This window comes from Pithys albifrons, chromosome 1, assembly GCF_047495875.1.
Source record: "Pithys albifrons albifrons isolate INPA30051 chromosome 1, PitAlb_v1, whole genome shotgun sequence".
NCBI classification, from domain to species: Eukaryota; Metazoa; Chordata; class Aves; order Passeriformes; family Thamnophilidae; genus Pithys; species Pithys albifrons.
In genome coordinates, this window is record NC_092458.1 from 126,842,725 (window position 1) to 127,112,697 (window position 269,973).

The 269,973-nt window shown below is 59.4% G+C and overlaps 19 protein-coding genes, 1 long non-coding RNA gene and 2 other non-coding genes across 37 annotated transcripts; 10 read left to right on the forward strand and 12 right to left on the reverse strand.

Moving 5' to 3' along the window:
* Positions 1-5,609: 5,609 nt before the first annotated feature.
* RPS11 (ribosomal protein S11) lies at positions 5,610-9,375 on the reverse strand. Its single transcript, XM_071573974.1, has 5 exons — positions 9,288-9,375; positions 8,355-8,486; positions 8,052-8,127; positions 6,593-6,722; positions 5,610-5,778 (listed from the first exon to the last, which is right to left on the reverse strand). Exons 1-5 carry the CDS (start codon positions 9,300-9,302, stop codon positions 5,655-5,657), a joined length of 477 nt encoding a protein of 158 aa, XP_071430075.1. The 5' UTR covers positions 9,303-9,375; the 3' UTR covers positions 5,610-5,654.
* LOC139681079 (small nucleolar RNA SNORD35) lies at positions 5,900-5,989 on the reverse strand. Its single transcript, XR_011699462.1, has one exon. It is a non-coding gene; the product is annotated as a small nucleolar RNA SNORD35 (small nucleolar RNA).
* Positions 6,963-7,047, reverse strand: LOC139681086 (small nucleolar RNA SNORD35). The gene has a single exon (XR_011699464.1). It is a non-coding gene; the product is annotated as a small nucleolar RNA SNORD35 (small nucleolar RNA).
* Positions 9,376-12,417: 3,042 nt separating the features above from the next.
* FHIP1B (FHF complex subunit HOOK interacting protein 1B) lies at positions 12,418-21,953 on the reverse strand. The gene is given in 15 exon segments (XM_071567869.1): positions 12,418-13,042; positions 13,582-13,744; positions 13,951-14,129; positions 14,201-15,129; positions 15,131-15,155; positions 15,685-15,857; positions 16,056-16,135; positions 17,198-17,365; positions 17,446-17,532; positions 17,614-17,772; positions 18,385-18,771; positions 19,175-19,417; positions 19,496-19,766; positions 21,469-21,510; positions 21,886-21,953. Coding segments are annotated over 13 exon segments (3,012 nt in total). The 5' UTR covers positions 19,634-19,766; positions 21,469-21,510; positions 21,886-21,953; the 3' UTR covers positions 12,418-12,761.
* Positions 21,954-22,894: 941 nt separating this feature from the next.
* CNGA4 (cyclic nucleotide gated channel subunit alpha 4) lies at positions 22,895-26,633 on the forward strand. The gene is made up of 6 exons (XM_071569143.1): positions 22,895-22,950; positions 23,126-23,236; positions 23,323-23,429; positions 24,507-25,499; positions 25,567-26,219; positions 26,598-26,633. The coding sequence occupies exons 1-6, from the start codon at positions 22,895-22,897 to the stop codon at positions 26,631-26,633; spliced, it is 1,956 nt and encodes a 651-aa protein (XP_071425244.1).
* A 524-nt stretch (positions 26,634-27,157) lies between these two features.
* Positions 27,158-30,860, forward strand: CCKBR (cholecystokinin B receptor). The gene is made up of 5 exons (XM_071567916.1): positions 27,158-27,392; positions 28,493-28,744; positions 29,360-29,624; positions 29,695-29,822; positions 30,112-30,860. Exons 1-5 carry the CDS (start codon positions 27,242-27,244, stop codon positions 30,627-30,629), a joined length of 1,314 nt encoding a protein of 437 aa, XP_071424017.1. The 5' UTR covers positions 27,158-27,241; the 3' UTR covers positions 30,630-30,860.
* Positions 30,861-31,290: 430 nt separating this feature from the next.
* On the forward strand, positions 31,291-36,117 carry SMPD1 (sphingomyelin phosphodiesterase 1). The gene is made up of 6 exons (XM_071567894.1): positions 31,291-31,552; positions 32,408-33,198; positions 33,972-34,143; positions 34,223-34,299; positions 34,926-35,071; positions 35,148-36,117. Exons 1-6 carry the CDS (start codon positions 31,310-31,312, stop codon positions 35,561-35,563), a joined length of 1,845 nt encoding a protein of 614 aa, XP_071423995.1. The 5' UTR covers positions 31,291-31,309; the 3' UTR covers positions 35,564-36,117.
* A 26-nt stretch (positions 36,118-36,143) lies between these two features.
* On the reverse strand, positions 36,144-44,004 carry APBB1 (amyloid beta precursor protein binding family B member 1). Its single transcript, XM_071567905.1, has 14 exons — positions 43,905-44,004; positions 42,890-43,505; positions 41,886-42,064; positions 41,376-41,432; positions 41,198-41,295; positions 40,796-40,832; positions 40,288-40,425; positions 40,081-40,205; positions 39,318-39,432; positions 38,678-38,762; positions 38,230-38,313; positions 38,013-38,134; positions 37,388-37,564; positions 36,144-36,534 (listed from the first exon to the last, which is right to left on the reverse strand). Exons 2-14 carry the CDS (start codon positions 43,374-43,376, stop codon positions 36,367-36,369), a joined length of 1,872 nt encoding a protein of 623 aa, XP_071424006.1. The 5' UTR covers positions 43,377-43,505; positions 43,905-44,004; the 3' UTR covers positions 36,144-36,366.
* Positions 44,005-46,615: 2,611 nt separating this feature from the next.
* On the reverse strand, positions 46,616-56,772 carry TRIM3 (tripartite motif containing 3). Of its 2 annotated transcripts, none has more exons than XM_071567879.1 (12): positions 56,585-56,772; positions 55,522-55,663; positions 52,842-53,076; positions 52,296-52,456; positions 51,795-51,975; positions 50,672-51,395; positions 50,270-50,373; positions 49,756-49,923; positions 49,508-49,676; positions 48,917-48,987; positions 48,678-48,818; positions 46,616-47,296 (listed from the first exon to the last, which is right to left on the reverse strand). In XM_071567879.1, exons 2-12 carry the CDS (start codon positions 55,647-55,649, stop codon positions 47,144-47,146), a joined length of 2,235 nt encoding a protein of 744 aa, XP_071423980.1. In that variant the 5' UTR covers positions 55,650-55,663; positions 56,585-56,772; the 3' UTR covers positions 46,616-47,143. The 2 variants fall into 2 exon arrangements, with proteins under 2 accessions (XP_071423980.1, XP_071423987.1); XM_071567886.1 differs by lacking the exon at positions 56,585-56,772 and adding an exon at positions 56,328-56,386.
* Positions 56,052-56,717, forward strand: LOC139678371 (uncharacterized). Its single transcript, XM_071569157.1, has one exon. The coding sequence runs from the start codon at positions 56,052-56,054 to the stop codon at positions 56,715-56,717; it is 666 nt and encodes a 221-aa protein (XP_071425258.1).
* A 2,255-nt stretch (positions 56,773-59,027) lies between the features above and the next one.
* ARFIP2 (ARF interacting protein 2) lies at positions 59,028-65,191 on the reverse strand. Of its 4 annotated transcripts, none has more exons than XM_071567954.1 (9): positions 65,104-65,191; positions 64,140-64,247; positions 63,937-64,045; positions 62,878-62,997; positions 62,139-62,254; positions 61,791-62,012; positions 60,802-60,959; positions 60,543-60,717; positions 59,028-60,266 (listed from the first exon to the last, which is right to left on the reverse strand). In XM_071567954.1, the coding sequence occupies exons 2-9, from the start codon at positions 64,236-64,238 to the stop codon at positions 60,111-60,113; spliced, it is 1,155 nt and encodes a 384-aa protein (XP_071424055.1). In that variant the 5' UTR covers positions 64,239-64,247; positions 65,104-65,191; the 3' UTR covers positions 59,028-60,110. The 4 variants fall into 4 exon arrangements, with proteins under 4 accessions (XP_071424055.1, XP_071424049.1, XP_071424032.1 ...); XM_071567948.1 differs by having other exon boundaries at positions 65,136-65,176; XM_071567931.1 differs by lacking the exon at positions 65,104-65,191 and adding an exon at positions 64,591-65,092.
* Positions 64,777-66,059, forward strand: TIMM10B (translocase of inner mitochondrial membrane 10B). Of its 2 annotated transcripts, XM_071567969.1 has the most exons (3): positions 65,172-65,283; positions 65,486-65,581; positions 65,668-66,059. In XM_071567969.1, the coding sequence occupies exons 1-3, from the start codon at positions 65,245-65,247 to the stop codon at positions 65,977-65,979; spliced, it is 447 nt and encodes a 148-aa protein (XP_071424070.1). In that variant the 5' UTR covers positions 65,172-65,244; the 3' UTR covers positions 65,980-66,059. The 2 variants fall into 2 exon arrangements, with proteins under 2 accessions (XP_071424078.1, XP_071424070.1); XM_071567977.1 differs by lacking the exon at positions 65,486-65,581 and having other exon boundaries at positions 64,777-65,283.
* Positions 66,060-66,825: 766 nt separating this feature from the next.
* Positions 66,826-76,089, reverse strand: RRP8 (ribosomal RNA processing 8). 2 transcript variants are annotated; one of them, XM_071567984.1, is made up of 18 exons: positions 75,922-76,089; positions 75,726-75,843; positions 75,232-75,649; positions 74,866-74,995; positions 74,535-74,641; positions 74,338-74,434; positions 72,070-72,249; positions 71,539-71,850; positions 70,987-71,069; positions 70,517-70,655; positions 70,072-70,206; positions 69,880-70,003; positions 69,663-69,799; positions 68,959-69,072; positions 68,505-68,686; positions 68,182-68,407; positions 67,457-67,667; positions 66,826-67,258 (listed from the first exon to the last, which is right to left on the reverse strand). In XM_071567984.1, the coding sequence occupies exons 1-18, from the start codon at positions 75,994-75,996 to the stop codon at positions 66,990-66,992; spliced, it is 3,057 nt and encodes a 1,018-aa protein (XP_071424085.1). In that variant the 5' UTR covers positions 75,997-76,089; the 3' UTR covers positions 66,826-66,989. The 2 variants fall into 2 exon arrangements, with proteins under 2 accessions (XP_071424085.1, XP_071424083.1); XM_071567982.1 differs by lacking the exons at positions 74,338-74,434; positions 74,535-74,641; positions 74,866-74,995; ... (1 more) ...; positions 75,726-75,843; positions 75,922-76,089 and adding an exon at positions 72,941-73,306.
* Positions 76,090-76,183: 94 nt separating this feature from the next.
* Positions 76,184-82,169, forward strand: ILK (integrin linked kinase). Its single transcript, XM_071567997.1, has 13 exons — positions 76,184-76,259; positions 77,886-77,979; positions 78,981-79,146; positions 79,418-79,513; positions 79,592-79,688; positions 79,781-79,864; positions 79,972-80,057; positions 80,273-80,382; positions 80,580-80,707; positions 80,799-80,920; positions 81,002-81,101; positions 81,181-81,311; positions 81,549-82,169. The coding sequence occupies exons 2-13, from the start codon at positions 77,891-77,893 to the stop codon at positions 81,696-81,698; spliced, it is 1,359 nt and encodes a 452-aa protein (XP_071424098.1). The 5' UTR covers positions 76,184-76,259; positions 77,886-77,890; the 3' UTR covers positions 81,699-82,169.
* A 406-nt stretch (positions 82,170-82,575) lies between these two features.
* Positions 82,576-84,172, reverse strand: TAF10 (TATA-box binding protein associated factor 10). The gene is made up of 5 exons (XM_071573987.1): positions 83,933-84,172; positions 83,613-83,764; positions 83,426-83,490; positions 83,236-83,350; positions 82,576-82,737 (listed from the first exon to the last, which is right to left on the reverse strand). Exons 1-5 carry the CDS (start codon positions 84,126-84,128, stop codon positions 82,648-82,650), a joined length of 618 nt encoding a protein of 205 aa, XP_071430088.1. The 5' UTR covers positions 84,129-84,172; the 3' UTR covers positions 82,576-82,647.
* A 196-nt stretch (positions 84,173-84,368) lies between these two features.
* On the reverse strand, positions 84,369-90,087 carry TPP1 (tripeptidyl peptidase 1). The gene is made up of 13 exons (XM_071573999.1): positions 90,028-90,087; positions 89,387-89,476; positions 89,183-89,322; positions 88,959-89,109; positions 88,715-88,836; positions 88,177-88,361; positions 87,769-87,967; positions 86,442-86,630; positions 86,236-86,308; positions 85,876-85,996; positions 85,281-85,439; positions 85,079-85,216; positions 84,369-84,622 (listed from the first exon to the last, which is right to left on the reverse strand). Exons 1-13 carry the CDS (start codon positions 90,036-90,038, stop codon positions 84,482-84,484), a joined length of 1,719 nt encoding a protein of 572 aa, XP_071430100.1. The 5' UTR covers positions 90,039-90,087; the 3' UTR covers positions 84,369-84,481.
* A 2,263-nt stretch (positions 90,088-92,350) lies between these two features.
* DCHS1 (dachsous cadherin-related 1) lies at positions 92,351-132,929 on the reverse strand. The gene is made up of 20 exons (XM_071568010.1): positions 131,213-132,929; positions 117,966-118,154; positions 117,636-117,867; positions 116,396-116,632; positions 115,097-116,116; positions 114,527-114,714; positions 109,897-109,993; positions 109,579-109,736; positions 106,841-107,675; positions 106,309-106,548; positions 105,747-105,872; positions 105,294-105,503; positions 103,914-104,777; positions 103,373-103,486; positions 100,799-101,010; positions 100,506-100,660; positions 99,167-99,297; positions 98,419-98,705; positions 97,672-97,810; positions 92,351-97,438 (listed from the first exon to the last, which is right to left on the reverse strand). The coding sequence occupies exons 1-20, from the start codon at positions 132,893-132,895 to the stop codon at positions 94,824-94,826; spliced, it is 9,732 nt and encodes a 3,243-aa protein (XP_071424111.1). The 5' UTR covers positions 132,896-132,929; the 3' UTR covers positions 92,351-94,823.
* A 27,081-nt stretch (positions 132,930-160,010) lies between these two features.
* Positions 160,011-180,051, forward strand: LCMT2 (leucine carboxyl methyltransferase 2). Of its 3 annotated transcripts, XR_011698924.1 has the most exons (15): positions 160,011-160,069; positions 160,996-161,120; positions 162,331-162,412; positions 162,741-162,921; positions 164,242-164,398; positions 164,848-165,037; positions 165,439-165,546; positions 167,573-167,663; positions 169,768-170,025; positions 171,021-171,251; positions 172,769-172,866; positions 173,904-174,091; positions 174,296-174,431; positions 176,370-176,628; positions 178,641-180,051. XR_011698924.1 is itself a non-coding variant. In XM_071568025.1 (14 exons), the coding sequence occupies exons 1-14, from the start codon at positions 160,046-160,048 to the stop codon at positions 176,535-176,537; spliced, it is 2,037 nt and encodes a 678-aa protein (XP_071424126.1). In that variant the 5' UTR covers positions 160,011-160,045; the 3' UTR covers positions 176,538-178,634. The 3 variants fall into 3 exon arrangements, 2 of the variants coding, with proteins under 2 accessions (XP_071424126.1, XP_071424139.1); XM_071568025.1 differs by lacking the exon at positions 178,641-180,051 and having other exon boundaries at positions 176,370-178,634; XM_071568038.1 differs by lacking the exons at positions 162,741-162,921; positions 178,641-180,051 and having other exon boundaries at positions 176,370-178,634.
* A 2,958-nt stretch (positions 180,052-183,009) lies between these two features.
* On the forward strand, positions 183,010-202,301 carry LOC139677784 (PAX3- and PAX7-binding protein 1-like). Of its 8 annotated transcripts, XM_071568069.1 has the most exons (16): positions 183,010-183,681; positions 184,429-184,574; positions 184,721-184,842; positions 185,402-185,478; positions 185,736-185,802; positions 186,060-186,206; positions 186,608-186,738; positions 187,918-188,602; positions 188,693-188,760; positions 189,565-189,669; positions 190,066-190,159; positions 190,245-190,321; positions 190,403-190,480; positions 191,329-191,373; positions 196,553-196,661; positions 201,302-202,301. In XM_071568069.1, the coding sequence occupies exons 1-8, from the start codon at positions 183,503-183,505 to the stop codon at positions 188,063-188,065; spliced, it is 1,017 nt and encodes a 338-aa protein (XP_071424170.1). In that variant the 5' UTR covers positions 183,010-183,502; the 3' UTR covers positions 188,066-188,602; positions 188,693-188,760; positions 189,565-189,669; positions 190,066-190,159; positions 190,245-190,321; positions 190,403-190,480; positions 191,329-191,373; positions 196,553-196,661; positions 201,302-202,301. The 8 variants fall into 8 exon arrangements, with proteins under 8 accessions (XP_071424170.1, XP_071424207.1, XP_071424151.1 ...); XM_071568106.1 differs by having other exon boundaries at positions 184,403-184,574; positions 190,245-190,480; XM_071568050.1 differs by having other exon boundaries at positions 190,245-190,480.
* Positions 202,302-234,039: 31,738 nt separating this feature from the next.
* On the reverse strand, positions 234,040-236,533 carry LOC139680952 (uncharacterized). The gene is made up of 2 exons (XR_011699437.1): positions 235,487-236,533; positions 234,040-234,704 (listed from the first exon to the last, which is right to left on the reverse strand). It is a non-coding gene; the product is annotated as an uncharacterized lncRNA (long non-coding RNA).
* A 21,662-nt stretch (positions 236,534-258,195) lies between these two features.
* On the forward strand, positions 258,196-260,970 carry LOC139678382 (basic proline-rich protein-like). Its single transcript, XM_071569168.1, has 3 exons — positions 258,196-258,457; positions 258,945-259,910; positions 260,087-260,970. The coding sequence occupies exons 1-3, from the start codon at positions 258,196-258,198 to the stop codon at positions 260,968-260,970; spliced, it is 2,112 nt and encodes a 703-aa protein (XP_071425269.1).
* Positions 260,971-264,742: 3,772 nt separating this feature from the next.
* Positions 264,743-267,852, forward strand: LOC139678389 (exportin-2-like). The gene is made up of 5 exons (XM_071569181.1): positions 264,743-264,850; positions 264,920-265,132; positions 265,962-266,059; positions 266,270-266,355; positions 267,208-267,852. Exons 1-5 carry the CDS (start codon positions 264,743-264,745, stop codon positions 267,588-267,590), a joined length of 888 nt encoding a protein of 295 aa, XP_071425282.1. The 3' UTR covers positions 267,591-267,852.
* The last annotated feature ends 2,121 nt before the right edge of the window (positions 267,853-269,973 follow it).

A 269,973-nucleotide genomic window follows, 5' to 3' on the forward strand; every position in this document is an offset into this window, starting at 1 on the left:
AGGCACAGGGAGGGAGGAACACACTCCATGTGTGTGTGTGTGTGTGTGTGTGAGGCACAGGGAGGGAGGAACACACTCTGTGTGTGTGTGTGTGAGGCACAGGGAGGGAGGAACACACTCTGTGTGTGTGTGTGTCAGGCACAGGGAGGGAGGAACACACTCTGTGTGTGTGTGTGTGTCAGGCACAGGGAGGGAGGAACACGCTCCGTGTGTGTGTCAGGCACAGGGAGGGAGGAACACGCTCCGTGTGTGTGTCAGGCACAGGGAGGGAGGAACACACTCCGTGTGTGTGTGTGTCAGGCACAGGGAGGGAGGAACACGCTCCGTGTGTGTGTCAGGCACAGGGAGGGAGGAACACACTCTATGTGTGTGTCAGGCACAGGGAGGGAGGAACACGCTCTGTGTGTGTGTGTGTGTGTGTGTCAGGCACAGGGAGGGAGGAACACACTCCGTGTGTGTGTGTGTGTGTCAGGCACAGGGAGGGAGGAACACGCTCTGTGTGTGTGTGTCAGGCACAGGGAGGGAGGAACACACTCTGTGTGTGTGTGTCAGGCACAGGGAGGGAGGAACACACTCTGTGTGTGTGTGTCAGGCACAGGGAGGGAGGAACACACTCTGTGTGTGTGTGTCAGGCACAGGGAGGGAGGAACACACCCCGTGTGTGTGTCAGCAGCTCAGCCGAGGGGCTGTGGGGTGGGACGAGGCAGAGGCCGTGGCCTTCGGGCAGAGCACGGGGAAGGTCTCCCAGGAACCCAACAAAGGAGCCAAGGCCACGAGACCATCAGTACCAGGAAAGCTGCAGAGCGAGGCAGGAGCTGCTGCTGCGCCGGCACCGCGTCCCCACCTGCAGAGCCGCGGAATAAATTGAGTTGGTAAATTAAATTCCTCAGGAAATAATGAAACACACAGGCTGGTGCTGCAGCATGGGCAGGTCAGCGACAACTCACAGCAGCAGCTGCCCAGCTGGGGGATGGGGAGACTGGCAGGGACAGGGTGGGGGGTGATTGGTGGCTCAGCAAGCAGAAACTCAGGAGTTCAGAACTGGAAACAACCTGGATTTAAACACCAGGAATCCCAGACTCATTTAGGTTGGACAAGCCCTGCCAGCCCCTGGAGCCCACCCTGTGCCCGATGCCCACCTTGACACAGCCCTGCCAGCCCCTGGAGCCCACCCTGTGCCCGATGCCCACTTTGTCCCCCAACCCAGAGCACTCAGGGGTCCAAACCAGCCCCAGATCCTTCCTCAAACAATTCCAGAGCAGGGGCCACCACAGAGAGCCCATGGGGCCAAAGGATGGTCTTGGCCAAAAGGGGCCCTTAGGGCAGAAGGAGCCTGAGAAGAGCAGAGGGTTGAATCTCTGGACCTTGTGGATTTTCCCCAACACAAGAAGGACATGGAGCTGCCAGAGCAAGTCCAGAGGAGACCATGGAGATGCTCCAGGAACTGGGGGCCTTCAGCTCTGGAGACAGGCTGGGAGGGCGATTGTCCAGCCTGGAGAAGGGAAGGCTCCATGGAGACCTGAGAGCCCCTTCCAGTGCCTAAAGGGGCTCCAGGAGAGCTGGAGAGGGACTGGGGACAAGGGATGGAGGGACAGGACAAGGGGAATGGCGTCAAACTGCCAGAGGGCAAGGATAGGTGGGATATTGGGAAGGAATTGCTGGCTGGGAGGGAGGGCAGGGCCTGGGATGGATTTCCCAGAGCAGCTGTGGCTGCCCCATCCCTGGGAGTGTCCCAGGCCAGGCTGGACAGGGCTTGGAGCACCCCGGGCTGGTGGGAGGTGTCCCATGGCAGGGGTGGCACTGAATGAGCATTAAGGTCCCTTCCAATCCTTAGGAAAGTTGGAATCTGGCAGGTCCACCTTGGAATCATGAGCCACTCAGATCCATAAAGTCATCTGCATTTGGAAACTTTGGAATGGAAATGGAGGTGCCACAGTCAGTCTGAGAGTGGCACGTGCAGGGAGAGGACAAGGAGTCCCTCCAGCAGCTGGAACAAGTGCAATTGGAATAACTGAGCTGCCCAAGAGAATGCATTCCAAAAGTTATCTGACAAGCACCAACCTTGGGAGAGCTGGATGGGGATGATGAGTCTGATGAAGTGAACCTTCAATTAACGGAATTGGTGGCGTGAGTGGCATTTGTTCCACTTTGCTGGGGAATTGGGGTTAGGTGAGGGACACAGCCCAGCCACGGAACAGCCACCGGCTCCCAGGGCCATGGATCGTGCCAGACTGGCTCTCCTGTGCCAGGGAAAGATCTCTGGAGCCGTGGATCATGCCAGGCTGGCTCACTCTGTGCCAGGGAAGCCTCCTGTCCCCACAGCCCCAGACCTGGGAGTTCCTGCTCCAGAGTGAAGAAATAAAAAAGACAAACCACCCTACTCCTACCCCCAGAAAGGGGGCTCTGACACTGAGGTTTCTGCAAACGTTTTTGAAGAAGGTAAAACTGAGGAGCCTTGGGAGGGCCAAGAGATGAGGGTTCCCATCTCCAGGGCAGCCTAAGGGAACAGGGATCACTTCCCTTGCCACTGCTGGAAGCTGCTTCCCAAAACAAACCCATATCCAGCAGCTCTAAGCACGTCAGGAGGGCTCAGGACAGGATTAGGAAGAGATTAGGAGGAAAAGCTTTTAACAGGAGCTGTCCGTGTGCCAGCACTGCTGGACACAGCAGGAACATCACCAGGGGCCACAGTTCCCAGCAGGACTTGGGTGGGCACAGGCCATCCTCAGCTCAGACACCCTGATACAGTCAGTTTGGTGCTAAAAAAGTGCCTGTTGGGATAATTCAGAGGAGAGGCCCATTAGGCAGATAAATCTTCTTAAGGGAGTGAAGGAGGAGGACTAATCACTCTGGGATGAAGGCTGGGGATAATCTCCTAAGCAGCAAATAATTGGGCATTAAGGTGGGGGGGATGGAGGCTCCAAACAGCCCGTGGATCAGTCCTGGCCGCAGGGGCTTCCATGTGGGAACTGCAGGAAGAAACACCAGGGCCCCCAGTGCCATGGGGCTCCCAGGGACACCCTGGACGGGCCCTGGATCCACCCGGGAATGGGCAGCAGAGGTTTGGGGAGTCATGGCCACATTCTGTCTCTACTGCAGGAGGGGGCCCCAGTGCCACCAGGGCAGCCCAGGAGAGGTGTCCTGGGAAGGGGATGAGAGGTGGGGACAGGGAGGATGAGGATGGGTCCTTCCTCAGGAATACAAGGCTGCCTGGAGCAGTCTGAGCCCTGCTGACCCAGGTCAGGCAGCCAGGCCAAGGTGTTCCCCTCACGGCACCGCAGGGAGGGCTCACTCCCAGCAGCCCCAGTGCTGCACCCAGAGCCAACCCAGCAGCATCTGGCACCCAGGAGGGGCAGCCTGGTCCAGTTTGAGGCAGTGTCAGCCCTGGGAGCAGGACCTGTCACAACTCAGGGCACAGAATCTGGCACAGCCCAGGGCACAGGACCCGGAACAGCCCAGGGCACAGGACCCGTCACAGCCCAGGGCACAGGACCCGGCACAGCCCAGGGCACAGGACCCAGCACAGCCCAGGGCACAGGACCCGGCACAGCCCAGGGCACAGGACCCGGCACAGCCCAGGGCACAGGACCCGGCACAGCCCAGGGCACAGAATCTGGCACAGCCCAGGGCACAGGACCCGGCACAGCCCAGGGCACAGGACCTGGCACAGCCCAGGGCACAGGACCCGGCACAGCCCAGGGCACAGGACCCAGCACAGCCCAGGGCACAGGACCCAGCACAGCCCAGGGCACAGGACCCGGCACAGCCCAGGGCACAGGACCCGGCACAGCCCAGGGCACAGAATCTGTCACAGCCCAGGGCACAGTACCTGTCACAACTCAGGGCACAGGACCCGGCACAGCCCAGGGCACAGGACCTGGCACAGCCCAGGGCACAGGACCTGGCACAGCCCAGGGCACAGGACCTGGCACAGCCCAGGGCACAGAATCTGGCACAGCCCAGGGCACAGGACCCGGTACAGCCCAGGGCACAGAATCTGGCACAGCCCAGGGCACAGGACCCGGCACAGCCCAGGGCACAGTACCTGTCACAACTCAGGGCACAGGACCCGGCACAGCCCAGGGCACAGGACCTGGCACAGCCCAGGGCACAGGACCTGGCACAGCCCAGGGCACAGCCGTCATGGAAATCACAATCCATGTCGCTTTCACAAGGCCAACACTCACAACCCCACCAGCACCAACAGATGGTGCAGTTGGCACACTGGAGAGAGGGGCAGATCCTGCAGCAGGACCCAACAACCCCTCTGGGACCCGGTGCCATCCGCAGCAGGACAGGTCAGGTAACCCAGGGCACCCGGGTGCAGGACACTCCCACCGCCCCCAGCTACATCCCTGGCCCGGAGCAAGGCAAAGCACGGAAAGAAGCTCAGGCAGGACGTGGCCATGAAGCTTTTCCTTCCCATGGTCCTTCCAGCCACTGGGACACAGCAGGGGCATCACCCTGATTGGGGGGGGGGATTCACCTTCCCCTGCTCAGGAGCTGGGGGGGCTCACACAGGTGCCACCCAGGGCCTCGAGGGACTGGCTGATGGATGCCCTGTCCCATCACCCCCTTTTCTCCTGCCCTGACACACTCCCCCTTTCCTCCCCCAGCCACGGAAGCCTCGTGCCCAGGGCAGTAATATCACCCAGGAGTGAGGTGGGAAACCCTCCCTGAGGCCAGGATGACTCTGGCTGGGCACAGGGACACGATGGTCCCAGCATGCCCCTTCCAGCTGCAGATGCCCCATGGTCATAAGGTAACTAGGGAATGAATTCCAACGCGCTCATGGCAACCCCTGGCACTGGGAGACATGAAAGAACCTCCTGACCAACTGGGAACTCTCCTGCTCACTATCCCTGCACACCAGGTCCTGCATCCTCCATGTCCTGCATCCTCCACTGCTCCAATTCCCAGCACAAACGTGTGACAACCTCGTGCCTCTGGCAGCACCAAAATTATGTATGTCCCAAGTCCTGAAGATCTGAATTTGCTGGGAATTGTGTGAACTTACCTTAAACCTTGAGGTTTGCTCCAACAGTGAGCACAAAGCATGGCTACAGCTCAATCCCATCAGCTCTGGCCTGTGGCCAAAGGTGTGGGGCTCACCTGGGGTAGGTGGAGGCAGCCAGAGGTCGTGGAACCATGGAAGTTTGGGAAGGACACAAAAGCCCATGTTGTTCCACCAGAGCCAGCTCAGGTGAAGGAGAGTGTCACAGCTGGCCCCACGTGAAGGTGACACCACCAGAGCTGGCCCTGGGTGAAGGGGACAGTGTCAGAGCCAGCCCCAGGTGAAGGTGGTGCCATCGGCTGAACCTCACTCTTGAGGAAAGGCCCTGAGGGCCACACCTGCCCAATTATCACCCAACCCCCACCTGTCACCTCTGCAGCGGCACCGGGAGGGGGGCCATGGCTCAGCACAAACCAGTACAGAACAGGGAAGCCACTGGAACACACCAGCAGGAGGTGACAAGAGCAGCTGGAGCGTGTCCCCTCCTGCCTTATGCCGTGCCTGCCACCACCACACCCAAGCTCCCACCTCACCTGTCCCCACTCCAGTGAGCTCCCAGGTGCCCACATGACTCATTCTGGATCACACAGGGAACTCCATTTTCCCAATCTTTATTCCTCCCTCACAACTCCCCTTCGTGTCAGAACTTCTGGAACTGCTTCTTGGTGCCTGCAGCCTTGGTCACCTTGAGCACGTTGAAGCGCACGGTCTTGCTGAGCGGGCGGCACTCGCCCACTGTCACGATGTCCCCAATCTGCACGTCCCTGCAAGGACACCGGGGGGGTCAGGGGCTCCCAGGGCCTCCCCTGCCCCTCAGAACCCCCAAACCTGATCGTTACTACCAGCAGGGCACACAGAACTCCCACAAGTACTGGCTGGAACCCGCCTCATGGTTCAGCACGTGCCAGTGGCGTTGTCAGCAGCCCCTCACCTGGGGGACTCTGCAGACCATCGTGAGTTTGGACATCATCACCAGTGAGTGAGTTCCAGGGAGGAGCTGGGCCAGGAACCCACCCGTGTCCCACCCGGGGTGCCCTCACCACGGCTTGTACGAGTTCAGCACCACCCCCATCAACACGAACAGGCGTGGGGACAACTGGCACAGCCCAGGAATACCTGCACACACCTGGAGCAGGGGGACACACCTGGAGCCAGGGGACATGGGGACACCTGCACACCTGAAGCAGGGGGACAACTGCACACACCTGGAGCAGGGGGACAGGGGGACAGCTGCACACCTGAAGCAGGGGGACAGGGGGACAGCTGCACACCTGAAGTAGGGGGACAGGGGGACAGCTGCACACACCTGGAGCAGGGGGACAGGGGGACACCTGCACACACCTGGAGCAGGGGGACAGGGGCACAGGGGGACAGCTGCACACACCTGGAGCGGGGAGACGGGGACACCTGCACACACCTGGAGCAGGGGGACAGGGGGACACCTGCACACCTGAAGCAGGGGGACAGGGGGACACCTGCACACACCTGGAGCAGGGGGACAGGGCGACACACCTGAAGCAGGGGGACAGGGGACACCTGCACACCTGGAGCAGGGGGACAGGGGACAGCTGCACACACCTGAAGCAGGGGGACAGGTGCACAGACATGTTCTTGTGGCGCTTCTCGAAGCGGTTGTACTTGCGGATGTAGTGCAGGTAGTCGCGACGGATCACGATCGTGCGCTGCATCTTCATCTTGGTCACCACACCTGGGCCAGGGGGGACAGGGACACAAATTCCTCCACATCTACTACTGCAACCTCCCTGTGGGGTGCCCAGATGTCCTGCCAGGCCATGCCCTCCCTGTCTCTGCAATACACCCAATGGTGGCTCCTGTCTCTGCTCTGTACCACTCTGCCCAACGCTCCCTGCCCCGCCTGCCCCTGCCCTGGAGCAGCACCTGCCCCCGGGCACGGCACAGCTGGGGGGCCCTGCCAGCAGCTGGTCCTGTCACGGCATCAGTGAAGCCTTGTGGCACTGTCGTCAGGCCCCTGCTGGGCTCGGCAGACCATCGTGAGATCAACATCATCTGCAGCTCCAGGACCACGGAGGGGCACGGGTACCCGGGAGGGCTTACCTGCCCCAGGGACCCCAGGGGCTCACCTGCCCCAGGTACCCCAGGGGCTCACCTGCCCCAGGTACCTCAGGGGCTCTGGTTACCCGCCCCAGGTACCTCACGGGCTCTGGTTACCCACCCCAGGTACCCCAGGGGCTCTGGTTACCCACCCCAGGTACCTCAGGGGCTCTGGTTACCCGCCCCAGGTACCTCAGGGGCTCTGGTTACCCACCCCAGGTACCCCAGGGGCTCTGGTTACACACCCCAGGTACCCCAGGGGCTCTGGTTACCCACCCCAGGTACCTCAGGGGCTCTGGTTACCCACCCCAGGTACCTCAGGGGCTCTGGGTACCCACTCCAGGTACCCCAGGGGCTCTGGTTACCCACCCCAGGTACCTCAGGGGCTCACCTGCCCCAGGTACCTCAGGGGCTCTGGTTACACACCCCAGGTACCCCAGGGGCTCTGGTTACACACCCCAGGTACCCCAGAGGCTCTGGTTACCTGCCCCAGGTATCCCAGGGGCTCACCTGCCCCAGGTACCCCAGAGGCTCTGGTTACCTGCCCCAGGTACCCCAGGGGCTCTGGTTACCTGCCCCAGGTACCTCAGGGGCTCTGGTTACCCGCCCCAGGTACCTCAGGAGCTCTGGTTACCTGCCCCAGGTACCTCAGGGGCTCTGGTTACCCGCCCCAGGTACCTCAGGGGCTCTGGTTACACACCCCAGGTACCTCAGGGGCTCTGGTTACCTGCCCCAGGTACCCCAGGGGCTCTGGTTACACACCCCAGGTACCTCAGGGGCTCTGGTTACCCGCCCCAGGTACCCCAGGGGCTCTGGTTACACACCCCAGGTACCTCAGGAGCTCTGGTTACCCGCCCCAGGTACCTCAGGAGCTCTGGTTACCTGCCGCAGGCACCTCAGGGGCTCTGGCTGGTCACCTGCCCCGGGTCTCCCCAGGGATTTCCTCGGGGATGTCCCAGCTCACCTGAGAGGATGCGGCCCCGGATGGACACATTCCCAGTGAAGGGACACTTCTTGTCAATGTAGGTGCCCTCGATGGCCTGCAAGGACAGGTGTGTGCCAGGTGAGTGGCTCAGGTGACACCAGAGCTCCAGAATACAGGTTACAGCAGGGAACCATGGAACGGTTCAGGTGGGAACAGCCCCTGACTCTCACCAGCACCATCACTGCCCCTGTCCCCAAGTGCCACCTCCACCCCACGCAAGATCCTCATGGCTCTGGGGGGCACAGCTGGGGGTTGCACAGCCCCTGTCCGGGGCCCCCTCACCTCCTTGGGGGTCTTGAAGCCCAGCCCCACGTTGCGGTAGTAGCGGGGCAGCTTCTCCTTGCCGCCCTCGCCCAGCAGCACCCGCTTCTTGTTCTGGAAGATCGTCGGCTGCTTCTGGTACGCGCGTTCCGTCTGCAGGGGCAGCACCGGGGTCAGGGCAGGCCCGGGATGGGATCCCCAGCACCGGGGTCAGGGCAGGCCCGGGATGGGATCCCCAGCACCGGGGTCAGGGCAGGCCCGGGATGGGATCCCCAGCACCGGGGTCAGGGCAGGCCCGGGATGGGATCCCCAGCACCGGGGTGGGCTCCCGGCACCGGGCAAGGCGAGGGACCCTCAGCACGGGGGAACAGCCTCGGGGCACCGGGCCCTCTGCCCTCCCGCAAACCTTCGGGGCACCGCGACCCTCCTCCCCCCTCTCCAGAACCCCGAAGTCACCAGGGCCCCTCCGCCCTGGGGCACTGAGATGCCCTCCAGCCCCGGGGCACGGGATCCTCTGGCCCCATTCCCAAACCTGTAGGCACGAGATTCCGCCCTCCCTTCGCCCCCCAGCCCCGGGACATGGGCCCTCCTCTTCCCCCCCACCCCAAAATCCCAGGGCACCGAGATTCCCACCCCTCCCCAAACCACGAGGCACGGGACCCCGAGACCACCGCTCTCGCACACCCCCACCTCCCGAAAACGAGGTCCTCTCTCCCCCCACGCCGAGACTCCCCCTCGTCGGGCCCACACATAACCCCGGGCCCGAACCCTCCCCGCACGCCTCTCCCCGGGCCCGGGCCCGGCCGCCTCCTCCGCGCCCCCCTCCGGCCCCTGGCCCGTGTGGACCCCGCAGGGGTGTCCCGGGGGATCCCGGGGGTGTCCCAGAGGTGTTCCCGAGGTATCCCGGGGGTGTCCCGGGGGGGGGGTCCCGCGCGGTGCCCCCGCAGCGCCCACCTGTGTGTCCGCCATCTTGGCGAGCGCGGCCGGAAAGAGGCCTCGGAGCGCGCGGGGCGCGGGTTAACCCGGGGGCGGGGCCAGGGGCGGCCGTGACGTCACTGCCACGTGACCGTGACGGGGGCGAGCGGGGCGGGAAAAGCCGCGGGATGGGAATGGGGATGGGAATTGGGGATGGGGATGGGAATGGGGGTCGGGAATGGGGATGGGGGTCGGGAATGGGGATGGGGGATGGGGGATGGGGATGATGATGATTGGGGATTGGGGATGGGAATGGGGGTCGGGAATGGGAATGGGAATTGGGGAATGGGGATGGGAATGGGGGTCGGGAATGGGGATGGGGATGGGAATGGGATTGGGGATTGGGGATGGGGATGATGATGATTGGGGATGGGAATGGGAATGGGGGTCGGGAATGGGGATGGGGATGGGGGTCGGGAATGGGGATGGGGATTGGGGATGGGGATGGGGGTCGGGAATGGGGATGGGGGATGGGGGATGGGGATGGGATTGGGGATTGGGGATGGGGATGGGGGTCGGGAATGGGGATGGGGTTTGGGGATGGGGGTCGGGAATGGGGACGGGGGATTGGGGATGGGGGTCGGGAATGGGGATGGGGGTCGGGAATGGGGATGGGGGTCGGGAATGGGGATGGGGGTCGGGAATGGGGATGGGGATTGGGGATGGGAATGGGGGTCGGGGATGGGGATGAGGATCGGGGATGGGGATGGGAATGGGGGTCGGGGTCACTGCGGGGAGAGGCTGCACAGGGCATCGCTCCCATCCCCAGCCCAGAGCGCTCAGTGCCACGGCCAGTCCTGCCTTGGGCACCTCCAGGGCTGGGCACTCCAACCCTCCCTGGGCAGCCCCTGACAGGGCCTGCCCACCCTTTCCAGGCAGCAATTCCTGCTGCTGTGCCCCCTGCCCCTGCCCTGGCCCAGCCTGAGGCCGTGCCCTCTGCTCCTGTCCCTGTGCCCTGGGGCACAGCCCGACCCCCTGTCCCGGCTCCCCCCTCCTGGCAGGGATGGCAGAGCCAGAAGGTGCCCCCTGAGCCCCCTTTGCTCCAGCTCAGCCCCCCCAGCTCCCTCAGCTGCTGCTCCATTCCCTGCCCAGCTCCATTCCCTGCCCTGCACACCCTCAGCCCCTCAGTGGCTTTCCCAAACTGGACACAGAACTCGAATGGCCTCAGCAGCGCCAGCACAGGGTGAAGGAATCACTCACATGGTCCTGCTGGCCACACTTTCTGATACAGAATTGGCCTCACCTGGGGCAAAAGCCTTACCTGGAGCCAAAGGGATGAGTAGGAATTGCTCACAAATTTATTGGGATTTAGGAAAATCTCATCCCCAGGGATGTGAGGGCTAGAACTGGGGATGGGGGTGGCAGGATCCCCCCCGATTCCAGCCCAGGCAGTGGTGAGGGGGTGACCAGGGGTGACAGCCAGAGCAGCCTAAGCCTGTTCCATGTCGGGATCCCATGCACGGTGAAGAATCATCCTCATCATCCCACCTCATGCCACCTCCATTTCCATCTTCACCCCATCCTGGATGAAGACTCACAGAATCCGGGAATGGTTGGGGTTGGAACGACCCTAAACTCCACCCAGTGCCACCCCTGCCGTGGCAGGGACACCTCCCACCAACCCAGGCTGCTCCAAGCCCCGTCCAACCCGGGCTGGAGCCCTGCCAGGGGTGGGATGGGGCGTGTTATCCCGTGTGCTGTTCAGGTCTCTCCGTATTCCCACCTGGAGAGCACACTCGTCCCGGGCGCGGTGTGTGGGGTGTCCTCTCCCTTCCCTGTAGGGAAATCTGGGGCTGCTGTACCGGGAAAATTCCATGTGCCGGCATTACTGCACTGCCCATCGCCCTCCCACAGCCTGGGAACATCCCAGCGCTTCCCCCAGTTCCCACTGGGACACGACTGCCCAGTTGCTGCCACTCTGGGGCGGGTCCCGGCGGTGGCACCGGGCTCAGCCTGGCCGGCCGGGTCACATCGCATCAGGTTTATGTTCCTGCACACTTATCGGCTCATCCCGCCATTCCCAGCCCCGGCACAGCTGGAGCCCCCCGAGCCGGGCTCTGCATTCCTGTGCTGGGCAGATGATGTTCCACACCCCTGGGGAAGGAAAGGCTGGAATAAAGCTCGCCCTGCTCCCCTCCCCGGTGTTTCCGTGCTGTGCAACTGCAGAGAAAGCTGCACTAGACACACTGAGTGACTGGAATAAAACAATGGATTCCTGGAATGCAAAATATGGACATTCTCCAGCTGCTGCTCCTGCGGGATGTGGAGGGGGAAACAGGACAGGGAATGGATCACTGCCCTGGGGCACCCATCAGTCCTGAGGCAGGAGGTGGTACCCCCCAGAAACCCCCAACAGCCTGGGAGAGACCACCACTGGGGCCTCATCCCCATTATCCTCATCCCATCCCCTCATCCCATTCAATCCCACCTCTGCTCTCATCTTCATCCTCATCATCTTCACCTCATCCCCACCTCCATCCTCATTCCCGTGCCAGCACACTGGGGAAGCTGCAGGCGATGGCCATGAACAGGGAAGGAGTCCTGGGGGTTCCAGAGGTCCTGGGGGTCCCAGGTGTTCCAGGTCAGTGCTGGAGAGGAACTGTCACAGCACCAGGGGACCAGAGCCCCCACCCCTGGGGCTCCAACACCAACACCTGCTTCACCTGCTACCCCGACAGCCACAGATCCACCCCAGAGCTCCAGCAGCGCTCACTGTCCCGTGGCCTCCTCCCCGAGACCCCCCAGCCCCCCAGAACCGAGGAGGGGGCAGACATGGGGTGTCTCAGGCCAGCAGTGTGACAGGGGGCACCCAGCTGTATGGGGGTCCCAGTGTCCTGGCCAGCACAGACAGGGGACACCTCGCTGTATGGGGGTCCCAGTGTCTCTGGCCAGCACAGACAGGGGACACCTCGCTGTATGGGGGTCCCAGTGTCCTGGCCAGCACAGACAGGGGACACCCAGCTGTATGGGGGTCCCAGTGTCTCTGGCCAGCACAGACAGGGGACACTTGGCTGTATGGGGGTCCCAGTGTCCTGGCCAGCACAGACAGGGGACACCTCGCTGTATGGGGGTCCCAGTGTCCTGGCCAGCACAGACAGGGGGACGATGCCCTCGACGAGACCCTTTATTCGAAGGGTTTTACACAGCACAGACACACGCCCCTCCCCATGCACGGCCCCCCCGGACCCCCCAGCCCCACACCCCGGGGGTTGCATAGAGAGCAGCTGGGTGGGCATCAGGGACACCCGGGGGGCCGAGGGGGGCAGAGCCAGCCCGCCCCGTGCCCCCCACCCCGTGAGCCCCGGGACCCCCAGGGTCCTGCCCTGCGCCCCGGGGCACAGGGCGGGGGGCGGCCACTCGTGTCCAAAGTGCAGCCCGGCCTCAGCGCAGCTCCGCCCCAATAAATTAAAAAGGTCCGAGTCCGGGGTTAAAAAGGGGGCCCGCCCGGGGTGGTCACTCCTCGGGGGGCTCCGTGAGGAACGGGGAGGTGACGGCGTGGGCCTGGGCGATGGCCGCCAGCTCCTTGAGGAACTCGCTGAAGATGACGGCGCAGTACACGGCGTTGCGCACGCGCAGGGCCTCGCCGTGCCGCGCCGGGGGTGCCGTGGGGGGCAGGGGGTGCAGCCCCCCGTCCCGCAGCCCCTGCAGCGCCAGCTGTGCCGCGTGCCGCGCGCGCGTCGGGCTGTTGGCGTGGCGCAGCAGCAGCTCCCCCAGGGATGGCTTCCGGCTGCGGGCTGTGGGAGGGGGCGCTGGGTGTGGCAGTCAGGCCTTGGGGTGCCCCCACACCCCCTGCACAGAGCCCGCACCTCCCACAGACCTCACACCCGTCACAGAGAAACCCCACCCCTCGCCAGCTCCCGGCACGGATCCCAGACCCCCCATTAACACAACATGCAGACCCCAACTTTCCCCCCAGCCCTTCCCACAGCCCCTCATATCAAGTGCAGCCCTCAGCCCCTGGGCAATGCAGGGAGCAGCCCCCAGACCCCTCTGCAGCCCCCAACCCTCCCTAAAATACACGCAGCACCCAGCACCCTCCAGCCCTCTGCACAACACACTACACAGCCCCCAGGCCCTGAGCAATGCACAGGGCAGCCCCCAGCCCCTTGTAAAACACAACAGGCAGCCCCCAGGCCCTGGCACTGCCCCCAATCCCCCCCACAGCCCCCAAACCCCCGCACAGCCCCTAGACTTCAACACAGCATCCCCCCCACCCCAGCCCCACACAGCCCCCAGCCCCCCGTGCCACCCCCAGCCAAGGCCGTGCTCTCACCCAAGGTGTCGGGGCGCCGCAGGGCAGGGGTGGCCCCAGGGCCGTCAGCCCAGTCCAGCCGCCCACGGGCAATCAGGTACTTCTTGGCTTTGAAGAGCAGCGCCGGGAAATCCTCCTGGCTGGCAGCAAAGCTCTCGATCTTGTTCTTCACCGAGCCCAGCACCTGCAGGACCACAGAACAGAGGAACAGGGGGTCCAGGAACATGGGGGTCCCTGTCCCCAGCAGAGAATAACAGCCACGTTCCTATGGCACTTGGGGACATGGGGCACTGATGGGCTGAGCAGCGCTGGGGGAACTCAACTGTCTCAGTGGCCTTTCCAACCCTTCCCCGTGACTCCATGATGGTGGAGGGTCCTGGGCTGCCATACCTGAAGCAAGGATTTGACGCTGGGCTGGAAGACCATGTTGGTGTTGAGCAGGAAGGAGCGGAGCAGGGGCTGGGGGTAGCAGGCCAGCTGGGCCACCAGCCCCGTCAGCAGGAAGTTGACATAGAGCGAGTTATGGGGCATGTTCTCCAGTTTCCCGAACAGCACTGACACAAAGGGGCCTGGGGGGACAGGGGGGTCAGGCAGGGCCCTACTGGAAGCCAGGACCCCCACTCCATCCTCCCGTGCCCACCTGTGAAGGGCTGGCTGGGGGGTGGCCCCACCGCCCGCGGAGGGCTGGCCACCACCTGTGCCAGGGGGTCTGGGGGCCGTGGCGGTGCCCGCCCAGTGCCCCCGTCTCCCTCGGGCAGTGCGGCAAAGCTGGCAAAGGCCTCCTCCTCCTCCCGGGACAGGGGCGGCTCCGAGGGCTCCGGGGGGGCAGCCGGGGGCCCTCCCACTCCTCCGTTCCTCATCTCTGCCTCGATCTCACGCAGCTCCTCGGTGAAGGCCTCGATGGAGACGCCGGCGCCGGGGGGCTCGGCGGGCGTGCGGGCCAGCAGCTCCTCCAGCAGCGAGTCCACCGACTGCAGTGGCTCCCAGCTGGGGGGCAGCGCCTGGGGAGCCCCATTTGGCCCCCCACCACCACCCTCCCCCTCGCCCCGGGCGCTCCGACGGACCTTCTTCACCGCCACGTCCCCCTCGGGCCGCCCCGGCTCGGCCGCCACGTGCGCCCCGTTCACCAGTGTCCCCCCATCCCGGGGGTCGGGGCCAGGCCCCCCCACACCGGGGTCATCGCCCCCGAGGGGCCCCCCCGGCACCTCCCGCGCCCCCTCCTCGGGCAGCCCCCGCTTCTTAGTCCGCGGGGTGGGGGGCCCCGGGGGCCGCTCCGGGGGGCTGTCGGGGTCGGGCGGGGGGCCAGGGGCGCGGGGGTCCTCGCCGTCGTAGGGGGCCGACCAGACGCGGCAGGCCCAGGCGCAGCGGTCGATGCTGCGCCGCGCGTCCCGCAGGTATTCCAAGTAGTTCCTGTCCAGCTCCGCCACCTCATCCCGGGGGCCGGGCCAGGGGGGGCTGCCCGCGGAGGGCCCGGGGGAGCGGGGGGCGGCCGCGTCCGGCGGGGCTGCGCTCGCCTGGCGCATGAAGAAGGAGAGGCGGGACGGCGTGGAGGGCTTCGGGGCCGGGGGGGGCGTCTGCGCTGGGGCTGCCGTGGGCTGCGGGGGGAACGGGGGTCAGCGCCAAGGCAGGGTGGGGAATGGGGGGTCAGTGCCATTCTGGGGTAGGGGGTGGGATTTGAGGGGTTGTGGGGACAGCGGGAGGGGGCTCAGTGCTGAGCCAGGATAAAGACAGGGACCAAGGGGCCACAGGGTTGTGTGAGGGTGTCCAAGGGACCACAGGGACAGCATGGGGGGCTCAGCACCAGGATGGGGTGGGGAGGGGGCCCACGGGGCTGTGGGGATAACATGGGGGGTTAAAGCCAGGCTGGGGGTGGGGTTTGAGGGACCACAGGGACAGTGGGAGGGGACTTAGTGCTGGGACACGGAGGGGGGCCCAGAGGCCATGGGGACAGCAAAAGGGCTCAGTGCCAGGAGAGAATGGGGACAGGGTGTGAGGGACCACAGCAATGGCACAGGCATCTCTGTCCTAGGACAGGACAGGGTCAGAAAAGCTACAGAAACCCTGGGAGGGGGTTCAGCATCAAGCCAGGATAGGGAGGGGGTCCGAGGGGCCACGGTGCCATACCCCTGGCCCAGGCAAGGGGCTCCTCATCCCGGTCAGGGGGCGGCGGGGGGCTCTCGGGACGGCAGCAGCGCGGGATGAGCGACAGGAACTTGGCTGCTGTCTTCCCATAGATGTCCAGGTCCCGCACTGCCCGCTTCTGGCTCAGCATCACATGGCTGCAGGGCAGCAGGTACCTGGGGCAGGGGGGCACGGGGGGCTGCAGGGGCGGACACAGGGAAGGGGACCCCCCACGGGACCCCAGCCCCTTCACAGCCAGGCAACAACGTGGCTGCCCCACACCCAAGTGTGCAGCTGGGAGCAACGTCCCCAGTCCCATCCCAGAGGAGCCCCCAGAGTGGGGTGGTAGCAGGTGACCCCCCAGACCCCATTACCTGAGCACCAGCTGCAGCATCACGTCCTCACAGTTGAGGCTGAGCAGCGTCCGGAAGAGGCTCAGGGACACCATGCACAGCTGGGGACAGCGCAGGCATCAGGGGGACAGCGGGGGGGACAGGGGGGCTGAGGACGGGAATGGGATGAGGACAGGGATGGGATGAGGATGCTGGGGATGGAATGGTAACCGGATGAGCATGCAATGGGGATGAAATGTGAATGGGATGAGGATGGGGATGATCAGGGGCCATGGGGGCTGCAGGGGCTCACCCAGGAATTGCTGTTGGTGCAGCCCATCAGCATGTCCGTGTTGGGGTGGGGATGTTGGGAATGGGATGGGGTTGTTGGAGAGTTGTGGCGGTCTCACCCAGGAGTTGCTGTTGATGCAGCCTACCAGTGTGTCCAGGATCGGAGGGGGATGTTGGGGATGGAATGGGGATGGTGGGGTGGGATGGGGATGGTGGGGGGCCACAGGGAGCTCACCCGGGAGTTGCTGTTGATGCGCCCCACCAGCATGTCCAGGATGGGAGGGGGATGTTGGGGATGGGATGGGGATGGTGGGGATGGGATGGGGATGGTGGGGTGGGATGGGGATGGTGGGGGTGGGATGGGGATGGTGGGGGTGGGATGGGGATGGTGGGGGTGGGATGGGGATGGTGGGGGTGGGATGGGGATGGTGGGGGTGGGATGGGGATGGTGGGGGTGGGATGGGGATGGTGGGGGTGGGATGGGGATGGTGGGGGTGGGATGGGGATGGTGGGGGTGGGATGGGGATGGTGGGGGTGGGATGGGGATGGTGGGGGTGGGATGGGGATGGTGGGGGTGGGATGGGGATGGTTGGGGGTGGGATGGGGATGGTTGGGGGTGGGATGGGGATGGTTGGGGGTGGGATGGGGATGGTTGGGGGTGGGATGGGGATGGTGGGGGTGGGATGGGGATGGTGGGGGTGGGATGGGGATGGTGGGGGTGGGACGGGGATGGTGGGGGTGGGACGGGGATGGTGGGGGTGGGACGGGGATGGTGGGGTGGGATGGGGATGGTGGGGATGGGATGGGGATGGTGGGGATGGGATGGGGATGGTGGGGTGGGATGGGGATGGTGGGGATGGGACGGGGATGGTGGGGGGCCACAGGGAGCTCACCCGGGAGTTGCTGTTGATGCGCCCCACCAGCGTGTCCAGGATGGTGGCGTTGTCGTGCCGGTGCAGCAGCACGAAGCGCAGGAAGGTTTTCAGCAGCGCCGTCTCGCTGACGCTGCGCAGGAACAGGTCCAGGTACGCTGTGCTGGCGATCATCTCCTCCACCGAGGTCTGCGGGACAGGCACGTGGGGCCGGGCAGGGGTACAGGCAGGAGATCCCCACCCTGGCCCCACTGCTGTGGGTCCCTCACCTTGTGCAGAGCTGGCCCCATCACAGGCACGAGGAACCCGTTGTGGACGTAATCCACCAGCTGCTTCTGCACCAGCGGGTGGGCAACCTGCCAGGGCCACAGGGAGAGTCAGGTAGCCCCCTGTGGTGCGGGGAGCCCCCCCAGCCCCTCAGAGCCCCCCAACCCCACCTGGATGACAGCATTGCAGAACTCGAGCGAGTTCATGAAGAGGACAAGGGAGGAGACGCCAATCCAGTCCTCGCGTCGCAGGAAGTGCCAGTCGTCCCCCCGCACCTCAATCTTGCGGGGCAGGGAGGAGTACAGGGCGCTCAGGCCCGTGGCCAGCACCTGGGGACACACCTGGGTACTCGGCTGTCCTGCAGAGCCCTGGACCTCCGGCCGCTGGACTCAACCAGCCTCCCCCAATCCCATGGGAATCTGTCCCCTTCCAGCCCAGCTACAGGCAGGGCTGCTGTGCTGGGCCCCGTGTGCCCCACCAGCCCCAGGGACTGTCCCTCTTCTCCCCAGCCCAACACTGAGCCCTCCATCATCTCCAAGCACTCCATACTTGGGCCCCCTGTAACCTCCAAGCCCATCACTTGCAGACCCTCCATCATGCCTAGGTCCCTTGTCATCTCCAAGTCCCTCATCATTCCCAGGCTTCCAAATCTCATGCTGTCTCCAAGCCCCACATTACCTCCAAGCACCCTGTCATCCCCGGGCCCTCTACCCCAAAGCCCTCCATCACTCCTAAGCTTTCCATCATCTGCAAGCCCTGCATTATCCCCAGACACCTCCCATCCCCAATTCCCCACTCAGGGCAGGATTCCTCCCTCCAGGCCTGTCCATGGCTCCTGCCTCAGTGGCCCAACCCAACCCCATGCTGGCAGCAGAGCCCTGGGGACTGGCTGGTCCCAGCACCACCCCAGGGAGGGGACGTGGCTCCGGGAGGGTCCGTACCGGGCAGAAGTAGGAGTTGTCGGTGATGGACTGTGCCACAGCACGGTTGCTGGCTGACATGGCCATGATGAGCAGCAGCGCGTCGCGTGCCTGCTGGCCCCGCGCGCCCTCGTGGTGGATGAAGGGGATGAGGAGGGAGAAGATAATGAGGTTGGCGGGGCCCTGGTCCGTGTGGCTGTGGAAGAAGAGCTCCAGGATCGCCGGCTCGCGGGCCACGGAGACACAGAGCTGGTTGAGCAGCAGCACCAGGCTGTTCTCCAGCGGGGCCGAGGCGGGCTCGGCACAGACGCTGAGCAGGCGCAGCAGCGGCGTCAGCACCGGCTTGTGCCGCAGCAGCGGCTGCCGGGCCTGGCTGATCAGCATCTCGTACAGCTTCAGCTGCTCCACCTGGGAACGGGGACAGGGACAGGGTGGGAAAGGCACTGAGACTCCCGGGTCCAACTGCTCCCCCAGCACCGCCCAGTCCACCACTGAGCCTCATCCCCAAGTGCCACAGCCATACAGCTGTGAAATCCCCACAGGGGTGGGGACTCCAGCACTGCCCTGGGCTGCCTCTGACAGGGCTGGACAGCCCCTTCCAGGAGGAACTTTCCCCAGTACCACAGAATTATGGGACGGTTTGGGTTGGAAGTGACCTTAAAACCCATCTAGTCCCAACCCAAAATCCAGTCTGAACCTCCCCAGTTGCAGCACCCAGTCCTTGGCCTGGCTGACCCTCAGCCCAGCACCCTCAACCCTGAATCCAGCCTGTCCCTCCACTCTCACAGACCCCCTGGCCCCCCTCATGGACCTTCCTCTCCTCAGTGAAGTCTCCCTGCAGGTGCCAGCACAGGAGCCGCTCCAGCAGATTCTCAGCAGCCACAAACTCCAGGATTGGCCCACAGGCCATGTCCCCGTCCTCCTGTGACCTGTCCCCATCGCCCCGGGGCCGGTCCTCGGCCAGCAGGTTCAGCATCTGGTAGGTGTTGTTGCGGACTGCGCTGAGGTCATCGGGGGCCGGTTTGGTGCCGCGCCGCTCCAGGATCCGCAGCACCTGCGGGAGGGGGGGCTCGGCACTGGGTGGCGGGGCCGGGGGCGTGGGGGGTCCCCGCTGCTCCCCTGCCCCGCTCACCTGCGCCCAGTGGTTCTTGAAGACCATGAGGCAGGTCTCGGGGTCGGCAGTGACGGGGGGCTGCAGGCTGGCGCTGCGGGGGGCTCGCTGCCCACCTGCCCGCGGGGTCAGCTTGCTCAGCCAGCTCATCCTCTCCATCGGCACGGGGGGCACGGGGGTCACGGGCAGTGCCGGTGTGACCCGACGGCTCCAGCGGCAGCCTGGCACCGCTGCGGGGGCACGGGCAGGCAGCTGGGATGCCGCGGTCCTCTCTCCATGCTGCTGCCACTGGCTGTGGGGAGAGGGGCGGTCAGGGACCCTCGGCCCAGCTCTGCACCCAGCAACAGAGAGGGGAGCAGGAGGGAAGGCAGGAGGGAGGGAAGGCAGGAGGGAGGGAAGGCAGGAGGGAGGGAAGGCAGGAGGGAGGGAAGGCAGGAGGGAGGGAAGGCAGGAGGGAGGGAAGGCAGGAGGGAGGGAGGGGAGGCAGGAGGAAAAGGCAGGAGGGAGAGAGGGAGGGAAGGCAGAGAAATCAGAGCACCAGGAGCTGGGCCGGGGCTGGGAGGGCGAGTGTGCTGGAACAGCAGTGACCAGAAACCTCTGGATCCCGGCCCTGCTCACACCCAGTGCTGGACTTTGAACCAGGAACCGGCCCAGCATGGCTGTGGGGAGCGCCCAGCACCCCGCCGGGACAGCTGCCCACCCCCGCGGCAGCAGCAGCACCCACGGCCAGTGCGGCACGACGGTGCTGCCGGAGATATTTATAGGGCCGGCACCGGCACTGCCACCGCAGGCACCGGCACGGGACCGAGCACCGAGCGGCCCCAGGGCCACCTGCACGGGGGTCCCCCAGCCCCCCGGCACCGTGTGGGAAGAGCGAGGGCACCGAGAGCCCCCGGGCGGGGCTGAGGGAAGTGAAAGAGCCATTAAAGCCACCTCAAACCGCCGGAGCAGGAACGGGAAGTGGCTGGAGCGAGTATTGGGACACGGCACAGGCAGGGCCCGGCTATTTATACCCGTGTCCCACCCACGGGCCCCTCGTGCTGTGCTAAAGTTAGAGCTGCCAAATGCCGGGCCAGTGCCAGCCCCAGGGCCGGCACCGCGGCCCCCACAACCCAGCGGGGACACAGAGCCAAAGGCCACAACGTGGCACACCGGGGGCATCCCCGGCACACGGACCCGCCCGACAGGCAGCCAGAGCCGAGCCGGGGGGACAGGGACAAACTGTCACCAGCCCCATCCCGGCACCCCCACACCCCAACCCAGCAGCTCCCACCGCCTGCCCAGGGGACACAGCGGGCAAACGGCACAGGGCCCTGTCACCACAGCGGTGACACCCCAGTTTGTCACCGGGCCGGGCTGCAGCGAGGGGTCCGGCTGCAGGGGAGCAGCTGCCGGGGGGACAGCGGGCGGCCGGGGCACCGGGAGGTGGGTGTTGGGGTGTCACCAGGGCAGGGACACCAGGGAGCAGGGACACCGGGGGGAGCAGGGACACCGGGGGGGGGCAGGGACACCGGAGGGGGGCAGGGACACCGGGGGGGGGCAGGGACACCGGAGGGGGGCAGGGACACCGGGGGGGGGCAGGGACACCGGGGGGGGGGCAGGGACACCGGGGGGGGGGCAGGGACACCGGGGGGGGGCAGGGACACCGGGGGGGGACAGGGACACCACGGGAAGGGGGTTGCAGCCAGTGCCGGGGGTGTGGGTGGGGGGCATCAGCCCCTCGGATGCACCCCGGGAGGGGGAGCTCGGTATGGAGGTCACTGGGGGGGTCCCCATGGGGTCACTGCGGGACGCCGGGGGTCCCGGTGAGGGCAGAGGTCTCCCCGCGGCAAGGGTCTGCCACATGCCGGGAATGCCGCCCCCAGCCCGCGGGAGGTGCTGCCCACCCGAGCACCCACAGTCCCGGGGCCACGGTGACACCGGGACCGGGAGCCCTCCGAGCCGGGGTCACGCGGGACCGGGACCTGTCCGTGGCGCGGGGCCGGGCCGCCTACCTGGGTCAAGGTCGCGGCGGTCCCGTCCCGTCAGCGCCGCACCTGCGGAGGGCACAGGAGGCGTCGGACGCGGGGCCGGGACCCCCCGGGACCTCGGGCCACTCCGGGCACCTCCGGGACCGGGACCGGGGCCCTGCCCCACGGCACCGCGGCCCGCCCAGGCCCGGTTCCGCCGTGGCTCCCACACCCCGGACACGACCCGGCCCCACCCGGCCCGGCCCGAGCGGTCCCGCTCGGCCAAGGGCGGGCGGCGGCCCGAGCGCCCAGGGACCGAGGCGGAAAGGCGGCCGGACGGGCTCCCGGGCCCGCCCCGCTGCCGGTGTCCCCCGCTCCCGATGTGCCCACGCGGAGTGTCCCCGCTCCCGCTGTCCCGGCCGGTCCCGGAGCCCCCCGGCCGGTCCCGGAGCCGCCGCTCACCGCCCGCCCCCGCCACGGGCCCCGCACGCCCGACGCCATCTTCGCGCCGCGCCCGACGCACCGCGCGCGCCGGCCACGCCCCCCGGCCGGGCCACGCCCACCTCACCTTGGGGGCGGGGCCGGGCCGGGACAGCCCGGGCGCTCATTGGCTGAGCCGCGAGTGGGGCGGGGCCAGGGAGTCGTGGGAACCGGGAACGGGGAATGCCTGTACCGGGACCCACGGAACAGACTGACCCCGCACCGGGACCCCCGGCACACACTGACCCCGTACCGGGACCCACGGCACTCAGTGACCCCGCACCGGGACCCACGGCGCCCAATGACCCTGTACCAGGACCCACAGAACCGAGACCCTGCACCGGGCCAATGGCACCGAGTGACCCTATAGAGGCACCCCTCAAAACCGAGCACACCCCTGAGCCAGGCACTGGGAACTGGGTAACCCTGTCTGGGCACCCCTCGGAACTGGGCACTCCAGGACTGGGCACCCCTGTACGGGAACCCCACAGAACTGGGCACCCATTTACCTGATAACCTTGTACTGGGCACCCCTGTGTCAGGTAACCCTGTGCCTGGCACGGCTCTGGCACGTGCACCAGGTACTGGGAGCTGCCAGCAGCTCTGCAGAGGGCACTGCCTGGCACCAGCCGTTGTCACTGAGCCTGACCTGGGCCCCAGCACACCTGGCTATGGCTCCGTGCCTGGCCTGCCTGGTGCACCTGGCACTGCAGTTGCCACAGCCTGGGCATCCCAGGGGGTGGTGGGTGCCCCAGGGACCCCACGTTGCCAGGAGCAGCCAGCGCCGCAGGAGACACGTGGGCAGGACCCCTCGAGGGACCATGAGGGGCAGGGACTGGCAGCACCTGCCGGGTGCTGAGGTGCACAGGACCAGCACAGGACCCGCTGGGCACCGGCACACACAGAACCGCTGTGGCACAGGACGCAGCCCCTCAGCTCCCTCCTGTCCTGCTGCTGGGCTTGGCTTTGGCCGTGCGGCACCTCCAGGCCCATGGCCAGGGCCGAGACTGGCACTGGCACCGGCACTGGCACCGGACTCGCTGTGCGGTGAGCAGGGCATGGCTGTCCAGTGCAGAGCTGGGGGTGGGAGCACCATCCCGTGGGTGCTGGGGGGTGGCTGAGCCCCAGAGCCACCGGCAGCTGGGGGTGGGCACAGGATGGCAGGGCCAGGGGGCTCGAATGGGGATGGGGTGACCCCAGGTCCCTCTGTGCCCCCTGGCAGCACCAACATTCCCCAGAGATGGACCCTGGACCCCGCCGGGGACTGGCACTACTGGTGGATCAGCCTCATGGTGCTGCCCATCCTCTACAACTGGGTCGTCCTCATCCTCAGGTACCAAGGTGGGGGTTGGGGTGGGGGGCATCCCAGCCCCCTTGGGCACGTCCTGCTGACACCCCGTGATGCCACTTGCACCCCAGGTGCTGCTTCCCGGAGGTGCAGGAGGCACAGGCGGGGCTGTGGCGGGGCCTGGACGGGCTCAGCGATTCGCTGTATGTGCTGGACATCGCCGTGCGCCTGCACACAGGTGTGTTACACACAGAGACAGGTGTGTTACACACACACAGGTGTGATACACACACACAGACACACAGGTGTGATCCTCACACACAGACAGGTGTGTTACACACAGAGACAGGTGTGTTACACACACACACAGGTGTGATACACACAGAGACAGGTGTGATACACACACACAGACACACAGGTGTGTTACACACAGAGACAGGTGTGTTACACACAGAGACAGGTGTGTTACACACACAGACAGGTGTGATACACGCACACAGACACACAGGTGTGATACACACACACAGACAGGTGTGTTACACACACACAGACAGGTGTGATACACACACACAGACAAGTGTGTTACACACACAGACAGGTGTGATACACACACAGACACACAGGTGTGATACACACACACAGACAGGTGTGTTACACACACACAGGTGTGATACACACACACAGACAGGTGTGATACACACACAGACAGGTGTGATACACACACACAGACACAGGTGTGTTACACACACACAGTCAGGTGTGTTTTACACACACACTGACACAGGTGTGATACACACACACAGACAGGTGTGTTACACACACAGACAGGTGTGATACACACACACACAGACACAGGTGTGTTTTACACACAGACACAGGTGTGTTACACACACACAGACACAGGTGTGTTTTACTCACAGACACAGGTGTGTTACACACACACAGACACAGGTGTGATACACACACACAGACAGGTGTGATACACACACAGGCACAGACACACATGCACACAGGTGCACTCCCACCTGGCACAGCCATCACCCAGCCCCACACGGGGGGGAACTGGGTGGGCACTCTGGGGTCCCAACACCAACCACTAACCCCTCAGCCTCACAGCAGCTCAGGGGACCCACAGTGACATCTCCCATGGTGCCCATCCATGGGGACCCATCCCCAGGTTCCCCCCAGCCCATGCCAGGCACCCACCTGGTCCCCTGTGCCAGTTCCCTCCCATCACAAGAGGCCCCTGAGAAGCCCCTGCCCCTCGACTTTCCAGCCCTTCCCTGGTGCCATGACCCCCATGGCTGCCCCCCAGGTTTTCTGGAGGATGGGATCCTCGTGCAGGACATCAGCCGGACACGGCGGCGCTACCTGTGCTCCTGGGCCTTCCCCTGGGATGTGGCAACCGTGCTGCCCACTGAGCTGCTCTGCCTGTTCTCAGGGGTCTCGGGGGTCCTGGGGGTCCCAGTGGCACGTGCCAACCGCTGCCTGCGGGTGCCACGGCTCTTCGAGGCCTTCGACCGATGCGAGACACGCACGGGGTGGCCCAACACGTTCCGCGTGGCCAAGCTGATGGTGTACCTGGTGCTGGGCATCCACTGGCACGGCTGCCTCTACTTTGCGCTGTCGACATGGCTGGGGCTGGGCACCGACCCCTGGGTCTGCCCTGCTTTCTCACGCCCACTGCACCGATACCTGCACAGCTTCTACTTCTCCACGCTGGTCCTGGCCATGGTGGGTGACACACCAACGCCCCAGCGCGAGGAGGAGTTCCTCTTCACCGTCGCTGGCTTCCTCCTGGCCGTGCTGGGCTTCGCCACCATCACGGGCAGCATCAGTGCGGTTATCGCCAACCTCAGCGCAGCCGACGCCGCCTTCTACCCCGACGCGGGGCCGGTGCGGCGGTACCTGCGGGCGCGGGGTGTGGGCGGGCGGCTGGCGGGGCGCGTGGTGCGCTGGCACCAGCACCTGCGGATGCAGCGCAAGCTGCCGGCGGAGCGGGAGGTGCTGCAGCACCTGCCCCGGGGGCTGCGGGCCGAGGTGGCGGCCAGCGTGCACCTGCCGGCGCTGCGGCGCGTGGGGCTGTTCCGCACCTGGGGGCACGAGGTGCTGCGGCAGCTGGTGCTGCGCCTCCGCCCGCAGGTCTTCGGGCCGGGCGAGTTCGTGTGCCGGCGCGGCGACGTGGGCCGCGAGATGTACTTCATCCGCCAGGGCCGGCTGGCCGTGCTGGGCGAGGACGGCGTCACGCAGCTGGCCGTGCTGGGCGAGGGGCTCTATTTCGGAGAGATCAGCCTCATTAACATCAAGGGTGAGCCCCACGCCACAGCCCGACGCCCCCCGCAGCCGCCCCCGGCTCACAGCCCCCCGCCCCGCAGGGAACACGGCCGGGAACAGGCGCACGGCCAACATCCTGAGCATCGGGTACTCGGACCTGTTCTGCCTGGGCAAGGAGGACCTGGCGGAGGTGCTGGCCGAGTTCCCCCACGCCCGCGCCGCCATGGAGGCCAAGGGCCGGGAGCTGCTGCTGCACATGGGCCGCCTGGACACGGAAGCCGAGGCAGCGGCAGCGGCTGCCGAGGCTGAGGCCGAGCAGCGGCTGCGGGGGCTGCAGGTGGCCCTGGAGGGGCTGCAGACACGGGCGGCCCGGCTGCTGGCACAGCTGGAGGCCAGTGCCCTGCGCATGGCCCTGCGTGTCCAGCGCCTCGAGGAGCAGCTGCACCTGCGGCGGCGGTGGGAGGGTGCAGCAGGGACAGGTGGGGCAGCAGGGACAGGTGGGGCAGCAGGGACAGGTGGGGCAGTGGGAATGGCCACACCAGAGTGGCCAAGCAGGACGCAGGGTCCTGCTGGGGGACAGGGTCCCCCCAGGGCACAGGAGCCAACTGAAGTGCAGAGTCCCCTCAAGGCCCATGGTTCTGCCAGGGACTGGGATCCCTCCAAGGTACAGGGTGCCCCCAAGACACAGGGTCCTGTCCTGGGACCGGGTCCTGCTGGAGGATGGGTTCCCACTGAGCTGCAGCGTCCTTCCAAGGCACGAGGTCCTTTCAGGGATGAGGGGCTGCCCAGAGCACAGGGTCCCCCAATAGCACAGGGTCCCAGTGGCACACAAGGGCCCCGCAGCTCCACAGTGCAGGGTTCCCTCAGGGCACAGGGCCCACCCAGGGCACAGGGTTCCACTGGGGCACGGGGGCGCAGTGGGGTGCGGGGTCACAGGGAGGCACAGGCTCTCCCCAGGGCTCACTTCAGGGGCAGGGATCTCCCTAAAACACAGGGTCCCTCCATAGCAAAGGGACACCTTAGGGGACGGGGTCCCCATAAGATGCCGGGTCGCCCTATTGCACAAGGCCCCAGAGGGGCACAGGAACTCCCCAGAGCTCAGGGTCACCCGGGGGCTTGGGATTCCGGGAAGGGTCTGGATGCTGGGGAACCAGTCCTGCGGCACTGAGGGATCACCCTGGGGGGGACACTGCGGCACAGCCGTTGCCGGGTGACACCGACAGCTGTTGCTGTGGGACGGGGATGCGATAGAACCGGGACGGGGAAGGGGACGGGGTGGGAACGGGTCGGGGTCGCGTAGTGGTGGGGCCCGAACTGGGAACGAGTCGGTACCGGAGCGGGAGCATCTCGGGACCGTCAGCCCCGCCCGGGCGTGCCGGAGTCACTCGCAGGGACACGGTGCCAGCCCCACAGTGACAGACAGGCGAGGGCGGCCGCCGGTGCCGCAGGAGCGCTCCCGGGGAGCCCCGTGCGAACCACCCCGACCCGCCTGGGACCCGCCTGCAGCCCAATACCCCCCGAGCCCTGTTCCGGAGCCCTCCATGCCCCCCGCCGTCCCCCGGGTTCCCACCGTTCCCGACTCCCCCGCGCCCTCCCCGCACGCCCGGGCCCCCCCCGCCGCCGCCGCCCCCCGCCCCCGGCCCGCCCCGCGCCGGGCACCGCCCCCGCTCATCCACCGTCGGCTCCGAGCGGAGCGGAGCGGAGCCTCGTCCCTCCCGGTGCCTGATCCTTCCCGGTGCCTCCTGCCGGGGCCGGGAGGCGCGGGGGGGACTCGGCATGGATTCCCGACCCCTCAATGAGTCGCTGCAGGATCTTCTCTGCCGCGCCGGGAATGGCACCGGGAACGGCACCGGCACCGGGAACGGGACCAACAGCTCCGCCTGCGACCTCCTCCGCAGGGGCCTCCGCGGCCCCCCGGCGCCCAGAGGTGAGATCGAGAGGGGACGGGGGTCCCCTGTGCCCGACCCTGCTCTCCCGGGCGCCCCGTTACCCGACTTCGTCCCGCCCTGCGCCCCGGTGCCCCCCGCCCTGCGCCCCGGTGCCTCCGGTCCGTGCCCCGTGCCGCCCCCGTCCTCTTCCGTGGACCCCATCGCATCCCCCATCCCGATTCCTGAGACCCGGCCGGAGGCTCGGCGGCCCCGGCACTCCCGGTGGCGATCCCCAGGGGAACACACCGGGCTGTGCCGGGGGCACCGGGAGGGCGGAGGGGACACCGTCAGGGGTGGCACAGCCTCCGTTCACCCGGCACTCCCGCCTCACTGCCGGGGCAGGGACCCTCAAGCTCTCCCCCCTGCCCTGACGGGACCCTCAGCCCCACTCCACCACCGGGGCTGGGACACCCCCCCCCCCCCATTCCTCTCCCCGATTGTGACCCCGCACGCCACCGCCAGAGCTGGGACTGCCATCGTGTCTCCCGGCTGGCTGGCCCCGGCAGCCCCCGCTGTCACTCGGCTCCCAGGGCTGGACGTCCCCGGTCACGTCCCAGCGCTGCCGAGCGATCGGGAGCTCAGAACCGGAGTAGGGTGGGCAGGATGGGGGCACCCGCGTGGCTCGGGGTGCTCCAGCCTCACGGAGCCGAGCCGGGGATCAGCGGAAGCACCGCGGTCCCACTGCAGCCCCTGCACGGGGGGGGACTGAGGTGCCCAGCTACCGAATCCCCACGGAGGACCCCCAGTCACACTGCAGCGCCGGTGCCCCGGAGTCCAGACCTGTGCTGGGGTGCCTCCTGGGTGCCCTCGGGATGCCTCTGGGGTGCCTCGGAGGTGCCATGGTGTGCCTGGCTGCCGGTTCTGCACTGAGCCCCGTGAAGCCAACCGGAGCCCCGGTGCCTGGACCTGTCCTGCCGTGCCTTTGGTGTGCCCTCAGAGTGCTCGGGGGTGCTTCTGGGGTAACTTAGGCTGCCATAGGGGTGCCTCCATGGTGCCCTCGGGATTGTCTTCGGGGTGCCTTTGGGGTGCCCCCTGGCTGCCTTCAGGGCTGCTCTCGTGGTGTGGGGTGCCCTCGGGGTCCCAACGCAGCTGCCCACAGAGCTGGACGTGGCGCTGCGTGTGGTGCTGTATGTGCTGATCTTCGTGCTGAGCGTGGGGGGCAACGCGCTGGTGGTGGCCGTGCTGGCGCTGAACCGACGGCTGCGCACCGTCACCAACTGCTTCCTGCTGTCCCTGGCGCTGAGCGACCTGCTCCTGGCACTGTGCTGCATGCCCTTCACCCTGCTGCCCGGCCTCATGGGCGCCTTCGTCTTCGGCGACACCGTCTGCAAGCTCGTCGCCTACCTCATGGGTATGGGGGGGCTTGTCCCTACCCCGTGGGTGTGGGGGGCTTGTCCCTACCCCGTGGGTATGGGGGGGCTTGTCACTACCTCTTGGGTATGGGAGGCTTGTCCCTGCCTTGGGGGTGTGGGAGGACTGTCCCTACCTCATGGGTATGGGGGGGCTTGTCCCTACCCCGTGGGTATGGGGGGGCTTGTCACTACCTCTTGGGTATGGGGGGCTTGTCCCTGCCTTGGGGGTGTGGGGGGACTGTCCCTACCTCATGGGTATGGGGGGGCTTGTCTCTACCCTGTGGGTATGGGGGGCTTGTCCCTGCCTTGGGGGTGTGGGGGTATTGTCCCTACCTCATGGCTACAGGGGCACACAGAGTGGGGGGGGCTTGTCCCTACCTCATGGGTATGGGATGGCTTGTCTCTACCCCGTGGGTGTGGGGGGATTGTCCCTACCCCATGGATACAGGGGCACACAGAGTTGGGGGGGCTTGTCCCTACATTGTGGGTACGGGGTGGGGCACAGGGGAGCTTATTCCTACCTCGTGGGTATTTGGGGTTGCCCTGGGGGCTGCAGGGGGTCTCTGGGGGCTGCGGGGTCCTGCTGTGCCCACTGACTCCCGCCCCACCCGCAGGGGTGTCGGTGGCCGTGTCCACCTTCAGCCTGGTGGCCATCGCCATCGAGCGGTACAGTGCCATCTGCAACCCGCTGCAGTCGCGGGCCTGGCAGACGCGCTCCCACGCCTGCCGTGTCATCGTGGGCACCTGGGCGCTGGCGGCGCTGCTGATGGTGCCCTACGCCGTGTACAGCACCACCCGCCCCGGGGCCCCCCGCGCTCCGCGCCCGCCCCCCGCCCAGTGCACGCACCACTGGCCCAGCGAGCGCGTCCGGCAGGCTTGGTGAGTCCTGGGGGTGCAGGGGGGACAGGGGGACCATGGGACGCCGAGCGACAGGTGCCACCTGTCCCAGGTACGTCCTGCTGCTCCTCGTCCTCTTCTTCATCCCGGGCGTGGTGATGACAGTGGCGTACGGCCTCATCTCCCGCGAGCTCTACCGCGGCATCCGCTTCGAGCTGCACGTAAAGGGGGAGGCGGCAGGTGAGGGGACAGGGTGGGGTCACACCGGGTGTGACAACATCCCAGAATGAGAGGAAGAATAGAGCCCACCCAGCTCCCCACAGCGGGGGGTTCCCTGGGGACATCCTCTTTCCTGAGGACCTCCCTGCAGGATGTTCCCACAGCCTTGGAGTGCAGCGTGCCCCGCGGTGCCACGGACATGTCCCTGTCCCCCACACCCCGTCCCACCCTCCAGAGGATGCTCCTGTGGTGTTAGGGTGCAGCGTGGCGCCCCGGTGCCATGTCACGACTGTGATCCCTCGCCCCACAGCCCAGCGTGGCGTCGGGGGGGCCCCGGTGCCCAGCTGTGACGAGGGCGATGGGTGCTACCTGCAGCTGTCCCGGCCGGGCGCGGCGCTGGAGCTGCGGGCGCTGGGCTCGGGCGCGCAGCAGGACCGGGCGCGCATCAACAGCTCGGGGGCGCAGCTGGCGGCCAAGCGGCGAGTGATCCGCATGCTGGTGGTCATCGTGGCCATGTTCTTCCTCTGCTGGCTGCCCATCTTCGCCGCCAACACCTGGCGCGCCTTTGCTCCGCGGGCAGCGCAGCGGGCGCTCTCGGGGACCCCCATCGCCTTCATCCACCTCCTGTCCTACACCTCGGCCTGCGCCAACCCCCTCATCTACTGCTTCATGAACCGCCGCTTCCGCAAGGCCTTCGGGGCCACCTGTGCGGGCTGGGGCTGCCGCCGTGCCTGCCCCCGCCGCCCCCCTGAGGACGAGCCCCCTATCGCCAGTGCCTCCCTCTCCAAGTTCAGCTACACCACCGTCAGCAGCCTGGGGCCCCCCTGAGCTGGGACCCCCAAGTTGGACCCCCTTGAGCCCTCCAACAGCAGTGCCTGGGGCCTCCCTTAGCCCAGTCCCCCTAAGCCAGACCCCCCAGCCAGCCCCCCCCCGACCCCGAGCCAATCCCTGCCCTGCCACCCCCGGGCACTGTCGGTCCCTTCTGTGCTCCCGGTGCCTCCCAGCTCAAAGCACCCCCAGCCCCCTCGTCCACCCGGGACCCCCTCACCCGCCAGCCCCAGTCAGCGCCACTGCCTCCAGTGCCTCCCAGTCCCCCTTCTGGATGGAGATGGGGCTGGGCAGCTCGAGGGTGTAGGGAGTGGAGGTGCCCCCAGCCCGGGGTCCCCCCATGCTGCTCCCCGTCTGCACCCGCAATAAACCTGCCCCGTGCTCACCTGCGCCCACCTGCGCCCACCTGCGCTGCTGTTCCCACCGCGCCCGCCCGGCCGGGACGAGGGGTCGGGCTCGGGGGGCTGCGAGTGGGACCCTCCGCTCTGTGGATCCCGCGTCCGGCGGCGGCGGGAGGGGCCGCGGGAGCGGTAGGACCCCTGGGTCGGGTGTGACCCCACACAGGGCGGGTCGGACCCGAGGGACCCCCCAATGTCCCCCCTTTACCCCTCTGCGACTCCCCCCGAACTCCATCTCCCATCAAGCCCCGCCCCGGCAGGCCCCGCCCCCGTCCCTCGGCCATGGCGGTCGGGGCTCGGTCCCCGCCGGGGCCCATGGCGCGATCCCTGTCGCGATCCCTGTCGCGATCGTTGCCGCTGGCCCTGGCCGCGCTGGCGCTGCTGGCCCTGCCGGGGCCGATGCAGGCGGGGCCGCCCCCCGGCCCCGAGGAGCTGCTGGCGGCGGCGGCGCCGCGCTGGGGCTGGCGGAACGTGTCGTGCCCGGCCTGCCGGGTGCTGTTCGGGGCGCTGGACCTGGCGCTGCAGGTGGGCACGGGGGCTCCGGGTGCACCGGGACACGGCGGGCACCGGGGGACACAGGGGGACACCGCGGGGCACGGGGCTGGGTGGACAGCGGGACACCGGGACGGCAGAGCGAGGCGGTGGGGATGGAACGGGAGCGGGGACAGGGAATGAGTCGGGACAGGGACAGGGACAGGAACAGGACAGGGACAGGAACAGGACAGAAACAGGCCGGGCCGGGCCCTCGGGACGGGGCTGGGCCGGGACAGGCCGGGGCAGGTCGAGGCTTGTGACGGGCACGAGACCGGGACAGGAACGGGGACAGACAGGGCCGGGCGGGGACAGGCCGAGGACTCTGCCTGGGGAATGGGGACGGACAGGGACGGGGATGGGCTGGGACAGGGACTGGGACGGGCTGGAATGAGAACGAGGACTGGGACAGTGTGGGAAGCGCCGGCAGCGCCGTTCGGGGACAGGGACAGGGACGGGAGGGAGCGGGGATAGGAGGGGACAGGGACGGGCTGGCACACGGGGACCCTCCGTCCTTCCCCAGGATTAAACCGGGCTGGGGAACGGAGGGGACAGAGACGATGAGGTGCAGCGTGGGTCCCCTCTGGCCTCGGGACACCCGGGGGAGAGATTGGGGTGGCCAGTGGGTGTGGGACAGTGACAGCAGCCGGGAGTCGGGGTGTGGGGTCCGCCCTGCTGGGCTGGAGGATGCGGGGCAGCGAGGACAGATGGGGGGCAGGGTGCTGGGGTTGTGGCCCGTGACCGTGGAGCAGTGAGGGACTCGGGGTGCTGTGGCCGTCCTGTGGCGCTGCTGGGCACGGGGCAGCGATGTTTTGGGGAGCCGTGTCCATCCTGCGTGTCCCCCCGCAGCTGGAGCCGAACGTGGCACGCGTGGGGCGTCTGGCGTCGCGGCTGTGCCAGGACATGCGGCTGGCCCGGCCGCCCGTGTGTCGCCAGGCTGTGCAGCTGTTCCAGCACGACGTGGTGGCCGCCTGGGCACGGTCGGTGCTGCGCCCGCCCGAGGCCTGCGGGCTCCTGCTGGGCCCCCGCTGCGGCCACTGGGACATCCTGGGGGACTGGAACCTGTCCCTGCCCTCCGCCCCCAAGCCCCCGGTGCGGCCCCCGGAGCCGCCGCCGCCCGGCGCGCCCACCGCCCGCATCCTCTTCCTCACCGACCTGCACTGGGACCGGCAGTACGCGCCGGGCAGCGCCGCCGCCTGCCCCGACCCGCTGTGCTGCCGCGGGGAGCCCCGCAACGCGCCGGCGGCCGCGGGGTTCTGGGGCACCTACGGCAAGTGCGACCTGCCCCTGCACACCATCGACGCGCTGCTGGCACAGCTGCCCAACGACAGTGCCGGCGACACCGGGAACGGCACGGCGGCGTTCGCAGCTGCCTACTGGACCGGCGACATCCCCGCGCACGACGTGTGGCAGCAGAGCCGCGGGGACCAGCTGCGGGCGCTGCGCACCGTGACCGCCCTGCTGCGCGCCCGCCTCGGGGGGCTGCGCGTCTTCCCGGCCGTGGGAAACCACGAGGCCACCCCCGTGAACGCCTTCCCCCCGCCCTACGTGCGTGGCAACCAGTCGGCCGCCTGGCTCTACGATGCCATGGCCGAGGCTTGGCAGGGCTGGCTGCCCCCCTCTGCCCTGCACACCCTGCGGTGGGCACGGGGCCGTGGGGAGGGGGAGCTCGGAGCTGGGGGAGCAGGGTCAGGGAGCACAGGGGTGGGCTCTGGGCTATCAGGGGGCACAGGGGTGGGGGCTCTGGGCTATCAGGGGCTCAGTGGGCACAGGGGTGGGGGAGCTGGGGTCAGGGGGCACAGGGCTGGGGGCTCAGGGGCCACAGGAGGGGAGGCTCAGGGCTATCAGGGGGCAGAGGGGGCACAGGGGTGGGGGCTCTGGGCTATCAGGGGCTCAGAGAAGGCAGTTTTGGGTAACAGGGCTTGGGGGGGGATTCTGTACTGGAGGAAGCGCTGGAGGGGCTGGGCCAGCAGGGGCTCAGGGGCCTTGAGGCCAGGGTGGGGCTGTGTGCTACTGGGAGCTCAGGGCTATAGGGGACGGGGGGGGGGGGGTCCCAGGCTAGCAGGGACTCGGGGGGCATTGGGGGACTGCATATCTCAGGTTCATAGTGCAGGGTTGGTGGGGGGTGTCAGCTCATAGAGGGAGGTACAAGGAGGGGGGGCATGGCTGGTTGGGGTGTGGGGAGCTGTGCGGGGGACAGGCTGAGGGGTGCAGGAGGGTGTGGACAGAGGGGGTGGGTAGCTGGGTGGGCTGTGGGGCAGGTGTGGGGTCCGTGAGTTGGAAGGGGCACAGCACTGACCCCGTCTTTCCCTGCAGGGCCAGTGGATTCTACATGGCTGGAGGGGGGGGGGGTCTCTTGGTGTGGGATCTGTGGGGTGGGGGGCACAGGACTGATCCCCCTCTTTCTCTGCAGGGCTGGTGGTTTCTACACAGCACAGGTCTGGCCTGGGCTGCGCCTTGTCTCCCTCAACATGAACTTCTGCTCCCAGGCCAACTTCTGGCTCCTCATCAATGCCACTGACCCTGCAGGGCAGCTCCAGTGGCTCATGGGGATCCTGGCAGATGCTGAGCGTGACGGGGAGAAGGTGAGGGGGAGATTCTGGAGGGAATGTGGAGGGTTCCAGCGTTCCTGGGCACCCCCAAGCCCTGGCTCCCTGTCCCCAGGTGCACATCATTGGGCACATCCCCCCGGCCCACTGCCTGCGCAGCTGGAGCTGGAACTACTACCGCATTGTCAGCAGGTCAGTGCCCGCACAGACCCCCAGCCCAGACCCCCACTGAGGGTCAGACCCCTGCTCTGTGCCCCAGACACCCAGCCCAGGCCCCCACTGAGGGTCAGACCCCCACCCTGTGCCCCAGACCCCCAGACAGACCCCCCACGGAGTGCCAGACCCCCTCCCTGTGCCCCAGACCCCTGGCCATGTGCCCTGCCCCACATGCCAGACTCTCACACTGTGCCCTGGACTCCAACCCCATGTGCTGGACCCCTGCCCTCCACAGCAGACTCCTGCCCCACATGCTACACCCCTACACCAGATCCCCACCTCGTGCCCTGGACCCCCACTCCATAAGCCAGGCGCCTGTTCACTTGCCCTGGACGCCCATCCCATGTACCAGAGCCCACCCTCCACATGGCAGACCCCACCCCATGTATCCTGGACCCCTGCTGGGGTGGCAGCAGCATGGGAGGGAGGGGTGGGTGATGGTGCTGGTACCAGCACCCGAGGTTAGAACCCTGAAGCTGCCTGTGCCAGGCAGAGCCATGACAGGGTCTGCAGGCAGCCGGGCCCAGCTCGGGTTGGGGGTCCGGGGCGAGGGGCTGGTGGTCCAGATGCCGCCTGTCCCCCTTCTAACCCCACCCTGGCAGGTTTGAGGGCACCATCGCAGCACAGTTCTTTGGGCACACGCACCTGGACGAGTTCGAGCTGTTCTATGATGAGGAGACGCTGTCACGCCCGGTCTCCATTGCCTTTGTGGCACCAAGTGTCACCACCTACATCAACCTCAACCCCGGTGCGTCCCAACCCCCCCCCGTGTGTCCCCCCGAGGTCCCCCGGCCCCAGCGCTGACAGTCCCTCCTCCCGCACAGGGTACCGTGTGTACGAGGTGGCCGGTGCCTACCCCGGCAGCTCCCACGCGGTGCTGGACCACGAGACCTTCATCCTGAACCTGACGGAGGCCAATGCGGCGCCGCCGGGGACGCCCCCGCGCTGGCAGCGGCTCTACCGCGCGCGCGAGGCTTACGGGCTGCCCACGGCCTTCCCCGGGGACTGGGACCGGCTGGTGCGGCGGCTGCAGGACGACGAGCGGCTCTTCCAGCGGTTCTGGTTCCACCTGCACAAGGGGCACCCGCCCCGCGAGCCCTGCGGGGGGCCCTGCAAGGCCGCGCTGCTCTGTGCCCTGCGCTCCGGCCGCGCCGCCGACCCCGAGCTCTGCCGGCCCCTGCGCCCCGCGCTGCCCTTCCCACGCATCCAGGAGCTCTGGAAACAGCGGCAGCTCTGCTGACCCCGGGCATTGGGAGTGGGGCTGGGACACGGTCCCACTGGGAGAGGGGCTGTAGTCAGCACGTGGTCACACTGGGAGTGGGACTGGCACACAGTCACGCCAGAACCGGGGTCAGGATTGGCACAGCGTTATGTCCCACCAGTTGCACAATAAAAGCACAATGGACCCCACCACCCCTTCTCACACCTCGCCCACCAGGACTGGTATTGGGGTCAGGATCAGCACACAGTCCTCATGCTCCCATCACACACCCAATACAGGTGTGATCGATCCCACTGCTCTTTATCTGCCTCATCACAATCCTCACCCCACAACACCCCAGGGAGACCCAAAACAGGGATGCTGGGACCCCACCAGCCCTCCTCCTCCTTATCCTCACCTACTGGGATAACAACTGGAACTAGATCATGTTCCCTGTACTCCCATCACCTCCAATAAAGGTGTGATGGACACCCACCATCCCTCATCCTCCTGCTCCTGCAACACCCTCGGGAGAACCAAACCAGGCATAATGGACCCCCTCACCCCTTCTCTTCCTCCTCCTCCTCCTCCCTGTGTGAGGCCAAGGGCAGAGCCGAGCTGGGCTGGTGGAATGGGTTTATTAATTAATGATTTAGTACAACACAGACCCTCGTTACGCCGCATGCACTGGGGATCATGTTGGGGGGGGAGACCCACCACAGGGGCAGCAGGGGCAGGGCAGGACCCCCCGAGCCAACACTGCAGGGAACTCCATGCCCTGGAGCGTTGGAGCAGTGGTCCTGCCCCCTCCACCACCTCGCAGCCCCCTGCCCTCACCCCCTTCATGGGGTCTGTGCCCCTCCCCGCCGCGGTTTGAGGGTCCCCAGGAGGGTCTGCACCCCCCGGCGCACAGAGGAGCCCACCCGCCGTGCCACTGAGTCGGCCGGGGGGGCCGGCAGGCAGGAGCTGGAGGCCTGGGGTCGCGCATCCAGGCACTTCTGGTAGCGGAGCTGTGGGAAGGGGCCATCAGCAGGGGCTGTGGGAGGCTGGAGGTCCCACTCACCATGCAGACAGACTGGGGGCGGGGAACTGGGGAGCTGGGGGTGGGGAACTGGGCGGCTGGGGGTCCCACTCAACTGTACAGGCAGACTGGGGGCTGGGGGTAGGGAACTGGGGGGCTGGGGGTCCCACTCACTGCACAGGCAGACTGGGGGCTGGGGGTAGGGAACTGGGGAGCTGGGGGTCCCACTCAACTGTACAGGCAGACTGGGGGCTGGGGGTCCCACTCAACTGTACAGGCAGACTGGGGGCTGGGGGTAGGGAACTGGGGAGCTGGGGGTCCCACTCACTGCACAGGCAGACTGGGGGCTGGGGGTAGGGAACTGGGGGGCTGGGGGTCCCACTCAACTGTACAGGCAGACTGGGGGCTGGGGGTCCCACTCAACTGTACAGGCAGACTGGGGGCTGGGGGTCCCACTCAACTGCACAGGCAGGCTGGGGGTAGGGAACTGGGGGGCTGGGGGTCCCACTCAACTGCACAGGCAGACTGGGGGCTGGGGGTCCCACTCAACTGTACAGGCAGACTGGGGGCTGGGGGTAGGGAACTGGGGGGCTGGGGGTCCCACTCACTGCACAGGCAGACTGGGGGCTGGGGGTAGGGAACTGGGGAGCTGGGGGTCCCACTCAACTGCACAGGCAGACTGGGGGCTGGGGGTAGGGAACTGGGGGGCTGGGGGTCCCACTCAACTGTACAGGCAGGCTGGGGGTAGGGAACTGGGGGGCTGGGGGTCCCACTCACTGCACAGGCAGACTGCAGGGGAAGATGGGGAATTGTGGGGCTGGGGCACTGGAGGCCCCACTCACCACGCAGGCGGCCTGCAGCGCCTCGCTGAGCCCCGCGGCGTTGGGCTCGCACCACACCATGTGGCAGCGGAAGGTGCCGGGAGCGCTGGCCATGATGAAGGCGAAGGCGCGGACGTCGCGTCCCACCCCCATGAAGGACAGGAACCGCACGCGGCACTCGCACAGCACCGCCTCTGTCTGAGGGGGCACGAGGGGGTCACTGGGTGATACTCGGGACGGGGAGAGGGTCCCCAGGGCACTCTGGGGCAGGGAGGGGGCAGTGCAGTTCTCTGGCATGGGATGGGATCACCAAGTGCTCCAGGAAGAAAAGGGTGTCACCAAGGTGGGCAGGGGTCACTGTGGGCCCCTGGAGTGGAGAGGAGGTCACTGCAGTTCCCCAGTGACATGGGGTCACCGTGATGGGGTGGGGGTCACCACAGGCCTCCAGAGTGGAAGGAAGTCACAGCAACCCTCCAGACAGGAAAGGTGTCACTGTGGTCCCTCTGAGTGAGGAAGGGTCACCACAGTTCCCCCAGGGCAGGGGTGGTCCCAGGTGGGCATGCACCTAGTGGCGGGCAACAGTGAGGGTGGGGAGGTCGGGTGGGGGTCCTCCAGGGCAGGGTGGGGGTCTCAGGTGGGCACACACCTGGCGGTGGGCGATGGTGAGGGTGGCAGGGGCCACGCTGACCACCACAGGGGTGGGCACGGGGGGCTCCCCCGAGCCAGGGGCCAGTGCTGCCTCCAGCGCTGCATTGATCACATCCATGCCTGGGGGGCAAAGGAGGGGTCAGGGCAGACCCAGGGGTGCCCCCACCCCCCCATCCCCCCAAAGCTGGGGGAGCTCCCCTGAGCTCCCCACTCACCCACAGGCTTGGCCACAGGGACGCAGCCCAGGTAACACACAGGGAAGCGCTGAACTGCCTCGCTCTTTGGGGCCGGGAACTCCACTGTGGGGGGGCATGTCAGACCTGCCCAGAGCCCCCCAACACTCCCCAGAGCCCCTTCCACCCTCAGAGCCTACCCAGCACCCTCCAACATCCCCCAACTGCACTGCCTCACTCTTGGGGGCCAGGAACTCCACTGGGGGTGAACCATCAGAACCCCCCAAAACTGACTCACACCCACACCCATCCCCTCCCCAGCCACCTCCCTGGCACACACAGCCTTCAGACACGTTTCCCCTGCCCATTCCCTTGAGGAAAGTCCCTCCCAGCACTCCTCCAGCCCTGCCCAGATCCCCAGTCCCCTCCAGGGTACCCTCCAGATGCTCCTCACTCCCTCACAGGTACCCTCCAACCCCATGCCCCGTACCTTGCAGGGGGGGCTCCCCCAGCCGAGGGGGGTCCGTCCCTAGCCCATTGGCCACTGCTCGGGCACTTCGTCGCTCCTCCGTCAGCTGGGGGACAGGAGGGGCACACCCCCCCCACTGTCACACCACAGGGACCCTTCGGTTTCCCGTGGTGACCCCCAGTCCCTCAGACACTACACCACGGCCCCCCTGGATGTCACATCATGGGAACCCCCCAGGGACGCCCCAGCTGCTCTGTGGGGACACCAGAGGGAAAAGCGGCTCACCCAGGCACAACCCCAGGGGCTGCCTGGTGGGGCCTGGGGTGACTCTGGAGGTCTCACCTATACACAGACCTGGTGCAGGCTGGGTAAGGGGGGATTGTGAGGTGCCATCTGGACACAGACCTGGTGCAGCCCAGGGGAGGTCCCAGGGAGGTTTGGGGGGTCCTGGGGGTCTCACCTGGGCACAGACCCAGTACAGGCCAGGGGAGGTCCCAGGGAGGTTTGGGGGGTCCTGGGGGTCTCACCTGGACACAGACCCAGTACAGGCCAGGGGAGGTCCCAGGGAGGTTTGGGGGGTCCTGGGGGTCTCACCTGGGCACAGACCCAGTACAGGCCAGGGGAGGTCCCAGGGAGGTTTGGGGGGTCCTGGGGGTCTCACCTGGGCACAGACCCGGTGCAGCCCAGTTGCAATGGCGCTGGCCGGCCCCTCACAGCGGAACACGTGGCACTTCAGCACCTGTGTCAGCGGGTCCCGAGCCACATACGCGAAGTCCCTGTGGGGGAGAATGTGCTCAGGATTCCGTCCAGACCCCTCCCCACCCAGCGTGGGCCAGGACTGGGGGCACTGGGAGACTGAAGGCAGGTTGGGGCCGTACCTCTCCCTGCATCCCCAGCAGCGCAGCGGGACAGAGCAGGGTTAGATGGGGTGGGGAAGGCACAGACCCCCCACAGTCCTGGGACCCTTCTGCAGCCCCCAAGTCTGGGTCTGACCCTGCCCCACACCCTTCCCTACTGCAGGACTTAGTGATCAGACCCCACAGCCCCCACCTGCCTGACATATGGGACACCGTCCACATGCGGGGCCCCCACAGCCCTGTGTACATGGGACCCCCAACAGCCCCAGACCTCACTCATATGGGACCCACCACCCCCATGGCCTCCTCCACACCAAGTCTCCCCACCCCTGTGCCCCACACACACAGGACCCCCCCAGCTCCACATAAGTGGGACTCCAGAGCCCCATAGGCCCCCACACACCCAGAGCCCACCCATCTCTGTGCCCCACACACACAGGACCCCCCAGAACCCACGTGTGCCCAGCCCTCTGCAGACACCAGCCCCCCATCCCCAGGCCCCTGCGACCCCCCACCTGGCCCCGTGCTCCCCACACACACACACCCCCGGGCCCCTCAGCCCCCCACCTGCTGCCGTGCCGCCCCACGCCCCACACGCGGATGCCGCCCACGGGCTGTGCGTGCAGCAGCGCCCGGTCCCGGGGGTCCACCAGCTTCAGCGTGCGGCCCTCGAGCAGCAGCAGCGCCCGAGCCTGGGGGCACAGGGGGTCACTCGGCTACCCCAGGCGTCGGGGGAGCCGCAGGGGGTCTTGGGGACAGTCTGGGGTCACTCACCTCCCCCAGGGTGCCTGGAGAGCCATCGTGGGGCCCCGAGAGCTGCCGGATGCAGGCGCTGACGGTGCCGCTGCTGCGGCCGGGCCCCAGCTCCTCCTCCCGCAGCTGCACCCAGCCCAGGGAGCGCACTGGGAGGCCCTGGGGGCGATGGGGGGTCATGGGGGGCCATGTGGAACGTGTGGGGCTGGGGGTGTGAGGCAGGGGCCATGGAGAGGGAGCAGCATGGGGCAGGAATGGCGTAGGGCAGGAGGCAGGGGTGTTGCGGAGCAGGGGCAGAGGGACAGAGGAGTAAGGGGCAGCCGGGGGCAGCCCCCAGACCTGGGGCAGGGTGGGCTGCACAGTGGGGCACAGCCGAGCCCCTTTCCATGGAGGTGACAGCGTGGGGTAGCCACAGGAGGGGGTCCCAGGGCTCCAGTGGAGGTCCCTTAGCCCTCCAACAGTGGGCCAGACCCCACAGGGGTGAGGAAGGGGTCCTGCAGGTTGGAGGGGCCGGGGGGGCCAGTCCTACCTTGGAGTCCAGCGCATCCTCCTCACCCAGGGCCATGCTGCAAAGGCGGGGGGTCAGCAGCTGCACCCAGAGACTCTGGGACCAACCCCTGCCCCTAAACCCAAGTTTCTGCTCCCCACCCTCCAACCACTGGCCCCTGAATCCTCAGACACTTCCCATTCTGCAACTCTTGCTCCCACCTACTCTGGCCCCCCACCCTACACCTGGCCCCCTGCCCCCGGTGACCCTGAACCCCCTCACACTTGGGTCCCTACCCCTGCCCCCCACCCCACACCAGCCTCCCTTTCCCCCCCTGCTGCTTGTCCCCTGAGGTCCCACGTACCCACAGGGCACAGCCCCCCACAGCTCACAGCACCTTGGCCCCACCCCATGGTCCCCCATGGCCCCCCACTCCTCCCTCACCCCTCTCCCGGCGATCCTGGGCCTGGTGATGGCGTCTCCACATCTGATGCTCCTGGCTCCTCATCTTCCTCCTCCTCCTCCTCCTCAGCTGTGGGGTCCTGGGGGGGCAGAGCTGGGCTCTGTGGGGCTGGGGGAGCATTGACCCCTCCTCCCCCTTTTCCTCCACCACCCCCCTCACCTTCCACAAGTCTCCATTGCCAAAGGTCTCGGCTGGGGCGAAGCTTGTCCAGGAGAGCTGGGAAGGGTGGTTTGGGTCAGACTGCACCATGGGGCAGCCCCACAGCAGCCCATGGCTACCCCATGGGCACCCTGTGCCCCACAGCCTCTTCACAGCAGCCCACCAGCCACCTCATCTGCACCTCTTGGCTGCCCCAGTCACACCATGGCATACAGAGCCATCCCACGGTCCCCTCATTCCTGACCCACAACCACCAATGCCCTGTGGCAGCCCCACGAACACCCACAGCCACCCCAGCTGCCCCAGGACTGCCCCCAGTCACCTCGTGATCACCCACAGCCCCCCTGTGGCCTAAGACTGCCCCACAGTCACGGCATGGCCACACCACAGCAGCCACCACATGGTCAACCCACAGCTGCTTCACAGCCCCCCATGGTTGCCCCATGGTCGCCCCATGCCCCCCTCTCCCCCAGTCACCCTCTTCACCCCAGCCCCCCGGTCCCCACTCACAGTGGGCCCCTCGGTGGGGGTGCTGCCATCGGAGGGGGTCTCGCGGGACCCCCCGGGGGGCTCCCACTGGGTGGTGCCGGTGGGGACGTGCCAGTAGTAGGTGCCTGAGGTGTCCTGCACCCGCAGCCACCCGGGGGGCAGGTCCCCATGTGTCCCTGCGCCGCGTGGCCACAGTGACTCTGGGGGACACGGGGGAGTCAGGGGGGTCAGCCCCAACCCCACACACAGCCCCCCATGCCCAGGGACATGGAGACCCCCCAAGAAGGGCTTCACAGAGACAAGGGAGCAAACAGGGGGCCCATGGAGCCAACAGGGCTGGGGACACAGAACGACCCCCAGGGGGCTGTGGGGCAGTGGTGGGCACACAGCCAGGGGCAGGGGGAGATGTGGGGCTGACAGGAGCAGGAGGGACACAGCAGGAAGGGGGAGATGTGGGGCTGACAGGAGCAGGTGGGACACAGCGGGGAGGGGGAGATGTGGGGCTGACAGGAGCAGGAGGGACACAGCAGGAAAGGGGGAGATGTGGGGCTGACAGGAGCAGGAGGGACACAGCGGGGAGGGGGAGATGTGGGGCTGACAGGAGCAGGTGGGACACAGTGGGGAGGGGGAGATGTGGGGCTGACAGGAGAAGGAGGGACACAGCGGGGAGGGGGAGATGTGGGGCTGACAGCAGCAGGTAGGACACAGCAGGAAAGGGGGAGATGTGGGGCTGACAGAAGCAGGAGGGACACAGCGGGGAGGGGGAGATGTGGGGCTGACAGGAGCAGGTGGGACACAGCAGGAAAGGGGGAGATGTGGGGCTGACAGGAGCAGGTGGGACACAGCAGGAAAGGGGGAGATGTGGGGCTGACAGGAGCAGGAGGGACACAGCGGGGAGGGGGAGATGTGGGGCTGACAGGAGCAGGTGGGACACAGCGGGGAGGGGGAGATGTGGGGCTGACAGGAGCAGGTGGGACACAGCAGGAAGGGGCAGGCACAGGTCACCACGGGGGTCAGGCGCCCACCTGGCTCCTCGGGGGAGCTGCCCTGGCTCAGGGTGGCCCAGCTCGAGTCCTCGTCGCTGCCGGGGCCGGGCCCCCCGAAGAGGCGGCTGGCGCTGCGCCCGGGGGGCTCCCGCGGGCCCCGCTCCGCGCCCAGGGCCGGCGGAGAGGCCCCCGGCCCGTCCTCCTCCTCATCCTCCTCTTCATCCTCCTCGTCCTCCTCCTCCTCCGAGGCGCCGATCAGCAGCGCCCGGGGCTCCCCGGCGGCGTTCCGCGCGTTGCGGGCCTGGACCCCCGGCTCGAGCGCCCCGGGGGAGCCCCCCGGGCCCGGGCCCGGCTCCAGCTCGTTGCGGTTCTGGTCTCGCCCGGCCTTCGCCCACCCGGCGCCGGGCAGCTCCTCGGCCAGGGCCCCGCCGGGCCCGGTGCGGGGGTCGGGGGGCAGCCCCAGGCTCAGCCCCGGGCACCGGTTGTCGTTGGCGAGGTCGCTGCGCTTGCTCAGAGCCCCCGACATGGCGGGGACACGGGAGGGGCGGGACCCCCGGCACGGCGGGACCCCCCGGCCCGGCCCGGCCCGGCCCGGCCGCACCTGCCGCTGGGGGGGGGTCCTACAACCCCCGGGGCGCCTCCGCGTCCATCGGGCCTGGGGAGAGCGCGGGGGCAGCGTGGGCAGGGACAGCCCCGGCCCCCCGGCCCCGGCCCCGCGACACCCCCGACCCCGGGACACCCCCAGCCCCGACCCCCAGGCTGCCCCCGCGACCCCCCGAGTTCCCCCGCACTGTCCCCAGGACCCTGTCAGCGCAGACCTCGCGGGCCCCCCCGGAACAGACCGGGCCTGGGCCTGGGCCGGGCCCGCGGGGTCTTCAGCGCCCCCGGCCCCCCCATCGCCCCCGCAGCGCAGCGGGGCCGGCCCGTGATCCCCTCGCTGGTCCTTCCTCCGCTTCGCCCCCACCCCCGTTCTCTCCCCTCCACTCTCATCTCATCTCATCTCATCTCATCTCCATCCCCATCCCATCCCCATCCCCATCCCCATCCCCGGTACCTGCGGCGGCGGCTCCGCTGCCGGGGGGTCGCGGGGAGGGGGGGCGGAGGGTGGGGGGGGAGCTTGGGGGTGCGTCACTTCCGCTTCCGGCCGACGGGGGGGGGACAGCGCCCCCTCCTTCACCGGCACCGGAGCCGCAGGAGACCCCCCGTGGCATCCCCGGACCCCCCCAGACCCCCCCGTGGCATCCCCGGACCCGCCAGACCCCCCGTGGCATCCCCGGACCCCGCCAGACCCCCCCGTGGCATCCCCGGACCTTCCCGGCATCCCCGGACCACTCCGAGACCCCCCTCGGGACCCCTTCATCACCGGCCCCCCCAGGACCGGGGCCCCCCGGCACTGCCGGCGGCAGGGGCTGTACCCGGCCCGAGGGGCGCAGCGGGAACCGGCCGGGCTGGGGGACCCCAGGGCCCCCCCGATGCCACCCCTGGGGCCGGAGCCCCCAACCGCGCCCGTGTCCCCCCCACTGTGACAGGTGGCCCCGGGGCGGCGGCACCGGCAGTGAGGGCAGCGATGGGGACACGGGGGTGTGGTATCCCTGCTCCCAGTATGGACCAGTCTGGTACAGCGCAGAGTCCCGGGATCCCTGAGGCTGGCACAGCCCTGCCAGCCCCTGGAGCCCGCCCTGTGCCCGATGCCCACCTTGGCACAGCCCTGTCAGCCCCTGCAGCCCACCCTGTGCCCGATGCCCACCTTGGCACAGCCCTGCCAGCCCCTGCAGCCCACCCTGTGCCCGATGCCCATCTTGGCACAGCCCTGCCAGCCCCTGGAGCCCACCCTGTGCCCGATGCCCACCTTGGCACAGCCCTGCCAGCCCCTGGAGCCCACCCTGTGCCCCATGCCCACCTTGGCAAAGCCCTGCCAGCCCCTGCAGCCCACCCTGTGCCCGATGCCCACCTTGGCCCCCAGCCCAGAGCACTCAGTGCCACGGCCAGTCCTGCCTTGGGCACCTCCAGGGCTGGGCACTCCAACCCTCCCTGGGCAGCCCCTGCCAGTGCCTGCCCACCCTTTCCAGGCAGCAATTCCTGCTGCTGTGCCCCCTGCCCCTGCCCTGGCCCAGCCTGAGGCCGTGCCCTCTGCTCCTGTCCCTGTGCCCTGGGGCACAGCCCGACCCCCTGTCCCGGCTCCCCCCTCCTGGCAGGGATGGCACAGCCAGAAGGTGCCCCCTGAGCCTCCTTTGCTCCAGCTCAGCCCCCCCAGCTCCCTCAGCCCCTGCCCAGCTCCACTCCCTTCCCTGGACACTCTCCAGCCCCTCCGTGTCCCTTCCCTGAGGGACAGAACTGGATACAGCCCTCGAGGTGCCTCAGCAGTGCCAGCACAGGGGACAGTTCCTGTCCTGGGTCTGTGCCCACTCCATGGCTGGCACTGCCCAGGGATCACCAGCCTCTTGCCCACCTGGGCTCATGTCCAGCCCCCGTCACAGCAGCCCCAGGACTTTTTCCAGCCCCTCTGTCCCCAGCCTGGAGCTGCAGGGGGTTGTTGTGACCAAGGGCAGAGTCGGCGCTGGGCCTTGTTGACCCTCACGCCACTGAGCTCAGCCTGGGGATCCAGCCTGTCCAGATTCCTCTGCAGAGCCTTCCTGCCCTTCAGCAGATCCACATTCCTCCCCCCTCAGTGTTGTGCATGAACTCACTGCAGGTGCTCTCCATCACCTCATCCAGGTCATCCATGAAGATGCTGAACAGGACCAGCCCCAAAACAGAGCCCTGGGAAAGCCCAGCGGTGCCCACCCCACCTGGACATGGCCCGTTCACACCTCTCCCTGTTCCAGGCCGGCGCTCCTGGAGAGGAGCCCCGCTGCAGGTGCTCCGGGAGACGCTGGGGAGACGGTGCCAAAGGCTTTGCTGAGCTCCGGCAGAGACACCCGCCCTTGTTCCACACCCACCAGGGTCACTGGGACCCAGCAGGAGATCAGGTGGGTCAGGCAGGACCTGTGTTTCCCAACCCCCAGCTGGGTCTGGTCCCCTGGTTGTCCTGCCTGTGCCATGGGATCCCCCCTGTCCCAGGGCCTTCCCAGGACCCGGGGCAGGAACAGGCCTGGACTTTGCCGGATCCTCCTCCCAGCCCTGCTTGGGGATGGGGTCACTGGGCACCTCCCCGGTGGGGCCGGGGCTGGGGGGGAGTGGTGGGAGCAGCTCCAGGACCCTCTGGCAGCCCCCAGTGGTCCATCGACTCCAGGGACCTGTGGGGCCTGCGTGGCTGAGCACGTCACTGACCCAGTCCCTACTCCCAGTACAGACCAGTCTAACCAGTATATGCAATCTCCGCTCCAGTACAGCCCAGCCTGACCCAGTACAGGTAAGTAATGCCCAGTATAAGTAAAGAATGGGCCAACCCAGTCCCCACCCCCAGTAGAGATCAGTCCCACCCAGTCCCCACTGCCAGTATGGACCAGTCTGATCAAATACAGACCAGTCCAACCCTGTCCCCATTCCCAGTCAAGACCAGCCCATCCTGTCCCCACTCCCAGTACAGACCAGCCAAACCTGTCCCTACTCCCAGTCCATCCCAGTCTACCCCCATCCCTGCAGAAGGGTCAGAGCTGGCAGAACGCCCTGGCCGGGCAGGCGCCTGCGGTGCCACCAAGTGCCAGGCACTGTCCCTGTTCCTGCTCAGCCTGGCACTGCCCGGGGGGGCCGCAGAGCCGGGAGCAGCAGTGCCGGGGCGGGCAGGGGGTGTGGAGGCAGGCAGGGCTATGGGGCAGCTCAGGGCCAGGTACTTCCAGAATACTTTATTTTGTACATACAATTTGTCAGCGTGCGGTGGCCGCCCCTCAGCCCCTGGAGCCCCCTGGAGCCCCCCTGGCGCCGTGGGGCAGCAGTGCCGTGGGGCAGCAGTGCCGTGGGGCAGCAGGCACGCACAGTCACCCCGTGGCTGGGGCTTGGGGCTGGGAAAGGGGCCTGGGGGCCAGGGGGCAGCCCCTGAGGGGCACAGGGCTCCGGGACTGGCCACCCCACAGCCTTCCCAGCCCTGCCTGTGGCTCCCCCTGCCCCACACACCCCCCCCACACCTTGGGGACCCCCATCAGCTGGGGCAGTGGGGCTCCAGGAAGAGGGGTCAGACCGTGACCCCCAGGCAGCCCCAGCCCCACGGGACCTGTCCTCATCCCCCAGGCTCAGCCGCCCCCCAGGATAAAGTGCACGTGAAGCCGGGGCAGCGTGTGGGGGGCAGCGAGGCCGCGGGGCAGCCGTCCCTCGGGACACCCGTCCTGCCGTGGCCATCCCCATGGCGTCCAGCCCTCACTGCAGGTAGCGATAGGCCTTGAAGCAGTGGTTGCCCGAGTCAGCCACGACCACGTGGCCATCGGAGGTGAGCGCCAGCCCCTGTGGCCCATACAGCGGGTCGGCCGCCGTGTTGATGTAGGACAGGAATGAGCCTGCACTGTCGAACACCTGTGGGGGGGCATGGCTGTTCCCAACACACCATGGCCCAGGGACCCCCAGCCCCAATGGCCAAGTGACCCCCAGACCCAATGGCCCCATGGCCCAGGGACCCCCAGCCCCAATGGCCCCTGACAGCCCCAATGGCCCAGGGACCCCGAGCCCCAATGGCCCCATGGCCCAGGCACCCCCAGCCCTGATGGCCCCTGGACCTGCATGGGATCTGCAGGACACATTCCCTGTAGGGAGAATGTGGTCAAGGCCCTTCAGGTTCATTCCAGTTGACTGATGATCCTTCCCAGTTGACCCTAAACCCTTCCCCAGTCCATCCCAGTTGGTTTCCAGATGACTCCAGTTGGACATAGATACCTCCCCAGTCCATCCCAGTTGGCCCAAAACTCTTCCCAGTTCCTCCCTAGACACTTCCCATAGACTCATACCAGTTGACCCAAAACCCTTCCCAGTTGCTCCCAGTTGGCCCTAGACCCCTTCTCAGTCCATCACAGTTGCTTCCAATGGAACCCAGTTGGCCCCACAGTCTTCCCAGTTGACCCTAGATCCCTCCACAGTCCACCCCAGTTGCTCCCAGTTGGCTGGAGTCACCTCCATAGACTTCCCAACTGACCCAAGACCCTTCCCAGTTGCACCCAGTTAATACCAGTTGCCTCCCAGTCCCCTTCATCTACCCCACAATAACTCCTCAGTGCTTCCCAGTGTATCCCATCAAGAACACCTGTGCGTCCGGGGGTCAGGGATGGGATGGGGAGGGGTTGGAGAGGGACTGGTGCTGAGCCATCTGTGGTGGCAGTGGGTGTGTGTGTGCAGGTACAGGTGTGTGTGCAGGTGTGCAGGTACAGGTGTGTGTGTAGGCACAGATATGTGGGTACAGGCGTGTGGGTGCAGGTGAAGTTGTGCAGGTACAGGTGTGTGTGCAGGTGTGCAGGTACAGGTGTGTGTGCAGGCACAGATATGTGGGTACAGGCGTGTGGGTGCAGGTGAAGTTGTGCAGGTACAGGTGTGGGTGCAGGTGTGCAGGTACAGGTGTGTGTGCAGGCACAGATATGTGGGTACAGGGGTGTGGGTGCAGGTGAAGTTGTGCAGGTACAGGTGTGTGTGCAGGTGTGCAGGTACAGGTGTGTGTGCAGGCACAGATATGTGGGTACAGGCGTGTGGGTGCAGGTGAAGTTGTGCAGGTACAGGTGTGTGTGCAGGTGTGCAGGTACAGGTGTGTGTGCAGGCACAGATATGTGGGTACAGGCGTGTGGGTGCAGGTACAGGTGCGCAGGTACAGGTGTGGGTGCAGGTACAGGTGTGCAGGTACAGGTGTGCAGGTACAGGTGTGGGTGCAGGTACAGCTGTGCAGATACAGTGTGTGCAGGTGCAGGTGTGGTACCTGGATGCGGCTGTTGCCCCAGTCAGCCACGATGATGTTGCCGTTGCTGTCCACAGCCACGCCGGTGGGTGCGTTGAATTGCCCGTTGCCCTCCCCGTGCGACCCGAACTTGAACAGGAACTCGCCCTCTGCGTTGTACACCTGAGGGTGTGTGTGGGGTGACACACAGAGGGTCACAGGTGGTCACCACAGCCTCCACAGGTCCCATGGCACTGGGGGGTACCCAGGCACTGGCTCACCTTGACCGAGTGGTTGTGGAAGTCAGTCACCACAATCTCATTCTTGTTGTTAACAGCCACAAAGTGGGGCCCTGGGGGAGACATGGGGGTGTCAGCCCTGGGACTGGGGGCGCTCACCCTGGGGGAAAGCACAAGGGGGCTCAGCCCTGGTGGGGGGAATGGTGGGGCTCAGCTCTGGCTCCATGGCAGCACCAGGATGGACCCAGCACCCTGACCCACAGACAGAGCCCAGAACGCAGAGCCACCAGGACGAAGCCACTGTCAGATCCAGAAACCAGAACCATAACCTGGAACTGAATCCACAGCCCACAGCCCTAAGCCTGACCCTGGTGCCAGAACCAGACCCTGAGTGTGCGTCCAGCCCCAGAACTCAGAGCTCAGAACAAACTCCAAGGCCAGAGCCTTGATCCAGAGCCTGGATCCAGAGCCCCAGCTTGGAACCAGAGGCTGGACCCAGAGGCTGGATCCAGCCCCTAGCCCATTGTTTGGGGTCCTGGTGCCACTGGCCACGCCAGTGATGCAGGACATCTGGTCCTGCCCACGCAGTCCCTGGGGAGCCCAAGGCCCCACAGCTTGGTGTCCAGGGGGTACCTGCGAACTGGCGCTCGGCAGTGCCGCGGGAGCCGAAACGTGCCACCAGCTTCCCGTTGGGCTGGAAGATGAAGACGCAACAGGCCTTGTTGTCCACCACGATGATGTGCCCGTTGCGATCCACAGCAACGCCCTTGGGGCCCATCAGGCGTCCTGCACCCAGCTTCGTCTGCGGGGGGCAGGGACTCAGGCTGGGGGTGCCACGGACACCCAGCCCCAGAGACCCCCCACGCCTCCTTTTCCCTCACCTTGAACTTGCCCTCAGGTGAGAACACGCTGACCCAGCGGTTGTCATAGTCGGCCACGATGATGTCGCCGTTGGTGTCCACAGAGACCCCTGTGGGGCGCTGCAGCTGCCCCGGGGAGCGCCCCCGCACCCCGAAACGCAGCCGGAACTGCCCCTCATTGCTGAACACCTGGGAGGGGCACCAGGGCCAGCAGGAGTCAGGGGGAGCACCCCGAAACACAGCCAGAACTGCTCCTCACTACTGAACACCTTGGGGAGACAGCAGGGCTGGGGGTCCTGGGGGAGTCAGTGTCCTGGGAGAGCCCAGGGGTGCAGGGGGAGGTCTGGACTTGCATGCATTGGTTATCGCTGATGGGGACAGTGGGGTCATGGGGAACCAGGGGTACCCAGGAGGGTCCCAGGGGTCCATATCTGCACACTCTGGTTGTTGCTGTTGGGGTCAGTGGGGCGGGAGGGATTCAGCAGGGGTCAGTGGGAGTACTGGGGAGGTTTAGGGGTCCCAGGGAGGTTTGTACCTGCACGCACTGGTTGTTGCTGTCAGCCACGACGATGCGGCCAGCGCTGGATGTGGAGATCCCCTGCAGGTTGGTGAACTCACCCTTCTCCCGGCCACGGCTGCCTGTGGGCACCGGTTAGGGGGCACAGGGGGCCCCAGGAGACCACTCACCATCCTGGTGAACCCCTGCCACACCCTCCACCACATCAGGGACTTCCACACATCCCAGAGAGTCATGGGGAGCTGTGGGGAGCCCAGAGAAGCCCCATACCACCCTGGGGAGCCCCCATTGCCCCAGGGAACCCTAAGAAGTTTCTGGTGCTGTGGGGAGCCCTGAGGAGCTCCCCACCACTCTAGTGAGCCCCAAGGACTCCCCACCACTCTAGTGAGCTCCAAGGACCCCCTTGTGCCACCCACTCACCGACACGGAAGATGAGCTCATCCTCGATGGGGTTCTCCTTGCGCTTGGCGCTGCCATACATGCTGGCAGGGCGGCGCAGGGCCTTCTGCCGCACGTGCCCCCCACCCGGGGACTTGACACGGCGCTTGGCCTCCTCGGGGGACGGGGGCACGTCGCCGGGGCGCAGGGCACGGGCGCGGAAGGGGGAGCCACGCACGGGTTGCCCATACAGCAGGATGGACAGCACGAAGTCGCCCTCAGCGCGTGGCGTGTACACCAGCTCGTAGGTGCCGTTGCGGTTGTCCTGCACCTCGGCCTCGGCCGCGGCGCCGTCGGGGCCCGTCACGGCGAAGCGCAGGCGGGCACCGCCGCTGCGCACCAGCGCCCCGTCCTTGTCCTTGGTGGTGACGCTGAGCGAGCAAGGCTGCCCCACCACAGCCTGGCGCAGCCCCTCGCCCGTGGCCACCGTGGTGTGCGCGGTGGCGCTGGTGGTCAGCAGCGCGCCCAGGTTCTGGATGGAGCGGCGCAGCCCCTCGGGCTCGGCGCGGAACTCGAGCTGTGCGTTCTCGTGCGGGTGCTCGGGGAAGGGCCGCGCCGCCAGCTCCCGCAGCCGCTCGCCCATCTGCTTCTGCACCAGCAGCACCTCCGTGGCCGAGCCGTGGTGCAGCGCCTGCTCCGTGAACGCGCAGCTGCTCAGGATGCTCTCCTGGCCCTGCCGCAGCACCTCCAACTGCGCCTCCAGCACCTGGCGGGGGAATGGCAGCTGTGACACCAGGGGGGCTCCAGATCCAGCACCCGCACCTAAATCCCTGTCTGCACCCCAGCCCTGGCCCTGCCACAGCACCTCCAGCTGCGCCTCCAGCACCCCTGGGGTTGGCACGTCCCTGTGGCATTGGGGTGAGACCTCCACACCCAGTATCCCCAACCAATGCCCCATTTGTATCCCCCACCAGCACCCACACACCTGCATCCCAGCAACAGCCATGACCCCAGCCCTGGTGCTGCACTGGGACCCTAAGTGCCACACTGGGAGTGTCACTGGCACCGGGCATGGCTGGGGCAGGCACACCCTCCCAGGAAGAAAGGGCTGGTGAGGGGCGCAGGGGCACAGAGGTGAGTGGCACACAGGGCACAGGTGTGTTACCTGCTGCTTGGCAGCACAGGTGGCCTCCAGGTCACGCAGCAGCACCTCCCGCCGCTGCCGCAGAGCTGTCTCCAGCTCCTCAAAGCTGCTCCCGATCTCAGCCTCAGCCTCGGCCCGGCGCTGCCCCAGCTGCCGGCTGATCTCAGCCACCAGCCCCACAGCCGCTGCCAGCTGTGGGAGCCTGTGGGGACAAAGGGACCCCTGAATGCCTCCAGCCCCCCAGTGCTGCCCCAGCTGCCAGTGGATCTTGGCCACCAGACCCACAGCTGCTACCGGGACCCCCTGAACCCCCAAGCTCCCTCACAGCACCCCCAGCACCACTGCCACCATCACCTGCAGAGGCCTGCAGGACTGGTGCCATAGGGCATCCCAGACACCCCTAGACCACCCCCACTCCCTCCGGCCCTCCTTCTCCTGTACCATGCATGGGTGGCATCCAGCCGGTACTGCCACCTATGGCAGCAGGGCCATGGGACCCCCCGGACCCCTCAGGCCCCATACCTGGCACGCACGGCGTCGAGCTGGTGCTGCAGGGCCGCCTTGTGCTGCTCCAGCACGTCACGCAGCGGCACCGTGCGGTGGTCCCGGTGCTCCCGCCGCTCCCCCTCCGTGCACTCCCGGCACATCGCGGTCTCGCAGGTCTCGCAGTAGAACTCCATCACCTGCCACACCTGTGCTCATCTGCTGCCCCTTGCCCCCGCCCACGGGGCTCTGCTGCCCCCACCCAACACCCCTCTCAAGCCCATGCAGCTCCCATAGCACCCCCAGACTCCCTGGACCTCTGCAGCCCTCTCAGACCCCCTCTGAACTTTCTCTCCAAGGCCTGCGCTCCCCCAGACCTTCTCGACCCCCACAGATCCCCACAGTCCTCCCAGATCCCACACCCCCCGAGCCCCTCCAGCTCCTGCAGACCCCCAGCCTCCCTGCTCCCTCAAGCTCTGTAAGTCTCTACAGCTACTGCAGCACCACCTGTTCCCCCCAAACCCCCTGAACCCCTATAGCCCACCGCAGCCCTTCCAGCCCCTCCCCAGCCCCCCCAGTCCCCACCTTTCCCTCGTGGTTGGGGCAGCAGAGGGGCTGCCCAGTGGCGGCGCCCAGGGGGGGCAGGGGTGCAGGGGGGGCTCCGCGGGGGTCGGGGTCCCGCTGCAGCACCTCCATCAGGTTGGTGATGAAGAAGTTGTTGGGCAGTGCTGGGACGCCCCGCTCAGGCAGGATCGAGGTCTGGCGGCACACGGGGCACGACAGGGACAGGCTCTGGGCTGGGATGTAGTTCTGCAGGCACCTGGGGTCACAGGGGTCATGGGGGGGGTCACAGGGGGTCATGGGGGGTCACACGGAGCACAACAGGACAGGCTCTAAGCGGGGATGTAGCTCTGCAAGCACCTGGGGTCACAGGGGTCAGGTCAGGGGTAGCACAGGGGAGGACAGGGACAGGTTTTGGGCAAGGACACAGAGGGGACAGAACAGGAACGGAGCTTGTAGGGGGACAGGGGGGAAAATGGGGTGGCAGGGCAAGGATGGATGGATGGATGGATGGATGGATGGATGGATGGATGGATGGATGGATGGGGGGACAGGGGGATGAATGGTGGAGATGGACTGGGGACAGAAGAGGGGACAGGGAGTGTGGGGCATGGGCAGAGCCATGGGGTTGGGGGTAGGCAGAGAACTGGATGGACAGATGGACAGGTGTCAGGGTGTGGGACAGGGGCAAAGGGACAGGACTGGGGGCTGGCTTTGGCAGAGGGACAGACAGATGGACAAGAAGGCTGTACATTGGGGCACATGGGGCAAGGGCAGAGGGACAGTGGGGCAGCAGGACGGACAGATGGACAGGGTGGTCAGGGGATACAGAGCCAAGGGGGCTGCACACTGGAGCATGTGGGTCAAGGGCAGAGGGACAGGGGGTCAGCGGGATGGACAGATGGATGGGGGGATCAGGATGCAGGCAGAAAACAGGGGGGACAGACAGAGGGGCTGTGTGGTGGCACATCAGGGTGCAGGAATGGGGGCATGGAAGACAGACCAGGAGGACAGATGGACAAGAGAGGGGGCTGCAGAGTCACACTTGGGTGCAGGAGCAGGGGAGGAGGGGACAGATGGACAGACAGACAGGGGGGCTGTGCAGTATCACACTGGGGTGTCATGGGGACAGACGGACAGACAGACGGGAGGGCTGCGTGGTGGCACACTGACGGGGGGTAGTGGCAGGGGGATAGCCAGACAAGTGGACAGATGGACAGGATGGACACAGGGTAGTGGTGCCAGCGCCCCTGGGGGGACAAATGGATGGACAGGAACGGAATGGGGGGGAAGGGGCCTGGGGCAGGACCAGGGGGCTCTGGGGGCACAGAGAGGGGGGGCTGTCAGCACCATGACCCCGCCACTGCAGGGACCTGGTGACTCTAACACCCAGATCGTGGGGGGCTCAAGGGGCTCTGGGGGCACAGAGAGGGGGGGCTGTCAGCACCATGACCACCCCACTGTGGGACCAAGTCACAGACCCCCATATCCCCCACATTTAGGGAGCTCGGGGGCTGCGCAGCCCTCACAGAGAAGGGGGCGCAGCAGGGGGGTCCCAGCCCTGGCATGGGCTGTGGAGTGCAGGGAGGTCTCAGTCCCCACTCCTGGGGGCTTAGGTGGGGGCTCAGCTCACACTGCGGGTTTGGGGGGTGCAGGTGGGGACACAGGGGGGTGCAGCAAGGCAGACAGGGGCTGGGGGCATTGGGGGTGCGGGGGGGATTGGATGGGGGGAGCAAGGGGGGGTTGGGGGCTCCAGCAAGGATGCAGCACAGGCAGGGGCAGAGGGCGGACAGGGGGCTGCAGGAGGGAGCAGCCAGGATGTTGGTGGGGCCTTGGAGGGTACAGCCAGGACACAGCAGGGATGTGGTGGGGATGGATGCTGAGGAGGCACAGTGGGGCAGAGGGGTGTGCAGGGGGGATACAGGGGTGCTCAGAGACATAGTGGGGATGGAGAGGAGGTCCTGGGGCACAGGGGGGATATCTGGGGTGCACTGAGGGGTCCCATCCCTCACAGAAGGTGTGCACACAGGGATGGGGTTCAGGGGGGCAAAGGGGGTGCTCAGGGGTCACACCTCTCCCATAAGGTGTGCAGGCAGGGCTGGGGCTGGGGGATGCAGGGGGGCTCAGGGAAGGCACAGGGGTTGGGGGGTGCAGGGGGGCTCAGGGAAGGCACAGAGGTTTGGGGGTGCAGGGGGGCTCAGGGAAGGTTTGGGGGGCTCAGGGGCTGCACCTCTCACCAAAGGTGTGCAGGCAGGGCTGGGGTTGGGGGGTGCAGGAGGGTTCAGGAATGGGGGGAGTGCAGGGGGGCTCAGGGAAGACTCAGGGGGCTCAGGGGCTGCACCTCTCCCATAAGGTATGCAGGCAGGGCTGGGGTTGGGGGGTGCAGGGGGGCTCAGGGAAGGCACAGGGGTTGGGGGGTGCATGGGGGCTCAGGGGTTGGGGGGTGCACAGGGGGCTCAGGAGTGGGGGGCGTGTAGGGGGACTCAGGGAAGGCACAAGGGTTGGGGAGGTGTATGGGGGCTCAGGGGTTGGGGGGCTCAGGGAAGGTACAAGGGTTGGGGGTGCATGGGGGCTCAGGGGTTGGGGGGTGCACAGGGGGCTCAGGAGTGGGGGGCGTGTAGGGGGACTCAGGGAAGGCACAAGGGTTGGGGAGGTGTATGGGGGCTCAGGGGTTGGGGGGCTGCAGGGGGCTCAGGGGCCGCACCTCTCGCAGAAGGTGTGCAGGCAAGGCAGCACCTTGGGGTTGCGGTAGCGGTCGAGGCAGATGCTGCAGACCAGGAACTGCTGGTCGATCTGCCGCACCACCGGGCTGGAGGGCTCGCGGCGGGCCATGGTGGCTCCTCAGCCTGGGGGACACGGCGCGGTCAGGGGGGCAGCGCCCCACGGAGCTTCACAGGTCCCACAGCCCCGACCCACAGCCCCCACCCACCCCACAGGTTCGTGGTGGGCCATGGCAGACCCTCAGCCTGGGGACGGGGGGATGTAAATGGGTGAGGGGCGCTCCGCAACCCCCCGCACTGAACCCACAGTGCCCCCCAGCCCCCTGCCCACCCCACGCACTCCCGGGAGCGCCAAGGGGGTCCCTCACCCTGCAGCAGGAGGGTCAGCAGGGTGGGGGCACCCCGGGGTACTCGCACCCTGCCCCACAGCCCCCACCCCACGGCCCCCACATTCCCAATGCCACAGGCACGTTGCAGGGAACACGGGGGGGCTCCCCCTGCCCCCAAGGTGCCCATGACCCCCGGGCGCCCAGAGCCAGCCCCACACGCCCCGTGCCCCACAGCGCGGCCCTGCCCCACAGCACTCACCTCCCACGGGCCCACCCGCACGGCGGGACACCCCCTGCCCGCCCCACACACCCCCCGCCCGCCCCACGGCACCCACACGCCCCACGGCGCCACCGCCCTCCCTCCCTCCCTGCCGTGCCCCACAGCACACACCCCACGGCGCGCCCATCGCCCCCGGCCCCCGCAGCCCCCGCGGCAGGACCCCCTCGCCCCCCGCCCTCACCCGGCCCCGCTCCCGGCGCTGCGGCCGCTCCGCTCCAGGCCCGGCCCCGCCCCGGCCGCCATTGTGCGGCACCGCCCCCCCCGCGGCCCCGGCCCCGGCGGCACCGCACCGGAGGGGGTCCCGCACCCCGCGGGTCCCCGGGGCTCCCGCACCCCGCTCCTCCCGCTGACCCACCCCACGCCCCTCACACAGCCCCCGTGCTCCCCCCGCTGTCCCCCCGCCCGCCCCCTGCCCCCCGCGCCCCCCGGCCCACTCACCGCCCCCGCAGCCCCCTCCTCGCTCCAGCCCACGCCGCGGGACCCCACGGCGCATCCTCGGCCCCGGCCCGGGATGCGACAGGGAGGCGGCCGGGCCGGGCGGCACCACGCGGGGCCGGGAGGGGGGGATTAGACCTGTCACCCCCTGCCGCTTCCACGAGACCCCCCCGCCGACCCTCCGCTGGGAATCAGCAGCGCGTCCCAGAGCCGCGCGTTGTGCCCACGAGCAGGGGGTCGGTGGGCAGGGGGGGCGTGGGAAAGTGCGCAAAGAGACCCCCCCAATCCCCCCCTCCAACAGGAGTGGTCTCGCCCGGGCTGTGGCTCTGCAGTGGGGGGGGCTCCGCGCATCCCGGGGTACCCGGCTGTTGCCAGGGCAACAGCATCCCGCCCCCGAATTTGGGGTGGTTTGACCCCCGATTGGGGGGGATAGGATGGAGGGGGTGTGTGGAGACACTCTGGAGGGTGGGGGTTTGGAGAAGGGGGGGCACGGGGGAGATGCGGGTCACCAAGTGCAGGGGCATGGGTGGTATAATGGGGGGGAAGAAGGATGTCAAGGCGGAATAAAGGGAGGGAAAAGGGGGACAGGGGGTATAAAAAGAGGGGCGCAAGGCACACAAGAGGGGTAAAGAGAGGGGTAAAAAAGGAGCTATAAAAAGGTGGGGGATACAAAGAAGGTATAGGGAGGATGGAGCTTATAGAGGGGAGGGAAGGTACAAAGGGCATTGTAAAGCAGGGGGGTAAAGAGGGGGCTGGAATAATACCAGAGCCCAGTGACCCCCCCTCACAACTCCAGTTCGGGGGGCCCCCACACCCCTTCCCATCTACGAGCTGCCACAGCTCCCCTTCCATGTGGGATCCCCCATCCCCACTCTCCCATCTCAGCTGGGACCCCTCCGCCCTGCAGGGCAGGGTCCCCACTCAGCTCAAGACATGGGGATCCCCTCACCGTGGCATCTGGCCCACGTGCCGCCCCTTTCCAGGGAATTCCTGCAGGTCCTGGCTGGGTCCTTTGTGGAGGGTGGGCAGGGGCAGCCAGGAGCTCCCTATGGCTGGGGGTCCTGCAGAGCTGGAGCTCTAGGGATGCAGAGGGGGTGTTCCCATCCACAGCCAGGTCACCACAGGGATGGGTCATGGTGGCTGCAGGGACAGGAGGGTCCTCACCCAGCCCAAGGTGGCACAGGGACCCCTGGCCCGCTGGGGCCCCACCAGGGAGAAGCAGCTCCAGGACAGACTCAGAACTCTGCCATGAACCAGTCCCCCCATAATCTGTCACCATCCATGTAGGGGTCCTCAGTGTGGCTTCCAGCCTCGCACCTTAGTCCAGACACCCTGCAGTGTCTGGAAGGTTCCAGAGCCAGACCAGACCTGGTTGTGCAGCCGTCAAGTCCCCCAGGAGTGAGGGGGCCATGGGGGTGCCAGAGGGGTGACCCACCCCCTTGGAATGTGGCATCCCCCCAGGCTCCCCCTGCTCCCAGCCAGACACCTCCAATAGCAGCAGGAAGCGCTGCGGCTCCCAGGGGGTGCAGCCAGGGTACCTGTGCCACAGGTGGGGGTTCAGTGGAGCTCCCCACCCTCACCTCCAGCAGCTCCTTGCCCTCACAGGGACCCCCAATGTCCCACAGGATCCAGTGGATGGGCCTGGGAGGACACAGCAAGTGCTGGGGACTCCCCACTTGGGTACAGGGTGACACAGACCCTTCCCAGAGGTGACACCCCCTGTCCCTGCAGGCGACACACACCCACCCAACCCCTGCAGCCCCACGTACATGTCTGGGGAGCAGCAGGCACACCTCCTTCACCCCACTCATGTGCAGGACCCTGTAGGGTGGAGGGCAGAGACCCTCAATATCCCCCTGCCCCAGGGGCGGGTTCCACAACTCCCCCCTATGGAGGGGGTTTCAGGCTCCCAGGAGAGGTGGGGGTGTTCTTAAGGGACACTGGGGGCTGGGAATCTCCTGGAGAGCAGGTTTTCTAAAGGGAATGTCCCAAAGGTAGGTCAGTGACCTGGAGGTTGTCTGGAGGTCCCAGGGGAACAGCAGCCCGAGGGGTGATGGAGAGGAGCACCAGGCGACACCAAACCCAGTGCCCAGCCCGGGAAGGGGAACCAGCCCCACAGGACCCCCAAGTCCACAGTTGGACCAGTGGGATGGTAATGACAGCATCCCCCAGCCTGTCCCCATTCAGCCCTGCTTGGTGCTGTGGGGTCTGGGTGAGGGGCAGCCCCTGGGGACAAAAGAGCAGAGACCCCTCAAGCCCCTCACTCGCACCCAAGAGCCACCTCTTCCATGCATCAGCCCCCCACCCTAGGACCTGGCCCTGTCACAGGGGTCCTGCCCCTTTAGAGGCTCATTCCCCTGTCTCCCCCCAGCCTTGTCAGCCTCAGGTCAGATCCCCTGTGATTCCCCATGCCCCCCAGCCCAGAGGTCCCAGCTGCAGCCCTGCACACACTGATCCGTACCGTTTATTTGGGGTCTTACAGAAGTGGGGGGGTCAGACCATCAACGGAGGGGGGTTGGGGTCAGGGTCGGATCCCGACATTAAATTACAGGTTAAATTAATGAGCAAGAAAAACCAACAGTTTTGTCTCAGGAGAAAGTGCCCAAGTGCAGGGGCAGGCTGGGGGCCCCTCGTAGGGTGGGGGAACACTGGCTGAGCCCCGGCCCCCCATGTGCAGCACACGTGCCCTGGGACACACATGTCCCTGCATACAAACACACGTGGACACGTGTGTGCCCCTCCACCCCACGCCTCTGCTGGCGTTTGGTCCCTGCTTGGCACCCCCTGGCCCATCGAGGGTCCCAGGGCTTGGCCAGCACCCCCCCACACCAACAGCAGAGTGCAGGGACCCTCCGCTCCCACTCAGTCCAGGACACCACAGTCCCAGGGGAGCAGGGGGAGCTTTGAGGGATACAGCCCACCTTGGGTCAGGAGTGCAAGAGCAGCCACCCTGGAAACACACGGGGTCAGCCTGGAGTGAGCCAGTCATCCTGGAGTGGGGGGAACAGCAGGAGCCCCCTCAGGTGACAGGTGCAGTGGGGGACCCCCCACAGACCCCTGGCACAGGGGGTCCTGGCTGTTCTGGTGCTGGACCCCCAGCTCCATTGTGCCACAGGGCAGGGGTCTCCCTAGAGGAGCAGCAAAGGGACCTGGGGGAGTGCACCCCCATCCTGCCTGGGGGAGGCAGGGGGGAGCAGTAAAGGGTCACAGACCCTCCCTGACATGAGCAGGGGGACCCAGGGGGTGCAGTCCAGCAAGTGGGGCAACCCCAGCCCCTCAGTGGTGCTGTGGGGCAGGGGGAACTCCAGCTGTCTGCTGTGTGGGGGTCTGTGCTGAGGAGCTGCCGGACCCTACCCTGAGAGGGGGCTGTGGGATGGGGGGGACCCCACCCCACTGGCAGCCCCCCACACCTGGCGGGCCCCTAATCCATGGCTAGGCCCAGGCTGTGCCCCCAGCAAGCCCCCAGCCACAACTGAGGTCCATGTGTACCCCACAGAGGGGCTCCTCCATCCGGGGGAGCACAGGGGGCTCACTGCTCCTCCAGCCAGGAGGGCTTCTCAGAGCCAGGAGTCTTGAGCTTGATGTTGAACTGCTTGAGGGTCTGCTCGAGCTGCTGCTGGTTCCCGGCGAAGTACGCGGAGATGGCGTTGTGGAACAGCAGGAGCTGCTTATGCATCACCTTGATCTGGGAGAGGGGGGGGTCACGGTCTGGGGGGGCCCAGTTGCACCCCAGCAGCACAAACAAGGGCTGGGAAAGGTCTTGGAGACCCCCAAGTCCCACTGCTCCTCCAGAACCTCCCACTCCACCACTGAACCATGTCCCCAAGTGCCACATCCAACACAGCTGTTAAATCCCTGCAGAAATATCCCATTCCTGGACCCCCCATCCCTGTGCCCCTCATCTCTGTCCCATAACCCCCATCCCTGTGGCCCCCATCCCATCCACCATGCCTCTGCCCACCTTGTTCTCCTCCAGGAACTTGAGCTTGATGGCCACATCTGCCCGCAGCTTCTCATACTTGTCCTTGTGGCTCTGGAACTGGCTCTGTGCCGCATCCAGGCGACTCACGGCGCCGGCATCGCGAGGGCCCATGCTCAGCTCCTCCAGGTCCGTGCGGTACGCGTCGTACTCCAGCCTGCAGGGGACCTCTGGCATCAGCAACCTGCTCCCAGAGCCCCCCAGGATCCCCGAGCCCCACCATGAGTTCCCTCCGACCCACCTGGCCGTCTCATACTGCTTGACTGTCATGAGTGTGTCCTCCATGGTCTTGTTGACCAGTGTGTTGATGCTGGACACAAAAAAGTTGACGGCGCCCAGCAGTGTCTCCCCATTCTTGCACAGCAGCTTCTGCGTCTCTGCGTTGTACCCAAACTCTTCCTGGGGACAGGTGAGGTGCCACAGTCACAGCCCTGCTCCCATCAAGGGCTATTTGGGTTGGAAAACTGTCTCCTCTGAGACTACCAAACCCAACTATGACTCACCACCATCATGCCCAGCTCCATCTCACAGCCTTATCTGTGCAGGCCTCTGTCTAAGTGTATTGCCCCCAGTCCCAGCAGTCTCCACACTCCCCCAGCCCTGGTGCCCAGGTGTCTGTTCCCAGCCTTGGTGCCCAGGTGTTTGTCCCCAGGTGTCCCACCCCAGCGCTGGAGCCCAGGTGTCCGTCCCCAGGTGTCTGTTTCCAGTCCTGGTGTCCAGGTGTCTGTCCCCAGCCTTGGTGCCCAGGTGTCCGTCGCCAGGTGTCTGTCCCCAGCCTTGGTGCCCAGGTGTTTGTCCCCAGGTGTCCCACCCCAGCTCTGGTGCCCAGGTGTCCATCCCCAGGTGTCTGTCCCCAGCCTTGGTGCCCAGGTGTCCGTCCCCAGGTGTCTGTTTCCAGTCCTGGTGCCCAGGTGTCCCACCCCAGCGCTGGTGCCCAGGTGCCTGTCCCCAGGTGTCTGTTCCCAGTCCTGGTGCCCAGGTGTCCCACCCCAGCGCTGGTGCCCAGGTGTCCCACCCCAGTGCTGGTGCCCAGGTGTCCCACCTCAGCCCTGGTGCCCAGGTGTTCGTCCCCAGGTGTCCCACCCCAGCGCTGGTGCCCAGGTGTCCCACCCCAGCCCTGGTGCCCAGGTGTTTGTCCCCAGGTGTCCCACCCCAGCGCTGGTGCCCAGGTGTCCCCCAAACCCTGAGTTACCCCCAGCCCTGGAAGTTCCCGTGTACCCCTCAGCACACCTGGAGCTCGGGGGATTTCTGGCTGAGGTCGGCGAAGGCGTCACCCAGGGCGTGCTGGGTCTGCACGAGGCTGTACAGGTGGGCCGTGAGCGCCCGCGCCAGCTGCAGGACACTCTCGTACTTGCGCTTGGTCTCGCGCAGCAGCTCAATCTGCGTCTCCAGCTCCAGGTCCACCGTGCGGGACCCCCGCCCGAACCGCTCCGACAGCAACTGCTTGGTGCACTGTGGGAGGGGGGTTCAGGGGGCCCTGGGGCATGTGTGGACCCCCCCCAACCGCTCTGAGAGCAGCTGCTTGGTGCACTGTGGGACGGGGGTCAGAGGGGCACACTGGGGTCCCTCAGCCCTCACCTTGTAGGTGTTGATCCCCCACTTCTTGACGATGTCAAACTTCTCGACAGCAATGCCGCGCACGACCTCCTCCCCGCCGGGTGGGGGGCCAGGGGGTGGGGGGTGCAGCCCGGGGCCTGGCATGGGGACGGGGATAGGGACACCACCTGGCACCAGCTCTGGAGGGGCAGCACCTGCAGGGGCCAGGCAGCCCCTCCCCTCCAGAGCCCTCACTCCAGAGCTGCTGACCCCCCAGCAAGATCCTCAGCTCCAGTCACGTGCCCTGCACTGCCTCATGGGCATCACAGTGGGGACCCTGTTCCTGCCACCCACCCTGGGTGCCCCATGTGGGGTCCCTGCTCCTGCCAGCCCCCTCTGGGGTGTCCCATGCAGTGTTCCTGCTCCTGTCAGCCCTGTGATGGATCCCCCATGAAGACCGTGCTCCTGCCAGCCCCCCTGGGTGGACCCACACAGGAGAAGAGACCCCAGCCCAACCACGTCTGATTGCACAGCCAAGCCCAGGCCCTGCCCCCTTCTGCTCTGCCCTGTCACCAGGGGGAGCAGGGCCTGGCAGCACCAAGGGACGCCCAGGTGGGCTGCAGGTGCAGGGAGGACCCTTCTGGCCAGGACCCACCTCAGAGACCCCCAAGCCCATCAGTGCTGTCCTTTTACCCAAGAGCAGCAGCAGGCCCGGGCCTGCCCTGCCTCAGCTGCCGTGGGTGCTCCTCCCCAAGCCCTGGGGCAGGTGAGGGCGCGGTACCTGCGGGCACGGCGGCCGGGCGGGCCATCCTGCGGGCAGCGGGTGCACTGGGGGGCACCGACGGTCCTCGGGGGGGGTGAGGGTGGACAAGAGAGCCTGGAAACGGGGGGGCTGCGGGCGCTGAGCAGGGCGTGGGGCAGGATGGGGGGTGTGGGGCAGGATGGGGGGCGTGGGGCAGGATAGGGGGCGTGGGACAGGGGTGGCCAGGGCAAGGGGGTGTGGGTCAGGCGGCAGGGAAAGGGAACGAGAGCGCGGGCGGGTGGCAGCGGGACAGCGATGGCAGCAGGTGAGTGTTGGAACCCGGAGACATGGCTGAGGGTACACAGATGGCCCCCCTGCCCCAGGGAACTCCCCCAGCCCCTCGGTGGGGGAACCTGTGCCCCGAGAGCCAGGCAGGCCTGGTGTGGGAGGGACACGGGGCTGCCACCCTGGGGGAGCACACACACGCACACACTCACACCCTCTGCCCACACAGACCCTCCCCATGCCCTGTGGGGGCCGGGCTCTGTCACAGGGGGACCCTCAAGGACAGATCCACATGGAACAAGGACAAAGTAACAGTGGTCCCAGGGCTCCTGTGGTGCAAGGTCCCCTGGCCCCGTACAGCCTGACCCAGCTGGGGCAGTGAGGTCAGTGAGGAGTGGGCCCTTGGTGCTCCCTGCCTGCCCCTCCCCATCCCCAGCACACCCTCGAGCTCCCACTGCCCCCAGCCCAGGACAGAGCCAGGGGCCTCCACTGGAGACCCCAGAGAACCTTGCTGGGGTGTTCTGATGAAGGGGATGGAGAATCCCTGGCAGAGACCCCACCTTGTGAGATGGGCTTACCCTGACAAGGGGGGAGAGCTGGGATGGGGGGAAAAGCCCCTCCTCTGCCAGCAGCACACACCTCCACACGCTGCTCCTGCACAGCCCGTGGGGATGGAGCCCCCAGGAGAGGCCCTGGCTGAGCAGCTGCAGCAGAGCCTCGTGCCAGGAGGGCAGGGAAGGCAGGTGAGCTCCCTCAACTCTCCCCTGCCAGAGCCCCCTCCCAGCCCAGCCCAGCCCAGCCCAGCCCCGGTACCTTTGATGGTGCCAGTGGGGATGATGCCCTCGGCCGTGCCCCCGTAGCCGCCCGACACGATGCTGGTCTCGTTGAGGTTGGGCCCTGACACCATCACCTGCTGCAGGTCCTGAGGGGCACAGGAGCACAGGCGGCTGAGGCGCAGGGACAAGCCAGCCCCAGCACGGCCCCAGACACCCCCCGGGGCCCCCGGCCCCTCAGACCTGCTCCAGGCCGTCATCCTCGGGCAGGCTGCTCGTGTCCCCATTGCTGCTGATGGGGATCTCCATGGTGGCTGCCTTGCTCAGGATCCCGTCCGACATCCTCAGGGCCTGGGGACACACAGAGGTGGCACTGGGCCGGGACCATCCCTGGGGCTCCGATGGGCAGGGGCAGGAGGGGACAATGGGAGTGTCCGACGGGCAGGGGCAGGAGGGGACAGGGGCTGGGGGGGGTCCCACTCTGAGGCACCGAGCAGACTCTGCCCCGTGCCCGAGGCCGCCCTGCTGCAGACACTGCCCAGCCCGGCCCTCGGAACACCCCTGGCTACGGGAAAGCCCCCCCGTAGTGGAGCGGCACATCCCCAAGGTGCCGACCCCAGCCCCCCAGCCCGTTCTCCGCAGGAGCCCCCGGTCCCACCGCTCTGAGGCCGCCCGGCGTCCCCCCCTCACGAACCCCGGCGGGGTTCCCGCGTCCTGCAGCCCCCGCCTCGGGACAGCGGCGCTGGCAGCGCCCGGCCTGGCCGCGGCAGGAGCCACGTCCGCAGCCCGGGGGGGGCCCGCAGCGCCCAGACCGGTCCGGGCACATTCCAGGGCAGGCGGAGCCTGGGGCGGGCGCCGGGCGCCCGTTACCCGTGCCCTGTCCCCGAGCCCTGTCCCGGCCCGGCCCCCCCGCCAGCGGGGCCGAGCCCTGCGGGCCGGGCCGGGCCCGCCCCGCCCCGCGCGATCCCCGCCGGGCATCGCCCCGGCAGCGCCCGGGCCGAGCCGGGGGCAGCGCCGCGATGGACCCGCTCGCAGCCACCCTTGGCCGGGCCCCGCGCGGGACCGACCCCTGCGGGACCCCCCGGCAGCTGCTCCCGGCGGGACCGGCCGTGACAGCCCCCGCAACATTCCGGGGCTCTCCCGGACAGCTCCCGCCGGCCTCGGGCCCCGCACCGTGCGCGGCACCCCCCGGGCCCCCCGGCCCCACCTGCGCCCCGGCCCCGCCGGGCCCCCCCGCACCGTTCCCGCTCCGCCTCGGCCCGGACGCGCCGGAAGCGCCGTCACGCCGGCGCCGGACCAGAAGTGGCGTCACCGCTCCGACGCCGGGGAGCGGCGCGGAGGGCCCGGCATGGACCCCGCGGCCGAGCACCGGCAGCAGCTTCGCAGCGTGAGCGCCCGGGCCGGGGGGGACGGCCGGGGGGCCGGGGCTCGAGCGGGTCTCGGTAGGGGATCCCGACGTGGGGTCGCGAGGCCCCGGCTTCGCAAGGGAACCGGTGGGTCCCCAGAGGGGCCGAGGCTCTCTCGGGGATCCCAGTGGGACTCGGGGGGTCGCGGATCTGCCCCGGTGTGAACCCCCCTGTGCCCTCCAGCTGCGGGACTTCCTGCTGGTGTACAACCGCATGACCGAGCTCTGCTTCCGCCACTGCGTCTGCGGCCTCAACTACCGGCTGCTCACGGGCCCCGAGGTGAGCGGGGCGGGCCTGGCGGGCGGGCCGGGGGTCCCGCGGCCCCGGAACCTTCCGCCCATCCCCTCCCTCCCTCCCTCCCGCAGGAGTCGTGCTTGGACAGCTGCGCCGCGCGGCTGGTCCGCGCCAACCACCGCCTGATGAGCGCCTACGTGGGGCTGATGCCCGCGCTGCTGCAGCGCCGCGCCGCCGAGCACGGGGCACCGCCGGCCGAGCACGGGGCACCGCCGGCCGAGCTCGGGGCACCGCCGGCCCAGCACGGGGCACCGCCGGCCGAGCTCGGGGCACCGCCGGCCCAGCACGGGGCACCGCCGGCCGAGCTCGGGGCACCGCCGGCCCAGCACGGGGCACCGACACCCGAGAGGCCCTCGCCCGAGGCTCCCGGTGCCGGCACATAACACGACCCGACGGCGGTGGGACAGGACCGGCCGTCCCGGTACCGGCGGGAGCAGCAGCGCTCGGCGCTCGCCAGAGCTCCGGGCGGGAGCAGCAGCTCCGCTGGGCCCCAGGAGCAGCCCCGAGAGCCCCCGGTCTGGCAGAGCAGGGGACACAGGAACAGGGGAGCCCTCCAGGCCCCCACGTGTCTGGATTCTTGAGAACTGGATGTGTAGTGCCAATAAAACATCTCTTTGGTAACGAGTCTACAATGCCCCAGGAGGGTACCAGAGCCCATGGCACAACTGAGAATCCAGGGAATTCTGCCTAAACAGGAGACAAACGCCTCCTCCTGGGGCTGGGGGGCCGTGGAGGCGCCAGAGGGGCAGCACCATGGGGGTAACAGCAGCTTCACCTGGGCAGACATACCCAGGGGTCCCAGTCCTGATCCTCCAGCTCTGGCCAGCACTGAGGGATCTATGGGATCTCCATCTGGGCCAAGGGCATCAGAGTGGCTCCAGATGGACACACTGGCAGCGGGGCTTGGTTGGGCAGCTCCCACCAGTGCTGGGCAGCTCCCGAGTAGGACAAGTCTGGCCCAGGGTACCACAGGGCCCACACTGCCCTCAGAGCTGGCTGGGGTCACTGTGGGGGTGCTGCAGGACCCCTGTGGGCACCAGGGCACTGTGGGTACCTGAACATACTTGTCATAAACAGCTGGAGCAGAGCAGGCACCCCCTGACAGGGGCTGTTGGGGGGAGCTGGGCTGACTGGGGCCTGTGACGCTGGAGATCCTGTGCCCTGCCTGCTGCCCAGGGTAGAGGGAATGGGTCACAGCACCCCCCAGCCAGCAGGAGCCCCGCTACAGAAATAAATCAATATATTCCATGTACAAAACATGCTCCTGTGGGCCCGGCCAGGCGCTCCCGCGCATATAAATAAGGCCTGGCCGGGCGTCCCCTCCGTCCTGCCCGCGGGGGCCAGCGCCTGCGCCGGGGCCACCCCTCCCTCGGGACCCCCGGGCTGGCCGGGGTCACTTGAGGTCCACATCGAAGTCCAGCACCAGCAGCTTGGTCTCCTCGGTGCCGTTGCGGCTGCCCACGGCACACACCAGTTTGGTGTTGGAGGCGCGGATGCGCCACACCACGCCCCCGGAGCCGCCGCTCTCCAGCGCCACCAGGTTCCGCACGAACTCCCCCGTCTTCAGGTCCCACAGCTTCACTGTCCCGTCGTCAGAGCTGGTCACCACGAACTTTGAGCTGAACTGCAGGCAGGTGACGGCACTCTGGTGCTTGCTGGGACCTGCGGGGAGGCACCCACGGCTGTGTGACACCGGCCCTGGCACACCTGGCAGCTCAGAACCACCCTGGTCCCCCCTGAGGGGCGGGAGCCCTTCTGCCCCCACTGCGGCCCCCTGAGGGAGGGAACTGCCCCCTCCCAGCCCCTTGATCAAGGGGCGCTCCCCCCCCAGGGTCCCAGGAGTGAGGAAGCCCCTCTCACCCTGCAGCGTCTGCAGGCACTGCCCTGTCTTGATGTCCCAGATCTTGACGGTGGAGTCGGCGTTGCCAGACACGAGGATGTTGTCACGCAGCTCCATCCCGCTGGTGAGCGACTGGTGTCCCATCAGCGTGTGCAGGCAGTTCCCGCTCTCCACGTCCCACACACGGATCGATGTGTCCAGGGACCCGCTCACGATGTGCGTCCCATCAAACTGTCACAGAGGGGAAGCCAGCTAAGCGTTGGGCTCAGGAGTGCCCCCTGCTTTGGGGTGCAGCACCCCCTGCCTCCAGCACCCCCCACTTTGGGGTGCAGCAGCTCCAGCTCAATCCCCAGCTCAGCAGCTGAGCCCTGGGCTCACATACCCCTCAGCCTTTTGGGGTCTACAAATGCTCCAGGGAATGGGAATGGGGAGAGGGGTGTTTGTGCCCACAGCATATGTGCGTGGGGGAGTGTCAGAGAGAGAGATAGTGTCCTTGCAGGACATAGACATGGTCCACATGTCCTTGCATGGCACAGATAGGTCCCCTCGGGGCACAGGCATGGCCGACATGTCCCTGCAGCACACATGGGGACTGTCTGGCACAGCTTGTGTCCCATGACTGGAAAGCAGGGGAGTGACATCTGAAGGCAGCGGGAGGGCAGATATGGAGGTTGTACCTACAGGGAGCAGGGAAATCAGGGGAGGTGGAGCAGAAGGCAGTAGGAGGGGAGGTGTCGGGCTGTACCTGCAGTGAGTAGACACGGTTGGTGTGCCCCTGCAGCGTGTGAGTGCAGCTTTCACTCTCAGGGTCCCACACTTTGACTGTGTAGTCATAGGCACCACTGACCACCTTGTTGCCATCGTACTGGACACAGCGCACGGCCGCCACGTGCCCCATCAGCACGTGCAGGCACTGCCCCGTCTCAATGTCCCAGAGCCGCAGTGTGGCATCCCGGGAGCCGCTCACCACCCTGTGGGCGAGGGGACACCTGGGGCCCGGCTGCCAGGGCGGCCCCGGGGCCAAGAGCTTCACCCCCCAGGGCTCCCCCCCACCCCTCAGCCCCGTACCTGTTGCCGTGCAGGTGCATGCAGCGCACGGTGGAGGTGTGTCCGTACAGCGTGTGCACGCACTCGCCACTGTCGGCGTTCCACACCTTGAGCGTGCGGTCTGTGGAGCCACTGATGACAATGCTGTCCCTCATCTGGGAGGACCAGACGCCCCCTGTGTGACCCACCAGCGTCTGCACACACTGCAGGGAGCAGGACGTGAGGGACAGGTGGGCCTCTCCCACCTCCCCCACATCTGCGGCACAGCAGAGCAGCGCAGCTCAATGTCCTTGTCATGAAAGGCTCAAACTGCCCCCAACAGTCAGGGAGTGGCCTCACCTGAGCCCAGCAGAAAGGGACGGTGTCCCTGTCCTAGCCCCCCGTGGCACCAGTGACAGTGCCACACTCACCTGCTCCATGACAGTGACATCTGCCCAGTGACAGTGCCACTTTCGCCGGTGACAGTGACACTCACCTCCCCAGTGACAGCTGACCACACCTTAAGCGTGTTGTCATCGGAGCCGCTGACAATGCGGTTTCCACAGAATTGCAGACAGGTGATCACGTGGTCATCGTGGCCTTTCAGCACCTGTGGGAACACAGGTGTGAAGGGAGGGCAGTGTGGACCCCCCCCAGCCACAGGACCTCCTGAAACATGGTAAACATTGGGGAAGTGGCAGGTGCTGTGGGGAGGAAGGGCAGAGGGGTCCCAATGCTTCTGCAGGGCAGCAGAGCTGAGGGGGAGTGGTTGGGCAGTGGCTGCCAGGGGCAGGGAGCTACTGGGGGGCAGGGAGTGAAGGTGCTCAGGGACCCTGGACCTGTGGGAGCAAGAGAAGGGGTGGAGAGGCTCTGCCCAGGGGACAGGAGGAACCCCCAGGGAGAGCAACCCAGAGCTCTGAGACCCTGCTGAGCCCTGGGGGGCTGTAACATCCCTGGATATCAGGGCTGGCTACAGCCCTGCATGGAGACTTAGAGAGAGGTGAGGGGAGAGACCCCCCCTTATTTAAGCCCAGGAGACTTGGTTTCTCTGAACAGGTTGAATCCACTTCCTACAGCAGATCCCACATCAGCTCCCCCCACAGCAGTGCCCTGAGGTCTGTCCCCAGTGGGACCCCTCAGACCCACCTTGGGGGCCCTCAGCTCCCCAGGGTCTGTCCCTGGTGGGACGCCCAGACCCACCTTGGGGGGCCGCAGCTCCCCACTGCGCCAGTTCATGTCAATGCGGTGCTGGCGCAGGAAGGCAAATTTCCAGGGGCTGTACATGAAGCCAGGGCTGAGCAGGCGCCGCTTCCGCAGGTGCAAGGGCTCCTCGATCCCTGTGGGGGGAATGCAGAGGTGTCTTACCTGAGCTGAGCCCAAGGTGGTCCCCCCAGCCCCCGCCCTGGGGGCCCCTCACCTTCCTCACGGCACTTCTCCCTCCAGAGCAGGTTGTCCTCGGCCAGGACCCTCCAGTAGCGGCAGGTCTGGGCAGCACGGAGCAGGTCCCGTGGCTCCAGGAAGGACAGCACATACAAAGCCAGCTGCAGGGGGAGCAGGGGTCATGCAGGGGCCCTGGCGGGGCTCAGGCCAGGTCCCCAGCCCCACTCACCTCCTTGGGCAGCAGAGAGATGAAATCACGCTGGAACTGGGGCTCAATGACCTGCATCATGTACTTGATCTGTGCTGGCTCACAGCGGTCAATGAGTTCGTCCAGGGCCAGCAGCTTCTCAGGGCCACTCCAGCGCTGCAGGGGGACCCGCAGTGACCCTCGGCTCCCTGTCCCCAGCCACACACCAGCACATGGGTGGGACCCCACTGTGACCCACAGCTCCCTGCAGCTCCCTGCCCCCGGCCCAGCCACTGCCCTGCCAGCCTGGGCTCTGGCCAGGACAGGAACCTGAGGCAGACTGGAACTCAATGGGACACACGTTGTGGGTCACAGGTGCTGTGTGACAGGTACCGGTGACACCTCCCAGGCTGGGGGAGCAGCAGGATGGGGCTGACACCCCCTCTGTGATCCCTTACCTGAGCAAAAGCCCCCCAGATGCACATACCTGGAAGGTGCGGAGCCAGTCCTGCAGCTCAGGTGGGGGAGCCACCGAGGGGATGCGGCGGCGCCGGGCCTGCCCCGCCTTGGCATTGCGCAGCTCCCCGAAGGTGGTGGTGGGGCTGGGCGTGCAGGGGCCCAGTGTCCTGAGAGAAACCAGGCACAGGTGAGGCCAGGGCACAGGTGGGCCACGCCACCACACTGCCCCTGGCCATGCCATGCCAGAGGCTCCAGGAACTGGTCCTTACTGGTGGGAGCTCCACTCTGCTGCCCCTCTCTCCCCTCACTCCCACGCTGCTGACCCCTACCCACACTCCCACCGGGCCACAGCCCCCAGCCCAGCCTGCTCAGCAAATGGACAACTGGTCAGGGCTGGAGGTCACCAGGGACAACTCCTGCTCAACCCAGGTAGCTCCAGCACCCTCCCAGGGTGGGCAGCAGAAGGTGTGTGTCCCCCAGCACACCGACCCCCCTTACCTGCCATACTCAGAGCCCTTGCACAGCTTCTTCCCAGGGGACAGGGCCCGGCCATCCGGACCATTCTCTGACTTTCGCTTCATCTGCAGGACATAACAGGTTGGAGCAGCTGAGGCAGACCCAGACCCTGCTGGACTCCTGCAGACCCCGTGCCCGTAACAGACCCTTGTAGATCCCTGCCAACTCCCCATCCAGAGCTGAACCCCACACATTCCCCTACATATCTCCCCTGCCCAGCACCAACCCCTGTGAACTCCCTGCCCAGGGCCACAGGGCAGACACCTGCAAGATAGACCCCGTCCTGCTCCTGCTGATCCCCTTCAGGGTCCACATGGTGACCAGGGACCCTCCCAGCAGGGCAGGAGAGGTCTGGACACTGGGGCAGTGCCTCCTTCCCCAGCCCCAGGACCTGGGCACCAGGGAGCCCCTGGCGCTCAGAGAAGCAGCTCCCCGTGCCAGTCCCCAGCCCCACTGTGTCCAGGGGCCCACAGCAGCAATGCCCAGCCCTCTGCCCCTCGCAGGAGCCCCAGGTGCCTCACAGCCCCACGTCACCTTGGGGCGCAGGTGCCGCAGCAGCCCCCCGTCCCCCGTGCGCTGCAGGTAGTCGATCCAGCGCTCCCCCAGGGTGTAGTACAGATAGACGTTGCTGCTGTCCTCCCCCTCCTCGCTGCAGCAGCTCCCTTCCTCTTCCTCCTCCTCCTCTTCCTCTTCTTCCTCCTCCTGCTCCCCAGCAGAGCTGGGGGGCTCCTGTGCTCCCCGCCCCCCAGAGCCATCAGGCTCTGTTCCGGACCCGGGGCTGCCCTTCCCAGGGTGCTCCGGCTCCCACGGCCCTGGCGCTTCCTCCTCCTCCTCCTCAGCCACCACCTGAGCACAGGAAGAGGTAGGGGCAGGGTTGGTCTGCACCAGCATTGGGGTGCTGGGGAACCACCAGCGAGAGCCAGAGCCCGGACAGGTGGGCTCTGCTCGCCAGCAGCACGGAGGGGCCATGGGGTCGAGCCCCTCCAGAGCACGGCCATGAGCCGCTCCCTGCACACCTCCCCTGAGCCCCGAGGCGCCAGACCCCTCCCTCGGCCCTGCCCCTACCTGTGCCGCAGGCACCCTGCTGTCCCCGCTGTCCCCCGGGGGCGCGGGACCGGCCCGCGGGGCCTCCTCGGGGCCCGGGCGCCGCCGGCACGTCATGCGCTGGCTGTTGAGCTCCAGGATGCGCGTGGTGATGCCCTTGACGTGCAGCAGATCATCCAGGCAGGTGAAGCCCTTCAGCTCCTGCATGGAAGGCCATCAGCCCTGCCAGGGACAGCCGCCCCGCGAACCCCTCCCGCTCCCACAGACGCCCTGCCCGAGCAGACCCAACAGGAACGGGCACGGGCCAGGGCAGGGGCGCTGTGCCCTCTCCGGGGAGCGGTGCTGGGATGGGGAGAACTCCGCGGTTCCAGCCCCCCTGCCCTGGGCACAGGCGGACCGGACCGTCCGCGGGACGCCCTCACCTCCCCTTTTCCAGCCCCAACAAACCGAGCGCTCGCTGCTCTGCCTTGTGCGGCCGCGGCGCTGCTCCCGTGGCACCGGGGCAGGGCTGGCGCTGACCCGCCCGTCCCGGGGCCCGCGGTGCCGCTCCCATCGCTCCCGCCCGTGTCACCGGGCCCCTCCCGACCCATCATCGCCGCTGACGGGCTCGGAGGCCGCCGGGGCGCAGTGTCTGTGCCGCCTCGCCGGAACTCGCGTTATGCCGGTTCTCCGCCCCGGAGCCGGCAGGGAGGGACGGCGGTACCGCGGCCGTTCCGCGGGCAGCTGCGCTCGCCTGGCCCTTCGGGGATCCCGGCCCGGCCGCAGCAGCGAACGCGGCAGCAGCCCCAGATACCGAGACGGGTATCTGGGCGCCGCGGCCCCCGCCGGGACTGGCACCGACACCCCCGCCCTGATGCTCCCGGGACCGGCCCCGCCGCCATCTCCCCCGCACCTCTCTCTTTCGGACGATACCGCGGGCGCGGCGGCGGCCGATACCACTGAGGGCACCCTCCAGCTCGGCCACACCGGCGCGGTTGATGTCAAGCTTGGCCCCGCCGGGGCCCGGCCCGCCCGGCCCCGACATCCCGGTACCGGCCCCGGGCGCCGCCGCCGCGCAGGCCCGACCGCACCGCGCACGCGCAGCCCCGCCCCCCTCGCGCGCACACGCACGCGGAGCTGTGCGGAAACAGAGACTTTATTGGTCGCGGCAGCAGGGGGCGTGGCCGTCGGGATAGGGGCGTGGCCGTCGGGATAGGGGCGTGGCCGTCGGGATAGGGGCGGAGCCCTTCCCCAGAGGCCACGCCCCCATGCCGGCGGCCACGCCCCCGTCACCTCCGCTTGTACAGGCAGGGGCGCAGGCGCAGGCCGGGCGTGGGGCCCGTCCGGGCCGGGCCCGTCTTGGCGAACTCGAGCAAGTAGAAGTAGGAGCTGGAGAGGTCCTGGGGGCACGGGGACATCCGGCTCCATCACCACCAACCCCCCTGGAACCCCAGCCCCACTCACTCAGCACCGGGGCCCCAGTGAGTCCTTCCCTGGTCACCTCTGCCCCCTCCCAACATGCCCAGTGCTCCCCAGAGCCCCTGTGGGCCTCAGACCCCACCCCGGACCCCGATGCACCCCCCTAACCCTTGTACCCCCATGATCAACTCTTATACCACAATCGCTCCAGGCCCCAGAACCCTCGATGGTCCCCAGGCTCCTTCACCACCACCCCCAGACCCGCACCAGAGCCTCAGTGGGGCCAGGTGCCCACCAACACACCCCAGCAGCCCCTCCCCTGCATGCCTCGGGTGCCCCTGACCCCTGGTGTGCCCTTCGAATCACAGAATCGATTGGGTTGGAACAGACCTCCGAGATCAAGTCCAGCCCTTGGTCCAACTCCAGTCCCTTTACCAGATTATGGCACTCAGTGCCACGGCCAAGCTCAGTTTAAAACCCTCCAGGGATGGGGAATCCACCCCCTCTCTGGGCAGCCCATTCCAATCCCTGAGCACTCTCTCTGCAAAGAATTTCTTTCTGCTCTCCAACTTCAATTTCCCCTGGCAGAGCTTGAGCCCATCGTGCCCCCTTGTCCTATTGCTGAGTGCCTGGGAGAAGAGACCAACCCCCACCTGGCCAGAACTTCCCTTCTCCCAGACCCCTACACTGCACTCCCCATGACTGCCAGGTCCCCCACACCTCCCCGCAGACTGTCACTCCTACGAGCATTATGTTCCCACCACATCCATGTGCTTTCACCGCCCGCCGTGCCCGCTCCCCACCAGCACCAGGCTGGGCCTCAGCACATCCCCCCACAGGCTCCTTCCCAGGGCTGCCGGGTGCACCCAGTGCCTGACCCAGGGGACACACCTTGGAGACCGTCCTGAAGCCCAGCTGTGCCATGGCCTTCAGGAAGGCGCGGATGTCCTCGAAGCGGCTGGCCACCTCGGCTACCATCAGGGTCCCCCTGCAGTCACCTCGGTCCTGAGCGGGGCACCGAGGCACCCCTGGGGCACAGCCCAGTGCCTCTGCCCCCCAGCCCCCACTGCCCCCCAGTCCCTGCCTACCCCAGCTTGAGAACGCGGTTGGCCTCCCCCAGGATCTCCTGCAGGTTGGTGCCCATCAATGCCAGGCAGAACACGGCCACGTCCACCGACTCATCCCCCAGCGGCACCTGCGACCCCAGGACAGCCCGGAGGAGGAGGATGGAGATGGGGCTGGGCAGCCCCACTGTGCTCCCCAGGCTCGCGGGTTCACTTGAGCTCTATAACCGGGTGCCCGAGGCACAGACGCCCAGTTCTCAAACAGACCCATCTCTGCTGTCCCTCCCGCACGGGACTCGCGGGGTCACCTCCCCCCGCAGCAGAGCCCACGCCAGCCCCAGAGGTCCCCCAGTACCTCGGCCATGTCACAGACGGTGACCCGCGGAGTCAGCGGCACCAGGTCGAAGCAGTGCACCTGGTTCTTGACGCTGGTGGCCAGCGTGCAGTCCCCGCACCCGAAATCCGCCACCACCAGCGACGCCGGCCTGGGGGGACAGCGGGGTCAGAGCGGTCCCTCTGTGCCCCCCCGGTCCGGCCCCGCTGTGCCCCCCCGGTCCGGCCCCGCTGTGCCCCCCCGGTCCGGCCCCGCTCTGCCCCTCCGGTCCGTTCCCGGTCCAGCCCCGCTGTGTCCACCCCAGTCCGGCCCCGCTGTGCCCCCCCGGTCCGGCCCCCCCGGTCCGGCCCCGCTGTGCCCCCCCGGTCCGGCCCCGGCCCCGCTCACCGGCGGCGTAGGTAGCGCACGATGCGCTCCACGGGCCGCTCGGGCCAGCGCCGCACTTGCTGCTCGAAGCCGCGGTGGTAGAGGTGGAAGGCGGCGGGGTCTGCGCGGAAGAGCCGCGCCGCGTCCCGGCTGCTGCCGGTGTAGAGCTGCTGGTTCAGGTACCGGAACCGGGCGCCGAGCAGCCGCTCCTCCATCCGCGCGCGGAGCGCGGCCGAGCGGCCAGAGCGGGGCTCCGGGGCGGCCTGCGGGAGGCCCGGCGGCTCCGGGGGAACCGGCGGCTCCGGGGGGCCCGGCCCCGAGCCGCACTCCCCGCCCGACCCCGCCGCCGGCTCCTGCTGCCGCCGCCGCTGCTTCTGCCTGTTCCGCCGCTGCCTCCGGCTCAGCCCCGCGGGCTCCCCCGGCGGCTCAGTCGGGCCGTCTGAAGGCACCGAGAGGGGGCTCAGGGCACGGCGGCGGCTCCCGCTGCCCCGCGGGCCCCGGAGCCGCACCGGTACCTGTGTCCGGGCGCTCCCCCGCCGCAGCCCGGGGCCCGCCGACCTTCCTCCGCCCCCGGGGCCGCTTCCGCGCCGCCTCGCCGTCCCTCGGCAGCCGCCGCTTCCCCGCCGCGGGGCCCTGCGGAGGGAGGGCAGGGGCCGGTCACTTCCCCGCGCTGGGAACCGGCCGCCCCGCCGCCCCCGCGTCCCCGCTCACCGGCCGGCCCGGGCCCTCCGGGGCACTGCGGGGCAGCGGCGCCGCCGCGTCGCTCCAGTCCTGCTCGGCGAACATGGCCCGGGGGCACCGCTCCGTCCCGTCCCGGTGCCGCGCGGAACCCGCGGCCGGTACCGGACACACGTGCGGCCGCTCGGGCCGCGGGCGGGCACAGCGCCCCCGGCGGGCCGGCGGACCCGCGGCGGAGGGAGCCCCGCACACCGGCCTGGCCCCGCACTGGGCCCCGCCCCGCGTCCGGTGCGGGTTCCGGCCGCCAGCGGGCGCTGTCTCGGGGCGGGGCCGCCGCAGCCGCCGCCCTGCGGAGCCCGGGACACCACCCGGTAACGGCGGGGCCGCACCGGGGCCGGGCCGGGGGTGCCAGCGCGGCCGGGGGGGCCGGGAGCGGGGAATGGGGACGGGCGCGGGGGCTGCAGGGGAGCGGTGGGGGCACATGGAGGGATTGGCGGTGCTGGGAGGGTGGGAGTGCGGGGCAGGGACTGGGGGCACTGCAGGGAGCGCAGAGTGGGGCCCTCCCCTCTGGTTTGGGGTCACCCGGGGGCACGAGACCCCCGTATCGCGTCCCCTGCGGGCGGTGGGGACGGTGCCGGGGCTCGGCAAGGCGGAGGGGGCACCGGGTGGTCCCGCGGGGACGCCAGGACCCCCAGGCGGTGTTCCTGGCAGGGCTGGGGGTCCTGGCAGTCCCGTGGGACCGGGAAGGGCCGTGAGTGACAGGAGGGTGCAGCATAGGACACAGCGCGGTGTCCCCATGGGAGGTGTCTCCGCTGCAGTGACAGCAGAGTGAGAAACCACAGGGCTGGGACCAGTCTGGGGTGTCCTGGGGTGCCCTCAGATGGGCAGAGGATAAATCCTGTCCCGGGCTGCGGGTGCTGCAGAGCCGGGACAGGGCTGGTGCTGCCACGACGTCCCACCCTGGCCAGATTCAGGGGCTCCACATCCCACCCCCCTGGAGCTGCCTGGGACAGAGGGTACAGGCAGGGCCCTGGGGGCAGCTGCCAGGTGCTGGCAGGGAGCGGGGCAGTCATGGCTGGTGGGCATTGCCTCCGGGGGACCCTGTGGCAGCAGGTTTGAGCCCCCACAGGTGCGTGTTGGGCACATCGTGCTGTCTGTCCCTGTCCTCACTCTGAGACTCGATGCCACGGTCACAGCTGGAGCCTCAGGGGCACACAGGGCACAGGAGGGAGCTGTGCCTGGCTCTGAGCTGGGGTGTCCACAGATCGAAGGGTAGTGCATGGAGCTTTGAGGTCCTGGTTCTGACCATGGTGCTGTGCCAGACCCAGCCACGGGGGTCAGGAGGGTAATGGAGCTGCAGGGTTCTGTGCTGAAGATGCTGAGCTCCCCCAGTCGTGTTCCCCCACAGGATCTGCAGGATCCTGTGTCGGGGATGCTGAGCTGCTGCAGCCCTGTCCCCCCAGGATGTACAGGATCCCGTCTTGGTGATGCTGAGCTGCTCCAGCCCTGTCTCCCCCAGGATCTGCAGGATCTCATGTCGGGGATGCTGAGCTGCTCCAGCCCTGTCCCCCCCAGGATCTGCAGGATCCCATGTCAGGGATGCTGAGCTCCCTCAGTCCTGTCCCCCGCCAGGATCTGCGGGATTCCATGTCAGGGGTGCTGAGCTGCCCCAGCCCTGTCCCCCCCAGGATGTGCAGGATCCCACATCGGGGTTGCTGAGCTGCCCCAGCGCTGCTCCCCCCGAAGCTGCCGATCCCGGAGCCGGCTGTGCCTGGCGATAAGGCCGGGGGTGCCAGCCTGGCTTCCTGCGGGCGGCCACGGCCCTGCTGGACTCAGCCGGGAGCTTCCCTTGGGCTGCGGCCCCGGCTCCCCCCCGGCCCTCGGGGGAGGGTGCAGGGCGGGGGGAAGGAGGGGGCCGTGAGGCTCCTGCTCCCCCAGGAACCCCCCAGCTGAGGGGGATCAGGAGTGCCCACGTCCTTCCCCTTCCCCTCCCACAGCCACCATGGACGACATCTTCACGCAGTGCCGGGAGGGCAACGCCGTGGCCGTGCGGCTGTGGCTGGACAACACCGAGAATGACCTCAACCAGGGGTGAGCGGGGCCGGGCTGGGCTGGGGGCCTGTGCCGGGGGCCAGGGCTGGCTTGCACTGGGCTCCCTGTCCCGGGCGGGCGGTGGGACACGGCTCCTCCCCGCCGGAGGAAGTTACAGCATTGCTGAGGCACGAGGCCGAACATCCTCCAGCCGCTTCCTCACGGCCACGGCCATGGCTGGGGCTCAGCTGGGCTGGGGGAACCACCCTGTCCCCACAGTGGCCGCTGTGTCTGCTGACTGCCCCCCTCCTCTCTCCGGGGAGCAGCACGGGGAACGTGTGGGTGTGTGGCTGGGTCTGATGGGAGGGCTGGGACCACGGGCTGGGAGCTGCGTGGGGCAGTCTGTGTGTCCGGGCTCTGCTTCCTGTGGCCTGTTCTGGGGGTCCCACAGGACTGTGGGGTGCACAGCCATTCAGGAGTTGTGTTCAGGGCTTGGAGCAGCTTCCTGTGGTGTGTGCAGCTGGCACAGCCCAATCCCACACCATGACCCCGGCCAGGCCACGGCGTTCCAGACACGTTTTGGACAAGGACCCTCCTGTGGCTGTGCCTCCCTGGCCCTCCCAGGGCTCCAGGCACACTGAGCTCCCCCAGTCCCACAGAGGTGCCCAAGGGACTGGGGTGTTCTGTGCCGGGGACCTCCTGCCTGTGGGGCCTTGGTGGGGGTGGATGGGGCCTGCTGTGCCAGGGGCTGGAGGGAGCCAGGGCTGGAGGAGAGCTGGGGCTGTGGCAGCCCCCCTGCCAGTCCCTGATCTCCATTTAAGGCCTGGCTGCCGCCTCCTCCCTTACTTGGCCACAGAGCCGGGGGGACAGGGAGGGGATCCAGCAGTGATTCAGCCCTAGAGGAGATGGGATTTGGCTGATGCCACCGGGGCCCTGGTGGGGGTGGGCAGGAGTGGGATGGATGCTCAGTCTGGCCCCACGGCCAGTGTTTGGTGTGCAGTGCCCATTGTGCCCAGGCTGGGAGGCCACAGCTGAGCAGAGTGTCCACCCCCGCCCCACAGGGATGACCACGGGTTCAGCCCCCTGCACTGGGCCTGCCGTGAGGGCCGCTCCAACGTGGTGGACATGCTCATCATGCGGGGGGCTCGCATCAATGTCATGAACCGGGGGGACGACACCCCACTGCACCTGGCTGCCAGCCACGGCCACCGTGACATCGTGCAGAAGGTACCTGCCCTGCCCCACCACCCCACTCATGTGGGACTCACTCCCCATCTCACCTGTCGGGAGCACCCAGCAATCCCTCCAGTGCCTCTGACCCCCTCCCCCCTCACAGATCCCTTCTAAAGCCCTGTGAGTGCCACCCCAGCTCAGCCCCCTCCCCACAGCTCCCAGTGTGCTGCCCCTGCCTCCACAGCACAAGGCATAGGAAGGACAGGGATAGTCCCAAGCTCACTGAGACAGTGCTGGGCTCACAGGAACTGCCCCCTGTCCCCAGCTGATGCAGTTCAAGGCAGACATCAATGCAGTGAACGAGCATGGGAACACGCCACTCCACTACGCCTGCTTCTGGGGACACGAGCAGGTGGCTGAGGTGAGTGGGAGCTCTGGGGTGGGCAGGAGGGAGGTTGAGGGGAGAGCACAAACCACAACCTTTGTTCTGCTCGCTCAGGACCTGGTGAACAGTGGGGCCCTGGTTAGCATTGCTAACAAATATGGTGAAACCCCTACGGATAAGGCCAAGACACCACTGCGGGAGGTCCTGAAAGGTACAACGGTCCTGTAGGGCCTCACACCTGCTGCAGCCCCTGCCTGGCTGTGGCAGGGTCCAGGTGCCACCTTCCTCCTTCTCCCTCCGCAGAGCGTGCTGAGAAGCTGGGCCAGAGCCTCACCAAGATCCCCTACAAGGACACGTTCTGGAAGGGCACAACCCGCACCCGGCCCAGTAAGGACTGGGGGTCTTTTGGGTAGGGGGTCATGTTTCCCCCATACCCTGCCAGCGCTGCCCCCTGAGTCCAGCACCTGTGGGCATCCATCCCTGTTTTCCTGCAGGGAATGGGACCCTGAACAAACTTGCCGGGATTGACTTCAAACAGCTGAGCCTGAGTCTGAAGCTCAACGAGAACCAGTCAGGAGAGGTGAGTCCCTTCTGCCCCAAGAGGAGCCTGTGCAGATCCTGCAGTCCTGACCCCACAAGACACAGCCACTCCAGGGTCCCACGGCTGGGTGCAGGGGGGGGGCTCCTGCCTGGGTTATTGTGGACCCTTGATCCCACGGGCTCCAGGGATGAGCCTGGGGGTTGCTGGGGACCTCCTGCCCTTCTCATGGTACCCGTGCCCCTGCTCCCCTCCAGCTGTGGAAGGGTCGCTGGCAGGGTAATGACATCGTCATCAAAATGCTGAAAATCCGGGACTGGACGACGCGGAAGAGCCGAGACTTCAATGAGGAGTACCCGAAGCTGCGGTGAGTGCCCCACGTGCCCAGGGCCATCACAGCTCTCAGGGTATGGGGCAGGGGGTCCTGCCCAGCTCTGCGGGACCAGGAATGTTCCAGAGTGGTGCCCAAAGGCTGGCAGGCCCTGGGGGATGGCGGAGGACAGATGACGAGGTGCAGAAAGCCCCCCTTTCCCCTCATTCTCAGGTTTGTCACTTCTCTTGCAGGATCTTCTCCCACCCCAACGTGCTGCCAGTGCTGGGTGCCTGCCAGGCCCCCCCAGCCCCCCACCCCATCATCATCAGCCACTGGATGCCCTATGGCTCTCTCTACAACGTCCTGCACGAGGGGACCAGTGAGTGCAGGGGGTCAGTGCATTTGAGGGTGGCAGAGACCTCTCTAATTGCAGCCCTGGGGTGGGCTCACCTCTTGTCATCCCTCCCCAGACTTTGTGGTGGACCAGATGCAGGCAGTGAAGTTTGCCTTCGACATTGCACGGGGCATGGCCTTCCTGCACACACTGGAGCCCCTCATCCCACGGCACCACCTCAACAGCCGCAGCGTCATGGTGAGTGGGGGCCCAGACCCCCTCCCAAAGCAGAGAGGTTCCCTGGGCAGGGGGCTCCTGCTGACTGCCTGCTCTCCCCAGATCGATGAGGACATGACGGCACGGATCAGCATGGCCGACGTCAAGTTCTCCTTCCAGTGCCCGGGACGGATGTACGCTCCGGCCTGGGTGGCCCCTGAAGGTGAGCATCCAGTTCCCAGCCCCACAGGGGAGCCTGGCCATGCTCAGCCCTAGTCCCCCTCACCCCCTGCCACCCCCAGCTCTGCAGAAGAAGCCGGAGGAGATCAACCGGCGCTCAGCCGACATGTGGAGCTTTGCAGTGCTGCTGTGGGAGCTGGTTACACGGGAGGTGCCCTTTGCTGACCTGTCCAACATGGAGATTGGCATGAAGGTGAGGGGGTGGGGCGACAAGGGGGTGACTTAGGTGAGGGAGGGGGGAGATATTCTGCTCTGTGAGGGTGGGGAGACCCCCTGGCACAGGCTGCCCAAAGAAGCTGTTGCTGGCCCATCCCTGGAAGTGTTCAAGGCCAGGTTGGAAGGGGCTTGGAGAAACCTGGACTGGTGGAAGGTTTCCTGTCTGTAGGGGCAGGGCCCCAATCCTGACTTCAGCCCCACTCCTTGCTCACAGGTGGCACTGGAGGGGCTCCGTCCCACCATTCCCCCTGGCATCTCCCCCCACATCTGCAAGCTGATGAAGATCTGCATGAACGAGGACCCAGCCAAGCGCCCCAAGTTCGACATGATCGTGCCCATCCTGGAGAAGATGCAGGAGAAGTAGAGGGGAGGTGCCTCCCCTCCCTGATGCTGCCTTGCGCCCCCCACCACCCCCAAGTGCCTTTAACCCCAGAGCCGGGGGGAGCAGGGGACACCCCTCACCCTGAGCCAGCCACGGACACACGGTACAGACGGTGCTGCCACTGCTGCAGCTCTGCAGGCTCTGGACCCCCACGCAGGGCCCCCCCACCCAGGGCAGCCCCTCAGCCTCCAGGCAGCCCCTCTGCCAGGGCAGCCCCCCATCAAGGGCAGGTGCGGTGCGTGGCCCAGCCGTGCCGCTGTGAGACGGGGCTGTGGGGCCCTCCAGCCCCCCCCTGCCAGGCCTGGCCTGGGACTCGGCCCCCCAGGGCTGGGGGGGAGGCAGGCCAAGGGGTTGCCCGTGGTGCCCAGCACTGCCCCTGCTTTGCACTTCACTGGCCACATCCCTCCGGCCCCAGAATGGCCACTGGCCCCCAAATAAACGTTTGGTATGGAACTGGCTGCTGGGGTGCAGGGAGGGACTGGCTGGGTGGGGGCCTACACTGATGCAGGGCTGCCGAGTCTGCAAAGCCCGGGGCACGAATCAGTATCCACAGCAAACCTCTGCTGCTCGGCGCAGGTGGGTGGGCTCAGGGCCCCCTCACCAGGTGCCTGGCATGGGGTGGGGGATGGTGTGGGCTCAGGGTCCCTTCCCTGCCTCCATGTGCAGTGCTGCCAATGCAGCCCCCACACATTACCCATAGGGGACAAGACAGCTTGGGAAGAAAGGAAGAGTGCTGGGCAGTCCTGTCCCCCACACCCCGCTCTGCTCCAGCCCTGTGGGGAAGGCTGAGAAAGGCTGACAGCCCCCCTTGGGGAGCCAGGCCAGCATGTGTGGGAGCACGCAGAGGAGCGAGACTGCCTTCCCCCAAAACCCTCCTGGGTGTTTAATGGCACCAACATGACCCCTACAAACTGCCTGAGCCCCCCGGGCCCTACGTGAAGTAATGTGGTTTCTTCACATTGATGCCGTACTCGGCCAGCGCCGGCGTCAGATCCTCCATGGTCAGGGTGTACTTCTTGTCCTGGGGACACAGGGCAGAGAGTCACAGCAGGAACAGCCGGGGTGTGGGACCCAGCTATGGCATGGGGATGGGGGTGTCCCCCTCCCAAGGGAGCTGTCAGGGCTGTGGGACCCCCACCTCCAGTGCAGGGATGGGGGTGCCCTGCTCCCACAGGAGCTGGTGGGCAGCACTGGGGTGTTCTCAGCTCCCTACATTCCATCCCTCCATGCCATCTGCCACCCCCAGACACCCAGCAACAAATGTCATTGCCCTTGCAGGACCCCAAAGCCCAGATGTGACGCTGGAAGGGTCCCCAGTACCCCACTCTGGGCCCCTCCCCAGGCTTGGAGCTGTCGGGGGGGCAGTTGCTCCCACACTCTGGGGGGCCACCAAAACGTGTCCCCGCCGGCCCCTCCCCACCCGCGGGACCCCCCAGAAGCACGGCAGGTTTGGGGTTCCTGCAGCCCACACGCCCGGGCTCAGCCCCAGCCCTGGAGAGCAGGACCCCGGTGCCCGCACCTTGCTCTTGCTGCGGGAGCTGCCCGAGGCCGTGCCTTTCATCTTGCAGTGCTGCAAGGCATCGTTGGCAATGTCTGAGATGAACTTCTGTGCCGCCAGCGAGATCAGGCGGATGCTGTGGGAGAGGGGCCACGTCGGAAGGGGCCGGGGCCGCGGGCCCCACTGCCCCCCCAGCCCCGCTGCCACTTACATGCGGGGGTCCGAGGCCTCGAACCCCGCCCGGTTCAGGTAATACCCCGTCACGGCATCCGGGATCTGGGGAGGGAAGAGTTGGAACAGCTCCACGGCCCCGTGGGAGCTGCCCGGGCTCCGTCCCGTCCCAGGGACCTGCCCCGCGTCCCGCCCCGTCCCACCGGAGCCGCCCCGCATTCCGGTACCGTGGGCGTGTAGTCCTCCAGCTGCATCAGGAAGTCCACGAGCGGCGTGGTGGACACCACGGGCTTCACGTCGCCGTTGGCCGCGGGTGGGACGTACACGCCGTTGGACATGGCCCCGTCCGGGGGGGCGGCCACGGCCGCGGACACCGGCACTGCGGGACGGCGCGCTCAGAGCCCGGCACGCCCCGCCGACACCGGCACTGCGCGACCGGCGGCACTCCCGCGCTCACCGGGGCCCCGGCGCGACCGGCCCAGCTCGGGGCGCCCCGAGGGACCCCCGTGCGCGCCGCCCGTCCCCGCCGCTCCCCCCCCCGACTCACCGGACCCCCTCCCTCCGGCCGCGCCGCCCTCGGTGCCCCGCGCCGCGCCGCCCCCCGCCGTGCCGGGTGCCGTGCCGGGTGCCGTGCCGGGCGCGGCGCTGCCCACAGCGGCCGGGCTGGGCTTGCTGCCCTCGGCGGGGGCGGGCGGTGCCGCCGGGGCCGCGGCCGCGGGGTCGGGATCGGCGCTGCCGCTCATGGCCCCCCGGCACGGGCTCCGCTCCGCGCCTGCGCGCGCCAGGCCACGCCATTGGCCGCGCCGCCGCCCCGCCCCGCCCCGCGCGCCCCCTGGCGGCGCCACCACCACAAACACGCGCGAGTGGTCGTGACATGTTTATTGTCACCGCCCCGACAGACCGCCCCGACAGACCCCGCCCCGACAGACCCCGCCCCGACAGACCGCCCCGACAGACCCGCCCCGACAGACCCGCCCCGACAGACCCGCCCCGACAGGCCCCGCCCCGACAGGCCCGCCCCCAGCTCGGGCTCCGCCGCGCTCCGATCCCGGTGTCCCAGGAACGATGTCCCAGGAATGGTGTCCCGCTGTCCCGCTCAGGGCGGCAGCAGCGCCCGCAGCAGGCTCGGGAAGTTGGGGGTGCCCCATCCGGTGACGGGGTCCCAGGCGGGGCCGGCGCAGAAGCCCTGCCCCTGCACGGTGCCGTCCAGGCAGGACAGGTGGCAGCCCTGCGTTACCTGCGGGGATCGGCCTCAGTACACGGCACAGGGACACCCCGTGCCCCCGGGACAAAGACCCCGGGGCACAGGGAACCCTGGAAAGCCAGCAGGGGGACCCTGCTATGCTGCCCATGGCACAGGCCGTCCCTTCCCAGGGTCTTCTCAGGGGACATCACCCACCGAACAGCTGCAGCCATGCAAGGGGACCCACACCAGGAAGCTCAAGGGACGCCCATGGGGAGCTTCCCAGGACACGCCCCCCGAGGGAAGGGCATAGGGACTCTCCTGTGCCCCCGCAGGGCACTGTTAGCCCTGCCTCAGGCACGGCTCTGGGGGCAGGAGGCCCTGGACAGTCCCTTGGGGCACCCATGGCACACCCACCCCCCAGGACATCCTGTTCAGCCCAGTCCCTCAGGACACCCGTGGTCCCAACCAGCTCAGGCCCACCCAGCCCCTGCCCCCTGCCCCACTCACGTCAAAGAAGGCGGGCCCGAGGCCACGCTCCTGCAGCTGGTAGAGCGCGGGGTTGAGGAAGCCGAGGGGCGCCAGCCCCCGCTGCAGCCGCCGGTCATTGATCAGTGCCACCATGCCCGCCACCACCGGCGTGGACGCCTGCAGGGACAGACCCTCAGCCCGGGCCCCCCTGCCCGCGGGGCGCTGGGGGACGAGCCCTTACCGAGGTCCCCGACACCCAGGGCAGCGGGATGCGGTTCGTCACCACCCAGTAGTTGTCGGAGAGCGCGGCCAGGTCAGGGTACGCCCGGCCACTGCTGTTGTAGTACGAGCTGGGCGGCAGCTTCGAGGCTGAGTGCAGGAAACGCCCAACAGCAGCAGCCTGGGGACAGCACGGCTGGTCAGCACCCACAGCAGGCCCTTCAGCACCCACCCATGGCCTCCAGCACCCACCCATGCCCCATCAGCACCCAGCACAGCCTGTCAGCACCCACAGCAGGCCCTTCAGCACCCACCCATGGCCTCCAGCACCCACCCATGCCCCATCAGCACCCAGCACAGCCTGTCAGCACCCACTAATGGCCTGTCAGCACCCACTCATTGCCCACCCATGGCCTTCAGCACTCACAGCAGGGTCTTCATCGCCCACCACAGACCATCAGCACCCACAGCAGGCCCTTCAGCACCTACCCATGGCCTTCAGCACCCATTGTCACACATCATGGCTTTCATCATCATACCATGGCCCGAGGTCACCCCCAAGTTCATTATCCCCCTGACAAGCCCCTTGCAGCCCACTCGTGCAGGCAGACCCTCACCTGGTACCCAGGCATGGGGAAGATGTTGCTGAAGCCGCCCCCACTGATGTAATCCGTCACCTCCTCCGTCACCAGGAAGGGGTTCTTGAAGGATGTGCCGCCCACAGTGGTGACATAGGGACTGGGGAGACAGGGGGGCACCGTGGGTGGGCACAGGGCTGCTGAGCCTCAGCAGCCCCTCAATGGCTCCGCTGCTGCCACAGCCTCATCCCACAAACCCAGCACACCTCCAGGAGCTGCAGAAGCCCCAGCTCCGGGGTCTGTGAGTGCCCCCACATGCTGGTGGGGACCCCTCGCTGGGGCCAGGGCCAGCAGTGCCACCACAGCTCTGTGCCGACCCCCCGTATCCCACCCACCCACCTGGAAGCTGGGAAACTGGGCCGGAATGTGTGATTCCCACTGTGCACCCGCCGGCACCCGGCGCCATCGTCACCTGCCGACACAAGGACAGGGCATGGGGACGGGTGACCGCAGCATCCCGGCCACCCCTTGGCCCCTGGGCTGGGAGCCCCAGAGGGGTCCTCTGGCCGTGACGGTGCTCAGGCTGTGCCGGGCCATGGCCACACCTGAGGCAAACAGGATGGTGAGGCCGCGGGCTGCTGCCTTCATGAACTCAGCGTTGACACGCTCCATGTAGGCGAGGGACAGGCTGTCCTCGTCATCCCCGTAGCTCACCGAGTGCACCCAGGGCAGCGCTGACATGTTGCTGAGCAGCAGCAGCCAGGCCAGGAAGGGCTCCTGGCTTTCGTGCCGTCCTGTGGGACAGCAGGGCAGGGACATAAGGACAGCTTTCCCAACACCAAGGGCAGGAGACAGAACAGGGCCCTGCCTCAGCAGCACCACCAGCGCTGCAGCTCAAGTCCCCCAGCTCCTGCCTATGGGGCATGGAGTAACTGCATGGCAAGCCTGGAGCTCCATCAGCTCATCCTAGGGCAGGTCATGGTGGATGGCACTGGGCTCCAGCTTGGCCCACAGGAATGGCCAGAGGCTCACCCTAAACCCCAGGGCAAGGAACTACACAGCCCCCTCTCTCTCTGAGCCTCTGCCACAGGGCTGCAGCCACCTGGGCAGCTCTGGACCCAGCAGGGCCTTGGCCCCTCCTGTGGCAGCAGGTCCCAACACAGTGACAAACATGCCACCTCCACACATTCCATGTGCACCTGCCTGGGTCCCTCCCTATGCCCCAGCCCTCGCTCCTGGGAGGGGAGCAGAAGCCCAGCCACCACTGCTCACTCTCAGTCACCCACATTACTGTTGTCATACCCTTCCCACACCAGTAATGGCACAGGGGCAGGAGGGATAGTGCTGGGCTGTTGTCACAGTCGGGGACAGGGACAGTGACCCTGAGGCACTCGCCTCCTGCTCAGCCAGTTCCCAATCTGGGACAGGGACACTGCCCCAAGCACTGTGCCCTGTTTGTGTTTGTGCAGGCTGTTTGGCAATTTGTTTTCCCAAATTCCCTCACTCTCTCTCATCTGCTCCACTGGGAGACTTGTGGGCGAGAGCTCCACTCCAGCCTCAGCGAGGCCAGAAAACCCTGTGGCAGTGGGGCTGTGCCCTCCTCTATAGCAGCCAAGCCAGGTGGCTGCTCCACATGGTGCCAATGAGAAAACCTCTGCTCTGGGATACTCTGGATGCTGAAGGTTCACACAGTGCAAAGCCACTACACAACTCAAGGGTGATTCCCCTACGAGCTGGGAATGCAGTGTCAGCTCTGACAGCTGGGAAAGCCCTGGGGCTATGCTGCAGCCAGGTGCCTCTGCACAGCCCTTCAAGCTCTTCCCTCGCCCCTCAGAGTTCTCTCCTCACTCTTTTGGGCGACCCCCCCTGCCTTGAGGTACTCCTCTCACCCCTCCAGGTATTCCCCCCTCCCCTCAGGGCTCCCCCTGGTACCTGCATTGCTGAAGACCCAGGTGGAGACGTTGGCACCCGTGCTCATGATGTACTCCACGTCCAGGCTGGCCTCCAGCCCAGCCTTGCCGTGGCCCTGGCGCCCCACCACCCGGTCCACCTGCGTGCGGTGGGCAAAGCTGCCGCCAAAGAGCTGCATGAACTCAGCCAGATCAGCCTGGTGGAAGTACTGCTCCAGAAACTGCAGGACACAAAGGCACAGACTGTCTTGTCTTGAAAAAATAAGGTAAGATTTTGACCAACTTAGAAAGTTGACAGCACAGGTCTATGCTACACCAGGTACTCCCAGCAGCCATTGAGGGACCCTCAGTTGTTCCAGGATCCCCAAAACAGCCCCAATCCACAGGACTGCCCCATCCCACAGCCCTTGGATCTGGGCAGTTCTGTTACCTGTGCACAGGCCTGGGTGTTGTTGGGCAGGAGCCCCACGTCCCCCCCTGTCATGTTGTATCTCTGGCGCAGGATGGCCGGAGTCACTCCCAGGTGGAACGACGCTCCTGCCGACGGCACGTCCTTCCTGGCCTTGGCTCTGCTGACTGCCTTGCGCTCCACAGGGAACCGGTGCATCCCACCCACTTGCAGCACAGCCCAGTGGGACAAAAAGGGCCATCAGGACGCAGAGCCCCAGGAGAGCAGGACAAGGCCCCTGGGCCCCTCTGTCACCTTCAAAGGCCCCTGGGCTCTCCCATCATCTTACACGGCCCCTGGGTTCCCCATCACCATCACCCTGTCCGCAGGGGCTGGCCAGCAGCAGGCTCTGAGAGCTCTGCCCTGCAGCCCCAGCCCCTCAGCCTCCCCCAGCCACGGCTGGGCAGCCCCTGCCCCTTGCATGGGATGGCCACCAGAGCCCACGCAAGAGGGAGGTTTGTCCCTGCCAGGAGCAGCTGCACCTGAACATTGCAGCCTCATCTCCCCCAGTGGAACATACCGAAGTCGAGGTGCTCTGCCAGCTCTGGGGGGACAGTGTAGGGCAGTGGGGACCGTACCAGGCTGCGCTGACCCTGCACGTACCGATGGAACTCGGCCCCTGGGAGCAGGCGCTCAGCCACACTGGAACACAGGGACATCATGGCACGGGACACAGGGACAGCCACCAAGGGATGGGATGTAGCTGGGACACAAGGACAGCCACCATGGGACCACCAGAGCGGGTCCAAGCGCTTGGGACTCACCTTGCAGGCAGGTGACACTCCAGGAAATCGAGAGTGGTGACACTCCAGCAGTCCTCCACTCCATGGCCTTGCAGCCACTTCAGCACTGTCATCAGCGTGGCAGGGGATGGCTGCACCACATCCCGCACCTGCTCTAGGGACAGATACTGCCCTGGAAGGCACAGAGGGCTCAGACCCCCGCACAGACCCTGGTGGCCAGGGGGACTTGGGTGCACGGCCATTACCGTATTGGGGGGACCGGGGGTCCGAGACCGACTCGACGAGGCGGGCGAGGCGGGCCATGCCGCGCTGCCGCAGGGCGAAGGTCAGCTGCACCGGCTGTCCGGGGTCCACGCGGCCGGCATGGGTCCAGCCGGGGGGCACGCTGGAGGGGCAGGTGAGCGGGGGCGGCACCGGCGCCCCGTCCCGTTCCACCGCCCCATACCTACCGGAATGGCTGGTCCCGCTCCGGCGCCAGCCCCGCGGCACAGCTCCAGGCGGCCGCCCACAGCACCAGCACACCGAGGATCCCCCGACACCTGCAACGGTGGCAGGGGAGCGCGGGCACCGGCACGGCCCCGGGAAACCGGGACTGACTGACTGACTCCCGAGAACCCGTCCCCGGGAAGCCCTGCCGGAACCCTCCGAGCCTCCCTGACCAGAGAGCCTGTCTGACCTCCCTGAGTCCCAGCACTGGGGAGTCCGTCTGACACCCGTTAGTTATTTCGTCAGCGGGGAGCCCCGCCTGACCCACGAGCCCGCACCACCGGGGAGCCCGTCTGATCGCATGGGTCCCTGTTCCCCCCATCACCGGGGAGCCCCGTTTGACTGCCCGAGCTCCCCCGTCATCCCCATCACCAGGGAGCCCCGTTTGACTGCCCGGGTCGCCCCGTTTGACCGCCCGAGCTCCCCCGTCATCCCCATCACCAGGGAGCCCCATTTGACTGCCCGAGCTCCCCCGTCATCCCCATCACCAGGGAGCCCCGTTTGACTGCCCGAGCTCCCCCGTCATCCCCATCACCGGGTCGCCCCGTTTGACTGCCCGAGACCCCCGTCACCCCCAGCACGGGGGATCCCCCGGACCCGGTACCTCCGCGCCATCCCGCCGGCTCCCTGGTCACGTGAGTGAGCGTGTGACTCCCGACCACGTGGGGACACCAAAACAGCAGCACGTGACTGCCAGACCACGTGATCAGCGCACCGGGAGCGCCGGGACGGGACCGGGACCGGGACCTGGACCTGGACCTGGATTCAGGCGCACAGCTCCGGGCCTGGCGCCAGTGGCCTCCCCAGCCACTCGCTACGGGCTCCGGGCACGGTCCCGGCGGAGAGACCTCCCCTTGCCGGCGGTCTGGGCACGGCACAGCCGCCCCACGCCCCGTCCCCATCCCTCTCCCGGGGCGATGGGAAGTCGTTCCCACGGTGGGACGGGGAATGCGGCCGAGAGTCCGTGTCGGGGTCCCGAGCTGGTGGGGGGTGTAGGGCCCCCATGCTGGAGGAGCCCCGGCTGGGCAGCGGCAGAGGCCGGGCACGGGAGTGAGGCCAGCGAGAGCCCGAGGCGCGGAGCGCGGCCACCCTCCCACCCCCGGCCGAGGCGCTGGGGCCAGCCCTGCTGGCCCGCACACCGCGGGCACCGGGGGCTCGGAGGAGCCCGTGCTCGTGTTCCTGCTTGGCCGTGGGCCCCGGAGGGGCGTGGGACGCGTGGCGAGCGTCGGGTCACGCCGCATTCCGCGCCTCCAGCAGTTTCCCAGCTGTTTTCCTGTTTCTGCAAAGCTGTGTCCAGGCCAGGCAGAGATGGGCAATGGGAAAACCACCTGCCTGGCCCCGGCTGCCCCGGCCCCCGCTCTGCCGCTCCCGCTGTCCCGGCCCGGCCGCAGCCGGAGGGAGGGACCGGCCGTCCCGACCTCGGCCGGGGCCCGGGGCTGCACCCTCCGTGTCCAGCTGGTCCCAGCTTGCAGGCGAACTCTGAGTGGGATTGGATTTGGAGGGGATCATGTCCCGCACCCATCTGGCCGGCCGGGATTAGGGCGCCCAGACTGAGCTAATCGCGCTAATGAGCATCTGCTGCCGGTCTGGAGCCCGGAGGGGACAGGGAGCGCTGGTGTCCCAGTGAGCGGCCGCCGTTCCCTGGTTGCAGCCCCGCTTGCCCGGGCACGCTTGTGTGCTGTTCCCGCAGACGGGGCGGGTGTCCCTGCTCTCGGCAGCCGCCTTATCCCGAGGTCAGGAACGACTGGTGAGGACAGTGGCACCGACGGCATCCTGCTGGTCGCGGCCCCGGTGTGCCCGGTGTGCCTCGGCAGGGAGCTGGAAGGGGTCGGGGTGCGGCTAAAAGGAGCAGAGTGACCCCAGGAACACCGCCAGGAAGGGGGGGCTCTCCCAGCTCACGCTCCCCCACCACGGGGTGAGGGGCGCTGTTGGAGCATGGGGACAGCAGTTCCTCCCCCAGCCCCGTCACAGAGGGGGGACAGGAGCTGCTCCCCCGGTCCAGAGGCACTGTCGGTGGTGTGGGACACGCTCTGGGGGGGTGAGCCCTGCAGAGCAGGTTGGGGCTGTGCAGGACTTGCTATGGGGTGTTGGTAACTGAGAGCTGAGGACAGAGAGGGAGCAGGGTGGTTTGGGGAGCAACAAAAAACAGGAAAGTAGAAAAGACAGGATGGAAGCAACTGGTCACATGTAGGTATTTGATGGTCAGTGTGTGGGTCTGGCCATGTCCCACACATGACAGCTGCACAGCCACTTCTGGTTCTCAAACTCTAGAACTTTTGCAGGGCTGGGGGGTCTGTTTGGTGTGGGGGATGTTGGAGTCAGGTCACAGGGTTTGGAGATCAGCAGAGAACCCCTCATGTGTGTCTGTCACCCAACAGGGGTGAGCAGAGCTGAAGCTACTGGGCAGACTGGTGGTATCACCAGGATTCCCAGTGTGTGCCTGTGTGTGCTGGTGGCTGTGATGGGGCTCGTATGTCCAGGTGTCTGCAGTGGGCACTCGTTGGGCAGATGGTGTGTCCGAGCCCAGCTGCTGCACCTCTGAGTCCCTGCACAGCTCTGCCCACTGTCCCCACTGGAGCAAGGGCAGTGGGATGATCTGGGCCAACCCATGGTGTGTGTGACCTGCAGTGTGCACCAAATGGACACACATCTTGCATAGCTGTGTTTGTGCATGCCCATGTGGACACACGCTCACCTTCCTGCTGGATGACCCCGGGCCGAGGCCTTGCCACAGCCTCACTGGCTCCTCGGGGGAGGGACTTTGCAGGGTGCAGCAATGGACGTGGGTGCCAGAGCCTGGCCAAGCCTATGGCACGTTGCTGGCAGCTGAGCCACGTGCTGGGGCCCCTGTGGCACAGGCTTGTCCCCCACTGTGAGGAGACAGTGCCAGCCCAGCATGGTCCCGTGGCAGCAGGGATGGGTCCATGTCCGTACAAACACATGTGGTTTATTAAGGCATTTTTTGAGAAGTTGGCACTTGAGTCCTGGCTGCACGTGGGCAGCGCCGGTACATGCAGCTCCGCGAGACACGATACAAAAAGTACAAATGAGTAAAAACAGGAATTGTAGTACAATGTGTAAAAATAAATAACTGGGGGCTCAGTGACCCCAGCCCAAAGTGGGATGTGTGTGTCTGACCCTTCCATGTGATGTGCAGGGTGACCTCTGTGCCCCGTCCCAGACGTGCAGCGGGAGCTGGGCTGTGTTGAACAGCCTTAGCAAAGTAAGGCCAGGGGGCACAGGGTACCCCCAGAGTGTCCCCATGGAGCTGAGGGGCAGACCACCCCCAGAGTGCTCCTACATGGGCCAAGGAGGTCAATGTGTTCCCACAGTGCTTGTGAGCAGGACACAGAGGGGACAGGGGTGCTCCCCCAAAGAACCTCTATGGGTTGTCCCTGTGCCAAAGCAGATCTCTCCCTCTCAGAACCCCTCAGGTCGCTGTGGGTCCCAAGTGGGGTGGTCATGACCCTGTGCTCCCTTAGTGTTGCTGTTGCTGCCGCAGATCCGTGTTCCCTGTTGCTGCCCTGTACCCAGGACAGCATCCGGGACCTTGTGGGACTGGGGTGCAGCACTGGGGACCCCCACAGTGTAGGGACCCCCACAGCACAAGGGGGATGGGGGGCTGTGATGGTTTTGATGTTTAAGGGAAAAGTGCCCTCCACAGGGGCTGACAGTGACAGATGGGGCTGCAGCCACAGATGGTTCGTCATAGGAAATGGGAATAGGCAGAAGTGATTTGTTTGGCTGTTGTGACAACGTCTTTGGGGTTGGGGCTGCAGCCACAGTATGGACATGCTGGGTCTGGGGAAAGTGTGATGGGAAAAAACGTCCCCCAGGCCCTGCTCAGGTGTGGGGTGTCCTCCCTGCCCCCTAAACATGCTCATGGCCAGACTGGCTGTGAATTCGGGGCTGCTGCAGGGCTCCCCATGCCCTGCTCCTGCCCTTGCTCTGGAGTCATGGCTGTGTGGGGGTCACAGCCTCCAGAGCACCGGGGCTGCAGCTGCACTCCCAGGGCCCACAACATGTGGCTGCTCCCCGTGAGCAGCTGTGGGGTTGGGGCGAGCTCCAGTGCAGGCTGAGCCCGGTGTGAGTGCAATGCCAGCTCCGTGGCCAGCTGTGTGGTGCTGGGAGGGGATGGGGACCAGCCCCATCACAGGGGGCTCTGTCCCGTGCTCACAACATGCATGACAGGGATGCAGAGCAATCCTGCACAGGGGACTGGGGCCAGGGATGGGGGCTTCTGGCACCTGCCCACCTTCTGGAGGTGGCTCCAGTGGCCCAGACTGTCCCAGGGAGCAGTCACGCAGCAGGGCCCCAGTGTCCCCACTGTGGCTGTAAGAGAACACACTGGCTGCCACCATGCCAGCTTCAGGCCATGTGGCTTTCTGGGGTGTCCCCTCCCACCTGCACCCCTACAGCTGCAGGCTGCCCACCAGGCCTGGGACAGGTGGAGGTCACAACAGCCATCACTGCCGCTCCTGGGGCTTGGCTGTCCCCATCAGCTCTCACACAGCTCTGCCAGCCCCACTGCGCTGCCTATGCCTGGACACTGTCCCTGCCTCGGACCCCCACCCAGAGAGGCACCTGGCCCTGGGAACAGGGCTCCCACATTGAGAAGGGCACCTGCCTCCCTCCCTGGGACCTCAGGAACAGCTCCCTGCAGCTCTGGGCAGGAGATCCCCTGGAAGCATCACCTGTACCACGAGTGGCGGAAGGCCTGGAGAGACTCCAAAGGTTCCCCTGTCCCCACCCAGCCATGGACAGGCCGCAGGACACTGACACTGCCTTGTCCTTCTACCATATCCAGCTGTGGGGCAGGTGTCCCCTTCTGGTCAGAGGGCAGGGTCAGTCCTCTGTTCCCGCAGGCAGCACAGGCAGATGGGCAGGCAGCATCCCTGCTCTGGGGCATAATCCCCAGCTGTGGGGCATCATCCCTGTGCCCTGGAGCATCACCCCCCTGCTCTGGGAGCTCCTGAGGAAGGGGCAGCAGGGACAGTGCAGGGTCCTCCTATACCCAGGCTGCTGCATAGCCCCAGGGCTGGGGAGAGCAGGGTCTGGGGCTGCAGTTCCAGTGGCTCGTAGCCACTCCCCAGGCACCGAGTACCATGATGCACCATCCTGCCCGCTGCTAATCCAAAACACTGAGTAGCACAGGGACCATCACCCCAGGGTGCCAGCACTGGGGTCAGCAGTCCATAGGGCACAAGCCAATGAAGGAGTCTGCCAGACCACAGGGAGGGACAGGGGCTACAGCCCCAAAGGACACAGGCACCCCCAGCCCCCCAGCCCCCCAGGTGCAATGCTGGGAGCAGGAGGAGCACCCATGTGAGCAGCTCTGGGCTGTGCCCTGCTCCAGCCCCATAGCTCCGGGCTAGGGCGGAGGAGTCCAGGGGCCGAGCTCTAAATCCTGAGCTCGGCCTCCTCGGGGGGCTCCAGTGAGTGCTCAGCGCTGATGGTGGAGGCCGATGGCCCCTGTGAGATGCCAAAGGGCGAGACTACAGGGGAGCGGGCGGCCAGTGGGGACAGTGATGGGGAGAAGCTGGGAGACATGGCAGAAGACGAGATGGAGCCCTCGTGGCTGATGGGTGAGCGGCGCAGGGAGGATGGGTGTGGGAAGGTCCTACCTGGTGGTGGCTTGGGGGGCACGGACTTGGCACCTGGGTGGGCCACCGAGGTGATGAGGGGCGGGGGGTCGATGCGGGGCTTGGGCTCTGCCTTGGGTTTGGCTGGGAAGGGCTTGCGCAGGGAGCTCTCATCCTTGAGGCGGGCAATCTCTGTGAAGACACTGGCCAGCGGCTGGAACTGGGGGCACCAGTTCAGCAGGTAATCCCAGTTGTAGCTGCCGCGGAGCTCCTCGTCGCTGGCCACAATGGCGGTGAGCGAGCCATCCACGGAGGGCTTGCCATCCTCTGGGAAGGCATAGTCCTGGGACTGTGAGGAGACACTGAGGCCGCAGTGGATGCCCAGGAAGGCGCTGCCCCCCCCATCCTCACGGTACAGCTGCAGGGGTGGCCCCGGCAGCAGCAGCCCAGAGCCCTTTTTGCTCTTAAACCACTGGGCACCCTCCAGCACGGCTGGTTCACAGGAGATGTCAGAGAGCTGGTCAGCATCCTGTTGGATGCCAGAGTCGGGGCCACGGGCAGCGATGTGCTCCTGCATGGAGGCCGTGATGCTGGCCACGCGTGGGTACTCATTGATCATCCGGATCTCATCGTCCTCAGCGGCTTCAGCAGAGCCACGGCCGCTGGATTGCGAGGGGTCCAGCGAGCCACCCCGTGTGTAGGGCCCTGCCGGCTCTGCCCCGTACCCCGGCAGCGCCTGGTGATAGATGTGCTCAGCCCCAGGCAGCGCTGGCTCCTCACGGCCCAGCTTCTGCAGGGACCCGCTCTGTGTGCAGGCCAGAACCCCATCCCCCTCCACCTTCTTGCGGCTGCGGCGCTGCCGGGAGCGCACCATCGCCAGCACAATAGCTACGGCAGCCAGCACCACCACGACCCCCAGCGAGGCAGCCACAGCCACCAGCAGCAGGTTGAGGTCAGGTGCCAGGCCAAAGGAGGTGTGTGTGACGTCAATGGTGACTTGTGTGGAGGCCATGCGGGAGGCGGGCAAGGGGCTGCGCGCCTGCACCTCCAGGCTCATCTCCCGCGGCTCCCTCTTGGCACGCCCGGCCCCAGCCTGTGGCTGGCTGTCCACACGCAGGTAGATGGTGCCTGTGGTCTGGTTGATGGCAAAGTATGGCGAGGGCTTTGCCAGGGCATACAACACGACGCCATCAGCCCCCTCATCCTCATCCGTGGCCAGCACCCGCCCAATGCTCTGCCCTTTGCGTGCGCCCTCGGGCACCTCAAAGTTGAAGGAGGGGCTCAGGAAAATGGGGTCATACTCATCCTCTCCCGTCACCAACACCCGCACGGTCACTGTGGCTGAGGCATTGCCAGCATCAGTGGCCCGAACCAGGAGCTGGAAGGCTTTGGCTCGCTCATAGTCAAAGGTGAGGCGGGAGCGCAGCTCCCCAGAGCTCCTGTTGACGGCAAAGGCGTCTTGGCCGTCCCCCATGAGGGGGTCTCCCAGCACCTGCTCCAGCACTGTGTACCGTAGCTCCCCAAAGGCACCGGTGTCAGCATCGATGGCACGCAGTGTGGTGACCAGCGTGCCGGGCGGCAGGTTCTCCCGGATGCTGGCACTCAGCACCTCTACTGGGAAGTATGGCTTGTTGTCATTGACATCCTTCACCTCGATGGCCACAGGGACCAGTGCAAAGTGCCCACCCGGTGCGTCCGTGGCACGCACCACCAGTGTGTGCAGCGCCTGGGCCTCCCTGTCCAGTGGCCGCACCAGGCTCAGGGCCCCTGTGCTCTCGTGGAGCTGGAACAGTCCGTGCTGGTTGCCTGAGCTGATGGTGTAGTGCACGCGGCCCCGCGGCCCCGAGTCGGCGTCGTGGGCGGCCACGCGCAGCAGCTCAGTGCCGGGCGGCGCGGCCTCGCTCACAGCTGCGCGATACTCGGCGCGGGAGAACACGGGCGGGTTGTCATTGACATCCCGCACCATGATGAGCACGGGCACGGTGGCGCTGCGCTGCGGGAGGCCCCGGTCTGAGGCTGCCACGGTCAGGTTGTACACCGGGATGGTCTCAAAGTCCATGGACTCCACAAGCACTAGGGCTCCCTGTGTACGGAGCTGCCCCTTAGCCCAGGCCACCCGGCTCTCCACCTGGAAGGTGTTGCCACTATTTCCGCTGACAATGGTGTAGTCAAAGCCAGCATTCTCCCGGGAGAGGTCGGCATCGCCCGCCTCCAGCGTCAGCACAGTGGTGCCTGGGCGCAGGTCCTCGGGAACACTGGCATTGTAGTGTGGCTCTTGGAAGTGGGGGCTGTGGTCATTCACATCCAGCACCTGGAGATGCACTGTGGCCCAGGACGAGAGACTGGGAGAGCCATGGTCATGGGCCTCCACCACCAGATCCAGGGTGGGCTGGCTGGCATCGAACTCAACCTGCCGGGTGGTGAAGAGGGTCCCTGTGGGGCACAAAGCCAGAGTCAGCACCAGGGCCAGCAGGAGGCAGGACGGATGTTGGGGTATTGGCTGGAGGAAAGGGTGTTGTTGATGGCCACCCCGCCATGTCTGCCTCACTAGCCACCCCAGAAAGCAACCTGGTGAGGAGCTGAGCAGGGCCAGTATGGGGTCACCCCCCACCAAGGAACCCCCAGTGACCCATGAGAGGGGCCCACAGAGCACCGACCCCACCCACCGTTGCTGGGGTCGATGGCAACATCAGGGCTGGGCACAGCCAGGCGGAAGGTGATGTCCCCGTTGCTCCCCGAGTCGGGGTCAGTTGCACTCATGGTGAGGATGATGCTGCCAGCAGGTGTGTGCTCTGGCAGCAGCACCTGAAGAGAAGGAAACCCCAGTCAGTTCTAGTTCCCCCCTGCCCACAGCTCCAGGCAGGGCTGGGAGGAGGTCTGGGGTTGGCCAGGCAGCTATAGTCAAGGTGGCCCAGTCCTTCACTGGCCAGAGCAGCTATAACCAAGGGGTCTGTGCCCCCCAAACCTTCAAGCATCCCTGCGGCTCCCCATCCCCTTGCTTGGGCTCCAGAGCAGCACACATTTCTTGAGACAGCCTTCCTCAGGGACCTGCCCATGTGACCCCAGGTCTCACCACAAATATTTGTCCAGGCTGTGGCCCATCTCCCACCCCCTCCAGCTTCCCTGCTGTGCCCATCCATTCCAGTTGGACCCTCTGCAATCAATTGTGCCCTTTGAAGTGGTTGGTGCCAGGGTCATCTGCCTTGTTTCAGCCCCTTCTACACCACAGTGACAGCATGAGAGGTGTCAGGACATGGACGGGAGTCAGGAACTGGGGCCAGGAGGGGCTCTGACTCATCCTCTGTGATTTGTAAGGACAGGTGAACCAGGCAGGAGCCACATGTAAGGACAGGTGAACCAGGCAGGAGCCACAGAGGGCTCATGTGCTGCCTGGCGCACCTGGTGCCCAGTACCTGATAGAAGCTCTGGGTGAAGGTGGGTGCATTGTCATTCACGTCTTCCACGAGGATGGTGAGGTTGGCCTCAGTCTCGTGGCGTGTGTCAGAGGCGCGCAGGGTGAGGGTGTAGCGGCTGCGCTGCTCGTGGTCCAGTGGCCCTGTCAGGGCGATTTGGCCGCCGTAGCGCAGCACCCCAAAGGTGCCCACTGCATCCCCCTCCAGCAGCAGCGTGTAGGACAGCGCGGGGCCTGAGTCCACGTCGTTTCCAGTCAGCTGGGCTATCTGGGTGCCCAGCAGTGCATCTGTGGGGAGCAGAGGCGTGAGCAAGCAGCCCCATCCCTGCAGAGCACACCTGGCTCATCTGGTGGGAAACCAGCTCAGTCCAGAGCCTCAGCACCAGAGAGAGGGGGAGATACCACGGGAGAGGGAGATGCCAGGGGGAAGTCTTGGGGGCTTGACAGGGCAGGTGAAGGTTGGCATGGGCACAGAGCACACTGGCTGAGGACCATGAGCAGGCAGGGTGGTGTCTGCAGCCAGAGCCCCAGCAGTGGGACAGAGGTCTGGACTGAGTTGGGAGTTCAGATGGCTCCCTCAGGACACAGCTGCAGCACATGGGGTTGTGCCAGAGAGCTCAGGAGGCTCAGCCAGAGGATCAATGTGATCCAGTCCCTGGCAGGGACCAGCCCGACCTTCCTGGGGGCTCTTCCCCCCACCCCGGTGCCCATTACACCCCAGCTCCATCCCTCAGTGCCACAAGACTCACTCTCAGGGACACGGACTTCCCAGGGTACTGGGATGGTGGGGCTGTTGTCGTTGACATCCATCACCACCACGGTCAGCGTGGCTGAGCCCACAAGTGGTGGTGTCCCTCGGTCCATCGCCGTCACCACCAAACTGCAGGCAGACACGAAGGTCAGATGTGTGCCCACATATGTGAGGGAGCAGCTCACATGGGAACAGGACCTGGGACATGCACTGCACATGTGCACAGCATCTGGGACATGGGCCATAAGTGTGCACAGCACCTGAGGCATGCACTGTAGGTGTGCACAGGGCTGGAGCATGTGCATGTGGGGGGGAAACCATGCACAGTCTGGGGTGATGGATCTGTGAGGAGCATTCCCTGGAGGTGTCTAAGGAAAGACTGGACATGACACTTAGTGCCTTGGTCTAGTTGACAACGTGGTGATTGGTCACAGGTTGGACTCAATAATCTCAGAGGTCTTTTTCCAAACTAATTGATTCTATTATTGTGTGATCTGAAGAGCGTGTGTAGGAGTGGGTACATGGAGAACACAACAGGGCAGGGCAGCAGGTGTACACACTCCTAAGGCACATGTTGGAGTCTGGAACGTGTGTTGGTACAGGCAGAACACCTTGTGGGATGCAGGCAGGTGTCTGGGGCTCTGTGGCTGCTAGGGAACACTTGGAGCTTCTCTGGAATGGCAAGGGGTGTGTGGATGGAAATAATGTCCCAGGACCCCTGCACTGGGGGACAGGGCAGAGTGACTCACAGCCACTGGGGCACGTGCTGGGGGGACAAAATGCCCTGGGGGCTGCACCTGAGCCAGGCATGTGGGAAAGGACAAGTGAAGCCTCAGATTCTCGGTGAGGTGTTTGCCAGCATTTCAGACATGTGTGGCCAGAGGGGCTGAACATGTCTGGAGCATGCTCACATGGTGAGGAGCCCAGAGGGTCTGCCTGCATGCAGGGGTCATCTAGGGGTGCTTAGGGTACTGCAGGGGCTTGGACCCCTATGGCAGGACACAAGGTTGCTGTGCTCTGAGGTGGTAAGGAATGGAGCAGATGTGGTGAGGATTAAGCAAGCAGGAAGAGGAATGGGTAAACCCAGGGCCCCCTCACAATCTCCTCAGCTCTGCAGAGACCTAGCTGGGCTGTTCTTGGGCTCATCTTGGCCATCTGCCTCCCTTGGCCTTCACTCCCACACTCACACTGACCCTCAGCTCCTGCTGCTTGGCAGAGCCATTTCACAGCCAGGCTGGCACAGCTTTGGTGGCACCAAGGACAGTGTCCCCCATGCCCCAGAGTTGTGCTGCACAGCTCTGTCCCATCCTTGTGCCCCCCAGCCTGGTTGCACTCACCGGGTTTGGGACCAGATCTCTCTGTCCAGAATGGCAGTGGTGGTGATGGTGCCAGTCTGAGGGTCAATGTGGTACAAGCCTGGCATTGGCAGGGATTGGTTGATGGCGTAAGTCACCTGCCCATTTGCTCCCTGGTCCAGGTCATCTGCCAGCACCTGCAAAGCCACATGAGATTCAGCTGTGAAGCCTCTGAGGCAGGACCTGTGTGCAAGTACCAGCCTCAGGCCCAAGTAGCCCCCAACCCCTTGGGCCAGGCCAGGGCTCAGGTGTCCCTGTTTGTGCCCCAGCCATACCTGGATGACCGGTGAGTCGTAGCTCTGTGACTCCCAGATGAATGCCACATAGTTCTGCAGCTGGAAGCGGGGCAGATTGTCATTCACGTCCTGAAGGTTGAGGTTTATGGCCATAAAGCCAAAGGAAGCCATGGTCTCTGCCTGGATCACCAGGCGCAGCCGAGGGCTGGCCTCGAAGTCCAGACTGCTGGAGTCCTGCACTGAGATGGCACCTGGGATGAGGAACAGCAGGGTGGGGGAGTGAAGTAGGCATGTCCACACCTCATCCATCCATCCATCCATCCATCCATCCATCCATCCATCCATCCATCCATCCATCCATCCATCCATCCATCCATCCATCCTCAGATGGACAGGACAGATACACTGAGCCCTTCCAAGACCTTCCCACCCTGGCAGCTTCTTCATTGTCCTAGAGATCTGCCCTGGGTGATAAATTTCAGACCTTGCTGAGGACAAGCACTTCCTTCTGACATTACAGCATGCGACAGTCCCTCCACCTGGAGTCTCCCTCAGAGGTGTGGAGCAGAAAGAGCTGTTCCTACCATGACACAAGCTCATCCAGCTTCAAGTCAGTCACTGCAACTTTGAGTCCAGTCAGAGCCTTGCAAAGGGCTCTGAGGACAGACAGCCACTGTCACCCACCCGAGTCAGAAACACCTTGGCTGCTGCAGCAACAGGGTGCTGCTGTCCCACCCAGGAGGGAGGAGGGCAGCCAGCAGGATGTACTAAACCAATCGGCAGCATTCCTACAGGCACGTATTCACATGGAATGAGGAGGAATCAAGCTCCTGTGGCTGAATTCCTGCCCCAGCAGTCCTGTAGAGCCTCTCTGCAGCCTGTTCCAGCATCCACATGAAACTGGCAGCTGAACCACTCCAGCAGCAGGGATGCAGTGTGAGCATCTGGAACAGCTGTGTAGCCTTGGACAAGCCTGACCTGTGTAAGAGCTCTGCCACCAGCTTTGCCTGGGGCCATGATGACAAGGGTTTCAAGGGCACACAGTGAACCAGGCCACATGTTCAGGAGTGGTGGCAGCTGCCCAGACAGTGGCCTGGTTTGGGGAATGGCCATATCCTCACCTCCTGCCACCTGCAGGCTGGTAGCCAGCTGTGCTGCCATTGCCCCACTGCACCCCACCACCTCTGTAAACCTGCTGGACAGCTGGCACAGGGCAGGTGTTAGATCCATGCCAGCCCTCCTGGCCTGCTTACTCCTCCAGCCCCCAATGCCTGGCTGCAGTACTGGCCCCTTGCCCCAGGAGAAGGCAGGGAAGCATCACAGACAGTCACATGGGACTCACAGAGACATGTTTTAAGGGAAAAATCCTGTACTCTGGATGCTTGCTGAGGGTAGTGTTTCCTCAATGGGATGAAGTAGCATTGCCACAGTGACTGTGCAGAGCCAGGACATGCCCAGATGTTCTGGGAAGCGTGGGCACACACGGCTCGAGCAGGGACACGACAAGGGGATGCAAAAGAACAGGGATGATGGGGAGTGGTTCTGTGACCCCGTGGCAGTGTGACATGCAGTTCAGTGCCACACACACTGCAGCAGAGTCCTGCTTACACAGTTGCATTGCCATGAGGTGCTCACTTCCAAACAATAGGCTCACATAGACCCACTCCTGTGGCTGCAGCAGGAAATCTGCATCTCAGGCCCCTCAGGACTCTTTGGGCCATGGCCCTGTGGAGGCTGAGACCCCTTGTGGGATGCAGGGGGCTGACCTGGCCTACCCACAGTGCTGTGCTGTGGTGTGAGGGGTCTTGTGGTGACACCAGGGTGCCAGGGGGGCTGTATGGTGGCTGAGGGTATGCATGGTGACAGTGGGCTGCAACAGGTACCCTGATCTCAGATGGCCTCTTCTGCATGGCTGAGCATGGCCTGCTTTGCCCATGGGCGACTAGCAGTGACCAGTACTTAAGTCGTGATGCCAAAGGATGCAGACTGTGCTCTGTCACAGGTGGCTCACAAACACCTGCACAGTGGCCATGGGCTGAAGAGGGCACAGGCAGTGCCAGCGAGATCTCTTGGGTCCTGTCCCAGATCCAACCAGCCCATGGGGCACAGGAACATGGGGCTTTCACAGGAAGCTCCAGCTGGATGTTTGGGCTCTGAGGACCAGCTTTCCCCTGTCACAGAATCACAGACTGATTTGAGTTGGAAGGGACATTTAAAGGTCATCTCCTCCACCCTCCTGCCATGGGCAGGGGCACCTTCCACTAGATGAGGTTGCTCCAAGTCCCATCCAACCTGACTTTGAACACTTCTGAGGATGGGGCAGCCACAGCTTCTCTGGGCAACCTGTGCCAGGGCCACACCACCCTCACAGAGAAGAATTCCTTACCTATATCCCATCTAACCCTGTCCTCTGAGGTTTAGCGGAAAGGTCCAGTTATGAGGGACCACAATAGCACCAGGAGCAGTGATAACAGCCACTGGACAGTGACAGGGCAGTACTAATACCTCCCAACTGACGGGCACAGAGCTATGGACAGTGTTCCTGTGCCCTGGGGACCTCTGAGCAGCCAAGCAGGCATGGGCAGAGCTCTCCAGGTGTTCCTGGAGCTGTACCTGAGCTGGGCTGGATCAGGAAGGTGTTCCTCTCATTGCCGCTGATGATGCTGTAGGTGATGCGCCCCGAGGAGCCCCCCATGTGCACAGCCTGGACATTCACCACTGCAGTGCCTGGGAGAGAAAAGGGTGTGAAGGGACAGCAGAGCCTCGGGGCAGGTGGCAGAGGATCAGAGTGGTGTCTGGCAGCACATGCTGTACCACAGGAGCATCACTCTGCGCAAGGACACTGCTGACAGGGGACATGAGTTCTAATGGTAACACTGGGCTGGGAGCCTGGAGCTGTGTCATGTGTGACCCTGGAGACTTTCCAGGAGCACCTGGGTATCTGTGGCTGCCTACAGTGATCAGAGCACCCTGAGACCAGCCCACAGGAACACCACCCTGACCAGCCTGGGCACCAGTCAGATCCTGCTGTCCCTTGGGTCTGCCCAAGACCCCACAGTGCTCCATGATCTGAGTTACCCACAATGTTGCTCCCACCTTCCCTCCCACCCTGTCCCATTCCATCCCAGTGCTCATTGTCACTGCCAGTGGGTACCTGGGGCGGCATTTTCAGCCAGGGCCACGTCGCTGGTGCTGCGGGGAAAGCGCAGTCCCCGGTATGTCTCCTCCTGCATGTGGATCACCACCACTCCCGTGGAGGAGAGCGCTGGCTGCCCCAGGTCTGTGGCCAGGACAAAGAGTGTCCGCTGGCGCTGGCTGAGTGAGCCCAGGGGCTGTAGCAGCTGGATGTCCCCTGTGTAGGAGTTGATGGCAAAGGCGGAGCTGGGGGTGGCAAGGCGGTACAGGATGGAGGCATTGGCACCTGCGTCCCTGTCCTCGGCCCTCATGGTGGCTACCACTTGTTTGAGGGGTGTGTGGCGGGACAGGTTGACAGTAAGTGGGCTGTGCAGGAAGGCTGGGGCATGGTCATTGACGTCTCGAACCGTGACAATGACACGCACAGCTGCACTCTTGGGCTCCCATGGTGCTGAGTCCACTGCCTTGGCCAGGAAGCTGTAGCTGGGCTGGCGCTCTCGGTCCAGTGCCTGGGTGCTCCGGATGCGCCCGCTTTCTGGTTCCACCTGGAACATGCCCAGCGATTCGTTGCCCAGGTAGTAGGAGACCTGCCCGTTGGTGCCCTCGTCCGGGTCCTCGGCCACCAGCTGCAGCACCAGGGCACCGACTGGCAAGTCCTCTGGCACCTCCACTGCGTAGGTGGCCTGAGCGAAACTGGGTGTGTTGTCATTGACGTCCAACACCTGCACGGTCACCGACATGGTGGCACTGCGTGGAGGGGAGCCATGGTCCTGCACCACCACAGTGAGGCTGTAGGAAGCCACTTGCTCCCGGTCAAGGGCACGTGTGGTAGAGAGGACACCAGAGATGGGGTCTAGGCTGAAATCCTGCCCAGGGTCTCCATCTGGAAGAGAAGAGGGGGAATAACAAGGCAGCATGCTTATAACTGCCAAGAGGAAGGCCCTGGGCAGCATGAAGTCCATCACAATGTGGCTTGGCAGGGTAGGCAGAGTAAACCTCAGTGGGACCAAACCTCCTTGGGTCAGCTCCATATGAAGATCGGACTCCAACCGCTCACAGGCCATGGGGGGATCCCCAGATAAAGTGTGGCAGGATACAGCAGAGATCTCACTTTGCAACTTGTGATTTCAGAGCAGCCAGGAGAGGTGTGGAACTGGTCTAAGCCCAGGGAACAAGGCAAGAGCCTGGGGAATGAGGAGTGGAGCCTGTCCAGATCTTGGGATGCTCTTTACTGAGAGCAGGGAAACTTGAAGGCTGAGAGGTGGCAGCAGTGTCATGCAGTTTGGAGCAGGAGAGAACTGAGGTGGAATGAGACCTGCCATAGGTGATGCCCCCCCCGAGCCAGGGGAACACAGGGAAGACCACCCTTTCCCAGCCTCACACTCCCAGTGTGCCTTACCTGCCACCTGGTATTCCAGCCGCCCATTCTCTCCACTATCAGGATCAGTGGCACGCAGGGTGTAGAGTGCCACACGGCTCTGGTTCTCAGGGACCTCCACAGAGCAGGACTCGCTCTCCAGGTGTGGTGTGTGGTCATTCTCATCCCCCACAGTGATCCGCACTGTGGCCTTGGCGAGGCTGGGGGGCAGCCCGGCGTCCCGCGCATACACTGCAGGACACAGGAGAGTGCTGCAGGCTGCCCTGCCAACTATGGCCTCAGCACTAATGCGCCAACACCCAGGCATGGGAGCACCGGCATTCCTGCATCTCCAAACCACCCCACAGCTCTGCTGTGCCCCACAGACCCTCCTCCCTCCCTATGGCCTGTCCTCCCTGCAATGCTCCTCACCCCAGCAGCAGGGAGCCTCCATCTATGCCCCCAACCTCCTGCCTGCTGCCCCCTGTCACCTACCCGTCAGCACGTGCTGCTCCTGGTCCTCCCGGTCCAGGGGACGTGTGGTGACAATGAGCCCTGTCTCTGGGTGGATGGAGAATGGCCCCCCAGAGAGACCCCCATAAGACACCTGACCGTTGGCACCTGCAGGGAGGAAGGAGGTCTGACAGCAGCCCAGCAGCAGCCCCAGTGCCTCATTCAGCTCCCAGGTCTACACCTCTCCACTCTCAGCTCCCACCTGGGGCTCACAGGCTAAACAAGAGTGGGCTTGTTCCCTGGAGGCACAGAGGTGGGGGGGGCAAGCCCAGACCAGCTGATGGGGGAGCAGATGGGCCAAGGAGCCCTCACAGAACAAAGGCCGCTGGCCAGGGAAGCAGAGGGAACCTTAGCCCCTGTTCCATTCTCAGCCTCTAACAGGATCCAGCCCATCTCCCACTTTCAGGGCTGGTGATGATCCTTCCCTCTGGTCAGTCAGGCTCTCCAGACCAGCAGAAGCAAGCAGGCTGCACCCAGTCCTGGGGCTGCATCTCCAGATGGGCCCTGACCAAACTGGGCAGCTCACCCTCGCCTGTGTCCTCACCCAGATCGCGGTCTGTGGCCAGCACCTGCAGCACTGGACTGCCAGCTGGCAGGTTCTCCATGACATGGGCTTCATACTCGGGTTTCTCAAAGGCAGGAGCCTCATCGTTGACATCCAGCACCAGCACAGTCAGCAGCTGCGTGGCAGAGCGGCGCGGGAAGCCGTGGTCCATGGCCACCACCGTCAGGTTGTGCTGTGCCACCTCCTCCCGGTTCAGGGCCCGCACAATGGAGAGCGCACCTGTGGGCACAGCAGAGGGGTGAGCTGGGACCAGTGGCACCAGGCCTGACGGCTCTTGGGAGAGATCTGCTATGAGGCTGCAGGCACTGGGATCTGCTGGGACAGCTGTGTCTCAGAGACCAGCAAGATTGTGCCAACCAGATACTGTGCTTGGGGCTCTCCCTCCTCCGGGCTCCCCAGCCCACGCTTTCCTCCAATGCACCACACAACATCCCCGTATACCTCCGCACTCTCCTCAGTCCCCATGTTCCCAGTGTCCCTGCTGCCACCCCTGCACACTGCCAGCCCTCACCAGTGCTGGGATTGAGATGGAAGCAGCTGTCACCATTGCCTCCTCGAAAGGAGTAGCTCACACGTCCGTTCTCTCCCAGATCGCTGTCCTGGGCCACCACGTGCAGCGCCACGAAGCCCGTGGGCTGGTCCTCCATGATGCTGACGGCGGCCGGGGAAAGGAAGATTGGTGCGTTGTCATTCTCATCGGTCACAAACACACGGGCAGTGACGGCGGCTGAGCGGCGCTGGCTGATGTTGCGGGCCTGGTCCGTGGCCTCCACCACCAGCAGGAAGGAGGCAGCAGCCTCTCGGTCAAGGCCCTGGCGCAGAGTCAGCTGCCCTGAGCGGCTGTCGAGCTGGAAGGGCGCCCCACGGGGCTCCAGGTGCAGCAGGGCATAGCGCACCTGGCTGTTGGGGCCTACCCCATCCCCATCCAGGGCCTGGAAGGTGAAGATGGAGGAGCCAACCTGGGCATTCTCGGGCACCACAATGGTGATGGGGTCTTCTGGGAAGGTGGGCGCTTGGTCGTTGCAGTCCTGCACATGGATCTGGACCAGCACCAGCCGGCTGGAGGGGTAGCCATGCTGTGTGTCCTCGGCACTCACCTGCAGCATGTGCCGCGCCCCAGCTTCATAGTCCAGCTCCCGGGCTGCATAAATCTCCCCTGTCACACTGTCAACCACAAAGGTGCCATCCCCACCACCTCCTACCACTGTGTAGGTCAGCTGTCCTCGTGCAGGGGCATCCGGGGGGGCCACCGAGCCAATCACAGACCCTGGCTTGACACCCTCGAGAGGGTGCAGGGTCAGCACAGTGGCATCGGGCCGTGGCAGCACACGGGAGGATGGCAGCACCTGTGAGGAGAGGCAGCAGTGAGGGGCATGCGCAGGGGTCTGTGCCACAGCACACGCCGGAACATAGGAGGGTCCTTCTGGTCCTCACTTGCCACTGTGAGGGTGCCTGAGCCCTGGCACAAGTTGCCCAGAGAGGTGGTAGAGTCTCCAGCCTTGGACACAGCCAAAGGCCACCTGGATGACCCTGCCTACGCAGGGGGCTGGACAAAGTGACCTCCTCAAGTGCCTTCCCTCAGCCACTTCTTGGGTCTGTGACTGTGTCAGATACCACAAAGGCAACAGACAGCAGCAGAAACAATTTTGCAAACATAAGCAAGAGTGGGCAAGAAGAGAGGTCATGCTCATCCTAACGGGAAGTACAGGAACAGAGAGAACCCAGTATGAGCCCTAGATAAATAAATACTACCTCTAGCTTTATTAGATACTGGAGTTAATTTGGGGATGAGGTGCACCTGTGGGTGGACGAGGGAATGCTGGAAATGCCACCATAGTGTGATCTGAATGGAAAATCCACTGAAGAACTCAGCACACTCCTGTCAAGGAGCTGGGGAAAATGTGAATACCATCCAACTTGTCAGCCCAAAGAGGATCAAACCCAGCAACTGTCGATCAAGTATCCATGTTACAGGGGTGCAAACCAGCATGTTGGGGATGGCCAGCCTGGCCTCAGTGCTCTGGAAGCTGCGGAACAGCTTTGCTGACAAGAACAGTTGAAGACATGGAGTAAAAAGAAATGGTATAAAACATATTATGAGTGGCTGAAGGCAGATGTGCCAGGCTAACACCAGGCTCTGCTCCTCAAGGGAACGTGATGTATCACATCCACCTGGGCTGGAGCTGGGCTCTGGTGTGGGAGCATGTGGAACTCCCAAACTAACGGGGGAAAGACACAGAGTGGGGATGGCTGTGTGACAGAAAGGACTGAGTGATCAGACAGCTCAAACAGAGTGATGTGCAGGGCTGGTGAAGATGGCACAGCAAGAAGAGACAAATGACCTCAGCAGCTGCAAGGACGGGAACAGGAAGACATGAAACAGTGTGAGACTTGAGGGGGGAAAACAGAGTGTCTGTTGTAAAAGGAAGGTCATTACTAATAGCAGAGAAAAGACATGGCGGTCTGGGCAGTATGAGGCAGAGAGTGCCAAAGTCACACAGACGTGAGGGACACCCTGAGGGTCAGAACATGCTGTGGGTCAGAAGAAACACCCTTGGGGCCAGAATACTGATTTTAGTAGATGCTGGGAAGAATGGATATCTCTGTAAAGGGGATCTCTGAGTTCTTCCCTGCACGAAGGTATCAAGGACAGAATTGTCTGTCCAAGGCTTGAGAAAGCAGAACTGCGTTTGGCCACTTTGAAAATCAGAACATGTGCAGGGGCAGACAGACCCATCCCTTCCCATTCCAGGTTCTCCACATGGATTTTAGGGCTTGATCAACAGCTTAGCAGGCAGAGGGTCCCCAGGGATGAGGGTGGTGGAGGGTGAGGAAGTGAGGAGAAAGGCTGCCAGGTAGCTGGATGATGTTCTTCAAGAGGCAAGTGAGGGGTAGAGAGCACAGAGACAGGAGGAGCTGGAATACAGGGATGAGAAGAGCTGGGGTGCAGGGGCAGGAGGAGCTGGGGTGCAGGGACAGGAGGAGCTGGAATACAGGGACAGGAGGAGCTGGGATGCAGGGACAGGAGGAGCCGGGATGCAGGGACAGGAGGAGCCGGGGTGCAGGGACAGGAGGAGCTGGATGCAGGAACAGGAGGAGCTGGATGCAGGGACAGGAGGAGCTGGATGCAGGGACAGGAGGAGCTGGGGTGCAGGGGCAGGAGGAGCCGGGGTGCAGGGACAGGAGGAGCTGGATGCAGGGACAGGAGGAGCCGGGGTGCAGGGGCAGGAGGAGCTGGGTACTGGGTACCTGGACACGAACGATGGCTGATGTACTGCGAGGCACCGCGCCGCGGTCACTGGCTGTCACGGTGAAGATGTACTCGGCACGGTCAGCCCGGCGCAGAACCGTGGCCGTCCGCAGCTCTCCAGTAGCCACATGCAGGGTGAAACGCTCTGCCCAGGCTCCTGCAGACAGAAGTGAAATGCTGCCACGGAAGAGGGAGGGCAGGGCAGGGTGGAAAGGAGGGGGAGTGTGGTGTGAGGGTTCTGGGCAGTGGGCACCCATCTGCCTGGGTGATGGCTGCAAGGCAGAGCAGCATCGATTCACCAGCTGTGGAGCTCATACCTATCAGTGAGTAGATGATGGTCCCATTCTCCCCCTCGTCAGGGTCCTTGGCCTGCAGGGAGGCGACCAGAAGTCCCGATGGTTTCTCTTCCAACACCTGCAGAACAGCCCAGGGAGAAGCTGAGTGGCACAGACTACTCTTCAGATCACCCCCACATCTCTCTGAGCACAGCATGGGGTCTGCACTGTCCTGCACCTCACCCAGGGCACAGACCTCCAGCAGGACCTACAGGCTGTGCCTGAGGCTGGAAACATAGAGGAGTCTGCAGTGACACTGGCCAGGGGAAGTTCTGCCTCACCAGTCCTCCTTCTCTTTTGGCCTGTTTCACAACCTGCTTGGTGGGGTGGGGGAACACTGCAGGGCTGTGGGGGGGCACTGTTTCACTTGCGTTGCCTCAGAGTCCCTGCAGGTAGGGAAGTGCAGGGCTCCATGACCATCCTGGTTCCCTCTGCCCCAATACACTTCAGCTGCCAATGCCAAGGTGTGAGCCCTGACAGCCCAGCACCACCCTCTGTGGCCACAACCAGTGATCTCCTCGGTTCCCACAGCCAGCCAAAGAGGTTTGCCACCTCTGGAAATGCAGCTGGCAGATCTTCCTGGGCTCAGGCATCTCAACTTCGGCATTTTCCCTTCCCTTCTTTGTTCCTTGGTAGCACTGCCTGTCTCTAGACACTTTAAACCCACATTTTATGCCAATGCAGCACAAGACCATTGAGAAATCAATCATACATGAGCTCAGGTAACCTCATGTTCTGAGAGGAGTTACCAGCTTTCCCACAGAGACCACATGTAACAGCATTGCACACAAACACTTTTCCTGGATAGTTATGGAACCGGATGTGTTCCCATCCATGTCCCTCAGCACATGTCAGGTTTTGGGATCACCCTCAGCAAACATCCCTTCTCTGCTGCAGATGTGCCACTCCAGCACAGACTCCTTGGTGGAGCAGGATTCCTACTTGGCAGAGGCTCTGCAGTTCCTTCCACCCCAGCAGATGCCAAATTCCCACCCCACTCACATTCTCATCCCATCAGCACATCCCAAGGCACAGGCCACCTTCCCAGACCCAGCTGTGCAGGGTGATCTGTGTCTCTTAATGCATTTAGGAAAGCAGCAAGTGGAATCTGAGCAGGACTCTGAAGGAGAGGCTGCTAACTCCCAAGAGGTGGCGAAGGCCAGGGCTGTTGCCCAAGTTGCTGGCACCATGCTGGAGCTCTGGAAGGAGAGACCAGAGGAGCTGGACTCATTCAGCCAGGCCGAGCAGTGCTGGGACTGTGCTCTGTAAACATTGGGAGAGGGAGGGAAATTCCAGGGAAAGAAGAGAGCTTTTTAAGCAAAAACACAATATTGGCACAAGAACAAATGAGTATAAAATGGTCAGAAATTAGTTTAGGCTGGAAATGAAGAGATGGTTTCTAGTACCAGATCAAGGAATCTGGAACAGCCCTCCACAGCACTGATGGAGGTACAGACCTAAACATAGCCTGGCCCTCGATGAAGGGAGGGTCTGCATGCACACCTCTGTGTGGGGCCACACTCCGGAGGCCCCTTTCAACCCCTTTCCACCACAGGCCAGGGCAGGGGCTGCCCCTACACTGTTCCTATTGCTCTCAGCCTGTACACGAGTGGCTCCTGCGCATTGGGCAGGGACACACTCCCCTTCCGAGAGGAATCAGACCTTTCCAAGGCAGGCAGAGACTTGGCAGAGGAGCTCCATGAGCAGCACCCACACAGCTCCATCTACAAGTGCCAGTTCAGCCACACAAACAGGAATAAACAGCAATAGCAGTTGGCTTGCCTCTGCAAACTGGTGAGACAGTGGCTAGGTCACCTGAAGGTTGCTGCAAACACCAGCCTAGTCCAAAGCTTGCAGAGCCATTCTGGTCACAGGCACAGCTCTGGTAGGGGCTGGGAGGGGATATACAGAGAAGATGTGAGAAACATGGTGTGTATGGAACAATCCTCCTGTGAACCTCGCCGGCTCCCAGCCCACTGTGGCTCAGACACTTCCTGAGCCACAGATCGTATTTGTGTTCAACAGCCTTTGATGGATAGTCTTTTCTTTCCATGAATTCATCTAGTTTTGAACCCATGTAACTTTGGGCAATGATTTCACAATTTAATTATGTTCTGCATGAAAAAGTGCTGCCTGTGTTTATTTTAAACCTGATGCCTGGTCAGTTCTTATGGTCCTGCCCAGTCTTGTGTTGGGAAAAAAGTAACTTCTCATTTTCCCATGACTCTGTGGACACCTCTGTGATATTCCTGCAGCTTTGTCCATGCCAAAGAATATCCAAGTGTTTCCTTTCTGCATGGAAACCATTATCTGCCAGAGATCCCATTAATATCCTTTTCTGAACCATTTCTAGAACTTCTGCTCTCTTAGGGAATGGAGCAGAACAGAGAGAGTGGGCAGAATCTGAGGTGTGATAATGATGTTTTCTTTCATTCTCTGTTCCCTTTTTAATTAAACTCAGCCTCTAATTTGCCTCTTTGCCTGTGCTGAGCCTGGGGTGACACTTTCACAAAGCCCTAGGCTTTGCCCCAGACTGAAGCAGCCAGTTCAGAGCCTACCACTGTTTAAGTCCCATCAGTGCCTCTTTGCAGCCAGCAGCAGTGATTTCATCTCCCACCTTCTTTCTGGAGTGAACAGAGAAACACGATCCTTCTACAGTTTTTCACAGGGAGCCCTCACCTTGATTGCTGTGAATAGATCAGTGACATCAACCACCACCTCTTCAAGAGGATACAGCAAAATAGCAGCACCAGGGCCCGCCCCCCTTCTGTGAAAACAGACCCCATTTTCCTTCCCTTGGCTCCCTCTCCCCGTGACAATTCCCTGGGAGGATCCATTACTGCAGACCCTATGCAAACACCACTGGTCCTGCCAGTGTGTCACCAAAGTGCTCCAAATTAGAACTCCTCCCTGGAAGATACTCCAGCTGATGCTGGAAGGTGCTGACACAGAACTCTCCTCTGCTTTGCCTGATGAACACCAGCATGAACATAGCACCAAGCATGTCTGCATTGAATCACAGAGCTTTGTGTTTTCATCCAGTTTTCGCTTTTCCCTCCAAGCCTCTCTTCTACAGCCAAACCATGGCTAACAGTGGGCTCTTCCTGTGCTTTGCCCTTCCCTACCCATATTTCCAGTAGGAGAGCTGCAAACCAAAGTGCCCAAACAGGTGTTTGCTCAGAGCTGCTGCAGCATTTACCTGCCCTCAGGGCTCTGAGCTCATCCCAGCTTTACCCTGTCCCCTGAAGAACACACCTGCTTTTGTGGTCCTTTTGTATAAGCAGAGCCCTCCCAAGATCTAGCAGGGCAGTCAGTGCACTTTGTGCCCCCAAACACCAGGTTCATTTGCAGATCCTGCTATGTGGTGTGTCATGTCTGTCCCCACACAGGAGCAGGGCTCACATGGACCCTGACTGCAAGCAATGCCATATTGCAGAGCCCATCCAGCACAACCTCAGCCATGCCAGCTGGCTGCTCCCTTGCCTGCTCTGGTCTCAGAGAGAGGGCAAGACTAACTGCCTTCTCTGCCTCCTTCAGGCATGTGGTTTACCCAGGCCAAGCCCTGCCAGCAGCTCTACCAGCAGAGTGGGGCATGCGAGAAGGTAGCTGGGCAAGGAATGACTGGAACAGAAAGGGAAGCAGGAATGAACAGGGAAGGCCTGGCTGGAGCTACAGAGTGTCCTCAGATCCTGTGTTATCCAGGTGGGCAGTGACCAACAACACAGGTGTGCCTTGGGTGCGTGGCTCAGGCAGGACCTGTGACACAGAGCAGTTGCCATCACCGTGATGTTTCTGACCCGGCGCCGTGTGAGGGGCTGTGAGTGCACAGCCTGACTTGCAGTGCCCAGCCACAGGCTGTTCCCGCTCTGTGCCAGGGCCTTGGCTGCCCACCCTGCTCTGCTACTGCCAGTGACCCTTGGCTGACTCCTGTGAGCCCTTGCCACTCGTGCTGTATCAGGGACACAGCAGAGCAGAGGCAGGTGGATGGGGGGCTGGTCCTCATCCACTTCTCTTCAGTAGCACTCAAATAACTGGGTCTGCAGCACATGCAGTGCCTGGTGACTGCTGCCACCAGAGTGCTGAGGGAAAGCTGGGCTGGCAGCCACAGCAGATTCCCAGAAAACCACTGCGTGTGCCAAGCCCAGCTGTGCGATGCTTTCTTGACCTTCCAGAAATAAGAGTGGCTGTACCCAAAATCCCCAGATCTAGAAGGTGATGGCATCTTGCACCTCCCCACTCACAATTGCTTACCCTGGCTCTTCTGGGTCAGGTTCAGGGCTCCTCTTGCTCTCCCTCCCTGCAGGCATATGCAAGCCAAGAGTTTCTGTCTGCTGGCCAGTCCTGCTGATGCCAGAGCCCTCTGCAGCCCTTGCCTGCTTTGTGCACCAGGATGTCTGCACTGCCCAAGGACGTGCCCATCCTGCCATGTTTCAGTCAAATTTGCCAGACTGCTCTGGCTGCTGCATGCATCTGACTCATGCCTGCTCATCTCCTACCCCAAAACTCTCCTGGGTGCCCTTACCCACTCCCCATCCCTCAGCAGAACCACATGCCCCTATATCTAGAGGCCACTGGGCCCCTGCCTCACTGGAACTCCCCCCTGTGCCTCTACCTGCACGGGAAGCTCTTGACCACTGCCAACATGGAGGAAAACAGGAGCGTTGTCATTCTCATCTAGCACAGTGACATAGATGGTTCCGGTGGCACTGCGAGGCGGTGCTCCCCCATCCTGCACGATCACCAGGAGCTGGAAGCTGGACTGCTGCTCCCGGTCCAGGCTGTGCTTGGTGCTGACTTCCCCTGTGAGGGAGAATCCCAGAAGGATTTGGGTTGGAAGGTACCTGCAAGCCCATCTCATTCCACCCTGCTGCCATGGGCAGGGACACCTTCCATTGCGCAAGGTTGTCCCAAGCCCTGTCCAACCTGGCCTTGGACACTTTCAGGGATGGGGCAGGCACAAGAAGTGGGAACACAGAGAAGTGGGGACACAACTCAGACCTCAAGTTGCCTTAGAGCAGAGCCTGTGCTCAGCTGTGTTTCTCAGGTGTGTTTCTGAAGTCCAGCACCGCAGGGGCAGGAAGGTGCATATTCTGCTGCTGCACTGGCCTGGCTGCCACCACTGCTGTCCTGCCCTAGGCTTTCTCCCCAGTCAGCCCCACCTAGAAAGCCAGGAGGCTCTCACCTGTCTGTGTGTGGATAAGGAAGTTGGGATCGTGCTGGAGCAGGCGGTAAGTGAGCCGACTGTTCTGCCCCGCGTCCCGGTCGCTGGCCATCACCCTCCCCACACTGCTGCCAGGGGCCTGGTTCTCAGGCACGGTGAAGAAGTACCGCTCCTCGCTCAGCCGAGGGCTGTTGTCGTTCTCGTCGGTGACGCTGATCCGCACGGTGCTGGTGCCAGTTTTCCGGGCATCGCCCCCAGTGCCGCTGCCTCCCACCGAGGCCAGCACCGTCAGCACGTACAGGTCCCGCGTCTCCCGGTCCAGGGCGCTTTTGACGTACAGCCAGCCGCTCTCGGGCACGATGCCAAAGCTGGCAGCATCCCCGTCTGCACGCAGGTGGTAGGTAAGGGCTGTGGATTCCACATCATGTGCCAGGGCCCTCACTTGCAGGAAGCGGGTAGAGACGGGGACACCCTCTTGCACCTCCACACGGTAGGTGAGAGTGTCAAAGATGGGCCCGTTGTCATCCTCAGCTTGCACGTGCACCAGCAGCGTGAAGGTGGAGCTGAGCTGTGGGACGCCACCGTCCCGGGCTATGATGACCAGGCTGTAGGCTGAGTTGGCCTCGTACTGCAGAGCCCCAAGGAGCCGCACCGCCCCCAAGGTGCGTTCAACACTGAAGGTGCCCTCACCCCCTGACACCAGCTCGAAGATCACCTGGCCATTGACACCGCTGTCACGGTCCTCAGCCTGCACAGTGTAGACTGTAGTCCCAGGTTCTGTGGCCTCTGGCAGCAAGATGGAGTCAGAGGGGCTTGGGAATGCTGGCATGTTGTCATTCACATCTGACACGGAGATCTTCACGCGTGTGTTGCTGTAGGCGGGGGGTGAACCACTCCGGGCCTGAACATCCAGGATGAGGACTGCCTGGGACTCGTGATCCAGAGGCAGGCTGGTGCGGAGCTGCCCTGAGGCTGAGTCGATGGAGAAGTAGCCATGAGGATCCCCCGAGGAGATGGAATAGAAGATGTCATCAGCATGACCTGTGGGGATGGACACAGGAGGAATGACAGCAGGCTGGGCAATGCTGGCTGTGCCAGCAGTGGTCGATGTCCAGCAGCACTGTGCCCACGCACAGGTGTGTGTACAGACTGTGTAAGCACACACGCTGAGCTGGGTGACAAACATCGGGTGCGCATTCAGACCTCTGTGTGGAGCTCCTGGAGCAGGGCTGCTCTGTGAGGAGGTGTGGTGGGTGCTGGACCTTCAGGATGGGGTGGGAACAGGGAAAGTGATGGCATGCAAAAGGGACAGGGCCATACCTGGAGGGTTCTGGGCCTGGACAGCCCCCACGCTGGCACCCTGTGGCATGTCTTCAGGCACGGTGAAGAAGTACTGAGCTTGCTCAAAGACAGGAGGTGAGACCGTGCCCTCCACGATGCTGATGTTCACTTGGGCATTTGGCTGTGCCTGCAAGCCCCCCCCGTCTTGTGCAGAGATCACCAGCTGCACCAGGGTGTTGGCTTTGCCACTCAGGGACCATGACAGGGAGATGACACCTGAGGGAGAAAGCTGTTGATGGGGCGCTGTGCTGCACCCCTGTCTGTGACCTGGCGTCAGGGGACAGGCCAAACCATCAGCTGGAAGCGACAGACCCAAGGGGACAGGAAACAGTGTGAATCACAGTGGGAGCTTGCTGTGGAGGAGCTGGAGTGAAGGAGAGGAGCCCACACAGGAAAGCCTGCCCAAATCCTCTGCACCTTATACCCAGCCCTGACCTAAGCAGTGATACAGGCTGAGGGACATGAGTCAGGTCTTGGGAGAGGGAAAGGAGCGGAGAGGGTTTCTAATGTGGGGCATAGGGTTAGGGTCATGACACAGCAGGTGGGTTTTGGGCTGTGGAAAGGCTCTGGGACTTGAAGGACCATACTTGACAGGCCCTATAGGGGAGGCGGCCCTGTGTTAGGAGAGCTGGTAGGGCCAGTCTTATCCCAGTCACCTACTGGGAACTTGGGAAACTGTGTGCAGATCCCTCAATGCACCTTCCTGTCTTGCTAAGAGCCCTCAGCACCACACGGTCATGCCTTCACCTCCCCAGCAGAAACTGCTCTGGCTTCAGCAGTCAATGCAAGGCAGAGCAGATGCAGCCAGTGGGAATGGGGGGACTGAGAGTGACAGAGTTATAGAGAGTTAACTGAGCCAGGGAGAGGAGGGGACTGGCAGGGACAAACCAAGACAGAGCCTGCTGGGGCAAAGCATCAACATGCAGGAGGAAAGGCACAGTGAGTCAGGGATGGGGATTTGGGGAGAGGAAGGAAGATGGGACAAATAAGCAATAGAGTAGGAAGCGGAAACAAGAGGTCAGGGACTGTGTCTGCAAAGGGACTGTCAGAGGCTTGAGAAGTCAAGGGGGGACTGATGTGGCAGGGAGAGGAATAGACATACCCTGAAGGCAGAATGCACTGCTGAGGTGGCCAAATAGTGACACTCAGGCTTGCTTTGACATCTCCCATATCACAGTGCTCTGATTGCTGCCTGCTCTGGCTTCCTGCCAGCTCTCACCTGTGTCCTTGTTGAGGGAGAAGAGGGGGGGTGAGTTTCCCAGGACAATGCGGTAGGTCACTCTCCCGTTCAGCCCCTCATCCTTGTCATGGGCAGTGACACGCAGCACAGCTGTCCCTGGCATGCTCTGTGTGCTGATGCTGGCAGCATACTCCAGCGGGTAAAACACTGGCCGGTTGTCATTTGTGTCCTCCAGGAACACCTTCACATACACCATGGAGTTCAGGCCACCCTGCGGAGGGACTAGGTCAGAGACAGTGCGAGGACAGCAGCATCCCTTGCACAATGTTGAGTCAGAAGCCCCACATCCCACAGCCTCCCAGCACTCACCCCATCCACAGCAGTGATGGTGAAGTCATAGGCAGACGTGCCCTCGTCACGGTCCAGGGGCTGCACAGTGCACAGCTGCCCCGAGTGCTTGTCGATGCTGAACTGTGTGGGGACAATGCTGCCAATGCCAGAGCCGATGGAGTAGGAAATGGAGCCAAACGCACCACTGTCTGCATCTGTGGCTGTCACCTGGGTGAGGGAAGGTACTGCCTGAACAGAGCAAACCACCAGCCAGACCCAGCCCTGAACCATCACCACGCTCCAGTGCCACCCTCTGCTCCATGGCCCACAGCCACTACACTGTCCTCAGAACTGGCCATCGTGACACAGAACGACAGTGACTGCCTCAGCCCTGCAGCTCTTGTCCCATACCAGCCACCGCTTCCCCTACAGCCCTCCCTGCAGCAGAACAAGGCTCCCATGTCACTGGTGCAGACAGTGTCACTGGTGCAGACAGTGTCACTGGTGCAGACAGTGCCCTGGGCAGTGTTGCCTGCAGCTGTGAGGCACTCCAGGGTCAGCCTATACTTGCTTGGTCCCCGTGAGGGGACAGAGAGGTGCGGGAGCACTGTGTTTTGAACGTGCAAGAGCTGCACCCTGCTTTCTCTCTCCAGCACTGCCGTGGGTTCCTCACCATCTAGGTGACAACTCCCTTCTGCACCTCTGGAGCAATATTCATCACCCAGGTCAACAGACTTGCCTTGGCAAAGGAAAAGACCATAGGGACAGGAGGAACAGGATGGCCCACCCTCACCAAGATGCCAAAGATCTCACAGTCAAGCATCCCCATTGCCCCCTACTTGCTCAGTCAGCCGGGGACAACCTGCACTGCAACAGCAGTTGCCCCTGCCCCTCTGCTCCTTTTCTGCGAAGACACTCAGGATGGGACAGTAAGAAAGCCAACCCTCTGTCACCATGGCCCTGGCTCTGTCTTGATCTCAGAGCTCTGTGTCCAGCAGCCCTGGGTGCTGGGGATGAGGACGGAGAGCGGCATTGCCCTGTCACAGCCCAGTCTCACTCAGCCTGGGACACAAGAACTGTACCCACCATGACAGACAAAGCAGGAGAATAAGCACTGCTCCTTGTTTGCCCACCCCAGTTCCTGCTCGGGCTCCTACAGAGCTCAGGTCAGCAGGAACCAACTCCTGACCCCACGTCCCTGCCCACAGCTTCTCCACCAGCTGGGAGCTCAGCAGAGAACAAAGCTCGGGGATGGAGCTGGGGGGAGGCAGCTGGGCCAGGCCCGGGTGAAGTGGAGTTCAGGCCTCGTCAGCCACAGCTCCTCCCTGCAGCAGCCATGGGGCCTCGGCTGCCGCGCGAGGAGCGCAGGAACGCCGCGCGCACGCCAAGGAGAGGGCCCGGCTGGGGGCTGCGAGCCCAGCCATGGGGAACGGGGGATAAGGGACAGAGGACACAGAATGGCTGGGCCAGGAGGGAACAGTCAACCGGGCAGGGGTGCAACCACCCTGCCCTGACCAGGAAGGGGAAGCAGCACCTGTGACAGCTCTGCCATCCCTGCTGCCTGTGGTCAGAGGGGATGCCCGTGGGGAGAAGCTCAGAGTGCATCTCCAGTGAGCACCAAGCTCCTGTGCAGAGGAGCTGTTCCCCAGTCCTGCAGCAGCTGCCAGAAGAAGCACCATGGAACAGGATTCCCCCCTCCCCACTCCAGCTGCAGACCACTCAAGAGATACAGATGCCATGACAGAGCTGGGTCAGGAGGCACTTTGGGAAACTGAACCCATCTGCTCCTCCAGAGCTCATGCTCCTCTCGACTGCCCCAGCCCCGCTCGCTGGGAAGCTGCTCAGCAGAGAGTACAAATCTGACTTCAATGACGTTGTTGGAGCTCATCTGCAGGTTACCAGTACATTGGCTTCATGTTGGTGGTTGCTACTGAGGTACAGCCCCATACCCACACCCCAGTGTGCCTCTGCCATACCCAGCGTCAGCCCTGTACTCACAATGTGTGTGTCTGCCATGCCTGGCTGGCAGACTTCTCCACCACTGAGGATGGAAATGCACCCAAAAAGGATTAGCTGCCATAATGACTGGAATAGGCATGATATGGCAAATTAAGACTTTTTTTCCTTCAAAATGAACTACTTCTCACTCTGAAAGTTACCCAAAATACATGTCAGCTGCTTTAATCACTGTAAAGGAACCTGCTGTGCTGCAGAGTGAAATACGGGCATCAGGTTCCTCAGGTCAGGGGGCTCTGGTGCTTCCAGAACAACTTCATTTCCCTACCTTAACCATCCTTCGATGTGTGCCATCCTAAAGAATGCCCACAGCAGAAGTATTCAGCTTCCTGCCACAAAAGCTAAGTCAGGTTTTGGGAGCAAGGAAGCCACAGACAACTCTCACTATTGTGTAGTGGAGCACCACCTCCCTGGCTGCTCCTTGGTACCCAGAGCCATCCCCCAGCAAGACGCCTGGTGGAGCATCCAGGTCTGGATACCAGTCCAGTATCAGAGCCAGACCTGGCTGTGCAGCCAGGACAAGGCATCTGAGGAACCTGGTGCTCCCCTCCTGTGATGGGACCATTTATGGACCACTGGTCCAACACAGACCCTGCGCACACAAGCCTACAGAGGGTTCAAGAGAGATTATGTCACTGGTGCAAGTTTGCCTGGGCCTGGTCGCCCTTGGATGGGTGATGCTAAACTGGTGTCCAGAGAAAAGCCACAGGAACAGCAAATACCTGCTGGAGCAGGGAATGGTGTTGGCTTAGTTTGGGGCTGCTAAGCACGTTGCTTGGTGCTCTGCCACCATGTGCAGAGGGCAGGAGTCTGTGGCTGGCGCATCCCCAGCCCCAGCTCTCTGCCCACAGACCGCTGACATCCCGTGTGTGCATCCCATGGGATGGGGCTGGCTGCCTGCCTATGGGAAGCCCACACTCAGCAGGGCCAATGTGAGCCCCAAGGGCAGCAGGATCCCCACTGCAGCTGAATGAGGCCTCCTGGGGACTCTCAAGAGACATCACAGAGGTCCACCAGCCGCCAGGTAGGGTACCCACCTCATTTTGGCCGGCACATGTGGCTGCAAGCGCAGAGCATACATGGTCTGGGACAGGGACACATTTTTAGCTGTGAGGGTAATTAGCCACCAAAAGGGCTCATCAAGACCTGTGGTGAGTTCACCACTCCTTTACATTTTTAAACCAAGTATCAGCATTTTTCCAGGAACTTTGCTAGAAGTTAACGCAGGGCAGCCCCAGGCTCTGTATTTAGCATCCACCCCAAATCTTGGATCCACAGCTGTTTTTTTCTGTAGCTCACTCATGAGACTCCTGATGTTTGCCTAAAAAATAGAGGGAAATGGGGTCAAGCTGCCTATGGAACTGCCCAGGAAACACTCCACTGGGGTTGTGCCAGTCATGCTGCAGGAGTCAGAACTTCGAGTGCGAATGGAGCCTCCACAGGTCCCTCACCTCTTACTTCTGAATGGAGCCTACACAGCCACTAGATGCTTTAAGCACAAGGACATCAATGGTTTGCCAGGAAATTCCTGAAATGAAGCTGCCAAGGAGGCAGCAGCACCTGGGGAAGACAGGATCACAGACCCCATGTCTCACAAAGAATTCCAATGTTCCAGGCCAAGCAGGGGTGGCACATAGCTGGATCTGCTGTTCACTAGAAGGGAGCACTGCCTGGGGATGTGGCAGTCAGCAGCAGCTGTGACTGCAGTGACCATGAAGCAGCAGGTGCAGAATCCTAAAGGCAGTGAGGAAGGAGAGAAGCAGAGTACAGACCCTGGACTGCAAGAAAGACTTCAGCTTATACAAGGAACTGGTTGATGGGAGGGATCCTGTGGGAGGCAGCGCTGAGGGCAAAGGGAGCTCATGAAAGCTGGAAAGCCTTCAGGACAGCACACTCCAGAACAGTCCATCCTAGTACTCAGTAAAACAAGGAAACATGTCAGCAGATGGCCTTGGCTAAGCAGGGCCCTCAGGGCTAAGCTGCCATGCAAAAGGCAGCGTATGCTAAGAGAATTGAGATTGTTCAGCCTGGAGAATGGAAGGCTCTGGGGTGACCTAATTGAGGCCCCCCGGTACCTGAAGGGAGCCTGCCAGAAAGATGGAGAGAGACTATTTACAAGGGCCTGGAGTGACAGGTCAAGGGGGAATGGCTTCATACTGATAGAGGCCTATCAGGCTGAAGAAGGGCCCATTTCCGAGTGTGATGGGTGATTTAGTGACAGCAGGCACAGGTAAGACTGGGACACTTGATGCCTCCTCCACCTTGCTCTCCACCAGTTTCCTAAGCCTCTATGCTGTTCAAAAGGGTTTGGAGCTAACAGAGAGGGTTGAGGACTGAGTCAGTATTTCTTTAATGAAGCTGATCCACGCAGACCTATGGGACTCAACAGGCTGCATCAATGGATGCTGACAGAAATGGAGTTTTAGGGCTGCCCTTCACATGTGGTGGAGATCAGGGGAGGACCCTCACAACTGGAGGAAAGCAAATACCACACCCCACCTTCAGCATGCCATGGAGAAGCTGTTGGTGAACGGGCTGGATGAGCAGACAGTGAGGTTGGCTGGAAAATGGCTGAATGGTTCCTGAGCCGAGAGTGGTGATCAGAGGCACAACATCTACTTGGAGGCCAGTAGCTAGCAGTGTATCCCAGGGGTCAGTCCTGGGTCCAGTCCTGTTTGGCATCTTCGTTGATGACCTGGATGATGCTGCAGTGCATAGCCTTACCTCAGCACATGTGCTTCAAACTGGGAGTAGTAACCTGGTATGCCAGAGAGTTGTGATGCATCTAGAGAGACCTTGACAGGCTGGAGAGATGGATAAGAGGCCTTGTGAAGTTTACCAAGGGGAGGTCCAAAGTTCTGCCCCAGGGAAGGAACAATACCCTGCACCAATATATGCAGGGGGTCCACACCGCTGGAGAGCATCTTGGCAGAAGAAGCCCTGGGGTTCCTAGTGGGTATCAAGTTACAGATGAGACAGCAAGGTGTCCTTGCTGCAAGGAAGAAGAATGGGGTCCTGAGCAGCATCAGGAGAGGTGTGGAGAGCAGATCAGGGAGGATATCCTGCCCTTCTGCTCAGCACTAGTGAGGCCAGAGCTGGAGCATTGGGTCCAGTGCTGGCTCCCCAGCACAGGAGAGAAATGGCCATACTGGAAGGAGTCCAGTGGAAGGGCCATGAAGATGATGAAGGGACTGGAGCAAATCTCCTGTGTAGAAAGGCTAAGGGAGCTGGGATGGTTCAGACAGGAGAAGAGAAGAGGTATCATCCATACCGGAAAAAAGGCAACTAGAGGATGGAGCCAAGCTCTTGGCAGTGGTGCCCAGTGCCAGGACCAGAGGCCATGGGCATACAGTGGAACACAGGACAGTCCCTCTAAAAATTAGGGAGCACTTTCCACTACGAGCGTGACCAAACTCCAGCACAGGTTGCCCAGGGAAGTGGTGACATCATGAGCAAACAACTCTGGATGGTGATGCACATGGGATGTTGTACTAGATTTTCTCAACCATTCTATGATGTCCAAAGACCCTGCTGAACACAGTAATTCCCCACTGAGCACCAGGGGTTCCAAGAGAGCTGATTTGCTTCCCCAGCCCTGCACCACACTTGGCAGCAGCATCTGCTACCTGCCTCTCCTTCCCCCCAGGTGCCATGAGAAGACATCCCTGGGGTGCCCTACAGCTGGGCAGAAGAGCACCTGGTGGGAGTACTGTGGCCACCACAGAGCAGAAGAGGGTGACATAGGATGGCTCAAGGCTAGGCAGAAAGAAGCCAGAGCAATAGCCTTAGAAAAGGCAGTGGGATCCTGGACTAGTGTGCCTCTCCCCACTGCATTGAGAACTGGGAGGGCAGAGATGGGCATTGAGGCCTTGCTATTTCACACCCTCCTTCCAGTTTCCCAGCAAGGCAGGAGCCAAGGCACTGCAGTCATCTTACATTCCCCAGAGATGGGGATGGATTAAGCACAGCCCCACACTGAGGTCCTCAGCTGCATCACCTGTGGGAGTGAAAGCTTCCCCTTCCCACAGACCCATATGGAGGGCAACACCAGAGCCCCTTACCCAAAGCCATCACTTGCCTTCACAGCCCTGCTGCTGAGTTGTGTACCCCCGCCCGGCCCACAACGCTGGAAAGTGATGGAGTCCTGCTCAGCAGCTCCCTGGCTGTCCTGCCGGCTCCAGCCGGCGCAGTCGCAGGCAGGGAGCTCATCTGGAGCCTGGCCCTGGCTGGGGCTCTGCTGCGCACATGTTACACTGTGGCTTTGGCAAACATCTGGCTCTGGGCTCCCGCCCCTGCGAGTGACGGCTCTTGGTGGGAGAGGAGGGGAGGCTGGCGCCAGTGCGGTCAGCAATCCCACGCACGGCTCCCTGCGCCTGATGTGTGCCAGGCGTCCTGCCCTCCCGCACTGGCACCGCCGCTGACCAGCCCAGAGCTGGGGAGCGGCCGCACGGCTATTTCAGGAGCTGTCCCTGCCTCCTGGGCTGCTTCCCAGCCTCCAGCACACTCGGGCCTCGAGGGAGGGAGTGGGGTCAGGGTTCGGCCCTGCGACATCCAGGACACGTGGCGGAGGCGAGGGTCAGCCCCGCAGCTGCTGCAGCCCCCCGTCCAGAGCCCCTGCGCGGCTGTCGGCACTGCCGCTGGATCCCACTGCTGCTGGATCCCACTATTGCTGCTGGATCCCACTGCTGCTGGATCCCACTGCTGCTGGATCCCACTGCCGCTGGATCCCACTGCTGCTGGATCCCACTACTGCTGCTGGATCTCACTGCTGCTGGATCCCACTGCCGCTGGATCCCACTGCTGCTGGATCCCACTGCTGCTGGATCTCACTGCCGCTGGATCTCACTGCTGCTGGATCCCACTGCCACTGGATCCCACCGCTGCTGGATCCCACTGCTGCTGGATCCCACTACTGCTGCTGGATCTCACTGCTGCTGGATCCCACTATTGCTGCTGGATCCCACTGCCATTGGATCCCACTGCCACTGGATCCCACTGCTGCTGGATCCCACTGCTGCTGGATCCCACTATTGCTGCTGGATCCCACTATTGCTGCTGGATCCCACTGCCACTGGATCTCACCGCTGCTGGATCCCACTGCTGCTGGATCCCACTACTGCTGCTGGATCTCACTGCTGCTGGATCCCACTATTGCTGCTGGATCCCACTGCCATTGGATCCCACTGCCATTGGATCCCACTGCCACTGGATCCCACTGCCACTGGATCCCACTACTGTTGCTGGATCCCACTACTGTTGCTGGATCCCACTGCTGCTGGATCCCACTGCTGCTGGATCCCACTGCTGCCGCTGGACCCCAACGACCCGTGCATGGGCAGGGTCTGGCTGGCAGCCCCACAGCCACAGCCTCCACACTGACTATAGAACTGTGGCTGCCCCATCCCTGGAAGCGTTCAAGGCCAGGTTGGACAGGGCTTGGAACAACCTGGTTTAGTGGAAGGTGCCCCTGCCCATGGCAGGGGGTGGCACTGGATGGGCTTTAACGTCCCCTCTGTGACTCTACGACACGCACAGGGCTGCCACAGCCATGCACAGCCCAAAATGGGGAGCAGGGGCTGCCAATGGCCTCCAGCACTGCTCTGGGATGGGGTAAAGCACTTGGTTTGGAGGATAGGGGAAGTGGGTTAACCACAGACCCTGTCAGGGAGGCAGGATGCAGGATGTGGAGGGTGAGGCTGGGCAAGAGGAGCCTGGGGGTGCACAGTGTCTTCTTCTGAGCCTGCAGGTCTCTGAGCACAGGGACAGACTAAGGAACAGAAGGAAAAGGAGCAAGGCTTATACTCAGGCACTCAGGTATCCTCTCAGCTGAAATGGCAGCTGCAGCTACAGGGCACAGGGAGTGCCATGAATGGTGCAGGAGCTGAGCAGACTTGGAAGCTGGGAAGAAGAATGGGGCAGAAAATCCTGGAGCTGAGCAGAGCCAGGAAGCTGGGCTCTGATGGCAAGAGAGCTCAAGGTGGGGGGCTTGAATGGGGCAGCCACAGTGCAGGGTAGAAGTGGTAGGTCCTGCCCTGGGGACACTGGTCCTAGAAGGACCCCAAACCAGAGTGTGGGACTGGATTTTGGCTGTGCAGAGCTCAGGCAGGGAGTGCTCACAGAGAAGGTCTTTGCAGCAAGATGGGACACGGCTGGGCAAGACATGCAGGAGAGGTGGGATTGGGATCAGCAGAGACTGAGCATGCAAGGCAGGGCAAGCCTGGGGAGAAAGGCAGGGATGGGACCCCCAATATCAGAAGGACGTGGAGCTGCTGGAATAAGTGCAGAGGAGGCCAGGAAGATGCTCTGAGAGCTGGAGCCCCTCTGCTCTGGAGGCAGGCTGGGAGAGCTGGGGGTGTTCACTTGGCTCTGGGGAAACCTTAGTGCTTCTTCCAGTGCCTAAAGGGGCTCCAACAGAGTTCGAGAGGGACTTGGGACAAGCGCCTGGAGGCGCAAGGCAAGAGGGAATGGCTTCCCACTGCCAGAAAGCAGGGTTAGATGGGATATTGGGAAGGAATTCGTGGCTGTGAGGATGGGAAGGCCCTGGCACAGGTTGCCCAGAGAAGCTGTGGCTGCCCCATCCCCAGAAGTGTTCAGTGTTGGAGAGGGCTTGGAGCAACCTGGTCCAGTGGAAGGTGTTCCTGCACATGGCAGGGGGAATGAGATGAACTCTAAGGTCCCTCCCAATCCAAACCAGTCTGTGATTCCATAGGGAGCAAGGAAAATCTGGCATGTCCAAGGGCTGTGCAGGTCAGGGAGAGAATAGCCAGTGAGAGCTGCCCTGGGGCACAGCAGCGAAGGTCCTGGGGAAGAAGACAACTGCAGCTGGCACTGACCAAGGCCTGTGGGGAGAACAGGAGGGAGCAGAGACTGGGGCAGCTGTGCTGATGGCTGGGGCTCTGGGAGCAAGGCATGGGGACTGGCCCTTGGGAGGGCAGCCTACACAGGTGTGGGGCTCTGGGTGGACATGGAGGAGGGAGCTATGTGAGCAAGGGTGGTGGGAGGAAGAGGAGTTCAGAGGGGCCTGGAGCTGAAGCAGAGGTAAGGGAAAAGGGAAGGCTGTGAGGGGGCTGGAGATTGCATGGAGGAAGGAGAGAGCTGCTCGAGGGGGCTGGGAGGAGGAGCAGAGCATGGGGGAGAGGAGCGCAAGGGGCTGGGGCCTCTCAGCTGCAGTGGAAAAGCTGCTGCAGCTCCAGGGGAAATGCTACTTGAATTAATCATGGCGCTGGCTGCTGTGCCAAGCCCAGGAGGAGGCTGCTGGCAGCGCAAGGAAATAACTTTCACAGGAATTTGGAACAAATGCAGCTCTTCTGGCAGTAACAACAGCACTCACCTCCCCCCACAACCTCCCCATGTACCAGCATCTCCCCCATGTCCACACTCCTGTGTATCTCAGACTCTCCCACATGGCAGCCCACTCTGCAGGACTGCGGTGCTCTCCCTCCCCTCACCCCACTCCCCAGCATGCTCACCGGCATCTCCCCATCTTGCCTTGGAAAGCTTGCCTTGTTTCTGAGGAGTGGGAGGTCTGTTCTATGTCATGAAAAGGTCTGAAAATAGGTTGATGTTAAATCCTTTGACTTAAAAACACAAATGTAGGCAGCAATGTCCCCCTCTCCCTGGCAGCAGTTGGTGAGCATTAGTCCTTGTGCTACTCCAGTTCCTACACACAGCTATGTCCCGTGTCCCCTCACAGCTGCCCCTTCAGCAGCACAACCAAGGCATCAGGATTCACCCTCCAGACTCTTTCAGTAATATAGTGTATGTGGCCTGGTGTAGCCTACGGCTCTTTACCCTGGTCTTCCTCCCTGGGGCACAGCCAACAGGGCTGTCCCAGTGCAGTGCACACATGTTTCATGGAATCACAAAACAGGACCCAAAACTCATCAGACTTGTATTCAAAACTGCAGAGACTCTACAGAGACTACATTAGGTACACTGCCGGTCAGCTTTTCATTTCGGATGTTCCCCAGAAATTCTGTGAATGGATGCAAAGGGAATATGTAAACTCTGGTTCCAAAATCATCAATATTGGACCTATGCAAAAATCAATAATTCACCATCTCATGTCATTCAGGTTTCTGTCCAATCAGCCCATGCTCCCTACATGGGGTTCACAGCTCTCTGCCAGCATGCAGACAATGCTTGATTTAGCATGAAATGTCAGAAAGTCCCAGAAAAACAGTATCTGACCATGCGTGCACCATGCTGGTACAAAGTCAAATGTTTAAAACAAATTTAAGCCAGCAGGGTGAATTTATACCAGAGCAGTGCTTCCCATCATGGAACCACAGCACTGGAATGTGGCCCAGTGTGCCCTAAAGCTTCTGCATCATCAGCTCATGGTCACAGAGAGGAAGAAGGGAGCTAGACGGTGACTGTCTTCTGCTCCATTTTCTGCTCGTCACAAGTTCACTAGTTACCTGGGTTCTGTCTACACTGATGTTTCTCTCTTATCTTGGACTTGAACTGAGAGTTTGCTATTTTCTTTGCTCCATGCTCATGCAGAGTCTGCTACTGTGGGAACTGGCCCATGGTAAACATGAGTAATAAACAAAGAAGATGTTAAGAGTTCCTTTTCATTATCCAGAGCTCAGGCCAGCAACCTGCTCTCCTCATCGCTTTTTGTATCCTAGATACAAAGATGGATCTGGCACAGAGGATGGGGTCTACCAGGGAACAGGAGATCTACAACCACTCTTCATGTATCTCCTGGTCACTCACAGGGACTCCTTCCTTCCCCACTATTCCATCCTGCCCGCGGAGAGCAGACATCACTGCCTGAAAACAGACCAGGTCCTCCTAGCGTTTTCTATTTAAAAACGTGACAGTCTGATGGAGAACCAACACCCAAGTTCTATGCTAACCTGAGTGACTGTCCTGTGTCCTGCACGTCATCTGGCAGGGCTTGCCTGTGACCTGAGCTCTCGTGACCATTGTGTGGGTCTGGCCCAAACCCAGACCTTGACAGAGACCCTTTACCATCCCAAGGCTGGGTGCACCCCAATGTCTGGAAGCCATGGGCAGATGGAGTCAGGCAGGAGCAATGCCACACAGGGGCTGTGGGGCAGCACACCTGACATGGGCAACCCAGAGAGGCACAGTGCTGGATGCTGACCATGGTGGGGCCCTGGCAGCACCTCTAAAACCCTCCTGTTTGCATCAACAAGGGTGGTCATGCTGGGCAGCTGTGCTCTGAGCTCAGGGCTCCCTGTCCTGGCTCTGTCCAGCTCCCGGATCTGGCTGGCTCCTGCTGCATCCCCGGCCGAGCCATCAGCCTGGCCAGCCTCCTTTCCCATCCTCTCACATTTCCCGGCTCAGAGGAAGCAGCAGCAGATGTGTGAGCTGTTTGCTTTGTGCCGAGGCCACGCGGGAGTTACCTGTACTCAGCCCAGACGCGCCGTTTCCAAACGAAACACAAGGACTGAGCCAAGACCATCAAAATATGGCCATAGCCTCGGTCACTACTGGCTGCCAGGTCAGCCCCATCCCCTGCGCAGTGTGGAACCAGGATGGCCCCTGCCAGGGCCAGGCACCCATGCACTGGACCCGCTTCTGGGTGTGTCCCCAGAGCCCTGCACAGCCCAGCTCCTCCGCAGGGTCTGCTCTCCCTCCGCTCGGTCCCGCACTCTGAGTCAGGAGCCCGGCCGCCATCTCCAATTGCATTTCCAGAACGCCTTCCCACATGGCGAGCGGCACTGAGCAGGAAGGCACGGACAAGCAGAGAGGGGGGCCTCCCTTCGGGGGCTGCACAGCCCAGACGTTCCCACACATGCCTGGGGCCGCCATGCTCACCCAGAGACACAAGGCTGCTCTGCTCTGACCCTGCACCTGAATCCATTCTTCCCCAGCCCTGCCCCATCCCCACTCAACCCAAACTGGGACAATGTGGAGTGTCACCCTGCACAGACCAAATCTAAATCTCCTCTGACCCAAATCTTCCTCATCTCCCACTCACTCCTGCCCAGACTTCCCCCTAATCCCACCTTGACTCATCTCCAAACCTCCCAGATCTGCCCCATCTTACACTTGCCCCTGCCCCACATCCCTTCTCTATCTACATTCCTCCTTTCCTGCACACTCCTACCCCATCCCCTGCACTCAGCCCCTGATAAGCCCCTCTCTAGTGCTCCCAACCCACTCTGTGAGTCACCTGCACTCATATACCCACCACAGTCCACCCTCCCCAGCCCCCAGTCACACCTCCCATGCCTCTGCAGTGCACCCACAGGGCACCCATAGACAGTTTTTTCTTTCCAGCTCCAAATCCTTCTCCAGGCCCACCTAGAGACCTCTTTCCCTGGACAGGTCACAGGACCTCCTGCCTTGTCTCATGGGCCTCAGAATACCTCCTCCTCCTGGCACCGTGAGCACCCTCACCACCTAGACCCAGAGCTCCTTATGGCCCCAGCCAGACATCGTCATGCCCCAGTCCTTCAGCAAAGAAGTGCCCACAGTGTCAGTGGTGCATGTCCCAACAGACAGGCTGGGCACTGCCGTGGTCAGCAGCGCCTCACTGCACCCCTGCACCAGCTCTCCACTGTCCCCTCATCCTGACGGGCGGGTGACACCACCTCTCCCCAGGAACCAGGGCTCCAGGGCCTGAGCTGCAACAGAAAACACAACGCAGGGAACACAGAACACACAGAATCCAAACAGCATTGCTGGCTTGTCATGCCCTCATGGAGCTTTTGGAGGGGCAGCAGCTCTCTGGCCTCAGCTGCGACCTCTTGCAGCATAAAGGCTGGTGCAGCAGCACGTGCCTAAGCTCATTGGCATAATTAATGTAATGCTCACAACCAGCCTTAGTAACACTGATTAACTTGGGCTCATGACCTCACAGGGGAGGGGGAGAGGGGGAAAGAGAAGTTTAAAACCTGGCTACAGGCAGCTTCCCAGAAGAGGTTCCTTAGCTTCCTTGTGAGTGTTCAGGCTGCAAGGCAGCTCCACACTGGTGCAAGCAAGGCCTGCTCAGCAGAACCCACCTCAGCTGAGGTCCACAGTGTGCTCTGCACGGTGGACAGCCTTGCAGTGCGCCCGGTGTCAGTGCCATTGCCCACTACTCCCATACAGAAAGGGTCCAACACCACTTGGCCCCAATCCAGACTAACAACGAGAGCAGGGATCTCTGCTCCAGCATTCCTGCTGCAAACACTCCCATCAAAGCCATGGCACCTGCACCCAACACCCTGTAGTGGCACGTGTCCCACCACAAGCCAGTCACAGCCCTGGCCACGCCCTCCCCAAGCTCAGGTCTTAACACCTGTACCTACCTGCAAGAAGCAGGTCCCAACAGGTGTGTTCTCCTTCAGAGATACATTGTAGAAGTTACTCCTGAACACCGGCTCATTGTCGTTGACATCCTGCAAGGCCACGTGCACCACGGCTGAGGAAGAGAGGGCAGGGGTTCCCCGATCTGTGGCCAGCACAGTCAGCTGGGGCTGAGGGTCCTTCTCATAATCCAGTGGGGCAGCAGTGGTGATGATGCCAGTGGCAGGGTCGATGGCAAACCAGCTGGAGTGGGTGTCATGGCTATGCACTATACTGTACCGCACCTCCCCGTTGGGACCCTGGTCCTTATCACGAGCTGTCACCTGCAGGACAAAGCTGCCTGGGTACACCACCTCGGGGATGCTCTGTTTGTACTGCTGCTGGTCAAAGAGTGGGGGGTTGTCATTGACATCCATCACCTGCAGCACAAAGGTTGATTCTGCCCGGAGTGGGGGTGTTCCTGAGTCAGTAGCTGTCACCCGCAGATCGTAGGAGTCTCTTTCTTCCCGATCCAAAAGCTGGTCCACACAGATCAGATAGATGATGTTATCCTTGGTTGTGAGGGCAAATTTTCCATCCCCTCCCTCCAGTGTAACATTGACATTGGAGTACTCTCCATAGTCTGGGTCGGAAACAGAGATGCGGGCCACATACTGTCCGGGCTGGGCTCCCTCGGAGATCTGTGGGGACCCATCCTCACTCAGGAAGATGATAGTCATGGTGGGCTGGTTGTCATTGTAGTCACGCACATGAATAGTGACAAAGGCTGTGGTGACCTCAGGATGGACAGCCTTATCCCTTGCCTGCACCACCAGCTCATGCACCTTCCTCACTTCATAGTCCAGACCCTTGTTGAGCTTGATGACTCCAGTCCGGGCATCAATGGTGAAGTACTGGTCAGGATCGCTCTGCCGCCGGTTGATCTCATAAGTCACATCCCCATTGTCACCTTCATCTGCATCAGAGGCAAAAACCTGCAGGATGCTGCTGCCAGGTTTCAGATTCTCTGAGATCAGTGTATGATAGCGACTCTGGTTGAAGCTGGGAGCATTGTCATTGATGTCCTGGATGGAGACATCCAGCGTCATCCGGGTGCTCTGGGGAGGAGAACCACCATCATAGGCTTCCAGCAGCAGCGAGTACGATGAACGATTCTCCCGATCCAGAATGTTGCTGACCACCAGGTCCAAATACAGGACCCCATTGGGTCCTCGACGTGTTTCCAGGCGGAAGGCCTGCCCCACGTTCCCTCCCTTAATCACATAACCTTGTGTGTTCAGGACGCCACTGTCAGCATCAAAGGCTGGGTCCAAGGAAAACCTGCTGCCAATGGGTGTGTGTTCTGGGATCTGGAGGGTGCTGTGCTGTTTGGGAAAGGCTGGAGCGTGGTCATTGATGTCATTCACTTGGATGTTCACTTCTACTGTGATGCCCTCTGGGGTGACAGCAATGAAACTGTAGCGGTCCCGAGTCTCGCGGTCCAGGACACGAGCTGTTTTGATGATCCCAGTGTTCTCATCTATCCCCAAGTCAGTGGAGACACCGCTGCCCTCCTGTGCTGAGATGAAATACATGTAGGCACTAGTTCCAGGCGGCAGACCAGCACTGATGTCCCCAATGATGGTGCCAGCTGGCTGCTCCTCATCTATTTGTAGATCCAGGGTGCCCAGGACAGCAGAGCTCATCCCTACGTTCAGGCCTCCAAGAATGAGCAGCTCCAGCAGAAGAACGGCTGACCCCTTCATCTGCTCCATGGCTGGCAAGCAGCAGAGCAGAGAGTGGCTCGCTCTCCTTTGCAGTTTTTGCTTTAATCCTGCATGGAATGCAGACCAGAGGATGCTGGTTAAGAGGGAGCAAAGGAAAGACAGAGAGAAAAGCTTTGAGAGGCAAGGCCTGCCAGGTACCTGCTGCCCCATCGCTGTGTATCACCTGTCCTCCCACACAAGGAGCAAATGTCACAACCTGTCAGAGGGTGCCCAGAATAAAGGCCAGGGACAGTACCTGGAGACAGCCCAGCAGCTCACACCTGACAGCTCACCAAGGTGAGCAGCTAGTACCCTGTCACACAGGTGCTTCCTACACCGTGAAGTGCCCCTCCCAACCCCCACCTGCCTGGCAACACTGGCAGCAGCTGCCCCAGAGCAGTGGGGGGAGCAGTGTGCTCCTGTGCCTTTAACGGCTGAACGCTTCTTGTGAGGCTCAGAGCCTGTTTGAAAGAGGACAGAGGATTTTGGACAAACAGCAGCCTCTCTCCACCCTGAGGAAAGCTGGTCTCAAATTGTGAAAGAGCTCAGTAAGTGACTGGTTGAGACCCCAGCCCTCGACCTCCACTCCCCCCTCCCTCCCCAGCAGCATGCCTTTCGGGACCACAGGGATATAGGTGCCAAAACCCCATGAAGTGCAAATCTGGTGTCTCTGGGAGGGAGCACAGAGCTGGAGTGGGCTTCCATCCAGTGAACAATAAATCAAAACGGCTGTAAAGCAAAGGATGTGCCCACAGCTGGGAATGCCCGGGATAAAATAAGATCATGCCCATTGTTTGGGCTGGCACCGAGATCTGTGGGTGCCCCAAGCTGGTGCCATGGATAGTGGTGGCAGTGCAGTAGGAACGCAGCGACTCCCTCTGAGCTGCCAGCTGCTCCGGTTCCTTCCCGTCCCACACCCTCTGCTGCTCACTCCCCTCCTTTGTCTCCTCGCTGCTCCTTGCTGGCTCCGGCTCCTTCCCTCCCTTTCCCCCGTAGCTGCATTTCACTGCAGCGGTGGGGGAGGGACGCACAGCCACAGCTCCTGCAGCACCGCAGCCCGAGACGGCAGCCACATTCCCCGTGCCCAGGGACCGCCACCCCTGCCCTGCCCGTCCCTGCTGAGCACAGCCAGGGGATCCCAGCGGCCAAGGAGCTGGGGAAGAACACCAGCCCCAGCACTCGCTCAGCCCCGGTGAACGAGGCTCCGTGGTCTGCGGGGATGGCGGCAGCATGAGCTCACACTTGGACTCTCTTGAAAGCATTTGCTGCTGGTCCCATAACCACACTCAGGAGCCGCTCATGTCAGATGCAGGAGCAGGAACCTCCCTGTCTTGGGGGATGGAGGTGGCGGACACTGTCTAGTTTGGGAACTAAGAATGTCAGCCCCGACCAAAGAACCCCAGGGCAGTGTTAACCCTTTCTAGGGGGACATAGAATGATTGTTCCCTTGCCCACCTTAGGTCAGCTGTTTAGACTGGTTTTCCCTGTGGAAATCCTGGGTTAGTGAGAGAAACGGAAGTACTTCCTACACATAAAGAAGTGTTTACTTCGGTTATCCAGTGTCTGAGGCCTTTCTACACATTCTAAGGTAAATCCTCATGCTCCTCTTGCACCCAGAAAGTGAGAACCCTGGCAGTGTCTCAGAAGCAGAAGTCAAAAGAAGACCCTTTTCTCCATGTGGGCTCCAAATTGGGAACCTGCACTAATTCAGTGGTCCTAGACAGGTCTATCTCTCTGTTAGATCCAGTTCTAATTCCTCAGCTGGATGGGTAACTGCCCACCTATGGAACATCCAGTGGTGGGACATGGGGTCCAAGGTAGCTTCTGTGATGAAACTGCACTATCTCAATGGTGTGCAGCTGCTCAGGTCATGGGAAGGGACAGGGCAGAGGATTTAAAGCCTTGGCAGGAGCTTACACAAAAAAAAAAAAAAAGAGAGAGTGGAAAAGCAGGTAGAGGGCCAAGGTTCCCTGGAGCAACCTCAATGGCTGAGGACAGGATGGAGCTGAAAGATCTTGAGTAGTGCCCAAAACAGTGTTAGTAATGTGGCTCTTGAAAAGCCAGTGAGGCTTTGTGAATTGCTGGCAGGGAGGAGAGAAACTCAAAAAGCAAATTTGGGGAGAGTGAAGAGCAGCTGAGACCACTGGGACAACCAGGGAACAAAAATCAGGATCCCTGGGTTGGGGAACTGGTGATGAAAGCCTGTGCAAATTTTTCCATGTCCATCCTCCCTGGATGAAATTGGGTAGTTTCAGAGCCTATCTTTTGGCAAGAGGTGCAACTGTCCAGCTGCCAGACTGCACCAGTCTAGGGTGGGTAGAAACCACCTTTGGTACCAGCAGCCCCCTGTTCTGATGAGGTCTGCAGGCTTGGGTCACAGGGAGACAGCAGTGACCTCAGTGGATGCAGAGTCACCAAATCTGAACAGCTGCTTCCAGTTAGCAGAGCTTAGCGCAGGGGTTGGCTTGGCCTGTCCCTGTAACATGAGCCAGACTGCCCCATTCCCCCTCTGTCCCTCCCACTGCGGGGCACCAAGATCCCTTGTGAGAAACGGCAGCAGGAGCCCCTGAATGAAACTGGCAGCATGAGAATCTCTCCACACAGGCGTCTGGGGACCAGAGCCATGGTGAGGAGGTTGACAGGACGGGCAGCTAAAATAGAGTGAGCTGCAACATCCATAAGCATGTCCAAGCCTAGGGCTGACAGGCTAGGGCACCATGAGAGCACAGCCTACACTTAGCAGATACATCACATCTAGGAAGATAAAAGATATGGAACTGAACTGGGACCACTGGGTCCACCCTGCCTGCCTGCCAGTGGCACCTCGCGCGTCGTGTCAGCCACGAGGAAAGGGAAGCAGGCCTACAGCAGCCCCAGCAGAGGAACTGGAAACACGGCACCCCCTGTGCATGCCACAAACAGATGTCAGAATGCTTGCTGTGCAAAGGCCCCATCAAAGCTGCAGATGCTGCTGATGCCATACCCTAAAGTCTCACATGAGAGGCCATGACTCATGTAATGATGTTTTTGAGTCTCCAGTCCAGATGAGGAAGGATTCAGAATCCGTTTAATCTTTGCTGAGCACCAGTTACTGACTGGGAATATGCTTTCCTCCTCTACATTCACATAGATTCTCCCTCTAGTTTCAGATGATCTGTCCTCAGAACCATGCACAGTTCAGACCTGCCTGCAGTGCAGCCTTTGGCTTACAACTCACTTCCAGCGTCTCCTTAGTCTGCTGCTACAGACCCGTTCATTTCTCCTGGCTCTCCTACCATTTCCCACCTGGGCCTTCACGACTGGCACACTTCTGCTTGCTCCCAGCCTGGCCACACAGCCTCATGTCCCTCTGATATGGGCTCTGAGCAGTCACAGTGGCAGTAGCCATCGTCTCCTGAAGATGCAGCCAAGACCCAATGCATCCCTGTGGATCCCATTTTTGTGCCCCACTGGATCACCCCATAGGCTCTCGTGTCTCTGAGAACGGTTCCCTCACAAAAGAAGCTCTAACGAAATTTCCTCACGCCAGAGCCAGTTCCCACAGTCCCAGACCTGGGATACCGCCGCGCTGCACTGCTCCTGCCAGGCTGTGCCCATCGCCGAGGCGCTGCGGGGCCTCGCCTGCTGCCTGCACATCGCTGCCCCCGGCTGTCGGGGCTGGCGCTCCGGGCTCCCGGGGGTCCCCGGCTGCCGGGCCCACCGCCCGCTGCCGCTCTCCGTCCCCGTCCCCAACGCTCCCGAGCGTCCCGCACCGGGCGATCCCGGTGCCGGCGCTCTGCCAGCCCCGTTCCCCGCTCCGCCTGGGCCCGCAGCCCCCGCCCGGCGCCTCCGCGGCTCCGCTGAGCGCCGTCCCCGCGGTGGGGCTGCCCCGCGCCCGCCCCGTCCCGTCCCGTCCCGCCCGACCGCTGCCAGCGCCGGGGCCGCGGCCGAGCCCCGTCCGGCCGAGGTTCGCGGTGCTGCGCCGCCGTGGGCGCGCCTCCCCGACCCCCCCTCGCTCCCCCCGCTCCATTGTCTGCGCGGCGGAGGCAGAACAAAGCGCCCGGTCCCGGACCGGACCCATCGCGCGGCGATGTCGCCGTGCGGGGCAGCGGGCGGGCGGCGAGCGCGGGCCGGTCTCCGGCGCTGGCACTTACACCGCGCGTCCCGTGCCGGCGGCGCTCACATCCCGCAGGGTCCGGCCCCGCCACGACGTCCCGCAGCCGCCCCGCTGCTCCGGTGCCGAGGTCGCTCCGGTACCGCCGGCCGCTCCAGTGCTCCGAGCGCTTTGGTGCCCCCGGTGCCGCGGCCGCCTCGGTGCGGCGGTGGCCCCGCGGAGCGCTCGGCGGCGGGTCGGAGCTGGCTCGGCGCGGAGGCTCCTGCTGAAACCCGACCCAGCGCCGCCCTCAGCCCCCCGCTCCCCCCGCCGCCCCCATCCCCGCCCCGCACCGGAGCACGACGGCGGAGCGCGGACCCGGGGCAGCCCCGGGCGGGCGGGGGTCCAGGAGGCGGGACGGGTTGGCGGGGCACCAAGGGGCCGGGGAGCGGGGCCGGCACGGAATGGGGATAAGGGCTGTAACCGGGGTACAGGCGGATGGAGGGCAGCGGTAGGCTCCGGGAGCCCGGGGAAATGGGAAGGCGCTGGCAAGAGCAGGAGGCGGCAGTGGGACTGGACCAGACAGGGAGAGGACTGGACAGGAGATGGATGGAGGCTGTAGGTGACACTGCGGGCATGTGGGGACATGATCGCGGAGGCACGGGCCATTCTTTCCTCTCTCCTGCAGTTACTTCTTCAGCACAGAACCCTAAGCCCAACTATCTATGACCTGCCAACACCTTGACTCTCATCAGAGCTCCTAAGGTCCAAGCTAGAAGATGCTCATTGTGTGTCTGTGCCACAGGGGACTGGGGCCCTGCCAGTCTATGCCACGGGACAAGGCAAGACTGGTAAGTGACTGTCCACATGTCTCCACCAGTAACTGGCTCCTCAGCTTGGCTTGGCCACTCAAGGCAGCTTTTCCTTGGTCCAGACAGGCCAGGTCTCAGCAGTGTCCATGTGTCTGTTGGAGCTTCTCAGTGCCCAGGCCAATAACTGCTGTTGGACCTTCTTTGATTTCTTAGTGGAGAAACTGCCATTGACTACAGTCCATTGCTAAGATCATCTATTATAAAGGCCACGGCTCAGTCTGCTCCATCAGGAAAAGGTTCTTCCATCAGTGACTATTCATTCAAAGAAAGAATAGGGACCACCAGACAAATTTCACAGAGAAGAAACCCTTCAGCATTTGTGTGTCTGCATCTCTTTCTGAATTCCACTTAGGCAGAGCTGGATTTAGAAATAAAAAATAACTCTGGATTACTGTTGCTGATCTAAAGGTACCCTAAAGAAGCCAAATCCATTTGACCCTGAACAGCCCATCTTACAATTCTTACCATAAATTCATTAAGCTATAGTATATTCAGTTTATTTCCTCCTGCATCTATCTTAAGGTCACTGGAAGGCAGAAAAAAAGTTCAGAAGAAGGGAACAAGGATGACAAAAGTCCAGACTATTTCAGTGCATGGAATGATTTAGTTTTCATTCTGGAAAGGAGAGAAATGAGGGAAATGGGGAATCATAGAATCATAGAATAGAATCATAGAATGGATTGGGTTGGAACAGACCTCCGAGATCATCAAGTCCAGCCCTTGGTACAACTCCAGTCCCTTTACCAGATCATGGCACTCAGTGCCACAGCCAATCTCAGTTTCAAAACCTCCAGGGATGGGGAATCCACCCCCTCTCTGGGCAGCCCATTCCAATGCCTGAGCACTCTCTCTGCAAAGAATTTTTTTCTGATCTCCAACTTCAATTTCCCCTGGCAGAGCTTGAGCCCATCGTGCCCCCTTGTCCTATTGCTGAGTGTCTGGGAGAAGAGACCAACCCCCACCTGGCCAGAACTTCCCTTCAGGGAGTTCCAGACAGTGCTGAGGTCACCTCTGAGCCTCCTCTTCTCCAGACTTAACACCCCCAGGTCTCTCAGCCTCTCCCCACAGCACTTGTGCTCCAGTTCCTTCACCAGCCTCGTTGCTCTTCTCTGGACCCGCTCCAGCCCCTCAAGATCTTTCCTGAACTGAGGGGCCCAAACTGAACACAACACTCAAGGTGTGGCCTCAGCAGCGCAGAGTACAGAGGAAGAATCACTGCCCTGGTCCTGCTGGCCACGCTATTTTTGATACAGGACAGGATCCCATTGGCCTTGGCCACCTGGGCACACTGTTGGCTCATGTTGAGCTTCCTGTCCCTCAGTCCCCCCAGGTCCCTCTGCCTGGCTGCTCTCCAGCCACTCTGTGCCCAGCCTGGAGCGCTGCAGGGGTTGGGGTGGCCAAAGGGCAGGACCTGCACTTGGCCTTATTGAACTCCATCCCATTGGAATCAGCCCATCTCTCAAGTCTATCCAGATCCCTCTGCAGAGCCCTCCTGCCTTCCAGCAGGTTGGCACTCTCTCCCCGCTTGGTGTCATCAGTAAATTTGCTGATGATGGACTCAATCTCCTCATCTAAATCATCAATAAAGATGTTAAACAGGACTGGACTCAACACTGACCTCTGGGGAACACCACTGGTGACCAGCCGCCAGCTGGGCACAGCCCCGTTCACCAGCACTCTCTGGGCCTGGCCCTCCAGCCAGCTCCTGACCCAGCAGAGGGGCACTTTGGTCCAGAGACATGTCTAGAAACTCACAGAATTGGATTAGCAGAAACCATGTGAAGTTCAATAAGGGAAAGTACAAAGTTCTGCACCTGAAGCAGAAAGACCCTAAAATTGGTCGAGGTTGGGACCCACCTGGCTAAGTGGCAGTCCTGCTGAAAGGAACACGGAGATAGGGGTGAGCATGGAATGAAGGCTCAATAGGATGCTTTCATTGCAAATCAGGCAAACAGTGTCCTGCACTGCCCCTTGAACTGGGATGTGGTGAGTCTACATCTGAGATCCTCTGTATGTTTTTGTCTCCTCCTGCTCATGAGGGATGTGGAAAAACTGTAGGGGCCTGGCAGTTCCAACTGATTCATGACAAGAGATTAAAGAAGCTGGACTCTCTCAGTCTGGTGATGTGTAGGTGACAGGGCTGTTTAACAGCATCCTGCTGCTACCTGAAGGACAGGGTATGAAGATGGTGGAACTAAATGCAGACAATAGAACAATAACAATGACCACAATTATTCTCAAGAGATTCAGAGTGAACATTAGGGAAATTTTTTTCACCAAGAGAGTAGTGTAACACTGGAAAAAGCTACTCACAGACTAGTGAATCTCATCCCCTTGCAGGTTTCCAAGACTGATTTGACCTAGTGTTGTTGACTATCTTCACATGAGAAGTTGGACTATGCACTTCTGGACACCCAGGCTAACCACAGGACTGCCTGCTACAAATCTATTAATTTAATTCCATTTCTGTTATGCTACTCTTTAATAGTAGCTTTTTGCTTTTATGATGTTCCGGTCACCCTCTGTACCTGCAATGCCTCTTGACTTTGTGCCACTGATCCACCTTATCAGCATACTTCTTTTCTTTTCTGAAATCCTTATGAAAAAAAATTAAATAGTTGAGCTCCAAAGTTGTCCCTCAAAAGACTGGGCATTTTCTCAAGCATAAAACTTCTGACTTACTGTTTTGGGGTGGGTTTTTGGCCAGTCTTCAACATCTTACAGTTTTCATATTAATGTCCGTCTTCTCCAGTTGAATAAATAATTTCTCATGTGTTACTGTAGCACTGCAGTTCAGAGGGGTAATTAACCCTTCCTTGTGGTCCCAAAAAATCACCTGTAGCGTTGCTACTCTGTCACGGTTTTGTAAACTCGCTGCATTGCGTCACATTATTGCCATGTTTTCAAACTCTCATTTCCCTTTAAAATGTTTTGAATTCTTTATGCTATTACAGGCAACCTGTATTTTCCTGGGTAATTCCCTTCAGTCCTTTCTCTGGTACCAGTGAGTTTGTTATTCCTCAGCCCAGACTGTTAAACAACTCTCCTCTCAGACTTTCAATTTGTTTACAACTGCTCCCTCTACTCAGAGATGGAAATTAGTAAATTCCTTTTGGTCTCCTAGTAAATTCTAATTCTGGAAGCCCCTTGGCAGGAGAGAGGAATAGATCCATATCGTGGGCTTGGACATTCAGAGAGGCCTTGCACAGTCCTTCTGACACCCATCTTTGGAGCTGTATGTGGACTGGTGGAAGGATGTAAGTCAAGCAATGCCTGGTGAGAGCAACTAATACACAGCAACAAAAGCAGAAATAGACTATTCACCTACTCAGGGCAGATTGTTACTCGTGGCAGTAGTTACTGTTAGCAGCAATTAATCAGTGCTTTGGTGAACTTCCAAAATTGAAACAACAGAGGAGGTGGTGAAATATGGCAAACTGAAGCCTGTAGTGGCACAAACCCAGCTGAGACAAGCACAGAAAAGTCAGTCTGCATGCTCTGAGAGCTACAGGCAAATGCAGTGGGATGCTGGGATACCCCTCTTGATGCTTTTCTGCCACCACATTAACACTGACCCCAGAGTCAGGCACATCCCCACCCGGACTGGACTTTGCATTTCCCATCCTCATCCCTAGTAGGTGGGAAGCAGTTGGGCAGTGTGGCACCTTCCTGCTAGATGGTAACCTGCTCCTGAAGCTGACAGTGGTCACCTGGCCCATAGCCCAGCAGGACTCAGCTCACTGCTCAGAGGCTCTTGCTCATGCAGGCTGAAGCTTGGCTCTAAGGTCCCAAACAGGAAATCCTTCTAGGACGTGCCTAGGCTCCGATTCACGGATGTTCACAGCAAGCAAAGGCTTCCTGCATGCAGAATGGAGGTTAAAAATAAAATAAGGCACCTGCTAGGAACACATATGGCCACGGGGGGAAAGTGAGGGGACAGCTTTCCTTAAGGCAGGAGAAATTTTTTCATGGGAGATCCAAAGTTTGCCTCTGCCATTTAGAATGCACTTGAAATCCATGAAAGAGAATCCACAAAAACCATGAATAAAGAAAAATCAGCAAGATCATTTCACCTACCAATGGAACTGGCACCTTAGCTCTGCAGCTCTGTATTCACAGCAAGAACAACAGGAAATGCTACCTGTGTGTTGTTGCTGTATGTAACCCAACTGGAGAGCTTTGAACCTCACAGTGGAAGAGTTCTTCTGCATTCCCTGCTTGTCTGGATGGACACAGAGCCTGCCACACAAGGTTCTTGCAACAGGCATATTTCTGTGCCACAGGGGGTTACTCCTGAACAGTCTGGAGCCCTGAATGTGAGGTCCTCTCCCTGGGCTGCATGTGATGGATAACTTTAGGGTAGAGCAGGTAGAGTTCAATTTGTTGATGAGAATGTTTACAATCTTGGAAATTTGGTGAAGCTCTGGCAGTGTTGGAAAGCAGATGGATTAAGCAGCAGTCTTAACATCACACTGGCGACAGCATGGATGAACTCAGACATCACCTCCACCGCCTTTCCTTTTTTTCTTATAGTAGCAGTCTGTTTTCCAGGGGTTTATCTAGCACAGTCCTAAATGCCCTGAACATTTGATTGTCAATCTTGCCTCTACCTATGGAGAAATTTTCTAGCACAGCAAAACCTGTTAAATATTTGGGTTTAAAATGTTACTCCCTCCAACTCCTTTTTTTGAGCTTATATTATACCCTGCATTGTTCATGTTGGGGGTCCCACTGCTCTTTGTTTCACCTCTCCCAGCCCTGGACTTGTTCCTACTTTTGGAGTTCCTTGCATTGCTAATTAGCATTTTTCTACACCAACTGCCTTCCCTTGATCTGTCAGGTGGGTTATCCTGTCATAGAAGGAAATCAGGCTTGAGAAGCAGAACTTTCCTCTCCTGAAGCTGTACTGGCTGTGACCAGTGACTGCACTGTCTGTCAGATGCTTTTCAACAGTTCTCAGAAAAATCTTCTCCATGACTTTACCAGGCACTGAAGTGAGACTGGCAGGCCTGTAGTTTCTGAGGTCCTCCTTCTTGCCCTCCTTGAAAATCAGGACAATGTTCACCAGCTTCTAGTCAGCTGGGACCTCTCCAGATTCCCAAGACCACTCAAAAACCATCAAGAGAAGTTTTGCGACGACATTGGCAGGTCTTTGAGGATTCTGGAATGAACCCCATCAGGCCCCACAGAACTGCATGCATCCTGCAAGTCTTCTTCCTGTTTATACCATCTCATATGATGCTACTTTTTTTTTGCAATATACCCTCTGATTCATATTCAACTTAGAGGTCCCTGTAAACCAAACTGTATAGACTGTTTCTTCTCAGTCTAGCTATGCAGTCTGTTATTCCCACCAAGTGGATAATCTTCCTACCAAGGAATAATAATAGTTTTAAAATTTCTATGTTGTTTAATGTTTTTAGTGTTGTTTAGTATCTTGACTAACAATCTTCAAGGAAGTATGAACTGAGTAAACAGAAGGACACAGAACAGCAGCAAAATTATATTATTGCAGCTTTAGTGATGTAAACTTAATGTTCAATATTTATAAAGACTGTAGAAAACTCAAAGAGTTCAGAGAAAAGTCGTAAGAATATCAGGATCCACAGTACAAGGTTCCACGTGGAGACCTTCAAAGAATAAAAAAAATTAATGATTTCTAAGGATCTGTAAGAAAGAAAATTTTTAATTGTTTCAATAATAATAATGATTGATGATGATGATGATGATGATGATGATGTTGCAGTCTAGCAAATGAAGGCATAACAGGAGCAATGGGGTGGAACTGAAGTTATACAAACTGAAAGGAAAGACCAACAGTTAAGTGGAAGGAGGAGTTAATCACTAGAATAACTATGACAGAGGCATAACAGGTTCCTAACAGTCAAGGTTGTCCACCTTATCTTATCAGGGTGCTGGGCCATTAGTGCTTTTGCACAGAAAAGTTGGTCCAGATGATCCTTGAGGTCACTTCCCACCTGGTGTTCTCTGGTTCTACAAGTCTGTGGCCTTTCTCAAGAGGTAGACTCTGTCCCCAAGCTCGTGTGAGCTTTGTGATTCCCAAGGGACATGGACAGTGTCACCCAGACGTGGTGTCTGAACTGCCCTCTGCACCTGCTTGCTGCCTGCCCTATGAAACCCTTCCCAAAGAGATGGCTGAACTTGGTCAAAACAAGGAATCATTGTTATGAGAAAAGGGAATGAGAGAATGATGAATGGGAAACCATCCAGTTCATTTTCATCTGTGAGCCAAGGCAAAACTGAAATCAACATTTCCAGAGGGGGAGTTGACTGAGCCGAGCCCTGTGCTACTGACTGCTCTACTTCCTGTCCTGGCTTCTTCCATCCTCCTTCTCTGGGATCCCTTCATCGCGTTTTGCAGCGAGGTGACCTCATTTGGCAGCGGTTCTGCGAGTGTTTGCTGACTGAAGTGCACTGCTCTCACCGGTGCCTCTTAGAAGGCCTGGACTTCCTCCCTGGGAGCAAACAAGTCTCCTTCTGTTCCCGTGAAAATCAGCTGGGAGGAAACGAGATGGGGGGGTGGTTTCCGAAATGCCACGGATTGAGGTTACAGACACACCTCGGGCTGGGGGCACAGGGGCTGCAGGGCAGGTTTGCCTGAGGTGACACATGCCTTTGGTCAGCAGTGCTCACAACAGGGACAAGCTCGATGGCAAAGGGCCTGCTCGTTTCAGTAAAAGGAAGAAAACAATTTGAGGAATATCCCTTCCCAAAGAATACGGCTTTTGCTTTGGAGGCGTTTTCTATATATAGTGAGGTGGCTATTTCAGAATGGAAAATGTTTGTTCAGGAAGGAAAGGCTCTGAGATCAGCAGAGTTGAGTCTCACCCACATGCTGCCGACTCCACTGAACTCCTCTGCCCAGTGCCAGGGACTCAGGAGCAGTCTGCAGGGCTGAGGGGACTGCCTGAGAATTGCCTGCCTGCACCCCATTTCTCCACACTCAAGTTTGGGTTCAAGCTCTGGTCTGCCATGGAGGGGCAGGTTCTGAAGTAAGATCTGACGATTTCTCTAGGAAAAACTAAAATGCAAACTGTCTGGCCTCCTTCTTCTTCTGGTAAATGATGTTTGTCATCCCCAACTGATGTGCACTGGGATGCAACAACACCCCCCAAACACCCTGGACTGCAGATGCCAGCAGCAAACAGGAGGAGTGCCACACTGACCAGACAGTGCACGCTGGATGTACTGCGTGCACATACAAACTATATATAAGCTATATGATCTGAACCTCACTAAAAATACCTGCCACAAATAGGCATGGGAAGCTGTCATTCCAAACTGGAGAGGATCACACACACAAACACGAGGACTGCCAGCCAAAGGAAGGCAGGATGAACTGGTATGGTGCAGCTCCATCTCGTGGGAGTTTCTGTCTGACACAATATTAATCCCATGAATGGTAGTTATCTGAAGTGTAGCATTGGTTATGAGTCCCAGACACTGACCCATACACATGCTAAACTACTGTGTTTATTTTTAAAGTGAAACATCAATAGTCACCTTGCAGTTTAAGCTGCTGTGATGCACATAATTTGACAAAGGTGTGACCATTAGGGAACATCACATAATCTAATCCAAATCACAGTCCCAAAACATCCCACAGGCTGGAAGTGCACACAGGAGCCTACCACACACTTTAAAAGTTATTCAGACCTCCAGGTTAAATCCCAGCCCCATGCTTCTCCAACAGCACAATCAGGCTACAAACCACCACTTGGCTGATCCTGTTTTACATTACATTGAGGGCAATAACTGGTGTAGCAGAAGGAAGAACATTTAGCTTATTAGTCAATTTAATGATTCATAAATATCTAGAAATAACTCAGGCCACTGAGAGGCACTGTGAGATGGCAGAAGGGATGGGTAACCCAGAAGGAATATAGAAGTGTTAACCAAGCAATCAGGGGTAGTCAGCCAGGATTTATGAAGAGAAAATCAGGCTTAAATAACCCAATAGCCTCCTCCAAGGAGATGGCTTGTGCAGAAGGAGAGAGCAGCAGATCTGGGTGGCTCAGCTTTAGTAAGGCTCTAGTAATCCTTGCCTTGAGCAGGGAAGATGGTCTAGATCTCTAAGTGTCCTTTCTAATTTCAGTTATTCTGTGATTCAGTCCCTCTCATGAACATCCCTCCCATATACATTCTGGATTGGAGATACCCAAACCCAGTTTGTGAAACAAATCTTAGTAAAACAAGGGACTCTAAGACTTCATATTTCAGCATCATTTCCTTCACTTCTCTGTCTTGTTTTTACTTCACCTCTTTGTTACAGAGAATAAGTCACTGATTTTCAAGTAAGGGTGTTAGTTTCCCTTTCAAAAATCTTTTTTTTCTTTTCACAAGTCTTGGTGCAATTTTAAATTTAACATTTCAAAGTTTATGATCCTCTTCTCCTCTATGACATTCTCTTTGATGCCAAATACATAAAGGATCCTATCCGTGACCGAGGGAGGAAGTTTTTGGCAGCCACCAACTTGCCACTCTGTCACAGGCTCACAAAGCAGACAAGGGACAGTTTCCAGTTTATAGCTTTCCTTACAAAATCTAAATACCTTCCTGAAGCTCATCAAGCAAAACTATAAAACCTCTCTGGGCTCTGCTGATAGTGTCCATGAGGTGGGGGATACAGTAAGCAAGGTGTGAAAAAAGGGATAGGTCTATAAATCAAATCATACAATGTCAAGTACTTGCAAATAAGTAAATCTTCTTTCAAACATCAAACCATGCCCATGTGGAATTTATGAAAGAACCAGGTCCAAGAGTGTTGGACTCTGACAACTGACCAAAAAAACAGAAATGTATTTTCTGACCCGATGGCCACTATAAAGCAGGGGAGATGCAGACAATTCAGATGGTTTGCATTCCACCCTGCAGCAGGAGCTTGAACTGCTGCTCATGCCTGGAGAGACAAGCTGTGTTTCCTCCTCAGCTTCCTCCTCCTCTCCCATACAGACCCCCTGGAATGCCTCACAGCACTTACTCCAGCTCCCTTACAAGAGTCCTGCCCTCAAACTCTGTTCATTGTGTCATGGTCGGTGGGTTCCAGCACACTGGCCAAGAGGAATCGTGGTGTTTCCTCTGCAGTGACAGCACTCAGCACAGTGCTGGAGTCCTTCAGCACCCTGAACCCCAGTCTGTGTTTTAACAGTCTGAAATTTCAAACAGTTTTTGTTTGGTTTGTTGTTGTTGTTGAACTGAGTCCCAATATCTTGCTGTCCTTGGCTAAGGCACCGGCCTTCCCCTGTATGAATAATTACCCCAGAAAGGTGATGGAGGGAAACCCAGAACCCGCAGAAATGGAGAAGCAGCTGATTTCTGTGCCTGAGAAGCGTGGTGTTAACATACAGGGGTAAGTAGTAATAGGGTGTGAAAATGCTCATTTCTCTGATGGAAACAATTAGAGTTTAATTCTAATTAGATTCTTACATTGCCTCTGCATTCCAGAATAGACAGAATGGACATACATAACTGCAGCAATTGATAGTGGAAGCAATTTTAACCAATTCTATCATATTAGAAGTTAAATAATTGGTAAATATTCAATGCAGTACCTATAGTTAGGAGAGATTCCTTAACAAATACTTTGAACAATTACAGGTTAGCTTGATTGCAACAGAATGCAAAACTGTCCTGGGTTCCACTCAAAAGCAGAATACAAAATTTAACAGCCCAAGTAATTAACAATATGAACAACTTCACTAATGATGTTGTAAATTTCTGGTAATTGGTAACTCCTGAATCAAAACATGCTGGTTTTCTTTGGGTTTTTTTTTGTTTGTTTTGGTTTTGTTTTGATTTTTGTTTGTTTGTGGTTTGATTTTGTTTTGGTTTTTTGTTCTTTTTTTTGGTCAGATGTATGTTAGTAAATCCAGGAAAAGATAATTCAAGGAAGTTCTCTGTCATGTGTTTTACAAGATGACAGATCAGTTCACAATTCACAATACTTCTTTTGTGGGTTTGTGATTTATGACTGCCAGCAACTGTACCCCAGAGTAATTTAAATCCCACTGCTCTGAAGATAAAACCCACAGTCACACGTGCAATTAGACTGTAGATCTTATAATTGCAAGACATAGTTAAACAAAAGAGTCAAGAAGAATCAAGGATTGGTTGTTTTCAAGGACAAGAATATTCAGTGTCACATTACCATGGACTGCAAACAGACAAAAAAGAGCTTTCATTATGTGAACATGTCTCTGCTATGTCCAATCTAAATCCACCCTCTTTTAGTTTAAAATCATTATCCCATGTCCTGTCACTGCAGACCTTGGTTAAAAGTCTTTTTGTTTTTCTTATAAGCTTCCTCTAAGTATTGAAGTTGTCCTTGGAGCCTTCTTGCCTCCCAATGAACACCCTCAGCTCTCCCAGCCTGGATCCAGAGCAGAGGGGCTCCAGCCCTTGGAATATCTCTGTGGCCTCCTCTGGACTCTCTCAGCAGTTCCATGTCCTTCTGATGTTGGACTCCACAGCCAGAGGCAGCTCTGCAGGTGGGATCTCACCTGAGCAGAGAAAAGAAGGAGAATTTCTTCCCTGGATGCGGATCTGATGGATTTTCTGGGCTGGCAACACACATGGCTGTCTCCTTGTTGCCCGTTCACAGAAACACAAACCGACAGAGTATCAGTTTATGCGGTGCTTTATTTGCTGGGCCCGGGAAACCTGGGGACTATTGTCCTAAGCCAGGATTCCAACGAGCCATTCTCGAAGACTGCTTTTATACCTTTTCTACAGCGTTGTACGTGCACAAAGACACACGGTCTCGTTCATAAATCAGTTACACAGGTTATATGTATACAATTGATGTCCGTCTCCAAGGGTTAAAAATCTACCACGCTCGTCTAACACAGGATTCTGGTTAATTAGGCCCCCCATCACCAAACCTTTTACATATGTTGATTTGAATCTTATCTTTAAGCAACAGTTTGTTTTCTTCCTCAGGTTCTATTTACTTCACTAATCGCTTTAATTATTGTCCTGCTGTTCCTAGCAAATTCCCAATAGTTTCTGGGCCCCCACTACTGTTTCAAGTTACCTCACCCCAGGCCCAGTTAAACCCCGTAAACCTTAGCATAACTACTTCCACAGTTAGATTTACAAATATATTTGTAACATCATGTCCAATGTTTCCTCCACCAATATCCCCAGTCTTTCTTGGAAAGGCTGCTCTCAATCTCTCCATCCCTCCATCCCTCTCTCAATCTCTCCATCTCTCCGTCCCTAGACTGCACTGATACTGATAGTTGTTTCACCCCAGGTTCTGTGGTTCTTTAATGAAGGCAAAAATGAAAGCAACTGAAGATCAAGAAGCATTTGGACGATACTCTGAGGCACACGGTGTGACTCTTGGGGATGGTCCTGTGCAGGGCTAAGTGTTGGTCCCTTCCAACTCAGCATATTCTGTGATTCTACGAAGATTCTCCATTCATCCTTGTCTTGGTTTGAGGGGAAAAAAACCCCAAAATGTTTGCCCACAAGCAGGGGAGGGGCCTTCTCCACAATAATCACGCCACTCTTTATTAAATTTAAGAAAAAAGGAATTTTAATAGAAGAAGGATAACTGTTCTTAACTGCTATATATAAACAGACTAGTGCAAACCGCTTCCCCAACACCACAAGAGAAAGAAAAAAAAACAAACAACAACAAAACCCAGCAGGTTTTCCTCCAGGAGGAAAGTTATACTTCAGCAGTGTCAAATGTCACAGCCCGGCTGGCTGCGGAGTGAGTTCCCAGTAGTTCCCAGTCCCTCTCCAGCGAGACAGACGAGTGGTGGCTCTCAGATGAACTCTGTGTCTCTTGTCCCAGATGAAGGAAAAAGAAAGCTGAAAGTGGGGAACCACCACGTGTCCTGCAAAAGCAGCTGCAAACCTCTGTCTGTCCCGGGTCACTGCCCCAGCCGGGGCGGGCAGGTCGTGACGGTGCAGGCAGTGGTCAGTGCAGGCGGTGGTCAGTGCAGGCGGTGGCGGTGCAGGCGGTGGTCAGTGCAGGCGGTGGTCAGTGCAGGCTGTGACGGTGCAGGCGGTGGTCAGTGCAGGCTGTGGTCAGTGCAGGCTGTGGTCAGTGCAGGCGGTGGTCAGAGCAGGCGGTGGTCAGTGCAGGCTGTGGCGGTGCAGGCGGTGGTCAGTGCAGGCTGTGGTCAGTGCAGGCGGTGGTCAGTGCAGGCGGTGGTCAGTGCAGGCTGTGGTCAGTGCAGGCTGTGGTCAGTGCAGGCAGTGGTCAGAGCAGGCGGTGGTCAGTGCAGGCTGTGGCGGTGCAGGCGGTGGTCAGTGCAGGCGGTGGTCAGTGCAGGCGGTGGTCAGTGCAGGCTGTGGTCAGTGCAGGCGGTGGTCAGAGCAGGCGGTGGTCAGTGCAGGCTGTGGTCAGTGCAGGCTGTGGCGGTGCAGGCTGTGGCGGTGCAGGCGGTGGTCAGTGCAGGCTGTGGTCAGTGCAGGCGGTGGTCAGAGCAGGCGGTGGTCAGTGCAGGCGGTGGTCAGTGCAGGCTGTGGTCAGTGCAGGCTGTGGCGGTGCAGGCGGTGGCGGTGCAGGCGGTGGTCAGTGCAGGCGGTGGTCAGTGCAGGCTGTGGTCAGTGCAGGCGGTGGTCAGTGCAGGCTGTGGTCAGTGCAGGCTGTGGCGGTGCAGGCGGTGGTCAGTGCAGGCTGTGGCGGTGCAGGCGGTGGTCAGTGCAGGCTGTGGCGGTGCAGGCGGTGGTCAGTGCAGGCTGTGGCGGTGCAGGCTGTGGTCAGTGCAGGCTGTGGCGGTGCAGGCTGTGGTCAGAGCAGGCGGTGGTCAGTGCAGGCTGTGGCGGTGCAGGCTGTGGTCAGTGCAGGCTGTGGCGGTGCAGGCTGTGGTCAGAGCAGGCGGTGGTCAGTGCAGGCGGTGGTCAGTGCAGGCTGTGGCGGTGCAGGCTGTGGTCAGAGCAGGTGGTGGTCAGTGCAGGCGGTGGTCAGTGCAGGCGGTGGTCAGTGCAGGCGGTGGCGGTGCAGGCGGTGGTCAGTGCAGGCTGTGGTCAGTGCAGGCGGTGGTCAGAGCAGGCGGTGGTCAGTGCAGGCTGTGACGGTGCAGGCGGTGGTCAGTGCAGGCTGTGGTCAGTGCAGGCGGTGGTCAGAGCAGGCGGTGGTCAGTGCAGGCTGTGACGGTGCAGGCGGTGGTCAGTGCAGGCTGTGGTCAGTGCAGGCGGTGGTCAGAGCAGGCGGTGGTCAGTGCAGGCTGTGACGGTGCAGGCTGTGGTCAGTGCAGGCTGTGACGGTGCAGGCGGTGGTCAGAGCAGGCGGTGGTCAGTGCAGGCGGTGGTCAGTGCAGGCTGTGGCGGTGCAGGCTGTGGTCAGTGCAGGCGGTGGTCAGTGCAGGCGGTGGTCAGTGCAGGCTGTGGTCAGTGCAGGCTGTGGCGGTGCAGGCGGTGGTCAGAGCAGGCGGTGGTCAGTGCAGGCGGTGGTCAGTGCAGGCGGTGGTCAGTGCAGGCTGTGGTCAGTGCAGGCAGTGGTCAGTGCAGGCGGTGGTCAGTGCAGGCGGTGGTCAGGCTGCAACAGAGGCCGGGATCCCCGATGTAGGAACCGGGAGAAACAGCCACGGCGAGGAGAAAAGCAGCAGCTCAGCCAGAAGCCCCAGCAGTGCCAGCAGAGCCACTTCTCTCCTCGGCAGCCCCTGCTCCTGCCTTCCACCGAGCTGAGAAAAAAAAGATGTCCCCAAAAAACAAAAGAGACAAAACCTGCCCCCATCCAAGCGATCAGCAGTAACTACTTCTTTTGTTAACTGCTGGCATGGGCAGTTAGTGGCAGGGGAGAGAATTTACATAATAATCCCAAACTACAGCAATCCTCAATATGACAAACCTGAAAAAGTGCTCAAAGTTAAATCATGTAAGCAGGGAGCAAAACAGTAAAAGAAAAATCTGGATTGTTTTACTCTGAGAGATGATTACTTGTCCCTGTAATTCCATTGGCAGTATCATTTTTAACTCTTCAGAAGTATATTGCCATGGCACGTGGAACTCAGTGAAGCTGCACTGATTTCATTAAAATAAACATTTTGTCCAAGGAAGCAATTGCAATTGCACTGGGCAATCATCAATGGCATGAAACTGAACAAAATCAAAAGCCAGGTTCTGCAGGTCCCTTCCAAGTGGAACTATGCTATTCTAATATAGAGTAAGAAGGATAGTTTCTGGTTTCATTACTCTGAAAGGTGAAAGACTCTTCTTAGCACTTTTCCAGGTCTGTCCCATCCAGTGTCCAGATCTGGACTCAGAGAGGCAACATCACCCACCTACCAAAGACTGGGAGACAGGGACATCCTCTGTTACAGTCACAGCACAGAATGAACAATATACAGCTTTTACAACTCTGAAATTCTGAGAAAGGTTATCCCTCACACACATTACTCACAGCTACAGGTCTTCTGGTTTATGCATAAGATTGAGTCCTTATTTCTCAAATAAAGAAGCAAAACAGAAGGTTTAACTGTCATTTACAGAAAATTAACACATCTCACAGCACCAGCTTTGTGCCTGAGTAATTTTGTACATCAGAGGTTTAATGCCTCACTCTCATGGTATTCTATAGCCTTGGAGACTGAGGTTCAGAGCCCACTATGCTGCAAACGCATTAATTGTAAAAACACCATCTACAAACTTCATTTTCCCTTCTAGAGCTAATGATGAGTGACATAAGCCCTTTAAAATCCTCAGACTGTTACTTGGGATTAAAATAACAGAATAATGTGGGTAAGATATTTCTGCATTTGTCATGGGTAGAAGACAGAGAAGAATGAAACAGGACAAAGAGAAAGTAAAGAGGTTACTTTTCCTGTGGAAGGAAGCAGAGAGCTCTTACAAGGAAACGCCAGAAAGCAGGAGGAGAAAAGTGTTTGAGGAATGAGCTAAAACAGGTTAAAGTCACCTGAAATCAAGGACAAAGAAATAAGTAAAATTTCAAATCTTCCCATTTTAGACCAGGAAGATAGAAAAGTGAAAGTGAGAGGACCCAGTGCAAGAGGTGAAAGAGATCCCAGAAGTATGTAAGGGCTGAGGACTTGAAGGGTTTAGTTTGCAATGGAAGAGAAGCAGAAAATGGGTCAGGGTAGAGAACAAGAGAAGAGAATTAGCCAGCAGAACACTGCAAGCCATGGCTGTGAGCAGAAAAACAGGCAGAAATTAAAAGAAGAAAGGATGACAGGATGGATCTGATGACAGCAACAACAAAAAGCTGAACGCAGCACTTCTCTCAAGAGGAGAAGATAGAAGGAAGGAGGATAAGGGAAAGGCAGCAGTGGAAAATCAGCAGTGCAGCATTCCCCTCGCACCTGACCCAATTCAAGCAACGTGAATTATCAGTTTAGACCTGAGAAATATTAAATAAAGACATCGAAGTTTCTGAAGGATTCAGGGCATAAACAGGAAGATGAGGACAGGGACAGATTTTTTTAGAGGGCATTTCAGAAAGAGCATGAGAAAGCCAAGCAACATTAAAATCAGCAACATGACCAGTGCAGTAAGCAGAAAATATGGAAGGAAATATTAATCCAACTAAGGGGGACAGAAGGAAGTACCAGATCTTGCAACCTGGATGCAGGATTTAAATTTATACTTACAATGGGAAAACAAAACAAAGCAGAGAAAAGATCTAGCAAAGGCTGTGGGAACCACTAACAGATAAGGGTAACAAGATGGAGAAATGGCATCAGCAAGACAGAAGGAATAAAAAAGTAAGAATGGAACGTAAATAAGAACCCTCCTTCAAAGAATTTGAAAAATGCTGAGGAGAAAGTTGTCATAGCAGGACCCCAAAGTACAAGACTGTACAAGGCTGTTCCAGGGGAAAGCCTGATGAAAGGAGCATGATGATGGAGAAAAGCATAAAAATGAAGACAAGACTCTCTTTCACATGTTTGCAGCATTCCCTGCCAAGTTATGAGCAGCAGTATCTAAAACTCTACATCAGTCCGTAGGAGAGGTTGGAAGGACAAGCCCAGAGTGCCGTTCCACATAGTACAGTGTCACTTCATGCAGAGTCCAGAGAGGGGACAAAGGTGAAAAAAAAGCCTGTTGTGCTTCCCTTGCATTTCTAATTGTTCTGTTTTACTCTGTTGCTTCAAGTCCTTTCCTCTGGGATGAGCTTCATTCTGGGTCTCACTAAGAATTGGTCTCATCCTCCAAAAACGACCCTTTCCTACAGAGTGAGAGTGTGCTCCATTCCTGCAGAATTCTCCCTGTGACAGACTGGACCAGGATTGCACTGTTCATCAGCTTCTGCAGCTGCCAGCAGCCTGTCTGCTCTGCACTGGTGACAGATAATTAAAACATTCCTTGGTGCTGCTTTCTCCACTCATAATAGAAAGTGCCTCTCTCCTCATTATGAAACCCATTCCCAGCCGAGAACAAAGGCTGGAAGTTACTGACAAGTACAGATCTCACCACAAGAAAGCAGGGGCCAGCACGATTTATATTGTTTCCTCCCTTGCCATCTATGTGTGGGGCCCCAAAGTGATGACATCGTGGCTCAGAAGTTACAAGGTCAAATTCATGGACCAGATACTCCCTGGAGACTGACTAGATGTCTGTGTCAGGTTAGGAGTTCCTGGAAGCAGAAATAATAGCAGGATGAAGCTGAGGGAATTGGAATCTGCAACACTGGGAGTCAGAACACTGGAGAGAGACTTGCCCTTCGCTTGTCCTGTTCATCCAAGCCTCCTGGGAAGAAATTGGTGAAGGTGATTCTGGTTTGAAGATCATTTAGACAGGGAATTTTAACCTGGGGAGAGCAGCACAATGTCTGCTGGCAAACATGACAATACAATACTGGTGATCCTTGAAACATCAGGAAATTGATAAGAAATAATGAAATAATATCATCTGCCAGCAGAAGAGGCATCATGTAGCTGGGATACTGACAAAATTTACTTACAGTTCAAGCACAGATGTTACTTAATTTTCTGAAAAGCCTATTGTAAATCCGTACTAGTCAATTTGACAACCATCTTACAACTAAAGAGACTCAATCTTTGATTATGGGGGAAACCTCAAACCAGTACTCCCTTTGACTTCTAACCAGGATGGGCTTGAAGTGCTGATCCCAGAACACTGATATTGTGCCAGTAATCATTGTACTAATTGAATACACATAAGTAATAACAATCTTCCTTGCAGGGGACCAGAGGCTTCTTGGTCTCTTTCAATTCTTTTCATGTACTCCTCAAACAATTTTTGGTCTAGCTGTTTGATCAAACTGAGAACTCCTACTCTGCTGGTCATCTAATGTAATCAAGAATTCTTTTAATTCCTGCTTTCCAGGACACAGGCACCAACCTGTACCAATGAACTGCTCTGTGGGACTCTCCTAGAAACAGCCTTGCTGCTGACAATCATCCACTGGAAAATCAGCAAGAGTTTAAGTCAAAAGTTGATGAATTACTGCTCAGTGTTTATTCAGCTCTTCATGTACTACTAAAAATGCCTCTCAGTCATCACTTATCTATCTCTGACATGCCAAAAAATCCTTTTTTCCTTCATATTTTTCCCTTGGAGGTAGGAAATTTGGTCTTTTCCCCATTTTACAGACATGGAATTGAGACAGAGAGATGAGGAGAAAATAACAGAAGAGCCAGATTTTTGAAGGCTTTCAAGTCACCAAAGAAACTGAAACAGCCAGTGTGTAACTTGTGCTTTTGGAGGGAAGAACAAGGGTCTTTATCTCTCAAATACAAACGGAGCTCTGAGAGGCTGCAGTCTGCTGATCAAAGCAGCCACAAGAACAGCACCCCAAACACCAGGCCCCCAAACACAGGCACAAAGGTTACTTTGGAAACTTTAACTTCCCTCAGTGGAAGTTAAAGGCTCCTGTCTTGCTCATAACTCTTTTTTAAAAAGCCACACCGGACAATAACTCAAACTGAAGTTTGACCTGTTCAGAGAACAAAAGCAAATTGAGATGGAGTTTCAAGGTCTTTGAACAGCATGAACAAATATGTGGCACAGCAGAACATGCCGTGTCACTTTATCAGGAGTGCCACAAGTGCAGTTCATGTTTATTGACACAATGCAGAGAATCACTAAATATAAATGCAACAGACATTTGGTAATGTGTCCTTAAAGTGGGAAAAGCAGCAGTGGGAAAAGCACAGGAGCTCTGTGGACAATGAGGAGATGGAGAGAGCTCCAGCTGAGCAGAAGAGGAGGCAGGCAGATGGAGGCTGGTATCCCTTAATGTGAAGCTTGTGAGTGTCCTCCTTCAAGGAGAAGACTTTAAGACATCTTTTTGAAAGCTGGAGTAATTTTTCTGAAAGAGTTGATTGTAGCAGTGCCTAAGGTCAAGCTCTTGTCCCTCAGGATGGAATGGATAACACAATTTGGTGAAGTTCTGAACTGTTAACATATAGATTTTAAACCCTCACAATATTGCATGGGAATAAAACAGGGAAGCAAAGCTCCTGGAATATCAATGTATCTCCACTGGTGGTATTCCACAAATAGAATTACATTTCTCAGAAATTAATATCGACTGTATAGTTATTGGCAAGCAATGGCACTCTGACTCTATTCTGTCCAGGGCTGATAACTGCAGTGCTGAACAACTTCACATAACAAGTAATTTTCATCCTACAAATATCAGTGCACTGGTACTTTCCCCAGATCCTCTGGCCCAAGATCACTGCAAAACAAAAACAAACAAACAAACAAACAAAACCCCACCTTCAGCATTCTTGGTTCCCACACGTCCTCAGCTGGTTCTTTTCAGTCTCCTTGTTGATTCACAAATCGAAGTCCATTATAATGGCAGTGCAAATATTATCCCTCCAGACTGGGATTTTAGCTAGACCTGTATCTCACTTCCCCCTTCTCTATGACTGTCTTGACATGGCAATAAAACAAACTACTCTTGAAAGTCCTTACAACTGTTTCCTGCACTTCCTAACTTCTGTGACACGACACAGAATGATTGTTCCTTCTCTTCACTTCCAACATCACTGCCATTCTAAGGATATCTACTAAACTTCCTTTTGAAGACGAAAAGATTCCACCGAACATCAAAGAACAAGAAAATCACAGTATCTTCCTTGACAGTGGTGGGGGTTTTGGAGATGTTTACATTCTCAACAATGACTAGGAAGCTGGTTCCTGTGATTGCATTCAGTACTCAAGCCCAGTTTGGTTGGGGCTTGAAGCAACCTGATCTAGTGCAAGACGTCCCTGTCCATGGCAGAGGGGCAGACTAGATGATCTTTAAAGGTCACCTCCAACCCAAACCATTCTGTGATTTTGGGATTGTATCTTGTTTTGTTCATCACAGCCTCTTTGATGATGCAAAAGTATTCCATGTAGTATTTATGTTGCACACTCAAGACTTGGTGTGCATAACTCACAAGCTGTGTTGTTTATCTCTACATGTTCCTGCACCGCCCTTAGCCTTGCCCTGTCACTGAGGCCTCTCTGTGGTATTACATTACCATAAAATGATCGAGATCTGAGACTCAAACCATATGTTCTCCTGGATCCAATTTTTACCACATTGTCCTAGACTGGCAGATGAATCCAGCCCTTCACTCTTGCAGTGACTGGGAGCAGCAGGACAATATCAGGAGTGCAAGAACCAACTATTTTAGGTAGCAAAGTTTTTAAGGTACAGCCCTCATGCTTAGCAAAACACAGACCTGTAACCTTTTTGTCATTCCTGAACTGTTTCCCAGGTGCAAGCTGATACAGGGACCATGTTCATAATCAACTGGAAACCTTCGGCTTGCACCCAAGTGGTTAAAAGAAAGCAGAAGAGGGAAGGGAAAATGCTTACAAGAGGATCAGAAGCACAGATCATGTGTTGCTCAGTCAGGCCATAGAAAGACCCAAACTTCTTTGGTTCACCTGGAATTAAAGAGTCTTGATGCTGTGGACAGAGTACCCATCTCTGGGGTCAACGCCTCCCATCTGATCTTCCCTTTCCTTCAGCGGTGCTGGCGTGTCCCCTCCCAGGCTGGGCATGCTGGCTGTGCCTCCCTGGAGCTGTTCCTCATTTGGGATTCTCTGACGTCAGCTCTGAGGTCAGGCAGGCAGGGCCCCCTCCCAAACACGACGGGCTATAGATAGCTCTGCAGCAAATGCTTTTCATTAGGTATCCCCTCCTCCTCAGCCCAGCGCGGGTGGGAGCAGCAAGAGGCCCCTGTGCTGCTCTGCTACGTGTTTTCTGTTATTTGGGGTGAGCTGTGCATTCCTCACAAGCTTTGAATGTCATGCAGAGACCCAGGGGACTCCTCAGAGGAGTGGGAGGAGAGACGAGGCAGGGGAAGCTGCCTGTGCACACCGGGGAAGGGGTACCCCCTGCCCATGTCAGGCTGTGGAGAGTCCCAAAGCAGAGGGACGTGCCAGGTCTATGCCAGCACACTCTCCTACACGGCAGCCAGTCCCTCAGTGATGGATTTGAAAGCTTTCTACTTCCCATCAGCAGAACTACCTCAGCTAGCCCTAGTCTGGCAAAGAAGACCATAAGGTGATAAATCTGCCTGTGTGTCCCCAAAAAGTAAAGAAACAACTTCAGATTGAGACTGTGAATCAACAATAGTTGACTATAAATTGGCCATTAAGACACGCAACAAGAAATCTGGAGATTTCTTGCTATTGGAGCACTCAGGCTCCAAAACATTGTTCCAAACAAAAAAGAACATAGACACAAAAATCCCATCTGCTTCAAAATGAAAGCCTGATAAAATTGTGATTACAGGATTTTGTATCGTGACAGCTGAGAATCACACACAGACCCAAGAATGGCTGCACGTTGCCTTCTCATCCTGTACCATGGAAATCTGACGTGAACTCCCTTCCTGGAGCACACATGTGGTGCCTTGTACTAAGGACAGGGAAAAAACCTCCAAGCCCGGCCCTCCCTCAAAACTCTTTGTGTCTATGTTTGTGTGTTAAACCCACGATGCCCAGTTCATGTTTCAGTGTCAGCTCACAGAGTTTGCACAGAAGATTGTTATGGATGTAGAAACCCAGGACTGGAAAGGACTTCCTGGGATGGCTGGAGGGAGTGAGCTCAGTGGCCACGCCCCAATCTGCTGCCACGAGTTTTGTTCATAAATACATCTTAGAGAAAAATTTCCATGTGGTTGTTGGTGAAAGGCCAGCACTGGGATGAAGAGTTTATGGTCCCACTTATAAAAACACATACTCACCATTCTCCATAAAAGTGACATTTTGAGATTGTAACTTACTTAAAGCACAGTATACTGATTTGTGGAGTCCAAGATTTGTAGAAACAGTGACTAGGACGGCTCATGCAGCACTTGTGGCACATCACACAGCTCAGGCCACCACGGCTCCTCAATAACTCCCAGTATAAATCATAAAGAGAAAGAACATGAAACATTCAGCATGGTTGCCACACACATTTGTCCTTGGCACAGCCAGCCTGGGGACCCCAGGCCGGGGCCCCAACAGAGCCATGTCCCAAACGGCAGTGCCACCAGTGCCATTTCTGTTGTAAATACAGCCCAGGGGACAGAGCCTGGGATGAACTGCTGAGGGTCCTGCTGCATGGAGCCCTGCACAGAGCCTGTACCCTGCACAGAGCCGGCACCCTGCACAGAGCCTGCACAGAGCCTGTACAGAGCCTGTACCCTGCACAGAGCCTGCACAGAGCCTGCACAGAGCCTGCACCCTGCACAGAGCCTGTACAGAGCCTGTACCCTGCACAGAGCCTGCACAGAGCCTGCACAGAGCCTGCACCCTGCACAGAGCCTGCACAGAGCCTGCACAGAGCCCACATCCTGCACAGAGCCTGTACAGAGCCTGCACAGAGCCTGCACAGAGCCTGTACAGAGCCTGCACAGAGCCTGTACAGAGCCGGCACCCTGCACAGAGCCTGCACAGAGCCCACATCCTGCACAGAGCCTGTACAGAGCCTGTACAGAGCCTGTACCCTGCACAGAGCCCGCACAGAGCCTGTACCCCGCACAGAGCCTGTACAGACCCCGCCCCCAACTCTGCCCGCCCCCCGCTCCCCGCGCATGCGCACGCCGTGCCCGTTGCCCGGGAACGCGCGCGGGCGGCACCGGCCGTGGCGGGACGGGCTCGCCAGGGGTCGCGCGCTCTCAGACCGGGCGCGGCGTACGTGACGTCACCGTTTGCGCCCGGCGCTGCCGTCCATGTTCCGGTCGGCGCAGGATGAGCCGCGGGGATCGTGGAGCCGTGAGTGACCCCCGGGACGTGTGGGTGACCCCCGGGGCGTGTGAGTGACCCCCGGGGCGTGTGGGTGACCCCCGGGGCGTGTGGGTGACCTTCGGGGAGTGTCAGTGACCCCCGGGGCGTGTGGGTGACCTTCGGGGAGTGTCAGTGACCCCCGGGACGTGTGAGTGACCCCCGAGGCGTGTGGGTGACCCCCGGGGCGTGTGGGTGACCCCCGGGGCGTGTGGGTGACCTTCGGGGAGTGTCAGTGACCCCCGGGACGTGTGAGGGACCCCCGGGGCGTGTGAGTGACCCCCGGGACGTGTGAGTGACCCCCGGGGCGTGTGGGTGACCCCCGGGACGTGTGGGTGACCTTCGGGGAGTGTCGGTGACCCCCGGGACGTGTGAGGGACCCCCGGGGCGTGTGAGTGACCCCCGGGACGTGTGAGTGACCCCCGGGGCGTGTGGGTGACCTTCGGGGAGTGTCAGTGACCCCCGGGACGTGTGAGGGACCCCCGGGGCGTGTGAGTGACCCCCGGGACGTGTGAGTGACCCCCGGGGCGTGTGGGTGACCCCCGGGACGTGTGGGTGACCTTCGGGGAGTGTCGGTGACCCCCGGGGCGTGTGGGTGACCCCCGGGGCGTGTGGGTGACCTTCGGGGAGTGTCAGTGACCCCCGGGGCGTGTGGGTGACCCCCGGGGAGTGTCGGTGACCTTCGGGGAGTGTCAGTGACCCCCGGGTCTCGATTGACCCCCGGTCCTCAGTGACCCCCCCAGTTTCGCTCTCCTGGGAACTGCCCGGCTCGGCCCGGCTGCCTCGAGGGGCGCGGGGCGGGGGGGCTGTGCCGGGCGGGGCAGGGGGGCCGCGGGCGCTGCCGTGCCCTGCGCTGCGCTCGGAGCCCCCCGGGCGCTGCCCACTCCCCTCCCCGGGCCGTGTCGTTGTCCTGGCAGGTCCAGGGCACTGGCGGCAGCAGCGCCGTCAGCAAGTGCTCGGCGGCAGCGCGGGGCTACATCCAGGACCGGTTCCTGCAGCTCCTGGCGGGGCGGCGGCGCCGGCGAGCGCCGCTCATCCACCGGTGAGGAGCGGGCGCTCTGCGGGGGCCTTTGGCTGCTCTGTCATGAATGAAATGTGCCACCAAACTGGATCCTAACTCCAGTATTTAATGCTGCTGAAAGCTCTGTAAGATTTGAAAACATACTGCTGATGTAAGCACATCGTAGTGTTCTCATTAACTCTCCAGGACATCACAGTTTCAGGAAGGTGTTTGGTGGCTCGGGGAAGCCTCGTTATCTTCTGAATAAGCAGTGTCTGACCAGGATCTTTCCTCCCGAGCTTTGCAAACACAAGCATGTCTTAATGTGTGTGTGTGTGCAGAGGGTTCTAGGCTGATGTGGTCATGGAGTTTTCATAATTGGAGGCAAATAGTGAAATGCATTCCAGATTGCTCTGAGTTGCCAAAGGATTTGTTCAGGGCAAAATAACAAAGAGTGGTGTTCAAGCAGAAGCTTGCAGGCCTGAAAGGACAGGTGTGGCTCATCAGGTCAGGAACCTGTGTTGATTTGTCACACAGCATTGGCAGGCCAAGCTGAATGCTTAGAAGGGGTTATGGATTGCAGGCATCAACAGTGTCCTCATGAGTGTTGGGACATCTGAGACTATCTGGTGAAATATTTGCCCCTGGGAGGCATGGAGATGATAACATGCTTGTTCAAGGGGTGATAGGAGCCAGGATATAGCTGGGTGGATATACAGTGAAACCACCTGAAAGACAAGGCCAAGGAACAAGAGGCATCAGTCCCTGCCAGACTAGTAAATGCTTTCCAGGAGTTAGACTAAGTTCCATTCCTTCAAAAACTGGAGAACAGGGTTCCTCTCTTGACTTTGCTTCTCCACATTTTTGGTTCCCTACTCAATCATTTTGTTATGGCATCTGATTTGGGGCAGGAGCTCAGGGGTTGGCCATCTGCATTGCAGGGGAGCATCCTCACTGCCTGGATTCAGTGAATATTAACTTATGTGAAACAGAACAGGTCCAGCTGGGATATCTGCACATTTTCTCTGGGTTCTCCCTGGTCCTGATGGTTAATACACTCATTGAGTGCAGGAGATCTGTATTTATTACGAAGCTCTAGAGATGACAAACTCATCTCCCAGTGCAGGTCTGTAAATGAGGGGTTATTGGGAGGAGGCAGAGAGGAAAAAAATCTGTTTTTCTGAATGGAGGATTCCAGTGCTGGAGAAATGGGGCTCCTGGACAGTGATAACAACTGAATTTCTCTTGGCAGGGGTTACTACGTCCGTGCACGTGCCATGGATCACTGTGTCCAGGACTTCCTGCTGAAGACACAAAACCACCCCAGGACACAGGTGCATTTTCTCTGGGGGTACTGGCAGGTTCCACTAAATGCTTATAAAGTCTTCCTGGCATCTGGGCACTGCAGTAACTTGTTAGTGCAACTGTTGGGATCCTTTCCCAGGAGAGTACAGAGAATCTTGGCAGGTACTACTGTGGCTCTCCATGTGGGACTTTGGCAGAAATATCTGGGAGGGGCAATGTCCGCTCAAAATCCTTCTGCCTCTTGCAGGAGGTTGCCTAATTTTGTCACTCTGTTAATGATACTGAATATTTTTCATACTTAGATGCTCAGGCTGCTGCTGGAGTTGAGTATAACTTTTTCTGACACTTTCCCTGCAGATTCTGTCTTTAGGTGCTGGCTTTGATTCCTTATACTTCCGTTTGAAGGACATGGGTCTTCTGCATCACACTGTGGTATATGAGGTGGATTTCCCAAATGTGGTGGGCCAAAAAGCTGCTCTGATCAAAAGAATAAAAGACTTGTCAGCACTGGTGGGAGACACTGCAGGGGAAGGATTAGGTATGGTATTAATAGAAGTTTTTTAGGTACTAAGTATTAGAAGAGGCAACCATAGCTTCAACCTTGAAAAAGTGAGAAATGATTGTATGGAAACTATGAAGCTGGAAATGAAAAGCACGTTCATTTTATGAAAAACATTGAAACAAATAATTTTTAAGCATTGGGAGATAAGAAGAAGCTTCCAGGGTGGATTTGTCAGGAACTGATTATATCAAACCAGGGTCAGATTCCTTCTGTTGAAATTTCTGAAGTCCTGTGTCCAGATTTGAGCTCACTGGTACAAAACCAGTGACAAACTGCAGCATATCCAGTGGGAGGGGATGAGGATGATGAAGTGATGGAGCAGGTGATGTTGGGAGAGGAGCCTGAGAGGACTGGATTTGTTCAGCCTTAAGGAGAGAAGGTTATGAGGGAGGTGAGTTTTGTTGCAGTCTACAGCTGCCTGTTGGGAGAGGGTATTAAAATGGAGCCAGACTTTTCTCAGAGGCACAAAGCAAACAGTTGAGGGACAATGGTTGCAAGTTGCTTTGTTAATGATTTGGTTTTGGCTGAAAAGGTCAACAAACCATAGCTTGTCGTATCCTGATGGAGTATGGAGGGAGTCATTTGGCATTGGAATGGGCTTCCCAGGGAGGTGGTAGAGTTACCATCTCTGGAGGTATTTAAGAAGAGACTGGATGTGGCAAGGTCTGGTAGACAAAGTGCTGTTAGGTCAAAGGTTGGACACAATGTTCTAAGAGGTCTTTTCCAGCCTAGTTGAGTCTGTGATTCTGTGGTGATCTGTGAGTCAGGGCCTGGTGTTTGCAGAGGGCTGGCATGTGTGAGTTCAGGACTCAGTGCCATTGTACAGAAATGAAATCTGTTTAGCAAACAAACAAACCAAGCCTAAGGAACTTGAGAATGGTTTTCTGGTTGTGAGGCAAACCATTTGAATTCTGTCAAAGCAATGGTGCTTTCTTAGCCTAAAGGGATAGTTGTATAAACCATTAAAGTTTGATTCTGAATTATGGTGGTTCTAGAAAAATGTTCTTAAAGTAAATATGATAGAGTTTTGTTGTTATAGTAAATGTAATAATTCTGTGAGAAATCTGTAGGTGTAATTTGCATTAAGAATAATGGAGTTTTAGATCTGCATTTAATGGATCACTTGGTACAATCCCTTCATGGTTCGTGGGGATTTACCTGTGCATGTCCCAGAGAAAGAGTTGATAGACACAGCCTTGTGAGTGATTGCCTGTGGGTTTTATTTTCCTGTTTATCTCTTTTGCTTTCAGCATTGCAGCAGCACCATAGTGAGATTGCATTGTCTTTGTCTTCCAGGAGCCATTACCTTTTCTGGAGAGGATTATAAATTACTGGGAGTGGATTTATCAGAGCTGTCTGAACTGGAGAGAACCCTGCAGGAAGCAGGATTGGACAATGAAATCCCCACCCTTTTCATCGCAGAGGTCGTGCTCACCTATATGGAGAACAGCAGGTCAGTTGGGTTCTCCTCCCTTACCCAGGTGGTAAAGGGAAAAGATCAAGCTTTATTCTGGGTACATCACCTTGGGCTGGGAGACATTCTCATAAAACTAAAGCCTTGGGAATTCTGTGGAGACCCAAATAGCTTCTTCCATCACCATTGCAATGGTGCAATTGATATCCACAGGATATCCTAGAAGGGCAGGGAAAAATAAAGAAAAAATCTCAAATGAGTGATTTTGTTCACTCAGGGAGTTTGTTTCTTCTCATCCCCTGCATTGTCTGTGCAGATGGGGAGAAGGTGTTCATAAGTCCTCAGCACTGCACTCCCATTGGCTTATATTGCCTCTTGTCAGGATGCCTTAATAGCAGCTTTATGGCATTGCAGGAAGATGTGCCACATCTGTCTGATGGTGGATGAGCCCTCAGCTCTTTAATGTCCTACACACTCTCTCCCAACAGGTCAGATGCCTTGATTCAGTGGGCAGCAGAGCGTTTCCCTCGGGCCTGCTTCCTGCTGTATGAGCAGGTGCACCCAGAGGACCCCTTTGGACGCGTCATGCAGCAGCATTTCCGCCAGCTGAACTCTCCACTGCGCTCTCTGGCGCAGTACCCTGACTGTGAGGCACAGCAGAGGCGCTTTCTGGGAAGGGTAAGCACTTGCATCTCTAGGGCACAAAGTATGTTTGACCTGAGAAAGGTTGGAAAGGCGCTTGGTCAGTTACAGGTTGAAGAAACAGGGCTGAGTCTGAGCCACTGCCTTCTCTAGTAGCATGACTAGTCGTTTCAAGATGCTTCCAGCCAGCTTGCAGCCTATTTTCTGATATGGGATTAAGGCACGATGGGTTCCTCTGAATTTTTTGATGTAATAAATTAAGTTCTTAAGGGCTTTACAGGTGAGAGATCTATTTTCACCAGATTTTGGGCTGCTGTTGCTTCAGCTAGACAGTCTTAGCAGCTCATGCAGGTGCTTAGTTTAGTGTCTTTGTTTTCTTGTGGGAAATGAGTTTCTGTCCTTCTAAAGGTAATAACTTTGAGGAATTTCTCTTTCAGGGCTGGACTGAGTGCAATGTCATGGATATGAATGATTTTTTCACCTGTTGTATTTCAGAAGATGAACAGCAAAGAGTGCGGTCTCTGGAGCCTTTTGATGAATATGAGGTAACCCTCCTTTATTCTAAAGATCAGCAACCTGGCTTTGATACCATAAGGTGTCTGCAGTTTCTCGTGGTTGCAGTTCCATACAGGGCTGCTGAGGTACAGATGTTCATGGAGCCAGAAAGGACCTTGGATCAGCTTAGTTAAGACAGAGGATGCAGGGAGCTCCAGGTGAAGCTGTGGCAAGGAGCCTGGGAAGAACACTCTCCCTTGATGTTAGAAAAGCTTTGTGTTCCTTCCTCAGTGAGTGGTCTCTCAAGGGGACAGTCTTGGCACAGCAAACTAGCTGGTAATATAAAAGATGTATTAGATGCTAAAAATTTGCCTGGATTCAAGGGGCAATTACTGTGATGAAAGAGAAATACATTAAGGCTTACTGAGTACATAAAAACACTCCCATGTGAGGTTCCTGACTGCAAGTGGTTGGTGGCATTCTTGGTGAAAGTAGGTGCATTTGTCCTGCTCTCTTCCATTTCTGTAGACTATTTTGTTGTTTGTCATTGTTGGGTACAGACTGCTAGTTTCAGGTATTTTTTGATCTGACTTTGTACAGCCATTCCTGTATTAAAAATTGAAATTCAACTGACTCTTTTCTTTGCTGTTTTTATGTTAACTGCTGTCAAAGTTTCTGACTATTTGAAGTGTAGGAAGTGAAGGAAAGTGCAAGATAGCGAGTAACTCTGAGCTAAATATCCTATGGAATAGTTATTAGAAGTTTCCATTTTGATTTTATGGTTCCCTCTTTATAATCTAGAAATCCAATAGCTGCAGTATGAAAATAATTTAGTATGCTTGCATTTATTTTGCCAACATGCAGGATCTACTTTGCTACATGAATGCAAATGTGATGACTGAAAGCACTGGCACATTTGCAAAGTGGTATAGAAATGTCTACAAGAATTGTTGTAGATCAAGGCCACTGCTCATACAGTGGGAAGGTAAAGACTTGGTATTGTTGCTGGAAACATGCATTAAGAGTAAGTGATAACAGAGAGCTGTACAATTACCCTTTGAGGGAAAGGTGAAGTAAGATCCAGGTCTTACTGTAAACAAGCCTGGTCAAATTGGGTAAGAAATGTAAAATACACACTTAGTGCTGAGGGTGACTAATTTTTAGAATGATCTGCCTGGGGACTAATAGTGGATCATTCAATTTTCAGTATTTACATTAATTTCTGGATATCACTTTTCAAAAGATGCTTTTTACTTCTATTAGAGGTTGGGGGCAATGACACTGATAATGTGGTTTATTTTACCTTTTAAATTCATGTTTATGCTTCGTAGTTGTATAGTTGGCTGAATATATCCCACCCCATTGGAATGAACATAGGGACATAGGGACATTCCCTAATGTCCCTAAAGGCTGGGGTGGACTCTCAACATTGCTACTAACTTCCCATATATTCCTTGTGCTTCTGCCTCAAAATGATTCTAAGGCCAGACTGAAAATTATATTTATGTATTATTGTCCAGCACAGACCATGTTGCTTGTTGAACATTTGTGATTTCTTTGGATTCAGTTATATTCCATGAACCTTATGAAACCTTAATCCCTCTGGTATAAACCCCTCACTCTCTTCTGTGATCAGAACTGGGAAGCATAAAGGGAAACTTCCTCATGCAATGTATAGTTAAGCTATGGAATTCCTTCCTACAGCATGGAGGAACAACGCCCTGCAGCATGTTGGACATGCTCAAAGTTTATGTGAGTTCAGAGAGCAAGTGGATGCATTCACAGAAGAGAAATCCATCAAGGATTGTTCAATAAAAAGACACAGCTTCTTGCTTAGGAGGTCCCTGAGCTGTAAACTTTGGAAGGTTGAAGTGAGGAATGTATTTACACCCCTTCTCTTTCTCAGATTCAGTTTTAGACCTCTGATTTTGATCACTATTGGAAACAGTGCTAGACTGGATTGGTCTTTGGTTTGATCACCCTGGCTGTTCTAAGATGCTTACTACTGCTTGCTCTAAGATTTTGAGGGGGATTGTTTTTGTTTTTTGTTTTTTTTTTCCTTTGGGCTTGCTACAGGAATGGCATCTGAAATGTTCTCATTACTTTGTGTTGACTGCATCAAAGGGGATGGAACCTTCCTGGACTCCGTTGTTACCCAGTGTGACAGGTACTCTCCAGCTAGTTTTTGCAGTGGTTTTTTTTATCTCAGGCAGGCTTCTCTGACAGGTTTTAGGAGACAGTGAAACCCTGGAAGGGATGCTGCTGTCTGATAGCTTTCTCCACCCTTCTAAAAATGCTGTTCAGGACCACAGCCCAACACTGCTGGTTCTGCTCAGTTCCATTCTTTCAGTTTATTGAGCCTTCCAGTCTGAACAGCTTGTCCTTCTGTTTATACATGAGGCTCTCCAGTACATGCCAGCCCACCCTGCTCCTCCTGCTGTTTTTGGGATTTCCCTTAATTTTTTCCTGCTTGCTTCCATACACGGCTCTCTGAATTCTCTCCTTCCAGCTCCCAAAAGGTTGTTCCTTATTGCTGTGTCTAGCAGAGCACTCAGGGGCCTGTCATGAAGCTGTGCTTTGCTATGTTATCCCTTGTGGGTGGAATTGTACCAGTAGCATTTCTGTTTGTGAAATGCTTTTACTTGTGTATGGCACTTTTTTAGATTGAAGAAAAGTGGTACAGCTGGGGAAAAGCCAAGATCAAGACTGTGTTTCTGTGACAAAAAAAGTTCAGCAGCAGTAGCAGCCCAGAAATTTCTTGCTTTTGGCTGCTTGCTTCCTTTTTCAGGGTGGAAAGCAGAAGGTTTGTTTTAACCTGTTTCATGTCACTAATCTTCACAGATCAGCACCACAAGTAGTTCTGTTTACAACAGAAAGTTGAAGTCTGTGTTTTAGGGAGCAAGAAAAGCAATTGAAAAGGGCAGGGCGGGGTGGCATTTCTGAGGCCACCAAGGCCACTGAATCCATAGTGTTGTGTCTTGATCAGAACTGAAAATATGAAACATGAAATTTAAGCTAAATGAATGTGAGTGTGGTTAAATATACTGTATGGTTGTCACTGGTCCTTATGTTAAATCCTTAAAGGCTCCTAAATGTGTAGTATCTATCCTAAAGTTAAAGAAAAAAATCCATTTGCTTATCGGACTTCATTACAATCAAGGCACTTGATTCATTAGAGACAGGAAGAGGGTCTTTCTGCTGCTGTCTCTGGTGTTCAAAACTGATAGCAAAAGCCTTCAAAGTCTGGTAAATGTCCATGATTAGGTATTTTTTTACTGGGAATACAAAGAGTGTATCTCTAATACCTATAAATGCCCCCAGTTGTCCTCTCAGATACATTTGGGTCCCTGTTCAAGAGCATGCAAGTACTAAATCTTCCAAACAGATCATGGTAAGTATATTTTCTCACATGTAAAAAATCCTCAGTCCTAAAAAGATCCATCTGTAGAAAGACATTTAAGCCAAAAGAGATGAAGTTTCTTACTTCATCAAATGATAAAGTAGGGTCTTGTATTAAACAGTGTTCAGTACAGGCAATTTTTCTGAGTATGGTGTACAAAAATGGACTGAGAACCACTTCTCTTCCACCTCATCATCTCAAATAATACAAGAATAAAGCTCTAGATTAAATGAAAAAAGACGCAAATTCCAAACTAATTAAAAGAAAACAATATGTACAATGTGTTGGTGAGCCAGAGTCCTGTGCTGAGAGTTTGGTTTGTGCTAAGGGATGTAGTATTTAGATTAAAGGTATTTAGATAACTGGAAATAGTCTTTTATAGAAGGACCATTGGAATTAATGAAGATAATTTGTCATGCTTCAGAATGTTATTTAAGTGCTTTTGTGAAAATAGGATCAAAATCTAGCAAGAGACTTTGGAATCTGCTGTTCTTTGCCATTCATGTAACCAAATATTGTCTCAGCCAGAGAGGTCCTCCTTTTGAAGGACACTGCAGTGATTCATATCTTACTGCAGCAGATTAGGACACTGCAGGCTCTTGGCCAGTCTTACCTCCACCCCGTGAAAGCAGTCTCAGAACGGTCGGGAGCTGAGTGAGCAGTGAGCAGAAGTTACAAGTTGGCACAGTGATAGTTTTAACCATTACAGCCTGATTTCTAGGGCATGTCAGATTGTGTGTGCTCTCTCAACTTGCTTCTCTGTACTTGCTTCCTGTAAAGATGAACAGTCGTCTTGAAATTATCTCTCCCTTGAAATGTAGTCCTTGGTTTGTGATTCTGCATAAGTTCTTTGCTTCTCTTTGGCTTACAGTTCCTCGTCATGCTGACCCTGTGGGAGCAGCTGGGAGTGTCCCTGCAGCAAGGTGTGCAAAGCTCTCGGGAATTCCTGGCCTGAGACGTTATGGTCACCACTCTGTTCTTATAAAACCTCACGTGATTCTCATCACTGGAGGCTTTGGGGAGGAGGATGGACAGCACTGCCGCATGAGAAATTTCCATGTGCTGAGTAAGAGTGCAGGCTGCTGGAAAGCTGACTGTGTCACAAAGAAAAATACTGACAAAAGATCAGGTGAGTTGCTGTTCTGATGACGACTGTAAGGGAGATAGATACCTTTGTGCTAAAAGTGAAAGAATGTCTAGAAAAAGAGAGACATTGAGGGGCTGGAGCGTGTCCAGGGAAGGGAACACAGCTGGAGTAATAGAATCATAGAATGGTTTAGGATGGAAAGGACCTTAAAGATCATCTAGCTTCAACTCTCTGTCATAAGCAGGGACACCTTCCACTAGACCAGGTTGCTCCAAGCCCCGTCCATCCTGGCATTGGACACTTCCAGGGGTGGGGCAGCCACAGCTGCTGTGGGCACCCTGTGCCAGGGCCTCCCCACCCTCACAGCCAACAACTCCTTCCCAATATCCCATCTAGCCCTGCCCTCTGACAGTGGGAAACCATTCCCTCTTGTCCTGTCCCTCCATCCCTTGCCCAAAGTCCCTCTCCAGCTCTCTTGGAGCCCCTCTGGACACTGGGAGGGTCTCTAAGATCTCCCTGCAGCCTTCTCTTCTCAAGGCTGAACAGCCCATACTCTCTCAGCCTGTCTCCAGAGCAGAGGTGGTCCAGCCCTGTAATCAACTTAGTGGCCTCTGAACTTGTTCCAAAGCTCCATGTCTATTGTGCTGGGGGCACCAGACCAGAAATCCAGATGGGGTCTCACTAGAGCAGTATAGAGGAGGTGAGTCACCTACCTTGACCTGCTGCCCACACTTCTTTTGATGCAGCCTGGGACATGGTTGATTTTTCTGGGCTACAAGCACACACTGCCAAGTCATACTGAGTTTTCTGTCCACAGACACCCCCAAATCCTTCTCCCCAGGGCTGCTCTTGATATGTTCTCCACCCAGCCTGCATTTGTGCTGGGATTGCCCTTACCTAGGGGCAGGACCTTGCACTTGGCTTTGTTGAAAAACATGAGATTGGCACAGTCCCCAAGGGTACTTTCCAACCAAAATGATTCTGTAAATTTCTTGGAAAAAATGTCCTTGTGAACCACAACATTTTGTGTCTCACAGGTCAGCGGTTGTACCACACTGTGTCCTGTCTCTCGGACAGTCTGGCCCTGGTGGTAGGAGGACGAACATCCCCATCAAGAGCAGGCTTGGGAATGTTGTGGCTAAAGTTCTCTGAAACATATAATGCTTCAGACCCAGTTGACATTGCAGTGGAGCCTGTAAATCTGCAGCCTGCTGCTCAAGCAGTAACTTTGCGTTGGAGACATAGCACAACTGAAGTGACATTCAAAGGTAAAAAGCCTGGAGAGAGTGGAAATGGCTGCAGGTATGCAGGACTTTGCACTTGGTCTTGTTGAACTTCATATTGACCCACTTCTCAAGCGTGTCAGGAGGAAAGAAATTAAAAGAGGCTTTGAGATCTTGACACTTGAAGTATGGTAATTTTGTGTTTTCATATGCTACATATCCCGCAGTGGTAACTGGGATTGAAACCTAGGGATGGATCCATTCTGGAAGATGGATTCTTTGAGAACATTTATGGCTGAAGTTATTCACGCTTGATCACACCAGAAGGAAGTTTTGCTATCTCCCAAGGTTTGGGTTTTTTTGAGCAGAGTCAGCTCTTTATCCAGAAGTGCCTCAGAAGCGTTACTGTTACAGTATCGATTGACAAACGGTGGTTGTGAATAGGTCTAGAATCAGATCCTGCAACAGCAAGCTGAAGGTTGGCCTGGTGAAAGCTCCTGACTGTAAGGGGCAAAAACTTAAGCAGTGGCATTCAGGAGGTGGAAGCTGTCCTTTCCTAACCTGTCCAGTTCCTGCCAGCTGGCAGGGATCTTTCCAAGGGGAACAGAAGGGAATTGTTAAACAGTTGTTAGTCTAGTTTGAAGCATACACTTCAATTGTGGAGCAGTGTTTAATTAAAACTGTAGTAAGTTCAGCTTCCAGTCAGAATTGTATACCAAAGAAATAAATGCGAAGTGGGTGAATAAAATTTCATAAATAATACATTGATTTTTGTCTTTGTCAAACTGTATTGTTTAGTCTTATTTTTGCCTTGATGTTGCTTTGTAGCTGAAGGAAGTGACCAACTCTGGTGTGACCAGCATAGTCCATTCTGAAGCAGTGAAATGACAGGGCATAGTGCAGTGAATGCAAAGTACTTTTACAGCCTTTTTACCTCCTTTTTGAGGCTTCCTCATATTAACAAATACACATTCATGTTCTTATGAGGATTTACTGGTTTTCCTGAGATGAGTAGATGTCATTGGAGCTGCTGTGATTTATGTAGTTAGAGTTTTCTCATTTTATTAGTTTTACAGGAGTAATTTTTCCATTGCCTAAAATTTCATTCCCTAAGTCCATTAGGTACATTAGAAAGTGTGTTTTCCCCTCTTCATTTTGAGATTAGAGTGTGTGATTTCCACTCCTTAAACATTCCAGACCTAATGCATTCAGAAACTACTTAATGTAAGTGGATGGTGTGGTCTTCTGAATGACCACAAATATGAAGAATACATGTTCATGGTAAAAGTGTTTAGGATGGTTCTGAGCAGGTCTAAGGGTTGGACTTGATGATCCTTGTGGGTTCCTTTCAGCACCGCTTACTCTATGAAACAATTTATTGCTGAAGACTGTAATTGTTTGTCAGGTTGCAGGATGCCTTATAGAAATAGTGTATAGAACTTCTGCCTGCCTGCATTAATTGCTGTCTTCAGTCAGCTTCTCTTCTATGCAGAGAGAAGTTTTTGGTTTTGTGCCATGCCAGATTCTCACTTCTCTTTTCACCTGGTTGTCTGTTTCTGTAGGTGAGCAGTACCTGTTTGTGTATGGTGGCTGCTCTGCTCTGAATCCTGTGCTTGGGGATTGGTATTTCTTGCACACTCGAGAACTGTCCAACACTGTGGTAAGGATGTAAACCATGGCAATTTGAGTTAGAGCTGACTTGTAAACATCTTGCTTTTTAGTGGAATACAGTGTTCACAGGCTGCTTGACCACCCTGATAGTACAATGTAAGGGGCTTTTATGTTTAAGTGGATTTTTTTCATATGTCAGTGTGTGCCCATTGCCTTTTGTCCTGTTGCTGGAGGCTGCTGAGAACATTCTGTCTCTTCTTTCATCTCTCTCATCATGGACTTGTCTAGCTCTATGCTGGACATTTTTGCAGAAGAATACTGTTAAGAGACAGTATAAAAAGCTTTGCTAAACTCAAAACCACCCCCACATCAACCGTCTTCCCCCAGTCAACTAGATGGCTGAATGTGTCACAACAGGAAATTGTGCTAAAGAGAACTTAGGCTCTCATGAACCTGCTGGTGAATGGCCATCACCCTGAGGTAACCCCATTTACTCTCACTCTTTGAGCCCAGCCCTGTACATAGCACAGTTACAGGGTAAGACTTGCATAATTACAGGTCACAAACTGAACGTGAGTAAGCAATATCGTGCTGTAAGGAGGCCTAAACTGAGTTTTCAGATATGTAACAAGGAATGTTATCTCTATGAATTTTGCCTTTTATTTTCTTCGATGTTCCCAGCAGAATTCTTGTAAAGTACCCAAAGCTAGTAGCTGAAAAAGAAATGGACAGGGTGCAGTACAGCTGTATAGAGGTACACAACAAGAGTGACTACAGTGTGTTTGTAAACAAACTCTGGGTTCTCAGGTGATTCTCTTGAGCAGAAAGCAGCATGCAAGAAGGCAAATTTATCTGTAGTAAGTGTGCAGAAAAACACCCTCTAAAGACTGATTATATCAAATATGGTGAGAGCCCGAGAAATATTTGAGATAGTGTAATTGGAGGCTCTTGTACTTAGCAGTCCCTAGAGGAATTTGTGAAGAAAATTGGATGTCAAAGAACCACACGGAAAAGTTATTTAAAAGTGTGGACATTAAGAAAACTCTTAGCTTGGCAAACTGCAGCCCTGGACTTGTGTTTTTCTAGATTGCTGTTGATGGTCCAGTCCCAGAAAGCCGCCATTCTCACAGTGCCTGCAGCTGGGAAGGAGGAGTGCTGATCACAGGAGGGCTGGGAGCAGCTGAGCAGCCCTTGGGTTCAGTTTTCCTTCTGAGGGAGCTTCAACATGGCTTTCAGTGGCAGGCAGTAGAGACACACCCTCCTCTGGTTCCAAGGTAAGCAGAAGACATTCACAGCCTCTAGAATAGTTTGATTGATTTGGAAGGGACCTTTTAAAGGCCTTCTAGTCCAACCTCCCTGCAATGAGTGGAGACATCTTCAACTAGACCAGGTTGCCCAGAGCATTCAGCAGTGAACCTTCAGGCCATCTCTACCAACTTTCCTTACTAATGGAGCTCAATCTCATTTTGAACTCACAGGTATTCACATACTGCACACGTGCATGAAGGAAAGCTTCTGCTTGTTGGTGGAGTGTGGTTTCACACCTTGTCTGTGCCAGGCATCACTGTCATTGACTTAATGACTGGTCTCTGCTTGGACTATGTAATTAATGTGGTAAGTACTGAAATTTTTCTTTCAGGGTAAAAGCAGTGTTTTATGAAGGAAGGCTGTAACTTCAGGGCTGTTCCTTAAAACTGAGTCGAGAAAGCAAAGTCAGCAAATCTGGGAGTAGAATAAACATTCCCTGTTTGAGGTAGAATCTGTTTCTGAAGCACTTTTACCAGTACAGAGAACATAACAATATTAAGAGAGAGAGACAGAGTGTGCAGAAGACTGGAGGGCATGGAGCTGCTCTGTTCCAGCCAGGAGCAGCAGAACTGAAATGGGCATGAGAACAGTCACTTCAGGATATCCATAGAGGAAGGGAGCAGATAAAACCAGAACCTCAGCTGGTCTTTATGGAGGTCTGTGGTATAATTTCATTGAAAACTTCTTAGTGGAAACTGCAGTGTATTATAGCTGCTGCCTGGAATACAAGAAAAAACAGCATGGAAATACTGGAAACTCCTCTGAAACATAAGCAGAGTTTACTGTAAGGGTCATTGAACACTGAACAGAGAGGCTCTGGTGTCTCCATTATTGGAGATACTCAAAACATGACTGGGCAAGGTACTGAGCAATCTTCTGTAGTGGAGCTGCTTTGAAAAAGGGTGGTTGGTCTGGATGATGCTTGCAGGTCCCCTCCAGCTTTAACTATTCTGTGACTTTGTTCTGTGAATCACTAAAGAACAGTCATACAATTGGTGTCACATAGCAGGATTTTGGCATACTCTGGGCAAAACTTGGTCTGCATCTGTGAGTAGCCCTCATCTCAGGTAATACTGTGTGGAGTAAAAGGCATGGATCTATTGGACTGAGTCCAGGTGCCACAAAGATGATCAGATTGCTGGGGCACCTTTCCTGTGAGGATATGCTGGGATAGGTGGAGTTGTACAGCCTGGAGAGAGTGGGCCCCTTCCCCTCACTAAAGAGGGTTTATAAAGAAAGATGGGGACAGACTTTTAGCTGGGCCTGTAGTGGCAGGACAAGAGGTGATGGCTTTCATCTAAAGGACAATAGCTTTAAACAGGTATAGGGAACAAATTTTTTATGAAGAGCGTGATAAGGCCCTTTCATAGGTTTTGCAGAGAAGCTGTGGCTGCTCTGTCCCTAGAAGTGTCCAGGGCCAGGTTTGATGGGGCTTGGAGCAACCTTGGCTAGTGAAAGGTGTCCCTGCCCGTGGCAGGGGGAGTGGAACGAGATGGCCCTTAAAGGTCTCTTCTATCCCAAACCATTCTATGATTCTATAAGAAAACATCTTTATCTTTTACATAAAGAAACAACTTTTTTAGATAGCTGTACATATGGGACCTGTCCTTGATAAAACTGGGATTTGTGACAGGTCAGTACATGTTCATCTGGCTGCCCTTGTGGCATTTTCCTAGGGGCATAAAGCACACTTAAATGTAGCTTAGTTTTTAATCACTGTCTGTAGCAGAAGTTGAAAGCGGCCTCATATACTTTAGGTAAAATCAGCTGCCCTTATTGGACAGTGCTGAGGGTGAGTACGATGATAATAAATTGTACCTAAAAGAATATAACTTTTGGTTTACATTGACTAAGTGGATGTGGGTGGATTGGTAGCTGCCTTTGCTTGTGAGCTGTTTGCTTTGACTGATGTGAAACTCTAGGCTTTTTTGAACCTAGCAGTTAAATAGTAAGCTCTGGAACTCCTTGCCACAGGCCTTGAATGACAAAGGTTTGTATCGAATCCAAAAGTGTCTGGCTGCCTTCTTGGGAGGAAAAGCGTTACTGCTGAGGGATTACAAAGACATTCTCTTCCATTAAAATCACTGAACAGCAAGTGGATGGGTGAGTGGGTGGGTGTACTAGAGGATTACACATCGTAGGTTCCTTGTTCCTATGTTCTTTTTCTATTTTTGCCAACATTCCCGGGTGATTCAGTGGACCATATGAGGTTCTGTATGTTCAAAATCTCCTTTCCTTTTTCAGGAGCACCTGGAGTGGCCATTAATGCTACATAATCATAGTAGTGTCTTTCTGCCAGATGAGGAGGAGTTGTTGGTTATTGGCGGTGGTGGAAACTGCTTCTCCTTTGGGACACACCTGAACCCAGAGCCTGTCTCCCTGAGCCTCAGCAACATCCTGACCAGTCTCTGACTGGGAACAAGCAGGACTGAACCATACTGCTGCACTGGGGGAAGGCACCTCTTCACTCGGAGGTCCAAGAGCAGCACAGTTTCCACAAGGGGTTTGTATCCAGAATGTATTTGTGAAGGTGGAATCAGGAGAGACAGTTACAGCAAGGGGCTCAAACCTCACCGGCCTTTGCTTTTGTACAGCTATTCCTATTGCTGTAAATAAAGGACCTCAAAAGTACCTGGAAGCAGAGGATCCTTAGAGGTGATGTAAGGAGCAGTGCTGTGTTCAAAATCTGAACAAAGTCTGATTTGAATTCATAGGATTGTAGGATGGTTTGGGTTGAAAGGCACCTTAAACATCATCCAGTTTCACATCCCTTTGTTTTTTTTTCATACATGGATAGGGACAGCTTCCATTAGACCAGGTTGCTCCAAGCCCCATCCAACCTGGCCTGGAACATTTCCAAGGATGGGGTAGTCACAGGTTATCTGGGCAACCTGTGGCAGGGCCTCCCCACCTTCCCAGTGTGCCATCTAACCCTGCCCTCTGGCAGTGGAAAGCCATTCCCCATTGTTCTGTCACTCAGGCTTTTGTAAATAGGCTCTCTTGAACTTTCTTGTGGGCTCCCTTTAGGTACTGAAAGGCTGCAATTAGGTCACCCCAAAACCTCTTCTCCCAGTTCTCTCAGCCTTTCGTCATAGCTGAGGTGCTTCAGCCTCCCCTGGACTTGCTCCAACAGCTCCATGTCCTTCCTGTGCTGCCCCCAGGGCTGGAGCAGCTCTGCAGGTGGGGTCTCACCCTAGGCAGGGAGCAGAGGGGCAGAATCCCCCCCTGCCCTGCTCCCCAAACTGGATTCATCCCAGCACACATGGGGGTTCTGGGCTGGGGCGTGTCCAGCCTCTCCCCCACCAGCACCCCCAAGTCCTTTCAGAAAGAAGCCCCAGAAGTTAGTGGGGGACCCTAAAGGTGGGACTGCCCCCAAAAGGGGGTGGGAAAAACCACAAATGGGGTGGAGACCCTCAAGGACCTCAAAAATTGGCAGAGGAGCCCCCCCAGAATGTCAGGGAGGGGCCCAACAATTAGGTGGGACCCCAAAACTGGATGAGGAACCCCAGAAGTAGGAGAGGGGGCCCCAAAAGTTGAAGGGGCAACCCCAAAACATGAGTAGGGACCCCCAAAAATGTCAGGGAGGGGCCCTAAACATCAGGGGAACCCCCCAAAAAATGGGTAGGGACCCCTAAAAAGAGGAGGGGCCTGAGGGGATCCCACTAGTGCCCCTCTCCCCCCACCCTCTAGTTTTGGGAGTCCAGGGGGTCTTAACCCCGTCTTTTTGCACCCCCCTCCACCCAGTGGGCTGGGGGAGTGTTTCCACCTCACACAGCCTGTAAGGAAAACAAAAAAATAACAAAATACTTTAAAAAGAGGAAACTAAAATAAATACAACAGAAAAAATCAATTTAAAAATTCTTAAAAGAGAAGTGTAATCAGTAAGTTCAAATGAAAAATAAGATAGGAGCTTTTGCTTCTGGCCAACGCGCGTCCAGTGGAGGGTGGTGGGGACTGCGGTGCAGTTTGCCGGCCGTGTCCGCCAGGCGGCGCCGGCGAGGCAGAAGGGGCGGGCGCGGGCAGAGGGAGCTGCGTCCCAGGCAGGCACCGTGAGCGCTCGGCCAGCGGGGTGGGGGTGCAGTCACCGTGGGGCGTGGGCATCCTGTACAGCCTTTACAGAGAATTACAGAAACGGAAAGATAAAAGAAAAAAAATTTAGAAAAGGAAAAAGAGAAAAAGCCTCGGAGATATCCCGCAGTTCAGCCGAGACAGGGCTGGCAGGGTCGCTGGGGCTCCGCTCCGGCCGCAGGGCAGGGCCCCAAGCGGGACACGGGGCAGGGCTCTGCCAGCCCAGCCCAGCCCGGTGAGCGTCAGTCCCGCTCTGCTCTCTCGAACAGCACAAGCGGCCCCGCTCGGCTGCGGAGAGGAGAGCACAGCCCTGGAAGTGCGGACACTGGGCTGGAGCTCCTCCCAACTGCTCTGCCGATTGGTTGCAAGTTTGGAGAGTCTTTGTTTCCGAACCTTACTGTAAGTTCTGGAAAAAAATTCATTCAGAAATGCTTGTCTTCACCGCAGGAACAACGTCTGAAACTCCTGGAGCAGCAGCGTCAGCGACAGCAACACCGAGCTGCTCACCCGCACAGACTGGAAGGAGAAAGGAAATCGCCGAGTATGAAGAAGCCACAAAGTCACAGCACCGGAAAGTCACATGAAGGACAAAACACTCAGGAATGGGAAATGAGACGGGTTGTTGCCTGAGGAAAGCAACCTGTAATTCTTCATGAAATACTTTCAAATTTATGCTGATTTCTGTCATTCAGAGGAATTATTTATTTACAGCATTGCAGCCAATGTTTGCCTTAAGCCTTTCACGTATTTACCCAGAACACTCATGAATTACCTACAACAAAACAGACTTTCTTGCCCTGTTTGAAAATATGCCTGTAGGTCCTTGAGGGTCCCTTTACTTCCTGGGGGTCTCTGGTGGGTCTGTGGGTTCACGGGGGTCTCTGGGGGGTCCTCGAGATTCCTTGGGTGATCCCTGTAGGTCCCTGGGTGTTTCTTGGGGATCTCTGGGGGTCCCCTGAGTGCCAGCAGTCCCTCGGAGAGATCCCTCGGGGTCTCTGGGTGTCTCTTGGAGGTTCTGGAGGTCCCCATAGATCTCTGAGGGAACTCTGTAGAACCCTGGGGGGGTCCCTTTTGTCCCAGAGGGTGCCTGGTTGGGGGGAGCAATTCTTGGGGATGTTGTATTCTGAAGGTCGTATTTGGAGGTGGACTCCAGAAAGAAAATTACTTTATTTTTATTTGGAAATGTTAAAAACCAGGATTTTTCTGAAGCTAAAGCAACGAGACCAAGGTAGGAACAGAGTCTTGGGGAAATGTCGGAGCTTTCCAGCTCTTCCGTTTGGTTTTGGCAAGTTTGCTAGCCCCGGAGGAGAGACAGCAGATAACTAGTGCCAGATGCAGAGACAGGCTCACAAAAGAACTAGTTAGTTGCTCAACAACTGGGCAAATACCTCAATTTGGGTTCATTGTTTTAGCTCAGAAGTTCTTAAGCACCTGGGAGTTTTAGCAAAAGAAAGTAAACCCTTGGTAAAAAGCCCTACCTTTAGTCAGAAGAGGAATGAAGGCATTAAAGCCACACAGAAAAGAAACAAACCAAGTCGTTTATTGCATAATACCTGGGAGGTACCTCTACTACTTCTCTCTAAAGTTCTCTGTAACTTGTGGAGAAGTGTTCTGTCTTCTGCCCTTGTCCCTGTATGACTAATAGCCTAAACCGTTTGAGATTTTTTCATAAGACAGGACTGAATGCAGCCTTGGAGGAGCCACTTCGAATAAAGTGGTAGGTCTGCAAAAGTATCTTCTGGTAGTTAAAATTTTAAAATTTCCTGGTTGTGAAATATGTTGTTTCATTTTACCTTACACAGCTGTTGACAGAGAGGTAGTGTTCATCACGTATATTATTATGTCAGAGCTTGTGGGGTGCCAGTTTGAGTTATGGGGTTCCCAGCACTATCTATGGAGTGACCATTTGAGTTACAGGGTGCCCAGACCCACGGGGTACTCCAGGAAAGCTCATGGGGTGTCCCTTTGATTTGTGGGTTGCCCGTTTGATTTGTGGGGTACCCAGCACAGTATTCGGGGTGCCCAGACCCACAGGCTGCCCCCAGCAGAGTTTGTTCCATTCCGGGGGTGCCCAGTCCTTGGGATTCCCTCTCCATGGTGTTCCCAGCCCCACGAGGTGCCCGTTCCCGTGATCTCCCCCACCGATCCCCCCCCTCCCGGTGGCCTCCCCTCCCTCAGGGGGCACAGCCACGAGCACCGTTCCCTGGGGGGCCCCGCGCGCGTCTCCCGATTCCTTGAGCGTCGCGACGCCGGCATCCCCTGCGACCCGCGGAACATCATCCTGTGCCAGTGGCACCTCCTCGATCCTCCCGGTGAGCACTTTCCCTGGGAATGCAGCCCCTAAATCCCCCGCTTTTCCCTGGGAATGCAGCCCCTAAATCCCCTGCTTTTCCCTGGGAATGCCCCTAAATCCCCCTAGACCCGCATCCCGCCCATCCTGGCGCACATCGTTCCCAGTTCGTGCCGTTGCTGATGTTGGATCCCGGCTCGGCGCTGCCCACGGGGGTCCTGGTGCCGGTGCCGGCGCCGGGTCCCCCCCTGCCCGGGGCGGTCGCGGGGCTGGCGGGGGCCGTGCCCATCCCGTACCCTCCGGATGAATCCCGGGGCTGGGCGCTGGATGTGGCCGCGCTCCGGCGGGAGCTGCGGGACGCGCGGGGCCGCTGCCGCCCCACCGTGCTGTGCGTGGTCAACCCCGGGGACCCCACGGGTGGGTTTGTGGGTACTCCATGGGTGGGCAGGGACCTGCGGGTGGCGCTGGTAGGAACACATCAGGTGGGTATGGGGAGAACGTTACGGGTGGGTATGGAGGGGATCCCACGGGAGGCTGTGGGAACTCCATGGGTTGGGGGAGACGACACTTCGGGGGCGGTGTGGGGAGAAACCCACGGGTGAGGCTGGGAGGAACACCTCCGGTGGGGCTGGGGAGGACCTCGCGGGAGAATATGGGGGGGACCCCGCGGGTGGGGCTGCGGGGGACCCCGCGGGGGAACCTCTGGGGACCTGTTGGAGAAGGCCGGGGGAGAGACCCCACGAGTGGGTATGGGAGGGACACCGCACCAGGCCTCGGACTCCCGGTGGGCTCCAGTTAAACCCATTCAAGCCTCAGTTTCCCCAGTTAAACTCACCTCGTGTGTCATTTTCCCCAGTTAAACCCTCCCGGAGCCTCAGTTTCCCCACTGGGCTCAGTTTAACCCCTCATTCCCATTCCCCCTGGGCTCGGTTTAACCCTCCCATTCCCATTCCCGGCTGGGCTGTTTTAACCCCTCCATTCCCATTCGCATTCCCATTCCCGGCGGATCCTGCATTCCCGCAGGGCACGTGCTGAGCCGGGGGGCCATGGAGGCCGTGCTGGCACTGGCGGCCGAGGAGACCCTCCTGCTGCTCGCGTAGGAGGTGGGGACGGGCCCCCCATTGCGCTGTCCCAGTGCCCACCCCATGCCCAGCCTGTGCCCACCCTGTGCCAGGGCATCCCCCCCCCCCCCGCCATTTCCCAGCCCATTTCCCTGTCCCAGGTGGAGCAGGAACGAGCCTTTGACCCGGAGCGCCCCTTCTTGTTGTTCCAGCCTTGGCCCTGAGGGACTGAACACCCCCTGGAGCCTGTGCAGGGGCTGCTGCCCATCGGCCTCTGCCTGCAGGAGGGTGGAGAGGCAGGGGGTTGTTTTCTGCGAACCCCCAGATTCGCCGGAGGGCAGGGCAAGGGCTCTTCTTGCCTCTTCAGCCCTGGAGGAAGGGATGGCCCCAACTGCCCATCAGGGGTATAATGCAAAAGTCAAAAGCCTGCCAAGTTTCTTAGAATGCATAAATCATTAACCGTCAGTCTGACAGCACCCAGCCATGTCTGCATTCAATAACAATTTTTCTTTGTCGTTCTCCGTGAAGCTTCACTGAGGGCGGTGATTTTTATATAGTGGACAGGGAGACAGAAGAGGAAAGGAAAGGAAGGGAAGCCCCCCGTGCACGGGATTCCCCCCCTTAAGGAAAACAATTTTATTTCTCTGCTCCGTGAGTGGTAGTGGGGGGGCATTAAAGGATTTCAGTAATTACAATTAAATTTCTTAACATTAATAACACAAATGAACATTAAAAAGTTACAAACATACAGAAATGCTGGAAATTATGCACACGTGACATTAATAAGGTTACAAACACACAAATACTTGCAAAATTATACATTAAAACATAGAGTTACTTGGGAGACAAATGCTTGAAGTTATCAGAAAGCATTGAGTTACTTGGGAGCTGGTGAAAGGCTTTCTTATATTCTCCTTTAGGCCTACGTTTAGTTCTATTTGTTAAATTTAACCAAATATGGTAGGCATTGTTTTTTAAGGCAAAGACAAATGCATGTAATGCATATTTGTTTGATTCCAAATATGCCTAAATACTTGTACTAACTCCCAGGTTACATTTGGTTGAGTTTCTTAATTGAGAGAGATATTCCAAAAAGACAAAATAAACTTGCATGTATCTTACACAATTTTACTAGCAAGTTGTTCATATGAAACAAGCAATTTCGGGAGTAGGGGAACACAAACAAATGTTTGTGGTAGGTTTTTACATATTGAAATTTGTTAGGATCAGAACATTTTCAAGACGAAGCACATGCAAACAACCCAAAAGAAAAATAACCAGCATAACTTTTCAGTCTTGCTGTTACTTCATGTTCTCATAGAACAATGAGAACCAGTCATAGCAGCTGTAGAAAGTTTTATCGGTTTCATGTAGTTTTATGTGGTTTCATTTCTTCGTCTGGCAGGTTTCTCTAAAGGAACTCATCTGGCCCACTGTGGACCCGTTAAACAGGTTTGTGGTGGGGCTGAGGGGACCCCAGTGTTGGACTGCTGGGGGCAGCTGCCCTCAGGGGGTGATTGATGCTATTCAGTTTCTGATTCACGGTCCTTACTGCTGTATTTTGACTATGTTCTCTGAATGGCCTTGCTTAAATTCTGTTAGTTCTTCAGAGGGATACAGGGGTTTGTTAACCTCTACCGGTCTGGGGTATTCCAAATTGATGTAATTCACAATTTTTCATTGCAAGCTTTTAATTTTTTTCTTCCTCATTTTGTAATGTTGAAGCAACAGATTTATTTCCTTTTCCCCCGAACTGCTTCACGTTCATCAGTCGACTGTGGGAGTTCTTTTCCTAATTGCTCCTGTAATTCCTTTATCTGCACCTTAAAAGGGCTCGAGCACTGCAGGGATGGCCCCAACTGCCCATCAGGGGTATAATGCAAAACTCAAAAGCCCGCAAAGTTTCTTGGAATGCATAAATCATTAACCGTTTCAGTCTCTGACACCCCTGCACCTTCATGCCCTGTGGAACTCTGGCTGGCAATATCCCAGTCTCCCTCCTAGTCTGCATTACCCAGTTACCAGGTGGGGAGCAAGGGAAAAGCAGACATTGCTGCAGCCCAGTATCCTGGCCCATGTTCGTTCTGCAGCCTGCATGTTGTGCTTACATGAGCTGCCACCAGGACAAACAGTTCAGGTACCTTTTGACTCCTGCTCTCTTCTTTTTTTTTTTTTTTCAGAAGTGTTTTCTTAACTACTAAGAGAAATTTTTTAAAAGGGAGTTTTCTGTCACCTCTGCTCTGATTGCAGAGGGAGGGAAGTGTAAGTCCTCTTCAGAGGGAATCCAGAGTATTTAATTAATTTGTTAATTTATTATGATTTACTTCATCAATCAAACCAGGGAAAATCTGAAATATATCCTCATTAAATTTAAAACCGTTTCTGCACATTGTCCCTTCTGCCTTGTCATTTCTCAGTGAGTTTCCAGGCTGACAAAACAAAACTCAGGTTAGTTAGAGACATGGTACAGAATTCTCAAGTCTAACTGTGTTCCCTCCTGACTGTTGCTGGTCCTGGTAAGCACTTTGTTAAGTTAGAAAAAATACAAGGTGCTCATAAAGAGATGTTTTGAATCCAGAAAGTATAATTTTGTAGTTCTGCACAATTGAACTGTAATTCCCACTTGTACCCTGATCTCTGGGGTTTTCTTTTTGGTGTAAGTACAAGTTAAAATCTGTGGGGCAACAACTGTGAAAACAATCAGGTTTCTGCTATTTTAGGTTTTCATTCTATCGGTGACTGTGGGCTAAGAGAGTGAATTGGTTCATCTGGTTGAGTGTTTTAGAGTTTGTTTTGTGAGTGTATGATCCTTGCATACGTGTTGCTTCTTGTATGTGTTGACTCAAATCTCTTTTTAGGTATCGAACTCAAATTCTCTTATTAGGGCAAGTGTCGAGATTTTGAAACAATGTTGTGGTTTGAATCCTTTGCTGTTTTACGGCTGTGAAGAGCAGGAGCAAGTGAAAGATGATGCTGATATTTCACTGTTGCCTACCATTGTAGAGCGAGTTGTTCTTCCTAAATTAACAGGTATAGGTTTGGAAAATGGTGGGGAAGGGGTTGTGGAATCTCGAGCTTGTTTGTGCTTTCAGATTTTACTGTTTTGTAAATAAATGAATGATCAATACCTGTATTTGAGTATGTTCAAGGGGGGGTAATTCTTTACTCTCTTACAGTGATTTCAGAAAATATCTGGGATCCTTTTTCTACCACACAGACATGTAGAGTGGTGGCAATTGTACAGAAACCAGTAGGTGGATACCCCTCAGTGGTGAATGCAGAAAACAAAAACACACAAGTGAGTTGGGTTTTTGCATAAGTTAAGGAATTTGAATATATTTTTACTATACTTAATGCTGGAAAACAGAGGAAGAAAGAGAAGTTTTCGGTTTATTTGATGCTCGGCAGCTTGGTTGTGAACAGTCAAGTATGGTGATAGATTAAGAGAAGGAACTCAGTGAAACCTCCCCAAAATAGATACTGGAGATAAAAAGATACACCAAATGTAAGACTTGTTGGTCTCCAGTTTTGCTTTAAGGGTCTGCTACAAATACTGTGTTTTCTTTCTTAAGATCTCTGCAATCTTTTCAAATGCAGTGCCTGGAAATTGGGTAGTTTTACTTTGCCTTCTGTGAGTGCAGCAACTGATGTTAAGAGTTCAGGCTTTAAGGGAACCTGTCAAAGTTCAGATGTTTTCATTATTACAGGCTTCTTCCCTTAAGACTGGATGTGTGCTTAAATATGTGTGCCCTTACTGTTGGGCTCACAAATGTTCTTTATTGTTTTAAAAATCAATTTCCGATTTTTAACTACTAAGCAGTGCCTTGGACATCTAAAAATAAAATGATCTGTTTCAGATGCTTTTGAAGGCATTATTGCTAAGAATGAGGAGAACACTAGATGCTGATGTATTCATGCCCTTCTATCCAAAAAAGTAAGTTTACTTTCAACTATGGTGTTAGATTTTTCTTAGCAAGTTGCTGCCTTCTGTCCACAGTTAACAGGGTTTTTCCCAGTGTGGTTCAGTGCCTGGATACAGGACATCTTTTTGTTATCCTCCTGGTAGAATTTAGCAAAGACAAGAAGGATGGAAGGGAGTATTTATGGAAATGAATTGTGTGCTGGAAACCAGCAAATTGCAGACAGAGATGTGGTCTTGGTTGCTCATTAAGAAATCTCTTTACTTTGCAGCATCTTAGAAAACAAGAACTCGGGTCCATATTTGTTTTTCCAACGTCAGTTTTGGTCCTCTGGTAAGGTGAGACAGTGTAAATACATCTGGTAAATGGTCTGAGACAGTGCAGCAATAAAATACTTCTCAAATTTGTGGAAAAGGGTAGATGGAAGCTGCTGTAATCTCTAAATGAGGATCCTTAGTCTTTGGTAATGCACTGTGAGGGAGACTGTATTCTGAATAGGTTTGCAAGATATTTTAAAATATTAAATATTTTTTAAATGTTTGATGTGTTTGATCAACTTTCTGGTTTCAGTAAGTCTTGAAATGCCTATTTTCAGTTATTAGGAAACTTTCTCCAGTGGTATGGGATCCTTTCAAATCAAACTCTCCAGGAGCTGTCCATAGACGGGCTGCTGAACAGGCACATTCTTATGGCTTTTCAAAACTCAGAGTATGGAGAGGACAGCATGAAGAAGGCTCAAAGTGTAAGTAAAATCAAACAATGTTTAAAATCACAGATTGCAATTAAAGGAAAATGTGGTTAAAACTTGAAGTTGCCTATGAAATCTCGGGTTTGGTATTTCAAAAGTTGTAGTGTCAGTGAAAAAGAGATTTTGTATTTTTTAACACACAAACTAAAGAAAGAAACTTCTCTGGCTTATACCTGTATTTCGTGTAGGTATTTTGTGGGTTTCAGTGTCACAGTGCTTGGATTTTGGATACTTTTTTGGTAGTTTTCTCATTTTTTCACTCAGATGGGTCTTGTCACCTCAATCTCAGCTGGCAGATTTCCCCAATCATGTTACATAGTTTGTAAGAATTTTCTTACATTGTATTTAACTTTCTTTTCCTGTTCTGCCTGGGTAATTGCTTGCTTTCCTAACAGTGGTTCAGTAATCTAAGAGGAGACAAGACTATTTCCCAGCTAGAAAACTCCTGTAGATACCTTGCTCTCCTGGCTGATACAATTTACAGACACAGCATTGGTTGCTCTGATGTAGAGAAGAGAAATGCAAGGTAATTACCTTGAGTTAAAGCAATTGCAGTTCTTGTCATTTGTTTTATTTTGCCTGTACATGCAAACATGAGTAACTGTCTCCATCCTGTGGAGTGTCTTTGGAAACTTCTTTAAAAGGAGACTTCCAAAATGTTACCGTGTGGTACATGGGGATATTTTTAAAGTGTCTGGACACAGCACCTCCTGGAAATACTGAAACACTGATGATACCTGTTGTACCACTGCTCAGTGTCACAGACTCTTAAGGGGCTTTGTAAAATGGAAGGAGAGGGACTTTTTATATGGGCAGATCATGTCCACTCAAGGGGCAATGGTTCTAAACTGCAAGAGGAGATATTTAGGTTGGATTTTAGGAAGACATTCTTCCCTGTGAGGGTGGTGAGGCACTGGCACAGGTTGCCCAGGGAAGCTGTGGCTGCCCCATCCTTTTAAGTGTCCAAGGTCAGGTTGGATGGGGCTCGAAGCAACCTGGGCTATGGAAGGTGTCCCTTCCAAACAAAACCACCTTTTATTCTGCCAAATTTTGCAGCTACTGCATGTGGACTATTTCACCCTGTGAGCCCTGCTGATTCCTGCATAATGGCTTCTGAATTGCAAACTGTCTTTCCTATACAGTACAAACCTTCTGATTTCATTTACACAACCAGCTGGATGAACTTTTTGGCCTTAGATCCAAGAGTCACTTTGCTTGAGTCCCATAATCAGCTTAATTAGAAGTTCAGATTAGACACATCACTGCTGGCCTGTAATGGTTTGGCAACAGCAACAGCACAGGAATAAAGAATCTTCCAGTCTTGTTATACTCTTGTGTATCAGTGTAGCAATTTGTGTGTGAAGTTCATTGAAATTTTTGAACTCTCTCTTTTGGTAGTCTGTGTCTAGGTTTGAAAGAACCTTTTTTACCAGGTGTAAGTACAAACTTGGTAAAAGTTTGTATTGGGAGAGAAACATGCAGTTAGCCTTATTTTCATGGGAAGTTCTAATTTAATTTCTGTCTTCTGTCCTGCCTTTTCCCAGCATTAAACAAATCTGCTGCTGTTGCCCTAATTAAGCAACTCTAATAAATCTGAGGCAGGAATATTTATGATATGGCTTTCATGACGTAGCCTTCTGTTGGGATATTAATCCATGTCATTGATTGTTCTACCCCTTTACTGACTTCTCCTCCCTCCTTTTAGGGAGCACATCCAGCAGGTCATAAAGCTCCTGGCGAGTACCCGAGCCCTGGATCACGCCGTGACAGTTGCAAATGATCACAAGGTGAAAGAGGTAAAGATTTTAATAGAGGGAAAAGAGACTTTTCCCACAACTCATTTTGAGCTTTAAAACCATTCCTGATGTGTAATTTATGTACATATGTAAAGTTTCTTAAACTGTATAGTATTGATCTTTGTTTCAATATGAAGTGCATTCTTATAGACAGCACCCTGAAAAATAAAAATCATTGACTTCATTTAAAACAAAAATGGAATCCCAAGATTTTCATCTTTCCAGAAGCCACCTTTTTCTCCAAGTTTCTCAAAATCTTGTTTACAAGAGTACTTTGTGCCCATGCTCAGTAGTCCTGTACTGCTGTTAATTGCTCCATGGTTACAGGGCATGTGTATAATATACTTTGTGTAATACACTGTATGCATTTATTTATAACATCATGTTGCTTTCACACTGGGTATAAAGATGTATTGTTGCATTAAGCTTTTCATTTGCTAAAAATTACTTATTTTGACAATAAAATGATCGTACTGTTGGTCAAAGGAACTGGTAAAACATTCAACTGTGTGAAAATTGTGAGCTCAAGAGCACACACATTGGAATGGAACCTGACCTTTAAGAAGCAGCTGGGCTGCACTCCAAGTGGAGCAGGTAAAAAGTGGTTTGCATTCAGAATATCAACTCAGAAGACTGTTTTTCAAAAGGGAACTCCAAACTCAATGCTGAATTATTTTAATACAGTCAAAGAATGAGAACTTGTGCTGATGGTGCACGTGTAGACGGCAGCACTTCCTGAAGTCCAGACACGTGTAAGTTGCTCAAATCCACTTTGTGTCCCATTTTGGGGTGGGGGGGTTGTGGTGGTTTTCAGGGTTTTGTTGGTTGGTTTTCTAATGTAATCCATGGAACCTGCTTCTTCAGATTAGTGTGGCTAAAGATGTCAAGAAGAATGAAGGTGAAAAAAGCTTGGAAGTATTTATATTTTAGTAAATATTCAAATGTTACACTTCCCACTAAATACCATATAAGAATGTTCTTTTAAAAAAACAAGGATCAAAGGTAAATGTAAAGAAACAAGAAAACATTTTTTAAAAATCTGTTGATTTATATCAGAACAGTAGTGACTTGGTCTTGGGGTCCAAGGCATGGGGCAGCTGTAGCAGCCTCGGGTAAAGAGCTGTTTCCACGTGTGCCCTACTTTTTTTAGGGTAGTTATAGCAATTTGCATAATGAATGCCATTTATGCTCATTTGATGGTTTAAATGAGGATGTAAAAACATCCCATTTGTAACATGCACAGTTCCTTTGGACAGCGGACAGTGTTTTTTCTGAACTCTTGGGATTGATGGAGTACGCTCAGAAATGCCTGCTCTGAAAAGTTGTTTCAATAAACTCATCTGGTGAAGGAGTTGTTGGGGCTGCAACTCGGGAAGCTTTGTTCCTTTAGGAAGGGAGCAAAGGCAATTCCGTGGGTGCCGGCCGACTTTCCACATGTCAGCCCAAAAAGCTGCTGGTGCTGGCAGCAAACAGTCTGTGTGGGGGAGGTAAAGGCCGGGCGGCTCCTGCCTGGCACTGCTTGTGGCAGCAATTCATGGGGATGTTCTATTCTGAAGGTCGCGTTTGAATTTTGGAGGTGGGCTCCAGGAAGAAAAGGACTTTATTTTTATTTGGAAATGTCAAAACCAGGATTTTGCTGAAGCTAAAGCAACGAGACCAAGGTAGGAATAGAGTTTTGGGGGAATTTCGGAGCTTTCCTGCCATTCCATTTGGTTTTGGGAAGTTTCATAGCCCGGAGGAGAGGCAGGGATGATGAGTGCCAGGTGTACAGAGGCTCACAAAAGAACTCGTTAGTTTTTAAGCACTGGGCAAAGACCTCAATGTGCGTTCATTGTTCATTGTCTTATCTCAGAAGTTCTTAAGCACCTTTGGAGTTTTAGCAAAACACCGTAAACCCTTGGTAAAAAGCCCCGTCTTTTGTCAGAAGAGGGATGAAGGCATTAAAGCCAGACAAAAACAGTCGTTTGCCGCTTGGTCCCTGGGCGTGGTACCTCTAGTTCTCTGTATAGTTCTGTGTAACTTGTGAAGTGTTGTGTCTCCTGTCTTTGTCCTGGCAGAACGGTGGAAAGAGGTCTCCTTGTGTATGACTAATAGCCTAAAGCTTTTGAGATATTTTCGTAAGACAGGACTGAATGCACTTCGAATAAAGTGGTAGGTCTGCAAAAGTATCTTCTGGTGGATAAAACTTTAAAATTTTCTAGTTGTGAAACGTGTTGTTTCATTTTACCTTACACAGCTGTCGTCGCAGAGGAAGTGTTCACATATATTATTCTTAAATAATTTAACACATAAGTAGTCACAGTATGTAAAAGAGTAAGTATTCTTGAAGACATGAGAAAGTCAGCAAGCTGAGAAGCATTTAAGACACTTACACGGATTCTTTACCCGAGTTAGCCCTGGATAACATTTCAGTAGTAGCTGTCGTCCAAAGAAAATGCAGTAAAATACAAGCCAGTCGTGTTTGGAAGTGAGGTACGTTTGTGTTGGTTTGTGGGGGTCCCTGAGAGGGAGATGTGGGCCCTGTGTGTCACTGCGGGCTCTGGGGGGGTCTCTCACAGGACAGGGGGTGCCCGATCCTCAAATAGCACTGGGAATAGCCCTGGGAATGTCACCTCCGTGTCCCTGGGCAGGGCTTGTGGAGAGCTGGGGTTTGGGGAGGGTCCTGCGGGGTGGGGATGTGACTTTTGGGGTGTTTGGGGACACCCAGGCATGGTTCGGGAAGTGGGTCCTAATGGAGGGGGTGTTGGATTTGGGGGCGTCCCAGGATTGGGTTTTGGGTGATCTGTGGAGTGCCCCCAAACAATATGTGGGATGCCCAGATCCGTGGGGTGCCCAGCACAGTCTATGGGGTGCCCACTGGAGTTATAGGATGCCCAAACCATTAAGGTGCCCAGAATGCCCATGGGGTGTCTTATTATTTAGGAGGTGCCCATTAGAGTTTTGGGGTTACCCCAAACCATATATGGGGTGCCCAGACCCTTGGGGTGCCCCAGCACATCCTGTGGGGTGCCTGAGAGAGTTGTGGGGTGCCTGTTTGAGTTATGGGGTTCCCAGCACTATGGAGTGACCATTTGAGTTACAGGGTGCCCAGACCCACGGGGTACCCCAGAAAATTTATGGGTGAGTATGGAGGGGACCCCATGGGGGGTCTGCGGGGGAACCCCACGGGTTTGTATGGGGGGAACACTGCGGAGAAGTCTGTGGGGACTTCATGGATGGGAGAGGACGACACTTAAAGGGGCTGTGGGGAAAAACGCACGGGTGGGACTGTGATTTAAAGAAAATCTAGATATTAATGGTAAAGCAAAATTTTATTACAGCTTGCCCATGGCTGGAGTCACGCAGGGAGCTCATACCTAAACAAAGTACGTGTCTACCGTGTACAAAAATGGGGTGATTTTTATACAGGTGGTTTCAAATATCTAGTACAGACACTTATTTGTTTAACACAGATTTTCTAATATAAGAATTTTATAGAAGATAATTTAAACAAAAGCTGTTCGGACTGCCCATTTACCCAGGTTTCTGCCCTCCTGCTGTGTTGACGAGGTGTTAACAGCCTTCTCTTACCAGCTCTTTATTCAAGCAAGCCAACTGAATCCAATTGCAATCCACCTAATTCCCTTCCATCCAAACCCTTTCTACCCCACCCATTCGACCCCATCCCATCCCAATCCCATCCCACCCCATCTCATTCGACCCCACCCCACCCCATTCCATCCTATCCCAAGCCCATCCCCATTGTCCCAGCCCCACTATCCCAATCCCACTGTCCCCCGGCTGCACGGGCAGTCGGTCCCTGTGCCGCGCTCGCGCTGCCAGCGCCTGGCCGGGGGGTCCCGCGCCTTCCCCCGCATCCACATCCTCCCCCGCGCCCGGAGCCGCACCGCGGTGAGTGCGGACAGGGGACGGGACCGGGGACAGGGGAAGAGAGAGGGGCAGTGGGTGCGATAGAGGGGACAGAGGAGATACAGGGGGTGAGAGTGGCTGGTGGGACAGAAAGGACGGGGGGACGGAAAAGTGTGATAGAGGGGAACACGGTACGGGAGGTGCAGGGGATGAAAGGCGGGAAGAGGGGGAGAGACGGGTAGAAAAAGGTACGGGAGGAAGGGAAGGACGAAACACGGATGGGGGGAGACAAAGGGGTAGGATAGAGAGGCGACTGGGAGGACACGGGGGGATAGGATGAAACAGGGGTGGATAACTTAGGGGGCAGGGGGGACAGATAGGAGAGAGGACAGAGGGACAAGGAAGGAAAGGAAAAACGGGGGGACAGGAAGGACAGGTAAATAGAGGGGAAAAGAGTAGATGGAGGAAAAGAAAATGTCCTGGGAAGGGACTAGGGATGTCCTGGGCGAGGGAAGAGTGGAGTAATGCACGGCCCTGCGGGGAGAGGGGTGTCCTGGGGAAACCGGGGTACTGAGGTTAAGGCGATCTTGGAATATGAGGACTCCTGGGAACAGGGGTCATCCTGGGGACAGAAGTCACCTCAGGGCCACGGAACAGTGTGGGGGAGTAGGGACCCCTATTGGTGTTGGACACTGGGGACAGGGGACACGGAGGACAGGGGGCTCTCCTGGACACTAAGCAATGTGTGTGTGGCTTCTCTGGTGCCGGGGGCTCTCCAGGGACCCTCAGATGTGTGTGTGGACCCTCTGGAAAAAAAGGCATCCACTTTGCCCCAACCCCGGTGCCCCCCCGTTCCGTTCCCCCCTTGCCCCGCTATCCCAGCAGTTCTCCCCTTTCCCCCCGTCTCCCCGATCCCAGCAGTGCCCCCCAGTGCCCCTGCAGGAGCTGTGCCTGGTGCCCGATCGCTTCTGTAGGGGCTGGAGAAGGACACGGGGATGGTACTGCCCCCGGGAAGCCACTTCGGGCACGGGGGGGCACCCACCTGGGGTACGGAGGGCACCCAATGTAGGGTACGGGGTATGAGGGGCAGCCAAATGTGGGCACAGGGTGTGGGGGGATACCCACCTGGAGTACGGGAGCATCAAAATGTTTGAGTATGGGGTGCTGGGGGGCCACCCAAATTATGGGGTCCCGTTGGGGTAGGAGGTTTTCGCAGATGTGATCCAAGGTCCCCTTGGTTGCGGATCCCGGCTTGGCGCTGCCCACGGGGGGTCCGGGTGCCGGTGCCGGATCTCCCCTGCTCGGGGCAACCGCGGGGCTGGCAGGGGCCATGGCCATCCCGTACCCTCTGGGTGAATCCCGAGGCTGGGCGCTGGATGTGGCCGTGCCCCGGAGGGAGTTGCGGGACGCGCGGGGCCGCTGCCGCCCCACCGTGCTGTGCGTGGTCAACCCCGGGGACCCCACGGGTGGGTATGAGGGGGAAACTTGCGAGGTAACCCCATGGGAACGTATGGGGGACACTCCACGGGTGAGTACGGAGGAGACCCCATGGGGGTGTCTGCGGGGGAACCCCACGGGTTGGTATGGGAGGGGGAACACTGTGGAGAAGTCTGTGGGGACTTCGTGCATGGGAGGAGAGGACGACACTTAAAGGGGCTGTGGGGAAAAACGCACGGTGGGACTGGGGCTCTGTGGGGGTCCATGACAGGACACGGGGTGCCCCCTGGGTTCCGCCGGCTCTGTGGGGGTCCCTGAGGGGGCAGAGGTGCCCTGTGGATCGAAGGGACAAGGCAGGTGCCTCTTGTGTCACTGCGGGCTCTGTGGGTGTCCCTGAGGGGACAGGGGTGCCCCGTGTGTCACTGTGGGTGTCCCTGAGGGGACAGGGATGCCCCGTGTGTCACTGCGGGCTCTGTGGGGGTCCCTGAGGGGACAGGGGTGCCCCGTGTGTCACTGCGGGCTCTCTGTGGGTGTCCCTGAGGGGACAGGGGTGCCCCGTGTGTCACTGCGGGCTCTGTGGGTGTCCCTGAGGGGACAGGGGTGCCCCGTATGTCTCTGTGGGTGTCCCTGAGGGGACAGGGGTGCCCCGTTTGTCACTGCGGACTCTGTGGGTGTCCCTGAGGGGACAGGGATGCCCCGTGTGTCACTGCGGGCTCTCTGGGGGGGTCCCTGAGGGGACAGGGGTGCCCCGTGTGTCACTGAGGGCTCTGTGGGTGTCCCTGAGGAGACAGGGGTGCCTCTTGTGTCACTGAGGGCTCTGTGGGTGTCCCTGAGGGGACAGGGGTGCCCCGTGTGTCTCTGTGGGTGTCCCTGAGGGGACGGGGGTGCCCCGTGTGTCTCTGTGGGTGTCCCTGAGGGGACGGGGGTGCCCCGTGTGTCTCTGTGGGTGTCCCTGAGGGGACAGGGATGCCCCGTGTGTCACTGCGGGCTCGGGGTGTCCCTGAGGGGACAGGGGTGCCCCGTGTGTCACTGAGGGCTCTGTGGGGGTCCCTGAGGGGACAGGGGTGCCCCGTGTGTCTCTGTGGGTGTCCCTGAGGGGACAGGGGTGCCCCGTGTGTCTCTGTGGGTGTCCCTGAGGGGACAGGGGTGCCCCGTGTGTCACTGAGGGCTCTCTGGGGGTCCCTGAGGGGACAGGGATGCCCCGTGTGTCACTGCGGGCTCTGTGGGTGTCCCTGAGGGGACAGGGGTGCCCCGTGTGTCACTGCGGGCTCTCTGGGGGTCCCTGAGGGGACAGGCAGGTGTCCGGTGTGTCGCAGGCGCCCCCTGGTGGTCACCGAGAGGCCGCAGGAGCCCCCAGCGGGACGCGGGGCCGGGCGGGGCCGCTCTGTTGCAGCTGGTCCCATTTTCCCGCCCGCCCGGGGGGCGGTCCCGCCGCTCCCCTCAGCCCCGCAGTCCCGCCCACCCGTGAGGGGCTCAAAAAAAGGGTTTGGAGTCGCCTCAGGTCGGATTTTTGGCATTTACAGGAGGGAGAGTGTGTTCGGGAGCGGCGTGAGAGGCAGTACGGCACAGAGGCAGAGGGTCTGTCGGTAGAGATGCTGGGGAACACCAGAGGAGACAGAGAACTTCGTACAGGTAAAGCTGAGGGAACTTTGCAGTTTCAAATACAGGATGTCTTGAGGGAAAACGCCAAGAACAGACTGACCATCTTTGAGGGAAAAACTGAATAGAGCACATTTTGAGGTGAATTATGAGATGTCTTGACAATAACAGAGGGGTTTTGAAGAAGGTGCCCTGAAGGGTCCCTGAGGAGCCAGGGGGGTCCCCGGGGGTCCGTGATGGTGCCCTGAGGGAGGCAGGGCGGCCCCGCTGGGCCAGCTGAGCCTCCTTTCCCGCCTCAGGCAGGGCGGGGCCGCCGTTCCCGCAGCCCTCAGACAGGTCCCTGAGGCGGCCGCAGGTGAAAGGCGCTTTGAAAAGGTGGATAAAAACTTGTGAAGTCTGTCTGGGGGAGATTATGGGCTGTTGGACACAAAAGCTGAGTGAGGAGCATTTTGGGGGGGTGAAACACGGGTCCCTGTGCGTGTCCCTGAGTGGGAGGTGGGTGTCCCCTGCATACCCCTAAGAATCTGTGAGGGGAAAAAGGGTACCCTGAGGGGTAAACAGGCGTCTCCTGTTTGGGCCCCGCGCCCGGAGCTGCCGGGGTGAGAGGAGACAGGGGAGGGACTGGGAAGGACACAGGGAGAGAGAGGGGCACAGCGAGTGTGATAGAGGGGACAGGAGGGACAGGGGAATGCGACGGAGGGGACAGGGAATGAGAGGAAAAAAAAGGGACACAGGGTAAGGGGTGGGACACTAAAAGGAGCGGGGGCGTGCCCCGTGTGTTCCTGGGGCTCTGTGGGGGTCCATGACAGGACAGGGGGTGTCCCCTGGGTTCCGCCGGATCTGTGGTGGTCCCTGAGGGGGTCGGGGTGCCCTGTGGATCGAAGGGACAAGGCAGGTGCCTCTTGTGTCACTGAGGGCTCTGTGGGTGTCCCTGAGGGGACAGGGGTGCCCCGTGTGTCACTGAGGGCTCTGTGGGGGTCCCTCAGGGGACAGGGGTGCCCCGTGTGTCACTGCGGGCTCTGTGGGTGTCCCTGAGGGGACAGGGATGCCCCGTGTGTCACTGCGGGCTCTGTGGGTGTCCCTGAGGGGACAGGGGTGCCCCGTGTGTCTCTGTGGGTGTCCCTGAAGGGACGGGGGTGCCCCGTGTGTCTCTGTGGGTGTCCCTGAGGGGACAGGGGTGCCCCGTGTGTCTCTGTGGGTGTCCCTGAGGGGACGGGGGTGCCCCGTGTGTCTCTGTGGGTGTCCCTGAGGGGACGGGGGTGCCCCGTGTGTCTCTGTGGGTGTCCCTGAGGGGACGGGGGTGCCCCGTGTGTCTCTGTGGGTGTCCCTGAGGGGACGGGGGTGCCCCGTGTGTCTCTGTGGGTGTCCCTGAGGGGACGGGGGTGCCCCGTGTGTCACTGCGGGCTCTGTGGGGGTCCCTGAGGGGACAGGCAGGTGTCCGGTGTGTCGCAGGCGCCCCCTGGTGGTCACCGAGAGGCCGCAGGAGCCCCCAGCGGGACGCGGGGCCGGGCGGGGCCGCTCTGTTGCAGCTGGTCCCATTTTCCCGCCCGCCCGGGGGGCGGTCCCGCCGCTCCCCTCAGCCCCGCAGTCCCGCCCACCCGTGAGGGGCTCAAAAAAGGGGTTTGGAGTCGCCTCAGGTCGGATTTTTGGCATTTTCAGGAGGGAGAGTGCGTTCAGGAGCAGCGTGAGAGGCAGTACGGCACAGAGGCAGAGGGTCTGTCGGTAGAGATGCTGGGGAACGCCAGAGGAGACAGAGAACTTCGTACAGGTAAAGCTGAGGGAACTTTGCAGTTTCAAATACAGGATGTCTTGAGGGAAAACGCCAAGAACAGACTGACCATCTTTGAGGGAAAAACTGAATAGAGCACATTTTGAGGTGAATTATGAGATGTCTTGACAATAACAGAGGGGTTTTGAAGAAGGTGCCCTGAAGGGTCCCTGAGGAGCCAGGGGGGTCCCCGGGGGTCCGTGATGGTGCCCTGAGGGAGGCAGGGCGGCCCCGCTGGGACAGCTGAGCCTCCTTTCCCGCCTCAGGCAGGGCGGGGCCGCCGTTCCCGCAGCCCTCAGACAGGTCCCTGAGGCGGCCGCAGGTGAAAGGCGCTTTGAAAAGGTGGATAAAAACTTGTGAAGTCTGTCTGGGGGAGATTGTGGGCTGTTGGACACAAAAGCTGAGTGAGGAGCATTTTGGGGGGGTGAAACACGGGTCGCTGTGCGTGTCCCTGAGTGGGAGGTGGGTGTCCCCTGCATACCCCTAAGAATCTGTGAGGGGAAAAAGGGTACCCTGAGGGGTAAACAGGCGTCTCCTGTGTCCCTGAGGGGTGTGAGGGACACAGTGAGAAAAAGGTGCCCTGAAAGGTTCCCCAGGGTAGATGTTGTGCAGTTGGAAGGGTAAAAAGTTTTGAACTTCGGCATTAGACTAAAGCAGGCTGTTTCACTGGGGTTATTGAGAGGGTAAACCATGAGCTAATCTACAGGTATCAGTTTTGGGAGAAATATGAGGTAAATGTCAGGGACAAAATAAACACATTAGAGGGATGTTAGCATGGGGTGATCATTTCTGGGGGAAAATCAGAAGAACTTTAAGGAAACACATAGGCAGCATTTTTGTAGCAGAGAACTTATGAGCAGGCAAGAAGATTAAAGTATTATAAAGAAAGAGGGTGTCACTTGGCTCTGCCGAATTAACATTCATGTAGTTGATTTCGTTGTACAAAGTAAAACTACAGGTTGGGTAAAAAAAGATTTTTATGAAAGAAAATTATAATCAGAAAAGTACTCGATGACTCCAGATAAGCGAAAACGTCACAAAAATAACTGCTAAGAGAAAATTTTTACTTTTATCAGCAAAGGCATTTATTGACAACGTTGGAGACAAGGCAGTTCATACTGGGCAAAAACTTGCCTAGCTTGTTTATGGAAAATAAGCTTTTTTATAGTCTTAAGTCTATAGTGAACACCTTCTAATTTCCATATTAATGACTAGGCGGAGTCTTGGGCAGAGCTTTCTTTTGGCTTCGAATTTGGGTTGGGGTCTCCTGACTTCATCCCTCGGGGTGGTCTTGACGCGTCTTCATCACTGCTGGACTTTTGCCTTTCTTTGTTCGATGACAACATGGGTCTGTAAAACTCGTAAAACCTTGGCTGTAACTCTACAAAATCCTGGCTCTTTACCACCTCATCCTATAGAGATGTCTAGGTTAGTGGAATGTGTGACTCCTAACCTTGCTACACTGGGCTCCTGACAATTTGTACTTGAACATGGTGGCTCTAGGACTTCATGCTGTTCAGTGGCCTTGCTGTGCAAACAACACTTTGCAGAGCAGAAATAGAAATTTCACAAAACTAGGGGCTTTTGGTCTCTTTTCTCTTTCAGTCCCCCCAGTGTTTCAAAGTATACAAAGTCTTTTGTTCAGTTTCAGTACTATTGGGGTTTGATATACATGTGTATTGCTGGTATCACTTACAATTTTTGTCTTTATTGCTTTATTTGCACTACAGCTACACACTGAGCAGTGCTAGCAAGAGTATTGCTGTTGCTGTAGTTATGACTGGGGGTACCAGGGACTTAAATAGCTTATGAGGCAGTGGGCAAATAGCTTATAAAAATGCTTTACCAGTGGTGGGTTTTTACTCGTTTAACTTTGGTTGTGAGACAGTTTCAATGCTTTCAGTATCATGTTTAATTTGCTTTAGCATGTGCTGAGGTTTTCTTAAGTGCCCCAGCATTTCTTTAAACAGGTGAATATCTGTGCTAGTTCTGCAATTCAGGTGTATCATGACACAACGTATAATCACACAAAATTCTAACATGTACACAGCCATAGCTCACATAAAATACATACACTGCTAAAATACTGAATAAAGTCTTTAGACTGTGGCTATTTCAAAACAAAAGTTTGTGTTAAAGTCATAATAGTTGCCAAAAGTTCAGCAATTTGTGTCGAGTGAAATTTGAGGGTTGTCGGTCTTACGGGTTCTGAGGTTTATTTTTTCTTAGGAGTTTTCAGGGAGGGTTTTCTTTTATCCAGACTGCTGGGAACAGGGTTAGCAACATTTGAAACAGTCTATTTCATCTTTCTTGTAGTGGGTCTCCTGAAAAATTCTTAACATACACAATCACTAAAGGTACATAAATACAGTTTGCTAACACATAATGTTATTTTATTTAATAGAATTTTAATAAATTTTCTTGATTGGTTAATTTTGCACAGGAATGTTTCTGGTCACTTAGGAAAGAGATCCGTGAAAACTAAAAGGTAACGGAAATCTCCCCCCCCGTTAGGAAATTAAAAGGCAATTTGCTGACTTTTACTTAATAGGCATCTTTTGTTTTGCTGCCGTGAGTGCCCCCAGAAACAGGACTTGGAGCCCAGTTAATGTAGGATAAGATAAAAAGGTACATTCTTTAATGGCCAGGCTTGGGGCTTTTAGGAATACATGATGACATCTTCGTGCTGCCCCCTTCTTCCTAGAACACTGATTTCCATGGGGTTTATAATATTGCCCACCCAATGCCCAGTTTACACATCTCTCAGTCCAGCCCCAGTCCCACCCCTGTGCCATCCCCCAGGATTTGGGGACTGGGGTCACTGGGACCCCCTGTTCTTCATCAGCTCTTTTTCCTCGGGCTTTGGAGTTTTTCCAGTGTTCTCAGACTCAAGGTTGTTGATTTATGTTTGGTCTTGTTTTGCAGACCTTTCTGATAGTTGTCAGCTCTTGTACCTCGAAGAGAGCCTAAATAGCTAAAAGAATTTGAGCTCCTGATCTGTGGTAGGGGTTGGGATGTATAAACAATGAACATGAGCTGTTACAAGTATGAACACTACATTTGCTACAGTTACAAATATTTCTAAAATCTATAAAAATGAAAAATCAGAAAACCCCTTTGGCATCAGTTTATTGCTCTTTGTTGTATTTTGGTTCTAGTATTTGGGTTATTTCTCAAAGATGTTTTCCATTGAAATGTAACTTGTTTTATTGTTGTGAACAGGTTTGGCTTTACTACTCAGGTTTTTAATTTTTAGTGTGTTTTTTTCATGCTCAGTTTTGCAAAGTGCTAAACTAACTTTGTATGTAGAAACTAATTAACTTTTTTGTTACTATTATAAATTTTGTATTTTTCTTTGAAATCTGACTTCTGATACAGTATCTGTTTACCAGGTTTTTGTTTGTTTCTGGAACTAGGGCTGCTATTTGCTTTTCATGGTTTTAGCAGCTTGTTTTGCTTTAGCATTGGCTTTTATGTCACTTACTTTTTGCACACTGGGTGTCCCCCACGCTCCTGGGGGGCTGTGAGGGCTACACGGACAGCGACAGGTGCCGTGAGGGCGGTGGGGGGGGCTCGGCCGTGCCGTAGCTGTGCCCTTTCCCCGCCGCTCCCCTCAGCCCTGAGGCAGGGCAGGCGAAAGGTGCTTTGAAAAGCTCCTATAAAAGCTTGTAGAGTTGCCCTGGGGCTCATTTTGGGTTGTTGGAGACTAGGGAGTGTTGGACTACAGCATCAGAGCGCAGCAGGGTGTTTCGTGACAATTCTGAGGGAAAAGCTTATTGAACTGAGGCTTCATGAGGTAACTCAGCGGCCACAGAGTTTGATAAAGCTGAGAAAACTGCAAAAGGACACTTGAGATATTTGAAAGGAAAATCATTATGTAAAGTGTCAGGCCAGAAAGAAGATCTCTGAGAGAAAAATTGACTTACTGGGCTTTTCCTGAAACGGGAACATGTAAAAAAAAAAAAGAGAGTGCCTATGGGGGACAAAAAAAACATTTTTCAGAGCAATCTGGCATAACTATTAGGGACAGAATAAACATCTTGGAGGGATATAAGCATGGGGCCATCCTATTTAAAGACAAAATCAGAAGTACTTCAGGGAAGACATTGGTAGCATTTTCATAGCAGGCATCTGCAAGTTGGCAAGACAATTTAGGTAGGAGAAAGAATGGACATTTAAGCAGGCTGTGCTAAACTAGCATTCTGGATGTGTGCAGTTCTTTTAGTTGTAGAAACTAAACTTGCTGATGGGGTGAAGGAGACAGATTTTTCTGAAAAAAAAATTCACCATCCTAGGGAATGACTCCATAAATTAGGAATACTGTTTTACGTTCTTTCCAATCATGGAGTCAAAGTTTAACAAAGGATCTTGGACGTAATTTTCCTGTAAGAAGAGAAAAAGAATGGTAATAAGTACTTCATGCCGAGTCCAGCCACAGATTTTTCAAGCAGCAAACGGGTTAGAAGGCTGAAAAGGGAGGAAAACAAAAGAAAAGAGGATGAATCACATTAAAATTTTGGTGTGGGTTCAGGAGACAATATATAATGAAAACAAGTACTGCTCCAAGACTTAAGTCCTTGTACAGGAGTAGAGGTTAATAGAGAGACCTCAGGGCTAACCCTCTTCTCTTTATCTTGCAGAAGCTGTCGAGAAACAGATGGAGATGGACATCGAGGAAAGAGTGCAGAGGAGGATCAGCAGCATCGAGGTCAAGAGGGAGCACAAGACAGGCCTTCTGGGCAAACAACTGGCCCTGCCGTCATCTGGACAGACACACATGTTGAAGTGCAGCAGGAACCTTCAGGGTGCCCCGCTGGCTTTCATTGGGCGACCCCCCCGTAAACAGGGCTGGGTCTTTCCTTTGGTGTTTTTGGCCTTTTGCCACGGTTCTCCTTTGGCTGCCCAGGGAGAGCGGGAAACACTGTAAGGAGAGTGAGAGAGCCCTTCTCCACATCCCAGGGGCAAATGGAGGTATCCTGACTGCAGGCCACCGTGTCAGCGGAGCAGGGCTTCTTTGTTTCCCTTGGTGCCTTAGTGCCTGGTGGCGGCTGCTGGCCACGGTGACCCCCCTGTAGCCTGGGCATGTCACAGCCTGTGTTCGTTGTCCAGCCTTGAAGCCGCCCTGCGTAGTCAGGGGCTTGAGGTGTCTGGGCAGGCCAGGGCAAGTCTGAGGCCGTGTTCTCCCGCTGCTGGGCGTCAGGAATGGCTCGCCGCAGGTTGCTGCTCAGAGCTTGCTCCCTCTCCTGGGACGTTGCCCCTTTGTGTCTCTGTCTTGTCTTTGTCGGTGTGAGTGAGAGAGCGAGCGTGTCCCTTGGTCCCCCTAGAAAAGCAGGTAGCGTAGCTTAGGCTTCCCAGGAGGGAAAGAGGGGCTCTGTGTAGGAAGCTGTGGGGTGCCATCCGTACTGCACAGCAGCAGGTGGCCGCCTTAGACATGGCCTGGCTTGTGCAGAGGCCACGAGGGCCTGGCAATGTGGAGGGGCTTAACAGCTGCCAACGAGCAGAGGACATGACATGGCCCAGCTACAAAGCGTCACAGTGGACGACAGGCGCCAGCAGCCACAAAAGGTGGCAAGGCAATAAAGAAAGCCGTGCCCTGTTTTCAGGGTGGGCTGGGGTTGAGAGATGTCCATTTTCCCATCGGGGGTGAAGAACGGGATTCTCACTCTCCTTCCTGAATTGCCCTCTCTCTTCAAACAGCCAACGAAGCACCGTTAGGAGGGAGGGTGTCTGGGTTCCCCCGAGGCGGAGAGAAGGAGCCTCCGCAGGCCTGTGGGCCCAGGGCCGCCCGTATGTCTGGGCCAGTGCCCTGGAGTCCCGGGCACTTTGCAGACTAGCAGCGTCTCGAGCCCTCTGTAGTCAGAGGTGCAGCCTCGTTGGCCAGTGCTTTGTATGCCCAGCTTCCTTTGCCCAGAGGGCCTGGCTCCCAGCAGCAGACGGGGCATCGCCGTGACCACTCAAGGTGAGGTTTGGAGAGGTTTGTGGCAATGGGGGGCTCTGTGGGTGGGTTTGGAGTGACTTGGAGGTCTCCCTCTGGAGATGTAGGGTCCCGGTTTACTTCCTACGGAGGAGCTGGTGTTTCTCACACCTGCCTGTGTCCTCCTTCCTTTGCAGAAACCATGGGAGAAGAGAGCGGCGGCATCGTGCGGACGGCAGTGCTGACGTGGGAAAACGCGGAGGTGGCACCAGTGGAAGTTGGAGCGTTGTGTGGAGCCGTGGGGGGGTGTGGTGGGAGTGGGCAGGTGGTGGTGGCTTGGGGAGCTCGCTCTGGGTGCCCGTTTCACTGACTTGAAGGAGTTGGAGCTTCTCGGACTCAACTGTGTTATTCTCTTTGCTTGACGGAAGCCATCCGAGAAGAAAGCAGAGCCAGGAGCGTGGGACGGCGAGGCAAAAGAGTTCAGAAGAGGATCAGCAGCGTCGAGGTCAAGAGGGAGCACAAGAAAGGCCTTCTGGGCAAATGAACCTCTTTGCCATCACGGGGTCAGGCATACACGTAGGAGTGCGGAGGGCATCTTCAGGGTGCCCCCGCTGGCTTTGCGCTGGGTGACCCCCCCTGTAAACAGGGCTGGGTCTTTCCTTTGGTAGTGTTGGCCTTTTGCCACGGTTCTCCTTTGGCTGCCCAGAAAGAGGGGGACAACCCTGTAAGGAAGAGGGAGAGTCCCCTTGGCCACACCCGATAGGAGAATGCAGGTCTCCCGACCCCAGCCCACCCTGTAAACAGGGCAGGGCTTTTTTTTTTGCCTTGGCTCCTTTGTGCCTGCTGACGGCTGCTGGCCACTGTGACCCCCTGTAGCTGGGCCGCGTCACAGCCGCTGTTCTTTGGCCAGCCGTGAAGCCCTTGAGCGTAGTCAGGCCCTTGAGGCCTCTGTGCAGGCCAGGGCGAGTCTGAGGCTGTTGTCTCCTGCTTGTGGGCGGTAGGGATGGCTCGCCGCAGGTTGCTGCTCAGAGCTTGCTCCCTCTCCTGGGACGCTGCCCCTTTGTGTCTCTGTCTTGTCTTTGTTGGTGTGAGTGAGAGAGCGAGCGTGTCCCTTGGTCCCCCTAGAAAAGCAGGTAGCGTAGCGTAGGCTTCCCAGGAGGGAAAGAGGGGCTGTGTGCAACAACCGGGGCGTGCCCTCAAAACCCACAAACGGAGACACGGCCCAGCCTCGGCCCTTCTTTCCGAGGAGGCAGCAAAGCCTCTCGGTGACCCGCCTGTAGCCAGGGCCTGGGTCTGTGCCAGTGCTGCTGGTGATGTGCCAGCATGTGCCCGCCCTGTCTTCAGGGCTGGGGCCCTGTCCTCGCGACCTTAGGCCGTGGAGGGCATTGTTGGGGGTGCCGAGCCTAGAAGGGGCAGCCTTGTAAGCGGGGCTTTGTACGACCCCAGTGCTCGGCGGGCGGTTGGAGGGAGCCCCTGTAATCAGGTGGGTATTCCTGGCCCTGGCCGTTCCGAGGTCCAGGGCCGAGAGGTGAGCAGCTCCCTGTCCATGGAGGAAGGCCCCCAGGCCTTAGGCCGTTAGCTGTTTTTCCTGGTACTGGAATCTTATTGCTATTAGTGCAGGGGGAAGCCGAGTCCTGTGGCTCCCTGGGTGTGCACCCGCCCGTAATCGGGGTCCGGGTCTGGGAGCCTCGGTGCTCCCTCAGCTGGCAGGCTGTGCGGGGCGACCGCCCCGTTAGCGGGGAGCAGGTCTGGGTGCCCTCGAGGCGGAGAGAAGGAGCCTCCGCAGGCCTGTGGGCCCAGGGCCGCCCGTAAGTCTGGGCCAGTGCCCTGGAGTCCCGGGCACTTTGCAGACTAGCAGCGTCTCGAGCCCTCTGTAGTCAGAGGTGCAGCCTCGTTGGCCAGTGCTTTGTATGCCCAGCTTCCTTTGCCCAGAGGGCCTGGCTCCCAGCAGCAGACGGGGCGTCGCCGTGACCACTCAAGGTGAGGTTTGGAGAGGTTTGTGTCAGTGGGGGGCTCTGTGGGTGGGTTTGGAGTGACTTGGAGGTCTCCCTCTGGGGATGTAGGGTCCCTGTCTGCTTCCTACGGAGGAGCTGGTGTTTCTCACACCTGCCTGTGTCCTCCTTCCTTTGCAGAAACCATGGGAGAAGAGAGCGGCGGCATCGTGCGGACGGCAGTGCTGACGTGGGAAAACGCGGAGGTGGCACCAGTGGAAGTTGGAGCGTTGTGTGGAGCCGTGGGGGGGTGTGGTGGGAGTGGGCAGGTGATGGTGGCTTGGGGAGCTCGCTCTGGGTGCCCGTTTCACTGACTTGAAGGAGTTGGAGCTTCTCGGACTCAACTGTGTTATTCTCTTTGCTTGACGGAAGCCATCCGAGAAGAAAGCAGAGCCAGGAGCGTGGGACGGCGAGGCAAAAGAGTTCAGAAGAGGATCAGCAGCGTCGAGGTCAAGAGGGAGCACAAGAAAGGCCTTCTGGGCAAATGAACCTCTTTGCCATCACGGGGTCAGGCATACACGTAGGAGTGCGGAGGGCATCTTCAGGGTGCCCCCGCTGGCTTTGCGCTGGGTGACCCCCCCTGTAAACAGGGCTGGGTCTTTCCTTTGGTAGTGTTGGCCTTTTGCCACGGTTCTCCTTTGGCTGCCCAGAAAGAGGGGGACAACCCTGTAAGGAAGAGGGAGAGTCCCCTTGGCCACACCCGATAGGAGAATGCAGGTCTCCCGACCCCAGCCCACCCTGTAAACAGGGCAGGGCTTTTTTTTTTGCCTTGGCTCCTTTGTGCCTGCTGACGGCTGCTGGCCACTGTGACCCCCTGTAGCTGGGCCGCGTCACAGCCGCTGTTCTTTGGCCAGCCGTGAAGCCCTTGAGCGTAGTCAGGCCCTTGAGGCCTCTGTGCAGGCCAGGGCGAGTCTGAGGCCGTTGTCTCCTGCTTGTGGGCGGTAGGGATGGCTCGCCGCAGGTTGCTGCTCAGAGCTTGCTCCCTCTCCTGGGACGCTGCCCCTTTGTGTCTCTGTCTTGTCTTTGTCGGTGTGAGTGAGAGAGCGAGCGTGTCCCTTGGTCCCCCTAGAAAAGCAGGTAGCGTAGCTTAGGCTTCCCAGGAGGGAAAGAGGGGCTGTGTGCAACAACCGGGGCGTGCCCTCAAAACCCACAAACGGAGACACGGCCCAGCCTCGGCCCTTCTTTCCGAGGAGGCAGCAAAGCCTCTCGGTGACCCGCCTGTAGCCAGGGCCTGGGTCTGTGCCAGTGCTGCTGGTGATGTGCCAGCATGTGCCCGCCCTGTCTTCAGGGCTGGGGCCCTGTCCTCGCGACCTTAGGCCGTGGAGGGCATTGTTGGGGGTGCCGAGCCTAGAAGGGGCAGCCTTGTAAGCGGGGCTTTGTACGACCCCAGTGCTCGGCGGGCGGTTGGAGGGAGCCCCTGTAATCAGGTGGGTATTCCTGGCCCTGGCCGTTCCGAGGTCCAGGGCCGAGAGGTGTGCAGCTCCCTGTCCATGGAGGAAGGCCCCCAGGCCTTAGGCCGTTAGCTGTTTTTCCTGGTACTGGAATCTTATTGCTATTAGTGCAGGGGGAAGCCGAGTCCTGTGGCTCCCTGGGTGTGCACCCGCCCGTAATCGGGGTCCGGGTCTGGGAGCCTCGGTGCTCCCTCAGCTGGCAGGCTGTGCGGGGCGACCGCCCCGTTAGCGGGGAGCAGGTCTGGGTGCCCTCGAGGCGGAGAGAAGGAGCCTCCGCAGGCCTGTGGGCCCAGGGCCGCCCGTAAGTCTGGGCCAGTGCCCTGGAGTCCCGGGCACTTTGCAGACTAGCAGCGTCTCGAGCCCTCTGTAGTCAGAGGTGCAGCCTCGTTGGCCAGTGCTTTGTATGCCCAGCTTCCTTTGCCCAGAGGGCCTGGCTCCCAGCAGCAGACGGGGCATCGCCGTGGCCACTCAAGGTGAGGTTTGGAGAGGTTTGTGGCAATGGGGGGCTCTGTGGGTGGGTTTGGAGTGACTTGGAGGTCTCCCTCTGGGGATGTAGGGTCCCTGTCTGCTTCCTACGGAGGAGCTGGTGTTTCTCACACCTGCCTGTGTCCTCCTTCCTTTGCAGAAACCATGGGAGAAGAGAGCGGCGGCATCGTGCGGACGGCAGTGCTGACGTGGGAAAACGCGGAGGTGGCACCAGTGGAAGTTGGAGCGTTGTGTGGAGCCGTGGGAGGGTGTGGTGGGAGTGGGCAGGTGGTGGTGGCTTGGGGAGCTCGCTCTGGGTGCCCGTTTCACTGACTTGAAGGAGTTGGAGCTTCTCGGACTCAACTGTGTTATTCTCTTTGCTTGACGGAAGCCATCCGAGAAGAAAGCAGAGCCAGGAGCGTGGGACGGCGAGGCAAAAGAGTTCAGAAGAGGATCAGCAGCGTCGAGGTCAAGAGGGAGCACAAGAAAGGCCTTCTGGGCAAATGAACCTCTTTGCCATCACGGGGTCAGGCATACACGTAGGAGTGCGGAGGGCATCTTCAGGGTGCCCCCGCTGGCTTTGCGCTGGGTGACCCCCCCTGTAAACAGGGCTGGGTCTTTCCTTTGGTAGTGTTGGCCTTTTGCCACGGTTCTCCTTTGGCTGCCCAGAAAGAGGGGGACAACCCTGTAAGGAAGAGGGAGAGTCCCCTTGGCCACACCCGATAGGAGAATGCAGGTCTCCCGACCCCAGCCCACCCTGTAAACAGGGCAGGGCTTTTTTTTTTGCCTTGGCTCCTTTGTGCCTGCTGACGGCTGCTGGCCACTGTGACCCCCTGTAGCTGGGCCGCGTCACAGCCGCTGTTCTTTGGCCAGCCGTGAAGCCCTTGAGCGTAGTCAGGCCCTTGAGGCCTCTGTGCAGGCCAGGGCGAGTCTGAGGCCGTTGTCTCCTGCTTGTGGGCGGTAGGGATGGCTCGCCGCAGGTTGCTGCTCAGAGCTTGCTCCCTCTCCTGGGACGCTGCCCCTTTGTGTCTCTGTCTTGTCTTTGTCGGTGTGAGTGAGAGAGCGAGCGTGTCCCTTGGTCCCCCTAGAAAAGCAGGTAGCGTAGCGTAGGCTTCCCAGGAGGGAAAGAGGGGCTGTGTGCAACAACCGGGGCGTGCCCTCAAAACCCACAAACGGAGACACGGCCCAGCCTCGGCCCTTCTTTCCGAGGAGGCAGCAAAGCCTCTCGGTGACCCGCCTGTAGCCAGGGCCTGGGTCTGTGCCAGTGCTGCTGGTGATGTGCCAGCATGTGCCCGCCCTGTCTTCAGGGCTGGGGCCCTGTCCTCGCGACCTTAGGCCGTGGAGGGCATTGTTGGGGGTGCCGAGCCTAGAAGGGGCAGCCTTGTAAGCGGGGCTTTGTACGACCCCAGTGCTCGGCGGGCGGTTGGAGGGAGCCCCTGTAATCAGGTGGGTATTCCTGGCCCTGGCCGTTCCGAGGTCCAGGGCCGAGAGGTGAGCAGCTCCCTGTCCATGGAGGAAGGCCCCCAGGCCTTAGGCCGTTAGCTGTTTTTCCTGGTACTGGAATCTTATTGCTATTAGTGCAGGGGGAAGCCGAGTCCTGTGGCTCCCTGGGTGTGCACCCGCCCGTAATCGGGGTCCGGGTCTGGGAGCCTCGGTGCTCCCTCAGCTGGCAGGCTGTGCGGGGCGACCGCCCCGTTAGCGGGGAGCAGGTCTGGGTGCCCTCGAGGCGGAGAGAAGGAGCCTCCGCAGGCCTGTGGGCCCAGGGCCGCCCGTAAGTCTGGGCCAGTGCCCTGGAGTCCCGGGCACTTTGCAGACTAGCAGCGTCTCGAGCCCTCTGTAGTCAGAGGTGCAGCCTCGTTGGCCAGTGCTTTGTATGCCCAGCTTCCTTTGCCCAGAGGGCCTGGCTCCCAGCAGCAGACGGGGCGTCGCCGTGACCACTCAAGGTGAGGTTTGGAGAGGTTTGTGTCAGTGGGGGGCTCTGTGGGTGGGTTTGGAGTGACTTGGAGGTCTCCCTCTGGGGATGTAGGGTCCCTGTCTGCTTCCTACGGAGGAGCTGGTGTTTCTCACACCTGCCTGTGTCCTCCTTCCTTTGCAGAAACCATGGGAGAAGAGAGCGGCGGCATCGTGCGGACGGCAGTGCTGACGTGGGAAAACGCGGAGGTGGCACCAGTGGAAGTTGGAGCGTTGTGTGGAGCCGTGGGGGGGTGTGGTGGGAGTGGGCAGGTGATGGTGGCTTGGGGAGCTCGCTCTGGGTGCCCGTTTCACTGACTTGAAGGAGTTGGAGCTTCTCGGACTCAACTGTGTTATTCTCTTTGCTTGACGGAAGCCATCCGAGAAGAAAGCAGAGCCAGGAGCGTGGGACGGCGAGGCAAAAGAGTTCAGAAGAGGATCAGCAGCGTCGAGGTCAAGAGGGAGCACAAGAAAGGCCTTCTGGGCAAATGAACCTCTTTGCCATCACGGGGTCAGGCATACACGTAGGAGTGCGGAGGGCATCTTCAGGGTGCCCCCGCTGGCTTTGCGCTGGGTGACCCCCCCTGTAAACAGGGCTGGGTCTTTCCTTTGGTAGTGTTGGCCTTTTGCCACGGTTCTCCTTTGGCTGCCCAGAAAGAGGGGGACAACCCTGTAAGGAAGAGGGAGAGTCCCCTTGGCCACACCCGATAGGAGAATGCAGGTCTCCCGACCCCAGCCCACCCTGTAAACAGGGCAGGGCTTTTTTTTTTGCCTTGGCTCCTTTGTGCCTGCTGACGGCTGCTGGCCACTGTGACCCCCTGTAGCTGGGCCGCGTCACAGCCGCTGTTCTTTGGCCAGCCGTGAAGCCCTTGAGCGTAGTCAGGCCCTTGAGGCCTCTGTGCAGGCCAGGGCGAGTCTGAGGCCGTTGTCTCCTGCTTGTGGGCGGTAGGGATGGCTCGCCGCAGGTTGCTGCTCAGAGCTTGCTCCCTCTCCTGGGACGCTGCCCCTTTGTGTCTCTGTCTTGTCTTTGTCGGTGTGAGTGAGAGAGCGAGCGTGTCCCTTGGTCCCCCTAGAAAAGCAGGTAGCGTAGCTTAGGCTTCCCAGGAGGGAAAGAGGGGCTGTGTGCAACAACCGGGGCGTGCCCTCAAAACCCACAAACGGAGACACGGCCCAGCCTCGGCCCTTCTTTCCGAGGAGGCAGCAAAGCCTCTCGGTGACCCGCCTGTAGCCAGGGCCTGGGTCTGTGCCAGTGCTGCTGGTGATGTGCCAGCATGTGCCCGCCCTGTCTTCAGGGCTGGGGCCCTGTCCTCGCGACCTTAGGCCGTGGAGGGCATTGTTGGGGGTGCCGAGCCTAGAAGGGGCAGCCTTGTAAGCGGGGCTTTGTACGACCCCAGTGCTCGGCGGGCGGTTGGAGGGAGCCCCTGTAATCAGGTGGGTATTCCTGGCCCTGGCCGTTCCGAGGTCCAGGGCCGAGAGGTGTGCAGCTCCCTGTCCATGGAGGAAGGCCCCCAGGCCTTAGGCCGTTAGCTGTTTTTCCTGGTACTGGAATCTTATTGCTATTAGTGCAGGGGGAAGCCGAGTCCTGTGGCTCCCTGGGTGTGCACCCGCCCGTAATCGGGGTCCGGGTCTGGGAGCCTCGGTGCTCCCTCAGCTGGCAGGCTGTGCGGGGCGACCGCCCCGTTAGCGGGGAGCAGGTCTGGGTGCCCTCGAGGCGGAGAGAAGGAGCCTCCGCAGGCCTGTGGGCCCAGGGCCGCCCGTAAGTCTGGGCCAGTGCCCTGGAGTCCCGGGCACTTTGCAGACTAGCAGCGTCTCGAGCCCTCTGTAGTCAGAGGTGCAGCCTCGTTGGCCAGTGCTTTGTATGCCCAGCTTCCTTTGCCCAGAGGGCCTGGCTCCCAGCAGCAGACGGGGCATCGCCGTGGCCACTCAAGGTGAGGTTTGGAGAGGTTTGTGGCAATGGGGGGCTCTGTGGGTGGGTTTGGAGTGACTTGGAGGTCTCCCTCTGGGGATGTAGGGTCCCTGTCTGCTTCCTACGGAGGAGCTGGTGTTTCTCACACCTGCCTGTGTCCTCCTTCCTTTGCAGAAACCATGGGAGAAGAGAGCGGCGGCATCGTGCGGACGGCAGTGCTGACGTGGGAAAACGCGGAGGTGGCACCAGTGGAAGTTGGAGCGTTGTGTGGAGCCGTGGGGGGGTGTGGTGGGAGTGGGCAGGTGGTGGTGGCTTGGGGAGCTCGCTCTGGGTGCCCGTTTCACTGACTTGAAGGAGTTGGAGCTTCTCGGACTCAACTGTGTTATTCTCTTTGCTTGACGGAAGCCATCCGAGAAGAAAGCAGAGCCAGGAGCGTGGGACGGCGAGGCAAAAGAGTTCAGAAGAGGATCAGCAGCGTCGAGGTCAAGAGGGAGCACAAGAAAGGCCTTCTGGGCAAATGAACCTCTTTGCCATCACGGGGTCAGGCATACACGTAGGAGTGCGGAGGGCATCTTCAGGGTGCCCCCGCTGGCTTTGCGCTGGGTGACCCCCCCTGTAAACAGGGCTGGGTCTTTCCTTTGGTAGTGTTGGCCTTTTGCCACGGTTCTCCTTTGGCTGCCCAGAAAGAGGGGGACAACCCTGTAAGGAAGAGGGAGAGTCCCCTTGGCCACACCCGATAGGAGAATGCAGGTCTCCCGACCCCAGCCCACCCTGTAAACAGGGCAGGGCTTTTTTTTTTGCCTTGGCTCCTTTGTGCCTGCTGACGGCTGCTGGCCACTGTGACCCCCTGTAGCTGGGCCGCGTCACAGCCGCTGTTCTTTGGCCAGCCGTGAAGCCCTTGAGCGTAGTCAGGCCCTTGAGGCCTCTGTGCAGGCCAGGGCGAGTCTGAGGCCGTTGTCTCCTGCTTGTGGGCGGTAGGGATGGCTCGCCGCAGGTTGCTGCTCAGAGCTTGCTCCCTCTCCTGGGACGCTGCCCCTTTGTGTCTCTGTCTTGTCTTTGTCGGTGTGAGTGAGAGAGCGAGCGTGTCCCTTGGTCCCCCTAGAAAAGCAGGTAGCGTAGCGTAGGCTTCCCAGGAGGGAAAGAGGGGCTGTGTGCAACAACCGGGGCGTGCCCTCAAAACCCACAAACGGAGACACGGCCCAGCCTCGGCCCTTCTTTCCGAGGAGGCAGCAAAGCCTCTCGGTGACCCGCCTGTAGCCAGGGCCTGGGTCTGTGCCAGTGCTGCTGGTGATGTGCCAGCATGTGCCCGCCCTGTCTTCAGGGCTGGGGCCCTGTCCTCGCGACCTTAGGCCGTGGAGGGCATTGTTGGGGGTGCCGAGCCTAGAAGGGGCAGCCTTGTAAGCGGGGCTTTGTACGACCCCAGTGCTCGGCGGGCGGTTGGAGGGAGCCCCTGTAATCAGGTGGGTATTCCTGGCCCTGGCCGTTCCGAGGTCCAGGGCCGAGAGGTGTGCAGCTCCCTGTCCATGGAGGAAGGCCCCCAGGCCTTAGGCCGTTAGCTGTTTTTCCTGGTACTGGAATCTTATTGCTATTAGTGCAGGGGGAAGCCGAGTCCTGTGGCTCCCTGGGTGTGCACCCGCCCGTAATCGGGGTCCGGGTCTGGGAGCCTCGGTGCTCCCTCAGCTGGCAGGCTGTGCGGGGCGACCGCCCCGTTAGCGGGGAGCAGGTCTGGGTGCCCTCGAGGCGGAGAGAAGGAGCCTCCGCAGGCCTGTGGGCCCAGGGCCGCCCGTAAGTCTGGGCCAGTGCCCTGGAGTCCCGGGCACTTTGCAGACTAGCAGCGTCTCGAGCCCTCTGTAGTCAGAGGTGCAGCCTCGTTGGCCAGTGCTTTGTATGCCCAGCTTCCTTTGCCCAGAGGGCCTGGCTCCCAGCAGCAGACGGGGCATCGCCGTGACCACTCAAGGTGAGGTTTGGAGAGGTTTGTGTCAGTGGGGGGCTCTGTGGGTGGGTTTGGAGTGACTTGGAGGTCTCCCTCTGGAGATGTAGGGTCCCTGTCTGCTTCCTACGGAGGAGCTGGTGTTTCTCACACCTGCCTGTGTCCTCCTTCCTTTGCAGAAACCATGGGAGAAGAGAGCGGCGGCATCATGCGGACGGCAGTGCTGACGTGGGAAAACGCGGAGGTGGCACCAGTGGAAGTTGGAGCGTTGTGTGGAGCCGTGGGGGCGTGTGGTGGGAGTGGGCAGGTGGTGGTGGCTTGGGGAGCTCGCTCTGGGTGCCCGTTTCACTGACTTGAAGGAGTTGGAGCTTCTCGGACTCAACTGTGTTATTCTCTTTGCTTGACGGAAGCCATCCGAGAAGAAAGCAGAGCCAGGAGCGTGGGACGGCGAGGCAGAAGAGTTCAGAAGAGGATCAGCAGCGTCGAGGTCAAGAGGGTACAAGAAAGGCTGTCCTGACAAACTCTCCCGGCCATCACGGGGACAGGCATACACGTAGGAGTGCGGTGGGCACCTTCAGGGTGGCTTTGTGCTGGGCAACTCTCCATGTAAACGGGGTTTGGTGTTATTGGCCTTTTGCCACGGTTCTCCTTTGGCTGCCCGTAGAGAGGGGGCGACCTTTGAAGGAGGGTGAGAGTCCGCTTGGCCTCACCTGATAGGCGAATGCAGTTCTCCGGACCGCAGCCCACCGTGTAAACAACAGGGCTTTTTTTTCTTTGCCTTGGCACCTTGAGCCTGGTGGCGGCTGCTGGCCACGGTGACCCCCCTGTAGCCTGGGCATGTCACAGCCTGTGTTCGTTGTCCAGCCTTGAAGCCGCCCTGCGTAGTCAGGGGCTTGAGGTGTCTGGGCAGGCCAGGGCAAGTCTGAGGCCGTGTTCTCCCGCTGCTGGGCGTCAGGAATGGCTCGCCACAGGTTGCTGCTCAGAGCTTGCTCCCTCTCCTGGGACGTTGCCCCTTTGTGTCTCTGTCTTGTCTTTGTCGGTGTGAGTGAGAGAGCGAGCGTGTCCCTTGGTCCCCCTAGAAAAGCAGGTAGCGTAGCTTAGGCTTCCCAGGAGGGAAAGAGGGGCTCTGTGTAGCAAGCTGTGGGGTGCCATCCGTACTGCACAGCAGCAGAAGGCAATGCTCTCAGACTTGGCCTGGCTTGTGGAGGGGCTTCGAGGCTGGCCAGAGAGCAGAGGCTCGCCTCAGCCCTTCTTTCCGAGGAGGCAGCAAAGCCTCTCGGTGGCCCACCTGTAGCCTTGGTCCCTTGGTTTCTCTTGGACTCCTGTTCTGTGTCACTGGGTCCCTGAGGATGTTGGGGCTTCTTGGGGGTTTCTCTAGGACACTGTAAGTTCCTGGCGGTCCCCGGGTCTCTGGGGCTGGCAGAGTGCAGCTGTGCTCTGCAGAGAAGTGGAGCACTGAGAGACTCAAGCAAATAAGAAAACCATTCCTGATGTGTAAATTATGTACATATGTAGAGTGTCTTAAGTTTAGAGCCTTTATGTTTGTTTAAATAGAAATTGTGTTCTTATAAAGAGCATCTGAAAAATAAAAATCATTGACTTCATTTAAAACAAAAATGTTATGCAAAGATTGTCATCTTTCCAGAGGCTACTTTTTCCTTTAAGTTTCCACAAATCCTGTTCTGAAAAATACTTTGTGCCCATGCTCAGTAGTCCTCTACTGCTGTCAATTGCTCCATGGTTACCTGGAATGTGTATAACTTCTTCTGTGTAATACATTGTATGCAATTATTTATAACATCACGTTGCTTTGACACTGGGTATAAAGATGTACTGTTGCAATTGGCTTTCATCAAGGTTACTTATTTTGACAATAAAATGATCATCTCGCTCCAAAGGACTGGTAAAACATTCAACTGTGTGAAAATTTTGTGAGCTCAAGAGTACGCACATTGGAATGGAACCTGACCTTTAAGAAGCAGCTGGGCTGCACTCCAAGTGGAGCAGGTAAAAAGTGGTTTGCGTTCAGAATATCAACTCAGAAGACTGTTTTTCAAAAGGGAACTCCAAACTCAATGCTGAATTCTTTACAATGACAACGTGTGCTGATGGTGCACGTGTTCATGGCAGCACTTCCTAATTTCCAAATACCTGCGATTTTCTAGTAATGGTTTCCCCCTGAACTCTGGATCTTCTTTTCTTTTGTTAGTTGATTAAATCCACTCTGTGTAGGGATTTGGTTTAGAGGGTTTTCTGCTGGGTTCTTTTTTGAGGTTTTTTTGGTTGGTTTTCTGCTGTCATGCCTTACATTAGCGTGGCTACAGATGTCAAGAACAATGAGGGCGAAAAGAATCTTGAAGCATTTATATTGTAGTAAATAGTCAAAGGCTGCACTCTCCACTAAATACCGTGTAAGAATATTGTTTTCAAAAAAGCATGGAATTTCAAGGTCAATAAAGAAGAAAACTGTAGAAAATCTGTTGATTCGTTCATCTTTACACTAGTGACTTGATCTTGGGGTCCAAGGCATGGGGCAGCTGTAGCAGCCTCGGGTAAAGAGCTGTTTCCACGTGTGCCCTACTTTTTTTAGGGTAGTTATAGCAATTTGCATAATGAGTGCCATTTATGCTCATGTGATGGTTTAAATGAGGATGTAAAAACATCCCATTTGTAACATGCACAGTTCCTTTGGACAGCGGACAGTGTTTTTTCTGAACTCTTGGGATTGATGGAGTACGCTCAGAAATGCCTGCTCTGAAAAGTTGTTTCAATAAACTCATCTGGTGAAGGAGTTGTTGGGGCTGCAACTCGGGAAGCTTTGTTCCTTTAGGAAGGGAGCAAAGGCAATTCCGTGGGTGCCGGCCGACTTTCCACATGTCAGCCAAAAAAGCTGCTGGTGCTGGCAGCAAACAGTCTGTGTGGGGGAGGTAAAGGCCGGGCGGCTCCTGACTGGCACTGCTTGTGGGAGCTTTGGCACGGGAACCTGGAGACCAGGTGAGAAGAGCCGAAATCAACCTAAAAATGGTAACGAAGAAACCAATACAAATAACATAAAATAATAAATCAAATAGGAGGTTTTGTTGGTGGCCGACGGCGGGAGTGGAAGCCGCGGCTGTAGAAAAAGCGCCGTTTCCCCCGCGCCCGTCGATCCACCGACTTCCCGCTCGGGCCCCGGGCGGCATGCGGGGGGGGGAACGAAGGCGCTCGGCTGAGCTGTAGTTCTCGGTCGTGTCCGCCAGGCGGCGCCGGCGAGGCAGACGGGGGGCGGCCGAGGGCGGGATTCGAACCGGCGTTTGGGGAGAGAGAGCCGCGTCCCAGGCGGGCGCCTTGACCGCTCGGCCAGCGGGGCGGGGGCGTGGTCACGGTGGGGCGTGTGCAGCCGGTGCGGGATGGGCGCGGCCACGGGGGGTCGGCACCGCGCTTCGCGCCCTTTAACATTCAAAAAATATGACGAAAACTACATGAAAAATCTAAGAGTCCCCCCGGTGGGGTGCCGCGCCGCCGGCGGGGAGGGGGAGCGAGCAGAGGGCTGGATCCGACGAGACTGACAGGCGCGCCCGCCGGTGGGTGCCGTTCTGCCGGCGGGAAGGCGGAGCTAGCTGGGGGCTGTGCCGCCTCCGGCTTCGCCGCTCTGCCCTCTCTGCTCGCTCCCGGCACGACCCCCGCCCCTCCGCCCCCCCGCCACACGCGGCCCGAGCGGGCCCGAAGCCTCCGCGGCGCGGCCCCGGCCCGGCGCTCCGGGGAACGAGGGGGCTGCGGGCGGCGGGCCCAGCCAAGGAGCCCCTCGGGGCAGCTTAACATTGCAAGTTGCTCGGGCCTCCCCCAGCTCTCCATTTCTTCTCTGCAGAACACAGCTGGACTCTGGCTGCCCCGGGAGAAGTGGAGACCCCGAGTACCTCCCGGGGACCGCCACGGTTCTCCCAGGGACTTAAAACGCTCCCCGCCCCACCGCCCCCGTCCCACTCCGAGACTTCCAGGTACCTCCATGGTCCTACAGGAACCCCCAAGGACCCCCAACGCCCCCAGGAGACCCCCCAGGGACTCCCACCATCTCCCGGAAGCCTTCTGGGACACTCGTGGACACAGAAGGAACACCAGAGACGCCAAACAGCCCCCGGGATCTACCGGGACTTCCTTTTTTTTATGGATTTGGTTTGCATACTTTCCTGTATTTTTTATTTTACAAAGCCTGCAAAATAAAACGAGGCGCCGCAAAGCCTTCTGGGTTCCACCGACGCTTCCGGGACTCATTCCTTTTTCATGTCGGTTTCCTCAAATTTTTAATTTTATTTTTAATTTTATTTCTTTTATTCCGTTTTTACCATTACGGGCCGTGCAGGGCGGGCACGCCCCCGCCTTGCTGGCCACGCCCCCGCCCCGCTGGCCGAGCGGTCAAGGCGCCCGCCTGGGACGCGGCTCTCTCTCCCCAATCGCCGGTTCGAATCCCTCCCTCGGCCGCCCCCGTCTGCCTCGCCGGCGCCGCCTGGCGGACACGGCCGGGAACTGCACCGCAGTCCAGCCCCCACCACCACGAATGCCCGCCGGGACCCGAGCGGCGAAGGCGCTGCACGGGCCGGGGAGCGGCTCTTTCTCTGCAGCCGCGCCTTCCACTCCCACCGTCGCCCAATAGCGAAAGCTCTTATTTTATTTTTTATTTTATGTCATTTTTGGTTGCTCTTTTGTCACACTTGTTAGCTTTATCTTTTTAAATTTTGATTTTTTAAATTGATTTTTTTGTACTTACATTAATTTTTCTCCTTTTTTGGAGAGTTTGCAGGCACAGAGCCTGCAGCACAGACACAGCTGAGGGCTCAGGGACACTCAGCAGGCACAGAAGCTGCAGCACAGACACAGCAGAGGGCTCAGGGACACTCAGCAGGCACAGAAGCTGCAGCACAGACACAGCAGAGGGCTCAGGGACACTCAGCAGGCACAGACAGAGCAGCACAGACACAGCAGAGGGCTCAGGGACACTCAGCAGGCACAGACAGAGCAGCACAGACACAGCAGAGGGCTCAGGGACACTCAGCAGGCACAGACAGAGCAGCACAGACACAGCAGAGGGCTCAGGGACACTCAGCAGGCACAGAACCTGCAGCACAGACACAGCAGAGGGCTCAGGGACACTCAGCAGGCACAGAACCTGCAGCACAGACACAGCTGAGGGCTCAGGGACACTCAGCAGGCACAGAACCTGCAGCACAGACACAGCTGAGGGCTCAGGGACACTCAGCAGGCACAGACAGAGCAGCACAGACACAGCAGAGGGCTCAGGGACACTCAGCAGGCACAGAACCTGCAGCACAGGCACAGCAGAGGGCTCAGGGACACTCAGCATGCACAGAACCTGCAGCACAGACACAGCTGAGGGCTCAGGGACACTCAGCAGGCACAGAAGCTGCAGCACAGACACAGCAGAGGGCTCATGGACACTCAGCAGGCACAGAACCTGCAGCACAGACACAGCTGAGGGCTCAGGGACACTCAGCAGGCACAGACAGAGCAGCACAGACACAGCAGAGGGCTCAGGGACACTCAGCAGGCACAGAACCTGCAGCACAGACACAGCAGAGGGCTCAGGGACACTCAGCAGGCACAAAGCTGCAGCACAGACACAGCAGAGGGCTCAGGGACACTCAGCAGGCACAGAACCTGCAGCACAGACACAGCAGAGGGCTCAGGGACACTCAGCAGGCACAAAGCTGCAGCACAGACACAGCAGAGGGCTCAGGGACACTCAGCAGGCACAGAACCTGCAGCACAGACACAGCTGAGGGCTCAGGGACACTCAGCAGGCACAGACAGAGCAGCACAGACACAGCAGAGGGCTCAGGGACACTCAGCATGCACAGAAGCTGCAGCACAGACACAGCAGAGGGCTCATGGACACTCAGCAGGCACAGAACCTGCAGCACAGACACAGCTGAGGGCTCAGGGACACTCAGCAGGCACAGACAGAGCAGCACAGACACAGCAGAGGGCTCAGGGACACTCAGCAGGCACAGAACCTGCAGCACAGACACAGCAGAGGGCTCAGGGACACTCAGCATCCACAGAACCTGCAGCACAGACACAGCAGAGGGCTCAGGGACACTCAGCAGGCACAAAGCTGCAGCACAGACACAGCAGAGGGCTCAGGGACACTCAGCAGGCACAGAACCTGCAGCACAGACACAGCTGAGGGCTCAGGGACACTCAGCAGGCACAGACAGAGCAGCACAGACACAGCAGAGGGCTCAGGGACACTCAGCATGCACAGAAACTGCAGCACAGACACAGCAGAGGGCTCAGCGACACTCAGCAGCCACTGCCATGGCTCTTCATACACAGGGCACAAGCTCAGACACTCTCAGAGCAGCAGTTATGGAGGGAGAAACAGCTCATCTCTCAGACAATCTTTACTTACCCAAATCTTGAACAAAACAAACACTATCTGGGGTAAGAGTTAGCTGTGCACTCAAAATGTCTAATTTTATATGAGCTGCCTGAATCTCCCACGTCCATGCAACTGAACAGGAGACAACCATTAGTTATAGGCCATCAAGTGGATAAATCTTCATCTTTAAAATAGCATATATTTGAGCTGATTGCTAAACTAAGTGCTGTGAAAAATAAGCCTTTCTGAGGTTACCAGGAAAACCTTACAAAAGCCAAGTTCCAATGAACAAGAAGACACAGCAAGATCTTGCCTTCTGCCTACAACACACTTCATTTTGCTGATTAACAAACCTTAGCAAGAGACCATTCTCACAGAGGCATTTCTTCTCTGCTGAATGCAGCCCAGGGATGCAGAGCCCAAGCCACCTACCCTGCCTGGGCACGCTGTGAACAGTTTGTGCAGAGACTGGGCCAGCTGGATCCTGGGATTGTTCACCATTTGCCCCACAGGATCATGTTCTTCCTTCCCAGCAAAGGCCAGCTGGGAGAATGCAGTCTGATAGCCTGGAGTATCCTCTGTGTCAATGAAGTGCTCCTTGTCAGGGGTCGTGTCATCCTCAGGCAGCTTGAACAAGCCAAGGAGGGAGGGCCGGCAGCAAAGGAATCCTGGGGGAGAGGGGAGGGGAACAGTGAACAGGTGAGGACAGCCTGTGCTTCACAAGAACGCTCAGATTACCTGGAACCCCTTTGCAGGGACTTGCTTAACTCCTGGCACCGTCCCTGTCCCAGGGAAGCTGCACTAGGACTGTGGGTCTGGGTCCTTTCCAGGCACAATGCAGCTGCTCATATTAACAGCATCAGCAATGCCCTCATTTTTTAGCAGCTCAAATTGCTGTGATACAAACCCAAGAATAGCAATTCTTTTCCAGATTACAGTTTTTCTCTAAGTACATTCAAAAAGAGTTCTAGTCCTGGATCCGGTTACTGTCATTCAATTTGGGCTACCTGAGCCCCCAGACTGCTGGACTGCCTTTCAGTCTCCAGAGCTTTCCCCCAGATTCCACTTTCAGGATAAGACACTACAGCCTGTCAGGTTGTGAGTATTCTCAGGCCTCCTGACTAGGACAGTTACAAGTCAAAAGTGGGCCCAGCTTTCCAGAAGGAATGCAAGCTGACAGTAGCCTAATTCCCTTCAGTGGAGCTCTACTCAGCCAAATCCAGGCTCAAACACATCTCAAACCAGCTCTGCCATTTGCTTTGAAAACACACTTCCCTTTGTGCAGTGAAGGATGAAAAGGTATGAAAAGCCTCAAGCTGAGTCTCACCACAACAGTGGGCCTGAAGAAATGCCAAAGGAGTTTATTGGAGGGGCCTATTCTGGTGAAAGCTCCTACTTTCCAGACCTCCAACAGCATCACCAGCAGACCCTGAAGAAGTGTGGCACCTACCACGGCTTGGGGTACTCAGTGTCCATCACGGGAGGACATTCTGTTAATGTCTTGGTGATGCCAACAGCACGGATCTGCTTTTCAACTTGTCCCAGACTCTTTCTGGATTTCAGGAATCATCATTTTCTCCAAGCCCGTTTCAAACATCCTAGTATGACAGTTAGAGAAAAAGTATCAGAACGATTTATCACCCTATGGTGACCAAAGAAAAGCAGAAACCACACAAAGCACCAGGAAACAGAGAACACAAGACAATTTGTTTCTTAACAATTGCTGCCCTCTTACATAGATGTTTGCACATACAAACTTTTTACAAATGATAAAAACCAGAGACAGCAATCCTTCCCTTTTATGACCCGCTCAGGAGATCAGTAACTTGAACTATCAGTGAGGAACTGTGGGCAGAAAATCAGAAATGAACCCCAAAAGGAGAGGCACCCGGGCAGTCAGATTAGCGCCAAACCTCCTTTGCCATTTCAGCCAGAGAGACAACTCTTTCCTGCTTCAAAGGCAAAAACTGCACAGCAGCCTGAAATACAACCCAAGCCAACAGAACACACTCCCTTTGGCTGTATGCTGCCAAGTATTTCCTGCAGAGCTCATGCCCCATTTCCTGTGCCATACTAGTTAATGAAGAGGAGAAAGCAACGAGAAAATAGATGAAGTAAAACTCCAGATGAAAACAAGAGAATTGCTTTAGAGTCAGCAGCAAAATGCATTCTAAGAAGGAGACAGAAAGGGCAGCCTTCATAAATGTTCCCTTTTACTGAAGGGCATTAAGTTGCTGCTCCAAAGTTTGCCTAAAACTGCTCATCTTCTCGGGCACCACAACACTGAAACGTGGAACGCTGGAAGCACCACTTCCATTTGGTTGGTGGAACACCACTGGAAGAACCCTGTAATTCTTGCTCCTCTACAGGAGGCATCAAGCAGATTTTAAAGGATTAATAACAGACCTTGTGTGATCTGTGTAGAGATAACATCACGAATTTCATCAGCATGGCCATCTGCCTGGGGATGATTTCAACAATGTGTCACAGCTTTGACAGAGGAACGTAAACCCTTCCTCAGAACTTTATTCCCATGAAGGCCAAAATGACACAAAAGCATGGAATGTTTCCCAGCATGAACACAAACTGCAGAGAGCAGTGGTCAGAATGGCTGTGCTGTGTGGCAGGGCAAGTGTGTTGCTATTAGCTGGAGATTAAATGGAGACACTTTCAGACAAGTAACGACATCACACACACCAGGAAAGGAGGAGAACTACACAAGTCCTTTAGTTCCATTCCCTCAGTTTTCATGGAGTGTCACCTGCTGTGGCCACTGCCCTTTATGCCCCCCTTGACTCCAGAGCATTTGGAGCAAGTCCCTGGAGCCACCAGAGTCCCACCCATGTACAGGATGCCTGATCTGTGCAACTGCACACTCTGAACCACTCGTGTCACACTGGAGCTTTTCAGAGCAAGGAACTTACTTTTGATAAGTTTTGTTGGTTTGGAACTTGGAAGTCTTTGGAATAGCAGAATGAAGACCTGTTTCCTGTACCAGTCAACTGATTCACTGGAAATTTAAAAGAACAGTTATTCAGTTCACAGTGGGCTTTGACTGGTGCTGTCACTTTACAGAAAACACAGATAAAGTTGTTCCCATCTCTTTAACTGATAAATGTGACATTTTTGCTCCTGAAGTGTTAACCTTTGGCATGACTGCACACTGCAGAACCAAAGCCCACAGAAGTCAGTTTTGAATGCAATTTGAGCTCATACTCACGGGGGCATATGCTCCATGATGCTGTTTAGCAGGTCAAAGCCTTGGGGATCACTGGCTTTCAAGGCAATCAGCTTCAGGAATCCCCCCAACACTCCAGGCTGCAAGGAAAGCAAACATGAAGCTCTAGGCAACTGTTCTTCCTAAGTGGCCCAGCAGAAAGTTGGCTCTGACCATCGAAGACACGCAACAGTGCAAAAGCATCCCTAACCTAAACCAGGATTCTGATCCTGCAGTGCTGGACAAGGAAGACACGTTGTGGCTCCTTCTCACTCACTCACTCCACTCCCTCACTCACTCACTCCACTCCCTCACTCACTCACTCCACTCACTCATTCACTCCCTCACTCACTCCACTCATTCACTCCCTCACTCACTCCACTCACTCACTCACTCACTCACTCACTCACTCACTCACTCACTCCCTCCACTCACTCACTCACCCACTCACCCACTCACCCACTCCACTCAGTCCACTCACTCCCTCACTCCACTCACTCCCTCACTCCCTCACTCACTCACTCTCCTCAAGCCTGTTCTGAACAGAAGCCCTGAGAGTTCTGCTGGTCCACATGTTCCACAGGAAGCAAACAAGGTAAGAAAATTCTGGGAAACTGCCACTTGCCAAAACCAAGTGCAGGAATTTTCCATCTCGGCTGACAAAAGCACAGGAGCCCAGGATTCACCTCACCCCCAGGACGGGAAAGCACCCACCGAGCTGCACGCAGAGTATTTGTCCGTGCATGGAGTGCCACTGAGGCCCAGCCCAGCCCAGCCCCTGCCCCGCGGCCCCGGCACTCACGATCTTGGCGGCGGCGCTGCGGGCGATGGTGCCGGCGCCGCGCTCCAGGAACGCCTCTGGAGCAGCCGCACCGGCGGCGGGATGTTCCCCGCGCGCTCCCGCGGCACCGGCTGCGGCAGGTGCGGGAAAACAGCGCCATGAACGAACACGGGATGTGGCATCGAGCAGGAGAGGCAGCACTGGCGACAGCGCTTCGTACTCCGCGCGTGCGCAGTGGCGACAACGTTACGTACTCCGCGCATGCGCAGTAGCGACTGCGATCTGTACTCCGCGCATGCGCAGTAGCGACTGCGCGCTGTAGCCCGCGCGTGCGCAGTAGCGACTGCGATTTGTACTCCGCGCGTGCGCAGTAGCGACAAAGTCCCGTACTCCGCGCATGCGCCGTAGCGACAAAGTTCCGTACTCCGCGCGTGCGCAGTAGTGACAAAGTTCCGTACTCCGCGCGTGCGCAGTAGCGACTGCAGTCTGTACTCCGCGCGTGCGCAGTAGCGACCAAGTTCCGTACTCCGCGCATGCGCAGTAGTGACAAAGTTCCGTACTCCGCGCGTGCGCAGTAGCGACGGAGATGGGTACTCCGCGCGTGCGCAGTAGCGACGAACCTCCGTACTCCGCGCCTGCGCAGTAGCGACGAAGCTCCGTAGTCCGCGCATGCGCAGTAGCGGCAGCGCTCTGTACTCCGCGCGTGCGCAGTAGCGACTGCGCTCTGTACTCCGCGCGTGCGCAGTTGCGACAAAGTTCCGTACTCCGCGCGTGCGCAGTAGTGACAAAGTTCCGTACTCCGCGCGTGCGCAGTAGGGACGGCGCTCTGTACTCCGCGCGTGCGCAGTAGCGACGAAGTTCCGTACTCCGCGCGTGCGCAGTAGCGACAGCGCTTCGTACTCCGCGCGTGCGCAGTAGCGACCGAGCCCCCTCTGCCCAAACGCCGGTTCGAATCCCGCCCTCGGCCGCCCCCTCTCCCTCGCCGACGCCGCCTGGCCGGGAACTGCAGCGCACTCCAGCACCCTGCGTGGTGCCCCGCGTGTCGCCGCGGAGGGGGCAGCAGCCCTGGAGGGCTCTGCTGGGTCCCGCCATGGTCTGAGGGGCGGCACCAGCCGGACTGGGTCAGCCAGGGTGGGTCTGTCACGGCCGCGCCGCTTCTCTCGCACGTACGTTCCGCCTCCTGGCACGGGACCCTGCCCCCCCCCCCGTCACGTATTTCCCGCCTCTCCAGCAGGGGCTTTTCCCGCCCCTCCCCTCAGCTGCGCTGCCCCGCCCACCGTGAGGGGCTCAAGGAAAGGAGAGGCGAGGCGCCATTTTACGCCGATGCGGGGGGCACGGGGCGCAGAGCGGTCGTGTCGGAGAGCAGTGAGGTGTCTGTGGCGTTACTGAGGGGAGAGGTCAGCTATGGCACAGCCTCAAAGCGATGTAAAGCCAAGGGAACCGTGGGGGCAGAGCTGGGACATGTTTTGAGGGGAAAAGGCGAGGTAAAGTGTTAAGAGTCGTCCCCGGTGAGTGCGTGAGGGAGCCGCGGATTCCCGCCCCCACTCCTCCCGCCGCTCGGGGCAGGGGCGGGGGGCAGAGGCGGGTCCCGCCCGCCGCTCCGGGAGGCACAGGCGGGTCCCCGCCGCTCCGGGAGGGAGAAGGGGTGTCCCCCATGCTCCTGGGGGGCTGTGAGGGCTACACGGACAGCGACAGGTGCCGTGAGGGCGGTGGGGGGGGCTCGGCCGTGCCGTAGCTGTGCCCTTTCCCCGCAGCTCCCCTCAGCCCTGAGGCAGGGCAGGCGAAAGGTGCTTTGAAAAGCTCCGATAAAAGCTTGTAGAGTTGCCCTGGGGCTCATTTTGGGTTGTTAGAGACTAGGGAGTGTTGGACTACAGCATCAGAGCGCAGCAGGGTGTTTCGTGACAATTCTGAGGGAAAAGCAAAAAAAGAGGGTGCCTATGGGGGACAAAATAAACATTTTTCAGAGCAATCTGGCATAACTATTAGGGACAGAATAAACATCTTGGAGGGATATAAGCGTGGGGCCATCCTATTTAAAGACAAAATCAGAAGTACTTCAGGGAAGACATTGGTAGCATTTTCATAGCAGGCATCTGCAAGTTGGCAAGACAATTTAGGTAGGAGAAAGAATGGACATTTAAGCAGGCTGTGCTAAACTAGCATTCTGGATGTGTGCAGTTCTTTTAGTTGTAGAAACTAAACTTGATGGGGTGAAGGAGACAGATTTTTCTGAAAAAAAAATTCACCATCCTAGGGAATGACTCCATAAATTAGGAATACTGTTTTACGTTCTTTCCAATCATGGAGTCAAAGTTTAACAAAGGATCTTGGACGTAATTTTCCTGTAAGAAGAGAAAAAGAATGGTAATAAGTACTTCATGCCGAGTCCAGCCACAGATTTTTCAAGCAGCAAACGGGTTAGAAGGCTGAAAAGGGAGGAAAACAAAAGAAAAGAGGATGAATCACATTAAAATTTTGGTGTGGGTTCAGGAGACAATATATAATGAAAACAAGTACTGCTCCAAGACTTAAGTCCTTGTACAGGAGTAGAGGTTAATAGAGAGACCTCAGGGCTAACCCTCTTCTCTTTATCTTGCAGAAGCTGTCGAGAAACAGATGGAGATGGACATCGAGGAAAGAGTGCAGAGGAGGATCAGCAGCATCGAGGTCAAGAGGGAGCACAAGACAGGCCTTCTGGGCAAACAACTGGCCCTGCCGTCATCTGGACAGACACACATGTTGAAGTGCAGCAGGAACCTTCAGGGTGCCCCGCTGGCTTTCATTGGGCGACCCCCCCGTAAACAGGGCTGGGTCTTTCCTTTGGTGTTTTTGGCCTTTTGCCACGGTTCTCCTTTGGCTGCCCAGGGAGAGCGGGAAACACTGTAAGGAGAGTGAGAGAGCCCTTCTCCACATCCCAGGGGCAAATGGAGGTATCCTGACCGCAGGCCACCGTGTCAGCGGAGCAGGGCTTCTTTGTTTCCCTTGGTGCCTTAGTGCCTGGTGGCGGCTGCTGGCCACGGTGACCCCCCTGTAGCCTGGGCATGTCACAGCCTGTGTTCGTTGTCCAGCCTTGAAGCCGCCCTGCGTAGTCAGGGGCTTGAGGTGTCTGGGCAGGCCAGGGCAAGTCTGAGGCCGTGTTCTCCCGCTGCTGGGCGTCAGGAATGGCTCGCCGCAGGTTGCTGCTCAGAGCTTGCTCCCTCTCCTGGGACGTTGCCCCTTTGTGTCTCTGTCTTGTCTTTGTCGGTGTGAGTGAGAGAGCGAGCGTGTCCCTTGGTCCCCCTAGAAAAGCAGGTAGCGTAGCTTAGGCTTCTCAGGAGGGAAAGAGGGGCTCTTTGTAGGAAGCTGTGGGGTGCCATCCGTACTGCACAGCAGCAGGTGGCCGCCTTAGACATGGCCTGGCTTGTGCAGAGGCCACGAGGGCCTGGCAATGTGGAGGGGCTTCACAGCTGCCAACGAGCAGAGGACATGACATGGCCCAGCTACAAAGCGTCACAGTGGACGACAGGCGCCAGCAGCCACAAAAGGTGGCAAGGCAATAAAGAAAGCCGTGCCCTGTTTTCAGGGTGGGCTGGGGTTGGGAGAGCTCCATTTTCCCATCGGGGGTGAAGAACGGGATTCTCACCCTCCTTCCTGGGTTGCCCTCTCTCTTCAAGCAGCCAACGAAGCACCGTTAGGGGGGAGGGTGTCTGGGTTCCCCCGAGGCGGAGAGAAGGAGCCTCCGCGGGCCTGTGGGCCCAGGGCCGCCCGTAAGTCGGGGCCAGTGCCCTGGAGTCCCGGGCACTTTGCAGACTAGCAGCGTCTCGAGCCCTCTGTAGTCAGAGGTGCAGCCTCGTTGGCCAGTGCTTTGTATGCCCAGCTTCCTTTGCCCAGAGGGCCTGGCTCCCAGCAGCAGACGGGGCGTCGCTGTGACCACTCAAGGTGAGGTTTGGAGAGGTTTGTGGCAATGGGGAGCTCTGTGGGTGGGTTTGGAGTGACTTGGAGGTCTCCCTCTGGAGATGTAGGGTCCCTGTCTGCTTCCTACGGAGGAGCTGGTGTTTCTCACACCTGCCTGTGTCCTCCTTCCTTTGCAGAAACCATGGGAGAAGAGAGCGGCGGCATCGTGCGGACGGCAGTGCTGACGTGGGAAAACGCGGAGGTGGCACCAGTGGAAGTTGGAGCGTTGTGTGGAGCCGTGGAGGGGTGGTGGGAGTGGGCAGGTGGTGGTGGCTTGGGGAGCTCGCTCTGGGTGCCCGTTTCACTGACTTGAAGGAGTTGGAGCTTCTCAGACTCAACTCTGTTATTCTCTTTGCTTGACGGAAGCCATCCGAGAAGAAAGCAGAGCCAGGAGCACGGGACGGCGAGGGACGGCGAGGCAAGAGTTCAGCAGAGGATCAGCAGCGTCGAGGTCAAGAGGGGGCACAAGAAAGGCCTTCTGGGCAAATGAACCTCCTGCCATCACTGGGTCGGGCATACACGTAGGAGTGCAGCGGGCACCTTCAGGGTGCCCCGCTGGCTTTCACTGGGCGACCCCCCTGTAAACAGGGCTGGGTCTTTCCTTTGGTGTTTTTGGCCTTTTGCCACGGTTCTCCTTTGGCTGCCCAGAAAGAGGGGGACAACCCTGTAAGGAAGAGGGAGAGTCCCCTTGGCCACACCCGATAGGAGAATGCAGGTCTCCCGACCCCAGCCCACCCTGTAAACAGGGCAGGGCTTTTTTTTTTGCCTTGGCTCCTTTGTGCCTGTTGACGGCTGCTGGCCACTGTGACCCCCTGTAGCTGGGCCGCGTCACAGCCGCTGTTCTTTGGCCAGCCGTGAAGCCCTTGAGCGTAGTCAGGCCCTTGAGGCCTCTGTGCAGGCCAGGGCGAGTCTGAGGCCGTTGTCTCCTGCTTGTGGGCGGTAGGGATGGCTCGCCGCAGGTTGCTGCTCAGAGCTTGCTCCCTCTCCTGGGACGCTGCCCCTTTGTGTCTCTGTCTTGTCTTTGTCGGTGTGAGTGAGAGAGCGAGCGTGTCCCTTGGTCCCCCTAGAAAAGCAGGTAGCGTAGCTTAGGCTTCCCAGGAGGGAAAGAGGGGCTGTGTGCAACAACCGGGGCGTGCCCTCAAAACCCACAAACGGAGACACGGCCCAGCCTCGGCCCTTCTTTCCGAGGAGGCAGCAAAGCCTCTCGGTGACCCGCCTGTAGCCAGGGCCTGGGTCTGTGCCAGTGCTGCTGGTGATGTGCCAGCATGTGCCCGCCCTGTCTTCAGGGCTGGGGCCCTGTCCTCGCGACCTTAGGCCGTGGAGGGCATTGTTGGGGGTGCCGAGCCTAGAAGGGGCAGCCTTGTAAGCGGGGCTTTGTACGACCCCAGTGCTCGGCGGGCGGTTGGAGGGAGCCCCTGTAATCAGGTGGGTATGCCTGGCCCTGGCCGTTCCGAGGTCCAGGGCCGAGAGGTGTGCAGCTCCCTGTCCGTGGAGGAAGGCCCCCAGGCCTTAGGCCGTTAGCTGTTTTTCCTGGTACTGGAATCTTATTGCTATTAGTGCAGGGGGAAGCCGAGTCCTGTGGCTCCCTGGGTGTGCACCCGCCTGTAATCGGGGTCCGGGTCTGGGAGCCTCGGTGCTCCCTCAGCTGGCAGGCTGTGCGGGGCGACCGCCCCGTTAGCGGGGAGCGGGTCTGGGTGCCCTCGAGGCGGAGAGAAGGAGCCTCCGCAGGCCTGTGGGCCCAGGGCCGCCCGTAAGTCTGGGCCAGTGCCCTGGAGTCCTGGGCACTTTGCAGACTAGCAGCGTCTCGAGCCCTCTGTAGTCAGAGGTGCAGCCTCGTTGGCCAGTGCTTTGTATGCCCAGCTTCCTTTGCCCAGAGGGCCTGGCTCCCAGCAGCAGATGGGGCGTCGCTGTGACCACTCAAGGTGAGGTTTGGAGAGGTTTGTGTCAGTGGGGGGCTCTGTGGGTGGGTTTGGAGTGACTTGGAGGTCTCCCTCTGGGGATGTAGGGTCCCGGTTTACTTCCTACGGAGGAGCTGGTGTTTCTCACACCTGCCTGTGTCCTCCTTCCTTTGCAGAAACCATGGGAGAAGAGAGCGGCGGCATCGTGCGGACGGCAGTGCTGACGTGGGAAAACGCGGAGGTGGCACCAGTGGAAGTTGGAGCGTTGTGTGGAGCCGTGGGGGGGGGGTGGTGGGAGTGGGCAGGTGATGGTGGCTTGGGGAGCTCGCTCTGGGTGCCCGTTTCACTGACTTGAAGGAGTTGGAGCTTCTCGGACTCAACTGTGTTATTCTCTTTGCTTGACGGAAGCCATCCGAGAAGAAAGCAGAGCCAGGAGCGTGGGACGGCGAGGCAAAAGAGTTCAGAAGAGGATCAGCAGCGTCGAGGTCAAGAGGGTACAAGAAAGGCTGTCCTGACAAACTCTCCCGGCCATCACCGGGACAGGCATACACGTAGGAGTGCGGTGGGCACCTTCAGGGTGGCTTTGTGCTGGGCAACTCTCCATGTAAACGGGGTTTGGTGTTATTGGCCTTTTGCCACGGTTCTCCTTTGGCTGCCCATAGAGAGGGGGCGACCTTTGAAGGAGGGTGAGAGTCCGCTTGGCCTCACCTGATAGGCGAATGCAGGTCTTCGGACCGCAGCCCAACGTGTAAACAACAGGGCTTTTTTTTCTTTGCCTTGGCACCTTGAGCCTGGTGGCGGCTGCTGGCCACGGTGACCCCCCTGTAGCCTGGGCATGTCACAGCCTGTGTTCGTTGTCCAGCTTTGAAGCCGCCATGGGTAGTCAGGCACTTGAGGTGTCTGGGCAGGCCAGGGCAAGTCTGAGGCCGTGTTCTCCCGCTGCTGGGCGTCAGGAATGGCTCGCCGCAGGTTGCTGCTCAGAGCTTGCTCCCTCTCCTGGGATGTTGCCCCTTTGTGTCTCTGTCTTGTCTTTGTCGGTGTGAGTGAGAGAGCGAGCGTGTCCCTTGGTCCCCCTAGAAAAGCAGGTAGCGTAGCTTAGGCTTCCCAGGAGGGAAAGAGGGGCTCTGTGTAGCAAGCTGTGGGGTGCCATCCGTACTGCACAGCAGCAGAAGGCAATGCTCTCAGACTTGGCCTGGCTTGTGGAGGGGCTTCGAGGCTGGCCAGAGAGCAGAGGCTAGCCTCAGCCCTTCTTTCCGAGGAGGCAGCAAAGCCTCTCGGTGGCCCACCTGTAGCCTTGGTCCCTTGGTTTCTCTTGGACTCCTGTTCTGTGTCACTGGGTCCCTGAGGATGTTGGGGCTTCTTGGGGGTTTCTCTAGGACACTGTAAGTTCCTGGCGGTCCCCGGGTCTCTGGGGCTGGCAGAGTGCAGCTGTGCTCTGCAGAGAAGAAGTGGAGCACTGAGAGACTCAAGCAAATAAGAAAACCATTCCTGATGTGTAAATTATGTACATATGTAGAGTGTCTTAAGTTTAGAACCTTTATGTTTGTTTAAATAGAAATTGTGTTCTTATAAAGAGCATCTGAAAAATAAAAATCATTGACTTCATTTAAAACAAAAATGTTATGCAAAGATTGTCATCTTTCCAGAGGCTACTTTTTCCTTTAAGTTTCCACAAATCCTGTTCTGAAAAATACTTTGTGCCCATGCTCAGTAGTCCTCTACTGCTGTCAATTGCTCCATGGTTACCTGGAATGTGTATAACTTCTTCTGTGTAATACATTGTATGCAATTATTTATAACATCACGTTGCTTTGACACTGGGTATAAAGATGTACTGTTGCAATTGGCTTTCATCAAGGTTACTTATTTTGACAATAAAATGATCATCTCGCTCCAAAGGACTGGTAAAACATTCAACTGTGTGAAAATTTTGTGAGCTCAAGAGTACGCACATTGGAATGGAACCTGACCTTTAAGAAGCAGCTGGGCTGCACTCCAAGTGGAGCAGGTAAAAAGTGGTTTGCGTTCAGAATATCAACTCAGAAGACTGTTTTTCAAAAGGGAACTCCAAACTCAATGCTGAATTCTTTACAATGACAACGTGTGCTGATGGTGCACGTGTTCATGGCAGCACTTCCTAATTTCCAAATACCTGCGATTTTCTAGTAATGGTTTCCCCCTGAACTCTGGATCTTCTTTTCTTTTGTTAGTTGATTAAATCCACTCTGTGTAGGGATTTGGTTTAGAGGGTTTTCTGCTGGGTTCTTTTTTGAGGTTTTTTTGGTTGGTTTTCTGCTGTCATGCCTTACATTAGCGTGGCTACAGATGTCAAGAACAATGAGGGCGAAAAGAATCTTGAAGCATTTATATTGTAGTAAATAGTCAAAGGCTGCACTCTCCACTAAATACCGTGTAAGAATATTGTTTTCAAAAAAGCATAGAATTTCAAGGTCAATAAAGAAGAAAACTGTAGAAAATCTGTTGATTCGTTCATCTTTACACTAGTGACTCGATCTTGGGGTCCAAGGCATGGGGCAGCTGTAGCAGCCTCGGGTAAAGAGCTGTTTCCACGTGTGCCCTACTTTTTTTAGGGTAGTTATAGCAATTTGCATAATGAGTGCCATTTATGCTCATGTGATGGTTTAAATGAGGATGTAAAAACATCCCATTTGTAACATGCACAGTTCCTTTGGACAGCGGACAGTGTTTTTTCTGAACTCTTGGGATTGATGGAGTACGCTCAGAAATGCCTGCTCTGAAAAGTTGTTTCAATAAACTCATCTGGTGAAGGAGTTGTTGGGGCTGCAACTCGGGAAGCTTTGTTCCTTTAGGAAGGGAGCAAAGGCAATTCCGTGGGTGCCGGCCGACTTTCCACATGTCAGCCCAAAAAGCTGCTGGTGCTGGCAGCAAACAGTCTGTGTGGGGGAGGTAAAGGCCGGGCGGCTCCTGACTGGCACTGCTTGTGGGAGCTTTGGCACGGGAACCTGGAGACCAGGTGAGAAGAGCCGAAATCAACCTAAAAATGGTAACGAAGAAACCAATACAAATAACATAAAATAATAAATCAAATAGGAGGTTTTGTTGGTGGCCGACGGCGGGAGTGGAAGCCGCGGCTGTAGAAAAAGCGCCGTTTCCCCCGCGCCCGTCGATCCACCGACTTCCCGCTCGGGCCCCGGGCGGCATGCGGGGGGGGGAACGAAGGCGCTCGGCTGAGCTGCAGTTCTCGGCCGTGTCCGCCAGGCGGCGCCGGCGAGGCAGACGGGGGCGGCCGAGGGCGGGATTCGAACCGGCGTTTGGGGAGAGAGAGCCGCGTCCCAGGCGGGCGCCTTGACCGCTCGGCCAGCGGGGCGGGGGCGTGGTCACGGTGGGGCGTGTGCAGCCGGTGCGGGATGGGCGCGGCCACGGGGGGTCGGCACCGCGCTTCGCGCCCTTTAACATTCAAAAAATATGACGAAAACTACATGAAAAATCTAAGAGTCCCCCCGGTGGGGTGCCGCGCCGCCGGCGGGGAGGGGGAGCGAGCAGAGGGCTGGATCCGACGAGACTGACAGGCGCGCCCGCCGGTGGGTGCCGTTCTGCCGGCGGGAAGGCGGAGCTAGCTGGGGGCTGTGCCGCCTCCGGCTTCGCCGCTCTGCCCTCTCTGCTCGCTCCCGGCATGACCCCCGCCCCTCCGCCCCCCCGCCACACGCGGCCCGAGCGGGCCCGAAGCCTCCGCGGCGCGGCCCTGGCCCGGCGCTCCGGGGAACGAGGGGGCTGCGGGCGGCGGGCCCAGCCAAGGAGCCCCTCGGGGCAGCTTAACATTGCAAGTTGCTCGGGCCTCCCCCAGCTCTCCATTTCTTCTCTGCAGAACACAGCTGGACTCTGGCTGCCCCGGGAGAAGTGGAGACCCCGAGTACCTCCCGGGGACCGCCACGATTCTCCCAGGGACTTAAAACGCTCCCCGCCCCACCGCCCCCGTCCCACTCCGAGACTTCCAGGTACCTCCATGGTCCTACAGGAACCCCCAAGGACCCCCAACGCCCCCAGGAGACCCCCCAGGGACTCCCACCATCTCCCGGAAGCCTTCTGGGACACTCGTGGACACAGAAGGAACACCAGAGACGCCAAACAGCCCCCGGGATCTACCGGGACTTCCTTTTTTTTATGGATTTGGTTTGCATACTTTCCTGTATTTTTTATTTTACAAAGCCTGCAAAATAAAACGAGGCGCCGCAAAGCCTTCTGGGTTCCACCGACGCTTCCGGGACTCATTCCTTTGTCATGTCGGTTTCCTCAAATTTTTAATTTTATTTTTAATTTTATTTCTTTTATTCCGTTTTTACCATTACGGGACGTGCAGGGCGGGCACGCCCGCGCCTTGCTGGCCACGCCCCCGCCCCGCTGGCCGAGCGGTCAAGGCGCCCGCCTGGGACGCGGCTCTCTCTCCCCAATCGCCGGTTCGAATCCCTCCCTCGGCCGTCCCCGTCTGCCTCGCCGGCGCCGCCTGGCGGACACGGCCGGGAACTGCACCGCAGTCCAGCCCCCCCACCACCACGAATGCCCGCCGGGACCCGAGCGGCGAAGGCGCTGCACGGGCCGGGGAGCGGCTCTTTCTCTGCAGCCGCGCCTTCCACTCCCACCGTCGCCCAATAGCGAAAGCTCTTATTTTATTTTTTATTTTATGTCATTTTTGGTTGCTCTTTTGTCACACTTGTTAGCTTTATCTTTTTAAATTTTGATTTTTTAAATTGATTTTTTTGTACTTACATTAATTTTTCTCCTTTTTTGGAGAGTTTGCAGGCACAGAGCCTGCAGCACAGACACAGCTGAGGGCTCAGGGACACTCAGCAGGCACAGACAGAGCAGCACAGACACAGCAGAGGGCTCAGGGACACTCAGCAGGCACAGAACCTGCAGCACAGACACAGCAGAGGGCTCAGGGACACTCAGCAGGCACAGACAGAGCAGCACAGACACAGCAGAGGGCTCAGGGACACTCAGCATGCACAGAACCTGCAGCACAGACACAGCTGAGGGCTCAGGGACACTCAGCAGGCACAGAACCTGCAGCACAGACACAGCAGAGGGCTCAGGGACACTCAGCAGGCACAGACAGAGCAGCACAGACACAGCTGAGGGCTCAGGGACACTCAGCAGGCACAGAACCTGCAGCACAGACACAGCACAGGGCTCAGGGACACTCAGCAGGCACAGACAGAGCAGCACAGACACAGCAGAGGGCTCAGGGACACTCAGCATGCACAGAACCAGCAGCACAGACACAGCAGAGGGCTCATGGACACTCAGCAGGCACAGAACCTGCAGCACAGACACAGCAGAGGGCTCAAGGACACTCAGCATGCACAGAACCAGCAGCACAGACACAGCAGAGGGCTCAGGGACACTCAGCAGGCACAGAACCTGCAGCACAGACACAGCAGAGGGCTCAGGGACACTCAGCAGGCACAGAACCTGCAGCACAGACACAGCAGAGGGCTCAGGGACACTCAGCCACTGCCATGGCTCTTCATGCACAGGGCACAAGCTCAGACACTCTCAGAGCAGCAGCTATTGAGGGTGAAACAGCTCATCTCTCAGACAATCTTTACTTACCCAAATCTTGAACAAAACAAACACTATCTGGGGTAAGAGTTAGCTGTGCACTCAAAATGTCTAATTTTATATGAGCTGCCTGAATCTCCCACGTCCATGCAACTGAACAGGAGACAACCATTAGTTATAGGCCATCAAGGAGATAAATCTTCATCTTTAAAATAGCATATATTTGAGCTGATTGCTAAACTAAGTGCTGTGAAAAATAAGGCCTTTCTGAGGTTACCAGGAAAACCTTACAAAAGCCAAGTTCCAATGAACAAGAAGACACAGCAAGATCTTGCCTTCTGCCTACAACACACTTCATTTTGCTGATTAACAAACCTTAGCAAGAGACCATTCTCACAGAGGCATTTCTTCTCTGCTGAATGCAGCCCAGGGATGCAGAGCCCAAGCCACCTACCCTGCCTGGGCACGCTGTGAACAGTTTGTGCAGAGACTGGGCCAGCTGGATCCTGGGATTGTTCACCATTTGCCCCACAGGATCATGTTCTTCCTTCCCAGCAAAGGCCAGCTGGGAGAATGCAGTCTGATAGCCTGGAGTATCCTCTGTGTCAATGAAGTGCTCCTTGTCAGGGGTCGTGTCATCCTCAGGCAGCTCAAACAAGCCAAGGAGGGAGGGCCTGCAGCAAAGGAATCCTGGGGGAGAGGGGAGGGGAACAGTGAACAGGTGAGGACAGCCTGTGCTTCACAAGAACGCTCAGATTACCTGGAACCCCTTTGCAGGGACTTGCTTAACTCCTGGCACTGTCCCTGTCCCAGGGAAGCTGCACTAGGACTGTGGGTCTGGGTCCTCTCCAGGCACAATGCAGCTGCTCATATTAACAGCATCAGCAATGCCCTCATTTTTTAGCAGCTCAAATTGCTGTGATACAAACCCAAGAATAGCAATTCTTTTCCAGATTACAGCTTTTCTCTAAGTACATTCAAAAAGAGTTCTAGTCCTGGATCCGGTTACTGTCATTCAATTTGGGCTACCTGAGCCCCCAGACTGCTGGACTGCCTTTCAGTCTCCAGAGCTTTCCCCCAGATTCCACTTTCAGGATAAGACACTACAGCCTGTCAGGTTGTGAGTATTCTCAGGCCTCCTGACTAGGACAGTTACAAGTCAAAAGTGGGCCCAGCTTTCCAGAAGGAATGCAAGCTGACAGTAGCCTAATTCCCTTCAGTGGAGCTCTACTCAGCCAAATCCAGGCTCAAACACATCTCAAACCAGCTCTGCCATTTGCTTTGAAAACACACTTCCCTTTGTGCAGTGAAGGATGAAAAGGTATGAAAAGCCTCAAGCTGAGTCTCACCACAACAGTGGGCCTGAAGAAATGCCAAAGGAGTTTATTGGAGGGGCCTATTCTGGTGAAAGCTCCTACTTTCCAGACCTCCAACAGCATCACCAGCAGACCCTGAAGAAGTGTGGCACCTACCACGGCTTGGGGTACTCAGTGTCCATCACGGGAGGACATTCTGTTAATGTCTTGGTGATGCCAACAGCACGGATCTGCTTTTCAACTTGTCCCAGACTCTTTCTGGATTTCAGGAATCATCATTTTCTCCAAGCCCGTTTCAAACATCCTAGTATGACAGTTAGAGAAAAAGTATCAGAACGATTTATCACCCTATGGTGACCAAAGAAAAGGAGAAACCACACAAAGCACCAGGAAACAGAGAACACAAGACAATTTGTTTCTTAACAATTGCTGCCCTCTTACAGAGATGTTTGCACATACAAACTTGTTACAAAGGATAAAAACCAGAGACAGCAATCCTTCCCTTTTATGACCCGCTCAGGAGATCAGTAACTTGAACTATCAGTGAGGAACTGTGGGCAGAAAATCAGAAATGAACCCCAAAAGGAGAGGCACCCGGGCAGTCAGATTAGCGCCAAACCTCCTTTGCCATTTCAGCCAGAGAGACAACTCTTTCCTGCTTCAAAGGCAAAAACTGCACAGCAGCCTGAAATACAACCCAAGCCAACAGAACACACTCCCTTTGGCTGTATGCTGCCAAGTATTTCCTGCAGAGCTCATGCCCCATTTCCTGTGCCATACTAGTTAATGAAGAGGAGAAAGCAACGAGAAAAAGGATGAAGTAAAACTCCAGATGAAAACAAGAGAATTGCTTTAGAGTCAGCAGCAAAATGCATTCTAAGAAGGAGACAGAAAGGGCAGCCTTCATAAATGTTCCCTTTTACTGAAGGGCATTAAGTTGCTGCTCCAAAGTTTGCCTAAAAACTGCTCATCTTCTCGGGCACCACAACACTGAAACGTGGAACGCTGGAAGCACCACTTCCATTTGGTTGGTGGAACACCACTGGAAGAACCCTGTAATTCTTGCTCCTCTACAGGAGGCATCAAGCAGATTTTAAAGGATTAATAACAGACCTTGTGTGATCTGTGTAGAGATAACATCACGAATTTCATCAGCATGGCCATCTGCCTGGGGATGATTTCAACAATGTGTCACAGCTTTGACAGAGGCCCCCCCAGGGACCCCCCAGAGACCCCCAGAGACTCTCAGAAACCCCCCAAGGAACCCCAGAGAGCCCACTGGGACTCCCCAGGGACCCCCCAGAGACTCCCCATAGATCACCAGGGACCGCCCAAGGACCCCGCAGACCCCCAGACACCCCCAGAGACTCCCAGGGGCCCCCAGAAACTCCCAGAGATCCCTCAGGGACCCGCAGAGACCCCTCAGGAACCCCCAGAGACTCCCAGAAACCCTCAGAGACCCGCCAGGGACCTCCAGAGACCCCAGAGACTCCAAGAGACCCCCCAGAGACCCCCACGGACCCCCCAGGGACCACCAGAAAGCGCCAGAGACCCCCCAGGGACCACCAGAGACCCCACAGAGATTCTCAGAGACCTCCAGGGACTCCCAGACACCTGCCGAGACCCCCCAGGGACCCCCAGAGACCCTCCATAGATCACCAGGGACCGCCCAAGGACCCCCACAGACCCCCAGACACCCCCAGAGACTCCCAGGGGCCCCCAGAAACTCCCGGAGACCACTCAGGGACCCGCAGAGACCCCTGAGGGACCCCCAGAGACTCCCAGACACCCGCCAGGAATCCTCAGATGCCCCCAGAGACCCCCAGAGATCCCCAGAGACCCCCAGACCCCTCCAGGGACCCCCAGACACCCCCAGAGAACCGCAGGGACCCCCAGAGACCCCCCCAGAGACTCTCAGAGACCTCCAGGGACTCCCAGACACACGCCGAGACCCCCCAGGGACCCCCAGAGACCCCCAGACACCCGCCAGGGACCCTCAGATGCCCCCAGAGACCCCTAGAGATCCCCAGAGACCCCCAGACCCCTCCAGGGACCCCCAGACACACCCAGGGACCCCCAGAGACCCTCCAGAGACCCCACAGGAACCCCCAAGGGCCCCCTAGGGACCCCCACAGATCCCCAGAAACCCCCCCTGTGACCCCCAAAGAACTCCCCTGGGGATCTCCTGGGACCCCCCAGAAACCCCCAGACACCCCCAGAGACCCTCAGACACCTCCAGAGACCCTCAGAGATCCTCAGGGACCCCCCAGGTACCCCCATAGATCGCCCAGAGATCACGAGATGCCCCCCAGGGACCTCCAGAGACCCCTCCAGAGATCACGAGAAACCCCTCCGAGACCCCCAGGGACCTCCAGAAACCCCCAGGGACCCACCTTGGGACCCCCAGAGGACCCCAGGGACCCACAGGAACCCCTCATAGATCCACCAGAGACCCCCATAGATCCCACAGAGACCTGCAGAGAACCCCAGAGACCACCAGAGATGCTCCAGAGACACCCCAGAGACCCCCACAGAGATCCCCGGTGCCTGAAATGTCGTCCCTCGGGGAACCCCCTTGGGGACCCCCGGTGCCCGAAATGTCGTCCCTCGGGGAACCCCCTTGGGGACCCCCGGTGCCCGAAATGTCGTCCCTTGGCCATCCTCCTTGGGGACCCCAGAGACCCCCAGAGGACTCCCCCAGGGACTCCACAGGGACCCCCAGAGACCCCAGAGATTCCCAGACACTCCCAGGGACCCTCCAGGGTCCCCCAGGACGCTACAGAGATCTCCCAGAGAACCCCCAGTTTCCCCCAGAGACCCCCCAGAAACTGTCAGAGACCCCTAGACACCCCCAGACACCCCAGGGACCCCCCTAGACCTCCAGACACCCCCCAGGGACTCCCAGACGCCCCCACGGAGCTCCAGGCCCCCCCCCAGGGCACCCCCAGAGACCCCCAGAGACTGTCAGAGACCCCCCAGGGACCCCCAGAGAGCCCACTGGGACTCCCCAGGGACCCCCAGAGACTCCCCATAGATCACCAGGGACCGCCCAAGGACCCCCGCAGGCCCCCAGACACCCCCAGAGACTCCCAGGGGCCCCCAGAAACTCCCAGAGATCCCTCAGGGACCCCCAGAGACTCCCAGACACCCCAGAGACTCCCAGACACCCCAGAGACTCCCAGAAACCCTCAGAGACCCCCCAGGGACCTCCAGAGACCCCAGAGACTCCAAGAGACCCCCAGAGACCCCCACGGACCCCCCAGGGACCACCAGAGACCCCACAGAGATTTTCAGAGACCTCCAGGGACTCCCAGACACCCGCCGAGATCCCCCAGGGACGCCCAGAGACCCTCCATAGATCACCAGGGACTGCCCAAGGACCCCCACAGACCCCCAGACACCCCCAGAGACTCCCAGGGGTCCCCAGAAACTCCCAGAGACCCCTCAGGGACCCGCAGAGACCCCTGAGGGACCCCCAGAGACTTCTAGAGACCCGCCAGGAACCCTCAGATGCCCCCAGAGACCCCCAGAGATCCCCAGAGACCCCCAGACCCCTCCAGGGACCCCCAGACACCCGCAGAGACCCGCAGGGACCCCCAGAGACCCCCCAGAGATTCTCAGAGACCTCCAGGGAGTCCCAGACACACGCCGAGACACCCCAGGGACCCCCAGAGACCCCCAGACACACGCCAGGGACCCTCAGATGCCCCCAGAGAACCCCAGAGACCCCCAGACCCCTCCAGGGACCCCCAGAGACCTCCAGGGACCCCCAGAGACCCTCCAGAGACCCCCAGAGACTCTCAGAGATCCCCCATAGACCCCACAGGGACCCCCAAGGACCCCCTAGGGACCCCCACAGAACCCCAGAGACCCCCCCTGTGACCCCCAAAGAACTCCCCTGGGGATCTCCTGGGACCCCCCAGAAACCCCCAGACACCCCCAGAGACTCCCAGAGACCCCCCAGGGACCCTCAGACACCCCCAGAGACTCATAGAGACCCCAAGAGACCCCCAGAGACACTCAGAGATCCCCCAGGGACCCACAGGAACCCCTCAAAGATCCACCAGAGACCCCCAGAGACCCTCAGGGACCCCCCAGGGACCCCCATAGACCGCCCAGAGATCACGAGATGCCCCCCAGGGACCTCCAGAGACCCCTCCAGAGATCACGAGAAACCCCTCCGAGACCCCCAGGGACCTCCAGAGACCCCCAGGGACCCACCTTGGGACCCCCAGAGGACCCCAGGGACCCACAGGAACCCCTCATAGATCCACCAGAGACCCCCATAGATCCCACAGAGACCTGCAGAGAACCCCAGAGACCACCAGAGATGCTCCGGAGACACCCCAGAGACCCCCACAGAGATCCCCGGTGCCCGAAATGTCGTCCCTCGGGGAACCCCCTTGGGGACCCCCGGTGCCCGAAATGTCGTCCCTCGGGGAACCCCCTTGGGGAGCCCCGGCGCCCGAGGTGTCGCCCCTCGGCAACCCCCCCCTTCGGGGACTTCCGGCGCCCGAAACGTCGCCCCTTGGGGACCCCCCATTTGGGGACCCCCGGTGCCCGAGGTGTCGCCCCTCGGCAACCACCCCGTGGGGAGCCCCGGTGCCCGAAATGCCGTCCCTCGGCCAACCTCCTTGGGGACCCCAGAGACCCCCAGAGGACCCTCCCAGGGACTCCACAGGGACCCCCAGAGACCCCAGAGATTCCCAGACACTCCCAGGGACACCCAGGGACCCCCAGGACGCTACAGAGATCTCCCAGAGAACCCCCAGTTTCCCCCAGAGACCCCCCAGAAACTGTCAGAGACCCCCAGACACCCCCAGACACCCCAGGGACCCCCCTAGACCTCCAGACACCCCCCAGGGACTCCCAGACGCCCCCACGGACCCCCGGGGCCCCCCCAGGGACCCCCCAGAGACCCGCCAGAGACTCTCAGAAACCCCCCAGGGACCCCCAGAGAGCCCACTGGGACTCCCCAGGGACCCCCAGAGACTCCCCATAGATCACCAGGGACCGCCCAAGGACCCCCGCAGACCCCCAGACACCCCCAGAGACTCCCAGGGGCCCCCAGAAACTCCCAGAGATCCCTCAGGGACCCCCAGAGACCCCTCAGGGACCCCCAGAGACTCCCAGACACCCCAGAGACTCCCAGAAACTCCCAGACACCCCAGGGAACTCCAGAGACCCCAGAGACTCCAAGAGACCCCCAGAGACCCCCACGGACCCCCCAGGGACCACCAGAGACCCCCCAGAGATTCTCAGAGACCTCCAGGGACTCCCAGACACCCGCCGAAACCCCCCAGGGACCCCCAGAGACCCTCCATAGATCACCAGGGACTGCCCAAGGACCCTCACAGACCCCGAGAGATTCCCAGGGGCCCCCAGAAACTCCCAGAGACCCCTCAGGGACCCGCAGAGACCCCTGAGGGACCCCCAGAGACTCCCAGACACCCGCCAGGAACCCTCAGATGCCCCCAGAGACCCCCAGAGATCCCCAGAGACCCCCAGACCCCTCCAGGGACCCCCAGACACCCGCAGAGACCCGCAGGGACCCCCAGAGACCCCCCAGAGACTCTCAGAGACCTCCAAAGAACTCCCAGACACACGCCGAGACCCCCCAGGGACCCCCAGAGACCCCCAGACACCCGCCAGGGACCCTCAGATGCCCCCAGAGACCCCCAGAGACCTCCAGGGACCCCCAGAGACCCTCCAGAGACCCCCAGAGACTCTCAGAGATCCCCCAGAGACCCCACAGGGACCCCCAAGGACCCCCTAGGGACCCCCACAGATCCCCAGAAATCCCCCCTGTGACCCCCAAAGAACTCCCCTTGGGATCTCCTGGGACCCCTCCGAAACCCCCAGACACCCCCAGAGACTCCCAGAGACCCCCCAGGGACCCTCAGACACCCCCAGAGACTCATAGAGACCCCCAGAGACTCTCAGAGATCCCCCAGGGACCCACAGGAACCCCTCATAGATCCACCAGAGACCCCCATAGATCCCACAGAGACCTCCAGAGAACCCCAGAGACCACCAGAGATGCTCCGGAGACACCCCAGAGACCCCCACAGAGATCCCCGGTGCCCGAAATGTCGTCCCTCGGGGAACCCCCTTGGGGACCCCCGGTGCCCGAAATGTCGTCCCTCGGGGAACCCCCTTGGGGAGCCCCGGCGCCCGAGGTGTCGCCCCTCGGCAACCCCCCCCTTCGGGGCCTTCCGGCGCCCGAAATGTCGCCCCTTGGGGACCCCCCATTTGGGGACCCCCGGTGCCCGAGGTGTCGCCCCTCGGCAACCACCCCGTGGGGAGCCCCGGTGCCCGAAATGCCGTCCCTCGGCCAACCTCCTTGGGGACCCCAGAGGACCCCCCCAGGGACTCCACAGGGACCCCCAGAGACCCCAGAGATTCCCAGACACTCCCAGGGACACCCAGGGACCCCCAGGACGCTACAGAGATCTCCCAGAGAACCCCCAGTTTCCCCCAGAGACCCCCCAGAAACTGTCAGAGACCCCCAGACACCCCAGGGACCCCCCTAGACCTCCAGACACCCCCCAGGGACTCCCAGACGCCCCCACGGACCCCCGGGGCCCCCCCAAGGACCCCCCCGGGAGACCCCCAGAGACTCTCAGAGACCCCCCAGGGACCCCCAGAGAGCCCACTGGGACTCCCCAGGGACCCCCAGAGACTCCCCATAGATCACCAGGGACCGCCCAAGGACCCCCGCAGACCCCCAGACACCCCCAGAGACTCCCAGGGGCCCCCAGAAACTCCCAGAGATCCCTAAGGGACCCCCCAGGGACCCCTCAGGGACCCCCAGAGACTCCCCATAGATCACCAGGGACCGCCCAAGGACCCCCGCAGACCCCCAGACACCCCCAGAGACTCCCAGGGGCCCCCAGAAACTCCCAGAGATCCCTCAGGGACCCCCAGAGACCCCTCAGGGACCCCCAGCGACTCCCAGACACCCCAGAGACTCCCAGAAACCCTCAGAGACCCCCCAGGGACCTCCAGAGACCCCAGAGACTCCAAGAGATCCCCAGAGACCCCCACGGACCCCCCAGGGACCACCAGAGACCCCCCAGAGATTCTCAGAGACCTCCAGGGACTCCCAGACACCCGCCGAAACCCCCCAGGGACGCCCAGAGACCCTCCATAGATCACCAGGGACTGCCCAAGGACCCCCACAGAACCCCAGACACCCCCAGAGACTCCCAGGGGTCCCCAGAAACTCCCAGAGACCCCTCAGGGACCCGCAGAGACCCCTGAGGGACCCCCAGAGACTCCCAGACACCCGCCAGGAACCCTCAGATGCCCCCAGAGACCCCCAGAGATCCCCAGACCCCTCCAGGGTCCCCCAGACACCCGCAGAGACCCGCAGGGACCCCCAGGGACCCCAGAGACCCCCCAGAGACTCTCAGAGACCTCCAGGGACTCCCAGACACACGCCGAGACACCCCAGGGACCCCCAGGGACCCCCAGACACCCGCCAGGGACCCTCAGATACCCGCAGAGACCCCCAGAGATCCCCAGAGACCCCCAGACCCCTCCAGGGACCCCCAGAGACCCCCAGAGACCTCCAGGGACCCCCAGAGACCCTCCAGAGACCCCCAGAGACTCTCAGAGATCCCCAGAGACCCTACAGGGACCTCCAAGGACCCCCTAGGGGCCCAGCACAGAACCCCAGAGACCCCCCCTGTGACCCCCAAAGAACTCCCCTGGGGATCTCCTGGGACCCCCAAAGAACTCCCCTGGGGATCTCCTGGGACCCCCCAGAAACCCCCAGACACCCCCAGGGACCCCTAGACACCCCCAGAGACCCCCAGAGACCCTCCAGAGACCCCCAGAGACTCTCAGAGATCCCCCAGAGACCCCACAGGGACCCCCAAGGACCCCCTAGGGACCCCCACAGAACCCCAGAGACCCCCCCTGTGACCCCCAAAGAACTCCCCTGGGGATCTCCTGGGACCCCTCAGAAACCCCCAGACACCCCCAGAGACTCCCAGAGACCCCCCAGGGACCCTCAGACACCCCCAGAGACTCATAGAGACCCCCAGAGACTCTCAGAGATCCCCCAGGGACCCACAGGAACCCCTCATAGATCCACCAGAGACCCCCATAGACCGCCCAGAGATCACGAGATGCCCCCCAGGGACCTCCAGAGACCCCTCCAGAGATCACGAGAAACCCCTCCGAGACCCCCAGGGACCTCCAGAGACCCCCAGGGACCCACCTTGGGACCCCCAGAGGACCCCAGGGACCCACAGGAACCCCTCATAGATCCACCAGAGACCCCCATAGATCCCACAGAGACCTCCAGAGAACCCCAGAGACCACCAGAGATGCTCCGGAGACACCGCAGAGACCCCCACAGAGATCCCCGGTGCCCGAAATGTCGTCCCTCGGGGAACCCCCTTGGGGACCCCCGGTGCCCGAAATGTCGTCCCTCGGGGAACCCCCTTGGGGAGCCCCGGCGCCCGAGGTGTCGCCCCTCGGCAACCCCCCCCTTCGGGGCCTTCCGGCGCCCGAAACGTCGCCCCTTGGGGACCCCCCATTTGGGGACCCCCGGTGCCCGAGGTGTCGCCCCTCGGCAACCACCCCGTGGGGAGCCCCGGTGCCCGAAATGCCGTCCCTCGGCCAACCTCCTTGGGGACCCCAGAGACCCCCAGAGGACCCTCCCAGGGACTCCACAGGGACCCCCAGAGACCCCAGAGATTCCCAGACACTCCCAGGGACACCCAGGGACCCCCAGGACGCTACAGAGATCTCCCAGAGAACCCCCAGTTTCCCCCAGAGACCCCCCAGAAACTGTCAGAGACCCCCAGACACCCCCAGACACCCCAGGGACCCCCCTAGACCTCCAGACACCCCCCAGGGACTCCCAGACGCCCCCACGGACCCCCGGGGCCCCCCCAGGGACCCCCAGAGACTCTCAGAAACCCCCCAGGGACCCCCAGAGAGCCCACTGGGACTCCCCAGGGACCCCCAGAGACTCCCCATAGATCACCAGGGACCGCCCAAGGACCCCCGCAGACCCCCAGACACCCCCAGAGACTCCCAGGGGCCCCCAGAAACTCCCAGAGATCCCTCAGGGACCCGCAGAGACCCCTCAGGGACCCCCAGAGACTCCCAGACACCCCAGAGACTCCCAGAAACTCCCAGACCCCCCAGGGAACTCCAGAGACCCCAGAGACTCCAAGAGACCCCCAGAGACCCCCACGGACCCCCCAGGGACCACCAGAGACCCCACAGAGATTCTCAGAGACCTCCAGGGACTCCCAGACACCCGCCGAGACCCCCCAGGGACCCCCAGAGACCCTCCATAGATCACCAGGGACTGCCCAAGGACCCTCACAGACCCCGAGAGATTCCCAGGGGCCCCCAGAAACTCCCAGAGACCCCTCAGGGACCCGCAGAGACCCCTGAGGGACCCCCAGAGACTCCCAGACACCCGCCAGGAACCCTCAGATGCCCCCAGAGACCCCCAGAGATCCCCAGAGACCCCCAGACCCCTCCAGGGACCCCCAGACACCCCCAGAGACCCCCAGGGAACCCAGAGACCCCCAGAGACTCTCAGAGACCTCCAGGGACTCCCAGACACACGCCGAGACACCCCAGGGACCCCCAGAGACCCCCAGAGACTCTCAGAGATCCCCCAGAGACCCCACAGGGACCCCCAAGGACCCCCTAGGGACCCCCACAGATCCCCAGAGACCCCCCGTGTGACCCCCAAAGAACTCCCCTGGGGATCTCCTGGGACCCCCCAGAAACCCCCAGACACCCCCAGAGGCTCCCAGAGACCCCCCAGGGACCCTCAGACACCCCCAGAGACTCATAGAGACCCCCAGAGACCCCCAGAGACTCTCAGAGATCCCCCAGGGACCCACAGGAACCCCTCAAAGATCCACCAGAGACCCCCAGAGACCCTCAGGGACCCCCCAGGGACCCCCATAGACCGCCCAGAGATCACGAGATGCCCCCCAGGGACCTCCAGAGATCACGAGAAACCCCTCCGAGACCCCCAGGGACCTCCAGAGACCCCCAGGGACCCACCTTGGGACCCCCAGAGGACCCCAGGGACCCACAGGAACCCCTCATAGATCCACCAGAGACCCCCATAGATCCCACAGAGACCTGCAGAGAACCCCAGAGACCACCAGAGATGCTCCGGAGACACCCCAGAGACCCCCACAGAGATCCCCGGTGCCCGAAATGTCGTCCCTCAGGGAATCCCCTTGGGGACCCCCGGTGCCCGAAATGTCGTCCCTCGGGGAACCCCCTTGGGGAGCCCCGGCGCCCGAGGTGTCGCCCCTCGGCAACCCCCCCCTTCGGGGCCTTCCGGCGCCCGAAATGTCGCCCCTTGGGGACCCCCCATTTGGGGACCCCCGGTGCCCGAGGTGTCGCCCCTCGGCAACCACCCCGTGGGGAGCCCCGGTGCCCGAAATGCCGTCCCTCGGCCAACCTCCTTGGGGACCCCAGAGGACCCCCCCAGGGACTCCACAGGGACCCCCAGAGATCCCCAGACACTCCCAGGGACACCCAGGGACCCCCAGGACGCTACAGAGATCTCCCAGAGAACCCCCAGTTTCCCCCAGAGACCCCCCAGAAACTGTCAGAGACCCCCAGACACCCCAGGGACCCCCCTAGACCTCCAGACACCCCCCAGGGACTCCCAGACGCCCCCACGGACCCCCGGGGCCCCCCCAGGGACCCCCCAGAGACCCCCCAGGGACCCCCAGAGAGCCCACTGGGACTCCCCAGGGACCCCCAGAGACTCCCCATAGATCACCAGGGACCGCCCAAGGACCCCCGCAGACCCCCAGACACCCCCAGAGACTCCCAGGGGCCCCCAGAAACTCCCAGAGATCCCTCAGGGACCCCCAGAGACTCCCAGACACCCCAGAGACTCCCAGAAACCCTCAGAGACCCCCCAAGGACCTCCAGAGACCCCAGAGACTCCAAGAGACCCCCAGAGACCCCCACGGACCCCCCAGGGACCAGCAGAAACCCCCAGAGACCACCCAGAGACCCCTCAGGGACCCCCAGAGACCCTCCATAGATCACCAGGGACCATCCAAGGACCCCCACAGACCCCCAGACACCCCCAGAGACTCCCAGGGGCCCGCAGAAACTCCCAGAGACCCCTCAGGGACCCGCAGAGACCCCTGAGGGACCCCCAGAGACATCCAGACACCCGCCAGGAACCCTCAGATGCCCCCAGAGACCCCCAGAGATCCCCAGAGACCCCCAGACCCCTCCAGGGACCCCCAGACACCCGCAGAGACCCGCAGGGACCCCCAGAGACCCCCCAGAGACTCTCAGAGACCTCCAGGGACTCCCAGACACACGCCGAGACCCCCCAGGGACCCCCAGACACCCGCCAGGGACCCTCAGATGCCCCCAGAGACCCCCAGAGACCTCCAGGGACCCCCAGAGACCCTCCAGAGACCCCCAGAGACTCTCAGAGATCCCCCAGAGACCCCACAGGGACCCCCAAGGGACCCCCACAGATCCCCAGAAATCCCCCCTGTGACCCTCAAAGAACTCCCCTGGGGATCTCCTGGGACCCCCCAGAAACCCCCAGACACCCCCAGAGACTCCCAGAGACCCCCCAGGGACCCTCAGACACCCCCAGAGGCTCATAGAGACCCCCAGAGACACTCAGAGATCCCCCAGGGACCCACAGGAACCCCGTAAAGATCCACCAGAGACCCCCCCTGTGACCCCCAAAGAACTCCCCTGGGGATCCCCTCGGACCCCCCAGAAATCCCCAGACACCCCCAGAGACTCCCAGAGACCCCCCAGGGACCCTCAGACACCTCCAGAGACCCCCAGAGACTCTCAGAGATCCCCCAGAGACCCCACAGGGACCCCCAAGGACCCCCTAGGGACCCCCACAGATCCCCAGAAACCTCCCCTGTGACCCCCAAAGAACTCCCCTGGGGATCTCCTGGGACCCCCCAGAAACCCCCAGACACCCCCAGAGACTCCCAGAGACCCCCCAGGGACCCTCAGACACCCCCAGAGACTCATAGAGACCCCCAGAGACTCTCAGAGATCCCCCAGGGACCCACAGGAACCCCTCATAGATCCACCAGAGACCCCCATAGATCCCACAGAGACCTGCAGAGAACCCCAGAGACCACCAGAGATGCTCCGGAGACACCCCAGAGACCCCCACAGAGATCCCCGGTGCCCGAAATGTCGTCCCTCGGGGAACCCCCTTGGGGACCCCCGGTGCCCGAAATGTCGTCCCTCGGGGAACCCCCTTGGGGAGCCCCGGCGCCCGAGGTGTCGCCCCTCGGCAACCCCCCCCTTCGGGGCCTTCCGGCGCCCGAAATGTCTCCCCTTGGGGACCCCCCATTTGGGGACCCCCGGTGCCCGAGGTGTCGCCCCTCGGCAACCACCCCGTGGGGAGCCCCGGTGCCCGAAATGCCGTCCCTCGGCCAACCTCCTTGGGGACCCCAGAGACCCCCAGAGGACCCCCCCAGGGACTCCACAGGGACCCCCAGAGACCCCAGAGATCCCCAGACACTCCCAGGGACACCCAGGGACCCCCAGGACGCTACAGAGATCTCCCAGAGAACCCCCAGTTTCCCCCAGAGACCCCCCAGAAACTGTCAGAGACCCCCAGACACCCCAGGGACCCCCCTAGACCTCCAGACACCCCCCAGGGACTCCCAGACGCCCCCACGGACCCCCGGGGCCCCCCCAAGGATCCCCCCGGGAGACCCCCAGAGACTCTCAGAGACCCCCCAGGGACCCCCAGAGAGCCCACTGGGACTCCCCAGGGACCCCCAGAGACTCCCCATAGATCACCAGGGACCGCCCAAGGACCCCCGCAGACCCCCAGACACCCCCAGAGACTCCCAGGGGCCCCCAGAAACTCCCAGAGATCCCTAAGGGACCCCCCAGGGACCCCTCAGGGACCCCCAGAGACTCCCCATAGATCACCAGGGACCGCCCAAGGACCCCCGCAGACCCCCAGACACCCCCAGAGACTCCCAGGGGCCCCCAGAAACTCCCAGAGATCCCTCAGGGACCCCCAGAGACCCCTCAGGGACCCCCAGCGACTCCCAGACACCCCAGAGACTCCCAGAAACCCTCAGAGACCCCCCAGGGACCTCCAGAGACCCCAGAGACTCCAAGAGACCCCCAGAGACCCCCACGGACCCCCCAGGGACCACCAGAGACCCCCCAGAGATTCTCAGAGACCTCCAGGGACTCCCAGACACCCGCCGAAACCCCCCAGGGACGCCCAGAGACCCTCCATAGATCACCAGGGACTGCCCAAGGACCCCCACAGAACCCCAGACACCCCCAGAGACTCCCAGGGGTCCCCAGAAACTCCCAGAGACCCCTCAGGGACCCGCAGAGACCCCTGAGGGACCCCCAGAGACTTCTAGACACCCGCCAGGAACCCTCAGATGCCCCCAGAGACCCCCAGAGATCCCCAGACCCCTCCAGGGTCCCCCGGACACCCGCAGAGACCCGCAGGGACCCCCAGGGACCCCAGAGACACCCCAGAGACTCTCAGAGACCTCCAGGGACTCCCAGACACACGCCGAGACACCCCAGGGACCCCCAGGGACCCCCAGACACCCGCCAGGGACCCGCAGATACCCGCAGAGATCCCCAGAGACCCCCAGACCCCTCCAGGGACCCCCAGAGACCTCCAGGGACCCCCAGAGACCCTCCAGAGACCCCCAGAGACTCTCAGAGATCCCCCAGAGACCCTACAGGGACCTCCAAGGACCCCCTAGGGACCCCCACAGAACCCCAGAGACCCCCCCTGTGACCCCCAAAGAACTCCCCTGGGGATCTCCTGGGACCCCCAAAGAACTCCCCTGGGGATCTCCTGGGACCCCCCAGAAACCCCCAGACACCCCCAGGGACCCCTAGACACCCCCAGAGACCCCCAGAGACCCTCCAGAGACCCCCAGAGACTCTCAGAGATCCCCCAGAGACCCCACAGGGACCCCCAAGGACCCCCTAGGGACCCCCACAGAACCCCAGAGACCCCCCCTGTGACCCCCAAAGAACTCCCCTGGGGATCTCCTGGGACCCCCCAGAAACCCCCAGACACCCCCAGAGACTCCCAGAGACCCCCCAGGGACCCTCAGACACCCCCAGAGACTCATAGAGACCCCCAGAGACTCTCAGAGATCCCCCAGGGACCCACAGGAACCCCTCAAAGATCCAACAGAGACCCCCAGAGACCCTCAGGGACCCCCCAGGGACCCCCATAGACCGCCCAGAGATCACGAGATGCCCCCCAGGGACCTCCAGAGACCCCTCCAGAGATCACGAGAAACCCCTCCGAGACCCCCAGGGACCTCCAGAGACCCCCAGGGACCCACCTTGGGACCCCCAGAGGACCCCAGGGACCCACAGGAACCCCTCATAGATCCACCAGAGACCCCCATAGATCCCACAGAGACCTGCAGAGAACCCCAGAGACCACCAGAGATGCTCCAGAGACACCCCAGAGACCCCCACAGAGATCCCCGGTGCCCGAAATGTCGTCCCTCGGGGAACCCCCTTGGGGAGCCCCGGCGCCCGAAATGTCGTCCCTCGGGGAACCCCCTTGGGGACCCCCGGTGCCCGAAATGCCGTCCCTCGGCCAACCTCCTTGGGGACCCCAGAGACCCCCAGAGGACCCTCCCAGGGACTCCACAGGGACCCCCAGAGACCCCAGAGATCCCCAGACACTCCCAGGGACACCCAGGGACCCCCAGGACGCTACAGAGATCTCCCAGAGAACCCCCAGTTTCCCCCAGAGAACCCCCAGAAACTGTCAGAGACCCCCAGACACCCCCAGACACCCCAGGGACCCCCCTAGACCTCCAGACACCCCCCAGGGACTCCCAGACGCCCCCACGGACCCCCGGGGCCCCCCCAGGGACCCCCCAGAGACCCCCAGAGACTCTCAGAAACCCCCCAGGGACCCCCAGAGAGCCCACTGGGACTCCCCAGGGACCCCCAGAGACTCCCCATAGATCACCAGGGACCGCCCAAGGACCCCCGCAGACCCCCAGACACCCCCAGAGACTCCCAGGGGCCCCCAGAAACTCCCAGAGATCCCTCAGGGACCCCCAGAGACCCCTCAGGGACCCCCAGAGACTCCCAGACACCCCAGAGACTCCCAGAAACTCCCAGACACCCCAGGGAACTCCAGAGACCCCAGAGACTCCAAGAGACCCCCAGAGACCCCCAGGGACCACCAGAGACCCCACAGAGATTCTCAGAGACCTCCAGGGACTCCCAGACACCCGCCGAGACCCCCCAGGGACCCCCAGAGACCCTCCATAGATCACCAGGGACTGCCCAAGGACCCTCACAGACCCCGAGAGATTCCCAGGGGCCCCCAGAAACTCCCAGAGACCCCTCAGGGACCCGCAGAGACCCCTGAGGGACCCCCAGAGACTCCCAGACACCCGCCAGGAACCCTCAGATGCCCCCAGAGACCCCCAGAGACCCCCAGACCCCTCCAGGGACCCCCAGACACCCCCAGAGACCCCCAGGGAACCCAGAGACCCCCAGGGACTCTCAGAGACCTCCAGGGACTCCCAGACACACGCCGAGACACCCCAGGGACCCCCAGACACACGCCAGGGACCCTCAGATTCCCCCAGAGACCCCCAGACCCCTCCAGGGAACCCCAGACACCCTCAGAGACCCCCAGAGACCCTCCAGAGACCCCCAGAGACTCTCAGAGATCCCCCAGAGACCCCACAGGGACCCCCAAGGACCCCCTAGGGACCCCCACAGATCCCCAGAGACCCCCCGTGTGACCCCCAAAGAACTCCCCTGGGGATCTCCTGGGACCCCCCAGAAACCCCCAGACACCCCCAGAGGCTCCCAGAGACCCCCCAGGGACCCTCAGACACCCCCAGAGACTCATAGAGACCCCCAGAGACTCTCAGAGATCCCCCAGGGACCCACAGGAACCCCTCAAAGATCCACCAGAGACCCCCAGAGACCCTCAGGGACCCCCCAGGGACCCCCATAGACCGCCCAGAGATCACGAGATGCCCCCCAGGGACCTCCAGAGATCACGAGAAACCCCTCCGAGACCCCCAGGGACCTCCAGAGACCCCCAGGGACCCACCTTGGGACCCCCAGAGGACCCCAGGGACCCACAGGAACCCCTCATAGATCCACCAGAGACCCCCATAGATCCCACAGAGACCTGCAGAGAACCCCAGAGACCACCAGAGATGCTCCGGAGACACCCCAGAGACCCCCACAGAGATCCCCGGTGCCCGAAATGTCGTCCCTCAGGGAATCCCCTTGGGGACCCCCGGTGCCCGAAATGTCGTCCCTCGGGGAACCCCCTTGGGGAGCCCCGGCGCTCGAGGTGTCGCCCCTCGGCAACTCCCCCCTTCGGGGACTTCCGGCGTCCGAAACGTCGCCCCTTGGGGACCCCCCATTTGGGGACCCCCGGTGCCCGAGGTGTCGCCCCTCGGCAACCACCCCGTGGGGAGCCCCAGTGCTCGAAATGCCGTCCCTCGGCCAACCTCCTTGGGGACCCCAGAGACCCCCAGAGGACTCCCCCAGGGACTCCACAGGGACCCCAGAGATTCCCAGACACTCCCAGGGACACCCAGGGACCCCCAGGACGCTACAGAGACCTCCCAGAGAACCCCCAGTTTCCCCCAGAGACCCCCCAGAAACTGTCAGAGACCCCCAGACACCCCAGGGACCCCCCTAGACCTCCAGACACCCCCCAGGGACTCCCAGACGCCCCCACGGACCCCCGGGGCCCCCCCAGGGACCCCCCAGAGACCCCCCAGGGACCCCCAGAGAGCCCACTGGGACTCCCCAGGGACCCCCAGAGACTCCCCATAGATCACCAGGGACCGCCCAAGGACCCCCGCAGACCCCCAGACACCCCCAGAGACTCCCAGGGGCCCCCAGAAACTCCCAGAGATCCCTCAGGGACCCCCAGAGACTCCCAGACACCCCAGAGACTCCCAGAAACCCTCAGAGACCCCCCAGGGACCTCCAGAGACCCCAGAGACTCCAAGAGACCCCCAGAGACCCCCACGGACCCCCCAGGGACCAGCAGAAACCCCCAGAGACCACCCAGAGACCCCTCAGGGACCCCCAGAGACCCTCCATAGATCACCAGGGACCATCCAAGGACCCCCACAGACCCCCAGACACCCCCAGAGACTCCCAGGGGCCCGCAGAAACTCCCAGAGACCCCTCAGGGACCCGCAGAGACCCCTGAGGGACCCCCAGAGACATCCAGACACCCGCCAGGAACCCTCAGATGCCCCCAGAGACCCCCAGAGATCCCCAGGGACCCCCAGACACCCGCAGAGACCCGCAGGGACCCCCAGAGACCCCCCAGAGACTCTCAGAGACCTCCAGGGACTCCCAGACACACGCCGAGACACCCCAGGGACCCCCAGAGACCCCCAGACACCCGCCAGGGACCCTCAGATGCCCCCAGAGACCTCCAGGGACCCCCAGAGACCCTCCAGAGACTCTCAGAGATCCCCCAGAGACCCCACAGGGACCCCCAAGGACCCCCTAGGGACCCCCACAGATCCCCAGAAATCCCCCCTGTGACCCTCAAAGAACTCCCCTGGGGATCTCCTGGGACCCCCCAGAAACCCCCAGACACCCCCAGAGACCCCCCAGGGACCCTCAGACACCCCCAGAGACTCATAGAGACCCCCAGAGACACTCAGAGATCCCCCAGGGACCCACAGGAACCCCGTAAAGATCCACCAGAGACCCCCCCTGTGACCCCCAAAGAACTCCCCTGGGGATCCCCTCGGACCCCCCAGAAATCCCCAGACACCCCCAGAGACTCCCAGAGACCCCCCAGGGACCCTCAGACACCTCCAGAGACCCCCAGAGACTCTCAGAGATCCCCCAGAGAACCCACAGGGACCCCCAAGGACCCCCTAGGGACCCCCACAGATCCCCAGAAATCCCCCCTGTGACCCCCAAAGAACTCCCCTTGGGATCTCCTGGGACCCCTCCGAAACCCCCAGACACCCCCAGAGACTCCCAGAGACCCCCCAGGGACCCTCAGACACCCCCAGAGACTCATAGAGACCCCCAGAGACTCTCAGAGATCCCCCAGGGACCCACAGGAACCCCTCATAGATCCACCAGAGACCCCCATAGATCCCACAGAGACCTGCAGAGAACCCCAGAGACCACCAGAGATGCTCCGGAGACACCCCAGAGACCCCCACAGAGATCCCCGGTGCCCGAAATGTCGTCCCTCGGGGAACCCCCTTGGGGACCCCCGGTGCCCGAAATGTCGTCCCTCGGGGAACCCCCTTGGGGAGCCCCGGCGCCCGAGGTGTCGCCCCTCGGCAACCCCCCCCTTCGGGGCCTTCCGGCGCCCGAAATGTCGCCCCTTGGGGACCCCCCATTTGGGGACCCCCGGTGCCCGAGGTGTCGCCCCTCGGCAACCACCCCGTGGGGAGCCCCGGTGCCCGAAATGCCGTCCCTCGGCCAACCTCCTTGGGGACCCCAGAGGACCCCCCCAGGGACTCCACAGGGACCCCCAGAGATCCCCAGACACTCCCAGGGACACCCAGGGACCCCCAGGACGCTACAGAGATCTCCCAGAGAACCCCCAGTTTCCCCCAGAGACCCCCCAGAAACTGTCAGAGACCCCCAGACACCCCAGGGACCCCCCTAGACCTCCAGACACCCCCCAGGGACTCCCAGACGCCCCCACGGACCCCCGGGGCCCCCCCAAGGACCCCCCCGGGAGACCCCCAGAGACTGTCAGAGACCCCCCAGGGACCCCCAGAGAGCCCACTGGGACTCCCCAGGGACCCCCAGAGACTCCCCATAGATCACCAGGGACCGCCCAAGGACCCCCGCAGACCCCCAGACACCCCCAGAGACTCCCAGGGGCCCCCAGAAACTCCCAGAGATCCCTAAGGGACCCCCCAGGGACCCCTCAGGGACCCCCAGAGACTCCCCATAGATCACCAGGGACCGCCCAAGGACCCCCGCAGACCCCCAGACACCCCCAGAGACTCCCAGGGGCCCCCAGAAACTCCCAGAGATCCCTCAGGGACCCCCAGAGACCCCTCAGACACCCCCAGAGACTCCCAGACACCCCAGAGACTCCCAGAAACCCTCAGAGACCCCCCAGGGACCTCCAGAGACCCCAGAGACTCCAAGAGACCCCCAGAGACCCCCACGGACCCCCCAGGGACCACCAGAGACCCCACAGAGATTCTCAGAGACCTCCAGGGACTCCCAGACACCCGCCGAAACCCCCCAGGGACGCCCAGAGACCCTCCATAGATCACCAGGGACTGCCCAAGGACCCCCACAGAACCCCAGACACCCCCAGAGACTCCCAGGGGTCCCCAGAAACTCCCAGAGACCCCTCAGGGACCCGCAGAGACCCCTGAGGGACCCCCAGAGACTTCTAGACACCTGCCAGGAACCCTCAGATGCCCCCAGAGACCCCCAGACCCCTCCAGGGTCCCCCAGACACCCGCAGAGACCCGCAGGGACCCCCAGGGACCCCAGAGACCCCCCAGAGACTCTCAGAGACCTCCAGGGACTCCCAGACACACGCCGAGACACCCCAGGGACCCCCAGGGACCCCCAGACACCCGCCAGGGACCCTCAGATACCCGCAGAGACCCCCAGAGATCCCCAGAGACCCCCAGACCCCTCCAGGGACCCCCAGAGACCTCCAGGGACCCCCAGAGACCCTCCAGAGACCCCCAGAGACTCTCAGAGATCCCCCAGAGACCCTACAGGGACCTCCAAGGACCCCCTAGGGGCCCAGCACAGAACCCCAGAGACCCCCCCTGTGACCCCCAAAGAACTCCCCTGGGGATCTCCTGGGACCCCCAAAGAACTCCCCTGGGGATCTCCTGGGACCCCCCAGAAACCCCCAGACACCCCCAGGGACCCTTAGACACCCCCAGAGACCCCCAGAGACCCTCCAGAGACCCCCAGAGACTCTCAGAGATCCCCCAGAGACCCCACAGGGACCCCCAAGGACCCCCTAGGGACCCCCACAGAACCCCAGAGACCCCCCCTGTGACCCCCAAAGAACTCCCCTGGGGATCTCCTGGGACCCCCCAGAAACCCCCAGACACCCCCAGAGACTCCCAGAGACCCCCCAGGGACCCTCAGACACCCCCAGAGACTCATAGAGACCCCCAGAGACTCTCAGAGATCCCCCAGGGACCCACAGGAACCCCTCATAGATCCACCAGAGACCCCCATAGACCGCCCAGAGATCACGAGATGCCCCCCAGGGACCTCCAGAGACCCCTCCAGAGATCACGAGAAACCCCTCCGAGACCCCCAGGGACCTCCAGAGACCCCCAGGGACCCACCTTGGGACCCCCAGAGGACCCCAGGGACCCACAGGAACCCCTCATAGATCCACCAGAGACCCCCATAGATCCCACAGAGACCTGCAGAGAACCCCAGAGACCACCAGAGATGCTCCGGAGACACCCCAGAGACCCCCACAGAGATCCCCGGTGCCCGAAATGTCGTCCCTCGGGGAACCCCCTTGGGGACCCCCGGTGCCCGAAATGTCGTCCCTTGGGGAACCCCCTTGGGGAGCCCCGGCGCTCGAGGTGTCGCCCCTCGGCAACTCCCCCCTTCGGGGACTTCCGGCGCCTGAAACGTCGCCCCTTGGGGACCCCCCATTTGGGGACCCCCGGTGCCCGAGGTGTCGCCCCTCGGCAACCACCCCGTGGGGAGCTCCGATGCCCGAAATGCCGTCCCTCGGCCAACCTCCTTGGGGACCCCAGAGACCCCCAGAGGACCCCCCCAGGGACTCCACAGGGACCCCCAGAGACCCCAGAGATTCCCAGACACTCCCAGGGACACCCAGGGACCCCCAGGACGCTACAGAGATCTCCCAGAGAACCCCCAGTTTCCCCCAGAGACCCCCCAGAAACTGTCAGAGACCCCCAGGGACCCCCAGACACCCCAGGGACCCCCCTAGACCTCCAGACACTCCACAGGGACTCCCAGACGCCCCCACGGACCCCCAGGGCCCCCCCAGGGACCCCCCAGAGACCCCCAGAGACTCTCAGAAACCCCCCAGGGACCCCCAGAGAGCCCACTGGGACTCCCCAGGGACCCCCAGAGACTCCCCATAGATCACCAGGGACCGCCCAAGGACCCCCGCAGACCCCCAGACACCCCCAGAGACTCCCAGGGGCCCCCAGAAACTCCCAGAGATCCCTCAGGGACCCCCAGAGACCCCTCAGGGACCCCCAGAGACTCCCAGACACCCCAGAGACTCCCAGAAACTCCCAGACACCCCAGGGAACTCCAGAGACCCCAGAGACTCCAAGAGACCCCCAGAGACCCCCACGGACCCCCCAGGGACCCCCCAGAGATTTTCAGAGACCTCCAGGGACTCCCAGACACCCGCCGAGATCCCCCAGGGACCCCCAGAGACCCTCCATAGATCACCAGGGACTGCCCAAGGACCCTCACAGACCCCCAGACACCCCCAGAGACTCCCAGGGGCCCCCAGAAACTCCCAGAGACCCCTCAGGGACCCGCAGATACCCCTGAGGGACCCCCAGAGACTCCCAGACACCCACCAGGAACCCTCAGATGCCCCCAGAGACCCCCAGAGATCCCCAGAGACCCCCAGACCCCTCCAGGGACCCCCAGACACCCCCAGAGACCCCCAGGGAACCCAGAGACCCCCAGAGACTCTCAGAGACCTCCAGGGACTCCCAGACACACGCCGAGACACCCCAGGGACCCCCAGAGACCCCCAGACACACGCCAGGGACCCTCAGATTCCCCCAGAGATCCCCAGACCCCTCCACGGAACCCCAGACACCCTCAGAGGCAACCCCCCCTTCAGGGAGCACCGGTGCCTGAGGTGTCTCCCCTCGGCAACCCCCCCTTCGGGGACCCCGGCGCCCGAGGGTTCGCCCATCGGCAACCCCCTTTTCGGGGACCCCGGCGCCCGAGGGGTTGGCCCTCGGCCAGCCCCTCCATGGGGACCCCCGGCGCTCGAGGGCTCGCCCCTCGGCAACCCCCCCTTAGGGACCCCCGGCGGCCGAGGCGTCGTCCATCGGCAAGCCCCCTTGGGGACACCCGGCGTCCGAGGCACCGCCCCTCGGCAAGCCCCCCCTTAGGGACCCCGGCGTCCGAGGCACCGCCCCTCGGCAAGCTCCGCCCTGGGGCCCCACCGGCGCCCGAAATGTCGCCTCTCGTCAACCCCCTCTTGGGGACCCCTGGCGCCCAAGGCGCCGCCCCTCGGCCAGCCCCCCCTCGGGGACCCCCGGCGCTCGAGGCGCTGTCCCTCGGCACCTCCCCCTTCGGGGAGTCCCGGCGCCCGAGGGTTCGCCCATCGGCAAGACCCCCTTTGGGGACACGCGGCGCCTGAGGGGTTGCCCCTCGGCCAGCCCTCCTTCGGGGACCCCCGGCGCCCGAAGTGTCGCCCCTCGGAAACCCCACCTTCTTGGGGACCCCGGCGCTTCAGGTGTCACCCCTCAGTAACCCTCGGCCAGCCCCCCCTTCAGGGACCCCGGCGCCTGAGGGGTTGCCCCTCGGCCAGCCCCTCCTTGGGGACCCTGGGCGCCCGAGGGCTCGCCCCTTGGCAACTCCCCCTTAGGGACCCCCGGCACCCGAAGGTTCGCCCATCGGCAACCCCCCTTCAGGGACCCCCGGCGCCCATGGCGTTGCCCCTCGGCAACCACCCCTTGGGGACCTCCGGCGCCCGAGGGGTTGCCCCTTGGCCATCCTCCCCTCACCCCCGGCGCCCGAGGAGTCGCCCCTCGGCAACCCCCCCTTGGGGACCCCCGGCGCCCGTGGCGTCGCCCCGCGGCAACCCTGCCTTGGGGACCCCCGGCGCTCCTCCCCCCCTGGGGCTCGAAATGTCGCCCCCCGGGAGGCCGCGTCGGGCTCCCCCCCTCCCGGTGCCCGAGATGTCGCCCGCCGGAAGTCCGCGCAAGGGACCTCCCCTCCCGGTCACCGAAATGCCGCCCCCCAGGAGCGCCCGCTGGGGACCCCCCCGCGTGACCGAAATGTCGGCCCCCGAAAACCCGTATTGGGGAGCCACGGTGCTCAAAATGTGGGCCCTCGGGAACCACCCTTTGGGGACCCGGGTGCCCAAAAGGTCGTCCCTCGGGAACCCCCGTTGGCGAACCCCGGTGCCCAAAATATAACTCGGGAGCCCCACTTGGGGACCCCCGGTGCCCAGCAATGTCGGCCCTCGGGAACCACCCCTTGGGGACCCCCCGGTGCCCAAAATGTCGTCCTTCGGCAACCCCCCTTGGGGACCCCCGGTGCCCAAAATGTCGGCCCTCGGGAACCCCCCTTGGGGACCCCCGGTGCCCAAGATGTCGACCCTCGGCAACCCCCCTTGGGGACCCCCGGTGCCCAAAATGTCGGCCCTCGGGAACCCCCCTTGGGGACCCCCGGTGCCCAAAATGTCGGCCCTCGGGAACCCCCCTTGGGGACCCCCGGTGCCCAAAATGTCGGCCCTCGGGAACCCCCCTTGGGGACCCCCGGTGCCCAAAATGTCGGCCCTCGGGAACCCCCCTTGGGGACCCCCGTTGCCCAAAATGTCGGCCCTCGGGAACCCCCCTTGGGGACCCCCGGTGCCTGAAATGTTGTCCCTCAGGAACCCCCCTTGGGGATCCCCCATGCCCGGAATGTCGACCCCGGGAGCCCGCGTTGGGGACCCCTCTTCCCGATGCCCGGAATTTCGCCGCCTGGGTACACCCGGAGCCCGAGGCGTCGCCCCTCGGCAAGCCGCGCCTTGGGGACCCCAGGCGCCCGAGGCGCCGCCCCTCGACAAGCCCGGCGTTTGGGACCCCCTGCGCCCGAGGCGCCACCCCACAACAAGCCCCCACCTTGGGACTCCCGGCGCCCGTGGCGCCATCCCTCAGCCAGCCCCACTTGGGGAAACATGGCATCTTAGGCGCCGCCCCTCAGCCAGCGCCGCCTTGGGGACCCCCGGCATCCGAGATGTCGCCCCTCGGCAACATCCCCTCGGGGAACCCCGGCGCCCGAGGTGTCGCTCGTCGGCAATCCCCCCTTGGGGAACCCCAGCGCCAGAGGTGCCGCCTCTCGGAAACCCCCCATTTGGCGAGCCACGGCGTCCGAGATGTCGCCCCTCGGCAAGCCGCCCACTTGGGGACCCACGGCGTCCGAGGCGCCGCCTCTTGGCCAGCCCCTCCTTGGGCCCCACCGGCGCCCGCGGCGCCGCCCCTCGGCCAGCCCCCACTTGGGGAACCCACGGCGTCCGAGGCGCCGCCCCTCGGCAAGCCCCGCCTTGGGGACCCCTGGCGCCCGAAACGCCGCCCCTCGGCAGCGCACCCTCTGGGACTCCCGGCGCCCGACGCGCCGCCCCTCGGCCAGCCGCCCCTCGGGGACCCCAGGCGCCCGAGGCCTCGCCCCTCGGCAACCCCGCCTTGGGGACCCCCGGCACCAGAGGCGTCGCCCCCCGAAAAACCCCCCTTGGGACCCCCCGGCGCCCGAGGTGTCGCCCCTCGGCAACTCCCCCTTGGGAACCTCCGGCGCCCGAAGGCTCGCTCCTCGGCAACCCCCCCTTGGGGATCCCCTGCGCCCGAGGCGTTGCCCCAGGGTAAGCCCCCCCTTGGGGATCCCCTGCGCCCGTGGCGCCGCCCCTCGGCCAGCCCCCACTTGGGGAACCACAGCGCCCGAGGCGCCGCCCCTCGGCCAGCCCCCACTTGGGGACCCCCGGCGTCCGAAACACCGCCCCTCTGCCAGCCCCCCAATTGGGGAGCCCCGGCACCCCAGGTGTCGCCCCTAGGCAACCCCCCCTTCGGGGAGCCCCGGCGCCCGAGGTGTCGCCCCTCGGAAACCCCCCCTTGGTGACCCCCGGCGCCTGTGGCGTCGCCCCTCGCAACCCCCTTCTTGGGGACCCCCGGCGTCCGAGGCGTCGCCGCTCGGCAATCCCCCCTTGGGGACCCCCGGCGCCAAAGGCGCCACCACTCGGCAAGCCCAGCTTTGGGGACCCCCGGCGTCCGAGGGCTCGCCCCTCGGGAACCCCCCGTCAGGGACCCCCGGCGCCCATGGCGTTGCCCCTCGGCAACCACCCCTTGGGGACCTCCGGCGCCCGAGGGGTTGCCCCTTGGCCAGCCCCCCCTCACCCCCGGCGCCCGAGGAGTCGCCCCTGGGCAACCCCCCCTTGGGGACCCCCGGCGCCCGAGGCGTCGCCCCTCGGCAACTCCCCCTTGACGATCCCCAGCTCCCAAGGCGTCGCCCCTCGGCAACCGCCCCCTTGGGGATCCCTGGCGCTTGAGGGCTGGCCCCTCGGCAACCCCGACTTGGGGACCCCCGGCGCCCGCGGGCTTCCCCTTCGGCAACCCTGCCTTGGGGACTACCGACGTCCGAGGTGTCACCCGTCGGCATGCCCCCCCCTTGGGGAACCCCGGTGCCCGAGGTGTCGCCCCTCGGAAAACCCCCCCTTCGGGACCCCCGGCAAGCCCCCCCTTGGGGACCTGCGGCACCCGAGGTGTCGTCCCTCAGCCGACCCCCTTGGGCACCCCCGGCGTTGCCCATCGGCAACTCCACCTTGGGCATCCCCGGCGTCCAAGGCGTCGCCCATCGGCAACACCCCCTTGGGGACCCCCGGTGCCCAAAATGTCGTCCTTCGGAAATCCCCCTTTCGGGACCCCTGATGCACAAACTGTTGTCCCTTGGGCCACCCTCAGTGCCCAAAATGTCATCACTCAGGAACTCCTCCGTCGGGACCCCCTGGGTGCCCGTAATGTCGATCCTCTCGGCAACCCCGCCTTGGGGATGCCTGGTGCCCGAAAGGTCACAGACCAAGCCCTTTTTGCAGGGGGGGTCGCCCCGTGAAAGCCAGCGGGGGCACCCTGAAGGTGCCCGCTGCACTTCAACATGTGTGTCTGTCACGGTGATGGCAGGAGGTTCATTTGCCCAGAAGGCCTTTCTTGTGCCCCCTCTTGACCTCGACGCTGCTGCTCCTCTTCTGAACTCTTGCCTCGCCGTCCCTCGCCGTCCCGTGCTCCTGGCTCTGCTTTCTTCTCAGATGGCTTCCGTCAAGCAAAGAGAATAACACAGTTGAGTCCGAGAAGCTCCAACTCCTTCAAGTCAGTGAAACGGGCACCCAGAGCGAGCTCCCCAAGCCACCATCACCTGCCCACTCCCACCCCACGCCCCCACGGCCCCACACAACCCTCCAACTTCCACTGGTGTCACCTCCACGTTTTCCCACGTCAGCACTGCCGTCCGCACGATGCCGCCGCTCTCTTCTCCCATGGTTTCTGCAAAGGAAGGAGGACACAGGCAGGTGTGAGAAACACCAGCTCCTCTGTAGGAAGTAAACCGGGACCCTACATCTCCAGAGGGAGACCTCCAAGTCACTCCAAACCCACCCACAGAGCCCCCCACTGACACAAACCTCTCCAAACCTCACCTTGAGTGGTCACGGCGACGCCCCGTCTGCTGCTGGGAGCCAGGCCCTCTGGGCAAAGGAAGCTGGGCATACAAAGCACTGGCCAACGAGGCTGCACCTCTGACTACAGAGGGCTCGAGACGCTGCTAGTCTGCAAAGTGCCCGGGACTCCAGGGCACTGGCCCCGACTTACGGGCGGCCCTGGGCCCAAAGGCCTGCGGAGGCTCCTTCTCTCCGCCTCGGGGGAACCCAGACACCCTCCCCCCTAACGGTGCTCCGTTGGCTGCCTGAAGAGAGAGGGCAACCCAGGAAGGAGGGTGAGAGCCCCTTTCTTCTCCCCCAATGGGAAATGGAGCTCTCCCAACCCCAGCCCACCCTGAAAACAGGGCACGGCTTTCTTTATTGCCTTGCCACCTTTTGTGGCTGCTGGCGCCTGTCGTCCACTGTGACGCTTTGTAGCTGGGCCATGTCATGTCCTCTGCTCGTTGGCAGCTGTGAAGCCCCTCCACATTGCCAGGCCCTCGTGGCCTCTGCACAAGCCAGGCCATGTCTAAGGCGGCCACCTGCTGCTGTGCAGTACGGATGGCACCCCACAGCTTGCTACACAGAGCCCCTCTTTCCCTCCTGGGAAGCCTAAGCTACGCTACCTGCTTTTCTAGGGGGACCAAGGGACACGCTCGCTCTCTCACTCACACCGACAAAGACAAGACAGAGACACAAAGGGGCAACGTCCCAGGAGAGGGAGCAAGCTCTGAGCAGCAACCTGCGGCGAGCCATTCCTGACGCCCAGCAGCGGGAGAACACGGCCTCAGACTTGCCCTGGCCTGCCCAGACACCTCAAGCCCCTGACTACGCAGGGCGGCTTCAAGGCTGGACAACGAACACAGGCTGTGACATGCCCAGGCTACAGGGGGGTCACCGTGGCCAGCAGCCGCCACCAGGCACTAAGGCACCAAGGGAAACAAAGAAGCCCTGCTCCGCTGACACGGTGGCCTGCAGTCAGGATACCTCCATTTGCCCCTGGGATGTGGAGAAGGGCTCTCTCACTCTCCTTACAGTGTTTCCTGCTCTCCCTGGGCAGCCAAAGGAGAACCGTGGCAAAAGGCCAAAAACACCAAAGGAAAGACCCAGCCCTGTTTACGGGGGGGTCGCCCAATGAAAGCCAGCGGGGCACCCTGAAGGTTCCTGCTGCACTTCAACATGTGTGTCTGTCCAGATGACGGCAGGGACAGTTGTTTGCCCAGAAGGCCTGTCTTGTGCTCCCTCTTGACCTCGATGCTGCTGATCCTCCTCTGCACTCTTTCCTCGATGTCCATCTCCATCTGTTTCTCGACAGCTTCTGCAAGATAAAGAGAAGAGGGTTAGCCCTGAGGTCTCTCTATTAACCTCTACTCCTGTACAAGGACTTAAGTCTTGGAGCAGTACTTGTTTTCATTATATATTGTCTCCTGAACCCACAGCAAAATTTTAATGTGATTCATCCTCTTTTCTTTCGTTTTCCTCCCTTTTCAGCCTTCTAACCCGTTTGCTGCTTGAAAAATCTGTGGCTGGACTCGGCATGAAGTACTTATTACCATTCTTTTTCTCTTCTTACAGGAAAATTACGTCCAAGATCCTTTGTTAAACTTTGACTCCATGATTGGAAAGAACGTAAAACAGTATTCCTAATTTATGGAGTCATTCCCTAGGATGGTGAATTTTTTTTTCAGAAAAATCTGTCTCCTTCACCCCATCAGCAAGTTTAGTTTCTACAACTAAAAGAACTGCACACATCCAGAATGCTAGTTTAGCACAGCCTGCTTAAATGTCCATTCTTTCTCCTACCTAAATTGTCTTGCCAACTTGCAGATGCCTGCTATGAAAATGCTACCAATGTCTTCCCTGAAGTACTTCTGATTTTGTCTTTAAATAGGATGGCCCCACGCTTATATCTCTCCAAGATGTTTATTCTGTCCCTAATAGTTATGCCAGATTGCTCTGAAAAATGTTTTTTTTGTCCCCCATAGGCACCCTCTTTTTTTTTTTACATGTTCCCGTTTCAGGAAAAGCCCAGTAAGTCAATTTTTCTCTCAGAGATCTTCTTTCTGGCCTGACACTTTACATAATGATTTTCCTTTCAAATATCTCAAGTGTCCTTTTGCAGTTTTCTCAGCTTTATCAAACTCTGTGGCCGCTGAGTTACCTCATGAAGCCTCAGTTCAATAAGCTTTTCCCTCAGAATTGTCACGAAACACCCTGCTGCGCTCTGATGCTGTAGTCCAACACTCCCTAGTCTCTAACAACCCAAAATGAGCCCCAGGGCAACTCTACAAGCTTTTATAGGAGCTTTTCAAAGCACCTTTCGCCTGCCCTGCCTCAGGGCTGAGGGGAGCGGCGGGGAAAGGGCACAGCTACGGCACGGCCGAGCCCCCCAACCGCCCTCACGGCACCTGTCGCTGTCCGTGTAGCCCTCACAGCCCCCCAGGAGCATGGGGGACACCCCTTCTCCCTCCCGGAGCGGCGGGGACCCGCCTGTGCCTCCCGGAGCGGCGGGCGGGACCCGCCTCTGCCCCCCGCCCCTGCCCCGAGCGGCGGGAGGGGTGGGGGCGGGAATCCGCGGCTCCCTCACGCACTCACCGGGGACGACTCTTAACACTTTACCTCGCCTTTTCCCCTCAAAACATGTCCCAGCTCTGCCCCCACGGTTCCCTTGGCTTTACATCGCTTTGAGGCTGTGCCATAGCTGACCTCTCCCCTCAGTAACGCCACAGACACCTCACTGCTCTCCGACACGACCGCTCTGCGCCCCGTGCCCCCCGCATCGGCGTAAAATGGCGCCTCGCCTCTCCGTTCCTTGAGCCCCTCACGGTGGGCGGGGCAGCGCAGCTGAGGGGAGGGGCGGGAAAAGCCCCTGCTGGAGAGGCGGGAAATACGTGACGGGGGGGGGGGCAGGGTCCCGTGCCAGGAGGCGGAACGTACGTGCGAGAGAAGCGGCGCGGCCGTGACAGACCCACCCTGGCTGACCCAGTCCGGCTGGTGCCGCCCCTCAGACCATGGCGGGACCAGCAGAGCCCTCCAGGGCTGCTGCCCCCTCCGCGGCGACACGCGGGGCACCACGCAGGGTGCTGGAGTGCGCTGCAGTTCCCGGCCAGGCGGCGTCGGCGAGGGAGAGGGGGCGGCCGAGGGCGGGATTCGAACCGGCGTTTGGGCAGAGGGGGCTCCGTCGGTAGTGCGCAGGCGCGGAGTACGAAGCGCTGTCGCCAGTGCTGCCTCTCCTGCTCGATGCCACATCCCGTGTTCGTTCATGGCGCTGTTTTCCCGCACCTGCCGCAGCCGGTGCCGCGGGAGCGCGCGGGGAACATCCCGCCGCCGGTGCGGCTGCTCCAGAGGCGTTCCTGGAGCGCGGCGCCGGCACCATCGCCCGCAGCGCCGCCGCCAAGATCGTGAGTGCCGGGGCCGCGGGGCAGGGGCTGGGCTGGGCTGGGCCTCAGTGGCACTCCATGCACGGACAAATACTCTGCATGCAGCTCGGTGGGTGCTTTCCCGTCCTGGGGGTGAGGTGAATCCTGGGCTCCTGTGCTTTTGTCAGCCGAGATGGAAAATTCCTGCACTTGGTTTTGGCAAGTGGCAGTTTCCCAGAATTTTCTTACCTTGTTTGCTTCCTGTGGAACATGTGGACCAGCAGAACTCTCAGGGCTTGTGTTCAGAACAGGCTTGAGGAGAGTGAGTGAGGGAGTGAGTGAGTGGAGTGAGGGAGTGGAGGGAGGGAGTGGAGGGAGGGAGTGAGTGGAGTGAGTGAGGGAGTGAGTGAGGGAGTGAGTGAGTGGAGTGAGTGAGTGGAGGGAGTGAGTGGAGGGAGTGAGTGAGTGAGTGGAGTGAGTGAGTGGAGTGAGTGAGTGGAGTGAGTGAGTGAGTGGAGTGAGTGAGTGGAGTGAGTGAGTGGAGGGAGTGAGTGAGTGAGTGAGTGAGGGAGTGAATGAGTGAGGGAGTGAATGAGTGAGTGGAGTGAGTGAGTGGAGTGAGTGAGTGAGTGAGGGAGTGAATGAGTGAGTGAGTGAGTGAGTGAGTGGAGTGAGTGAGTGGAGTGAGTGAGTGAGTGAGTGAGAAGGAGCCACAACGTGTCTTCCTTGTCCTGCACTGCAGGATCAGAATCCTGGTTTAGGTTAGGGATGCTTTTGCACTGTTGCATGTCTTCGATGGTCAGAGCCAACTTTCTGCTGGGCCACTTAGGAAGAACAGTTGCCTAGAGCTTCATGTTTGCTTTCCTTGCAGCCTGGAGTGTTGGGGGGATTCCTGAAGCTGATTGCCTTGAAAGCCAGTGATCCCCAAGGCTTTGACCTGCTAAACAGCATCATGGAGCATATGCCCCCGTGAGTATGAGCTCAAATTGCATTCAAAACTGACTTCTGTGGGCTTTGGTTCTGCAGTGTGCAGTCATGCCAAAGGTTAACACTTCAGGAGCAAAAATGTCACATTTATCAGTTAAAGAGATGGGAACAACTTTATCTGTGTTTTCTGTAAAGTGACAGCACCAGTCAAAGCCCACTGTGAACTGAATAACTGTTCTTTTAAATTTCCAGTGAATCAGTTGACTGGTACAGGAAACAGGTCTTCATTCTGCTATTCCAAAGACTTCCAAGTTCCAAACCAACAAAACTTATCAAAAGTAAGTTCCTTGCTCTGAAAAGCTCCAGTGTGACACGAGTGGTTCAGAGTGTGCAGTTGCACAGATCAGGCATCCTGTACATGGGTGGGACTCTGGTGGCTCCAGGGACTTGCTCCAAATGCTCTGGAGTCAAGGGGGGCATAAAGGGCAGTGGCCACAGCAGGTGACACTCCATGAAAACTGAGGGAATGGAACTAAAGGACTTGTGTAGTTCTCCTCCTTTCCTGGTGTGTGTGATGTCGTTACTTGTCTGAAAGTGTCTCCATTTAATCTCCAGCTAATAGCAACACACTTGCCCTGTCACACAGCACAGCCATTCTGACCACTGCTCTCTGCAGTTTGTGTTCATGCTGGGAAACATTCCATGCTTTTGTGTCATTTTGGCCTTCATGGGAATAAAGTTATGAGGAAGGGTTTACGTTCCTCTGTCAAAGCTGTGACACATTGTTGAAATCATCCCCAGGCAGATGGCCATGCTGATGAAATTCGTGATGTTATCTCTACACAGATCACACAAGGTCTGTTATTAATCCTTTAAAATCTGCTTGATGCCTCCTGTAGAGGAGCAAGAATTACAGGGTTCTTCCAATGGTGTTCCACCAACCAAATGGAAGTGGTGCTTCCAGCGTTCCACGTTTCAGTGTTGTGGTGCCCGAGAAGATGAGCAGTTTTTAGGCAAACTTTGGAGCAGCAAGTTAATGCCCTTCAGTAAAAGGGAACATTTATGAAGGCTGCCCTTTCTGTCTCCTTGTTAGAATGCATTTTGCTGCTGACTCTAAAGCAATTCTGAGCGTTCTTGTGAAGCACAGGCTGTCCTCACCTGTTCACTGTTCCCCTCCCCTCTCCCCCCAGGATTCCTTTGCTGCAGGCCCTCCCTCCTTGGCTTGTTTGAGCTGCTTGAGGATGACACGACCCCTGACAAGGAGCACTTCATTGACACAGAGGATACTCCAGGCTATCAGACTGCATTCTCCCAGCTGGCCTTTGCTGGGAAGGAAGAACATGATCCTGTGGGGCAAATGGTGAACAATCCCAGGATCCAGCTGGTTCACAGCGTGCCCAGGCAGGGTAGGTGGCTTGGGCTCTGCATCCCTGGGCTGCATTCAGCAGAGAAGAAATGCCTCTGTGAGAATGGTCTCTTGCTAAGGTTTGTTAATCAGCAAAATGAAGTGTGTTGTAGGCAGAAGGCAAGATCTTGCTGTGTCTTCTTGTTCATTGGAACTTGGCTTTTGTAAGGTTTTCCTGGTAACCTCAGAAAGGCCTTATTTTTCACAGCACTTAGTTTAGCAATCAGCTCAAATATATGCTATTTTAAAGATGAAGATTTATCTCCTTGATGGCCTATAACTAATGGTTGTCTCCTGTTCAGTTGCACGGACGTGGGAGATTCAGGCAGCTCATATAAAATTAGACATTTTGAGTGCACAGCTAACTCTTACCCCAGATAGTGTTTGTTTTGTTCAAGATTTGGGTAAGTAAAGATTGTCTGAGAGATGAGCTGTTTCACCCTCCATAACTGCTGCTCTGAGAGTGTCTGAGCTTGTGCCCTGTACATGAAGAGCCATGGCAGTGGCTGAGTGTCCCTGAGCCCTCTGCTCTGTCTGTGCTGCAGGTTCTGTGCCTGCTGAGTGTCCCTGAGCCCTCTGCTGTGTCTGTGCTGCAGGTTCTGTGCCTGCTGAGTGTCCCTGAGCCCTCTGCTGTGTCTGTGCTGCAGGTTCTGTGCCTGCTGAGTGTCCCTGAGCCCTCTGCTGTGTCTGTGCTGCAGGTTCTGTGCCTGCTGAGTGTCCCTGAGCCCTCTGCTGTGTCTGTGCTGCAGGTTCTGTGCCTGCTGAGTGTCCCTGAGCCCTCTGCTGTGTCTGTGCTGCTCTGTCTGTGCCTGCTGAGTGTCCCTGAGCCCTCTGCTGTGTCTGTGCTGCAGGTTCTGTGGATGCTGAGTGTCCCTGAGCCCTCTGCTGTGTCTGTGCTGCAGGTTCTGTGCCTGCTGAGTGTCCCTGAGCCCTCTGCTGTGTCTGTGCTGCAGGTTCTGTGGATGCTGAGTGTCCCTGAGCCCTCTGCTGTGTCTGTGCTGCAGGTTCTGTGCCTGCTGAGTGTCCCTGAGCCCTCTGCTGTGTCTGTGCTGCGGGTTCTGTGGATGCTGAGTGTCCCTGAGCCCTCTGCTGTGTCTGTGCTGCAGGTTCTGTGCATGCTGAGTGTCCCTGAGCCCTCTGCTGTGTCTGTGCTGCAGGTTCTGTGCCTGCTGAGTGTCCCTGAGCCCTCTGCTGTGTCTGTGCTGCAGGTTCTGTGCCTGCTGAGTGTCCCTGAGCCCTCTGCTGTGTCTGTGCTGCAGGTTCTGTGCCTGCTGAGTGTCCCTGAGCCCTCTGCTGTGTCTGTGCTGCTCTGTCTGTGCCTGCTGAGTGTCCCTGAGCCCTCTGCTGTGTCTGTGCTGCTCTGTCTGTGCCTGCTGAGTGTCCCTGAGCCCTCTGCTGTGTCTGTGCTGCAGGTTCTGTGCCTGCTGAGTGTCCCTGAGCCCTCTGCTGTGTCTGTGCTGCTCTGTCTGTGCCTGCTGAGTGTCCCTGAGCCCTCAGCTGTGTCTGTGCTGCTCTGTCTGTGCCTGCTGAGTGTCCCTGAGCCCTCAGCTGTGTCTGTGCTGCTCTGTCTGTGCCTGCTGAGTGTCCCTGAGCCCTCTGCTGTGTCTGTGCTGCAGGTTCTGTGCCTGCTGAGTGTCCCTGAGCCCTCTGCTGTGTCTGTGCTGCAGGTTCTGTGCCTGCTGAGTGTCCCTGAGCCCTCTGCTGTGTCTGTGCTGCTCTGTCTGTGCCTGCTGAGTGTCCCTGAGCCCTCTGCTGTGTCTGTGCTGCAGGTTCTGTGCATGCTGAGTGTCCCTGAGCCCTCTGCTGTGTCTGTGCTGCAGGTTCTGTGCCTGCTGAGTGTCCCTGAGCCCTCAGCTGTGTCTGTGCTGCTCTGTCTGTGCCTGCTGAGTGTCCCTGAGCCCTCAGCTGTGTCTGTGCTGCTCTGTCTGTGCCTGCTGAGTGTCCCTGAGCCCTCAGCTGTGTCTGTGCTGCAGGTTCTGTGGATGCTGAGTGTCCCTGAGCCCTCTGCTGTGTCTGTGCTGCTCTGTCTGTGCCTGCTGAGTGTCCCTGAGCCCTCTGCTGTGTCTGTGCTGCAGGTTCTGTGCCTGCTGAGTGTCCCTGAGCCCTGTGCTGTGTCTGTGCTGCAGGTTCTGTGGATGCTGAGTGTCCCTGAGCCCTCTGCTGTGTCTGTGCTGCAGGTTCTGTGCCTGCTGAGTGTCCCTGAGCCCTGTGCTGTGTCTGTGCTGCAGGTTCTGTGGATGCTGAGTGTCCCTGAGCCCTCTGCTGTGTCTGTGCTGCAGGTTCTGTGCACGCTGAGCACCAGCCTGAATGCAGTGACAATCTGGAAAAGAATTGCTTTTCTTGGGATTGTATCTCGGCAGTTTGACCTGCTAAAAAATGAGGGCATTGCTGATGCTGTTAATATGAGCAGCTGCATTGTGCCTGGAGAGGACCCAGACCCACAGTCCTAGTGCAGCTTCCCTGGGACAGGGACAGTGCCAGGAGTTAAGCAAGTCCCTGCAAAGGATGGAGTAAATCTGCTCCTTGCATCTGTAAGGAAAGACTGAGTAGT

What these genes read in the sequence shown, in the direction of transcription:
- RPS11 (XM_071573974.1), bottom strand. An exon ending in GCTTCAAGACCCCCAAGGAG is followed by an intron (nt 8,128 to 8,354) that starts GTGAGGGGGCCC and finishes CTGTCCTTGCAG; the next exon opens with GCCATCGAGGGCACCTACAT. An exon ending in CACCTGTCCCCCTGCTTCAG is followed by an intron (nt 5,779 to 6,592) that starts GTGTGTGCAGCT and finishes GTGTCCTTGCAG; the next exon opens with GGACGTGCAGATTGGGGACA.
- CNGA4 (XM_071569143.1), top strand. Translation starts at nt 22,895, where the DNA reads ATGGCCAGGGCCGAGACTGGCACTGGCACCGGCACTGGCACCGGACTC. An exon ending in TGGGTCGTCCTCATCCTCAG is followed by an intron (nt 23,237 to 23,322) that starts GTACCAAGGTGG and finishes CTTGCACCCCAG; the next exon opens with GTGCTGCTTCCCGGAGGTGC. An exon ending in AGCTGCAGCGTCCTTCCAAG is followed by an intron (nt 26,220 to 26,597) that starts GCACGAGGTCCT and finishes GATTCCGGGAAG; the next exon opens with GGTCTGGATGCTGGGGAACC.
- CCKBR (XM_071567916.1), top strand. Translation starts at nt 27,242, where the DNA reads ATGGATTCCCGACCCCTCAATGAGTCGCTGCAGGATCTTCTCTGCCGC. An exon ending in CGGCCCCCCGGCGCCCAGAG is followed by an intron (nt 27,393 to 28,492) that starts GTGAGATCGAGA and finishes AGCTGCCCACAG; the next exon opens with AGCTGGACGTGGCGCTGCGT. An exon ending in GCTCGTCGCCTACCTCATGG is followed by an intron (nt 28,745 to 29,359) that starts GTATGGGGGGGC and finishes CCCCACCCGCAG; the next exon opens with GGGTGTCGGTGGCCGTGTCC.
- SMPD1 (XM_071567894.1), top strand. Translation starts at nt 31,310, where the DNA reads ATGGCGGTCGGGGCTCGGTCCCCGCCGGGGCCCATGGCGCGATCCCTG. An exon ending in CTGAGCGTGACGGGGAGAAG is followed by an intron (nt 34,144 to 34,222) that starts GTGAGGGGGAGA and finishes CCCTGTCCCCAG; the next exon opens with GTGCACATCATTGGGCACAT. An exon ending in CTACATCAACCTCAACCCCG is followed by an intron (nt 35,072 to 35,147) that starts GTGCGTCCCAAC and finishes CCTCCCGCACAG; the next exon opens with GGTACCGTGTGTACGAGGTG.
- APBB1 (XM_071567905.1), bottom strand. Translation starts at nt 43,376, where the DNA reads ATGTCGGGGGCTCTGAGCAAGCGCAGCGACCTCGCCAACGACAACCGG. An exon ending in CAGCTCCCCCGAGGAGCCAG is followed by an intron (nt 42,065 to 42,889) that starts GTGGGCGCCTGA and finishes CGTGTCCCCCAG; the next exon opens with AGTCACTGTGGCCACGCGGC. An exon ending in AGGATGCGCTGGACTCCAAG is followed by an intron (nt 40,426 to 40,795) that starts GTAGGACTGGCC and finishes CATCGCCCCCAG; the next exon opens with GGCCTCCCAGTGCGCTCCCT.
- TRIM3 (XM_071567879.1), bottom strand. Translation starts at nt 55,649, where the DNA reads ATGGCCCGCCGCGAGCCCTCCAGCCCGGTGGTGCGGCAGATCGACCAG. An exon ending in CTCGACGCCGTGCGTGCCAG is followed by an intron (nt 51,976 to 52,295) that starts GTATGGGGCCTG and finishes TTGTCCCCACAG; the next exon opens with GCTCCCACAGCTGGCAGCGG. An exon ending in CACCTGAGGGCAAGTTCAAG is followed by an intron (nt 49,677 to 49,755) that starts GTGAGGGAAAAG and finishes TGCCCCCCGCAG; the next exon opens with ACGAAGCTGGGTGCAGGACG.
- LOC139678371 (XM_071569157.1), top strand. Translation starts at nt 56,052, where the DNA reads ATGACCCCCGGGCGCCCAGAGCCAGCCCCACACGCCCCGTGCCCCACA.
- ARFIP2 (XM_071567931.1), bottom strand. Translation starts at nt 64,722, where the DNA reads ATGTGCCCGGACCGGTCTGGGCGCTGCGGGCCCCCCCCGGGCTGCGGA. An exon ending in GGGGGATCAACACCTACAAG is followed by an intron (nt 62,013 to 62,138) that starts GTGAGGGCTGAG and finishes CCCCTCCCACAG; the next exon opens with TGCACCAAGCAGTTGCTGTC. An exon ending in AAGCAGTATGAGACGGCCAG is followed by an intron (nt 60,718 to 60,801) that starts GTGGGTCGGAGG and finishes GGTCCCCTGCAG; the next exon opens with GCTGGAGTACGACGCGTACC.
- TIMM10B (XM_071567969.1), top strand. Translation starts at nt 65,245, where the DNA reads ATGGACCCCGCGGCCGAGCACCGGCAGCAGCTTCGCAGC. An exon ending in ACCGGCAGCAGCTTCGCAGC is followed by an intron (nt 65,284 to 65,485) that starts GTGAGCGCCCGG and finishes TGTGCCCTCCAG; the next exon opens with CTGCGGGACTTCCTGCTGGT. An exon ending in GGCTGCTCACGGGCCCCGAG is followed by an intron (nt 65,582 to 65,667) that starts GTGAGCGGGGCG and finishes TCCCTCCCGCAG; the next exon opens with GAGTCGTGCTTGGACAGCTG.
- RRP8 (XM_071567984.1), bottom strand. Translation starts at nt 75,996, where the DNA reads ATGTTCGCCGAGCAGGACTGGAGCGACGCGGCGGCGCCGCTGCCCCGC. An exon ending in TGCGGCACCTGCGCCCCAAG is followed by an intron (nt 71,070 to 71,538) that starts GTGACGTGGGGC and finishes TATGTCCTGCAG; the next exon opens with ATGAAGCGAAAGTCAGAGAA. An exon ending in GGTCAGCTGTCACTGGGGAG is followed by an intron (nt 68,687 to 68,958) that starts GTGAGTGTCACT and finishes TGCTCCCTGCAG; the next exon opens with TGTGTGCAGACGCTGGTGGG.
- ILK (XM_071567997.1), top strand. Translation starts at nt 77,891, where the DNA reads ATGGACGACATCTTCACGCAGTGCCGGGAGGGCAACGCCGTGGCCGTG. An exon ending in ACTGCGGGAGGTCCTGAAAG is followed by an intron (nt 79,689 to 79,780) that starts GTACAACGGTCC and finishes CTCCCTCCGCAG; the next exon opens with AGCGTGCTGAGAAGCTGGGC. An exon ending in ACGAGAACCAGTCAGGAGAG is followed by an intron (nt 80,058 to 80,272) that starts GTGAGTCCCTTC and finishes GCTCCCCTCCAG; the next exon opens with CTGTGGAAGGGTCGCTGGCA.
- TAF10 (XM_071573987.1), bottom strand. Translation starts at nt 84,128, where the DNA reads ATGAGCGGCAGCGCCGATCCCGACCCCGCGGCCGCGGCCCCGGCGGCA. An exon ending in GGCCGGAGGGAGGGGGTCCG is followed by an intron (nt 83,765 to 83,932) that starts GTGAGTCGGGGG and finishes GCCGTCCCGCAG; the next exon opens with TGCCGGTGTCCGCGGCCGTG. An exon ending in TGGAGGACTACACGCCCACG is followed by an intron (nt 83,491 to 83,612) that starts GTACCGGAATGC and finishes TTCCCTCCCCAG; the next exon opens with ATCCCGGATGCCGTGACGGG.
- TPP1 (XM_071573999.1), bottom strand. An exon ending in CCCCCGGTCCCCCCAATACG is followed by an intron (nt 89,110 to 89,182) that starts GTAATGGCCGTG and finishes TGTGCCTTCCAG; the next exon opens with GGCAGTATCTGTCCCTAGAG. An exon ending in ACACCCAGGCCTGTGCACAG is followed by an intron (nt 87,968 to 88,176) that starts GTAACAGAACTG and finishes TGTGTCCTGCAG; the next exon opens with TTTCTGGAGCAGTACTTCCA.
- DCHS1 (XM_071568010.1), bottom strand. Translation starts at nt 132,895, where the DNA reads ATGAGCTCTGCTGTCCTGGGCACCCTGGATCTACAAATAGATGAGGAG. An exon ending in CCATCACTGCTGTGGATGGG is followed by an intron (nt 117,868 to 117,965) that starts GTGAGTGCTGGG and finishes GTCCCTCCGCAG; the next exon opens with GGTGGCCTGAACTCCATGGT. An exon ending in CCTTATCCACACACAGACAG is followed by an intron (nt 114,715 to 115,096) that starts GTGAGAGCCTCC and finishes TCTCCCTCACAG; the next exon opens with GGGAAGTCAGCACCAAGCAC.
- LCMT2 (XM_071568025.1), top strand. Translation starts at nt 160,046, where the DNA reads ATGAGCCGCGGGGATCGTGGAGCC. An exon ending in GTTGTTACCCAGTGTGACAG is followed by an intron (nt 167,664 to 169,767) that starts GTACTCTCCAGC and finishes TTTGGCTTACAG; the next exon opens with TTCCTCGTCATGCTGACCCT. An exon ending in AACTGAAGTGACATTCAAAG is followed by an intron (nt 171,252 to 172,768) that starts GTAAAAAGCCTG and finishes CTGTTTCTGTAG; the next exon opens with GTGAGCAGTACCTGTTTGTG.
- LOC139677784 (XM_071568050.1), top strand. Translation starts at nt 183,503, where the DNA reads ATGCCCTGTGGAACTCTGGCTGGCAATATCCCAGTCTCCCTCCTAGTC. An exon ending in AGTTTTGGTCCTCTGGTAAG is followed by an intron (nt 185,803 to 186,059) that starts GTGAGACAGTGT and finishes GCCTATTTTCAG; the next exon opens with TTATTAGGAAACTTTCTCCA. An exon ending in GTAGAGAAGAGAAATGCAAG is followed by an intron (nt 186,739 to 187,917) that starts GTAATTACCTTG and finishes CCCTCCTTTTAG; the next exon opens with GGAGCACATCCAGCAGGTCA.
- LOC139678382 (XM_071569168.1), top strand. Translation starts at nt 258,196, where the DNA reads ATGTCGCCCCCCGGGAGGCCGCGTCGGGCTCCCCCCCTCCCGGTGCCC. An exon ending in GTCGTCCCTCGGGAACCCCC is followed by an intron (nt 258,458 to 258,944) that starts GTTGGCGAACCC and finishes GTTGTCCCTCAG; the next exon opens with GAACCCCCCTTGGGGATCCC. An exon ending in GCCCGAGGCGTTGCCCCAGG is followed by an intron (nt 259,911 to 260,086) that starts GTAAGCCCCCCC and finishes CCGGCACCCCAG; the next exon opens with GTGTCGCCCCTAGGCAACCC.
- LOC139678389 (XM_071569181.1), top strand. Translation starts at nt 264,743, where the DNA reads ATGGCGGGACCAGCAGAGCCCTCCAGGGCTGCTGCCCCCTCCGCGGCG. An exon ending in GCAGCGCCGCCGCCAAGATC is followed by an intron (nt 265,133 to 265,961) that starts GTGAGTGCCGGG and finishes CTTTCCTTGCAG; the next exon opens with CCTGGAGTGTTGGGGGGATT. An exon ending in ATCATGGAGCATATGCCCCC is followed by an intron (nt 266,060 to 266,269) that starts GTGAGTATGAGC and finishes TTAAATTTCCAG; the next exon opens with TGAATCAGTTGACTGGTACA.